This window comes from Notothenia rossii (assembly GCF_949606895.1).
Source record: "Notothenia rossii genome assembly, chromosome: 11".
Lineage (NCBI taxonomy): Eukaryota > Metazoa > Chordata > Actinopteri > Perciformes > Nototheniidae > Notothenia > Notothenia rossii.
The window spans coordinates 38,099,210-38,325,088 of NC_136910.1; the positions used below are offsets into that span (position 1 = coordinate 38,099,210).

Consider the following 225,879-nt stretch of genomic DNA (forward strand, 5'->3'; position numbering starts at 1 on the left):
TATATATATATATATATATATATATATATATATATAATATGCTCTCAACGTTTCACTTCCTGCCTGCCCGACCTTACGTTACGGCTGCGCCGCGTCAAAAATAGGATTCATAATAATTTTAGAGGAGCCCTGCGCAGAGGCACTTCTGGGACGCTTCTGAGCCGTAACGCGCCGCGTGTGGTGGAATAACACCCATTGACTAGAGCGGCGCAAGCCGCAACGCGCCCGTAAAACGCCGCAGACGGACCCGGTGGAATCTAGGGGTTAGCCTGCCTATATATAGATTCTGTCTCCCTTGTCTTGTTGCCAGTTCGTTTCGTCCCATGTTCCTGGCTGCCAGCGTGAAGTCCATGTTTTTTCTGCTAAGAGCTAAGAACCGAGTTTTGGAGTTTACTTTATCCTTTGCATTTTTGATACTATGTTAACCTTTTCCTCGTAAGAGAGTTGTTTTGTTACCTTAACCTGTTACCTCTACGGAGAGCTCACAGTGCCACTTTTTTCAGTTAAGACTTTCTTTTGTACTTTGTTTGTCGAGTCGTGCTTTTGAGTTCATACTGGTTTGCCTAGCCGTGACACTGTGGAGCCTTTGTTGTCTGCAGAACCTTTTGATTGATTGTTCATGCAGTGAAAGCAAAGTTCATCCATCCAGGAGTGCTGCATTTTTCACAAGATCCCCATGAGGGTCCACTAATGCATTTCAAAGTCCTCCTGGAGTCTAGAAATACACGCAAATACATAACAAGACTGTGACAAAGACCTCAAAACAAATTACTTTTAGACAGAGGTGAATATAATAATACAACAGATGAATACACAAAGAGGTAAAAAATAACATCACATTTTAACAGAGGCAAAGATTACAGAAACAGGCAAATATAAGAACTCCCTTTTATGTTTGCAGACCATTTACATGAAGCAAAACCTATACACACTACAGGAGAGGGAAAACCCCAAGAAGCATAAAAGGGCCACTTTAAGATCATTTTGAAAAAAATACTTCTTTCACATTATTAAAGCCAGATTCGTATTTGATTTTAGAGTTAAATTGGTGCTTTGACTTCAGTAAATGATCTAAAAACTTCTTCCACCTATGTAAGTAATTACAAATTAGATTAGACTGCCAGTTCAAATCAATCATATACTTCTTCAATTTCCGGAAAGACCACTACCCAACACTGAACTGTAAATGCTGAGCGATGTGATGTGTTTGAAGTTTGCAGGTTCAATCTTTATTACATTATACTAAAGCATGACTCAGCATTTTCTGCTGTTTCCTCTGCCTGCCTGTTCATTAGATGAGATACCTGTCACCTCTGTTCAGAGCCCATGTGCCTGTGTTTAATTTGTGCGTCTGCCTGACAGTAATAACAGACACACAGTAACGCTCACTCAGCTGTGCTGCTTCAGCTCTCTGCAAATCTGATACGTTTTCACACGCCATTTATTTGATCACATCCCAAAGAGAGATCCGATTGAACTGCAGCAGCAGGGGAATCCTAGAAAGAAAAACACGAGACAAATACAAACAAATCTGCTGGTTTCTCTGGAATTGACTCAAGCTGTAGCTTTCCAGGCTCCCTTTCACTCCTGTATGTCTTCTGATTGGGTTGACTTTAAATGAGTTTAAGTATTATTATTTTTATTAAATTAACAATTCAAGATCAATATTAGTAATTATGGTCGTCTTTTATCTACTTATGTCAAGCAAACCTTCTCCTGAGGTAATAATGTACACAATATGTAGTGTTCAGTTTCTTACAGTCAAAATCCACTAAAATGTTTTAAACACTATTTGTCACTGATTTATGACAATAAATGTATATGTTTTGAATCTTTGCTGTTATGAATGTCATACGTGCATTGTTTTGTACAACTAGCAATACATTTGGATTACATATGGTCATTTTCAGCTTGATATTTTTTTTTTGTTCCTCTACTCCAGGCCCGGAGGCCAGATCCGGCCCGCAACTTAATTTAATGTGGCCCCACAAGAGCTCTGAAATAATATATTACGTTTATTATACGGTTACATGCCAATTTACAGAAGCACGTTGCCCATAAACTACATGTCCCACAATGCATCTCAAATATGATTTTTCTTTTTCAGAATTTGATTTTTTTTTTACATTACTCCAGAATTTGACTTTAAAAAAAAATCATTTTGTGACGTTCTCACTGAAGAGACTTCCAATGATTTGCCCTAGACTTCTGCTTTCAGACGTAGTTAATTATGAAGTTATTACCCTATCCCATAATAATCCAATGCAGAGGCAATAATGTAATATAATACATTATTTTATATATATTAAATATTGATATATGTATTTTCATATAGTCTTAAAGTTACAACCGGCCCTTTCAGTGCAACCATAATGCTGATGTGGCCCGTGATGAAATTGAGTTTGACACCCCTGCTCTACTGGGACATGTCTCCATGCTTTAATGTTCAAAAAGCTCTTTATTTTTCTCATACTGCCTGTGCTGCAGCACCTCTTTTCACCCTCTGTCTGAAACCAGAGCACAGTCTGCTCTGATTGGTTAGCTGGCCAGCTCTGTTGTGATTTGTCAATCGCTTCGAGATGCCTATCACTTGGCATTGTGTGGGTTGGGGGGGGCTAGCCAATAGGAGCGCAAGTATTACATAGTGATATCACTATGTTCTGGAAAACAAAGAGGATATTTGTATTATCTTGTATAATATCTGCAATTCTTATTCTCTATCATTTCAAATGTCTTCTACTCGTCATCTCCCTCACCTTTCAAATATATTCCTCAGCTCTTCTACCAACAAAAACTTTGATTTTTGAGACCCCCTGAAGAATATAGAATGACTTTTCAAAGCCGTACCTCACCCTCCCTGCGGTCACACGTTTTTAAATGAATTTGTCCCTTATGGAGATGAATCGGATTAGCCTAGTGACAAATTGATTGCAGCGATGCTGAAGCAGCATGTGCACCTCTCTCTGAGGGACACACAGTGGGGAAACATCCCATCTCATTTACAGCATCAATCTCACACCTGTCACAAATAAAAGTGTGTGTGTACGCAAGCACACACACACACACACATCATGCCATGAACACATGAGCCAAGGAGCATTGATTTATCTGTTTCTCTAAAAGTGATTTATGTATTTTAATCTGCCTTCTATTTTTGTATACGATGGGGTGACTGTATCATTGAAGACACTTTGTCATGTTGCTAGGCAGCAGCCACACAAAGACCCTATTATTCACAATCAGCAAATCAAACTGCATATCAGAAAAATAATACTCTTTTGTTGTTTTAAAGCGTTGGTCCTGAAAGCTGCAGCTGTCATCAGGCTCATTCAAACGCATGACTGCGATTGGACTGCGGCCTTTACATGACCCGTCTTTACTCTGGTCTACTTTCTCTTTTGATTTGATTTGATACTAATTTTGACTCAGTTTGGTATTCTGCTTCCATTTCTTTGTATCTAGTCTGGTGTTCTTCCTCTCCTAATACAGTGCATGTGTTTGTCTCTCTTTTCGTCTCCTCTCCCTTTTCCCTTTTGAGCCTCACCTTCTGTCATAATTAAAATTACATTACATGTATTCATATTATTTAATGGTTTGAGTAACGGTCTACAGTGCATTCATATGTATTCTGTCTATATTTAACTTACATTCAACTTTGAAAAAAAGGTACAATCTCCCACAAACAAATACATTTTTAAAAAAAACAAGAATCCTGCAATATTAGCTTTCAATTCTCAAAAGAAATTGCTAAAGCAAGAGCTACATTTTTCTTAACGCTACTCACAGAAGTTAGAATAGATTGTTTTTGTTATTAGCCAAGGTGAAGTTGAGACAGGATTTTTTTTGTCTTTGATGGAACGTGTGTAGACTTTCTGTATTCCTAAAATCAAAGGGGAACTTTTACTTTTAAGTTTATTCTCCTGCTCGAATTATTCATTGTCTTCCCATCTTATCCTTCCATTGTCTCTTATTCATCTATATGTTAGTTTTGTTTTCCTCCATAATGGTGCCTTGAATGCATCTCACACACACCTGTCTGCATGTCCCACCTGGGGTTTCTTCGTTAAATTAGGCAGTAATTGACGGAGGCAGATGTAACCTGAAAGGCAGAACATGAAGACTTAATCTAATTACTTTAAACGACTCAATGGTGCAGCTGCTGGTTATACACACACACACACATACTGTACAGGTACACACACTATAATGTCACATCATGATATGTTATGGAGATAACTTAACGCTGATCACTCTCAAAAGTTAGTTATCTGTAGTGCAGGAAAAAATGCTTTCTCTTTCAAGGCACTTGAAGAAATCTCTATAAAGTTATAAATCATCCGACTGTAATTTAAAAGTCAAAGGCACCCATGAAGAAAAATACCCAAAATGATTGTCTGAGCCAAAAGATCTAATAGGCTAACAATATGTATCTGGTTGCTTTAATTTGAGAAAAAGATGGGAAAGAAATCGAACAAAAAAATATGTTATGGCTGAACTTCTTTTTTAGTTTTTACTTTAAGTGCACTCTTGTTCCACCTATCTATTATTGTGCAGCTAGTTTTCTGTCACTCATTTTGAAGAATTGTCAATCTTAAAACAACATCTAGCTAGACTCTAAGGCAGCTTCTGTCTGTAAATAAATGCTACTACAGGATTTCTCTGTCTTGTACCAATTGTAAAAGAAAAATTGATGATGGCTACATAATACAGGAATAACAAACATTGTCATTTTAGCTTTCAAGATGTTAAACAATAAGAGTCTACATCCACGCTAATGGCTCTCTGAGGTGCTTAGCTAAATGCTAATGTTGACATCCTTTGAGGAGCCTAAATGTTATACCAATTAATCCAATAGTAGTTCAGCATTGCACAGACCGAAATTTGCTTTTATTTCTCCAACTGTCTGTATATTAATATAATTATGTTCACCCTATTTCTGAAAAGCTCTGTTTTTAGCACCTGTCTCTTTAAAGGTGGGGTAGGTCATTTTGGAGAAACCAGCTCGAGTGCGCTAGAATTTGAAAATACGAAGCCGGAAAAAATCTGCCACTTCCTTACAGAGCCCCTCTTCCAACACACACGAACGTGCACATGACCAATGAGGGCACGAGACAAGTTTGTGCACAGATGGAAGGCTGACAGGCAGGTAGGCCATCCAGTTATTTTCGCCGGACCGGCTAAAATGATTGGTCGTGCTTTTTACAGTAGGCTACCACGGCTTCCACAGATGACAGATATTTTTTGTCAAAGCACTTAATGTATTCATTGCTATCTGGATGTTAAGAGCATTCCATGGAATATAACAAAAATCTTTCTGAAATAAATTACATACCCCACCTTTTAAGTGTCCCACCCTTAAAAAGCATTATATTTATATATTGGGACTACTTACTGTAGATGCATTCAACCTTCAAATAATTGTAGTCCACCACCCAAATCTTGGTACCTGCATGAATAACAGATGCTCACCACCACCTCCACTTAAACAAATTGTTTCTAGGAATGCTGAAAAATAGAAAACTGACAGGCCCTTAATGAAAAGGGGACACTGTTGCAGTATCTTGAAAGAAATGTGCTAAAAATAAAAAGATAAACAAATGACACATTAGACTCTTGCACACACACACAGAAGGCGACACCAGTGTAATTCATTTGACAGCAGGAGGAGCAGAGCGTGAGGAGGATAAAGATGAAGAGTCTGTTGTCCTGTCATCTTATCTCTCCAGATACCTTCACATCTTTACTCTCTTATAAGGAATGCACCAAGAGATTGTTCTCACATCCTCCTCCTCGTCTCCTACTATCTCGATTCAAAAGAAGGAACACTAGTGTTTGTGTGTGTCCATTTGTGTTGTCTAAGCTTGAATGAATGACTAACCACATACAGAAGAATAGGCAGTGAAAAGAAGCATTGTACAAGGGAACAATATCAGGAAAAAAGCCTGTTTTCACCCTCTGTGATATTTAACCAGTAGAGGACCATGCAGAGATATTTGACTTAAAGAGGCCCTATTATGCTTTTCGGGGTTCTCCCTTTCCTGTAGTGTCTAGGTTTCTGTGCATGTAAATAGTCTGCAAAGGCTAAAATCCCCCCTAGACGCCTAGACTCCTTTGTTTACTTAAATAACATACTACACATAATTACAAATCACTATGTAACACCAGCGCTTCTATTGACTAGTGCTCCAACACATTGTACCTGAGGGGCAGGACTTCTCTACAGTAAGTGGTGAACCAATCACAACAGAGCCGGCTAGCTAACCAATCAGAGCAAACGGGGCTCTGGTTTCAGACAGAGGGTGAAAAGAGGTGCTGCAGCATATTACAGTTTTTCTCGATTGCTAACACACTAAAATTATACTTAAAGCACAATTATTTTAACTGACACAAAAAGAGCAAAACATCGGCTTAAATCTCCAAAACTCTAAACACGTTTTCAGCTTTTCACACAATTTGCAAATCAACATGGCAGTTTTTGCAAACCACTGCACACGTTTCTCCACGTAAGACACAGGACTCTGACATAAAGTCACGTGTTAGCAGGTTTAAAACACTGATATTCAAAATGCCTCACACATGGACCAATAATCAAAAACACGTTCCACCTGACCAAACACCTGATAGCATAATTGTTGGCTCATCAATCAGGATGTTGGCACTATAAAAAGACCACAGGTGAGTACTTTCTTACAGCAACAATGGAAGCCAACATGGAAGCAAGAGCAAGAGGAAGAGGAAGAGCTGGGCTGAGAGTTAGAGGAGGAAGAATGAGAGGTAGAGCTGGAGGGAGAGGACGTGGACAAAGAAGGATACTCTCTAATGAAATGAAAAGTTATCAACCATGGTTTGACGATGAGAGAGGCTCATGATAAATCAGTGCTTATATCTGTTGTGTGAAACGTATTTACTTCATTACTGTAACTGAATTATTGGCATGTTGCATACTATATCTACATAAATCCTACGCAATGTACTGTGGTAAACTTTCTTTTATGCAACACACACACACACTGACCAACCACTATATCTTTGTTGTTTATCTGAAGGACTGAGAAACAAAGAGGTGCAGGTGGAAGGCCGAGGATTTTCAATGAGGCACAGGAAGCAGCAGTCACAAACTGGGTTTTGGCAAACAATGCCATCACAGTTAGAGAGATCCGAAGCTTAGTAACTATGTGCTGAGATGCATGTTGCACAATGTTATTTTTGAATAAAATGTGATTTTTTTTTCAACAACTCATCTGTATTTCTTCATTTACTGTATTTCTTTAAACTCAAGCAATCTTTCTCTGCAGAAACCTCTATGTACAGAGCATAGCCCATAAAAGATGAGAGTGCTTTCAATTATGCTCAGCAGTGTTTAGTTGGGTGGTCAAACTATCCAGTATTATGAATGAAGTGTGTTATATTTGGTGAAAAAGTTTGCATTTGGTAAGTGTTTATGTAGTTTTGAGAGCAGTTCTTCATTTAGCAGGAGAAATTAGGTGTTTTGCACTTTGGGTGTGTGGTTTTGGGAATTGTGTTTAGTGTTCTGAGAAACTGAGCAATTAAAAAAAAAATGTGTGTTAGCAATCGAGAAAAACTGTAAAGCATGGAGACATGTCACAGTAGAGACATGTCACAGTAGAGACACAAAGTATGTCCTCTTTAAGTAAAAGTAGCACTACTTCAGTCAAAACAAATGTAAAACTATTCTGTTACAAGAAAAGGTTCTGCATTCAAAATATAACTTAAGTTAAAGAACAAAAGTAGCGGCATCAAAACAGAGATCAGAGTTGCATCTGAGGAATCAGAGTTGCATCTGAGAAATAAAGTGCAGTCCGTCACAGGGATGTGAAGGACAGATCTGACTGTCGCACTGTGAGAGTACGCGCTGCAGCCTTCAGTGGATCTGACAGAACCATGCAGCCTCGCCTCGTGTGACTCTCAGATGTCCACACTTTCCTCTTGATCCTCAGTCACAGCAACAGAAAACACACAAGCCAAAACTAAAATGGTCACGGTTTAAAGTTTATAGTTCCACAATACCTATATAAAATTATTATAATGATTCAATTTCATCTTTTATTTTTCTTATTTGTCTCCTTTTGGCCAATTTATTGCTGTCATTTTTGTGTGAGGTGGTGGGGGAGAGAGAATAGAAAGAAATATATATCATTTAAGAGACATTGATTATTTACAAGATATCAGATCAATATCAAAAATACTTTATCTTGGAAGAAATTGGATTTGTAACGGTTGCTCCAATTTAAAATAAATTCAAAAATGTTATAAAAAACATGGAGAAGTTTAAGTAAAAATGTGCAGATTGTACCACAATATAGAACAACAATAAATATGCATAGTGAAAAATGTATGTAATAACGCCAAAGTGATGTGAGTATTGGACAGTTAAATGATTGGTTAGATATAGTCCATATACAGTATATTATAGTATCACGTGTGTATCGTTACAATGATCTCAATATACTGTATATATTTTTTAATATCCCGGTTCCTGCCAACACTGGTATGCAGCCACACCCCTATTAAAAATATGTATTTGTTATTACTTCTAGGTGGCAAACTCAGCGTGCAACAGCATCATAGGTCTCCTGTTCTGCAAACCAATCAAACGAAAAGACAATCAGAGGACAATGGAGGATATATCTGTCTAATTTATTCATGGCTGCTAATTATAAATGCTTAGAATGTTTCATCCCATTGTTGCACCCTCTGTTTGTCTCTGAAGAAGAGCAGCAACAGGTTTAGTGTTCCTGTTCAACACACAACCTGCACAGTGACAATATAGTGTATGCCTCCCTGTGCCTCTGTTGCATTATTGTTTCATAGTTACATCAATATGATCATATGTGTTACTGTAACTACAGAGGAGAAGCAGAGTGGAGCTTGAATATATTCCCTATTGTCAGTGTTCCTGTTGAGTCACCTAATATGTTCATTAACATACATTAAGGTTTTTGTCCATTAATGAAGTGCAGCTTTTTCAAAATCCAGACACTAGACGGGGGATGAGTGGGAGGATAACAGGCTGAGAATAGAGGTGACAAGCGACAAAAACTGTAAGAACAATCACTATTTTCTTTTTACTGACAAGTAGAGAAGGAATCACAAATAAGGAAATAATAAGATTGCTTTTTTATCCCTGTGTAACTAGCAGGAAAAGCCTCACTCAGGTGATGGACAGCTGTAAAGATTGGGAATCCCTGCCTGCAGCGACTGCACCTGCTCACCTCTCGCTCAAAGGGTAACATCAATACTGTATTTCCCCTTGTGCACGCCCCACGGACAAATAGACATGTGCAAAGTGCTGTATCTGCTCGAGAAAGAATAATGTTTCTCATTTCTGAGCATGCAAACGGTCAGAGTGACATTTAAAGAGGAAGGATGAGGTTATTACATGCATGCATCAGACAATCCCATCTCTGAGAGACACACAGACCTCATGAATAACTGACATCTGTTCCTCTCATCCTCCCACAGCCCAGGAAGCCATCAGCAGCCAGATCTGCTGCAAAGAAGGGGCTGATTTGCATTGCTGCTGCTTAAAGGACTTGTTCTACAGATGAGAGTAATTATGTTGAATTATCCTGTAAAACTGTACATTGTGTAATAGGATTATGGATGAAATCAGAAGAGATAAATAGCGAGCAGAGAGGATATTGACAAGTTAAAAGGAAAGATGGAAGACTCCTAGTTATTCATCCATTTCTCCATCTGAGGGATTACCCTGCATTTAATTACCAGCCTGGGACAAGTTGAATGGACATATAAAACACTAGTCTTTGCCATAGATACGCGTAGCCAGATGGGAATAAGAAGGTATGAAACCTAGCTTAACTTGTCATGAGAGCTTTGTTTTGGAAAAAAATCGTTTCGGACTTTAGAAAATACATACTAAGCAAATTTTCGGGGTCATATTTCTATTTTGTGTCTCTACATGTCTCCATGCTTTAAAGGTCCCATGTGATGGCCATTTCTACTGATCATAATTCCATTGTTGAGGTCTACTAGAACAGATTTATATTGTGCAATTTTCCAAACTCACATTGGTTTCTCATACAGCATCTCTGTATAGTATGTGTATTCACTCTCTGTAAACGGCTTGTTGGAACTCCTGCCCCCCCCCCCCCCCCCCCCCCCCCCTCCCTGTGAGCCCAGTATGCTCAGTGTGCTCTGATTGGTCGGGACGTTTCGAGGCTCGCTGCTCAGTGAACTGGCTTACTGGTGTGGTTTCCGGGTCGGCGATACAGCGGGACAGCGCGAAACACATCCTCAGGACACACAAACACTCACAGCCGAAGTAAAAACAATAAGTCTGGCTTGATATTGAGTAAGAAAAAGGTTTATAAACACTATAAGAATGGGTCTGCGGAGAGCATTTCTCCGCAATCCCAATTCGTCTATTACCAACCAGGGAGCTCTATGCAAGTCAATGGGACTCCCTGTTAGTTGAAAATATACGCTAAAGGTCCCCCCACTGCATCCTAGTGTGTGAGGAGCTCCGCGGATTGGTCCATTTTGGTTCCGGGAACCGCATGACGTCATGCATAAAAAACCTTCATAACACACAAAGGGACGGGTAATAATATACATACATTTATATATACAGTCTATGGTAATAACCAGAAAAGCACGACATGGGACCTTTAATGTTCAAAAAGCTCTTTATTTTTCTCATACTGCCTGTGCTGCAGCACCTCTTTTCACCCTCTGTCTGAAACCAGAGCCCAGTCTGCTCTGATTGGTTAGCTGGCCGGCACTGTTGTAATTGGTCAAACGCTTACAGATTTCCCGCCCCTTGTCACGTACAATGTGTTGGAGCATTAGCAAATAGAAGCGCGAGAAGTTAACAAAGGAGACCAACAAGGCCTTTCAGGCAGGTGTGTGGGAGAGAAAGTCCCTCTGGAGGAGACGTTGAGACTTTAGCCTTTGCAGACCATTTACATGCACAAAAACCTATAGAACACGCTACAGGGAAGGGAAACCCCGAGAAGTATAATAGGGCCTCTTCAAAACTGTAATATGAGAAATCAGATATCCACCAAAGTCGTTAGGATTCTTCTTTTGATGACCATGATTCTTAACGTCATATTTTGTTAGTCCCTTCTGTACTGCTATAATTGAGATATTTCAGTCTAGATTAGAATGGTGGAAAGACATTGACATCCAAGGAGCCGTAGTCCGAGCATGGCTAAAACAAAACTTTACATTTGTGACATTTATTTAAAGACGTCCAATATACAGAAAGACTTGATGAACTTGGGGATGAGAGCCAATGATTGTTGGACGCAGTCAGACTATCACAAGTGGTTTCTTATTGGATTCTTTAACACAATTAGAATATAAAAATGGACAACCATAGCCTAAAATGTAACTTTTGAATCTTCTGCTTCTCTGCTTCTTTATTTAATCTAAAAGGGTCTAGTTGACTTTCACCTGGGCTCATCTTCCAGCCATATTGGTATACTTTAGATACTTTATACTGGGAGATGGCAGACATAACTCCAAGTGAAGTGATCCTCTCTGCCTCTCTTATCAAAGCTGCTGGAGGGGAAGCAGTAGAGTGGCACCATCTGCCCGTTCATCACTGCCCCGACTCTGATGAGCTGAGAGTGGGAAATAGTATTACTGGCATCCTGATAGGAGTAGGTTTGAGAGTGTGTGTTCATTTGAGCGTGTGTACTTTAGAGGCTCAGTAGTGATAAGCTGTGAGTCACCCTGTAGGTATAGAAGGAGCCAGGGAACATGAGACCTACAGACAGAGTTATCTAAAGTGAGTCAGCAGTAAAACTCCTACAGACGCTTCCTCTTCTTCATCCCACAAATACACACTTTTGTAGTTCTGCCAAACATTCCTACTTCTATTTTATTATAGACTAACCCTGGTAACCACGGCATGCATAAGCCTTAAAGGGACAATTCACCCCCAAATCAAAACAAATGTTTTATTTGAAAATACATTAGAAAGCCTTCATTTTCTAATGTATTTTCAAAGACTTATTGTTTTAGTCTACAGGCTATAATGCCTCATCATAATCATCTCTTGCATTATCATCCTCAATGACAGGCAAAAGGCACCAAATGTTTTTACGATACATATCGATAGAACATTTTGCTTTTCCTGCATTTAAACTAATCTATTATTTAATTCATATAGAAATACAACACTGATTTTCTTTGAACAACAACACTATCATTGTAGTGTATACTAAAGCACACTAGAGTGTTTTATTGAGTTGTCGAAAGTTGGAGATATCGACAGTTGAGATAAAACTAGATGGCACTCAACTTGTCGTGCTCAAAATGGACAAAAAAACAATGTCTCTCTATTCCAGAAATAATGTCAATCAAGATAATTCTCAGACCTTACTGTGAGCAGTTTCATAGGAACTATTTACTTCCACCAAACTACACCCTACGCAGCTGTGGATTTGGGTGTAGAAGGTTATCTACCAATTGGAGGCTCTTTGGTTCGATCCATGGCGCTTGTAGTCAACATGTCATTGGGCATGGCCAACCATGTGATATTGGCCTCTGTAGAGGTGCTTTGTACACCTGCTTGAAAGTGTCAGCTAAAATGTAATGTAATGATACACCTGCCAACAGTGTCACAGCACAGAAGGAGCTGTGAATCTGATCATGGAGAAGAGGCTTGAGCTTACTCTTTATTGTGTAAAGTTTGGCAGAAAGAAAATAGTCCCGAAATGAAAATGCCCACAACAAGGTCAATGGATTATTTATTTATTTTAAAACAAGTCGTGATATAAAGAAATATTGCTGTTTAATTATTAAAATGTCATTTTTGGGCGCTTTGAGCACCACAAACTGGTCGCTGTCTTATTCAGGTTATTGGAAGGATGGCAGAGTTCTCTACTGCTGATATCGGTTAAACACAGCAACTAAAACAAAAATAATCAGATCAATAAATAGCAATACAGCTGTTTCTGTGAAACATGGTAGTTTCACAGAAACACACACATTCACACACACATCACACTCACAGTCATTAAGTCGACATCTGTGATCAAAAACAGCAGACTGTAATTGCTTGTCCTCTTCTCCATGCTGAGGAGGGTTCAGCTTTAACCGACACTCAGAGTGATTCAAGAGGCGCCTGAATACCAGAAACACCTGCTCCGTCTGATCCAACACAATAATCCTGATCACATGACGCTTTGATGTTGCAGTTTTGTTGTAAGTAAGTCAGAAAGGTGTTGATTCTACTCTGCACACTAACTTTGATCTGGTTTGATTCAGGGTCCTTTCTCCTTTAATTAAAGCCTTGCCATTAGTGTTATGCTAATGTTAGCATTGTTAACCAGTCAGTTGGCCTACGACATAACAAATATTAAATGGTTTGCCATCAAATGAACAATGTAAATGTGAGGTCGGATGAATCTGCTAGACTTTGGTCCTGTTATATATCACAAATGTAGAGTTTTTTTATTGAAATACCTTAACAACAATTGTATGGTTTGCCATTACATTTTGTATGGACTTTTCATCCAAGGCCAACATCTAGCAACAATTTCATTTTTTCCCAAAAGTTGGTGAAATCATGACATTCTCAAGCCTAAGCTAACATTTCAATTAGTAAACCAACATACTGAAAACAGTATCGTGAACCTAGTAAACATCACACCTGCATGTTTTGCAGCACGAGTACAGCCTCACAGAGCTGTTAGCATGGCTGTAGAAGTGTGGTCTATACACTATAGATCATTAATGCAGTACATATAAATGATAAATTACCGTATTGTTTAAAAAAATCATTCATCTAAAGATTCTAAAGTAACACACACATGTTTTTTCTAACAATAATTTCTTTAACTTGGATTTTACATTGTTTTAAAGGTGGGGTAGGCAAGTTTGAGAAACCGGCTCGAGATACACTTTTTGTTATATTCCATGGAATGCTCTTAACATCCCGATAGCAATGAATACATTTAGTGCTTTGACAAAAGATCCATAAAAAAACGTCATCTGTGGAAGCCGTAGTACTGTAAAAAGCATGACCAATCATGAGCCGGCCCAGCTAAAATAACTGGATGGCCTACCTGCCTGTCAGCCTTCCATCTGTGCACAAATTTATCTCGTGCCCTCATTGGTGATGTGCACATTCGTGTGTGTTGGAGGAGGGGCTCTGTGAGGAAGTCTGAAGGAAGTGGCCGATTTTTTCCGGCTGTGTGTTTTCAAATTCTAGCGCACTCGAGCTGGTTTCTCCAAAATTACCTTCTTCTTCTTCTTAACCTTTATTTAACCAGATAAAAGCATTTAGATAAAATCTCATTTACAATGCTAACCTGGCCAAGAAGGCAGCAACGTTACACATAACACAAACATAAAATACAGAGAACATAACTAAGAAAACAAAAGACGAAAAAGCAGTCACTACATTGTGTACATTAGGACAGTAAGAAAGGTACACTACTTATTACTGCAAGAGCAGCTAGTGGTAAGGACCTCAGACAACTTCAACTTAAAACATGCTATTGAGACAAGTGCCGTCAGTTTGAGGTGTGATTGAAGGTCATTCTAAGACCAAGGACCATAATAAAAAAGACTCCTTTTCCCAGCCTCAGTCCGCACAGCAGGAACCTGGAACCGTATCCAGGCACTGGGTCTGAGGTTGTAAGAGTCACAAACTGGGGCAAATCTGGCACATATGTAGAGTGGAAGCTTACTTAAAATGGCTTTGTACATTAATAAAAACCCACCTTTAAGTCTTTTTTTTAATTATTGTTACGTATCTACATTTGACCATTAGAGAGATAAATAAAGACTTAAGCACTTTTGAGATGGCCAGCTTCAGTTAGGAGGATGCAGGTGCAAGATAAGTGAAATACAGATGAAGAGGAGGTGATTGAGAACAGATGATTCCTCTCACAGAGATTATAATGCGGTCCCATGGGAGGACTGAGATTAAACAGATCAACGAGGACATTACATTCAAAGGCATGCACAGCACGTAATTCATCTGTAGAATATGAAATAATCCATCAACGTGACTTTCTGACATTGATTGTTTCTGCGTTACATATGTTAAAAACTCCCTGGAGGCAGCTGGAGGATTGAGAGCAATGTGTTTACTATGTGTCACAATAGGTCAAAAATACAAAGCAGAGAATATGTTCTCCCCTCAGCAGATGGTTTAAAAGGAATCTTGACATTTTTTATTTCATCTTTCAGCTGACAGTGGCTTTAAAGTGCACAAATAGGCCTGTCAGACGCTCTTCAGAAGTACGTTTATGATCATTTTCAGCTGCAGTTTGAGCAGCGAATAACCACAGGACATCAGTATTCAGATGTTTATCAGGCCCTCTGGATAATCGCTCTGACTCTGCATCTATATTGCATGTTTGATGTTTGTAGTTGTTGCCAAAAGAGCAAAACATGTACTTAAGTGAATGATTGGACTCCATTTGGCTAATTTGTGTTACAAAAGGAGAGTGGGTTTCTTTTACACGTCTCCTCCTCTGCAGATTCCATCTAAAATAATGTTCCTTCTAATCATGCTTTCAGTGATCGCTCTGATTAGCTGTGTGATTTTTCTAAGCGGGATGGGAAAGGAGAAGGAGAGTTGTGTGATGTTTAACAGAAAGATTGTGTGTGTGCATTTCTGCAGCAGAGTGAGAAGAAGGGAAACGAAGAGGTCGTCCTTAATCACGCCAATGATGCCCTTGAAGACTTTTTCCTCAGCCTGAATGAACGCTGACAACCCAGACGAAACCCCCGCACCTGTTCACACAGCTATGTGCAACACACACGCACACGCATACACACACGCACATGCACACACCAACAGTTGATCTTAAGCTTTGAGCCTCCTCTAAATGGATTTGAATAGAGATAAGGATAATCATGTTGCAGGGGATTGCAGCATGAAACAGTTTATTTACATTTTAAACATTTTTAGTGACTGTGCAAAAAGAATATCGGTAAAGGGATATTAGTTTCATTTATCTTTTGTTTTTATGTAAGGCCCTCCCCAGTATGGTGTTTTATTTTATATATTTTATTTTATTTTATTTTATTTTATTTTATTTATTTTATTTATTTTATTTATTTTATTTATTTTTTTATTTTTTATTTTTTATTTATTTTATTTATTTTATTTATTTTATTTATTTTATTTATTTATTTTATTTATTTTATTTATTTTATTTATTTTATTTATTTTATTTATTTTATTTATTTTTTATTTTATTTATTTTAGTCTGTTAAAGACTGGTGTAATAATTACCAATACATTTTATATTTGTATTTTTCTTATGTGTTATGATGTTTACTTATCTTACTCTAATTGCTATTCTCTTGTGCACTGGTTTTAGTATAACTTGTTAAGCACTTTCTTATGGAAAATCTCTGCCATAGGAATTTTCTTGGGGATTGATAGAGTTTTTCCAAGTTTTACATTAAATTTTCATGTGAAATACAAGATATTTCAACCTCTGATATCCCTCCACAGTAATCAATCTGTGAACGTTCAAATCACTCTATGGTTGAATGGCTACAAAGGCTATAATCTGCAGTGATGGGGTCACTCAGATATGCTTTATTGCTTCCATTAGAGGTATCCACAGTCACAAAGCGGTTAAGGACCTCCGTTTTAATTTTCATTCACGTCCTACGCTTCAGTTTTCAGAAAGCGTTGAATTCATATAAGTATGACTCAGAGCTTGATAACAGCTTCTCTCTGTGCTCCCGTTGAAAGGGTGATTTTAGCATTTGGCTCTTCTCATCCCTGCACACTGCTGCCCATTCAGCCTGCTGACACACACATATATACACACACACACACACACACACACACACACACACACACACACACACACACACACACACACACACAGACACACACACACGCGCCAGAAACCCAGAGAGACGTGCCAGTGTTGGCATCGTTTGGTGAAATGTCACCACAGTGTGTTTTAGGTTTGGGTTGCTGTGGTCTCCTGTCAGTGATGGACTCATCTCAGCTGGTGTTTCCGCCCCCACTCCTCTTTGCTCTTTTGTATTGCTCTGGTCAGCAAGACACCGATGATGCAGTCCATTTACAGCTAGTGGAAACAGGAGGTGAAGAGATATAGAGGAGGCTCCATGTTGTATGCTTCTTGGGGGTTCCTTTCCTGTTGTTGGTTTTTGTGCATGTAAATGGTCTGGAAAATAGTGACATCACAATGTTAGACTCGCTCTTGTATTGGCTAGTGCTGCAACACATTGTACGATATAGGCTAAGGGGCAGGACATCGCTAAGTGGTTGACCAATCACAACAGAGCCGGTCAGCTAACCAATCAGAGCAGACTGGGCTCTGGTTTCAGACAGAGGGTGAAAAGAGGTGCTGCAGCACATACATTTGTTTTAGTTTTTTAAGGCACAACACATGTCAAAATGTAAAGCGCTTTAAGATAAAATAAAGCATATTTGTTACATGTGTATATTTCATGTTTTATGTAAAAGAAAGCATTCTTTGAGCCATGATATTAAACATGCCCGTTTTCTTTTTCAGGGGTACCTTAGTCCAACTTGCAATTTCTAATACCAGCTGCAGCTTAGAGGCGATTGGTTTATGCAATGATGTCTTACTTCATGGTGTGCTGACAAAAGAAGTCCATTGTTGAGATAATTGTTCAGACATGTTGGGTACCGATCATCGTTCGGCTCCAAAAATCCTCCTGCAGAAACAGACTCTGACACAGCAGGCTGGAAAACTGAGGAGAACTATTATTTAATAACTGCATAATGAGTTTCTCTCTTTTTGCTTTATGATGCAAGCCCTCTTGAGTCTAAACCAGCAGGTAAAGTCATTTTGGGGAATAGCTTATTAGTTTATCTTGTAGAGAATTAGATGACAACAAAGAGGCCTTCTTCACATCTGTACGCAAAATGTGAAGCTACATCCAGGAGAGATGGTTAGCTTAGCATAACATTAAGACTGTAAACAGCTAACCAAGGTAAAAAAAAAACCTATATATCCAAATGTATATATAATATAATATACAAACATCAAAGTCACAAAATAACACACATACATCCATCCATCCATCCATCTTCTCCCGCTTATCCGTGGTCGGGTCGCGGAGGTAGCAGTTCCAGCAGAGAGCCCCAAACTTTCTTTTCCCTGGCCACATCAACCAGCTCTGACTGGGGGATCCCAAGGCGCTCCCAGGCCAGAGAAGAGATATAATCCCTCCATCTGGTTCTAGGTCTACCCCTTGGTCTCTTCCCAGCTGGACGTGCCTGGAACACCTCCCTAGGGAGGCGCCCAGGTGGCATCCTAACTAGGTGCCCGAACCACCTCAACTGGCTCCTTTCGACGCGAAGGAGGAGCGGTTCAACTCCGAGTCCCTCCCGGATGACCGAACTTCTCACCTTATCCCTAAGGGAGACACCAGCCACCCTGCGGAGAAAACCCATCTCGGCCGCTTGTACCCGCGATCTCGTTCTTTCGGTCATGACCCATCCTTCATGACCATAGGTGAGGGTAGGAACAAAAATGGCCCGGTAGACAGAGAGCTTTGCCTTCTGGCTCAGCTCCCTTTTCGTCACAACGGTGCGGTAAAGAGACTGCAGTACCGCTCCCGCTGCTCCGATTCTCCGACCCATCTCACGCTCCATTGTTCCCTCACTCGAGAACAAGACCCCGAGATACTTGAACTCCTTCACTTGGGGTAAGGACTCATTCCCTACTTGGAGTGGACAGTCCATCGGTTTCCTGCTGAGAACCATGGCCTCAGATTTGGAGGTGCTGATCCTCATCCCAGCCGCTTCACACTCGGTTGCGAACCGATCCAGTGAGTGCTGAAGGTCGCAGACCGATGAAGCCATCAGAACCACATCATCTGCAAAAAGCAGTGGTGCAATCCTTAGTCCACCGAACTGCAGACCCCCTCCCCCACGACTACGCCTCGAAATCCGATCCATGTATATTACAAACAGGATTGGTGACAAAGCGCAGCCCTGGCGGAGGCCAACCCTCACCTGAAATGGGTCCGACTTACTGCCGAGGACCCGGACACAGCTCTCGCTTTGGGAGTACAGAGATTGGATGGCCCTGAGTAGAGACCCCCTCACCCCATACTCCCGCAGCACCTCCCACAGTGACTCCCTGGGAACCCGGTCATATGCCTTCTCCAAGTCTACAAAACACATGTAGACTGGATAAGCATACTCCCAGGCACCCTCCAGGATTCTTGCGAGAGTAAAAAGCTGATCCGTCGTTCCACGACCAGGACGGAATCCGCATTGTTCCTCCTCAATCTGAGGTTCGACAATCGGCCTGACCCTCCTTTCGAGTACCTTAGAATAAACTTTCCCGGGGAGGCTGAGTAGTGTGATGCCTCGGTAATTGGCACACACCCTCTGATCCCCCTTTTTGAAAAGGGGAACCACCACTCCGGTCTGCCACTCCTTCGGTACTGTTTCCGACTTCCACGCAACGTTGATGAGACGTGTCAACCATGACAGTCCCTCAACACCCAGAGCCTTCAGCATTTCTGGGCGGATCTCATCCACCCCCGGGGCTTTGCCACTGTGAAGTTGTTTGACGACCTCAGTGACCTCCCCCCGGGAGATTGGTGTCGATCCCCCTTCATACTCCAGCTCTGCCTCTAACATAGAGGGCGGAGTTGTCGGGTTCAGGAGTTCCTCAAAGTGCTCCTTCCAACGCCCTAACACTCCATCAGTTGAGGTCAACAACGTCCCATCCTTACTGTACACAGCTTGGATGGTTCCCTGCTTCCCCCTCCTGAGGTGTCGGACAGTTTTCCAGAACAACTTTGGTGCCGCCCGAAAGTCTTTTTCCATGTCTTCTCCGAACTTCTCCCACACCCGCTGCTTTGCCTCGGCCACGGCTGAGGCTGCTGCCCTTCGGGCCTGTCGGTACCTTGCAACTGCCTCGGGAGTCCCCCGGGATAACAAATCCCTGAAGGCCTCCTTCTTCAGTCGGACGGCTTCCCTGACCACCGGTGTCCACCAGGAGGTTCGAGGGTTACCGCCCCTTGAGGCACCTATGACCTTGAGACCACAGCTCCCCGCCGCGGCTTCGGCAATAGAGGCTTTGAACACCGACCACTCTGGTTCAATGTCCCCAACCTCCACAGGAATGCCCGAAAAGCTCCGCCGGAGGTGTGAGTTGAAGGCCTCCTGAACTTGGGCCTCCTCCAGACGTTCCCAGTTCACCCGAACTACACGTTTGGGCTTACCAGGTCTATCCAGAGGCTTCCCCCGCCACTCGACCCAACTCACCACCAGATGGTGATCAGTTGACAACTCCGCCCCTCTCTTTACCCGAGTGTCCAAAACATACGGCCTCAGGTCCGATGATACGATAACCAAATCGATCATGGACCTTCTGCCTAGGGTGCTCTGGTACCACGTACACTTATGAGCATCCTTATGTTCGAACATGGTGTTTGTTATGGCCAATCCATGACTAGCACAGAAGTCCAGTAACAAACCACCACTCCGGTTCAGATCAGGGGGGCCGTTCCTCCCAATCACTCCCCTCCAAGTGTCTCCATCATTGCCCACATGTGCGTTGAAGTCTCCCAGCAAGATTAAAGAGTCCCCTTCAGGAGCCCCATACAGGACTCTTTCCAGGGTCTCCAAGAAGGCCGTATACTCTGAACTGCTGTTGGGTGCATAAGCACACACAACAGTCAGAGTTTTCCCCCCCATAACCCGCAGGCGTAGGGAGGCAACCCTCTCGTCCACTGGGGTAGACTCCAACAACGAAGCACCCAACCGGGGACTTGTGAGTATCCCCACACCCGCCCGGCGCCTCACACCTTGAGCAACTCCGGAGAAGAATAGAGTCCAACCCCTATCCAGAAGTAAGGTTCCAGAGCCGACGCTGTGCGTAGAGGTGAGCCCAACCAGATCCAACTGGTAACGCTCCACCTCCCGCACAAGCTCCGACTCCTTCCCCCCCAGAGAGGTGACGTTCCACGTCCCCAAAGCCAGCTTCTGTCGCCCGGGTCTGGTCCGTCGAGACCCTCTGCCTTCACTGCCACCCTTCTGGCAGCGCACCCGACCCCATCGCTGTTTCCCGTAGGTGGTGGGCCCGCGGGACGGAGAAGCGGAGGTGTTGCCCACGTCGCCTTTTCGGGCTGAGCCCGGCCGGGCTCCGTGGCAAGCCCGGCCACCAGACGCTCGCCGACGAGTCCTCCTTCTGGGCCTGGCTCCAGAAGGGGACCCCGGGCTTCCTCCGGGCCGGGTATCACACACATACAGTTGCAAGAAAAAGAATGTGAACCCTTTGGAATTACCTGGATTCCTGCATAAGTTGGTCATAAAATGGAGGAAGCCACTGCTGTCCAGAAAAAACATTGCTGCACGTTTGAAGTTTGCAAAAGAGCACCTGGATGTTCCACAGCACTACTGGCAAAATATTCTGTGGACAGATGAAACCAAAGTTGAGTTGTTTGGAAGGAACACACAACGCTATGTGTGGATAAAAAAAGGCACAGCACACCAACATCAAAACCTCATCCCAACTGTGAAGTATGGTGGAGGGAGCATCATGGTTTGGGGCTGCTTTGCTGCCTCAGGGCCTGGACAGATTGCCATCATCGACGGAAAAATGAATTCTCAAGTTTATCAAGACATTTTGCTGGAGAACTTAAGGCCATCTGTCCACCGATTGAAGCTCAACAGAAGATGGGTGATGCAACAGGACAACGACCCAAAGCACAGAAGTAAATTAACAACAGAATGGCTTCAACAGAAGAAAATACGCCTTCTGGAGTGGCCCAGTCAGAGTCCTGACCTCAACCCAATTGAGATGCTGTGGCATGACCTCAAGAGAGCGATTCACACCAGACATCCCAAGAATATTGCTGAACTGAAACAGTTTTGTAAAGAGGAATGGTCCAAAATTCCTCCTGACCGTTGTGCAGGTCTGATATGGAACTATAGGAAACGTTTGGTTGAGGTTATTGCCGCCAAAGGAGGGTCAACCAGTTATTAAATCCAAGGGTTCACATTCTTTTTCCACCCTGCACTGTGAATGTTTACATGGTGTGTTCAATAAAAACATAAAAACATATAATTGTTTGTGTGGTTTTAGCTTAAGCAGACTGTGTTTGTCTATTGTTGTGACTTAGATGAAGATCAGAACACATTTTATGACCAATTTATGCAGAAATCCAGGTAGGATTTCAGGTAGAAATCCATTTAGGAACCCCAAAGGGTTCACATACTTTTTCTTACATTGAGGGAGTGGAAGAAAAGCAACTCAAATAAAATAATAATTTGTATTCCGAGTGAACTGTAGTTAATTGTTTAATTTACTTCCTCTAGGCTAGGGTAAAGCAGTGAAAATATTCTAAAAATAGCATACTTTTTAACTTGTATTGATTTGTTTAGGTTGACAACAAACATTTAGTAGCTGCCCCTGTCTAAAGCAGTACATGAGTTAGCTTATTTGCCAGTATTCCTGTCTGTTTTTGCAGAATAAAAGCATGCCGACCACATCTACGGTAGGTAATATGCTAACTATGGATACCTCAAACAACCCCACTTTAAACAATTCAAACTACCCCTTTAAGTGTGAGAGTGTCTCCCTAAACTGCCACTTCCTGACTAGTGGAGGATGCACACAGAAGTACCCTCTGCTGCTGTGGAGATAATATGACCTTTAAGTGCTCGTGTGAAGGTCATTGGTCGGGTGATTGAGCCAAAATCACAGCAGGAGGCCGGATACGGATCATACGCCACACTCCCCATGACACTGGAGTTTTAAAACTGACAGCTGGTCATTACTGTGCAGATCGAGCTGATGAAGTCTTGCACAGATATGGAGCTCATGATGGCGATGATCATCACATGTAAAAATCACCCATTCCATAAACTCTTCTGTCATCAATCACATATGTTTAATCTTTCCAGAACTCTCTCATGCTTCATTTACAAGTATTTTAAAACCAAATTGGACTTCTAAAAAATATCTTCATTTGGTTTGTGAAACTTATAAGGCAAAGAGTCTCAAAGCTACAACCTAAAAGCAGCAATACTCAGATGTAGTTTTATTAATTTAGCCAACAGCGACACAAGGCCAGAATATGTCCAGGCTTTTTTCAGACGTGCTGAAGGTTGCAACCCCACAAGGCCTTTCAGTGTCCTCCATGTTCATTAAATACAGAAAAGAGCATTGCATAACCTCACTGCTGCACTCCACCTGAGAATACATGTTTATTAGATGGTATTGATTTGGAAAACATATGTACACAGTCAAATCTGGAGTGTTAATTGAACACTCAGTGTTAAAATTGACTCTTTAAGTGTTCATTTAACATTTAAACCTCCCTTTCACTCAAGTCAATTTTAACACTGAGCCAGTGAACATATTGTCCTTATCTCAGTGTTAAATTAACACTCCGGATTTTACTGTGTAAGCAAAATAAATATCCTTGCTATGTTGCCTCAAGGAAGTCTAGATTACAGTCAATTCTGTGTCTCTGACATTAAACCTTAACAAGAAAGTCTTATTCCAGCACAGCGGCTTGCTCCTTCTCTTGCTGTAAAGACACGATGAGATTGAAAAGTGGTGTTAGTGAGAGGAGAATCTTTTTATGGCGTCTCTCTCTGAGTTACCATAGCTGTGGGGAAGATGTGGTGAGCTGTTGTAGCGCAGAGAGTCAGAAGGTCTTAGCAACACATTTGAAGTCCCTCCAATCACATGGCTCTCTGAATGCAGCCGTGTGAGTCACGTTGAGAGAATTCCTCATATAAACAACGGGCAGACATGCTAGACAGTGAGAGTGTGTGTGTGTGTGTGTGTGTGTGTGTGTGTGTGTGTGTGTGTGTGTGTGTGTGTGTGTGTGTGTGTGTGTGTGTGTGTGTGTGTGTGTGTGTGTGTGTGTGTGTGTGTGTGTGTGTGTGTGTGTGTGTGTGTGTGTGTGTGTGTGTGTGAGATCAGCTTCTCTTCTATTGGATGGAACAGGTGAAACGAACAAATAAGAACTTCCAACATGCACGTGAGTATCTCCCGATCAAAGTAGGGACCTTAGTTTAAGAGACCCTATTATTCTCGTTTTCAGGTTCATATTTTGCGCCTCTACTGGGATATTTTTCTCATACTGCCTGTCTTTTCCCCCTCTGTCTGAAACCAGAGCCTAGTCTGCGCTGATTGGGTACTGGCCGGCTCTCTTATAGATGTCTCGTCCCTCATCACGTACACTTTGTTGGAGCGCTATACAATTGAAGTGTGAGTGTTAAATAGTGATGTCACTTTGTACCCATGGAGGCAGGGGGGCGAGTGTGTGGAAGGGCATTAACTAGTATTAACAGACTTTCTGGCCACTTGGGGGCACCATGAACAACAGTGACATATTATTGCCTTTTAAGATGTTAGGGCAGATAATGGATTATTGAAAACATATTTAGCACTTGTCATTATTGTATTTTTATCCTGTGTTTGCACCTGAGGGAAATGTCTGGCTCTTCAGCTGCTAAATGTCAATTACATTACATTTTAGCTACAGCGCCAAATCATAAAAGTTATCTCAGTAAACATTTCATTTGAAGCAGGTGCAGACTGTACCCTTTATTATATTAAACATAAATGTCATTACAACAGGTTATGTTAAAGGGAATGTTTGTATTGGGGACAAATGTTTTATACTTTTACTTAAGACTAATTTGATTTTGAAAAGAGCATTGTCAAGATAAATGATTACAAACTTTGGGAAAAGTGAAATGAATAGAAAAGACAAACTGAGACACACACACAGACACAGACTGTCTCCCTCTCGGTTTGCCCTCTGAATCCCCCTCCTCGTCTGGCCCTAATGAGGTGCAGGATGAAACCTCCACCCACACCTTTATATATTTGGAGCTAATCAGCTAATCCATAGCACCCACAGCTGGGTGCACCTGCAGCAGAGCGAGGGTTTAGCAGAGTAAACACAGCTTCAAGGTCTCCTCTCCTGCTACTCTGAGTGTGATATCCTGAGATTTCCCAGCTACAAGTTAGACAAAGACAATTAATATAGATGCATATTATTGACGTCAACAACAGTGCATTGTGCTGTAGAAACAGGCACTTATGTGTACTCTCATGTTCTGCCTTTCTCACACATATTGTAATTTACACATTTTATTCTAAACACATTCACTCTTTCTCAGATAGTCTCACCACAAACCTTTCTTTTGAAAATTGGAATAGCTGTATTGGCATGACCAAAACACGTTACAAATACAAAAGACTGCATCTACAGGAATAGGCCTGTCTGTATACATTTAGCACAAAAGCACAATTAGCTTGTGTTCCGTACCACCAAACCAGTGCACTTTTTTGATCACGAACAAACAAATTAAATTCATTTCTGAAAAAATAAAAAGTATATATTCTGATTTAATAAGGTGTGGATGAGTATGGCAGTATATTCGAAAAGAATCCCAAAAATTTAACAAAATAATGTTGTTGTTTTTTACTTAATAAGTTGGGGATGTCTAGGGTCGCCGGTTCAAGTCCCCGAACAGACCTAATATGGAGTGTGGACTGGTACTTGGAGAGGTCCCAGTTCACCCCCCCGCCCCCCCCCCCCCTCCCCCTCCCCGCTCCCCGGGCGCTGTACAATAGCTGCCCAGCACCTGGTACTAGGATGGGTTAAATGCAGAGAACATATTTCACTGTGTGTGCTCTGCATTGTGTGGCCATTAAAGGGTTTCATCCCTCCAATTCTATTTTTTTAAAACAATTAATTGTGAAATAAAATGTTAGTCAAATCAAATAGCCTGATTTAATTAGGTATTTAATGCCTATTAAAGAATATTGGAAATTCCCAAATATTCTATAAAGGAAAGATTTTCTTAAATTATTTAATAAGTTGTCGATGTCTATAGAGAATGTAGGAAACAAAATGTTCCAGGACAGATTTAAATTGTGGACATTGAGGAAGTGCTGCACTCTCTCTCTCCCTCCCTCCCTCTCTCTCTCTCCCTCTAACAACCCTCAGTGCCGGGCAGCAGTAGAAGGAGCGCTGTGGCTCTACTCCTCAGGATCAGTGGATCAGGACTCACGGTCTCTCAGGTTGACAGCAGCAGCATTACAGCCCGCATGGAGACATTCCCCTCCCCGGACACCATGCACCTCTAAGAGCTCCAACCACACCATATTTTGTCTCGCCTGAGGGGGGGAAAGTCTGCAAGATCACTTTCCTCGGACCGAGCGTCAAAGGATTTTTTTCCACCTCTCTTTTTTCCCACCAGCCCGTTTCTCTCTGTTTCTCCTCCGCCTCTTTCACTCTCGCATTTTGGGACTTTTTATTTTCTTCTCCTTTGGGAAAAAAAGGCGCTGCTGTTTCCACGAGTCTACCTGCATGCCCAGCACCCATGAATTCAGATAAAAATGTGTACCTCGGCAGAGACAAAGGCATCATGCGGAAGAGAGCCCTGCTCCTTCGGAAGGGTTGCAGCTTCGAGATTACCAGGTAGGACCTCTGTCTTTTTACGATGTTTTGGTCTGGGACAGGCTCGACTACCCCACAGAAACTGGCACTTTAAATGAAGCCACGCCATGAGTGTTTTAACCTTGTGGATTTGGGGATTTAGTGGTTTGTGTGCATACATTAGTAGCCCTTAAAACCTGCATTTGAAGAGATTGGAGTCAGATTTGAACATAAAAGCCTAATTTATTGGGTTAATTTAATCGTTTTTTTTTTATCCTGACACCGTGCGCTCTGATTCCCAGTGTTTGGGATCGTTACGCACGGATACATTTGTCTGCACCTGCAATGTTGACAAAGCTGCTCAGTGGCAGGACGCCGTCAATCGTAATTTTATTGTCAAAATCAGGTTTTCATTGGGTGGACCAGCACTGTCCAATCATGCGCCATAGAGCGGCTGTGAAGGAATATGCAGTATTTAATTCCACGTACAGGAGGTATACATTCTTGGGATCAAATCTCCTGCTGTAGTGTTTACATGCACACCTGTGAGTGCACACACACCCTGAGGCGATAAACACGTGATAACAGGGGGTCAGGGTGATAGATGGAACACAGACTGTGCAACTGATTTGACTCCTCAGCGTGGTGGGAGTGTTCTTTTGGCAAACCTCCTGAAGGTATTTTAGATATTCTGAGCGCAGCTCCAACAGGATGACAATAGTTGTCCCTAATGCACCACATTTTCTACATAGTGTCAGTTTGTGTCCTGTGGTTATAGTTAGCATTATTTAAAGGCTCTCACTTTTACTGAGTTCACACTGTTTCCTTCCTCTTTGCATAACCACTGGCTGTGCACAACACTTCCTCGCTGGCTAAGCATTGTTTGTCAAGAACTTGTGATGACATGTGTGTTTTCTTTTGGCTTGCAACACATCTTTATTCTCATTATCGGTTTACTCATTATGGTCTCTAATCTGTATCTAATCTGCATCTTGTGCAGTTTTCAATATCATATTCAGATGATTTTGGACGAATAACCCTAGATTTATGACAGTTTTAAGGTTACATTTGAACTAACACTCGGTCAAAATATCAATTTGGTACTAGTAAAGGAAACGTAGTAGGCCTATATCAAAATGGGTCAATTTGAACCCAGTGACCTACTGTAAAGTGTTAGGGAGGAAAGGATGACAGGAAGGTCATCCTTTCACTCCAAAATTTATTCAGTCGCCAAAATAAAAGCTTTTGGATTCATACTTTCTTGTGGTTACTTGATCTCACATTTGTGAGTGCCTCCATTCACCGTTTTCCAAGCGCACCTGCCACCTTTATCCATGTTTTAGTGAACAGTCCCCAGTTATCTCCTTCTTAAATGTCTGGTTTTGTCATTATTACTTTAAGAATCTCAAAAATATTAAATTGACTTAAGTGTAAGACTGCCTAAAGTTGATCACTTTAAAGTTTAAACCATCAGAATGTTTGGCATTTTTGTTGAGAAAATTACTTTTTTTCTAACAAGTGGCCAATACATTTTCTTTTGAATCCACTTAACATTTGGAGCTCTAGTTCTCATTATCCTGATCTTATTGTCTGTATTGGTCCGATCACATAATCTCCCTTTCTTCCACCTCCACTCTCATTTCCTGCTATTTCCGACAATCTGTGGAGGTGTACTGTACATGAAGTGCAAATGTACTCATGAATCTCGCTTCATTGCCCTTTTCACTGATGCCTTTGTCTCAGTATGTGTGTGTTTGATATAAGACTCTTTTATTGGAGATCTGTCTCCATCCAAGCTGCCAGGTCCCGGTCTCCAAATAAGGGTGTACGCGGGGGCGAGATTTGGCCAGCTTGGTGCCAAACACTTACTTTCAAATTACACATCTCTTGTAATGAGCTTGATTTATCCTGTGCGGTGAAGAGGCTCGCTTCTTGTCTGCGTGCCGGGGACCCGGAGTCATAGAGCAGAGCTTCCTGGCAGACTGTCTCTCAGACACCAGCAGTTTAACACACAATCAATCAGAGGCAAGCCCGGAGTGCTACTGCAGGGGAAATAGATTCTCCGTGATATGAAAGACACTTACGGAAAAGAGCTGGGGAGAACTCTGTGTATAATTCATTGTGCTGCAGAGATGCATGACCAAACGGACGTAACATCTGTAGACACACAGTATGTTAGAAATGTGCTTTATCATGCATAGTACCCTCACTCACACACACACTAACACTGGATGAAGTGTTTCCGTGTGTTTGCCTGTGGAAGTATGTCATGAGGTGGTTTTATCTGGATATCGATCTGCCCTCTGTCTCTTCCAGGCTGCAGGAGCAGTCTCAGAGACATTGAGGAAAATACTGCGTCCTTTGATTAAGCACCAAAACAACATGGGGAAATACTCTTAACACTACTAGTTACAGAAGAGAGGGGTTCTCCACAAAATGCAACTAAAGTAAAGTAAAAGTACTGTAAGTACTAATTTTGCAGATAAATGGCCCCTGTGACTGATATAATTGTTATGACATTGTTTACATTGATGCATTCATTTATTAGCAGTCGGTTACGGTAGGTGGATGAGATGGAGCTAGTTTTGGCTTGTATTCACTTGGGTAGTTTGTAAAGTGGTTCCCAACCTAGGGGTCTGGACCTTCTGAAGGCTCTACTGGTACATCTGAGTGGACGTGAGATGATTAATAAGGCAGGAAGTAAGGAATAAGAAAATGTAAATCACTACTAATCTCCAACTTGTCCTTGAAATATGTTATTGTAAGTGAAGTTTTAAAGGGGCCTTGTTCTGCTTTTGGGGGTTTCCTTTTCCTGTAGTGTGTTTATAGGTTTCTGTGCATGTAAATGGTCAGCAAAGGCTAAAATCCCCGTGTTCCCTCCAGAGGGAGTTTCTCTCCAACAGTTTAGATTTAGGTTTTGATTAAATGTACTTTGTTACTACTGACATTTTAGTGTGGGGATCCAAGATTATGTACAATGTTAGTTTTGAATTCTCATGATCTGGGCTCATCTCTATATGCTGATCTGCTTCAGTATAAAAACACATGCATCACATTATTATTTCTGAGTGTGTTTTGGACTCTGCTTCACAGTGACTAAGCTTTATCTAACAAAGTGAGTGGACAGCTAATTGGCAGGTGTTCTCTGACAGCAGGTATCTGCAGAGCTGCAGGTGAAAGCCGCCAATCGATTGGTCATTTCCCTCCGATGTGCTGGTTTCACGTGTTTGAACTAGGTCTGAACGATGAATCGATTTTAAATCGAAATCGCTATTTTAAATGATGCAATTATCAAATTGCAAAGCCTGCGATTTAAAAAACAATTTTTAATAAAAAAAAAAAAAGCTTCTTGTGTGTCAGTCATCCACACCAATCAGAAGTGCTGTGCTCCACATGTACCAGCCATTGTTGTCCAATCAGAAGTGGCCCATGATAGAAGGTGATAGACAGATTGATCCAATAACCTGCCAAGTATTTTTGAAATACTTTTCCAAATGGCTTCCAATGGAACTCTCTCCTGGATGGTTTGGTGAAACAAACCATCTGAGTCAGGTTAGTAATGCTCCATCACATGTTTTATCTTAAACTGAAGCTTGACTTTAAAGCAACCCAATGGAAGTTTTATGTAAGTTTAGTTCTTTCACTCGTGGCTCGGGCTGTGGGGGTGCTGAAGACGGGAGCACGTTGATACGACCTTCCTAGCCGGAGATATGGCCGCATTTTACAATAAACTTCCGTTGGGTCGCTTAAAAACAAATATCGCAAATCAAATCGCAATCGCAATATCTGTCAGAAAAATCGCAATTAGATTATTTCCCCAAATCGTGCAGCCCTAGTTTGAAATTGATGTCTATCTGCAGTGCATGCTGTATGTCAACAGTTTTGTGTGACAACATTTGGCAGAGCATAATGTGGAAAACAACCGATTGTACACATCAAAGTCCGTTCACAGGTCTATTGTCACGATTCTTGTGTTGTGTCTGGTAGTGGGTGTTTTGCTTTTCTCCTTGTCATGTTTTCCTCCCTGTGTATTGTCTGGTCTTTTTTCCCTGTGTTTTCCTGTCTGTCGTTAGTTTCACTACGTGAGCGCTTTCATTTTTTGTTCTCTATTTTTGTCATCTCGGCTTGAGATTTGATAGTTACCTTTTTTGTTTGTCAATGCTGTATTTGGAAAATAAAGTATCTTACAAATACTTTACCTCTGTCTCCCGGGTCGTGCAATTGGGTCCTACATCCTAAGTGTCTGAGTTCGTAACAGAACGAACTGACCATTATGGACCCAGCCGACCCAAGAACACTTCACGCCGCTCTGTCAGCACACGACGTGAAAGTGTTTCACCACGAGGAACAGCTGGGTATGGCCACCCAGAGAATACAAGAGCTGAGAGAACGACAGGCAGAGATTCAGGAAGACATCTCTACACAGCTGCAACAGCTGGCTGAAAAGATGAATCGTTTGATCCCTCACCTGCGGACTGCTCCAGTGCCGGCCCCAGCAGCCATGGTTCCGGCTTCACTACCGGCCCCAGTAATCATGGTCCCGACTCCAGTTTCGGCTCCAGTACTGGCTCTTCGGCCAATGCCATCTTCCTGTGCCCTGTCGGCTTACCGACCGTCTCAAGTCTCCTATCGAGTCCCCTGTCAAGTTCCTTTTCAAGTTCCCTCTCGAGTCCCCTGTCAAGGTCCTTTTCAAGTTCCCTCTCCAGTCCCCTCTCGAGTGCCCTCTCAAATCACCTCTCAAGTGTCCTCTCAAGTCACCTCTCAAGTTCCCTCTCGAGTCCCCTGTCAGGTTCCTTCTCAAGTCCCCTCTCGAGCCTCCTCTCGAGTCCCCTGTCAAGTTCCTTCTCCAGTCCCCTCTCGAGTTCCCTTTCAAGTCATCTCTCGAGAGCCCTCTCAAGTCACCTCTCAAGTCTCCTCTCGAGTGCCCTCTCGAGTCCCCTGTCAGGTTCCTTCTCAAGTTCCTTCTCAAGTCCCCTGTCGAGATCCTTTTCAAATTCCCTCTCCAGTCCCCTCTCGAGTTCCCTTTCAAGTCAACTCTTGAGAGCCCTCTCAAATCTCCTCTCAAGTCACCTCTCAAGTTCCCTCTCAAGTCTCCTCTCAGGTCCCCTCTCGAGTCTCCTCTCGAGTTCCCTCTCAAGCCACCTCTCAGTTTCCCCCTCGAGTCCCCGCTCAAGTTCCCTCTCGAGTTCCCTCTCAAGCCACCTCTCAGTTTCCCCCTCGAGTCCCTGCACAAGTTCCCTCTAGAGTCCCCTCTCAAGTCACCTCTCGAGTCCCCTCTCAAGTCACCTCTCGAGTGCCCTCTCAAGTCACCTCTCGAGTCTCCTCTCGAGTTCCCTCTCAAGGCACCTCTCGAGTCTCCTCTCGAGTTCCCTCTCAAGTCACCTCTCAAGTCTCCTCTCGAGTTCCCTCTCGAGTCTCCTCTCAAGTTCCCTCTCGAGTTCCCTCTCGAGTCTCCTCTCAAGTTCCCTCTCGAGTCTCCTCTCAAGTTCCCTCTCAAGTCCCTACCCAATGTCCTGGTCCGTTGGAAGTTCCGCTGGGGGTCCTGCCGGCTCCATGTCCTGTGCCGTTGGGGACCCCGTCGACCGCTCTTCTGCCGGGGGTCCTGCCAATCCTATGTTCTGTGCCGTTGGGGACCCCGCCAACCGCTCTTCTGCCGGGGATCCTGCCGGCCCTGTGCCCTGTGCCGTTGGGGACCCCACCGACTGCTCTTCTGCCGGGGGTCCTGCCGGTCCTATGTTCTGTGCCATTGGGGACCCCGCCGGCTGCTCTTCTGCCGTGGGTCCTGCCGGCCCTGTGTCCTGTGCCATTGGGGACCCCGCCGGTTGCTCTTCTGCCGTGGGTCCTGCCGGCCCTGTGTCCTGTGCCGTTGGAGGCCCCGACGACTGCTCTTCTGCCGGGGGTCCTGCCGGTCCTATGTTCTGTGCCGTTGGAGGTCCAGCCGACACCTGTTTCGTCGGGGGTCTTGCCAGGTCCATGTCCTGTTCCGTTGGGGGTCCCGCCGAGACTTGTTCCGCCGAGTTTCCTGCCAACACCGTGTCCTGTCCTGTTTCGGGTCCCATCGACACCAACCCTTGCTCCGTCGTGGGTCCCACTGACACCAGCCCAGGTTCTGTCCAGGGTCTCGTCTGCGCCTGACCCGCCGGAGATTCCGCCCCTGGGTCGTCCGCCCGAGACACCCATCATGGACTCTGCCTTGCCCCTGGGTCTTCCGCCCGAGACACCCATCATGGACTCTGCCTTGCCCCTGGGTCGTCCGCCCGAGACACCCATCATGGACTGTGCTTTGCCTCTGGGTTGTCGTCCCGGACCCGTCCTCCGGACCCCCTCCACCCACCCTTTTTGGATTTTTATTGTACGTCTGGAATCCGTCCCTTGAGGGGGGGGTTCTGTCACGATTCTTGTGTTGTGTCACGTTTTTTGTTTTGTGTGTCTGGTAGTGGGTGTTTTGCTTTTCTCCTTGTCATGTTTTCCTCCCTGTGTATTGTCTGGTCTTTTTTCCCAGTGTTTTCCTGTCTGTCGTTAGTTTCCCTGGTGTGTCTAATTTCCTGATTGTTTTCACCTGTCACCCCTTCTGTGTCTCCTATGCTAATCAGCGCCAGTCCCGTCCCTGATTATTCCCACCTGTGTCTTGTTACCCTGTGTTTAAATTCCCCTGTCTCCCAGTGTTCAGTGTCAGTTCGTATTGTCTCTTTTGATAGTTACCTTTTTTGTTTGTCAATGCTGTATTTGGAAAATAAAGTATCTTACAAATACTTTACCTCTGTCTCCCGGGTCGTGCAATTGGGTCCTACATCCTAAGTGTCTGAGTTCGTAACATCTATTTGATTATGTTTTTGTGTGATGGCAGTGTAATGCTTTCCTGCATTAAGAGTGTTGGTTTTGCATGTCTTCAGAATCTAACGTTACATGTTGCAAAAGTAAATCATACCACAGGCAATAAGGCTGCTAAACAACTGAACTGCTGAAACAACATCTGTTAAACACCTGAACTGTTGAAACAACATCCATAATATTCATCTACTTTGTAATTATTTATCTAATATATCATTCCAATAACTTGCATATAGACTCTTATTTCACTTTTTTAAACTATTTTTCTTTTTGTATTTACTATTTAGAATTACTTGCACTATATTTTTCTGTCTGTGTTATTGTGTTGCACTGTTGGAGAAGCCTGTGACCTAAGAATTTAATCGGCATAACTACACTGTAGATATGTTCGTATGACAAAATAAAGAACCTTGAACCTTGATGTTGTTGAAAAGCATAAATATCTCCAGCCGAAGGGAATTCTGCTGCTTACGTTTTGTTTTTTTTAAGTATTGTGTGGTCCCAGTGGGAGTCAACAAAATATAATAGATCGCCTCAGGTGATGTCACATGATGAGTCAGCGTTGGTTATTAAAAGTTTTGAAATGAAGTGAGTTTTCTATACCCTGCTGTTAATCTCTGCTCAGAGCTAACAGTTTATGGCTACATTACCCAGTACTTGCATAATACAACCAAATGGTAATCTGAATTTTCGGTGGTCAAGTAGCATTGTGGGTGATGTAGGCGCCAGGTTATGACATGATGAAGAATGCATTGAGTAAAAAGGAATGACTGTTTGGAATCTAGAAAGTGTTTATTCCATGCGTACAAATTATGATGTAAAGTTGGTGACAAAGTACTTTCCAACTGTATACATTTGTGGGTTTTGTCTATGTGAAAAATACCTGGATGTATAGCAAGTGAGCCTAATGGACATGCATGCATGCTGTGTGTATTTTTTGTATGCTAAAAATGACTGGCTGTACTAGATCAGCCCATATTTCTGATTATTTGGCATGAGCCTACGGGATATAATGACATTTCCCTAGATGCATTGCGTCACTACAGGCTGGGCAATGGCAGAGATTTTGAGCCAGGCTATAAACTGTCATATGTCACCTAATTAAGTTTGTATTGGTCTACAGACTTGAAAGTGACCAATAGATTCAATGTATGATGTCAGTGTAATAATGTTTGTTTGGAAGTTGTGAGAGACATGAGAGCTGCAGGCCGGGTCAGACTGTTAGTCATGTGTCCAGTCACATGAAGTAAAAGGCTGATGGCATACTGAACCTTTTGTTTAGTGGGCAGTATGCAGTGCACACTGATGGAACATATAGCATGCAGAATGTTGGCATCGGCAAACGGTAGAGATCTCTGCATCTGTTGCAAATTTCTAGGGCTGTCAGTCGATTAAAATATTTAATCGCATGATGTCCATAGTTAATCGCGATTAATCGCACATTTTTTATCTGTTCTAAATGTACCTTAGAGGAATTATTTTCAAGTTTTTAATACTCTTATCAACATATGAGTGGACAAATATGCTTTATGCAGATGTTTATTTATTATCATTGGAACAATGACAAATATTCTCCTGAATATTCTCAACACAACAACCTCTGAACAATGACAAATATTCTCCTGAATATTTTCAATACAGCAACCTGGAACCTCTCTCTCTCTCTTACACTCTCTCCCAACCCCATCTACTTCTCTGAACTGAGCCAGTTTCTCAAACAGACAAACCTGTTTACAGTTGTTGGCGAAATGCCGCTCCTCTGTCTTCATAACAGTCAAAGCATGAGACTGAAGTTCCCACCTTGGGTCAAAAATAATGCGCTGTGATGTGCAGTCGACACGTCGGATGCGATCCGAATTATCTCACACAGTCCCTCGTCCTCCACAATGTTAATTGTCCTGCAAGCCACCGCCACCCATTTAGCTATCGCTGTTGAAAGCTTGCTGCTCGTAGACACCGTGTCCAGGCGTCTCCCCGGCAAACCTTCACGCATGGTCTGCCGCAAGCGAGCGGCAGGAGCAGGGCTGTCAGCATCAGCTCTGTGCTTGGCTTGCTGTTTTTGTATCCATATTTCTCGCTAGAATCTCCCACCATCCAACTAACAACAACGTCAAGCCTTTGGGCTCGGAAACTACGGGGTGGGCCGAGGACAAATACACATGCGTTAATCGCACCTTAAAATAATTAGTGGCGTTATTAACGCATTAACTTGACAGCCCTAGAAATTTCACATTTGGAAAACAGCTAAGATTTCTGCTTCTGATGTCAAAGGAGTGCTGTATCGTAGGAGTACTCTTAAAAAAGTATGCTGGTGCATAAAACAAGCACACACAACTTTGGGCAAGTTCTTTCTCCTTCAGTCATGAAGCATCTGGATATACTCCAGGGATAACAAATCCAGATATTGAATGTCTTTTCCTATTAATTTTCATAACAATTTTAGCATATCGACTCCGCCTGTCACTGAACTCTCGGTTCTGGTCCGTCTCAGACTTCACAGAGTGAGGCCAAACTAATTGTGAGTGAATGAGATTGGGCTACACAGTGACACTTGAAGAGTCAAATAAATCTCTGGCAGAACAAACATAACTCTGAGAGACAGAACCAGAGAGACAAAGGAACATCTGAAAGAAAGTAGAACACATTAAGAAGCAACAAACATACAAACACTGACCAACAGAGGAAAATGAAGCCAGTGCTAAACATCAGAAAATGGCAACATCAGGACATTCTGATGTGGTGGAAACTAACCTCAGCATGTTGTCTCGGGGCTCTCTTGTCAATCCATAACAGAACATTTGTAGTTAATTTAAGGAAAGGCATGCGGAGAGCAGAACCACCCATTTATCACCAGGCGAACACAGGCCAATGTGTGAATAAAACATGTTACTATGGTTTAATTTGGTAACGCACTAAACGCAGACCTATCAAACACTTTGAGATAAGGCGCTTGTTCTGATGTAGAGAGGGAGATTAGATTTGACGGCCCTGGATTAGTTTGCTTTGTGTGTCGTTCATTAATCAATACAGAACCCTCCTTGCTTTCTTTTCCATCCATGCGAGCCTGAATGAACAAATAGCTTCTCATAAAGCAACTATAACTTCACCTTGCAACATTAACAGAGCAAAAATACATCCTGCTGCCGCCAAAACTCTGACTCTCACTCCCTCTGCCTGAACTGCTCATTTCAGAGTTCATTTGAGTGCGTGCGCTCTGAAATGCTATCGGTGCCTTCATTAACCTCTCCTGCTGCCAAACCCATGATGTTCTGTGACTGCAGTTGCCAGGGGTTGCCTGCTTGTCAGATTTGCACAAGACTAGAGCCAGATGTAGCTCAAGTGCTGCATTAAGGTGCTTTAAAAAAGGGTTGGGCGAGGCAGTTTTGAACAAAAATGCCTTTTTTAAGAGGGGAAAAAAGTGTTGGGACCCTCTTGTGGTTTTTACAGAAGGCTTCAAGGCAGCACGTGAATGACGAACATATGCTCTGAATGTCAGACATGTTTTCTATGTTTTTAGTATTAAAAATGCACTAGCAAAGATGGAGCATTTGCTTGCAAACAGAAGGAAAGAGGAAGGCTTTCTGCTGCAGGGTCTCCCCCTGCGTTACAGTCTGTCATAAAGCCCCCAGCGGGAGGGGGATTGATGGACTTACTGATATTTTCGCTGACTTAAGGCACTCCTGTGCTTCGCATACTGTGAACTAATTTAACACACACACACACACACACACACACACACACACACACACACACACACACACACACACACACACACACACACACACACACACAAAGCTGTATTAGGTTGGCGTTTGGCCTCAATATATTAGCAATGTTTCAAAGCTGTGAACACCATTTCATACATGATTTGTGAAACATTGTTGGTTATTTTGAAATGAATCCTTTATTATCATTAGCCACGTTCACACCGCAGTACTTTTCCCACTTTAGTTCCGATATAGTTCCGAAATGTCGCATTCACGCCAAAAAGAGCCGGAACAAAAATGTGTTAATCAGAACCTTTTTACCCCCTTTTCCGTCCCTGCTAGAGAGCAGGTACTTTCGTGGGAGAAAAAGGTTCCTATGTCTGATTGGCTGGGCTGATTGCAAACCACGCCCCGTAAAAGTCCCAAAAAGTCATATGAAGCCGCCATTTTATTATCCTCACATTAGCATTATTAGCATTAGCCCAGCGCACAAACGCAGAGAGACTAACTTATGGCAACACAAAAGAAAACATGGGAGCGGTGGAGATGAGGAGGTGTCGGCGTTCTGGCGATTTACTCGGAAGGCTTCAGTAGAGCCAGTCCCCAACTCCGGAGACTTCCGGCCGGTGACTTTGGGTGGCAGTATACACCGTGAAGTTGTTTGCGGCCTGCCAGTAAACCCAAAGCAGAAGAAGACGAAGTGACTTCAGCGGCTTCATTTGCCTAATCCTGCGATCTGTGTTGAGTTCATGAGAACTAAAGAGTCCTCATGAACCTTTGTGGGAAAAGTACTGCGGTGTGAAAGCGCCTATTGGAAAATAGAAACTCCCCCTGCAGGGAACTTTAGGATTTTAGCCTCTGCAGACCATTTACATGCACAAAAACCTATATAACGCACTACAGGAAAGTGAAAACCCCAAAAAGCAGAATAGGGCCTCTTTAAGGAAAGTGAAACATCATTTGAGTATCCGCCTTGTGATTGGATCCAAATCAAAATAATTATAGTTTTTTCCTTGGCACATGATGCACCTTTCCGACAAGTTCCCTGAAAATCAGGCCAGCATTTTTTCCGTAATCCTGCTGACAAACAGTCAAACAAACCGAACAAAGAACAAATCCTTCTTGATGAATATAACAACATAAAAAATACCAATCATGTGTTCATTTAAGCATGTTCCTGATTCAGAGAGCCATTTCTTTCTAGCACGCCTAACATTTCTCCTTGCTTCAAATGGGTTTCATCGATATTAGAGGTTTGTTCCATTCAATTGCAGTCATTACAGCTTTGATAAGTAATCATTCCAGCTGAGGTATTATGATTGTATGTCCAGCATTGGTGCAAAACTGTAACACTTGTCTGATCTCCATAGAAGGTTGCACCGGGGACATGTGAATGGTGTGTGAGGCTGGTTGTGCTCCGCTCAGCCGTACAGTGGTCCCTCAGTGAGGTCTGATAAACACATGGACTGTAATCACTTCCATATGTGGCTGCATAGCTCAGCTCAACCCGGCACGGTTCAGCCGTGCGCACAATGCAGCGCACCAGCCTCATTTAGACAGAAAAATAGATTCAAATTACTGGAAGAAAAAAAAAAGAAAGGAGAAAAAATCCCTCGCTTGATTACAGCCCTATGTAAACTTCTTCTTCTCTCAAACTGAAACATCTGCTTCCATTTAGGGCTTCATCATACCTACACATTTAAAATACACTGCTCCGGGAAATCTTGGAAACTGGAAAAACATTTCCCATTACAGCTGGCTGCAGCGTAGAGAGAGCTGTGCTTAAAGAAAAGGTATCGGTTGAGATGCCACAAGCCACTTTTATTCCAGAACTCGTATAAACTTGCTCTTTTAACCACGGTTAAGAGATGACGCAAAGTGAAAAGTGAGTGTGTGTTGAAGTACGAGGGATCAAAAGAAGTGTGCACAGTGTGAGTGCGTCTGTGTGTATTCTGCCCACTGCCCCCGTCATAACCCTGAAAAAGCCATCCAGGAAATGGAGCCTGTGAAGGGTTACTGTTGTACATTTTTACCCTGCGGTTTCTAAGGGAGGCCCGCCAAGAAAACCCTCCTCTTGGTTAGAGAGTGAGCAACAGAACGAAATGGTGGAGATATGTGTGGAAACTATCTAGGAAGGGTCTATTTTCAGTAGAGGCTGGAAAGATGTGGCTCTAGTTAAGTTGTTTAAATTAAAATCTCTCAGGGACTTTCCAAGACTGTAGTGTATGGATTACATTGCATGTTTCGATTTCCTTTTGCGCCATCTTGAAATTAGAACATCTGTATGTAATTTCCTTTTTCCCGTTTTGGCTTTAAGGTATTTTTGGTGAAAAAGCTATGTGAAGATACAGGTGCATATTTGCATGAAATGTGTACCAACAAATGCATCTTCAGTAGGGGCATTAAACTCTCCACAGCACGACTTTTGGACTCCTAGACGCTCCCATTCAAAGAAATTGAAATCTTTATATATTAAAATATCTCATGACATGTTTTTCTAATCAATAAAATAAGAAACTGAGGTGGACATAATGTAGTCTTTTAGGCTTGTAACACCCATATTGAGCAGAGCCACAAAGTAAAGTGCCAGAAAAATACATTTGACTATTTTACACCTGTTCAATCAAGGTAACTTATTGAGAAATAAGCATAAATAATACTGTAACATGTTGGCGTTTAGCATGTATAGTATTTAACATGATCACAACCACATATCTCAGCATGCTAAAATGTGCTTAACATAAAGTGAAGCTGAGGTCAAATAAGCATAATTGATGGCAAATGGACAGGGCTGCACCTAATTGGTGCGCGGGTGCGCATGCGCACCTCCGCCAAAAAAAGAGCACCGGGTCATTTGAAAAAACGCGCATTTGCGTACCAATATTGAGAGAGAGAGAGAGAAAAGAGAAGAGAGAGAGAGAGAGAGAAAAGAGAGGAGAGAGAACAGAGAGAAAGATATATGCGAGTTGCATATGAACTCAGGGCCGGCCCGTAGCACTGACGTTGATGGTCACCTAGGGCGCCAGATCTGGGGGGGCGCTACCTTGGTAATTCTGGGAGGGAAAAAAACATTTTTGACCGTTGGGGCTCATCCTAATTTTCGGCCTTGATGTAACAACATTCATAATTAAGTAAATGTAACACCATTTTCACCCCGGTTACACGTTTCGTTTGCCCTGTACGATGGGCGCTGTAAGTGATGAAAATGGGGGATTTTGGCTTATCTGGCGTCCGCAGCTCACAGCCAAAGTGCAAGTGAGCGTGGGAGAGAGGGAGGGTGCACCGGTACCGGCGCTGTTGTTATTAGAATCTGGTGCAAGCTGCGCTAACGGATATAAGAAGAAGATGTTTCTACAATAATGTGGAGGGAGAGTCCTCTCCAGTCAGACCGAGAGGCTGATAACTACAGCTCAGTGAGGTAAACGACTCTGAGTGTTTACATAGTTTTAAGTTCAAACGGTTTGGTCACAATTTATGTAAACGCATATTTCCAAGGCACTCCTTTATAATTATTGGGATAAATATGAAGGTAGATATGGTGCAAAATGCGAGAGCGTGTAAAACCTGATGTGAGCACTTGCAGAAAAAAAATCTGAATTTGTGCTCATACATTTACACATAAAATATCCACGTAACTGTGAACCAAATTTGAAGTCACAGAAGAAAAAAAAAGTTTTGTAGCTTGTAGAAAAAAAATGAACTTAGTGATGAAATGTTCACTTGCAGAAAGATACATATTTTTTAAATATATTTTCCATTACCACTACAACTTGGTTATTACAACCTCTCAAATCAGTCATTACAACTTGACGAATCTGCTCTGTGGCAGTATAAATCGACGAATCTGCGGTCTTGACTTTTGCTACACTTCTTGCGATAAATGTGTCGCAAAAGTAATTTTCACCTGTAGATCAGCTGTAGATGTGGGGGGAGGGAGGGGGGTTGGAGCGAAGGGGCGGAGCTATCAGAACGACGAGGCTTGACTGCGGGGCTAACGGTTCGTGTCGCTACCAGTCCGCTGACATGGCGCGTCAATCAACGGTAAGTTTTGCCCATTACTTGCCCAGTATTACTTTGAATATTATTATTGTGGTTGAGGATTAAATCCGCTTTGAAGACCACCGTTTTATATCGTGCAGTTTAGCGGCAAAATAACGTCAGTTAGCCAGCTAAGGCTAGCTTTCTTGAGTTTATGCTAGCTAAACAAGTGGTGGTTGTAGTCTACAGCAGTGATTAATATATTGTAGCCTAGTGCTTTGGCACTAACGGTTGATAAGCGTTTATGAAAATAAAACCAATTGAACTGTACCGAAATAATGACACGTTTTATAATTGTCTTGGGCTCCTGCTGTGTTTTTAAAGCCTTTGTAAATTATCCATGCTATTTTCTATTTAGAACGAAGACTTCAGAATCTTAAAATCCCTTGACGTTTGTATGCAATTGTGCTAAATTCAACTCTGGAATCAAGCAAATATTAAATAGGTTTGCATGACATTAGTTATTTATATTTTGCCATCACTTAATTATACGTTTAATACATTTAATTCAAGCATGTGATGGTAGCTAGTTAGTACTCTTACCTGTGAGGCCTCCTCCAAACAGCATAATAACCACTGTATCATTAAAACTAAGTATCAGTTCTAGATCCTTGACTTTAGACAAACAATTCAAGAGACAACATGTATTTAAAGACCAATCTTTATTTGAAGGTGCCTCTTAACCTGATATATTAGTTATACAGTAATAGTATTGACAATCTAAAAAAACTGAGCAACTCAACTGTCAACTTTATATTTCTTATTGTCTAAAGCATTTATTATTTGCTTATTATTTTTTCCCCTCATATTCAGTGTGGACGGATTGAGACAGCGTGGTGTCCATAGAGCTGCAGAGACTTCAGGGAGAAACCTCTGTGTGATGGACGTCCTGTCTGTTTGTTTGGAGAGGACTGAGGGTCTTTCCTCTGCTAGGAGGTCCAGGCCTGATGGAGGAGCCCATGCTGGGCAAAGCTGATACCAACTGCACAGGCCTAGTCTGTCACGTTATTTGACTAAATGTGTTTACTTATACATTTAATAGGCTTTACCCCTTCTGTCCATATGTGCTTTTTATTTAAAACATTTTTGATTAACTTTTGGTTCACATTTCAATAAATTGTATTTGTATTTGCACTGCTTTTCTCCATTATTCTTACTGAAAATGTTAGATTACACATTCACATCCGACTGAAGATTGGCCCCATTTATTTGTGACGTTGCAAACTCTGCGGTACAAGGCACAAGGGATGTGAAGCTCATAAAGTGAGGCAAATAGAAATAATCAGCTGATGGAGTGTAGATGTGGAAATAGATGCATCCCATCAGCTGACTATGTTTTTCGCCACACTTTATAAGCCTGACTATAACCACCCCTTCTCTGAGGTGCAGGCAGCGTCACAAACAAATGATGGTCCTGATAGACTACAAAAATATTCAGTGTGCAGATCTTTGTTTTCACAATAAAAGTAGTTTCTTAGTGAATGTCCTGTACTGCTCTTAAAATCTCATAAAATCAGCTTTTAATTTTCCTCTTGGATGTTCTTCTTGACCCTCAAAGAGGGGATGTCTTTCAGGCATGTCCTTTCCTAACAAAAATGACAGGAAACATAAAACATATTATTGCAGAACAAGTGTGTTATTTATGAAAGCGGTGTGTTTGTGTGTTTAGGGGCTGTAGATATAATTATTTTGTAATTGTAATCAGATTATGAATGAACAGTATGAAATTCATCAACATTGAAATATATTTTATTTTCAAAATAATATTTAACTGTTACAAAACGTAGTGCAACTGTAGAAGCTTGCTCTGTTGTTTCACTGAAAGAATAACTTTTACCACGTTTTTACAGACAATATTGAGAGATAAATAGTAGCAGTTCTCACTATGTGTTAAATATCTTTGCCTTCAATACATTAAATTAGAAAGCTGACAAAATCGTATTGCTTGTTAACATCTAAATGTAACTTTTTGCATGGAAAAAACCCTCAACTTCACTGATGTGTAGGTGATCTAGTATTTTTTAATGGAATGTATATCAGTGTATTAAAGTCAATACTTCATTTATGTAAACCAATATCTTTTCTTGATTCTTTGTACAGTATGAACAAATAGTATTTGTACCTTTGCTGAAGTTCACTGCTGTGAGGAGTCCAGTTCTGTCTCTCACTCTCTGGTGCGGCATCACCTGGACACCTTAAACAAACAGATATATGTAAAGTACCATGTGTACAAACAATATAACTGATTATCTTCTGTTGAACATGTTGGATTGTGTATTGTCCGAGTCCTTTTTATTTTACTGTAACTTTGGAAGTTGTGTTACCAATGCTTACTGTTGATTTGATACCCATTTGGTAATGCAATTAATAAAAACAACAAGGTTTGGGTTTGTTCTTCAGATATGACTGACGTAAACGAGTAAGCTCAATAATGAACTCCAGCTCAACCAACCATATTGTAATATCTAAGTATTCATCTTGAAATATGACATTAATAATTGTAATATACACACATCTTGTGAGGTTGATTTCACATACACTACTTCAACGTTAGCTAAATAGAAAATAGCATGGACGGTTATCAACCGTTAGTGCCAAAGCAGTAGGCTATAATATATTAATTACTGCTGTAGACTACAACCACTACTTGTTTAGCTAGCATAAACTCAACAAAGCTAGCTTTAGCTGGCTTACTGACGTTATTTTGCCGTTAAACTGCACAATATAAAACGGTGGTCTTTAAAGCGGATTTAATCCTCAACCACAATAATAATATTCAAAGTAATACTGGGCAAGTAATGGGCAAAATTTACCGTTGATTGACGCGCCATGTCAGCGGATTGGGAACGACACGAACCGTTAGCCCCGCAGTCAAGCCTCGTCGTTCTGATAGCTCCGCCCCTTCGCTCCAACCCCCCTCCCTCCCCCCACATCTACAGCTGATCTACAGGTGAAAATTACTTTTGCGACACATTTATCGCAAGAAGTGTAGCAAAAGTCAAGACCGCAGATTCGTCGATTTATACTGCCACAGAGCAGATTCGTCAAGTTGTAATGACTGATTTGAGAGGTTGTAATAACCAAGTTGCAGTTGTAATGGAAAATATATTTAAAAAATATGTATTTTTCTGCAAGTGAATATTTCATCACAAAGTTCATTTTTTTTCTACAAGCTACAAAACTTTTTTTTTTCTTCTGTGACTTCAGATTTGGTTCACAGTTACGTGGATATTTTATACTAGTGTAAATGTATGCACACAAGCTCAGATTTTTTTTTCTGCAAGTGCTCACATCAGGTTTTACACGCTCTCGCATTTTGCACCATATCTACCTTCATAGAACAGGTTTGAAATAATTTCAATGTATACTATAGGACAGTAACCAAAAATATCCTTTAAAACTGGAGATAAAAAAAAAATGCATAAATAAATAAATGCTAATATGTCAAATAAGATATGAATGAACAACACAAATAAAATAAGTTACATTCATTTGTTATTGGCTATGGTAGGTTATTGGTTATGTTCACATACTTATTTGATTACATCCACTTGTCTAAGATGACAACAGAGACTTTCGACCCAAAACCAGCTGTTGACTTATGGATGCAAGCAGCTAATCGCAGACTCAACCAGAGAGAAGGTAGTATTTATGTAAATTCTCTGTCAAAGCGTCTTTGAGTGTCATGAAAAGCGCTATAAAAGTCCCATGTATTATTATTATTATTATTATTATAGTAGGCCTACATCATCAGCTACCATGTCTGACAGAGAGGAAGACAGTGAGGAGAACAGTCAGGAGGAGGTTAGTGATGACAGCTTATAGGATTACTGGTCGTGCTAATGTTGTCTTGTGTTCACCTCTGCATGTGTGTTCAGTGCCGTGTGTCAAATAAAGTCAAGACCCCCTCAAAAGTTACGGTTTATTTCATTTTAAGGATGAGCACCAAACAACATCTCCAGTTGCTTCTTTGAGAACCAGGGCAAAAAAGTAATGTGCACCCCTGCAAATGGACATAGGCTACTTTCTTTTTTACATATAACTAAATTGTGATTTTCCATTTGTTACTTCATGGGGACACAGGCAGTTACTGTTTGTAGGTTTAATCAACCTGTAGCCAGCTCACAGAAACCACACCTGGTCCTCTAAGAATTACATAAATCTAAAGCCAAGAATGATTCATATTTGACATTTATGATTATATGAACAGGTTTTTGTGATATGTAGGATGGATGTAACAAACAGGAGATAATAACATAGATACTGTTTCATGAACAAAAGTCTAAAAAAACTGAAAACACAGACTGAAAAAACAATGTCAGGATTCATTACATTACATTACATTGATTCACAAATGACTTCATACAAAACTAGTTTTAATGTGTTCCCAAAATATGACTTTAAATGCATATTTCACTATTTTCTTTTTACATCAATTATGATCACAAATAGGTTTCTGTTGTTTTTTTCTCCAGTATTTATGAAAATGTTTGCCCTGAAGCAACAAAACATATTCTAGATGGATTAAAGGTGGGGTAGGTACATTTGAGAAACCGGCTCGAGATACACTTTTTGTTATATTCCATGGAATGCTCTTATCCCGATAGCAATGAATATCTTAAGTGCTTTGGCAAAAAAAATCCATAAAAAAACGTCATCTGTGGAAGCCGTAGTACTGTAATCAATCATTTTAGCCGGCCCGGCTAAAATAACTGGATGGCCTACCTGCCTGTCAGCTTTCCATCTGTGCACAAACTTATCTCGTGCCCTCATTGGTCGAGTGCGCGTTCGGCAGATTTTTTCCGGCTGTGTATTTTCAAATTCCAGCGCACTCGAGCTGGTTTCTCCAAAATTACCTACCCCACCTTTAATAGTTGTTTTTTATTGGATTGATAATCAAAAGACCCCAATCTTCAAGAAAATAGGATACAAATGTTAGTATTTCATAAAAAAATTAAAAAGAGGAAGGTGGATATTACTGTACTAATACATCATATAAATAATATATCTTGTTTGAATAAACTCACAAGTCAAATGTATGCATGTTTGTTGTTGAATTGTGCTACAAGTTATGACCACAAGAGGGCAGACTCTCCCTGTCAAAGCACTGATGTCACCCTAAAGTGGAGGACCACTTAAAAGGTGATTTAAAACAACCTTCAGGTCTTTATGCATGGAGTTTAAGCTTTTTTATTCTGCACAACTCTGAGAAAATTAAGCTGAAGAGCTGCAGAAACATTTAAAAGTGTAAGCTATTTAAAAATAGGTGAAACATTATATGAATGACATGCTCTTCCACAAGGAGGAGAACGTGCATCAAGACCAAGACGCAGTGACATTTATGGAGAGCAGCTGGACTTGAGTAGCTTCAGAAAAAACCCAGTGAATTTCTTTGTGTTCTCTAAATGGAAATGGCCATTTTTGACCTTAAGTACTAATGCCTCCCTTATGTTTATTCAGGACTGAAGTGCATTGTCAGTATCCCAAAAAAGTGTACAAATGGAAACATGTGTGTATATTTGCAGCATGTAGCCACAGGGCGAAGGGCAGAGTGTGTACAGAGCCGTCCTGATGGCTACAGGCGGAGGTTAATTCTCCTGATCACATTTAATGAGAGACTCATCATCAATCGCTGCTGCTCGACACAGTGCCCTTTCACAGAGGCCACACGGTGACCTGCTGGCATTTGGGATGCACGAGAAACAAAGAGGCTGAGCACTGAATCCAAATTGTGTGTGTGTATTGGCTTTTGTGTGCAAATGACCGCCGTTAGAGAATATTGGAAACCATCAAAGCAGCATTATACTGATAGACTGAAAATACATCCAGAGGTTTAAAGTTATAACAATCTAAAATAAAATATAAACAGAGATGTAGGAAGAACCAAGGTCTTGTACTTAACTGAAACACAGATATGCACAAAATATTCCAATATCAACAAAGCATACACTTTGTAATATCTGCAGATAACTTGGTTGATCATTGATTAGGCATTTTTGTAAAAGAAATGACAAATTGTGAAGTATTCAAGAAAAAAGAAAAAAAAAGCTTGTTCCATCTATGACAAAAAATAATCCAATCTCATATTTGAGTATCTGAAAGATATTGCGCTTTTTAAAGAAACTGTTTAAAGAATGACCAATAGTTGTTGAATTATTCTTTGTCGCTGGATTATTCAATAAATCGTTGTTACGGTACTGCAATTAAAAGTATGCATTCAGACGAAGAACAGAGTTATTAACATAAATATGTATTTAAAGTGAGTAAACATAGTTGTTTTTGAAACTTGCATGCTTGTTGTATCTTCATTTAGATCAGGGGTGGGGAACCTCCAGCCTCCGGGCCGTATATGGCCCGCGAGACCATTTGGTACGGCCCTCGAGGTAATTTATAAACACACGCAAAAAAGAAAAAAATTCAAGAAATCTAGACTGCAAAATAATTAAACAAGCTTGTTTTTCCTGGCCAAGTTCAGGGTCCTTGAGCACAACACGAGCCTAACGTGTCATCACGTGGTATATGTCTCGTCTGAGAGGAGTGTAGTTCTAACGGAGAGCACCAGAACGCGGCTCCGGGCCGGGACTTCACAAATTGCAGTACCCATAAGGAGCCGTACACATGCCGCAGTTTTTGCGTGGCTGTGTCTTTAGTTGTAAGCCCAGTGGCGATCTGTTCATCTGTCATACTGATCATACAGTCAATAACTTTGTTGTTATTAGCATCTGGTTAGCCAGCTATGCTAACGAATATAAAAAGCTTTTTCTCCAACCAGTGAGGTAAACGCACATCTTATGATCATTATAGTTATAGAAAAATAAGAGAATAAAGTAAACAGGTATACAATACTAATATGACAGTAAAAAAAAGTTGTTATTAATAAACAAGAATACAGTTTAAAAGGGGAGTGATTTGTAAAATATCCATAAAGAAAAAAATCTGCTTACAGTTCGGTTTCATATGGGTGTTGAGAGATGTATCCATAGATCTCTTCATGTTGCTCTCAAAGTGCACCAGATTGATGCTTTTAACTTCAACATTTAAAGAAAATCTTCCTGGTGATGCATGGTGATGCATGGTGAAAAATTATGTATTGAAGTCAATGGAGAGAGAAAACGTATCTTTCGATCCCGTTTGAATTGTGCCACGAATTACACATATGATGTTTGTCAATCAGGCCGATTGTCGAACCCTGCTTGACGATGTTGCCTCTCCTGTAGCTCGTAAGCAAGGTTTCTCCATCTTTCCCTCATTTTATAGGGCAACTTTAAGATCATAACCCGCATGTTAGTTGGCATATTCATCTCTGACATGTAGCTTATGTCCTCCATGGCATTGCAGCAAACACGGAGAAACAAAGAAAAAGCTTGCAAAGCTTTAACATCCTCTGCTTTCACTGGTGTCCATCCAAGCGCTTGCTCCATGTATGCAGTGGCTATTATTTGTTGATTTCCAAAGCGTTCTCTCAAAAGTGTCTTTGCTCTTTGGTATCCCCTATCAGGTGGCATGTGTTGACAGCTTTTAACCTGTTATTTGTGTTGTCCCTTGGTGTATTGTTCCAAAAGGTATAGGAAATCAACATTCGTAGCAGTCATTGCTTCCACTCCATATTCAAATGCTCGTATGAATGCACTATACTCCAAAGGGTCTCCATCAAAGGTTGGTATTTCTCTTGGGTGGCAGTGACAATGTTGACTGTTGCTGCACCAACAGAGCTTTGATATCATTATGCCTTTGCATGATGTTGATAATATTGCCTTGATTCACGTTACTTTGCACTGAACCTGTATGTTGGTTGGTTTCCTGCACCAAATATGTGTCAAGATCATGAGTGACTTGTGTGGCAGAGAATGTCTGCTGACATGAAAAGTGCTATATAAATAAACTTTACTTACTTACTTACTTACATATCTGAGATGAGGTGGGATTGAGTTCATAGGCTTTGGATCCATTTCCTTCTGGTATTGTCGTGGCTGTGAATGCCTCCATTGGCAATATAGTTTTACTGCCACCTACTGATGGATGATGCAACTGCTGGTTTGAATCTTTGGGGGCGCGCACCCATTGACAGAGCAAAGTTCTTATCCTGTTCTGTAGGACTATGGTACTGCAAGTTTGCATCCTTGTGCAGAGTCTCCACTGACACTACAGCTCTGCTGCCCCCTTTTGGTGAGGGGTTGAACTGACCTTCTGAACCTTGTTCGATGAATTCTGTAGCAGAGGCAGGGGCGGATCTAGAAAAATATTCCTGGGGTGGCAGGAGAATTTGAGGGGTGGCATCCCCTGGCAGAAGTATGCTGATTTAATCGCAGTCATATCAATCAATGTTAACTTGGAAAGCCACAATATTGATATTTTAACTCAATAACATTAGGTGACATTATTGTGGCACATCAGTAAAGCCTTAAATATAAATATATAAGGTGGCAGACATCATTTAATGAATTTTAACTGAATGAGTTGGTTTCACTCTTAGACCAGCAGGGGTACCAAATCTATGCAGACTGCTGCAATAAGTACATGAATTAACTGTCTCATCGATGTGTGTCTGTATGAATATGATAATATAACAATCATATCATTCCTATCAGCTGTCAATCCCTTTTATGATTCACATATTCAGTGTTATTATTAAATAAACTGTATTTTTTGGAGGAGTTAATGATGAATGTTCCTCAAGATGCTTGCTCACCCTCCTTCAAATTTGAAAGACAAGTAATTACTATCATAAATCAAAATAATCAAAAGAACAGTTCAGCGCCCCACAACTTCATTGCAAACAGTTACAACCTTGACTTTACATCAGAAAGAACAAACATTAAAGAAGTGAATAACTGCATCAGTTAGGGTTAAACAACGTGTATTCAGCTAAAACATATACATCACTGCAGTTATCATCCAGTGGAAAGTCCTTATCTACTGGCCTAGTTAAATCAAAGTGGTTACTTTTTTTTGGCTGGGCAGTGAAGTTTTACACACCGTCTTATTTGACTTTCTCAGGACTTGAAACCGTTTTTTGGGGGCAGACCCCCACAAAGAAGAAAAATATTATACAAACGTAAGGTCATCATCTTAACAGTTTATTATTCTCATCTACTCATCCGTGAGCAGAGCATCAAGTTGGCATGCCTATTACAGCTGAATGTGGCGATTACCATCTTGATCAGCAAAACACCTCACAACGATTTAAAGCTATGGTGCGTTTTGATTCAATGCTGAGTACAGCCAAACTTGACAGGCTCTACTCTGTCATTGTAGACCGCAAACAGTGGCGGCGCCAGAGTATTTGTGTTGGGTAATCTATGGTAGGGCTAACCCATACAATGGGTTACAATGGGCTCAAGTCAGTAATGTAATTACATACATGCTCCCCTTGACAGTGAAACGCCACGCGTGAGGTTTAAATTATTTCCCTCAGAGGGTCTAAGAGAGATGTTCCTTTTGGCTCTGTCTAGATACGAATTCATTCCATTTGAATCAGCCCTTGAGCTTTGAACCTCAGATCCTCTGTACCTGAGCACATTGGCCTTTGCTGTATGGGCAGCAATTCCACTTTGCAATTCAAGCCACTCCTTGTGTTGTCTGATCTGCTCCTCTTCACACTTTCTGGCTGCTGCGAGGCTATGCTCTTCACACTCCAGTGCATGTTTTTTCTTTGAGGATAGCCGCCATAGAGAGCAGCCGCTTCAGTGTCCGCCTTGATACATGCAGACGAGATGGATGACATTTTGGACCTGTGGCTGGAGTGGCCAGCTGATGTGCATGTTCTTCCGGTTATATTAGAAACGCTATTTGGACAGATATCATCAATTACCACATTAGTTTTGGTTGCAGCATAGACATTTACCACATCATCATCATCAATTGCATGTGTAAATTGCTCCTTTGTAGTTTGCAACCACCTTTCCATTTTATTCATAATTTCTCGATTGCCGTGCATTTATGTTTCAAACCATTCATTTTGTTTTATAACTTCATCCTCTGGTATTAATGGTTTCAGTGACTCATGCAACTCATTTAATTCGATCATTGTTTTCACAAAGAGTTCACACATGGATTACAACTCAGACACATTTTGGCTTGAAAGTATCAATTGTTCAACATCCTTTTGTTAATTTATGCAGTTTATTTACCCTTGAGTTTCTTTCATGTTGAATTGATGCTATTTTTAATTCCAATGCTTTAACAGTGAGTTTAGGCCAGCATTTCTCAAAGTGTGGGGCGCGCCCCACTGGTGGGGCGCAGAGATGTGATAGGTGGGTCGCGAATGGACGCGATGAACGGGAGTTTTTTTTTAAATTTATTTATTTTTATTTATTTATTTATTTATTTAAATTAATTTGTTGGACCTCAGGCCGGAATTGAACCTGGGTCCTCGCGGGCGTTAGTGGACTGTTACAGCCGGAGACTCGCAACGGCGGTGGACTTTCACAGCGCCGGATCCGCCGGAGCCTCGCAACGGCCGGTGTTTGCAGCGGCGGGTGCGGTACCGGCTCAGCGAAAGTCCACGGCCCACCTATGTCAGAGCCAGCGGCCCACCAAAGGCAGCGGCCCACAGGGAAAAGTCCCGAATCTCCCGATGGCCAATCCGAGCCTGCTCACACACACACACAACTGAAACGGGAAGAAAAGCAATTTGGAGCGGCACCTCACCACTTCACAAGGAGTTTAACCGTGACACTTTTCAAAATCCCGTTTGTGTCCCCACACTTTACAAATAGGCCTATGTTTATTATAATTTTTTAACGCAAGCCGTCATCGCCACGGAGGAGCACACAGCCTCTGTGAGCGAGCGAGACAGAGAGAGAGAGCGAGAGAGCTAGAGAGAGCACACATTTATCTATTTAATATAGCCTAGGTGTAAAAAATAAAGTAAGAAATTATTCCAATGTGTATAGGACAGTAAAAAAAAAAAAAAAAGTTTAAAAGGGGAGTGATTAGTAAAATATGCATAAATAAAAAGAAAGAATGCTAACTAGGTAACGTAAGATAAGAATAAACAAGTTTAAATGATTTGTTATTGGTTTTGATCATATTCTAAAGATTACATTACATTGCATTTAGCTGACGCTTTTATCCAAAGCGACTGTTTGGCGATGTTTGGATTATTGAAAAGTATACAGCTCCCTTTCAGTGTGTTGAGAGCTGTATCCATAAATTCATTTTTTGCTCAAAGTGCACCAGATTGAGGCATTTAATTTCAACATTAAAAAAGCTTTTTCTTCCCGGGGTGCATGCCACCGGACCCCCCTAGAGGAGGTGAGGTCCACCCCCAAATAAAGCAGGTTAAAATAATTAAATTGCATACATTTTCTTTTAGTAAACACTGAAAACGGGTCCCACAGACCCAAACAGCACACAAAGGTTAAAGGTAAGAATATAATAATGCTCAAATGTGCTAAATATATACAGTGCAAAAAAACTAAAAAAGAGGAGTAAAAGTAGCTCACGACTTGTTTTATTTTTTTAAAGTAGCCCTCATCCTAAAAAAGGTTGGAGACCCCTGTTATAGAACGATACATTTGACAATTTTAAGCTTGGCCTACCATTTTATTGGAGCGATGAGGAAAAGGTGGGGCTTGAAAAGGCCCACCTGTTCAAAGTGGGGAATGACAGAAAAAGTTTGAGAACCACTTGTTTAGGCTGTCTTTTACCGAGCCCACTCTCTGTATCACTTTGAGTGGCAGGCGCTTTATGCCGACCCCCCTCTTGGCTCATTTTGACAGTAACGCAGCAGCTGCGGGAGGTTTTATTTTAGAATTGTCGCAGGATTTACCTTTATCCTGATATGAGAAGGTCTTTCACAGCTTGTAACAATTCTGAACGATCCTACCGTGGCTCCTCGCGGCTTTCACAGCGTTCACATGTCAGCAATCATCTGGAGCTGTGTGATAGCGCAGCAGCTCCTTCTTCCGTGTCTGAGATCCTTTGATTCATTAATTGGAGCGAGTTTTTCAACAAATGTAGCGGCGATCGCTCATCAAAAAAGGCCACTCATGGAGGTTAGCTGTCAGAGTTCCCAACGCGTGTTGTTGTGAAGGATGAGGTCCACCATGACGTAATTTGTAATGCTTTATTTATTTGTCCAAGGTTAAAATGTTCTTTTACGACTCACATATCTAAAATCTTGTTTAAAACATAACGATCACGCACACGCTCAGACACAAACAATCACAGTCAACGGTTGAAAACCTGTGGCTTCCTCTGTAACCTCTCATCCCAGCTGATCACCTGTGCCCACATATAGGTTAATTACCTCCCGTGCTCCCAGGTGCGCAGATTGGATGATGACGCTTTCACACACATATAGACAAACCCCGTGCACAACCCAAAGCAAATTGGCTCCAAGACTCTCCATTGACTTCAATACATAATTTTTCCGAAATAAGGTCCCATGGAGGTCCACCGGAAGGGGAGGGACTTCGCCACTCTATTGCCCCCTGAGGACGGTGATATCAATAGAAACTACAGCTGCAGATTCAAAGAGACTGAATTGTACATGTCTTTGTTGACGTACTGTACCTATTCTCTTTTTATGTCATTTGACATCTTTTTGTAGATATTTTGCGTCTCTTTTGGTTGTTTGGCGTCTCTTTGTCTTCATTTTGTCTGCTATGTATGACTCTCAAACAAGAAATGTTAACTGCAAAATAAGGCTCTGTGCCCAGTAAAGCCACTTGGTAATATTGCCATGTTCAGGGGTCAAAGGATACATCTGAGGAGTCATGACATGGTTCTGGGTTGGAGGGAGAAAAAAACAAAGTTGTGCTATACTTTAATTACCTTACCCTCATTTTCTTGTAAAAAAAGAGGATCATTTTAGCACTTTGGCTCTCATCCACTAATTACTTTAAATTGTTTCGCCCTTTTTGATTGAATTACAATAATAAACATTTGAAGAGTTCGCAGAGGTTTTCATCATTAAAAATCTTATTATAATCCTAAATATTAAAAGTAACTATAATGGTCATGAAAATACAGCAGATTTTAACCTAAAATATGTCTTTCTTATAAGAAGCTCAGTACTTTAGAAGTGTATTTAAGTACATTCCTTGAGTAAATGTACTTTCCACATCTGCCAACAACTCCTCAATCTAAACTAAATGTCTTCTTATATTATAATTTTGCTGCCTCTACTTTTCCAGAGTGTGGTGCAGGTCTAACCATGCAATAATCAAATGAAGCCGTGTATCACCAGCTTCCTCATCCAGGTTACATATTACCGAGGGAGCATGATGGGTAGCATCATAGCAGGTGAAGTGTGTACTGTACATTTGCATGTTGTTTCTAGATAAGTGTGACAGATACAACCCCTGCTGTGTTGGGGCTTTTAGCAGTGCTACACACACTTTGCATGACATGCTTTATTCATTTCCATACAGCTATTTAGAGACATGACTCCAATTGGAGCCAGTGTAGCTGCACATCTAATCACATTGTACACACACACACACACACACACACACACACGCACACACACACACACACACACACACACACACACACACACACACACACACACACACACACACACACAGTACCAGGGTTTTGTTTATCCGACGCGTGGGAAAGGTGCCGTAGTTTGCTCGGTGAGACTAAAAGGCCGGAGTGGCAGCCGTCCAGCGAGCGGGCGGCGGAGCTTCCAGGGATTAACACACTATTGAGTCGAGAGCTCCTGATCCGCATCATGCAGCTTCACCGGCTTCAGCTGCTGAGTGCTTGTGCACACACACACACACACACACACACACACACACACACACACACACACACACACACACACACACACACACACACACACACACATTGTGTACCTGCATTTGCACCATTACAACCTCTACCGGCATGGACACATGGATCAGCCCACTCGCGATAATGCTTACACCTCCAGTTATAACCTGAGCTTTGAAGTTCGCCTCTGTCTGGGGAACACGAAGCCTGGGATAGTCCAACACTGCTGTGTCACACACACACACACACACACACACACACACACACACACACACACACACACACACACACACACACACACACACACAAACTAACACACACACACACACACACACACACACACACACACACACACACACACACAAAAGAGTTGAAGATTGAGAGTTATAGTTTATATTTCACTTCTTAACTAATTCTGAGACCCCATATAAATCGAAATAAATGATTATTCAGCATGGTGGAAGGTTGAGTTTAGGGTGGGTGTGTGACCCAATTAGGTTTGTTTTTAGCACAAAAGCTAAAAGAAAATCTGAATATATTTCACTGAATCCACTTACTTAAAAGTGAATCGCTAATTTTCTTCTTTAATATTAATATTGTAAGGTTTTTCACTGTTGGTTTAATAAAACAAAGCTACTGACCTTGTGTAATATGAAAACATCTCCAGATGTACAGCCTGGTGTTGTACTAGTACGCTTTTTTTATATAACCCCAACTGTTTATGCACATTAAACATTTTGTTAGAGAATCCGGTGCCCAAAAATTATCTCCATTTCTCCTACTCTCTTACACAGAAAACTGCATCGCCACATCTTATAAAGATTAGATTTTTTAATTATCACACAATCATCCATGTAGAAAGGAGGACGGCATGGACGCATGGGTCAAGAAAACACTAAACAAAATTCAATGTTGAAGAAAATGTACTGATTTGAAACCAAATCAGGATTCTTTTGCTGAATATTTCAATTTACAACGCTTACCAAATGTTTAAAACCGCTAACGTTAACTGGGATGTAGTTATTGAAAATGCAGTTTTTTTTGTATGGGAACGTTATCGCAGGGCACAGGGTTGCGATTAATCTACAATTTCAAAACTTTTGTGTTTGTTGCAGCTGTATACAATCATAATTCAACAGTTTGATGTAGATGAGGGAGAAGAAGGGAGACATCAGGACTGACGAACACCTGTTGAATTTCATGTCTTTTTCTCAGCCATTGTTAGGTATCAATTGATCAACAGGATAGACCTTATTATACTAGTTATTTCTGTCATGGCAGCGTTGTTAAGTATTCAGGATGAAACTGTAGCTCCTGGGCCTGGTTAACACTCTGATCTGTGAACAGGAAGACTTCCCCTTCCGACTTCCCTTGTTGCAGCCTGCCTTCACAGCGACCGTTAAAACCAGAAGCCTTGTGAAAAGGCTTATGTGTGGTGTCAAAGTGTGACAATGGTAGGGTGTGTGATGGAGCTGTGTTTATGCAACATGTTTGAATGTCTTTACGGTGTGTGTGTGTGTGTGTGTGTGTGTGTGTGTGTGTGTGTGTGTGTGTGGGATTGGCTTCAGGCTCTAATTAGAGGCGGGGGTGTTCAGGTGTCTTGCTTGTAACTCGATCCCGGCGTGAGAAAACAAAGGCTTTATTTTCAGAGTTGTCTTTGGAAAAGGGTTTATTTTTCTTCTCCAGGCTGATGTGGATTTCATCGGCATTTCAGCATGAGCTATTTTTAATATTAGTCGCATTCACAGAGAGAGAAATGCCATGTGTGTTGGTAGCTCTTGGTGTTTTCCTGTGGCATGGCGTGCCACAGAGGGGGGTTTCTACTGATTAAAAATTGATGAGCAGCTGAGTGCCATGTAGCCTGAGCTGAGCATTCCTGCACTCTTTCATGTCGTGTGTGTGTGGGTGTGTCGGCTGAGCTGGAGACACTGGCTGTAGCTGGGCTATTGTAAAGGTATCAGATTTACCTTAGCTCACATTTCACCTGCTATTGTGTGTGTGTGTGTGTGTGTGTGTGTGTGTGTGTGTGTGTGTGTGTGTGTGTGTGTGTGTGTGTGTGTGTGTGTGTGTGTGTGTGTGTGTGTGTGTGTGTGTGTGTGTGTGTGTGTGTGTGTGTGTGTGTGTGTGTGTGTGTGTGTGTGTGTGTGTGTGTGTGTGTGTGTGTGTGTGTGTGTGTGTGTGTGTGTGTGTGTGTGTGTGTGTGTGTGTGTGTGTTTGTGTGTGGAGAATATAATTAAGTCTGTTTTTACATCTTTTTGCCACATCCCTTGCTTTTCTGTCCATGTGGAGTCCATCCCTTTTATTCAATATTCTGACATGTAACAAGTTCTTTTCCCAGCCTGTTTTGATTACTGAAGACACTTTTGAAAACAGTGTTAACAAAACACACTTACTGTTGTAATTTATATCATACTATAATTTCTCTCTTTGTGAGTTACGATTATAACACTAATGTAGTTCAAGTTTTGTGTGTGTTTTGCTGAGGGCCTGATGGAGTGCAGTGCCAGCCGTGAAGTTAGCAGTATCAATGGTACTATAAAGAAAACAGCAGAAACCCGATCAGCCCACCCCAACTTTGGTGTTTTTAACCTTTTTAAGGGCCTGAACTTAGGCCATAGTGCGAGCACACACACACACTCACAGCCAGGCTGCGGGTGTGTGTGTGTGTGAGCACACACACAAACTCACAGCCAGGCTGTGGGTGTGTGTGTGTGCTCGGGCTGGTTTTGGGCTGGTTTTGGGCTGGGTTTCACTGTGTCTCGTTGTCTCGCAGACGGCCACTGGGCTCACAGGGAGGGGAGGGGGGGCAGGAGCTCCAACAAGCCGTTTAGGACAGAGAGTGAATACACATACTATACAGAGATGCTGTATGAGAAACCAATGAGAGTTTGGAAAATTGCACAAGATAAATCTATTTTAGTAGACCTCAACAATGGAATTATGATCAGTAGAAATGGCCATGACATGGGACCTTTTAAAAAAAAATTACGCATCTCTCCATTACGGTACGGGGGCCTAGAGCGGCCAAAAAGATGCACCATGCTTTAATTGAATATGCTGCTACTGCATGTCGGCTGGCCAGTCTGAGCATCTTCCAAAGTCTTCATTAAACCTGCAGCGTACAGACATAATGTGACTTTATTGTGGCCATAAAAGGTTCATCTCAGAATTCAGTCATGGTGCGTGGCCTGTAGCTTCACTACTGTAACTGTGAGCTTAGACTCACTTTTAAACCCAAGAAGCAGGATCACATCCCGAATGGCCCTGCACTACTTGTTATCATAACTTTAAAAGTTATATAATATAGTAATAAAACAATATACTATTATCATTTAAATCTGCAGCCTCTTTTGACAAAATGAATTTTATAGTGAGCTTTAGCCCACTGTGCAGCTGTGTGCGATCTTACATGTTTTAGTCTACTCCAACTGTTCTTATTGTGTTGATCTTTTGAAGCAAGCAGCTGTTTTCTACAAAAACTCTAAAAACCCTCTGTAGACTATACTTGCTTAGCAGGCAGCAAAAAACTGACCAACAGAGTTGGCGACTCACTGGTGAACATAGTGAAGCATTTAGCAGCTAAAGGGCCAGATATTTCCCTCAGGAGTTGTAGGAAACTTGTATAAGATGTGTATAAGCAGAGTTTTACAGTGGAAAATCTGTCGGAGGTGGACGTATTAGGTAATGGAGACACCGTTTCCAAATGACCTTAAAGCTAGAGTAAAAGGCAAATGCAAGACAGGCAAACATAACAAATCCCAGAATGTATACAGCTCTCATCCTGCGAATCTTACTTCTACTTTAATGTAATCATCCCATCATCTCCTGATCGCTATGCTGGTATATATTTCCAATTTAATACGAATGGCCGTCCTGTTTTCTTTCTTGTGTGCTTGTAAAGCTCTTAAATAATATCATACTGTGATTTGAGTCTAGAGAGCTACAGTATCGTTGAAGCATTTCAGAGGTGAACCTCACAAGTTAGATATTATAAAACCTGAAAACAGAAGTCTAGCTTTCTCTCAGACCACCTAAATAATGTGTATAATGCCAGGACTCTTGCTTAAAACCTACATCTTCTGATGATCCCCTTAAAGATATATCTGCTGTAATAGTCTAGTTTTAGTAATAACAATGTTTTATGATCATTGCAATATTTGTTCAACTTAATTTAATGTGCACTTACTGTACACATACTTTTCTACATACTGCATTTAGTTTTAACAAAGCTTAAACAAAAGACAACATTCACGTGGAGAAAGTAAAAATATTCTTTGCACATTGGGATCTAATAAATGTGGTAGCCGAGTAGCAATAGGCAATCTCGTATCAGCTGTGCCTCTGGGACTGACCACTGACCGCCTAGTGTTAAATAGGTTGATGAGAGGCAGAAAAGTGCATTTTAAAGAGGGGAAAAGAGAGACGATAAAAAATAAGAGAGGAGAAGAGGAAGGCTGCGTGAATGACCTCATTATATTGGTCCTGCAGTTGGGATTATGGGTAGACCCTGGAGAGCACATACTGTAAGAGTGATTGATTGGTGAGGATCTGAGAGGCCAAAGAAACACAAAGACCAGCATCTTCTGCAAGAGAAATGTTAGAAAGATTAGTCATTTCAGATCCTTTATATTGTTTTGAAGGTGTAAAGATGAGCAAAAAGTCACCTATACAATGTATGGGCTGCCAGTAAACTTCCTTTTACTGGTTGACCAAAATCAATTTATTAACAAATGTGTTAAGATTTACCACTCCAGACTTGGCCTTTTTATACCTTTTTTTTAGTATGGACATACTAACATGTATAACTTTAAAACGTATGAGGAAGTGGGACATCTATTTATTGAGGAATAACTAAGAGAACGATTGATCCCAAGATGGCAACCCAAATTGTATTGTTAATTGTTTATCAATGTTTGTCTCTCCCTGCCTCAAACGCCTCAATTGGACTCCTTTGTTTACTTCTTTGAACATAGTGACATCACAATGTAAGACTTGCGCTCCTAGTGGCTTGTGCTCCTACTCATTGTACGTGACGTGAAGCAGTTGACAGAGCTGGCCAGCTAACCAATCAGAGCAGACTGGGCTCTGGTTTCAGACAGAGGGTGAAAAGAGGTGCTGCAGCACAGGTAGTATGAGAAATATAAAGAGCTTTTTCAACATTAAAGCATGGAGACATGTCCCAGTAGAGACACTACATACAAATATTAATTTGCATAATATGTCCTGTTTAACATTCATGGTTTCTAGTTCATTCTTTTTTCTTTGTATATTGATTTTCAAATACAAATGGACAGATACGACAGAGCGGTTGTGATTGACAGTGTCACATTACAGCTTTGCAACACATAACTACCTCATTCTCTTCAGGTTAGAATAAATAAAAAATAAAACGTTTTAAATAAATGAGTAAAGCAAATATATGTAAAAAGGGATTTGGGTCTTTTTCTGGAATATCTGTGAAGGTCATCCTCTTTGCATATAAGAAAGGCCCCCAGAAATGTTTGAACTTCCTGGAGGAGCCTCTCAATGGATTTTTTCAAGCTGTAAATTATTAAAAATGTCTCTAGTAATGTTGCAAAGGCTATAAGGTCGCCTTGGAAGGTTGGAGATGCCAAATACTGCTGTAAAGGCATTAGGCTACGCGTCCCAGTGACCTCTGACAAAGTATTGAAAATTGAAATCCAGTAGTTTTGCAGAGACGCAATAGTTTCTAGTTCATTATAAAACATGTTATAATACTAATATTCCCGTAATATTGTGTTCTATAATAACTTAATACTGTAAAAAGGGCTATTCTGCATACTGAGTATTTTGATACATTTTATTTATTTAGCTTGTACTTCTACTTAACAATTTCATTCAGGGAGTTGAAACAGTGTATTTTAATACCACAGTATTTATATTTTAATCAAAGAAAATATATGATTCATTCTTATACCACTTATTAGTACTTAACATGTTATTGATTTCAAAATAAAAGCTGATATGCTCTAAATATTTGGACATTACATGATGCAAAGCTGACCCCAGACAACATTTCCTGTCTTTTCTGCTCTTAACTGACATGACATAGCATTTGATAGCAGTACAAAAGGTAAATGCATGTTACACATCCCTCACATTTTGTGTCAGTGCTCCCACCGGATGACATGATGAACCTGCAGCCTCAGTCCTCCTGCTTCCTGACATGTCTCTGGCTCCAGGACATAGTTACTGTAGAGGAGCTCCACATAATTGACAGTGATGTAACAGCAACTCAAAGGGGGGGAAAAATGATAAGCATAATCTGCTCTGAATGGTGCCTTTTGCTCTGCAGAGCCCCCAGCAACAAAGTGTGCTGGATTGAAATGCACCATTAGAAAGAGAGAGAGAGATAGAGAGGGAGGGAGGGGGGAGGAAAGGGTAGAGAGAAAGGGGGGAATCACACAGTAAACACATGCTTCTGTGGCACAGAGCCGTTCCGCTTCATTATCATGCTGTGACCAGTTGCGCGCGGAGACCAGAGACCACCAGCCGGGTTTGGATCAGTTTGTCGGAGTTGTTTGCGCCGCAGTGATGTTCCTGCGCTCTTAACGAGGAGAAACACACGGAAAGAGGGGGAAACAGAAGCAGAGGAGCCGGTTTGTTATCGACTTGTCCGCTGGACTGACATCGCATGGGGACATGAACAGTGTGGATCAAGCCTCTAACAAACTGTTGACTTTCAATCATCGGTAAAAAAAAATAATAATATCCCAAACAAATATCCTTTCTGCATGTTATCTGTTGAATGCATTGCTGCTCTCTGTCGTCGCTCTGTCATATCCCTGCAGCACTGTTTTATTATGCAGAAAATGAGACAAAGCTGAGGACAGGTGTGCAAAGCAAACCATTTGTTGCTGCGCAAAGTGCCTTGTTATTACGCTAATTGTGTTTTCAGAAATCGACGGTTTTGGGATTCAGCTTTGTGTCTAGTTGTGTATGAACTGCATAATTTATTGATCTTTTTCCGTTTACTCAGCTGGCAAATTGAGCGCCACTGAATCCACAAGTATCCAAGCTGGAAGTATTGACGCTCCTCGACGGACTCTTTTAATTGGACCAGTTTATGTGCAGCTTTGCACCAGTTTCATGAATTGTAAAGTCGGTTCATGTGTGCGGATATTGCTTATTAATGCATCTGTCCATTTTCTTTCCTTCTGGAGTGCAGATATGTGCAGGGGAAATCATGAATAATGCATGACATGCTCTTCAGTTGAGGTGCATGCAGCTCTGCCTGTGTACATGACAGCGACAGAATAACATATGTGGCCTCACTGTGGGCAGGTACAAAGCTAAGTTCAGTTTTATTCTAAGGTGCAGTGTAGCAGCTAATTTCCAGCCACTCACGTTGATTAGAAAATGGCATGCTGCAGCTCTTTAGCAGCAGGAGGCTGGCTGCAGTGACACTTGAACAGATAGATCATATAGTGAACCTAAAGCTCTTATGGCACAGTGCTGCTGCCAACAGCACAGACTCCTCCTCCTCTCCATGCTGCACCAATTGTGTAGAGAGGGAGGAGGGAAGAGCAAAATATGTCTTGAATTGTTCATGAAATGCCCCAGTGACTTGTTGTTACTGTATGGCATGAATTTGCTTTGTGTTGGAATTATCATCCCTATATTTCTTATTTATTTACATATCTAAAGCTAAATGACTTGTGTGCCTGTTTTAATAAGAACAATCTTGAGTCGTTCATAGATAATTGAAGGATGGGTTAGCAATGAATCTGCATTGTGCTGCTCCCTCTTTGTCAATAGGTTGGTTGATTGGACGTTTGAGAATTAGTTGATATGTCAATTTTGTATCAAGTAGGCTGAATTAGTTATTTCTACGAATCGTCTCAGCATATCTGTGGTAAACACAATATTTGAAGTGGTGCTGTCGTATAATCTTTTGCAAAGAAACTCATATTTTGACAGATCTGTTGATTAAAAAAAATCTGTCAAAAATTTACCAACGTCTCCAAATATGTGCAGTAATTCCTAAGATTTGCTGCAGGAAACGGTTGAGTGAAGTTTGAATTATTTAGATTGTTACTAGGGATGTCCCGATCACCTTTTTTTGCTCCCGATCCGATTCCGATCATTTGATTTTGACAATCTGCCGATATCGATTTTTCCCGATCCGATCTTCATGCAATGCATTAAGAGAAAAAAAAGGTAACAGATAAACGGCTGGTCATCCAACGCGATGAATTCAGCTATCTTGGCTGTTAATTTTTTTGGCCTTTTCACTGTTCTGGGGCAGTTTCTCTTTCCTTTTAAAAGTCTCTGAAAGTGTCGGTTGTTTCAGTGCCGTTAACGGAGTGGCCGCTGTGTACTCGTCGTGTTGTTGTTTGTGTTAGTTTCTCAGGTGGCGTATTAGATTGGTCGTGTTGAACGTAGCCCTGTTCTTTCCACCACGCGGAACCTCCGCCTTGCAAACATTGCATCTGGCTGTTACACTGCCTTCACTTTCAATTTTATAATACTTCCAAACTCCTGACATTTTCTCTGTTCCGACTCCCGAGTCACCAGCTGAACGTAGCCTCTCGTTAGCTTACTGCTACTGTTAGACACTGCGCCATGCCCACTCTGTTGCCAGATTTGAGAGAAATAAGCAACCAGGTCTATGAAAACAAGCCCAAAAGAAGCAACACATACATGATGTTGTGTCATTTTAAACCAAAACTAAGGCCTCAGGATGACTTTAAGACGTGAACTGGGTCATTCTCGTTTTGTAACATTAAATTAAAAAATTTAAAATCCTGATCCCCGATTTTTTTCTCCCGATTCCGATCTTTTGAAAATCACGTGATCGGCTCCGATCCCCGATCACGTGATCGGATCGGGACATCTCTAATTGTTACATGTATTTGCCAGTTGTGGATGTATGAGTCAGAAAAGCTGTTGGCTGGTGGATACATTCTGAATGTTGGCTCTTTTTAAAGGTTTGATTGTCTGTCTCAAGAGTCTTGAGTTAGCTTCTTCAGCTCTAAGCACCAAGGTCTTCTGGTGTATTTGCTTTTCTTTCTAATTTAGTCTCAAAAAGAGCAACTATATCGAATGCTTTGAGAGTTTAAAGAGTCTTATTGAACTTAACGGATAAAGAGGATTGGCTTTTCTTTACTTGAGCAGCACTGTGAGGGAGAGTATGGTCGGTGGCAGTGGGATTTATTCTTCACATTTCCCTGTACGGAGCCTTTCAGTGGCGACTTTCCATCGTCTTATGACAGGAACCACAATTTGTAACCTTTCCCGCTCTCCATTACCGAGAGCAGCGGTTCAGTAAATAATATACATTTAAATATTTCAGAGCTATTTCTATTTTGTTCAAGTTTTCAAAAGTGATTTTTTTCTTTGCTTGACAGACATTTCCCTGCTAGAAAGTGACTGAAGCGTTGTGATGCACAGTTTGGGTTATGATGTGTCCAAACAATGCAGGTTGTTTCACTTTGTAGTTGATATTCAGTTAGAGTTCAAATACATAAACGCACAAAAAAGACTTGTAGACATTAGTCCCGAACTACAAACGTGCATAAACAAATGCACTAATGGAGAGGTATCGGAGCAAAGGGGCTGCAATGTGTCTCCTCCCGAGATCAGTTCCCTTCTTCAACTAAAGCAGGCAATACTTCATTTTTTTGGGGTCTGTCCGGGAACTTGAATCAGTTACCGTCCTCTGACCATCACCCAAAACAACCCACAAACTGAGCTACTGCCTGCCCCCTGAACTTGTGCTTTCGTTAAATTAGAATAAGCTCTTCATATCTTTTATGAGACATCCTTTTGCATGGAGTCAGCCATGTTGCACTGCCATGATTTAACAGTAGCTCAGACCTCATGTATTTTTTTAACTTTTTGACCACCATACTTCTTGTTGTCCTGCTTTTAAAACTATTGTAACGCAAAGCACCGCCTGCATTTGGTTCCTTCCTAAGTATTGGTGTGTTGGATATCTAAAATGTGCTTTTTTACAAAGTTAATCTAAAGCATGTGGGAATTAGTTTTACGGGTATCTGGTAATAAACCATCCCATCAATTAGCATGACATGCTTCAAGATTAAGGGGTCACCAACATGGTACAGGTTATCATGTGGAGAACTTGAATGTCTCTACCAAATATGGCAGTGCATTCAATAATTGTCGAGATGTTTTAGCCTGGACTGGACTTTGGGACTGCTAGATCGACCAACTGACTGATAAGAAATTAGCCATATAATACCAGTGCTTTTTAAGATATAATTTGTTGGCAAACATTTTTTCCATTAAAATAAATCTTGGAATGCACATTTACTTGACATTGGAATCATTCTCAATCCTTACTTTCTTTATGTTTATGTAACAATCATTCCTGTTGAGAACAAGTTCACATTGTAGATTCTGTGTATGTTTTGTTGCTTTGTTTTCTCTCGCACATTTTACTCAGAATCTGCACATCATCTCCACTGCACTCCCTGAGCTCTGTTGACAGGTGCATGCTCGTCATCACTCTGAAGGCTCTTTATCTGCTTGGTTCGTTCCACCCTTTAACATTAGTCAGCAGCTTTGACAGAAACCACCTTGTGCTCAAATGGCTCAGAGTTCACCCCCTCCTGCATGTCCTAAAATATGTTTGTTTTTTTAAGCATAAGGCTAGGCATTGCCTTTGGGAATTATACAGCCAAGTGTTGTGGTTTTTTATTTTGTGACTGCTTTGATGCAAGCATTTACTTTCTCCAATCCAACTATTATGACATCTCTCTTGAACCACAGTCCTAAGAGGGATGCAATTCATTTTGAACATTTCTATAACAAAGGAAGTATTATTTTACTAGTTCAAGGTGTCCCATGAAATGTTTACAATAGGTTCAATTTGCTATATAAAAAGGTGACCATACATTAAATGAATACATTTCCATTTTAAGTTGTAGTTTCCTTGAAATATTTCAACGCCGTTAACAACCTTAACTATTTGTGTCGATTGGTCCAAGGTTGGGGGGGTGGGGTTTATCGGTTATGCCAGTTTATGGTAATCATTTCATGGGCCATTAATACGAGATCTCTGAGCATATACATTCTGTCTTTTCCCAGTCCCCTTGAAGGTATCCCTAAAATCAGCCTTTGTGGTTCATGCAATCGAGAGATATCAAAACAAAATCCTCAATAGTTCATTTCATCTGTCACTACTGCCTTTAAATCAGCCTTAAATTAAAATGTCTATCCATAAATACCGTTTAAAAAGCCCACAGTGATCTAGCCAAAGTATATTTGTTTTGGCGCTGCTGGTATGAAGCTGCAGCACAGTGTTTGTCTTTGTGGTTGATTACATTACAGTGCATGTTATTTAGCTGACTTCTATCCAAAGCACCTTGCATACTATAATTTAGACATGCCTACAAGAAGAATCTGGGATTCACTAGATGATTAACATCTTGCTGATGTATTGGTACTGTTGTCTAGTTTGGATGAAAGTAAAATGTTCATGTTTTGGTGGACTTTCCGATCACCATATTAGTTTAAAACTATATACAGTATGAGATGCTTCGTGCATATATTGGTCACAATTCTTTAAATAACAAAACGTAAGAGGTTTTTTTTCAATATTCCCTTCTATGTGTCACTACTGCCTTTTTTTAATCAGCCCTACATGATCAATCAATAAATACCTCTAAAAAGCTGAGCTTCCCTGGGAGATGGAGGGGTCATTAGGAAGGTGGGTGGGGTGCTATCACTTAATCTCCCCAACACCAATCCTCTTCCTGACCCCTCTCTGAGGAAAGGTGAAGGGTAGGAAAGATTGCAACATGGGTGCAGGGAGAAAAAGTGGGAGCACATGAAGGTAAAATATGTGATGGAGGGGGAAGAAAGTGGGTGAGGAAAAAGTGATGGATACTTCCTGTAGCATGGACGCACTTTAAAATACGTCCCCTTAAGAGTGTACATTATGTATTATCAGCAGCACTCTGCAGAGAGAAACCTGAGCAGAGAGGGGAGGAGTGGGGAGATCTAGGGGGAGGAGCGGAGGTCCGGAGAGACAGGGAGCAAAAAGTATGCAGGTCTGTAACAATACATAATGTAATAACTAGACAAAATGAAATACAAATGATGTAATAAACCCATAGCCTGAATCCAATATTTAATTCATTTCCCTGCATTTTGAAATTAATTACGCTAATGGCAGTGTTTAGAACAAAATGCAAGAGTTTATTATGTAATATAAACCGTATGTTTTAATAAACAGCCTGAATGAAATATGACATACTGTACATTTCCTTGCATTATTAAATCAATTATTACATATTGCATTGGAACATTTTATGGAAAATGTAATAATACATGCATAGTGTTTTATATTTACACATGAGCAATAATAATCTATAATTTAATAGTATAACAGCCACCGGGTCATTGCATTTGCATTGAGACAATTGAGCTTATCCAATACATTTTCCTGATTGCACGTTTACTTGTTAACTTAATACAAGTCTATCACTCGTATCAGAGTATTATACAGTGTGGTACGAGGACTTTGTCCACTACAGCAATACACTTGAGGCTGTGTTTCTTATATTTGGTACAAACTGTATCATGTAAAGTGGCTTTTAGTGTCTCGTAAACTTCAAAACTTCTAAGTCCTGCTGCTGTTCATGTTACAATCAGAGATATTTGCAACCTTTACTTGTATCTGATATGTGTTTAGTGTCTTTCTAAGCATTAAGAATCTACTCTGCGTGCGCTTTTGGTGATTTGACCAGCAGTCCGCTCTCTCAGACAGTCTCCATCTATCACTGAGGCCTAATTGAATCTGGACCTAGTCTCAATCAGGAGCTGGGCTGGCCTCCAGCGGCTCCACCACACCGACACACACTAAGGCAGGGGGAAGGCTAAGAGAAAGAAAAGGGGAAGAGAGACATGACATAAAAGCAGATGCAACAGTTGATGTGTGTGTGATGGAGGAGACGCAGGCCATGTGTGTGACTGTGTGTTTGTGTTGCAGCTCTGCCTCGGAGGACTTGGGCTGCAGGCGTGGAGACTTCAGCAGGAAACACTATGGGTCTGTGGAGCTGGTGAGTCCCTCCCACAATGCACTCTGTCTCTGTTTGTCTGTGTGTCTCCTGACCATCTTCATCCTTGATTCTTCCTCCTCTCCCTGACTGCTTTTGCCTTTCTGCTGGACACCAGAGGACTGATGAGTCAGACGTACTGGGTGTGGTCCGGCTTTGTCACAATGTGTGTTCCTCTCACACTGATGCAACCTCTGCGGTGTATTTGTTTTGGCGCTGCTGGTGTGAAGCTGCAGCACAGTGTGTGTCTTTGTGGTTGATTACATTACATTGCATTTTATTTAGCCGACTTTAATCCTTGCATACTATACTGTAGACATGCTTACTGGAAGAATCTGGGGTTCAATAAATGTTGAGCCTCTTGCTGATGTCTTGGTATTGTTGTATAGGTTAGAGGGAAGGAAAAATTAAATGTTTAAAGTACTTTTGAAACAAAATATTAGTTTTTAACTATAAAATGCTCCATAAATGTATTAGTCACAATTATTTTAATATCAAATGTGAAGGATATTTAAAAAAATGTTGTTGTGCGATGTTGGTTCCTGCCCAAAATTGAGTATGGGTTGGACTTTATGATACATACAATTTCTTTAAGAGTCCAAATCTACTAGAGCCCTTAAAAGTTGTTTACTATTAATGATGGATTCATAAGGTGTTTTTAAGATAATTTAACCTGATATACTTTTCTTCTTTAAGAGAATCTTACAAAATACTATCTTTCCCAGTCAAGCAATTTGGTCATTGCTTATCTTCTTTGTTAAACATTGTCTTTATTGATGTTGTAAATAAGAACAAAAGAAGAAAAAGGGGCAGGTGATTGAGACAAACAGGAAAGGAACAGATAACAGCCATTGGGTGTACATTGAGTCATGAAAGTTGGATATAAAGAAACAAAAATTACAAAAATGAAACGTAACGGCAACAAAAACAATGACTATGTGATAAAAGATATGAGACAGCCCTCTGACTCACATGTGAACTCTCCAGATTTCCAGGTTTCCCCTTCAGGTCACACGTGATCTTTTCTTTCGGTACACACAATGCTAATTCATTAGTCCATCTAGCCAATGTAGGTGTTTTTATCTTCTTTCCATATTGCAGCTAGTAACTGAGGGTCATTTAGATTACTTTATAAACTGCATGGTAATGTTTTGTTTTAACAATCTGAAGACGCAAAGTTACTATAGTACAGATATAAAATAAATGAAGTAAGGCATAAAGAAGAATAACCTTGAAATATTGAAGTACCTCAAGTAACATTACTAAGCAGTTGAGTCATTGTAGCTTTAGGGAAGTGGGTGTGTGTGTGTGTGTGTGTGTGTGTGTGTGTGTGTGTGTGTGTGTGTGTGTGTGTGTGTGTGTGTGTGTGTGTGTGTGTGTGTGTGTGTGTGTGTGTGTGTGTGTGTGTGTGTGTGTGTGTGTGTGTGTGTGTGTGTGTGTGTGTGTGTGTGTGTGTGTGGGGGGGGGGGGGGGTGTACTTACTGAGTGTGTGCATCCAGATAGCCCGGAGGGACAGGAAGTCGTAGGGTTTCTCTCTGCAATCGTACTTCCTACTGGAGACATGTTGTGGCTTTGTCTCCACGTGTGCGATAGATTAGTGCTGAGGAGAAACCGCATGCTGTCAATCAGCTGACACCACTCTCTCTCTCTCTCTGTGTGTGTGTGTGTGTGTGTGTGTGTGTGTGTGTGTGTGTGTGTGTGTGTGTGTGTGTGTGTGTGTGTGTGTGTGTGTGTGTGTGTGTGTGTGTGTGTGTGTGTGTGTGTGTGTGTGTGTGTGTGTGTGTGTGTGTGTGTGTGTGTGTGTGTGTGTGTGTGTGTGTGTGTGTGTGTGTGTGTGTGTGTGTGTGTGTGTGTGTGTGTGTGTGTGTGTGTGTGTGTGTGTGTGGTATAGTATAGTGGCTTTGTCAAATTACAAAGCCACTATATGTGTCAGTTTGGCATGGAAATATGTTTAGGTCAATCTTGAATACAATAATTTATTCGGGGAAGTTACCTTTTCATATTCTTCCTAATTAAAAGTGCTCAGGATATATTGCCTATTCAGAGCTAACATCATTTTCATTGAAATTCACAAGAATAACTCACATTTAAGTTCCATTATGCCAAAAGAAAAAAGGCTGCACTGTATGATTGATAGAAGTGGATTATGGGAAATGAATGGCAGAGCTTGATAAACCCAGGTTGATCTTCAGAAATAACCTCAGGGAGGATAAGCTCATGATGCCCAGATTATTTTCTGCAATTATCTTTGTTTCTCTGCTCTGACGTGAAATCTGTTTTCTGTTGGAAAGAGAAATATAATTGCTTTTGTAAAAATCAAAAGAAACAACAAAGTGTTTTTGTCGACTTTGTAACTCGCGCTGTTTGAGGCTGTGGGTCTCCAGAGGAGATTTGTACAAAGTTAAGGGAAGAGTTGGTTAAATTCAACAACAGATCCTTGTGTTGACAGTTTTAAATCTGTGTGGAGAGTCTGCATTTCTGTTTTTCCAATGTGAAAGAGGCAAGAACATTTTAGACAATTAGGAAAAGTATGATACGTATACCCTCTCTTGAATATCTAATCTATCTAAGATGTTCAAACTGCTAACAGTTAGAGCTCCTAAAGTATTTAATTATACAAATGGATTCAGTTGCTTTTTTTGTTTGTTCCAATCTGATTTCCCTTTTTTTTTTGAGGACATTTTACAAAATACTCAACTTTTCCAACTAAATATTTTTCCTACCCACTACAAGATTTAAATGACAGTTTGATAATATTTTCTTTAAAGCATATTTCGTTAATATTGGAAAGCCTTGTCTATGCTGCCATGAGGTAATTCTGGAGAAATACTAAATCATTTAATAATAATATGTATTTCAATAATAATTTGCTTAGAATTTGGCAAAAATATTTAGTTTAGAAAAACTAATTCTGGCTTCCAAATCAACCATTTTAAATTAATGCATCCGGAAAAAAATATAAGGGGGAACATTTTATTTTTAAATATTATATGTTGATGCTAAATCCTAATGTTTTTTTCCCGGCGTCACCTGATTCCATGTGATTTGTCCAAAATAATGAAAATTGTTGTTACATTTAATCAGAATATTATCTTCACTTTTTAGAACTCTTTTTTTTTTAAAGTGAACGAGAAAACCTGTTTTCAAATGTCTCCTCACAAGTGGGAGCCACAGATTCAGAGCAGGGTCTCCCTAATAAGAAAGAGCCGAGCCGTGACTCACCATCACTGTTTTATTTCTGGTTTCTTGTATCAGCCGGTAGCAGTGACTAATAACAGGAGGAACCTCCACAGACACCGAGGGGGTTGGAGGTATGATTCACTCTCGTCCACAAACACACACACCTTTAGACATTAAAGAAGTGTAAAGGATCCGGTATGGCGTACAAACTCTTTTCTAAGCGGATTTGATCAGGAATCAGGGACAGTTTTGAAATAGAAATGAGACATTAGAATGCTTTTTTCAGAACCTATCTTTGTGTGTATGCAATCTGAGCAGTAATTTTTCAAATTTTTGCAGTAATCTATGAAATAATTGTGATATATTTTAGTTGAGACTGACTTTCGCATTGCTTAAAAACATCCTCAGCCAGACACTGACATAAGACTGCACCTACATTCACTCTGAACACAGTGTAAAATATTCATGTTGTCACCGCCTCACTGCACAGGAACATCTTGAATCATAGGCTTTTCTAGGCTAAGTTCTCCTGAATAAAGGCGAGTGTGTTGAGAATCAGTGTTGGGTTTATCAGCTCTTAAACTTTCTTCAAACCCTGCACACAAATGATGGTATGTGCTTTTATTTAAAGGGACAAACAAAGCCATCTCCCACTCTGCCTGTCACTTTTATTCAGTGACAACTCCACGGTTCACTTTTAAAAGCTTAATTGTGTGGGTAAAAGCTGCAGGCAACAACAATTAAACCTGTGTCATCCTGACTAAACAGCTCGGAGAATGTGGTGTTGTTTTTATTTATTTCTTTACAGATAATTGAATTGTCTTCATGCGAGTCCAACAGATAAAGGCGGTGACAGATATAGGAGAGAGGTGGGCGCTGTGTCTCTGAGTGTTATGAATCTTCACGGGAAAGCTCAAATAAATGTTGGAGAATTGAATCCTTCACACACATTCATGAAACAAGGCCAGAGTATGCACCTCGTAATGCTCCTTCACTTAAAACAATAAGCGTATATCAAAATGTGTACATCAGATCAGGGGCGGACTGGCCATTGGGAATACCGGGAGTTACCCCGGTGGGCCGGTGCTGTGTGTGGGCCGGAGGGCCAAAAAATAAAAAAAAATCTTCTTTTTTTTGCCGAAATCCTACCGGCCCACATTTGTAAGTGTTCCGGCCACTCCCTTTTTTTTTTTTTGCTTAACTAAATCCTACCGGCCCACATTTGTAAGTGTTCCGGCCCACTGGGGTGTGGCCCACTGGGCTGGGCTAGGCCGTTTTGATAGGCTACCTATGTTCTATCTATCAGATAGTTTCACTTTCACACATCAGGCCCGTAGCAGCTGTCACTGCGCAGTGAACGATGAGGACTGAGTGACTGAGAGAGGGGGGGGGTTGGCAGGGAAACGGGGTTCAGGGGAAGTGGCTGTACGGCTGTACCCGTAGGATAGAAAAGGGGGAAGTGACGTCTGACTCAGAGGTCGCACGGCTGTGGAGAAGAACGTGTTGCCCACATTCTGTTACTGAGTTTAGGCTAGTTAGCTAGCAGGTTTATTGTTTTGGGTGCAGTCACTTTTGCCTCCACTTGCTGTTCAAATAAATGTTGAAAGAAAAAGTAAATCTGTTTACAGTTCTGTTTTATATGGGTGTTGAAGAAGAAGAACAAGAATTGGGAGGGATGAACCCCTCTTTAATGGTCACACATGCAGAGCACACAGCACACACAGTGAAATGTGTTCTCTGCTTTTAACCCATCCTCGTACCAGGAGTCTAGTACTAGGAGCAGTGGGCAGCTATTGTAGAGCGCCCAGGGAGCAATGGGAGGGAGGGGGTTGAGGGGTGTCCGGTGCCTTGCTCAAGGGCACCACGGCAGGGCAGGAGCTGAACTGGGACCTCTCCAAGTAGAAGTCCAACCTCCAAATGTAGGTCTGGTCGGGGACTTGAACCGGCGACCCTACGGCTCACAGTCCAAGCCCCTACTGACTGCCATAGATTTAATCCCTAATTTTGCTCTCAAATTGCACCAGATTGATGCATTTAACTTCAACATTTTAAAAAAAATCTTCCCGGGGGAGCTTGCCCCCGGACCCCCTAGAGGAGGTGAGGTCCACCACCTGCCCACACCCCCTGTTAAATTGTCTCACCCACATTGAGGATGCTTCCTACGCCCATGTTTTATTCCATGTGTCAAGTCAGGCAAATTGGGTCAAAATGTTATTGCATCAATGATCTGTTAACATTAAAATCACTAAATATATGCTAACTATTTTGCTCTAGGCAACTCTAGGCTCAGGTAATGTGATTACTATATGAATAATTGTCCAAAATAACATAAAATGCATAGGGTTTTTTGTTAAAGGTGACATGTCATGCTTTTCCGGTTATTACCCGTCCCCTTGTGTGTTATGACGGTTTTTCTGCATGTAAACGGTCTGCAGAGTCAAAACCCTCAAAGTACACCCTGTAGGAAGTAAAACTCTAACACAGAAAATACCTTCCCAAAACGCCTCGTTGGTGAAACGTCATCATCCATTTGATTCTTCCGGGTACCTGCTTACGAAAGCAGGTACCCGGAACTAAATGGGCCAATCCGTGGAGTCGTTACGTTACGTCCGCGGAGCCGTTAGGTTAAGCCCCCGCTGATTGGTCCAAATTGACCAATCCACACACACACTCAGTGCAGGCAGCCCTGCTGATCTCTCCTCCCTGGCTGCAGGCTGATAACAGACAGTTGGGATCGCCGCGAAATTCTCTCTGCAGACCCATTCTCACAGCGTTTATCAACCTTTTTCTTACTCAATATCAAGCCACACTTATTGTTTTTACTTCGGCTGTGACTTTGTGTGTGTTCAGGTTGAGTTTGGCTGTGTTTGGCTGTGTATCGCTAAACAAGGAAATCACACATCCACGGAGCTCAGCGCGATTCACAACGTACCGACCAATCAGACCACACTGGGCTCACAGGGAGGGGGGGGAGCTGCAGCAAGCCGTTTAGTGGAGAAAGTCAATACTGCTGAATACACATACTTTACAGAGATGCTGTATGCGAAACCAATGTGAGTTTGGAAAATTGCACAGTATTTTTCTATTTTAGTATACCTCAACAATGGAATTATAATCAGTGGAAATGGCCATGACACCTCTCCTTTAAGTAACATACTTTCGTCGCCGGCCGGCCGATACATGCCGCGCATTAAGTGGGCCTGTCTGTCAATTAATCCCCCGGCCACTTTTTCCCCCCAGTCCGCCCCTGCATCAGAGGCTCTCGGTGTTTTTGGGCCTTGATACCCAATGTGTGTGTTTTTGAGAAGCAGTGTGTTGGGAGGTCAGCTGTAAGTCCTCGGCTTCACCCCCACCCCACCAGTGTGACTGTCACTGCCCCAGAGGCTTTTGACTGCACTGTCACACTGAATTCATTCAATAACAAATAATGGCAGATTGAGTTTATTTTGATGAGATAGGGTGTGTTTAATTAATGTGCTACAGCAATTTAGAAACGTATATGTAGTTCCTTCAAATTAAAAGGGTGATTAAAGACACAATGAGGAGGATTTTTCGTTGTGATTTGGTTACAGAATACTCAAAATTGGCCCCCCTGTGAAGCTAATGATAACCAGGTTTCATGATGGAGGCCCCCTGTTTTGAAATCCTGCTTTTTAAAACAGGTTCTTACTTAGAGCTATCTTTTTTTCCTTTTTTTGTCGCTCAACTTTTCGACACTTCAGATAAGCTAGAGGGTTGAAACCTCGTACTAAAGGTTGTTGTAGCTTTTGCATTTAAATGTCACTTTCTGTCTATGTTAGACATAGCCGTGCTTTCATCTACCTTTGCAAACTCTACCAGAGTTTCGAAAAACAAATTCATGTTTATTTTTTCAAACATGAATTTGCATCCCTCAATTGAATTCCATTTCCATTGAAGGGGCCCTATTCAGCTCATTTCCAGGTTCATATTTGTATTTTGTGCTCCTACTGTGACATGTGTACATGCTTTGTGGTTGAATCCTCTTTTGAAGTAATTTAAAACAGCTTACATATTGTGGCCTGCTCTTGTCTCTCCCTCTGTCCCTCCTCCTCCCATATTCCCTGATACATAAGTAGTAATGTAATAAAGCAGCGTTGCATGGCGCTCACTGCAGCACCTGCCCACTCTTCAGTGTCCTTAAAGCGGCACCAGCTTACTAACATGACTCCTGGGTGGGAGGATGCCTTTAGTCCCAGTCATTTCATTAGTCATCGCCTGTGTTGCTGTGGTACAAATGGGCAGATTATGGATGTGGTGTCTCTGTTGTTAGCTGGATTTGTCCTAGCCGCATTAATGCTAATCAGGAGCAGTCAATGGGTACTTAGCAATCAGTCACGTTATGGACCTGGTTTGTCTTTGATTTAAAATTGACAAAAACACAGGTTAGTGTACAGCAACATAATGCATTATACATCATGATTAGCATTGCAGGAGTGTTGCCCTATATGAAAGGGCTTTTTGTATGTTGTGCAGTTTGTCTGAACGCAGCTTGACCGGAGGACCTCCTGGAAATAACATGAAAACATTGATCCTATCCTAATGATTAAATAGACTTAATTCAGTCTCAAGTATTTATAGGATGAGTCTGGTTTTGTTCTTTATTTTCTTTGTTGTCAAAAATAACTCAAAATATGACTACAAACAGCAGGGAAATTACTCAACTAACAAGTGTGTATCAAAAGCCACATATAGCTTGTTTGTTGAGCGCCAAAGATCTTTATTGTTGTCATATTAAACAATAAAACACAATGGGCTTCTGTTAAACAGATGAATCAGGCTTTGACTGCACAGTAAATATGTGTTATTAGGTTCGGTTCATTGTTTGGGTACTGTCATGGGATTTCTTGATTTCTTCTTCTGACACCATGCAATTTGAAAATGAGAAAAAAGACTGGTGGAAAGATTTGTATTTGTTCACCACACAATGGTTTCAGATGCCATGTTTCCCTTCCTTTTCTAAATGCAGTGGCTGTAGTATTTGTACTGTGAACTGTCTGAGTCACCGACGACCTGTAACACAGAGAAATGTATATCCAAACAGCTCTCAGTATGCAACCTTTTGAAGATGTGACTCTCATGATCTCATGCTCCACCTTCTAACTGTATAACCTGAAACAACCACACACAAACAGACACACACTCGTCTGGCTTTACTTTGATTTAACTGATTCTTACTGATGCCCTGTCCTCTATAGTAACTCCAATGGCTACCCATGATGGCTACTTACAATAAGAGCCAAAATACCCAAAAAATATTGACATCGATTTGGATGATTGCATTTGCAGTGATTTTTCATGCAAAATTAAGAAAAAATATAGATATCTCTTTTTTTTCTTAGTTTTATATCGTGTGTAGGTGGAAACCCTTGATTGAAAAACGAAGACATTTGAAGTCAATGCATTTGGTTTTTAGAAACTGGGATGGACATTATTCCCCATTAACCCGACATTTTATACACCAAACAATACTCTAATAATCTTGAAATGACAAATTGGTTATGACACACCGATTGACATTACACTATCAAATTCCTAAAGAAGACATATAGTTCCCCTGGCAGTCATATTTTTTTCCCCGCACATGGTCTTTGATAGGTTAGAAAAAACTTCCAAAGCTTCCAGAGCTGCATGGTTTCTCATAATAGACAGGAAAGCCCATAACAGTATGTATATTCCTCTGGATTCTCCCTTCTTATTCCTCTCCTCCCCAGTTTTCCTCTTTTTCCTCTCATCCCTTCTCTCTGACTATGCACCTGCCTCTCTCCCCCCCCCCCCCTGCTAATGCCTTCCTGCAGGTTTGTGAGTGTGCATGAAGAGGCCCACTGATGAGATCAATTATCTATCAGCCGTCACAAAACTATTGATTTAATACCCAGACATAAAGGCATCTCCCCCCCCCCCCCCCCTCCCTCTCTGCAGCTCCTTTGTCCCGCAGGCCTTGGGGAAATCAGAGACTCTGAGTACGCCGTGATCTCGATTGTGTTTGTGAAATGTTCAAGTCATGCCCCTAATATGGGAGCTGTTTAAGTGTGTGTATAAGAGAGGGAGCGTGTGTGTGCATCTCCTCTCCGTCTATAAAGCTCCAAAGACTTGTCCCTTTCCCATGGGGTTACGCCCGGTGGAGACGGCCATTATTCTTCTATCATTCGGCTTTTTGTTGTCATTACACATTGCTCTCTTCCTCAGCAACCTCATCCTTCATGCTGTCTCCCTCTTTTTACGTTTGATTCCCCCTTTTCGCTCCTCTCCTCTCTCTGCCCCTATCCCTCTTCAATTGCTCCCCGGTAGGAGTGATGTGTTTTATTGGTTGTTTGTTAAAGCGTAGAAGCATAATGTGCTGCCCCTTTTCCCCCGTGTCCTCCCCGGCTCACTGGGGGATCGTTGGAGTGCAGCTTTTCCTTGTTTGCCACTCTTCTGTTGCATGATTTAAAAGCTCTGTGTGTGTGTGTGTGTGTGTGTGTGTGTGTGTGTGTGTGTGTGTGTGTGTGTGTGTGTGTGTGTGTGTGTGTGTGTGTGTGTGTGTGTGTGTGTGTGTGTGTGTGTGTGTGTGTGTGTGTGTGTGTGTGTGTGTGTGTGTGTGTGTGTGTGTGTGTGTGTGTGTGTGTGTGTGTGTGTGTGTGTGTGTGTGTGTGTGTGTGTGTGTGTGTGTGTGTGTGTGTGTGTGTGTGTACACACTCAGACTCCCCAGAGCACTTAATGGCTTCGTTCTCCTGCTATTTTTCAATCTTTCACCCAAGAAAGCATATTCACACATAGCAGCACAGCCACTTACGTAAACACACGTTGAATACAGAATGTCACACATGTATTCCTCTCTTTTTTCACACAGATACCCTTTGAAGGTGGTGCATTACTGTGTCTGAACCCAGCATTATATTCCTCTCCATTATCCTACGATTTGACAGTTAATGTTGCGGGAGGCGAGAGGAAGAAAGGGACCTATAGCTTCCACATTTACTTTCTTTTTCCATGCACATATCTTAGCATAAACACTGCAACCACACCAGGAAGTATGCACAATAGGTATTTGTTTTCAGGGAGTAATATGCATTTGAAAGAAGAGCAGGCGGTATTTCCTGCAGCCTCTCCTCTCACACGGAGCCAATTATTGCACAGAAAGCTCTCTGTCGTTTATCAGAGCCTCACAGCTGCAGTAAACTTGCTGCGCTGGATGTATTACCTCAGTATATAAAGTGTACCATGGGGAAGAAGTGCAGCCACTGCGTTACTTTAATGTCATATTAATGGGAATGTTTTCAAGATATCAGTTCGTTTTTTACTTATCACTGAATTGAAAAATTATTCAAACACCCTTTCGCTCCTTTTTTTTGATTAAATTACATTTTGCTTGGAATTACACAAAAATTACTTGTAAAATAATAAGTAATAAAAACAATTTTTTTATCATAAAGAAAAAGATCATTTGATTGAAAAACATGTATGATGCGATGAAGCAGTTCATTTATGCAACATTTAAAGAGGCCATATTATGCTTTCCAGTTTGTTCCTTTACTGAAGTGTGTTCTATAGGTTTGTGTGCATGTAAGAATTGCAAAGGCTAAAATCCCTGTGTTTCTTTACCACAGACTCAATTAATAATTATTGAAAAATATGTGTAAAATATACAATTTAGAAAGATATTAAAACTACTCCTATTTAAAAGTGTCTTTTTATGTGATCCAAACTGTAACGTTAAATCAAACTGTTTATTTACGTGACACAGTTTGTACAGCATATTCAGAGCCAAGCTCAAGTTTTAAAAATGTCATTTAGGAGCTATCTAATCCCGCAGCTATAGTACTGCATATCAGATTTAATTTAGCATGAACAATAAAGTCAGCGTGACAGTTATTAATGACTTTACCCAGACTATACAGCTCTTGTCTTTCCTCCTCACTTGCCCACAGGAATGTTATGAATGGACTTTAACCCCCCCCCCCTCTCTAGGATAAGTGCTCTCTCATCACTTTCTCTCGTCTGACATCTAATGAGCCGCTGAAGTGGGGCACTACGCCCACTCTCCAAACTGATAAACACGGCTTAGTTTGGTTGTGTTTCGCCATTCACAATCTGGTTTTAGATATCTGTTAGTCGATGTGGGTAGACCCTTCGAGCAGGAACACTTTAACAACGTTTTATCTGAGAGTGCTGCTTTTGATCACAGTCGGGATATGAGGTTTACATGGAAAAAGATAAACCTGGGTTTTCATTTCCCTGTGTGCATGATCATAAGGATATCCATGTTTTTGATCCTATGCCTGCAGCATGCCTTTGAACCAGTGATGCCACTTATTTCTGTGCCGACTAAGTTACCTCAACAGTTAATGATCACCGGTGGTGATGTATGTAGCTGCTCCATCTCAGCATGGCAATAAATAAAATGAGCGACAATTCAATTCTCCCACAATATTGTTTTCTATTTTATGCCTCTACTGTGACATTTTTCAATTCCTATCACAATGTGTTGGAGCGCTAGCCAATAAAAACACAAGTGTAACATAGTGATGTAACAATGTTCTGGAACAAATGAATGAGGGAGTGTGTGGGAGAGAAACTCGCTCTGGAGGGGACTTGGGGATTTTAACCTTTGCAGACTATTTATTCACACAAAGACCTTTAGAACACATGGACAGGAAAGGTAAAAACCCAAAGAAAGCATACCTTCTAAATATATTTTCTGTCATGTGACTGTGAGACAGAGAAAATGAAAAGCTTGTGTTCTCTTAGTCCACATGTTTTGCTTAGAGCTGCACCGATAAGTCTTTTAATACTAAGGAAAAACGATATAAAGATGTTTTTTCTAAGAAGTTTTTTTGCTGTTTTTTTAACCTAAAGTAGATCTAAGGACATGAGCCATGCTTCTTAGTTTCTGATTGATATATTTTGTCATTGTTTTGCCATTTAATGCGCGAAACTATTAATATAGACACAATCTGCATACTTCAAATATTCCTTATGGTTCCGAGAGGTCAGTTAAACTAAGAGGTGCATTTTAGCTTTCCATGTCCAGTCCTTTTTCTCAGAGGAACTTCCTTCACATCCTCGTCTTGCTGGGCTCTTCCAGACCAGTTCAGGCCATCTGGACGTTTCAGTGTCCAGCCAACTTTTGACATTTTTTTATGTCACATGTCGGCAGAGCAGAGACCTCTCTTGGGCGACGGGAGCAGAAGTATAGCATGCTGGTCAAAGAGCAAAGGGGAAAGATGCAGAGAGGAGAGGAGAGGAGAGGAGAGGAGAGGAGAGGAGAGGAGAGGAGAGGAGAGGAGAGGAGAGGAGAGGAGAGGAGAGGAGAGGAAGGGAGAGGAGGGAGGGGGAACTGCAACAAGGAAGGAGAGACTCTGCGGTCCGTTGCCTAGCAACAAAAACATCCTTCAGTGTCATGGTGTTGGGGTCGATAAAATGGAAAAGAGGGGACGTGAAAAGGAATAGATTGAAGGGGTTTTGAAGAAGGTGGCCAATCATTCATTACAAGTGTTGAGACGTCAGTATCAAATGGAACGTTATTAACTGTGTTTAAATACACAGGTTACAAGAAAGTAAAAAAAAAATAGCCTTATAATAGACATATAATACCCATGTAACAGCCAAATATAAAACATTTCTACACAACAAACCAACCAGCCAATACTTATTGCATGATTCAAATGATGAAGTTTAGACTCTTCTGCAACCATTACTTAAATACTTAATCACAGGTAACATACTTATTGTTGAGGCTACAAAAAGGGGCTGGACTTCACCAAAATGGAACACCCTGCAAAAGAGGCATCACTAGCACCTAACAATTGGAACCATTTATTGGAGTTGTACGTGCTCACAGAGGGTTTGTTCTGTTCTCACCATCATTAAGTGTCCCCTCTCTCTCTCATACTCTTCCCTCTCCAACACTGTGTCTGAGAGAGGTGAGTCAGCAAAACACGGATAATTGGAGCGATAAGTAGAGGGTGGGAGATGCAAGAAAAAAAGAGTAAAATACAGCATAAAAAGCAGGTTTTCACAGTGTCATTCAATCATTGCAAAGTAATTATTGATGATAAAAGAAGAGATTATGTACAGGTGAAGGGCTGCTGAGGACAGATGTGTTGTACCTCGTGGTGTTGTGTTCACATGGCGACACGCGGCCATGGTTCCTCTTTTCCTCCGCGATGATAGCCGCCTCTAATGTATTTACGACCTGCTTATTACTGTCTGCCACAAGTCATGGTTTGTCACATGCCTAATTTTAAACATGTCTGTCTGTCTCCCAGCTAATCTCCAGTGACGCAGATGGGGCCATCCAGAGGGCAGGACGCTTCAGGGTGGAGAACGGCTCTTCAGATGAGGTCCAAACTAAATTGTCTATAAACGCTTTTGTGCACATGTGCATCCAATCCATCCACTTACCCATACCACAGTAAATAGAAAAAAGATCTCAGATTATGATCATTTCCGATGCCATAGAGTTGCCTTGCGTTGTCCTGAAACGCGTGCATACATAGACAGAATAAGAGTAATAAAGGTGTGAGAAAAGAGCAAATATAGAACTATAATAGTTATCTTTATTATGGATTTTTATTTATTGTTATTATCATTACGCATTTATTATTATGATTATTAATATTAACTTTTTGTAGGTATTATACAATATACACAAAATGAAGTATTTACAACAATTTAACGATATAAATAAGATTACAATGTGTATGTGTATGTGAGGTATATCGGAAATTAAAAGTCAAAAAGCTGGGATGGTAAAACATTTATAGATGAAGACACATTATTATATTTTATATTTATTTTATTAACGGTGACTTAAAGCAATAGTTTGAAAGGTAAAAAATATGCTTTTTTGCTGAAAATTAGATGAGAAGATATAATCCTATGTCGTCACGCTAAATGTAAACCTATGGTAAGGATTAGCTTGGTTTATCATAAAGTGGCAACTGGGAAAAATGGCCTGGCTCTTTCAGAAATGTGTATACAGCAACTCTGTACACTTGTGTTTTTATTGAGTTTTCACAACAATAATAACAGAACAACATGTGAACCTAAAGAACAAAAAATAATACAGACAAATCAGTTGTAAAATAAAGCACAATAATTACTAGTTGTCTGAAGTCCTTCAATATTCACACATACTGTACAGCAGGGGTCACCAACTACATTTGTCCAAGGGCCAAAATGTATCCAAGAGACACTTTCGGGGGCCAGAGATTTGTATATATATAAATCATAATGAATTATATATATATATATATATATATATATATATATATAATTGATTAATATGTTCACTTTATTGAAAAAATTATCCTTTTTTTATAAGCCTGTATCCGGGGTAATAAAACTGAAAGCAGTCCTTGATTTTTTTATTAATACCGTGTCCTGATTGGTGGGAAACGGTTGCAGGTTATAAGAAAATTGTTTGCCAGGCACGCATATCTGAAATAATGTATGCGCTGCCATTTCCCCACATAAACATAACAGTCTGCAATGAAACGGTTGTCTCCTGTGTGCTCCACTTCCTCCTTGGCGAACCGGTAACTTTCTTGTTAACCCGTTTTGGTTTAAAAACAGAATACGGTCGGTTTTTCCGTTTTGGTCCAAAGAACGATATTACATACACGGATTAAACATGAACTTCTCCTCATATTTTTCTAAATTATTTTTTTCTAAAAGTAATCATCATCTTTTTATATATATACATATATATATATATATGTATATATATCACCTATACAGCACCTTTGGGAATGTCGTGTCTTGACCAAGGACACATATTTTTTTTTGACGAGCGTGTGGCTCGAACCCCTGTAATTCGAGGTGACATGAGTGGGGGGCGGACGAACTAACCACTCCGCCAACGCCACAGTCACCCCAACCCTGCGGGCCGGATCAGAATTTCTGTCGGGCCACCAGGAATGAATTAGTCATTAATTTACTCATTGGTGTCAACCATGTAAATATTCCACTTTTCCATTCCCCATTGAATGCATTCTCTTGGATTCTTGGAGTCAACTTTTCCATGACAAAAAGATCTCGAACAATTTCCAGCCACTGCTCCTGATTCGGAGCGTTCACATTAAGCCAATTCCTAGTTATAGCTTTCTTACTCGCTGCAAGTAAAACCTTAGTCAAATATAGATCGCCTCCCATCACAACATCCTTAATGTTCCCAAGATACATCACCGGGCAGGTATTTGGGATTCCATATCCCATAATAATTTTGACAACTGCATTTACCTTCTCCCAATATGACCTTATCTTTGTACAGTTCCATAAAATGTGCGAGTGGTCAGCCTCCATGTTCCCACACAACCTCCAACATTGTTGGCAACTTTAAAGCTTACTCATTAAAACATTTCTTTAAATTGTACCAAAAAATGCATTGTTTGATTTATGGGAAGATATTTGATGGTGCTTTTATTCTCGAAACAAAGTAAGAATTGGAGAACAAAGAAGCTGGGATACAGATTTCTTATCATTTGAAAAGAGCCATGCTAGCTGTTTGCAACCCCTGCTGGCTCCTATTGATCACACACAGTTATATCGGTTTCACAGCAGTGTATGTCTATTTTGGTGACCTGTCCTCATGTGATTCACTCCCTAGCTTTTGTCTCACATCTCGGTATGGATTAGTTCCATCATGACAGAATAGAAACAGAAACCACACAGTCTGTGCCTCACTGTGGTCAGGCTGCGTCTGATTTCCTGACCTGAGAGTTTTAATCGTTACTGCTGCATTGTGTAACAGTTTTTCAGAGAAGACCGCTGTGACTCAAGCTGTGTGTGACCATCATGATGACAATGTGTTTTGTGTGTGTGCCGTGTGTGTGTGTGTGTGTCTGTGTGTGTGTGTGTGTGTGTGTGTGTGTGTGTGTGTGTGTGTGTGTGTGTGTGTGTGTGTGTGTGTGTGTGTGTGTGTGTGTGTGTGTGTGTGTGTGTGTGTGTGTGTGTGTGTGTGTGTGTGTGTGTGTGTGTGTGTGTGTGTGTGTGTGTGTGTGTGGTTGGTTTATGTGTGTTAAAAACAGGCTTTGGACTACACGCCAGGAACCTGGAGGAGAACCGATGTCCATCTGGAGAATCCAGAGTACCACACCAGATGGTTCTTTAAATACTTCCTGGGAAAAGGTCAGTGCTGCTCTGTGGTGATCTGTTAAAAAAAACACACACACCAACCCACACACACAGTAAGTGTTACACAGAGGGCTACATAAGGCTGATTCCTTCTGGTCGACTTGTTTGTCGTTGTGCTATAGTCTGACCAAATTTGGACAATCGCTGGTGGTACTTTGAAGTAGAAAAGTGTTCCTAGGCCAATATTTTTGGGGGTCTGGGGGGGAATTTGTGTAAACACACACAGTTATTTTCAAAGGCCTCAGAATAGTGCTACTATAATGTAAAAGTTGGCATATGAACGGTGGTTGTAACTACCATGTACCATGTACCAACTACCACGTTGGTTTAGTGGTCTCATAATCGGTTGTTTAGATGCAGGCAGCTAAACACAAGAGTTCAAAAAAGACTGGTCTTTTTAATAGCCAAATCATTTTATCATATTACTGTAAAACACATCCAATCACGTTTTCGGTGGTGCCTTGAATGGATGGGATGGTGTGGGCGGTGTATGTAGCTTTCAGTATAAAACAATCTGCTCAGAAAGATTTTGCTGCATATTTGTATTTGTATATCATAATTTAAGTTACCAGTGCACCGGTTTGGTTAATCCACTGTAACGTGCATCATTTGATTTGATGAAGATTTCTTTTGGTGAACAACAGCTCAAGAAGCCATGGGTTAATGATAAAGGAGAGCCACAGAAATAAAACATGGTCTGAATCTCTTCCCTGGTCCACAGGACACTTCTTATCTTATGAAGTCATTCATGTCCTTACTCTGCACCACTCTTCATTCAGGGCCAAAACTTGTTAGCATCCAGCAATATCCCCACAGCGAGTCTCAAACACACTCTAATCCCATACTGCGCCCGGGGAGGAAGCCTTAGAGGACACACACACGGCAGAAAGAATTGCCTCCAACAGATAACGCAATTAAGATCGGACTGTTGGCTCCTGAAATGAGCCTGGCGCTCTGCAACAGGCAGGCAGGCAGGAGCCATTCACTGTGATTGTTAAAATATATATATTTAGAAGTGCTCCTTTCACCTTTGTGACCCTCATCATCTCTCCGTCCTCATTATCACTGCGCCTCGCTCACCGTGTGGGCGGCACAGAAAGTTGTGCAACAAAAGATCATTGTCCGGGGTTTCTTTACCGTGACTCGAATCACATTCAGCTCTAAAAGGATGAGATAAAGGACGGAGGAATAGAAGTGATTGTGAAAAAAAATTAGAAAATTTCTCCTCCAGCCAGGGTGTAATCACGGTATGGCATGGACAGTTTAAAATGTGGCCATGTCTCCAGAAAGTTGGCTGCAAACCTGTTTGGACTGCAGCTGAGCCATCTGCGTCTCACAGCCGGAGCAGAGCCGACTGCATGGTACAACACATTACCAGGCCTAGGCCAATTATTCTAACACTGGCACTTCCTGTGTAATGAAGCATCCAAAACAAAGGCTCGAGTTCTCCATGTCTTGATGATTAGGTGAAAAAGAACAAACGTTGTTTCCTCATTGTCTTGCGTAAGGTACGAAGACAACTCTGATTACAATTTGCTTTTCTTCCCAAATAAATAAAAGCTCAAGCTGTCTAAACTAATACCTGTATAATTGCAAGCCAACCATGCAAAGTCATCGCTCACCTGAAGCATGAAAACATTGTGAATGGAGAATAAAGAGAGCTAAAAGCCGAATAGAGAAAGAAAATGTGGGATAAAGAAAACATTAGAGGGAGAGAAAGCACCCGAGGGAGGACAAAGGAAGGGCCGGCAATGCAGAGAGATATCCTGCGTCTAATTGGGTTTGGAGGTCTGTTCAGCATTGTTTCCCAAGATGTTGCCCTGTCAACCGAAGAAGAGGAGGCATGAATGCTGAGATCTTTGTCTGCGACCACACACAGAGAAAACTGGTGATGAATGAAAGGAAGGCCGAAATGATGAAAGAATAGGAAGGACAGAAGACAAAAAAAGCAGGGAAACACTGAGATTTTAATGAATTTTGGTGGCCTTCTGCAACTAAATCATCAGTTGTCTGATCACTTTGTACGATACGATAACACTTTGTTGTTAGAGGAAAGCTGAAATGTTTCTTTCTTCTGCGAAATGTTTCTATGCTTGAACGTTCAAAAAGCTCTTTATTTTTCTCATACTGCCTGTGGGTCAGCACCTCTTTTCACCCTCTGTCTGAAACCAGAGCCCAGTCTGCTCTGATTGGTTAGCTGTCCGGCTCTGTTGTGATTAGTCAACCGCTTTGAGATGTCCCGCCCCTTAGTCTATCACGTACAATGCGTTTGAGGGCTAGCCAATAGAAGCGCAAGTCTTACATAGTGATGTCACTATGTTACCGAGGTAAACAAGAGAAACTCCCTCTGGAGTGAACACAGGGATTTCTTTGCAGACCATTTACATGCACACAATCCTATATAACACACTACAGGATGTGGTAAACCATAACAGCATAATAGGGCCTCTTTAAAGTGGGTGTGTGTATAACTGTGTACATTTTCTCTGTCTCCCTCAGTCCACCAGAACTATGTGGGTACAGACGCAGAGAAGAATCCCTTCTACCTATCGGTCGTTCTCTCGGATCAGAACAACCAGCGGGTCCCTCAGTACCGAGCCATCCTCTGGAGGAAGACGGTGAGATTAACATCTGCACACTAATGGTGGAACAAGTTCTCAGGTCCTTTATACACGTAAACATAGCACTGAAGTCAGTCATACATGTTGGCGGCTGTGGTCTGTATGGACCTTGCTTGGTAAACAGAGGCGCGCCACTTCAAGTATCCAAAGGGAGAAGTAAGTAGATCATAAAGGTTTACATAGCACTTTACTATTGGAGTCAGGTCCCCTTGCTAAAACAAGTTTAGCTAAACAGTGATATTATTTAAGGTTTTTTCTCTTGTTTGAATGATTTCATATTTGAAAAGTGTACCTATTTGACCCTAAAATGTATGTCGTTACGACACTACCTATGGAGTTTTTTATGGTAAATCTCTAAGTTCAATTTTGTAGAATAAAAAATACAAACTTTACCTCCAAAAATAAGTTGAGTAGAGGCATAAAGCAGCATTACATGGAAATACTCAAATGAACTACAAGGACCTCATTACTTAATGTAGTTACTTTCTACCTTTGCCTCATTACTCTATTCTTGAGTCTGTGTGCATGTGTATGAGATGCATGTTTATTATAGTGTGTTTGTATGAATAAAGTTATTATTATAAAGTTATTATTGTGACTCAGCTTTATGACCAAGATAGCTGGGATTTAATTTAGCCTCCTCTGTAAACTGATTAGGCTGGTAGACCTCCGCTGCCTGATCACATTGATTTGTCTTGTTCCTGTCACAATGCTGCTGGATGTTGTTGTTGTTGTTGTTGTTGAACAGAACAATCTAGTTTGATTTGAATTGCTCCGATTTAACTTTGTGATTTTTTTATGACTGATAGAAGAAAATATACTGGGACTTTCTTTAGTTTAATACTGAGTTTTGAGGATGTTCTTTGATAAATGAGCAACAGGTTGTAATCCCTGATCTGTGTTGTTGTTGGCTCAGGGCACTCTGAAGATCAGCCTCCCCTACAGCCCCACCAAAACACTATCCGTCAAGTCCATCCTAAGGTGAGTGTGCAGCCTGCAGCTCAACACACACATTGCATTCACTGTGGTCAACACATGTACTGAATCCGAGGGGATATTGTTGGTTATCTAAAGCTGGGCTGAGACATAATGACTGAAGCAGAGCCTCTCATTTGCCCAGTAGCCGTTATCGGCCCGTCCACACAGCGGCGTGCGTTGTCGCTTGCCGGCGGGCGTGTCTGAAACTCGACCAACAACCAATCACATGAATCTCCCGCCCCTGACACACAAGCAGCGGTTTGATTGGCTAGAGCGTGTACTGCCATATGATTCGATTGGCTGACGCTTCTGCCGAGGCTTCAGAAGTTGAACATTGCTCAACTTTTGCAGGGTTATGGCTAGAAAGGATCCGTCTTGGGTAAATATGACGTCACGTTCTCGTTGTAACTCTCGTTGTAACCGGAGCGGCTCGTAAACACATCTACAGCAGTAACATGATGCAACATACACATGAATGCAGCAGCAATATTAATAGAGAAACATCAGACTTAATAGTAAAACACTGAAAGGGAACATTTTATTGCACCAGGAGCTATCTTGGGACTTTTACTGTGACAACGTTGACTTGCCTGTAGACAAAAAATAAAGCATAGTGTTGGTGATCTACAGTGTTGTCATTCTTCTTTGAACAGCAAGACCGCTAACATCCTATTTCAACAATCACACTCCCTGTCATTGACATAATGAATAGATGGTTTAGCTTCTCACCATCATTTGCTGCCTGTGGCCCACTGATGTTAACGATCGTAACTGAAAGGCTGCCTGCCAAAACGTAAACATTCAGCCAAGTGACTTGCAAACTCTCGCGTGTTTTACACAAGACGGATCCTTTCTAGCCATAACCCTTTTTGCAGCAAGCCACGCCAGCAAAGCTCCGCTTCGCTTCCCACAATGCAGTTCGGCGAAAAGTGACGTCACCCCATTCAAAGTGAATGGTGAAGCTTTCAATGCACGCCGCTGTGTGGACAGGCCGAAAGAGCACCGTTTTTTATGTCAAAGCCCCACAAATACAGTATAATAGATAGTCTATGTACTCTACAGGACACAGTGTTTACTGGTGTTTTGGTGCATTCATACTGTATTTGCCACAAATTATCACTAAATCTTTATTAAGAAAATGTTATTTTTGACATACCCATAATCATTTCAGTTATTTGATTAGTTTCATGTTTTTATTTTCCTCCTCATGAAGAATTTATCATTTCAATCAGAAGAAAACATGACACATGAATAATGTGTCATGTTTTTTTTTTAGAGTTTTGTGATGAGGGTCTTTAATGTCTACTTTTTCCCTCTATCGTGCATACACAAAGAGAATTTGTAAATAATGCAAATTTCAAAGGCAACGCCAAATGCCATTGATTTTAAATACGTGAAATGGACATAAAGTACATCCAGAAAAATAAAGAAACCATTTTAAAAAAACGATTGAAGGTGAAAAGAAAAGAAAAATAAGAGGGAGAGTTTTAAGGATTTGAATGTCTCTTGATTTGGTTGGCCATCAATGTAATGCTGCTGTTAACAATTATCTTCATGATGATGCAAATGTTTTTGAACATTTGGGAAAATGATAAGTTTTCCAGTGCCCAAGGAGATATATTCAAATATATTTAGGTTCTAGTTATTTATATAATGTATAATAAAACAGCAGGAAACCCTCACTTTTGAGAAGCTATAACCAAATAATGTTTGTTTTACAAGCACAATCGTTAAATAATAGCACGATCGCTCTAAAAACTACTCAATCTGGAGACTCATATGTTGTGTTCAGTATCAGATGTCCTGAGTGACAGGTAACAGGATATAATAAGATGCATGAAGCAGAAGATTGGAGATTATAAATTCCTCCGGCTGAGCGCCATCACTCCTCAAAGTGAGGATGAATGAGGACAAGCAGGAAGAGAAATCCCCTGTATCAGGTCTCTCATTTCTCTGTGCAACCCTTAAGGCTATTTGTCTTCCATCGATCCTAAGCACTCCCTTTCTTTCTCTTTTTATCCATTACTACTTCCTCCTCTTCCCTTTATCCCAGTGCAATGAACATGGACAGGTTTGAAAAAGGCCCGAGGGAGATCCTCAATGCCGAGATTCAGAAGGTGAGACTCAGAGCAAATGAAATGAAGCACAGGTCCATTTCATGCCAGGCCTGATCAGCAGCATGTACAGTACTCTTCACACCATCCTCAAGCTGACGGGCTGGTCACTGTTTATTATAATTATTGTGTCCTCTTTCCTCAGGATCTGCTGGTGTTGGAGGAACAGGAGGTATTTTAGATTATTTTCCATTTGATTCTGTATTGATGCTTTTTCTGGTAAAAGTCCTTGACATACTGTTGATACAAACACTTTGATATTGTCTTAGATCTTTTAGGATAAGATAATTATATTTATCTCCAAGTGTATTCCTTTTTACATGTAGTTACTAGTATGCACAGTAAATGCATGCTTTCAATCCTGTTCCATCTTCTGTAAATGCCTAAGTTGTTGTTTTTACATTCAACACTGATAATAAGCACTTCTAAAAACCTTGTGTGTATCTTTTGCATCATATTTATTTGCATAGGAGCATAGTATGATAAATAAATAATGATATCAATTGTAAATAGTTTCATAATTCTAACCCAGCTATAATTTTGTAGGGTTCTGTCAACTTTAAATTTGGAGTCCTGTTTGCCAAAGACGGCCAGCTCACAGATGACGAGATGTTCAGCAACGGTAAATCCTTTATACTTTTTTTACTTCAGTGTCCAAACACTATTTAAGGAATGTTTTCATTTTGGGAAATGTGATTTCTTGCCAAAAGTTAGATAAGAAGATCAATAACATCTTAATATCGATTGTTGGAGGCAGCAGCTTAGGTTAGTTTAGAATTAAGACGGGAAAGAGCAGGAAAAAACTGGCCTAATTCTAAAAAAATATCAAAATCCACCATATTCTCTCCTTATAACATGCTGTATCTTATTAAGATGCACAAGGCCAATACATAGTTCAGAATCAAATCTTAAACCCTGTTACTTATAGGTTTCACATGTTTTTTGTACATGTATAGAAAACAAGATAACATTTGTTAGAGAGCGTTAGAGGTGTGGCCATGTGGATTGTATTGCTTTCTGATCTGTTGGTCTGATGAGCGTGATATCAAACATCTTATCTAACCCCCCAGCAAGAAAGCAATTAAGGGTATTTCCCAAAATGTCAACACAACCCTGTATTAAATACATCAAAATGATACCTGCAAAGTTAAAAGTCCTGTGTTTCTTTCAGAGATGGGGAGTGAGAGTTTTGACAAGTTTCTCAATCTGCTCGGTGACTCCATCACGCTGCAGGGGTGGGCCGGATACAGGGGGGGGCTGGACACCAAGAGTAAGAGGCCTCTGAATAACTATATGATTAAAAAGTACAACGCTTTTTCAATATGCCCAACTCTCATTGTCTGCTTCTGTTTCGGTCCGTTTTCTCCTGCAGATGACACTACAGGAATGAACTCCATCTACACGGTGTATCAGGGCCATGAGCTCATGTTCCACGTCTCCACCATGTTACCCTACTCTAAAGAGAACAAGCAGCAGGTGGGTTTCTGCATTATTATCTGTTGTATAGTTCTTATCTTCAGCCACAGTAAAATGTCAGCCTCATGGCTCAGAATCAGATATTTCGACATCTGGATTTACATGAATTTGTTTAAAAGATTCAGGGTACCCAGAGGATAGATCCTACAAAACTTGGCAATTCTCTAGCTGCACAATGAGGGTTGCAATTTTTGTATTTTGTTGAACATTTTTCATGGTCCCCAGGGCCCAGTGGTTCAAAACTTGTAATCCCTATCTGATCGGATCAGATTTGGATTTTGGGTAGTTCAAAACCAAGAAACAGGATTAGGATCACTTTGATATCCAATCAGATCAGGAAATCCAATCCAAGCTTTAATCTGGATCAAATCTTCAAAATGGGTAGTTCAAACCGACAACACAGGATTGGGATCAGTTGGATCCCAAAAAACTGGATTATCTTGATCCCACTAGAGGGGTGGATTTCCAGTGGATTACCAGAGCAAAATGTACTGCACAATTTATTTTAAAATATGTTTCAATATAAATAAGATGGCAAAGTTTGTTAACTGAAATAATACATAATTTTTAGCCATCATGGCAAATCAATTTGCATTTTCATTTTTTGGTCACGTTTGCGGTGGCCTATTTTGTTTTCAACCACATGTTGATGACATACATGTTTATGCTCATAAAATTATCACAACAAAGATTGTCAGTCACAAATGTAATTTAGATTAAAGAAAAAACATCTTCAACAAAAAAAAAGACAAGGTGATGACTGTCATCACCTTTCAAACGTAATTGCGGACAATAGATGTCTCTGCAATAATACAAGGAAGTCTCTTGTCTTCCTTGTATTATTTTTCATATCCACTAGATGGAGATCGGTAGGATTAAAGCACTGATATTCAGGATCTAGTAATATTGAAAAGTCTGAATCTGGATCAGGGTGATCCTATCCTGAATTGCTTTGAAATACAGGGACAAAATCTGGCCGAGTGGTCTGATCCTGGATCACAAAAAGAGGGATTTCAAAATCTGATCGGATCTGATTGAGATTAAAAGTTTTGAACTACTGGGAAGATTTTACATTTTAGCTTTGGTTAAAATCGGTCTAAAGCTTTGGTTTTTCACTATTAAAGTATAGCAAGGCAAGGTAAGTTTATTTAAATATCACCTTTCAACACAAGGCAATTTAAAGTGCTTTACAAACAATGGACATACATTAGGATATAGTGCAGCTGAAACACATTTTAAAATTACATCTAAAAACATTTAAAAACAGTCAATAAAAAGCAAAGAGAGTAGAAGAAAGGAAAAATAAGCTAAAGTAGAATGAAAATAGGTAACAAAAACAAGAATAAAAGTTACAATGCAGTGTAAAATATGAATAATTATTTAATTGAGAAAAAACAATTGCATTTAAATCGGGTCTGCTACCCTTTTTCTCCCGTTCCTGTCTATTTTAAGATCGCAAAAAAGCCAAAGAATTACCCTCTCTTTTGGCTTTGCCCTACAATTAGAGAAATTGCAGAAATTCAGTCACAGGTCCTCATCTTTCTGTCATTTAGCAGAAAAAAGACCCTAACTGAGAGGAAGCCAGTAAAATAACCAACAATGTAATGTGCTCACTGTAGGAAGAAAAGAAGAAGAGAGGACGTCAATGCTTCAATGTAAAGCTCCTTTCTGTTATGTCAATATTAGTGAGTATGACTCAAAAGGGCTGCTTTGCAGATCTGACATGTAATTGGATTTCTTCTTATATAAAAAAAGAAGAAAAAAAACAGTCAATATTAAGGAACAGGGGGGGGGGCAACAACTGGAATCATGGGAAGGAATATGAATCACACCTGAGAGGTAAAGTCAGTTCAGCTTAACGCGTGAAGTGTAGTGTTGTTATCCACCCAGCAGTGTTTTGTAAAAAAAAAAGCCGTACTGATACTGAGGGTAAACAAAAGTTAACTCTGGCATGATTTCCAGAAGATATTAATATTAAAAGCAACAGGATTTATATTCTTAAAAATAGAAATGGTTCTTCTCTATGAATTTGGTTATTGAATATGGTCTCTACCTTAAGGTAATAACATTTGAGAGTGAATATAGTACTTTCTTTTTTTTTAAGGTTGTTTTTATTAGATTAGATCGTAAAACACACAAAACACAAAGACAAAACATAAAATGACAACAATGCTAAAATAATAATACAATACAAAAGAAATCAATGAACATGACATCATTTACATTTAAAATGAATACAGTTAATACAAATACATACACATAATGCTAATGGGAATAGTAACAATAAAACTAATTAAATAATTAATATAATAATGATTATAAACAAATAATAGAATACAATAAAATACAATACAATACAATGTAATATATATAATATTATATTAGATAATAAAATTTATATTTTAACCTAAATTCAGTACTCAGTACGAATGCTAATTTATCTCCTTGTCTGCTGGATGTGTCGTAACAACTTTAAACGGTGTCTATATATCACTGCTGTGTTTACGGTTTGTTGCTGTGCCCCTAAGTGACCATAAAATCAATTAATCCAGCTTTAAAGACTTCCTCCTGCCTCACATGAATCACAGAGCTCTGTGGTTAAGTTTTTTGTCTCACCTTGTGTCTCTTTCGTCTGTCAGGTGGAGAGAAAGAGACACATTGGAAACGACATTGTTACCATAGTATTCCAGGAAGGGGATGACGCATCATCGTCCTTCAAACCGTCTATGATCCGATCGCACTTCACCCGTATCCTTCACACGGACTGAGATTTTCAGAAAAAATGAAGTGGTAATCAGCGGATGAGCAGATACCACATCATAGTGTCTCCTTTATAATCAGTGTTTCCTTCACTCCCTGTCCAGATATTTTTGCATTAGTTAGGTATAATAGCCAGAATGACAGTTACAGGTGAGTGCTTTGATTAACACTCTGCTTTAAGGTGGTTCCATCCACAATGTGCGTCTACCTTTTGATTGTTCCTTTGATTAAATGATTAAAGAGAGAGTTCACCACCTTCTACTGTATGTGGATGTCCAATCAGTGGTGTTGAAGGTTATGGTTGTCTTTTGAGACAATACATTCCTCCTTTTGCACCATGAACATTTGCTGCACTTCCTTTTATCTTTCCTGCATTTGAAGTTAAAGTGAAGTATTTCATGCAAAATAAGAACTTCAAACTATTTCAACTTGGATGTCTAATCTCCAATTATTCGTACCAAGGCAGCATTCCTGAACCAGATGCCACTCTCTGGTTTGTAATACTAGCAAAGTGAACTTACTTTGCAAGTATAAGAAACCAGTTATGTTTCCAAAAGAAAAAATGGTAGCCCTCAAAGGTTATTATGCACATTGTGTTTGGACTTAAATACACAGCAGTTTCTAACAGAGCAGAAAAAATGTGAAATGTGAGAGGATAGCCAGCAGGAACATGTAGGCACTGCCAATAAACCCGTCTGTACTGGATAAATCAGCTTTCTTGGTTAATTAAGAACATGTTGAGACTAATTGTACATCAACATAAAATGTGGTACATTTTCCCTTTAAAGAGGACCTATTATGCTTTTGGGGTTTTCCATTTCCTGTAGTGTGTTACATACTGTAGGTTGTTGTGCATGTAAATGGTCTGCAAAGGCTAAAATCCTACCTTTGGACTCCTTTGTTTACTTCCTGAACATGATGACATCACTATGTAACACTTACACTTCTATCGGCTGGCTCTCCAATGCATTGTACGTGATAGGCTAAGGGGCAAGTCATCTTTAAGTGGTTGACCAATCCCAACAGAGCCGGCCAGCTAACCAATCAGAGCAGACTGGGCTCTGGTTTCAGACAGAGGGTGCTGCAGCACAGGCAGTAGGAGAAAAATAAGGAGCTTTTTGAGCATTAAAGCGGCACAAAAGGCACAATATGTCCTCTTTCAAACAAGTTGTTCATGTTGCATACTGTTGATGTGTTTGACATCCATTATAAGAGACATATGAGATATCTGCTCTTTGTCACAGGTTGAAGATATTCTCAGAGGAGAGCGTTCCACTGTTTGGACCCCCTCTCCCATCTCCACCTGTGTTTACTGATCACCAAGAATTCAGGGACTTTTTATTAGTCAAACGTAAGGACATTTGAGGAAAGATGCATACAAATACAGCCATTCAATGACCTTGATATGCTAATGTTCTCATCTGATCTTTCTTCATCCCCTGCAGTAATCAATGGAGAGAAAGCCACACTGGAGACGCCAACGTTTGCCCAGAAGCGCCAGCGGACACTGGACATGTTGATCCGCTCGCTCTACCAAGACCTCATGCCTGACCTGCACAAGGTACCGCTGCCCAGTGACTCTGAGTCCTGCTCATTCTTGAATTAACGTCCTTCTTTTTTTTTTTACTATCCAAGTTGTCTCCTCCTTGTCACTTCAGTCACTGCTAACTTTTGTTCTGCTGTATCCACTGCAGCCCTCTGCATACTGCACCACACTGGACTGCTGCAATGCTGACTTTCTCAGCAGGGCTCTCTCTCCTCACGTCACTTTTTTATCTTAATTCTCTTGTTTTTTCCCTATCCTTCTTTCCATGTTGCTGCTAACAAAATGTAATTCTCACTGCTGCTGTCTCACCCCCTGCCAGGGTCAGTCTCTAAGACCCCTTTCTGCTTTCTTTTTCCCCTTCATGTGCGCGTGTGTCTGTCTTTGTGTGTTGGTGTTCCATGTTTAGGTTCCTTTTTCTCCCCAGAACATGTTAAACCGGCGGTCCTTCAGCGACGTGCTGCCTGAGTCTCCGAAGTCTGCACGCAAGAAGGAGGAGGCACGGCAGGCAGAGTTTGTCAGAATAGGGCAGGTAAGGAAGTGAAACACACACACACACACACATACACACACACACACACACACACACACACACACACACACATACACAAAGGCGGTATTACCAACCAATTAGAGAACACACACTTGTACACACACATGGAATCCAGGATACACACCCACATAAAAGCTAGAAACTCACAAAGAGTGTACAGGGCCAAACACACCTAGTGAGGAAACGTAAACACTATGCACATGTTTACACAGATGTTTACATTAAGACTTTATCTAACTTGTGACATGTAACATTTTATACATACACTTTGTAATAAACATATTCATCTTTTGTAAATTGATTCAACAGGGGGGGGGGGAGTTATTTGCCGCCAAATGTAATATAGATTCAGAGTTGGGGGGAAAATCCTCAGTCCTTGATTTGTTAAAACGTGCATTTCAGAGTCTAGAAGGAAAGTGTAAAAAAACTCTTCTTAACTCTTAGTTTAAGAATAGCGAGTCCAAAGTAAAAATAAAGAGAAACTGCAGTTGTACCAGAAGCAACAGACATCTTTTGAAACCAGCTTCTCTCAATTGTGAGGAATATCTGTGAGTCTTTATACTACATCATGTAATGTAAGGGCTGTAATTCCAGACAGACATCACAGTGAACTGGACACCTGCTCTCAGGAGGGTCAGGGTGAAATAATATACTGTAGGAACATATCTCTGAGACTCTGTCTAGTACTCATTACGGGGCTGATGTAATCCCCATTATAATTCTTTTCTAAGCACCTACAGATAATATAACTATGATTTTGCATGAACTAAGTCTGAAAACACAGAAAAGAAAAGAGTTAAGAACTGTCCGTGGTGCTGAGCCTAGATGACCTCCGGCATTAGAGAATTAAAAGTCTCTGGTATTTTATAAAATAATTGATATTCTTGGGGCAAATGAGTGGTCTGTTGTAAGCTAAAACATAATATATTAGTAATAAGGCATTGTTGTTGATATTGGGTCTTTTTACCCAAGCAAACCAAACAAAAAACGAGATATTTTTATTTTAGGTATAAAATGCTGATAAAAGAAATAAGGTAGCAATTTGTGGCTTGTTGTGATAAGGAAAAATAATAAATTAGACCAATCTATCAGGATTTATTGTGAACTATACCCTCACCATACCATATACAAAAGCTCTAAGGAATATTGTATTAGTTGAGCTGAGTAACGGCGATAAAAGAAGGTGGGTTTGCAATTGCAGAAGGAGCTCTATTATGCTTCTTTTTTCTTTTATGGAGTGGGTTATATCGACGTTTGTGCATGTTAATGCTTAAAGGCTCCCCCCCCCCCCCCCCCACCCCCCAGAACGTGATGACATCACTATGTAACACTCGTGCTTCTATTCTATCTCTAAGCGGTTGACCACAGAGCCGGCCAGCTAACCAATCCGAGCAGACTGGGTTCTGGTTTCAGACAGAGGGTGAAAGGAGGAGCTGCAGCACAGGCAGTATGAGAAAAATAAAGATACACAAAATACAAATAGGAATCTGAAAATGAGCATAAAGGGCCACTTTAATAGCTTCTAAAAACACATGTTTATGTGTCCAAAGCACTTCTGTCCCTCTTGTTTTTGTTGTTTTTTATCTTAATTTGCTAACCCATGTTCTTGTTGGTGTTACTGTTTTTCTCTTGCTCCTGTCGCTCACCGCACATAAACACAAAGCCGAGGCATCGACACAGTGTGCTGTAAAGCATGAAAACAAAGGAAGGTAGAGTTGTATAGGCATTGATTATCTAGTTCTGTAGAGACGAGGCGTTTGTCCTCAACTAAACAACTAAACCGACTCCCTCAATGCACATTTAACACAATGCTTTCATGTTGTCATGGACTCCTGATAGGTCAGAATATGTATTTTTATGGATATTTTCCCACGGATGGCAAAGTACACAGCACAGCCTGACCATTGTTCTGTCGGGTGCTATTGATTTCATTATCTCCAGATTGCCTGTTTATGCAGATATGTAAATAGAGATGCTTGACTGTGCAGCTCGGATGGACATGCTCAATCTGATCAGATTGTTGAGCCTTTGTGCAAATATTATTCTATTTGAAATCTAAAGCAATTACACCTTTAATTTAGTGTATTATGATGTTTTACTGTGGCCAGTCTGCTTTCCACCTCTGTGTTTTTCACAGTTTCTCTGCCAAAATAATCAGGAAACAAGGACTCATCAATGGCAGGCTAGATTGATATTAGTGACGAATAAAATATGTTTAATTCAGAAAGCTCGGTCCACTGTCCGCCTTCTTGGAAAGCATGTATATGTACTATGTAACGTCTTCTTCTTCCAGCACTTTAAGCTGTTTCATATCTGATGGCATTATGTTTTTTAGGCGCTGAAGCTGAAGACCATTGTGAGAGGAGATGCACCGACCAGCCTTGTCACCACCGGCCTGTGCAGAAAAGAGGTGAGAGCACGTCTATTTTTACCTTAAATGACACAACATCTTCGTAATTTAGTGGGAATGCTGATACAGCATTCCAATTACTTGTTCTTCTACGCACGAAATTCTTTATTATTCCGCCAGGTTATTTTTGCCCTCTTCTGCTCCCACATTCCACATCGCAGAAACTCCGTTCGAACATCAAAACGTTCAGCTCGGTCGGGAATCGATGGCTATTACTTTTCTTATTCATAACTTTCATAATTCCAGAGATACATCCCATATATATATATATATATCCTCATCACATTTTTAACATGAAAGTCAATGGAGAAACTCTTCAGATTTGAAAAATCTTCATGCGACTTCAACTGCTAACTGTTCCTTCATACTTTCACTCAGAAACCTCATTCCAACTTCAAAATGTTACACATCTTTCTGACATTATTCGTGTTACATAACTTTTAAATCCGATTCATACTTATAGAGATATCAAACATTGTTCAGATCTTGGTAAAGACGCCTTCTTCAGATTTTAAAATGTGTGTGTGTGTTGCGCAGCTCATTGAGGCTTAAAGTGCGTGATGTCACAGCTAGAGTGGAGGAGAGATAATTCCCAAACCCTACACTCCTTGGACATTATTTTTCCTGAAAAATGTAGGAAAACATCTCTTCGCTCGAAAAAAAAAAAAATAATTAAGCAAAGAAATTAAACAAAATGCCTCTTGAGGGCATGAAGTGACAAAAACATTCAACATGTCCCCATTAAGGCCCATTGTAAATTCAGCCTTATCTTTCCTCACAGCAGCAGAACACCTTTAGTTGATCTGCCAAAAAGGCCACATTATTGACCCGAAAGTACACAAAAAGCACACTTTAGGCGCTCAGGGTCCTTGACATGCTTCACACGTTGAAATTTCACCAATATCTGTTACAGTTCTTCAACAAAATGTTCACATGTAAGAGGTTTATCTCTCATTCAGATCAATGGAAAGGCTCTCCTCTCACTGATTACTGCACATCACCATGGAAACCTTTGATATCTTGGCTCAAGCACAGGTGTTTCATAACGTTGTTACCTCAAACATAAACTCCTGTGTTTTGGAGATATGACATGATGATGTCATAACTCCAACTGACATGCTCAGAATGCCACCAAACATCACATGATGGTTAACACTGTGGCGCTGAACAAATCTACATCAAATCTGATGTTACGTAATGTGGTGCTACTATGGCAACGCATCCCTCGCCATAAAACACGATGTCGCTGTAACTCCAATGGACACGGTCCAATCTTCCCGCAATCTTCACTTGTATATCACCGGTCCATGCCTCAACAGCTCTACGCCAAATCTGGGATCCCACCATATGTCGTTTCCATGGAAATGCATCCCTCGCCATAAAACACGATGTTGTCGTAACTGCTATGCAAATGGTCAAAACGGCAGCGGACTTCAGATAATGGTTAATAATCCAGCCCTCAACAGCTCTACGTCAATTATGGGGTTTCATAATATGCCGTTTCCATGGAAACGCATCCCTCGCCATAAAACACGATGTTGTCGTAACTCCTATGAAAATGGTCAAAACAGCACCAAACTTCAGATGATGGTTAATGGTCCAGCCCTCAACATGTCTATGGGCCATTAAGGAGTTTTCCTCAAAACTGTTGCCATAGCAACGCATCCCTCGCCATAAAACACGATATTGCTATAACTCCTATGAAAATGGTCAAAAAGTGCTCAAACTTCACTTGTGCTAACAGTCCAGCCGTGAAGACATCTACGTGACAGTTTTGAGATTTCTTCAAATGCCGTTGCCATGGCAACACAATGCTCGCCATGACACACAGTTTTCTCATAACTTCAGTGAAAATGCTCCAAACGGCCCAAAACTTCACAGGTTTGGTAACGATGCAGGAATCAACACATCTAAGCGTATTATGGGGTGTCATCAAATACTGTTGCCATGGCGACAGATCATTCGCCATCAGGTTAGTTCAAAAGTTTGCAGTTCAAATATTCTACTGCTTTTCCAAGCCTTTTTACTTTATTTTCTTCTCATCACACATTCAAGCCCCCAGTGTTCATGTATCATTTCAATCTAAATTCTTCACTTTCTCCTTACACATTACATTTCAGCATAGCAGTTCAGCGTCAGCTTTTCTGCATAAAGCATTCCCACTAGCAATTTCTTCAGGAATTGCATTCTCTAGTTTAATCTCTGACTGAATCCAAAAAGCTTTATTTGAACAAAAGCCCTAAGCAGCCGTCATGGCTGATTACAACAACCCTGATTACAACAACAAAAAAACGAATCAAAAATTCCCTAACAAAACTTTTTTTATTATACCTTTTTACTAGTCATAAAACAGGAGTGCCAATAATTTAAATCAAACTCAGAAAATGAACAACCAGAACTGGTTTTTAACCTGCCAGTCAAGGCTGTAATATACTTTCTTTAAACATATGCCTTATTTTAAATATTTTCAAAACATGTTTTAAAGTCATATAAACTAGAGAGTAAAGAATTTAGACAAAAGACCAAGAAAACAGATCAGGTGTGTTTTTTTTAACAAACTAAAAATAACTCTCTTTAAGAATATTTCCAAAACAACGTCCTGCCAAAGCAAGTAGATCCTTATCAAACTATTTGTATCTTTGTGTATATCTACATGTGTCTGTATGTTCATATGTGCATGTTTTTTCTGCAGCCATGGGAGTCCCAGCTGTTCTGCAGCACGTTCCCCTACGAGATCGTGTGTTCAGACTCCTGGGGTCAGTCTCTGCTGGCGGCCACCGACGCGGCGGGGGTCATGCTACTAGATGGTGAGGTCATCCCATAATCAATATCTCCCTATGCCTTCTAAAATAAAGCCACTCATCCATAGCCATTCAATACTGCACTCAGCAGAATGCCAAAGCTAACAGATAACTTGATGATGATGACGATGACGATGACGATGATGATGATGATGATGATGATGATGATGATGATGATGATGATGATGATGATGATGATGATGATGATGATGATGATGATGATGATGATGATGATGTTTCAGGCCCTGATCCAGCCTCCTCCAACGCTGGTGAGTAGAACATTCTCTGAGGATTTCTCTTTTTCCACAAGATTTGAAGACGCTCAGGATTCAAATGTTGTATTGTCCTCTTCACAATAGATACAGCAAAGTTGTTGGCAATGCAAATATTCAGTCCCACCAGCTCAAAAACAAAATATTTGATGTAATACTGAACGTTACGGAAGAGGATTAGGGCCGTATGTGGCATTTTTATTTTTAGATCTGACCAAAAGAAACAAAATCTGACTTTTTCTGAGAATTCTGACTTTTTTCACAGATCTCCAAAAAACGAGATACTTTCTCGTGCGCACAAGATACTTTCTTATGGGAACTGCCCGTTTATTACGCCATATTATTAGTTTTATGAAGAAGATGTCCAGTCACCATAGCGGGTGTGTATGTGTATGTGTGTACAGTATGAGTGTAAATTACTCTTCATGGTAATTTGAAAACAAATGCCGGTGTTGGACACACACATACACCGAACACACACACAGAGCTAAGCTGAGCAGAGCACAAACACAAACACATCATGTAGCATTTCCCTCCGAATAATGGTCGAAGACTTGACTGATGATATGAATTTATTGAAATCTCCAATATCAACGTAAGAGCTTGTGCCTCTTCGGGGGGTGCTAACACTTAAACATTATCCTTTACTTTCTCTGTCTTTATATGTAGATATTACTTTTCTCCGTTAATCTCCACTCCTTTTATCCGTCACGTTGTTTCCATAGCAACAACAACTTCCTGTCAACAGCGTAAACTCGCCTTCAAAATAAAAGCATTTAAATAAAACAGGAAGTTAACCTAAATGACATGTAAGACATATATACAACTGCAACGAAAGTAACAAAAACAATGTAATATCCTTTTCAGTTTCACAGAACACAAATTGGGTTATTTACACATCATGCGCCCTAGTGACCGCACATCTCCTTCATAAAACGAGTAATAGTGGGAATAATCGGGCAGTTCGATGTGTGTGTGTGTGTGTGTGTGTGTGTGTGTGTGTGTGTGTGTGTGTGTGTGTGTGTGTGTGTGTGTGTGTGTGGGGGTGTGTGTGTGTGTGTGTGTGTGTGTGTGTGTGTGTGTGTGTGTGTGTGTGTGTGTGTGTGTGTGTGTGTGTGTGTGTGTGTGTGTGTGTGTGTGTGTGTGTGTGTGTGTGTGTGTGTGTGTGTGTGTGTGTGTGTGTGTGTGTGTGTGTGTGTGTGTGTGTGTTAAAGGAGACACTACCCATTCACTGGATGTAATAACTTGGAAGAGGTTTAAGATGAGTGTTTTTATATCAGACTGTTTGTCTGTTTACTTATTTGTTGTTAACTCTGTGGATTGGATGTATATGAACATGTAAATAACCATTTTAAGAGACTTAGTAAATCCATGTATTATTAAATATTGTATGGCTGCAGTTTAGAATTCTATTCCGTATAATTCAATTCATCGTTTGGTCTCTGAACTTTGAAAAATATGCCCTTCCAAGGCAATGACTTTAGAAGTTTTGTCACTCCAAAACTCAAATATATGTTTTTTTCCAATGACATAAAACACAGAAAAATGGCTCATTTTCAATTTGGAGGAACTGCAACCAGCGCATGCTTTTCTTCTTAAGATTCAGTTAATTAGTTAAAAATATGTACAATTTTGTAGGTTATCAAATACTGTTAATGCTCAACTAAGGAAAGTGTGTGTGTGTGTGTGTGTGTGTGTGTGTGTGTGTGTGTGTGTGTGTGTGTGTGTGTGTGTGTGTGTGTGTGTGTGTGTGTGTGTGTGTGTGTGTGTGTGTGTGTGTGTGTGTGTGTGTGTGTGTGTGTGTGTGTGTGTGTGTGTGTGTGTGTGTGTGTGTGTGTGTGTGTGTGTGTGTGTGTGTGTGTGTGTGTGTGTGTGTGTGTGTGTGCAGTTTGTGTAACCCTCTTCTTCATTCTTCAAGTTTTCCCTGTACATGTCTAAGGATGCTGAACCGAGCAGCCTCGACCTCTATTCAGCTGTTCTAATGAATATAAACACAGTGAAGGCGGCGCGTAAAAGACACAATTAGAATACAACGTAGATTAAAAATAGTATATTATTGAACTGAATGTAAACTTAAATAATGTACAGTAAAATAGATTATGTATGCTGTAAAAATATTTAACCGAAGTTGTGACATATCATCAGATATTACCTGTATTTTAATGGTGATGTATGCGTTGTGTTTCAGAGTCGCAGTCCATGCCCCCGGTGCAGGTGTTTGATAAAACCATGGTGGTGAAGCAGGTGCACGTCCTCGAGCCTCAGGACCTGCTGATCACCAGGGCCGATAAAGGTAGGACTACCACCATCACACACACACACACACACTAGGGATGTGCATCTCCATCACTGAGGCCGATGCATGCGCATCTCGATACGTTGCCAACGATACGATACATTAGCGATACATTTGAAACACCAGGCAATACGATACGATTCACCCCTGTTGCGCTACAGTTCGATACGATTTGATTCAACATTATGCGATTCGGGGCGATACGATGCGATTCAACACGATGCAAAATAATGATACTTCAATATTGTGCGACAGAGTATTTTTGTTTTATTCCTTATATGCAGCAAATCATAAATTAACAAAAAAGTGCTTTACATATTTGGTTCTCTCTACTAGTACTGCACATCCCATCATGCTGTCTCTTTTTTACATTGAAAAACTCTCCAGGGTACAGCACAATTGTATAACACCTCACAGTCAAAACATTTAAGGATGTATTGCCCATGATTAACAATGTGCAAATAACAACTACCATAGTGCAATGCCCATACAATTGCCAGCCTGATGTGCTTAACACTCATTCATAGGCTAACTCACCAGTGAGCAGAAAGCAGTGGTTTCTATATGAACAATAACAAATACAAATAACCTTTCACAAACAGGTATTTCATAACTGCTTACAGTAAGGAAGACATTTAAACTATTATTAGCAGTCACAGGCTGCTGTAAACTAAACACCACTCTCTCTGACAGAACACCTCACTGAGCGATTTAAATCATATGTCTAACTTTAAGGTTTCTCTTTTCAGCCGCAGACCCCATGTCGCCTCTTTATGTGCGTCGCTAAGTTCTTCGTACTACTTGTGTACTTTAAAGCGGCTCGGCATTGTTTACAATTTGTAATTTTTTGTATGTTATTTAATTTATTTTTCAAATTTCTGACCCAATTTCTGACCCTAACATAATTGGACCCTTCTGATCTACACAAAGTCTTTCTGTGTTAACAGGCGGCTTTAGGATTCCTCCCCTGTTTGCCTTGACTAGAAGAGCATGTAATTAATTACCCTGCAGATGATTAGCTAACCCTTATATTGACAAACAGGGTTGACTCGGGTTTGATGGTGATTATGTGATGGCAGCGCAAACATTTGTCACGACTGTGTGTGGGCTTTGATCAATCTTCTGAGAGAGCACAAGGCTACGAGTAATCCTCCTGCAGTACAACACCATTGTCTGGCCGTGGGAGGATGCTTAAAAAGGAGACAGCAAATTAGGAGTAACCTTCGTGCAAAAAAAACAGAAGTGTCTTTTGTTTTGTTTCCAGGAAAGGACGCCCGGCTCTATGTGTACAGACTGAGCTCGCTGAAGAAAGGCCTGGAGGAGAAGCAGATCGTCAGGAGCAAGTGTGACAGCCGAGAGAACAAACTGGAGAAAACTAAGGGTAAATATAGAAAAAATAAACATAGTGAGCACATCCCCAAACCCTACAACTTACATGAGAAATGTAGACTGTAAAAGACTTGTGAAAGATAATAAACATTAGATAGATAGATAGATAGATAGATAGATAGATAGATACATACATACATACATACATACATACATACATACATACATACATACATACATACATACATACATACATACATACATACATACATACAACATACATACAGTAGATAGATAGATAGATAGATAGATAGATAGATAGATAGATAGATAGATAGATAGATAGATACATACATAGATAGATAGATAGATAGATAGATAGATACAACATACATACATACATACATACATACATACATACATACATACATACATACATACATACATACATACATACATACATACATACATACATACATACATACATACATACATACATACATACATACATACATACATACATACATACACACAAACACATATACTCACACACACATACAGACAGACACATACACACGCTGTGAGGAAAACATTTCCCAAATTGGGATCAATAAAGTATATCTAATATAATACATAGATAGATACACATTTGGATATTAAATCGTTCACAACAATAGGGGAATTATGATGTAAAGCAACAGAATCACATTAAAAACCCTCATTAAAAGGCCACAGGAATATAAATTTAAAAAAGTTTAAATAGAATAAGAAGGTTATAAAATATGAACATATCTGTATAAGGTATTGTGGTGCTGCAGAGAAGAGGAAATCCTTCTTGCAATACCAGTCGATATATTGGCATTTCGCAATTTTTTCAAAATCGTGCCCCCCTAATAAGCACTGATCATGGTTAAGTCGACTGCCCGCAGAGAATAATGGGTCAGCCTTGATGAGATCCCAAAAACAAACTAAACAAAAACATTCCGTAATGTAAAATGTACTTTGATTCAGCTGCTTTAAATTATTCCTCCTGTTCACACAGAGATTGTGAATTGCCATTGAGAGATCCTTCCTAATGCACTGAGACATGTGGGCCTGGAGCAGATACAGCGACCTTTATGAATGTCCTTTTGCCAGCGCTAACAGGAAACTTTTGACCTGCTGCATGTGTCAGGCCAGATGTTAGTGGGGGGTGCATTGATCTGCGGGATGGAGCCAGGGAACACCACCTGCAGCACATGTTCTGTCTGCTTCTCTTTTTTCTTACCCTCCTCCGCCTCTCTGTCCCAGGCTGTCATCTGTACTCCATCAACACGCACCACGGCTCCGAGCTGAGGATAGTAGCAGCCATCAGGAACAAACTCCTCCTCATCACCAGGAAACACCCCCGCTTTGAAGCCCCGGGAGCAGAGTCACCGGTGGAGGAGTTTCAGTACATACGGGTACCAAAGAAAACTCAATAATTGGATAGATTTATGGATTCTTGAGTGAATAAATATAATAATAGAATGTACTGTCCCTTTTTACAGCAATTGGAGTAATTTTTGTAATATATATTGCCCCAATTTGCCCAAATCATGTTCTATTGTAGTCTAGTTTATTATTATTTTTATATTTTGAACTTTTATGTTATGTATCTTTTCTTCGCCATCAAATAATCCTGGGATGGGAAATGCTTGTATAGATTGCAAGAAAGAGCTGCTAATAGCTAATTTTGCATGCTTAATGATTGAAACTTGAGTATTGTCAACAAATAACAAATGGGGTTCAGGTTGTAGCCCTCAACTTAGAGCATGGTTATCTGTCAAGTCCAAGTAATTAAATACTTACTAGAAAATACTAAAAATACAAATAAAAAAACAGCAATATGTTAGCTTTTATTTTATGCAGTCATCACCAGAAAAAATAAGCAGCTTCTAACACCCCATATTTTTGTTTTGTTTTTTGAATTTCACTAGCAGTCCACCGATGCTACTGTTTTGGTATGAGCATGTGATGTATTTTTTATGTTGCCATGGTCCCGAGCAAGCTTGAACGTCATCTCCAAACTAAACGTTGTCAGTTCAAAGCAAGAACGCTGCGTAAACAAATTGAGAAACAGGTCACTTTTATTAAAAAAAACATTAAGAGAAAGCTCTCAAAGCGATATTTAGTATGTAGTGTGTATATTGTATCGAAATTGAGAGACTTATCATTAAATTATCATTATATATCCCTATAAGTATAGATAATATAGATATACATATATTTATATGCTGTATTAGGCTACAATGTGCTACTTTTCTGGTTGTTTGTGTGCCCCTGGATTTTTTTATGTAAAAATGTACCGTGGCTCAAAAAAGGTTGATTGACTGTTGTAATCCACACTGTGAAATGTAGAGTAAGGGTCAAATCATCACACTTTAAAAAACCCTTCTAAATCTACCAAAATGTTGTATAATGACAACTTTCTTATAAAATAATGAAGTCTACCCATGGCTGCAGTCGAATAAACCAAAAATCAGCTCCTAAGTTCTAACCCTATCTCCTATTCCTTGACCTCTGAGTAAAACGTCACAGGGTTAAGGGATAGTCGATAGGAGAATTCAAAAAGACTTAGGAGAAGAGACTGCGGTACTTTAGAGCAGTGGTTCTCAAAGTGGGGTCCGCGACCCCCCGGGGGTCCGTGGCACTCTGCCAGGGGGTCCGTGAAAAGTTTTCAGATTCATTAATTTAAATGATCATGATATCATTTTTTTTCATTTTTTTTTTTTTTTACAAAAGGCTTCATAGTTCAACAAATAATATATTTTTTTTTTTATCTAAAATAGTTCATAGATTACGTTCTAATCTAACAAATCTATACATTTAAAAATCAAGCGCGTCACTCGTTACCATGGAAACAACAATAACTGGTACGTCAGTCAGAGAGCGCCACTGCTAGCATCATAGAGATATAACACGGCTAGCATACTACGAAGATGGACCGATTTTTAAAACGACAGGTTACGGCTACAAATGAAGTAAATGAAAAACAAAAAACAAAAGTAAGGAAATACGATGAGGAGTATCTCCAATAAGGATCTATTGAAGTGGAAGGGAAACCGAAATGTCTGATATGCCTGCGGTGTCTTGCCAATGAGGCGATGAAGCCTGCCAAATTGAAGAGGCACCTCGAGACCAAGCATCCAGATTATGTAAAAAAAGACCGGGCTTTTTTTGAGAGGAAGGGCGAGGACTACAGCCAGCAACAACAACGGATGGTTAATGTTACGTCTGTTTCTGCTAAAGAGCAGATGACGAATTTAGGACATGTCTGCTGATATCAAATCACAACTGCTGGAAAGACTGAGAGGGTCTAAATTCGCGGTTCAATTGGATGAGTCCACTGATGTGTCCGGCTCTGCGCGGCTCATCGCACTGGCGCGAGAGGAGAGGGAGAGCCGCAGAAGTGAGACTGACTGAGATTACTTTGAGCAACATGCATGGGAATAAGTTACAATATAATACATTTGTGTATATTTCTCGCTATTCAGATGGTCTGCTGCCTGGTGCTGCTGTTGCGCAATGTGCAGTAGTGTCCTCTTTTCGCACCATGACATTATCAGTTATGAATTTGTTTTTCACTGCTTGAGAAAATGGACTTGTGGCTGAGAGCGTGTGAAAAATGTCAATTGTGTGAGAGTTGGCAGCCCTGTGAACTCGCTTGACATTATTATGTATGAAACTGCCAATCAGATTTATTTACTTATTAATCGAAGGTGCCGAAACGCTGTTCTGGATCGTTCCCGCCCACTTTAAACCATGTGTGTGTGTGTGTGTGTGTGTGTGTGTGTGTGTGTGTGTGTGTGTGTGTGTGTGTGTGTGTGTGTGTGTGTGTGTGTGTGTGTGTGTGTGTGTGTGTGTGTGTGTGTGTGTGTGTGTGTGTGTGTGTGTGTGTGTGTGTGTGTGTGTGTGTGTGTGTGTGTGTGGTTATGTGTGTGAGCAACAGAAATGTCAGATACTGTATGTTGCATTTATTGATTTAGTTTGATATGTGTGTCTTCACTTGCAGAGAGAAGCAATCAGCTTCATGGACTGCCTTGCATCACTCCAATAGTGTCCAGAGCTGGCTGCCATTATAAGTAGTGGTTTGGGATTGTAGCAATGCAGTTGCAGTTGTTTTGCAATTTACTTGATATATGTTGCAATGCAGGCATGTGTTCAATTGTTTATAGCCTGCATTTATTTTGTTATTAGACTTTTATAAATCATTTAATTTTAACTAAGAGTGAAACACTTGATGTGTTATCTTTGTGTGTGTGTGTGTGTGTGTGTGTGTGTGTGTGTGTGTGTGTGTGTGTGTGTGTGTGTGTGTGTGTGTGTGTGTGTGTGTGTGTGTGTGTGTGTGTGTGTGTGTGTGTGTGTGTGTGTGTGTGTGGTGTGTGTGTGTTCTGAAATGCACTTCAAATTATCACTTTTCTCTTGATTTCCCTTTGATATTTTGTTTAGGTACAGTATTACTTGCAGCTAATTGATTGATTGTTTTATGGGTATTCTGTGTTGAGATGGTGCAAATATTTTTAATACATATCTAATATATTTCTAATACATTGCTCTTGTGTTCTTCTTTCACATAACTAAGACTATAGAAGTGTAAAAAATAGGCTACATCAGATTATTCCAAGGGACATACATGTCGAGTCAAGTCAAGTCAATTTTTATTTATATAGCCCAAAATCACAAATCAGAATGAGGGGGTCCTTGGTGTATTCTCTATCTTGTAAGGGGTCCTTGGCTGAAAAACAATTGAGAACCTCTGCTTTAGAGAATCCGACTGCACTTTCACTATCCGACGTGTTTATGATGCGCCAGCGGACGTCATAAATGTGCGTCTGCTGCTGTGGGGAAACTATGGAAACTACAGTTTCTATACAGCGGACTACAACATGGATGTTTAAAAAGAACGACGGACTACTGTAAACTCATCTTGAGACTCTGCACCGTGCTCTGATGCTGTTGTTTTATGCTTTATGAACGTGGACAACAGAGAAACATATTCTTCATGACCAAAGTTGGAATTGAAATAAAAAAGGAAAGTGAAACTTATGCTCGTCACCCTCTCCCTCCGGTCCACATTAATACAAATGATCCCAATACGTATGATTGCATGAAAAGATCTTAAAATCAATACGAATGTATTTATTATAAACGTTAGTCCTTAACATCTATCACTTTGTCTATCACCATTCAAACATATTTTAAAAGTTGAACAAATCCCACACAGCTCAGTAAAGACTGTGAAATGTTGACTTTATTTGATCATTTCAGTAAAAACTAACGTTCATATTTCTATTCTTGATTATAATACTGATGAAAGTTCAAAACAAAGCACTTTGGCAAGTTACCACATATGTTTTAAAATGCTTAATAAGCACCGTAACTTTCATGATATCATTTCTCGGTCATAATTGGTTGTTTCCGTGAACGGCCGACTGTTGTGTGACGGCAAATGCTGCGGCTGCAAGGCATTGTGGGGCAGCATTTTCTCCTCTCCTTTCGGTTAGGGAGGTCCAGTGGTTCCTAAGCTAAAGGAGGTTATACAGGAAGTTTGAAACCTCCTTTCCTATCATCTAGAGAACTCTAACGGCTCTTATCATGGCTGCCACTGAGGGACTTCCGGGTCATTTCACTCTGTTAGGAAGGTTCCTAAGCTAAATGGACTATTCGACTGCAGCCCATGTGTTTGAGACTAAGATTTGTTCCTGTCTCCTCCCTCAATCAGGAGATCTGTCTGTGCGACCCCCCAGTGGTGATGGCGCTGGTGGACGGGCCGACAGGGGAGAACGACAACATGATCTGCGTGGCCTATAAACATCAGTTTGACCTCATCAACGAGAGCACGGGAGACGCCTACCGGCTACATCACGTCGACGCCAACAGGGTGAGGCACATTTGTTCTTTACTTACATGTGTTGTCTGTTAAAGTTTGTCAGATCTGAGATGGCCCAGTTAGCGTCTTTATTTAGCCGCTGATCAGCCGGGGCAAATCAACACGTTGTCATTCACAGCCACCAGCTGGAGAGTGGGGAGGACGAGCAGCTGTTCTAATAAACCAGCTTTTTCTGACCATTTCCACTTTGAGACACAATGAGAAACAAATTGTTGCCTGGAGTGTTGCGCAGTAACTTGAGCGTTTGTGACTTAGCATGATTTGTCTCCAACACTTGACCTTTGAAATTAATGCACTAAACTGTCTCTGCCTGCAGGTAAATTTTGTAGCAGCCATCGATGTGTATGAAGACGGAGAGGCGGGCCTGCTGCTGTGTTACAACTGTGAGTCCCTCTTTAACTCTACTGCTGGAAGGATGAGTTTGTATACTTCATTATTTGTTCAAAGTCATTTTAATGCAAAAAATGATAGATACTAAATGGTGCTTTTCACCTCGCAAATATAAACATTTCATCCTTTTTTCTATTGTATATCATATTAATCTAGTCTAGAGACTAGTTGCCAGCTTAGTGAACCCTGAAATGTTGAGTACACATAAGTTATAGTATGGGTCCCCAGCACATACAAAATGCCGGGTGCTAACTTGCATATGTTGGGCAATTTGCACAATTATCATAAGTTGCTCAATGAATGGCATTATAGACTATGTAAACAATAGTAAAAAGATAGCTTGTCCGATTTGGACAGTTTTGAAGTGGTGTTGGTGTTATAGAGGATGCTGAATCAATTTCTGACATTTTCAGGATAAAAAAAATTGCAGTTTAAAAAGTGGGCATATTTGTTCTCGGTGGGCTGATTTGGACTACCTATATAGTGTTGCCACCATTGTATATAGAGAGCACAACATTAACAATGATTGGCTCTGGACAATTCTATTTCAAATAAATAGGCAATTTGTCCAATCTAAATGAAATCTTTAAAAATTGTCCCAAAACTCATCAAAATCAGCCTTCAGAGGGTACAAATATTTGCTGTTTCTGGTTAAAACTGCCATTTATTATCTTGAAATGTCAGAAATTGACTCAGCATCCTCAATAATAGGACTCTAGAGCTGGCATCTAGACTATAAAGTGAATATCTTTGTGTTTCTGAAAAGAAAATATATTTAAAGGTATCTCCTTGGACTTTGAGCTTGGATGGAGATTTTTGGCTGAGACCTGATGTTTTTATTATGCCACTGCACTTTTCTAGAATAAAAATAGCTCAATTCAGTGATTGGTTTTTAAACGCCCCTACAAACACCTACTTGAGATGTAAAGCTCTATCAAACTTTGACAAAAAAGGAACAATTAGATTAAGAAAGTATATATATATTTTTTAAAAGTTGTTTCCTTTGTCTCTTGCAGATATTTGCTCCTATAAGAAAGTGTGTCCGTTTAACGGCTCCACGCCGATGATCCAGTCCAACGCCTCTGATTTCCACTTCAGCTGGAACCAGATGCCCAATGCGATCGGTAGGTTACCACGGCAACAGAGCCCAGGCCGCACCCAGTCCATTCTTCTGACCTGGGCTTGCTGTCGCCATGGAAACACTGTGTGTGTTTCTGTGTCTGTGTGTCTGTGTCTATGTTTGTGTCATGTTTTTATGAATGCAGATGGCGATAACAAGCAAATACAATTGGTTCTAAATCTTTAAAGCTGACCCAGTTCATAACAACAAGCTCCTGTCTTCATTTTTTCTCAAAGATACACACACAAACAAAATTGGAGAGCCTCAGTTTCAAACAGCAGTTTTGATAAATAAGTGTAAAATTATGATCAAAAACTATTTTGTATAATCGATTAATTGTTCAAAGTCATTTAAGAGCAGAAAAAGTAAATGTTGTTTTTTAGTCAGAAATAAAGAATTGAAGACTTCCATCCTCATGCCTCTGTCCTCGGCTAATGATGACATTTTAAAATACCATCCTGGGTGAAACCATTCAATGGTTGCGTATGCTTAAAGTTGGGCAGTTGAGCACATTTCCTCTCCCTTGTTTAGTAATATGCTCATATATTCTTTGCAGTCTGTGCGTTCCCTTACATCCTGGCCTTCACAACGGACTCCATTGAGATCCGGCTGGTGGTGAATGGAAACCTGGTTTACACCGCGGTGGTCCCTGAGCTGCAGCTGGCCTCTTCACGGGTCAGTGAACACGATATCATGTCTGTTTGATAACAATTTGCAAGGAACTGATGTAAAATTGTTATTTTATTGTTTTATGAATGAACTATCTTTATTTATATAGCACCTTGCATGCATAGAATATCAAAGTATGAGTACAGTTAAAAGAGCAGCTGTTGAGGTTTTGGTCAAAGATCATAAAACAATAAGGAGTTTAAAGGGGACAAGCAATCAAATGCCTTTTAAACATAAGAGAAAAGCTTTAAATCACTTCTAAAAGATATGGAGAACCAGTGTAGATTGTGTAAAACAAAAGCTATAAGATATCTTATTTTAGTTTTTTGTTAAAATCCTCGTAGCAGCTTTTGGAATAGTCTTTTTTCAATGGGAAATGGTTTTAGTTTGCTAGTATGTAAGATTAGTAAAAAACAAAAGCGTATTTTAACTTTACTGCATGTCACTGGATCAGTAGTGATTACCTTTGCTTTATTGTGCAAATGATAAAAGGCAGTCTTGGTCAACACATAATGAATAATTATTAATACTTGTTAATGTTGTTAATTAGAAAGTGCATTATGAGTGTACCTACTTGACACTAGGTTTCACTATAGCTAAAGCCCTTTTATCTCGTGAGGGTTCGGAGGCCTCTCTGCATTACTGCTGTTTCAGCTCCCTCATTTCAATCAATCTTTATTACCCTGGTGGGAAATACAGCTGGCAATCTGCATGGTTACAACTCCATAATACACTCATCATTCATACACATAGAACATTTGAAAAACATCACAGTACACATGGCATACCACAAACACCATGTCCTCTACTTATAGATGGATAGATACATAAATAAATAAATAAATGGATAGATGGATGGATAGATAGATAGATAGATAGATAGATAGATAGATAGATAGATAGATAGATAGATAGATAGATAGATAGATAGATAGATAGATAGATAGATAGGTAGATAGGTAGATAGGTAGACATTCAATCTACAAGATTTACAAAATTACTTTAAAATACAAATAAAATTCAGATCAACATACAAAAATAAAAATATTTCGAATAATATACTGTACTATAAACTACACTCTATAAAATATTCAGAATAAATGATAATACTCTTTTATATACCAATCTACTTATCATGGTGCGCTAACTTACTTCTCATAATTCCTTCTTTCCATGTTTCACCTTCTAACCATCCTTTAGGTCCATGTTTTCTCTTTACATGTCTTTATATTGACCTATATTTCCTCTCTTCTGTTTCCCGCCCACAGTCGGACATCTATTTTGTTTCGTCGGCTCCGGTGAGCTCAGCTTCAAACTGCAGTTCGAGAGACACCAGTTCCCAGAGTTCCCCACAAACGCCCACGGGCTACGAGATGCCCGTGTTCCCTTCCCCGCTCGGCGATGGTAAGCGCCGACGCTCAGTGAAAGCACCACGGGAGGTTGATAGTAAAAGCTTCGTTATTAAAGGTTTTCAATTGTCAGTATTTTCTGCAGAGCTGTGTGACTTTGGATGCTGCCAAGTTAGCCTAAAGCTGGAGTTTCATTTACATAAGCTGCAGCTAGAGGTTCCCACAGTGGAATCGTGTGTGGGTTTCTAGGGCAAGATAATTAATTGCATAAATCTCCCCTCTCATTATTACCTCATCCTTTCTCACTCATGACATAATATAGTTTATGACAAAATGCCCTCATAGTTGGCGCTACTGGAAAAGATCTTCAGACAGTATTTAGCTTCTATTTTCTACTGTAACTTACTGTTAGCATTTCAGTATTTTAGCCTATTATCTTCAAATCCTGTTAACTTGACATGAAGGCTGACCATTGTATTAAGATTTGTGATTAGTCCCCAGCTATGCAGCCATTTGTTTCCCTTTAATTTTTTATATTTAAATAATAAATAAAAAAAACATTCAGTGGGAAAAGCAGATAACTGTCACGTCTGCCTTTCTCGTTGCAAGCTTGGATCATTTATAATGGCTTTGGATAACAATGGAGATCTATGGCACAGAGGAATACATTATTCCAGACTTTGGTTACACAGGGAACCATTGTCACGGGATTTGTTGATAATAGGAAAAAATATGGAATATCTCTCTCACTTATTCTTTTAAAGTATGCCAACTATCAGATTTTGGCGCATCAATGAAAACAGATTTTTAAAACAATCATCCATATAAAACATGACAAACATCAATGTCTATTGACGTTCTTGCAAATTGATTTTCCTCATTAGTTAAATACTTGCGGTTGCAGCACAAGAATCCAATCTATAAATATGGAAAATGGTTGGCTAATTATAATATTGTTAAAGGTCTTAAAAGCATCGCTATGATCCTTTCCAGTCTTACAAACCACAAATAACACAAGGAGGAACAGACCAATCTCCCTCCACCATAACGTGTACACATAGTAAGTGTCCTCCCAGGAAAAAAATGCTTTCACGGATGATGGAGGATCAATATGAGCCCCTCCCTCCAGCCCACTTTCCCTCCCTCCTCCATCTTTTATTCTGTATTTGACCGTTCCCCTCCCCCTGCAGCTGACCTCCCCCTCAGTCTGACACTACTGTCTGAAAATGGGGCATATTTACGATGCACGGCTGTCATTAAGGGCCTGGAGGTTTGTCTTTCAGACTGATGGATCATGGCGACCTCACTTTGTAAATTTTAAACACAAAGTCGTCCCCAGATACATGCATGTTATTCTGTAGGGAAGGACGGGGAAGGATTGAGGAGAAAAATGAAAATGTCATGTGTGCAGCATGGAGGCAGTTTTCTCTGCTTCCCTCCGGGTATTCACAGGTCACATTAAGGCTAACAGGGAGGAAGGTATGACTGTCGCTGCTGTAATTAGCGCAGGACAGGCTTTATGCGTTTAGGCTGGTTCGGGTTATCATTTCTCTCCAAAGGATTATTTGCATGTTATCAGAATCAGAATTAAGTTTAATACAAGGTACGTTTGAACATACATGGACTTTGCTGTGGTGTATTATGGTGCCAGCATAAACAACATAGAAGAAAATAAGTTGTTGGAGAAGGTCAAAAATATAATAATGTTATATATTAAAAAAATAAAGATATTTGGCATAAAAAATAAAATAAAGACTATTACACCATATATAAATATATAGATATAAAAAAAAACGTAGTACAATGAATATACAGTAGGACAACATATGAAAAACTGTGTGTGTGTGTGTGTGTGTGTGTGTGTGTGTGTGTGTGTGTGTGTGTGTGCGTGCGTGCGTGCGTGCGTGCGTGCGTGCTTGCGTGTTTGCAGTTTGTGTAACCCTCTTCTTCATCCCTGGTTCAGATTCTATTCGGATCCCCTATGGTACCAAGCTTTCCCTGTACATGTCTAAGGATGCTGAAGGTACTGCAGGATTTTTCCCCACATGCTCATGAAAATAACGCTCATAACGCTAACCCCACTCACATGCAAAAGCTCCCAGAGTGCACCACCCTGTCTGCTCCTCGGCGGCATGTTGACTTGAACGTTGGTCGAATGTTAAGTGAACATTATGTCTTCCCCATCCCCTCCCCCCACCTCCTTTCTGTCTTAACTAATTAAAGAATTACAGCGAGGGGTAGAGTTAGAGGGAGGTGATGGAGTGCAAAGTGAAAAAGTGAGGCAGAGGAGATAACGTCGATCAAGGGAGGAGGGTTTTTTTAATTACAGGAGGGAGGAGAGGTTGGGGGGTATGCAGAGAAGAAGGTATGCATGAGAGAGAGAAAGGGAGGGGTTGTGTACAAGCTTGGGAGAAAAGAAGGAGGGAGAGAAGAGGGAAGGAGAAGACACGTCTGCCGCAGCATGATTTACAGATTGCACTGTCGCCATGGAGACTTTTGTCAGCCCACTCTTCGATCCAAAGTCCAAACAGCGGTGCCACAATCTGGGGGTGAGGGATGGGGAGATGGAGTGGGGGGAGAGGTAGAAGGGTTGCTGACAAAAATCCCATCCTCTAACTGCCTGCCGTATCTGCTCCTTGGGGAGGGTTTCATCTGATGTAATCGCATCAGTAATGTGAACAAGATGCTGGTACTGATGTGGCTGCTACCAAACGCCTGCAGCAAAACCCCTCTGCAGGGGAAGAATTCGACTCCAATTAGTGCAAAAAACACCCCCAATATTTATATTTAATTCCATGCAGAGTGACACTTCCCCCGGTCCAGAAGCGCATGTGGAATATATTGATCTGAGTGATTTGTATATTCCAAAATAACTGCATGCTTTTCCCCCCTTCACATTATTGCCATTTCCACTGTGTGACAGCGCGGGTGCAGGGGAGAGGATCTGTAACAACAGGAACACAGTTTTCCTGTCAAACATCAGCTGTGACCCTCTGTTTTCCTCCATGGCTGTTCACTCACCTCTCACCCGCTGACATTTCAGAAGAGACAGTCCTTTTTGTGCGGCGCTGTAGCCTCCACATCAATTCATCCATGTTTCTATCAGCCTGCCTCAAAAGAAGCAGAGTTTTGGCTGCTCAATTGCAATACTGCTCTCATGTGGTACGATTTGGTCACTGCACATTTGCACACTGCTGCAGATCATGAAAAACTACATTTAATGTGTCCCAAACAGACTTTTAAGCATTTAATATCCTCACTGAATAATAGATGGCTTGCTATAAATGGCTACAACTGAACAGTTAGCTCTCTGTAGTAAGGATGATTAATTTTAAGATCACATGCTGTTTCGGTAAATAGGAGTATTAATCACTTCAGAGTGTCTTCGTGTGAATATGGAGGGTTAGTTTTATTTTATCAGCTCATCAACCTATTCTCAGTCACAAAAAAGGTCCTTTTGAAAATAATCTTGATTGATTTCTAGCATCCTAGCGAGACATTATTTAAGATTGTTTTTTGCTGTGCTATGAAAATCCACTAGAAACTTGCTCGACATCAGTTATCCTTCACGTTCAACACTCTGGACCTTCTTTATTGGTGCATTCAAGGACTTTATTTGATATACATGAAATAACCAGTTCATGTTATGATTTCAACAACATTTGCAGGACGTTTGCTTTGTGTTTGTGAAGTGAGCACATGAGAGTAATGTTGAAGGGTCCTTGAATGCACCACCAAGAGGGTTTCAAAGGAATAGTTTGACATTTTGGAAATATAATTGCCAAGGATTACATGAGGATGTTGATATCATGTCGGTCTGGTAAATATCAAGATACATGAAAAGGGTAATTAGTTTATCAGCAAGGGAAACATCTAGCCCCAGTTTGTTTCTCTTATTTATTAGCGTTTTATTCAAAAGATGTAAGCCAATGTTTCTATTAAAGGTAAATACCTAATGCATTGACAAGAGTCAATGGCATCTATTTTAAAGGTGCGAGAGGGTTATCCATTTTCTTATTTAGCTCTCTGCAAGGAATAAAAAAGGAAATATTTACGAAAATGTCAAACAATTATAAGAAATAGTCTCTAATCTCAATTTTGTGTAATTTCGGCAATGAGTAAGTACAATGACAGTAAATGTAGGCATGCTATTCCTTTTTTATTTGAGTTTTTATATCAATTTGCCATCCTACTGATTTAATCCCAAAAAGTATTGTATTTTAGAATCTTTTTTGACTTTTTATTCTAAGTCCTAATATATATGCTTTATAGGATAATAGCTTTATTATAATCGGACTGGTAAACCCAGTGCATGGACAAGTCAGAATGATCCTCGTTACCGGAAAGACTTCATGTAACGCTTTGCTATACATAAATAAAAATGTTTCCCAAAATGTCAAGCTATTTCGAGAAATAGTCACTACTCCCAACTTCATTCCCATGCAACGGCAATATAATTTCTCAAAATCGAAAGAGTAAAAAGTCTGTTAAGATGTGCTTTTAATAGAAATGCAATCATGTCGCTAATAAGCTAAATCATGCAAAAACACTTATGTGCTTGAAGTGCAGAGTTCCATACATTTCTCATTAACTACTACACACGTCTCACCCTTTATATGTGTCTTTTTCCCGACACTATTCCCATCTTTGCTCTTTTTATTCCTTGTTCATATCTTGTCACCTGACTCTCCCCGCTGCTCTCTCGTCTTCCTCCCTTCTTCTCTCCCTCTGGTCTCCCGCCCTGTAGGTGAATCAGCATGTAAGCACATGTTCAAGATCCCTCTGTGTAACCTCGTGGGCCGGAGCATTGAAAGGCCCCTGAAGTCCCCTCTGGTCAACAAGGTGCTGACCACGCCGGCCCCCACCATGCTTCCCCCCACTGCCCTCATCTCCGCCACACACTCCCTCTCCCTGTCCCGCATGGAGATCAAGGAGATCGCCAGCCGCACACGGAAGGAGCTGCTCGGTAAAGATGAGATAACACACTTAGTTTGATTCTCTCTAGCCTGGCTCTATCTAAAGGTAGCAACAACTCTAATGCTCATCATTAGACCTGTTATTTTTCTGAAAAAACTGGATATAAAAAAAGAATTTTTTTACGCTTCTTTATTCCTCTTTAGTTTTAAAGGTGACCTATCATGCAAAATGCACTTTTTTATATCTTTTATACATGAATATGTGTCCCCGGTGTTCCAGGGAACACACCAAGTGTCAGAAAACACAACGCTCTCTATTTTCCTCCATACCCAAATCTCTTAAAAAGGGGCTGCAACGGATCTGATACAGACTGATCCAGATTTGAACACTTCTATGACGTCACAGAAGTGGCGCTACGGCTATTGGGCCAACTCCACCAATCAGGAGGAGACAGCCACGGACATTGCCGTTCGAAACCGCTGGAGACGCTGTAGTACATATGCCAGGCCTGTAGATGGTGCTGTTCTCACAGAATCAGCCCATGCAAAGACAATGTTAAATTGAGCGAAATGAGGAATGGCTAAAATGCATGATCTGTTTGGTATTTTGAAAAATAAAAAGTATAAATATGCCTTATATAGGTATGGTCCTACACTATATTCAAATATAGCATGATAGGTCCACTTTAAAGTTTAACAAATCACATGTTAATGGTAATGATAAATAGCATCTGTTTCTGTTTATTTACTTCTTTTTTTTAAACTTTTTTTTATTCCACAAAATGATAACATACATGGAGATTTACATACAAATCACACCCTCCTCAGTTTACAGTGCACTCCAATCTACACGTTATTGCTCACATACACATACATACATTACCCCTTTCCTTCTAAGTATTGGCAAATGATACATAAATACAGACATTCATTTAAATTCTCTGACCTTTCTCTGTGTAGTCGGTACAGACAGGTATGCTTGCAAATCCGAAACAGGTACTCGTGTTTATTCACTTCTTAACCACATTTATATACACTGGTATATTCTACTATTGATTATATTGAATAGTCTTATCTGCCTATTTTAATATTCTTCTCATATGTAGCTCTTTTGCTCAATGTTAATCAACTATAAGACTATTTTAAATAGATTTGTATCTTCTTTTGTCTTCAATGCATGATAATGATAGTTATAGAGTTTTAGCATTGTTAGTGTGGGGGGGGGGTGGGGGGGGGTATTGCTACCCTAGGAAAAAAACTGTTTTGACTGGTCAAATGAACATATTCCCCAGAAACGTTTTACTATTCTAGAGATTTAACATATTTCCTGTTACCTCATACTAACGAAGGCTTGACGGAGGAACCGAGTGGGAAGTCAGACAGTGCGACGGTCAAACAGAGGAAGATGAGCAAGAAGAACACGGAGGAAGAGCCCAAAGCACGAGCACTGACGTCAACAAACAGTGACAGGTGTGTTGGTAAACACTGTTCATGTTAATGCACTTCATTTTGTAGCCTAAAAACGTTGTTTATTAGCTCATAAGAAATCTTAATTTTAAAAGGTTTTCCTTTACTTTTCATTCCCCTCGCCACTTTATATCTTCTGTGTTGATTTGCCATTAACTGGACTACTTTTCCTTTATATAGAAGTACTATTTCCAATACTGGTGAAGAGACAGTATTGTTGAAGGAGCCTGGGACAACTGGACTTTCATTGCCAATAATAAGCTTTAGTTATTGTGACAATAAAGCATTTGCATATTGTAGGGAAAACATAATAACACCATGCCTTTAGACCATTTGCAAAGTATGTGCAAATTAGTATATTACTATAAAAACATAATGATTCAAGGAGAAAGGGTTGAGTGAAGTGGCTTAAAGGGAGGGATTTGTATGTAAAAGATTGTCTAAAGGTCATCTATTATGCAAAATCCACTTTTTCATGTCTTTTATACATAAATATGTGTCCCCTCTGTGGAAAGAGATTCTGGACATTGGTAAAAACCTGTCTGAAAATTAGCTGATCAGAGTTTGTGATGTCATGTTTTTTTGGCTTTTGTAACCATTAGCCAATCACCAACCAAGGTAACCCCCCCCCCACACCCCCCCCACCACCACCACCACCACCACCACCTTATCACCTGAATCTCCTCCTGGATGCACCATTGTGTTCTTTTTAACCAATCACATCACAGAGGGGCGTGGGGAGTGGCTCCTTATTTTCATCTAAAGCAACAGACAGTGTGCCACTATTTCAAGTATACTGCGTCATGAGTGGCGCCGAAGGACTGTTTAAATTCCCAGCATTCTGCGCCACTCTATGACGTAGTATACTTGAAATAGTGGCTCTGCAGCAGGTGTACTCGACATTGAGAAATGGCCAGAGAATCAGCACTTTTGAAACAGGGCTGAAACAGAGGGGATTATGGGTTGCTGTAATGATCTGTTTGGTATTTCGAGCCAAACACTTCAGACACATGTTTTGTATACAGTATATCTGAGACCTATAATATATTGATGAAAAAGAGTATAATAGGGTACTTTAATGTACATTTTAAATAATAATTCTATGCCCCCCAGGTTAGCCTCAGATTCTGGAGAGGCAGAGCTGGACGTGCAGCTGCACTGTACGTCCGCTCCAGAGGTGGAGCCGGAGAAGGTGGCGCTGCTGATGGAGAGCCCGCCTCTCGCCAGCGTCTTCGCCCTCACCACATCCTTCGAAGAAGACGTCCTGGACCTAAAGTGAAGACAATCCCACCGTGCACTCCTCTGCCCCCCCACTCCCGTACTGTCACCTTTATTTCATGTTTTGGTTGGTTTGCTTTTGTTGAATTATTTTTTTGGTTGTTGTTTATATCCTTGTATCTTGGGTCTCCCCATTCGTCAGACAAGATGGGTGCAGCAGGGGGGTGAGGATGTGTTCGTTTGTTTCCACGAGCAAGTCTTTCAGCCGCTATGTGTTTCGGGTGTTTGTGTGCCCCAAACCCCCCCCCCCACAGCAAATAACCCAAAGAGGCGTTGAGGCTGTGTGAGCTGCCGCAGTTTATTCAGAGCTCTGCAACAGCCTTGAGGTAATGTTAAAGGTTTGATCACAAACCACACACTGAATGTAAATCTGCGCACCGAGGCACGACGTAAATCTCACAGAGCCCTCTGAAGTTGCTAGAGCTTCATATGTGTTGTATATTATGTGATATTTCCTTTACAACTGTTGTATGATATGCATATATGTATGTGTACATCTGTTTATACATGGAGTGCATACACAGTGACGGGCATGTATGCCTGTGATGCATATTTATAGATATTATAGAAAAAATCATTTTATTCCCATATTTAGTCAAAGTAGGATGTGTTATGCTCTCTGCACATATTAGTCCTTATTCTTCTCCTTATTCACAGTATACAGGTAGACAGGGCTGGAGGCAAAGTCTCCCACAAGTGCCATTTCCCAGCATCCTCCACTGAAGTACACCTCTTAACAGCCACCAAAATCTGGTGTCTGAGAGTAGCAGCCATGATTGTAGTCCTATATGATTACTATGGTGTCCCACATCTCCATTCAGTTTGAATTCACCTGCAGGAGGCACTCTTTTAAAGCCACACAGAGTGAGACGTCCTTACTTCTGCATGACCTGCCTTTGCTACATGTATTAAGACTCCTGCACCAAAAAAAATCTTCTTTGGAAACCACGAGGTCTGTGATATCATAACAGAGCAGCATAAAGCAAACCACAAGCTGAGATGAGAGAAAAAGTGTGGATGTTTTTACTAGACTGTCCTGTGTCTGTAAAAGGAATTGTAGACAAAACTACACATTTAAAATACAAATCTAAAGTTCAAACACAGAAATATATATATATATATATATATATATATACATATATATATATATATATATATATATATATACTGTATATAAGGCTTTAAGGCAGTGCAAGGGTTTAAGTGATGACAATAATGCACACACTCAGACACACATAAACTATTCTTCATACACTTACAGCGACCCTATTGTGCTTTTTGGGGGGGGTGTTACCTTTCCTGTAGTATGGTGATTAGGTTTTTGTCCATGTAAATGGTCTGCAAAGGCTAAAATCCCAAAGACCCCTCGAGAGGGAGTATCTCCCCGTGATAGGCTAAGGTGCGGGACCTCTCTAAGTGGTTGACCATTCACCACAGAGCCGGCCAACTAACCAATCAGAGCAGACTGGGCTCTGGTTTCAGACAGAGGGTGAAAAGAGGTGCTGCAGCACAGACAGTATGAGAAAAATAAAGAGCTTTTTGAATATTAAAACATGGAGACATGTCCCATGAGAGGCACAAAATATAAATATGAACCTGAAAATAAACATAATTGGGCCCTGTTAAGTTTTAAGTACTTTCATTGCACTTTTATTCTCTAGTACAAATTTGCTTTTTCCTTTGCACTTCAGATATTTACATCAGTCTTGTAACAACGCTGAATCTAACATAAAATAGGGGAAAAGTGATGGACACTAGACAGTCAGTAAAACCAGAAGAAAAGTCTTTAAGCATCCACTGGTGGGCGAGGCATCAGACTGGGAGCAGTGGTTCTGCTGATGGGAATGACAGCGCCCCTCTGTGGTGGTTTCTCTCACAGCAGCCTTCAGATCTTGCATGAGTCTCCTCTTCTTTCTCCTCACGCCTCTCCTCCTTTCTCCTGCTAGTCTCAGTGTGAACCCTGCAACACTATAACACAACTCAGAAAAACTAAAAAGGGAAGAAGAAGAAGAACGGGGGGAGTTTTTTTTATAAAAAGGTACTTTAGTGTTTATTACTCTGAATGAGTGCGGGATGCCTGGCAGTTTGTTTGTCACACTGCTTCTCCCACTTTACGATGTTTCTCCTGTATTTCTGTCGAGTACTCTTTGTTCCTACCTCCCCTTGGCATTTTCACAGTTTTTTGTTTAGTTTTATTTGTATTTGAATCTATATTTACTGTTTAGACTGTTGCTGAACCTCTCTGTGATATCAAAACGAAAGAAAAATTTACAAAAAAAACACCAAGTGTCTTAAAATATTGTATCGCCATCGTTTTTAATGCCAAGTACTACTTGTAAATGTTTGTGTATCAAATGTGGCCTCAAATGAAACTAAACTATATTATTATTATGATTATTATTTGAGCAATTATTTTAAACAAGTGCTGTAGACCACTGCTGTGAAAGTAGTCGATTCTGTTCATTGATATGTAATAAATATTTATGAAATTTGATCTGTTTGGGTATTATTTGTTAACGTTTGTAGTTGTTCTCATATTTTACAAATGTTATATTGTACACGCAAACTGCACACACGTATGCAAACACTCAAAATAATTGTATTTTTGTTGCATGTTGTAAGCTACTTTGCTTTTTTTGTTTACTTTTGTTGAATATATAGCCATTGCTATTCCTAATGTTTTTTTATTCTCATCTGCACAACTTGTGTCTTTTTCTGTTGTGTTTCTACTGCTTTGTTTCATTGTGCAAACAAATACTATCTCACATCTCATATATTTCTCAGGAGACTTGGAGACAGTGAGACGTCCAACAGAGTTGTTAATTAATTGAGGAATAATCTTCCCTGTTTCCTGCAGAGCAGCTGACACAGGCAGATGTTTGGAACAAATGGTAAGCAGACAGACAGGGAGGTGTCTGAAGAGGTGTTTGATACAGTGTTTGAGAGGGAGCCATGTGATGGAAAACAAACAGACAACAAGCATCGATGCCATTGTTGTGTGATTGTAACTTAGTTCAGACAAACACAAAATCAGTAGTTCAGATAAGCTTATCTGCTGAAATGGAAACAGTCATTCATGCAATTGTAAGGTTATATCCTGCCATGGCTACTTTAATGCAACTTGTATTAATGAATTGTAACTCCTGTTTGCAGCTTGTTTTAAATTCTGCGGCAGGATTTTCAAGAATAATATAAAACAAGTCCTTGTTATGTCATGTGATCTAGTGCCTCCATTGGACAAACTTATTTTTATTGAGTTTTTTCCAAAAGTCCAAACCCTTTCTAATCTCATTAATGTGAGATCAATTAATTAAGTAACAAGTGTCTTTGAGCACCAGGAAAAGCACTGTACAAAAAACATAAATTATCATTTGTTATATATTCCGAATCAAGGAAGCATTATATTACTGCCCTTATGATACGCCAATTTTGTAAGTTTTATTATGAATATTGTTATGAATATTCAGCAATTCCTTTATTAAAAAGTGCTTCCAAGCTATGTGACTTAATGACTCCAAATCAGTGAAGCATCATAGTATAGACAAGTAGGACACAACTCGGCTCTTTTCTTTTTAATTTGAACATCTTTATGAAAATTCTGCTGTTTTTTATTGAAAGTCTTGTTTTTGTTTTTTAATCGTCCATGTCATGTGACCCAGTGACTATCAATGCAACACACAATGGACAGGTGAGAAACACCTATTTTGTTCAACCCGGTATCACGGCAAGACGTGAACATGTGACGATTTACCATAATGGGAGACGTGAAGATGTCACGATTTCGTCCCTTCAAACGGGACAGTTACACGGTATTGTTAACCCATGTTACCAGTGGAGAAATAATCGGAAATGCCAAGCAAATGCTACCCCGACGGTCGGTTGTTATTGTCAATATTAATATAATAATGATTTATCTTTTAATAGTAACACTCGATTACGCCGATTTTCTTGTTGCCCCAGCTGGTCGACACCTCTTTTAGTAGAAACAAAGGCTACATTAATGTATTAAATCGATGTTAATCCATGCGTGTATGTGGAATTAACGGACGTGACGTTGTGCGATTGAGTTGCCAGGCAACAGCTTCGGTTCATGTTAATTTACAAACTCTTCAACTACAACCGTAGTTATATTTAAAAACATGTTAGAAGGCCTCACGAAATACTTAAATGTGAAGGAATGTGTGTATAACAAAATACATCGGTGATAAACGAAACCGGAAACTGGCGTATCCTGAGCTCGATGATTGGATGGTTTAACCGCAATGCATGCTGGGATTTGGTGTTTATGTGGTGTGAAATCTGGAAACGTTTTTTAAAAATAAAATAGTACTTTATTCCGAGTGTGCTTGCTTTTCTCTTTGAAAGTCATCATATAACAGCATTGTAATACACGGTTCGGCTGCATTACATATGTGCCGTAATTATCTATTTATAGAACCCTGGCCTGCTGAGAAGACTTCTAGACAAACAGGAAGAACTGACGCCAAAACTGAAAACGTGACGTGGATCATAAATATATAAGCAATTAAACAACATCTTACATTTCTTTTCACATAATACGTCTCCTCGCAGTATCAACACTAATTAGGCTGACTTTTATATTTGATCCAATTGGTAGATAGGCTGTATTTACACCATAACGGTCCACGTGGTGGTTAAAGCACTTTATTGAATTGTATTATTTTATAATTAGATATTAATAGGAGGATGTGCAAAACAGACAAACTAATAAGGCTTAATTTAAAAATTAAAGAGTACTTTAGGTTAAGGCCTTCTTTTGAATAAGAAAAAAGCTTTGGGGGTATAGAAGAAGAATATGGAGGGATGAAACCCTCTTTAATGGTCACACATGCAGAGCACACAGCACACACAGTGACATGTGTATCTACAGATAATATTAAGCCTGACAAAGTACTTAACGTCTAATATATTGCTTTCCTGCAATGTTAACTATGTTAAAGCACTTATTTGTTTATTATTTGTTTATTATTAAACTGATATTATACATAATGTATTATACTCTTATAAGATGTATGTAGATAGTATAAGAAATGTGCAGAATGACAGTTTAATGGTCGAGGTATACACACATATTGATAGATTTCTTGTAATGCACTGTTGAGGAACCTGCGACCCAAGTTTTTCATTCATTGCATAACTACACCGTAGTTGTGTATACTATGATATGTCAATAAACCTTAGTTTAGAAAATCTTGAAATTTTGAAAGGGATGTGCAAACTACAGTCTTTAATTAATTATTAGTAGAGAATAACGAGTAATGAATATACTTTATAGGGATCCTATTAATATCTAATAATAAAATAATAAAATTCAATAACGTTCTTCAACCACCATGTGTCCCTTTCTATCAGCTCTGCACCATTATGGTGTAAATACAGCCTATCTACCAATAGGATCAAATATAAAAGCCAGCCTAATTAGTGTTGATACTGAAAGGAGACGTATTGTGAGAAAAGAAATGTAAGATGTTGTTTAATTGCTGATATATTTATGATCCACGTCACGTTTTCAGTTTTGGCGGCAGTTCTCCTGTTTGTCTAGAAGTCTTCTCAGCAGGGCTCTATAAATAGAGAACTACGGCAGATATGTAATATTTAATGCAGCTGAACCGTGTATTACAATGCCGTTATGTGATGACTTTCAAAGAGAAAACCAAGCACACTCGGAATAAAGTATTATTTTATTTTTAAAAAACGTTTCCAGATTTCACATCACATAAACACCAAATCCCAGCATGCATTGTGGCTAAACCATCCAATCATCGAGCTGAGGATACGCCAGTTTCCGGTTTCGTTTATCACCAATGTATTTTGTTATACACACATTCCTTCACATTTAAGTATTTCGTGAGGCCTTCTAACATGTTTTTAAATATAACTACGGTTGTAGTTGAAGAGTTTGTAAATTAACATGAACCGAAGCTGTTGCCTGGCAACTCAATCGCACAACGTCACGTCCGTTAATTCCACATCCACACGCATGGATTAAAGGTCCCATGTCATGGCCATTTCCACTGATCATAATTCCATTGTTGAGGTATACTAAAATACATTTATACTGTGCAATTTTCCAAACTCACATTGGTTTCGCATACAGCATCTCTGTAAAGCAAGGCCGGATTAACCATATGGGCAACCTGGGCAAGTGCCCAGGGGCCCTTGAGCAAAGAGGGCCCTCAGTGACAAGATAAAAAAAAATTAAAGTTTTTATTTTTTTATCGGGCTCAATCTCACTCATCATACATTCTTTTAAATGACACTCACTCGTCACCATAAATAACACAGCTTTTCTATAGGGTGAAATTAATATATTTTCTAAACCGTCTCTGTACTGTAGGTCTCACTATGTATGCGCTCAACTTTATTACTACGCAGCGGCGGTGTATAGCCGACTCAAAGCCCCACCCTCACTCATGTCACATTTTGTCACGTGAGCTGAAAAAATGGATGGTGCCGGTAGCCAAACGCCCAGCAGGGCTGCGAAAAGGAAGAAAAAGAAGAGAGAGTGGCGGCTGCATTAAAAAATGTCCCAAAAATAAATAGCTTTTTCAAAAAAGCAAAAAGTGACGAAATAGGCCAGCAACCACAAGGAACGATGGCGGTGGTCACGGAGGATGTTGTTGAGCTAGCGAGCAATATTAGCCTTGAGCCTTGGATTTTGATGAGCAAATCACAGACTTTTCAAAGAGACAGGCAAGGAAGAAACACTTCTAAAAGGTAAGATCCACTGTCTCTCACACACACTCGCGCTCTCTCTCTCTCTCACATATACACACACACACACACACACACACACACACACACACACACACACACACACTATCTTCCATCACATATACTGATCACTTAGTTGAGCAACCACACAATTTCAATACATGTTTTACTTTTGTAACTCTCAATGTTTGTGACTAATATTACCTAGGTCTTCTGGAGCCATACACTGTCTTGAGATCTTATCCATTGTATCTTTGTCTTGTGATTTCTGACTGAAAGGGCAAAAGACTAGACCTACTTTGGTTGAACTATGTGGCTGCGTCCCTGCTTTTGACAAATAGGTGTGCGATTTTACATGCTAGATTGACATCTTGGTAGGTATGGGTAGGCGTGGTGTTACCTGTTGGGTACGTGGGTATGGGGCAGGGGCAGACTGGCCATTGGGAATACCGGGAGTTTTCCCGGTGGGCCGGTGCTGTACGTGGGCCGGAGGGCCACTCGGATTTGAAAAAAAAAACAATACGATGCTGCGCATTAAGTGGGCCTGTCTGTCAATTAATCCCCGGGCAACTTTTTTCCCCTAGTCCACCACTGGTTGGGGGGGGGGGGGGGGGGGGGGGGCCATGAGCGCTCAGTGCCCAGCGGCCCCTGGAGGTACTAATTCAGCCTTGCTGTAAAGTATGTGTATTCAGCAGTATTCACTCTCTCCACTAACGCTACGTTAACAACGCTCGTTGCAGCTCTTGCCCCCCCCCTCCCTGTGAGCCCAGTGTGCTCCGATTGGTCGTGACGTTGTGAATTACGCTGAGCTCCGTGGAGGTGTGGTTTCCTTGTTTAGCGATACACAGCCAAACACAGCCAAACTAATCCTGAGCACACACAAAGTCACAGCCGAAGTAAAAACAATAAGTGTCGCTTGATATTGAGTAAGAAAAATGTTTATAGGTTGATAAACGCTGTGAGAATGGGTCTGCAGAGAGAATTTTGCCGCGATCCCAACTGTCTGTTATCAGCCTGCAGCCAGGGAGGAGAGATCAGCAGAGCTGCCTGCACTGAGTGTGTGTGTGAGGAAGCCCGTGGATTGGTCAATTTTGACCAATCAGCGAGGGCTTAACGGAACGGCTCCGCGGACGTAACGTAACGGCTCCAAGGATTGGCCCATTTGCGGCCAATCCGGCTACTGGCCATTCCTACGACACAGTACCCAGGAAGTAAACAATGGGCAATGACGTATCTCCAACGAGGCGTTTTGGGGAGGTATTTTCTGTGTTAGAGTTTTACTCGCTACAGGGGGTACTTTGAGGGTTTTGACTATGCACACCGTTTACATGCATAAAAACCTTCATAACACACAAGGGGACGGGTAATAACCAAAGCATGACATGGGCCCTTTAACATTGATTTAATACATTAATGTAGCCTTTGTTTCTGCTAAAAGAGGTGTCGACCAGCTGGGGCAACAACAAAATCGGCGTAATCGAGTGTGACTATTAATAAATAAATCATTATTATATTAATATTGACAATAACAACCGACCGTTGGGGTAGCATTTGCTTGGCATTTCCGGTTATTTCTCCACTGGTTAACATGGGTTAGCAATACCGTGTAACTGTCACGTTTGAAGGGACGAAATCGTGACATCTTCACGTCTCCCAGCATGGTAAATCGTCACATGTTCACGTCTTGCCGTGATACCGGGTGGATTTTTGAATTCAAATAAATCAAGACTTTTCAATAAATAAATAAAACAGCTTCTTATTAATAACAATGTTTGTATAAAAAAGAGAAAAAGCTGAAATCCAATGAAAAGCTGTATCTTACTTCTTGCAATACACTTGACAAGCAGTACCCACCTTTTCTATTGCGTTCTAGTGCTTTTTCTCTTCTAGTAATAATATTTTTTGTGAAAATGCAGCTGTTGCTCTATTGGAAAGTTGTTTTTTCACCTCTTTTTATTGACTTTTAGTGCTTTTATATGAATTAAACCATAGCCACAAGGCCTGGATAAACAATGATGTAAGTGTACTTTTAGCCTCGATCTTTGTTTTACTTGTTGAAGTTCTTCCACTAACTGGGATCTCTTTTTATTGAAGTAGGCGTGCCTCCACCTCCTGAACAACAGACCATCAGGAAATTCAAGCTGATCTCTAGACAGGGACCAGCCTGGGGCACAAAGAAAACATAGCTTTTGTAAAAACCTTCTCCTGATGTATCGTGAAAAAAAGAGAAAGTGACATTTGTATTTGGCTGTACATTTCCAGTAACTCAATACATTTCAGATTGTGGTTTTTGATTTTGTGAGTCAAGCATGATGATTATTCACTTGGCTGAAAAAAAGAGTGACAGAGAGGAAAGTGGGCCCTTTTACCCTGAAGGTACAGACAGGTTGAGACGACCCCTCCGCTGACTCATGCAGGAAATAGTCACACCCCTGTGTCCTTGGCATGTCATTAGCTTTAGGTTTCACACAGATCATATGTATGCTCACTCGTTAAAACCAAAGGATTAGGTTTTCCAGTCCTCCCACGTTTTCAGGGTTTGTTATTTTTCTTTTGTTAGGAATAAAAACTTCATAACCACGAACCCTTACAGCCGTATAATTTCCAAGTTTAGTCATCACAGGAAACGGGATTACTGGAATTACTGCCTGGAGCCAATTATAAGTCACATTGGGGTGAGGAATCACCAAAGCAAATATGCCATGATTAAATAACAAAAAAGCATTTCACCAATGATGCAATAGATGATCTGGGCTGGTTGGCCTGCAGACCACACATGCTGTAATCATTAACATGGCGCTCTGCTGTGTGTCAGCACAGCCCCTCTGTATAGTGAACACAGCCACAGGTCTTATATAATAGGTGGAGGAATGCAGGAGCTTTGCCATGGACTTCTGGATCATCTCACTCTCACACACTCTTACACACACACAAAGTGGGGCCCAGTCCCCCTTAACGGAAAAGTTCACCCCAAAATCATAAAATTCATATTTTTCGTCTTGGTGTGAGTTGCAGAGTCCTGGAGATGTTGGCCGTTTAAAGGGATGTATCTTTCCAGAAATCATGAAACAGTTACACTCATTCTCAGACCCTATGTCAGAAGTTTTATTTGGGAACTTTCTTTGCTGGATCATCTCACTGCCACACACACACACACACACACACACACACACACACACACACACACACACACACACACACACACACACACACACACACACACACACACACACACACAAAGTGGGGCCAAGTCCCCTTGAAGGGAAAGTTCAAACCAAAATTAAGAATTCTCCTCTTACCATTTGTGTTATTTATCAATATTGACTGTCGTTTTGTTGTCTGCTTTTTTTCTCCAACTTGATGGCATTCAAAGTGGAACAAAAAAAATGCTTTAAAACGTAAAAGCAATGTCTCTTTCCAGACATCATGGCACAGTTATTGAAGATAATCTTCAGTCCTTAATATATGTCAGAAGTTTTATGTGAAAACTTTCTTTACAATTGAAATACACTAGCCATAGTGAACATCCTTCTGCCCGGTGATTCAGTTGGAGGGTGTAGTTCAGTAGAAAGAAAATAGTTCCTATATGAAACTAAGCACATGAAGTCTGTGGATTATCTTGATTAACCAGGTCATGATTTCTGGAAATATACATTAATGTAATATTTTTTGGGTCGAAATCACACTACGGACTCTGCACAACCAGGCAGACACAACACAGATGATCTCACTGCTAAAAGACAATCAAATTACTTAAATATCACTCATGTAATCTTGGTTTCATGTGTTAATTGTTTTATTGCCACCAAAAGAATGCATATGGGGTTAAAATACATAACTATACATTAAATTGAATAATAAATTATGAATACAATACTTTAAAAATAGCCTTGAAATGTGTTTTCAAAGATACAATTATTTCATATGGTCTCTGCAGGTTGTTGTGAGATTCATTCCAAACTCAGTGATAGGATTCCTTTCTTTAAATTGATGTAACTTGAGTGACAGTTTGACTCACACAGTGAAAGTGGTCTTAAATCTCTCAACACATCTTCAGTCATCATGCGTAAGCTTTTGCTGAACATAGTACACAAACAAAATGTTAACACAACAGATGGAGTATATGGAAGCAGCTGAAGCCACGGGGGTGCTGCACTACGTGAATGGTGGTCCGTGTTGTGTGTAAACACAGAATGGATGCAGGGAGGAATATTGCAAAGTGGCTTCAGGGGGTTACAACATAATATAGTTACAAAGACAAAAACGACCTTCATTTTTCTTTTTTAAATAGTACAGTACAAGATGTCAACTTCAAATAAGAAATTCTCACATTTCAACATTAAAAATACTGATAAAATCTCACAAAAACCCAGCTGTGGTGTAATCACACACCTATTATTGCACTCATTCTTGTCTCTCATGCTCTTCCCCTCAGGAGGCCTCTCCGGTATCCTGCTCCTCTTCTTGCTTTTTAATCTGACACAGGTCTCAGATCCCAATCCCTCCTGCCAGGGAAACTCCTCAAGTTCCTCCCTCCTTTTCTGGATTTTCATGCATATGCTGCGACTGTAACAAGGATCTGCAGAGCCATGGAGACACAAGGTATCTGAGCCACAATGTAGGCCAGAGAGCGGGTGGGGGCTCGCAGGGCAAACAGGTAGGCCACGCTGTGCAGCACACGAGCCAGGAAGAAGACCAGGAAGTGGAGGCGGGCCACAGGAAGTGAAGGTCCAATCATGGAGTAGATAGCACCCAAGAAGAGGAAGGGGAGGATGTTCTCTAAGTCGTTAATATGAGCTCTAAAAGGGAGAGGAAAGGAGATTTAATCACACACACATACATCTGTTTTCAATATCATGCAATGTCCTGACTCAGTGAAGGGATGATGAGTACTCCTGCTGTATTTCAGTGACTGCATGATGTTTTTTCTGCATTGTTCCTGAGAAATCATAGCTCAATGTGACTTCATGCATTACACATCATACAACTTTTTTGCTTTAGGCCTCCAGTCAGAATGCTTATCACCACTTCCCTGCTTCCCCTCCACCCTCTGCAATCTACTTTTTAAATAATATTATTTTAGGAAACATGCACTGCTGACAGCTCTTGCAGAAACAGCACATACAAAAATTATTGCATATCTTTTTGAGAGGAGCATGTTGCAACAACTCGTTAAAATGAACTAAACAGATTCTTTTTTTTTTTTTTAGCAATATACTCAGGATTTGAATGCACAGTCAAATGAATGGTCCAGGATCAGTGTTGGGCAAGTTACTTTTAAAAAGTAACTAGTAATAGTTATTGTTACTGCTCTCCAAAAAGTAACTAGTTTATTAGTTACTAAATTATAAAAGTAACTAGTAACAAGTTACTTTACTTCACTTTAAAAATAATAACAATAAAAATACAAGTTTTTGTGTTGTTTTTTGCTGACTAGTTCTCTGAAGGCAACATACTCGACCGTTGCGATGGGCAGCATGTCCTCAACAACATACCTGGCAATCTATTTAGTTGACTCTGGGCGACATGTGGCGATTTCAAAGAATCGTTTTTTGGCTGTTTAGATGGTGTTGCTCCATCTGGGTCACTGCCGGTGGTTGAGACGATGGGGTCTTTGGCGACTAGTTTTATAGCCCCATGTTATGTACATTAGTTAGGTGCTTCAGGAGATTGGCATTGCTGTTATTCGATGTGGACAACGCTTTCTGTCCTGCACACAGTTTACATTTGACCGTAATATTTTTTGCGTCCTTTATCCCCACAAATTGAAAATAGTGGTTATATCTCCAAGTTGTAAATGCGCTGCTGCTCTCGCTGATACTTGCATCTGCCATTGTGTGTGCGTGTGTGTGTGTGTGTGTGTGTGTGTGTGTGTGTGTGCGCGCGTGCGTGCGTGTGTGTGTGTGTGTGTGTGCGTGCGTGCGTGTGTGCGTGTGTGTGTGTGTGTGTGTGTGTGTGTGTGTGTGTGTGTGTGTGTGTGTGTGTGTGTGTGTGTGTGTGTGTGTTAGCATTAGCAAGTGTTCGTGTGTATTTTCCCCATAAGGCAAGACCCGCCCAACTCTGTCTCTGATTGGCTTACACACAAAACCTTTTTTAACGCAACATGTATATTACAGATTAAACTACTGACGATGCCATCTCTGGTGAAATACTCAAGTATTGTACTTCACGTATAAACATTTGTGGTAGGCTACTTTTTTCCTTTTATACCAATTTGACACATTTAGTAGTTTTTACCACACTATATTTTCTTGAGAACTAATGTTACTTTACACATTTGGATTTTTGTTAAGACAGTTATGTCATAGTTGCCTTAAAGATGACCTTACGAAACATCATATACTGATTGTATTTAAATAGGTGAAATTCTACTTAAAAGCAAGCGAGTACTTTTATTCACATTTTACTGATGTACCTTTTTAAAGTAACCTGCGTCAAATTGAGTATTTTACCACTGTGGTAGGAAATTGCTATTTTAACTTTTTTACTTTACTTTATAAAATGTTGGAAGGACATTTTTGTGTTCTATACCCATTAATAAAATCAGTCAATAAATCAATCATCTTGTACTTCCTCCACCACTGATTGTTACAGCAAAAGTGGTCAGTCTAGTAGTCAAACGAGTGATGGATCGCTTTGGCAGAAATGTTTTGTACAGATTGAAAGCGTGTCTTGTCTTGAGAGTGTTAAACTTCCTTACCTCCGGCACCTCTCCACATACGGGTCCTCTCGGTGGAACTGCAGCCCTCCGTGCCTCAGCGCGTCCTCGGGGTTTGCAAAAGCCTTTTAGGGAAGAAAAATAAGACTTTGCATCAGAAAAAAGTCTCCCGGAGAGGAAATGATGTTGCTTTCTCTTTTTTTTTATCCTTTCCTCTGATTCATAGCCACTCACCTTTTTACGCAGCCTCACTTGTCCCGTTATTATCGCTAAAATGTACATTTTTATCACCAGAAGCACGGCGTAGAAAACAAAACAGGAGAAAACTTCATTTCTTGTCAAGAATGCCATGTTTTTTTGGTTTAATATCCAAACTGAGCTTTGGTGTAATAAAAAAGGGAGAGCTCTGAGGTCGGTGCGTAAAACTCCAGACAAGTGAGAGTGAACGTGAGACGAGGCTTTTTGTACTGCTGGAGATCCACCCACTCCCAAATTAAATTGAACGGAAGACACGTAATGCTTCATTCATAATTATGTGAATCCCACAGTGAGAAATCATGGCAATGCCAAATTGGTTTCACGAAAAAAGTCACGTAGGCTATAGTTTTCTCTGAAGGGATTTTTCAGATCTTTACAACAAGTAGGCCTACCAACAATTACCAAACTGTTGAAATCCCTTTATTAGAAGCAATAGCACTGTATTAAAAATTGTACTAAAATAAAGTGCATTACTACTCACAAAAAGGCAACAGTATAGCCTAATTATGCTATTTAAAACAAAAAAAAGATTATAATCTTTTGACAAATATTTGTATTATCATTACGGAAAAGACATTGTAAAATTGTATACCCTCTCATACAAGTACATTTATGCAACAGGAAGTAGGCTAATACAAAGATATATATATATATTATATAATAATCATTTATTATATTAGGTATATTAAATAAGTATCATTAGGCTACTTAAAATAATGTGAAGCAGGGTTAGCTTGCAGAGGTGGAGCAAGTTTTATTAATGTGTAACGTATGGATCTGGATCTGCGTATTGGTCTAGGGAGGTATTTCCCCAATTTAGCCTATAATGAAAAAGATGTAGGTATACATATAAACTATAGTGTTGGAGTAAAAAATACAGAATATTTCCAGCCCAAAAAGTCCTTTTTGGTGAAGTGTACGTTTTAAAATATTCCTGAAATCAGGTAATTTTTTGCTTATGGTTACTTCTATAATGTATGATTCATTAGGGCCCGAGCACGACAGTGCTGGGACCCCAAAGGTGTCCCTAGCACGTAGTGCGAGGAAACCTATACTGAGGGTTATTATTATTATTGTTGATATTTTAAGAATAAAGAATCCAAATAGAGTCCTTAATGGGGCTCCTGAAGGGGACTCTTTAATCTTGGTGGGAGACTTCAACGCACATGTGGGCAATGATGGAGACACTTGGAGGGGAGTGATTGGGAGGAACGGCCCCCCTGATCTGAACCGGAGTGGTGGTTTGTTACTGGACTTCTGTGCTAGTCATGGATTGGCCATAACAAACACCATGTTCGAACATAAGGATGCTCATAAGTGTACGTGGTACCAGAGCACCCTAGGCAGAAGGTCCATGATCGATTTCGTTATCGTATCATCGGACCTGAGGCTGTATGTTTTGGACACTCGGTTAAAGAGAGGGGCGGAGTCGTCAACTGATCACCATCTGGTGGTGTGTTGGATCGAGTGGCGAGGGAAGCCTCTGGTTAGACCTGGTAAGCCCAAACGTGTAGTTCGGGTGAACTGGGAACGTCTGGAGGAGGCCCAAGTTCAGGAGGCCTTCAACTCACACCTCCGGCGGAGCTTTTCGGGCATTCCTGTGGAGGTTGGGGACATTGAACCAGAGTGGTCGGTGTTCAAAGCCTCTATTGCCGAAGCCGCGGCGGGGAGCTGTGGTCTCAAGGTCCTAGGTGCCTCAAGGGGCGGTAACCCTCGAACCTCCTGGTGGACACCGGTGGTCAGGGAAGCCGTCCGACTGAAGAAGGAGGCCTTCAGGGATTTGTTATCCCGGGGGACTCCCGAGTCAGTTGCAAGGTACCGACAGGCCCGAAGGGCAGCAGCCTCAGCCGTGGCCGAGGCAAAGCAGCGGGTGTGGGAGAAGTTCGGAGAAGACATGGAAAAAGACTTTCGGGCGGCACCAAAGTTGTTCTGGAAAACTGTCCGACACCTCAGGAGGGGGAAGCAGGGAACCATCCAAGCTGTGTACAGTAAGGATGGGACGTTGTTGACCTCAACTGATGGAGTGTTAGGGCGTTGGAAGGAGCACTTTGAGGAACTCCTGAACCCGACAACTCCGCCCTCTATGTTAGAGGCAGAGCTGGAGTATGACGGGGGATCGACACCAATCTCCCGGGGGGAGGTCACTGAGGTCGTCAAACAACTTCACAGTGGCAAAGCCCCGGGGGTGGATGAGATCCGCCCAGAAATGCTGAAGGCTCTAGGTGTTGAGGGACTGTCATGGTTGACACGTCTCATCAACGTTGCGTGGAAGTCGGAAACAGTACCGAAGGAGTGGCAGACCGGGGTGGTGGTTCCCCTTTTTAAAAAGGGGGATCAGAGGGTGTGTGCCAATTACAGAGGCATCACACTACTCAGCCTCCCCGGGAAAGTTTACTCTAAGGTACTCGAAAGGAGGGTCAGGCCGATTGTTGAACCTCAGATTGAGGAGGAACAATGCGGATTCCGTCCTGGTCGTGGAACGACGGATCAGCTTTTTACTCTCGTAAGGATCCTGGAGGGGGCCTGGGAGTACGCTTATCCAGTCTACATGTGTTTTTTAGACTTGGAGAAGGCGTATGACCGGGTTCCCAGGGAGTCACTGTGGGAGGTGCTGCGGGAGTATGGGGTGAGGGGGTCTCTACTCAGGGCCATCCAATCTCTGTACTCCCAAAGCGAGAGCTGTGTCCGGGTCCTCGGCAGTAAGTCGGACCCATTTCAGGTGAGGGTTGGCCTCCGCCAGGGCTGCGCTTTGTCACCAATCCTGTTTGTAATATACATGGATCGGATTTCGAGGCGTAGTCGTGGGGGAGGGGGTCTGCAGTTCGGTGGACTAAGGATTGCACCACTGCTTTTTGCAGATGATGTGGTTCTGATGGCTTCATCGGTCTGCGACCTTCAGCACTCACTGGATCGGTTCGCAACCGAGTGTGAAGCGGCTGGGATGAGGATCAGCACCTCCAAATCTGAGGCCATGGTTCTCAGCAGGAAACCGATGGACTGTCCACTCCAAGTAGGGAATGAGTCCTTACCCCAAGTGAAGGAGTTCAAGTATCTCGGGGTCTTGTTCTCGAGTGAGGGAACAATGGAGCGTGAGATGGGTCGGAGAATCGGAGCAGCGGGAGCGGTACTGCAGTCGCTTTACCGCACCGTTGTGACGAAAAGGGAGCTGAGCCAGAAGGCAAAGCTCTCTGTCTACCGCGCCATTTTCGTTCCTACCCTCACCTATGGTCAGGAAGGATGGGTCATGACCGAAAGAACAAGATCGCGGGTACAAGCTGCCGAGATGGGTTTTCTCCGCAGGGTGGCTGGTGTCTCCCTTAGGGATAAGGTGAGAAGTTCGGTCATCCGGGAGGGACTCAGAGTTGAACCGCTCCTCCTTCGCGTCGAAAGGAGCTAGTTGGGGTGGTTCGGGCACCTAGTTAGGATGCCACCTGGGCGCCTCCCTAGGGAGATGTTCCAGGCACGTCCAGCTGGGAAGAGACCAAGGGGTAAACCTAGAACCAGATGGAGGGATTATATCTCTTCGCTGGCCTGGGAGCGCCTTGGGATCCCCCAGTCAGAGCTGGTTGATGAAAATAAAGTTTGGGGCTCTCTGCTGGAACTGCTACCTCCGCGACCCGACCATGGATAAGCGGGAGAAGATGGATGGATGGATGGAGAATGCAAATACAAAATCGAACGCACCCACGTTTTTTGCGTGACCTGACCAACAGGTGAAGGCTGTGTTTAGCTAACATGCTAAATGCTAAGATGCTGTCTGCTGTCACTGAGAAAACCTCCACCTCCAGGGACTTGTTTGAGGCCTTTCTGCTGCTCGTAAATGTTCTTTACTTTATTCTGGTTATATTATTTGAGAATGAACAGAGAAGTTACACCTGGATCAGATTGAGGGAGATTGTGTGATGTGGTTCAGACGGGTGAGTAGGCTACAACAACAAAGTATTATAAATGCATTATTACGGATCTGTTTTTGCTTTAATGTGTGTGTTTTGTGGCATCAGTTTCTGTGGAGTTTCATTTGTTGTTCTGTCTGCTATGGTGTCGTTTTATATGCTGTATTGTAAGGTTATGTGGCTCAATGCTTGTTACATCCTCCATGGTGTCCATTGACTTCATTGTCGGCCATTTTTGTGTAATGGTCTGAGTTTAGCCTCTTTTCTGGATAATTGTAATAGTTGTGTCATTGGTAATTAGTTGTAGCCTATGTACAGGCTGCTAAATGCCTTTAATAAATAGGCTGTTGTTTGTTTGGACAAAGGAGCTCTGTGATATGTTAATGCATTTTTTGCAACCTAAATATGTTATTTTATTTAATATATTATCTGAAATTGTGTTTTTCTCAACCCTCTCTCCAACAAACAAACAAACAAACAAACACCTTCCCCCTATACATTTTAACTGACCTATATCTACATTTGAAAGCAAGTTACCTCATTTGTACTTGAGTAGGAGGACAGTCCGCCTATGGAGTAAAAAAAGGGTACAATATTTCCTGCTAAATTGAAGTAGAGTTGAAGTATGAAATACTCTACAAAAACAAAAGTAAATAGAAAAAGGTTCCCTAAAATTGTAGCCACACTTACACACTTAACCACTTCAAGAGAAAGTAACACCATCATTTTGTAAATTACAGTACATCTAATTGTGATCTGACTCAGGGTCGAAATATTTGACTTTGTGAGCCAGCATGTCTTTCATTTGCGTATTCTGGCAGCATGCTGAGAAATGAATATGTGTGTGTTAGAGTGCTGGCAAAATATGGGTGAGTGGATGGTTGCAAAATCAGGAAATGTCCTTCCTCAGTTTATGCGGCAATGATGCCATGCCAATGATCCAGTACTCTGGTTGCCCAACCTTATAAACCTGTCATCAATTTAGGTAGTAAAGTATTATGACATCGTTTTTTGATGAAGACATTGATGGAAATTAATTGAATACATTTGCTTTAGCAATTATAATACTGATAATAATGCATTTTATTTATATAGGCGCCTTTCTAGGCTCTCATGGTCGCCTTTCAAGATTCAAAACACAAAACATCAGCAGGTTATTAATACAATGCAGTGTATTGTAGTGCCGGTAAGAAGGAGTCGGAGGCGGAGTATTCAAGATGGATTTCCACTCTTTATTTTCCATCAAGCAAAAGTGATATCAGACATGTACTCAATGATGAGAGTCAAGTTAGAGTGCGTTGCTAGCTCTAGCTTGGCAACCTATATCTCCGGTGTTACACTAAACAAGGTCTGTGTAGGAACTGTGACCCAAAAGTGAATTGTGGTTAACTAGAGTCACCACAGTATACTCAATAAGAACAGAGGATGTGTGTTGAGTAGTGATCAGGGTGGATATGCCCATGTGAGGAGATATGTTTTGAGACGTGATTTGAAAGTGGAGATATTACGGTACAATATTCCGGATGTAAGGTTGAAGGGAGTTCCAGAGGCGGGGTGCAGAGCGGCTGAAGGCTCTGGAAAGATTTAAATGTCATGTGTGCAGCATGGAGGCAGTTTTCTCTGCTTCCCTCCAGGTATTCACAGGTCACATTAAGGCTAACAGGGAGGAAGGTATGACTGTCGCTGCTGTAATCAGCGCAGGACGAGCTTTATGCTTTTAGGCTGGTTCGGGTTATCATTTCTCTCCAAAGGATTATTTGCATGTTATCAGAATCAGAATTAAGTTTATTACAAGGTACGTTAGAGCATACATGAAATTTGCTGTGGTGTATTATGGTGCCAACATAAACAACATAGAAGAAAATAAGCTGTTGGAGAAGGTCAAAAATGTGTGTGTGTGTGTGTGTGTGTGTGTGTGTGTGTGTGTGTGTGTGTGTGTGTGTGTGTGTGTGTGTGTGTGTGTGTGTGTGTGTGTGTGTGTGTGTGTGTGTGTGTGTGTGTGTGTGTGTGTGTGTGTGTGTGTGTGTGTGTGTGTGTGTGTGTGTGTGTGTGTGTGATTGTGTGTGAGTTCGATTGTGTTTGTGAAATGTTCAAGTCATGCCCTAATATGGGAGCTGTTTAAGTGTGTGTATATGAGAGGGAGCGTGTGTGTGCATCTCCTCTCGTCTATAAAGCTCCAAAGACTTGTCCCTTTCCCATGGGGTTACGCCCGGCCATTATTCTTCTATCATTTGGCTTTTGTCCTTACATATTGCTCTCTTCCTCAGCAACCTCATCCTTCATGCTGTCTCCCTCTTTTTACATTTGATTCCCCCTTTTCGCTCCTCTCCCTCTGCCTCTATCCCTCTTCAATTGTTCCCCGGTAGAAGTGATGTGTTTTATTGGTTGTTTGTTAAAGCGTAGAAGCATAACGTGCTGCCCCTTCTCCCCCGTTTCCTCCCCGGCTCACTGGGGGATCGTGGGAGTGCAGCTTTTCCACTCTTCTTTTGCATGAGTTAAAAGCAGTGGTTGCTTGATGTGTGTGTGTGTGTGTGTGTGTGTGTGTGTGTGTGTGTGTGTGTGTGTGTGTGTGTGTGTGTGTGTGTGTGTGTGTGTGTGTGTGTGTGTGTGTGTGTGTGTGTGTGTGTGTGTGTGTGTGTGTGTGTGTGTGTGTGTGTGTGTGTGTGTGTGTGTGTGTGTGTGTGGCAGCCAGTGAAGTTGCTGAACAACAGGAGTGATGTGGGTGGAGTGATGTGGGTAATGGAGGGGGTTGTGGTGATGATGCGGGGGGCAGAGTTCTGGACCAATTGAAGTTTGTGGATGGACTTGAGAGGGAGACCAAAACAAACAGAGTTGCAGTAGTCGAAGCGTGAAGTGACCAGGATGGGAACAAGAATGGCGGAGCTGTTAGGTGTGAGGGACGGGCGGAGGCGGTTGATGTTACGTATATGGACATAAGAAGGCCAAATTACATTACTGATGTGAGTTTTGAAGGGAAAGTGTGGTGTCGAGGATGACACCCAGACTCTTAACCTGAGGGAAGGGTGGGACTGAGGAGTTTTCGATGGAAATGGAGAAACCTTGGATTTGGAACCAATGAGGAGAACCTCGGTTTTATCACTGTTAAGTTTGAGGAAGTTGTAGGATAACCAGGATTTGATTTAGAACTAGAGAATGCAATTCCTGAAGAAATTGCTAGTGGGAATGCTTTATGCTGAAAAGCTGACGCTAAACTGCTATGCTTAAATGTAAGGTGTAAGAAGAAAGTGAAGAATTTAGATTGAAATGATACATGAACACTAGGAGCTTGAATGTGTGATGAGAAAAGAAAAGAAAGTAAAAAGGCTTGGAAAAGCAGCAGAATATTTGTACTGCAAACTTTTGAACTAACTTGATGGTGAATAATCTATCGCCATGCCAACGGCATTTGATGACATCCCATAATACGCTTAGATGCGTTGATGGCTGCATCGTCACCAAACCTGTGAAGTTTTGGGCCATTTGGAGCATTTTTACTGAAGTTATGAGAAAACCGTGTTTCATGGCGAGCATTGTGTTGCCATGGCAACGGCATTTGAAGAAATCTCAAAACTGTTCCTTAGATGTCTTCACGGCTGGACTGTTAGCACACATGTGAAGTTTGAGCACTTTTTGAACATTTTCATAGGAGTTATAGCGACATCGTCTTTAATGGTGAGGGATGCATTTCCATGGAAACGGCATATGATGAAACCCCATAATTGACGTAGAGCTGTTGAGGGCTGGACCGTTAACCATTATCTGAAGTGTGGTGCTGTTTTTACCCTTTTCATAGGCGTTACAACAACATCGTTTTTTATGGCGAGGGATGCGTTTCCATGCAAACGGCATATGGTGAGATGTCAGATTTGACGTAGAGCTGTTGAGGCATGGAGAGGTGATATACAGGTGAAGATTGTGGGACGACCGGACCATGTCCATTGGAGCTACAGCGACATCGTGTTTTATGGCGAGGGATGCGTTTCCATGGCAACAGCCTATGGTGAGATCTCAGATTTGGCGTAAAGCTGTTGAGGCATGGACCGGTGATATACAAGCGAAGTTTGGGGAACAATCGGACCATGTCCATTGGAGTTACAGCGACATCGTTTTTTATGGCGAGGGATGCGTTTCCATGGAAACTGCATATTATGATACCCCATAATTGACGTAGAGCTGTTGAGGGCTGGACCGTTAACCATTATCTGAAGTCTGCTGCTCTGAGCATGTCAGTTGGAGTTCTGACATCATCGTGTTCCATGACACAGGTGTTTATATTTGAGCTAACGAGTCCGACGTGTCCAGAGATCAAAGGTGTCCATGGCAAATTTGTTGAACAACACATTTGTTGATTGACCAAAAAATATAAACAGTTGGAAGATTGAAAATGGGATTATTATTAGGATTATTTGTAGGTCATTGAAAAGTAGAATCATTTAGAAAGATGTGAACATTGAAGTTTCTATTTTAGAAAAGCTGACACTGTAGTGCATCGCTGGTTTTAAAAGTGATTTATAAGAGTCATGTTTAAAGATGTGCAATACTTATAACGTTTATAAAGATCCTCTGAGTGTGTGTCATTAGTTAGCTGATAAAATGTTAGGGATAAATACCTGGACATATTGACTATACAAGAGCTTGAATCCAACAAGCAACCTTGTATTTGAAAGATTAATTCACATAGCAACAGTCGCACCTGGTATATAAGTGGTGTGGCTGAGTACTTTAAAGGGTTCATGAATAGAGGGGACTTGAATGTGAAATAAGAACAACAAAATAAAAGTCTAAATGCATGAAAAAGCATGTAAAGTTGGAATGAAGTTTCTGAGGGAAAGTATGAAGGAGCAGTTAGCAGTTGAAGAAGAAGCAGTTAGCAGTTGAAGTTGCATGAAGATTGTTGAAGTCTGAAGAGTTTCTCCATTGACTTCCATGTTAAAAATGTGATGAATTATGGGATGTATCTCTGGAATTATGAAAGTTATGAATGAGAAAAGTAATAGCCATCGATTTCCGACCGAGCTGAACATTTTGATGTTTGAACGGAGTTTCTGCGATGTTCAATGTGGGAGAGGAAGAGGCGCAAAATAACCCGGCGGAATAATAAAGAATTTTGTGCGTAGCATAACAGATAATGGGAATGCTGTATCAGCATTCCCACTAAATTAGGATTGGAGGATGAAACCCTCTTTAATTGTCACACATACATGCAAAATGGCTGTCTGGTGCCTTGCTCAAGGCCACCACGGCAGGGCCCAGGAGGTGAACTGGGACCTCTCCAAGTACCAGTCCACACTTCATATTTTAAGTCTGTTCGGGGACTTGGACCGGCGACCCTACGGCTCGAGTCCCAGTGCAGACTTAAAATATGGAGTTCCTGTAAGCAATCAGAGAGGGAGAAGGGAGGAAGGATGGAGGTCAGTTTGGAGGACAGGTAGAGCTGGGTGTCATCCACGTAGCAATGAAAGTAAATGTTGAATTTATGGAAGATACGGCTACAGAAGTATAAGTACAATAAACTTGAGTATTTTCATTTCATGGTACTTCATTCTACTCTTACTACTACACATTTACTTCAATGGTTACTGATTATGCAATATTAAGATTTTACATACAGTACAATCATATAGGATTTCATGTACTAATGCATATCGTTTGGAAAATAAGAAATATTGTTATTGATTACTAAGCAGTATATAGTTATATCCTGCATTATGTAAAAAGATCATCCAAACATGTCTTTCATTTTTATTTTTGGACTATAATGTTTCTACTTTTACTGAAGATAATTATCTGAGTACTTCAGCGTCTGACCAAATATCAAACGATATGCACCAAAATCCATCGGAAGAATCAAATCTATTAAAGTGGAAATTGTGAAAAACAAGCATCTCTCACATCCCATCCTATTTCTTATCAGATCGTATTGCAAAACACCACTTATATTATAGTGAAATGTATCTCTTCGTGGTAAAAGCAGAACCATACAAATTGTTTGTAATAATATAACACTGTCAAGGGAGACATGTTCTATAACTTTTGATAACTTTCTTTACTTTTACATTTCACTGATAATACTTTTCTGCTTTGATTAATTTAAAATGTTAAAGTTAGGACTTTAACCTGAAAGTATTTTTAAGAATATGGTATTTCTACTTGTATAGGATCCCAGTATGTAGCTGTATGTATAATCACATACAAAGTTTTATTTTATTTTAATGAGAATATGATAACATAAAAAACAAACAGACGTCATAATTAGTTCACCACATTTATTGCAAATTCAGCACACATCCTGCGTATTTCATCATTTAAACCTCAGTATCAGTGCAGGTGGAGTGTCAGCCGTACAAAGTTTTATTTTATTTTAATGAGAATATGATGACATAAAAAACAAACAGATGTCATAATTAGTTCACCACATTTATTGCAAATTCAGCACACATCCTGCGTATTTCATCATTTAAACCTCAGTATCAGTGCAGGTGGAGTGTCAGCCGTCAACGGTGTGTGTGTGTGAGCGGTGTGTGTGTGAGCGTCTAAAGACAGCGAGCTGCCGGAGCTGCCGGAGCCGCTGTCTTCGCAAACGTCCTCTGCGTCGGAGAAGGAGGACATGTAGTGCAGTCCGGTGACTTGGTGGTACTCGCCCTGCAGCATCTGAGGGAACGCAGTGAGCTCCATCGCCCTGCGGCCCCCCCGCCTCACCCTCACCGTCCACCTGTCACACAGCTGCGAACACATGGTGCAGCCCATAGTGTGTGTGTGTGTGTGTGTGTGTGTGTGTGTGTGTGTGTGTGTGTGTGCGTGCGTGCGTGCGTGCGTGCGTGCGTGCGTGCGTGCGTGCGTATGTATGTATGTAAAATTCAGGAGAGATTATACAGGTGTACACAGTTATACTACACCCAGGTGATGGATGTAGGGCTCCACAATTGATTAGAATCTTATCGAAATATGGACAAGTGCAATATCCACATCATAGGAGGTGCAATATTAATCATTGTTTGGTATAGATCCTAAATCTCATTAATATCATTGATATTTGTACAGTATTTTATATACAATTATTTTTAAATTGAGATTGTAAATAGTGATTAATTACCTATAATAGTCCTTATGGTCATATGCAAATGCAGTTTCAATCAATATAAGATTAGATTATACTTTATTGATCCCATATTGGGAATTTTCTATTTTTTGTTATAATTTCTTCTCAATAAATATATGTATTCAATTGTGCAGCCCTAATAACATGCATACTCATAATGCAACAGCTTCTCCAAGACATTTTGCAGGCGAGAAAAACATCATTAACTTAACCAAGGAGGGTCATATATGTCACTCTGTTTCTTACTCTCAACTATATTTTGACTGTAGACAACACAAAATACAGTGACAGTAAAAGAAGTGCATCTTTACCTCTTCATCAAAGCGTATAAATATGTATATTCAGATGTATCTGGATATTTGTCTATGTATCTGTTTCAAAGAGGTTGCATTGCACCAGTAAAGAGTCTCATCAAGTAGGAGGACTAAGGAGGGACACCTTTTTAATAGATTGGTCTATATCTTGTCAGGAGAGGACAACGTCCTCCGTAAATAACGCCAATAAGTTTGTTGTTGGTTAGTTTGTGGGTAGCATTACAGAAAAACTACTGGCCTGATTGTAATGACACTTTGAAGAGGATTGTGGACTCATTCAACTTTGAATGGCAGATCAGTCTTGGTGGAGTTCTCTGGTTATAATATATATATATACGGATCTAACATTTTAGCTTACATTAAACAACCCAGTGTAATTGTACTGTATTGTAGAATGTACTGAATAGTATACCTAACGTTTTATGTTTAACTATTGCTGTTTGATACATTGCAAAAACATGATCACACATTTTTCATATAATTCCCAGCTAAATATAAGATGTATGACTGTGAAATTGTGCAATTATTCATATGAATAGCAATGTTGGCACTACATGAAAGGTGTTTCCCAGGAATGTGGGATTCCTCCTATAACACAGTTGCACTTAGAAGACAAAAAATAGACACGCGAAAAAAGGGAGGTGCAGCACGAATTACCACACAACAAGGAGCTACTGGATGTTTCCACGTGTTTTTAGCAACCGAATAACCACAAACGGCTCACATCCAGCCCTGCCTGCAGGCCTCAGCCAGGGTTAGCATGAGTTAAACAGTTCACACAGTCAGATAATCTCAAGGTGTTCTCCGTCTCTAACAGCTGCCAGACACGGCATGTCAATATTTACAGCCGCAGAGAGAGGAGCTGAATCAGAGCGGACTGCAGTGCTTCTTCCAGGATTTCTTTGTGGTGACTCGCTCCTCTGAAGATACTGCAGCACTTTGATCTTCTGCTTTAGATGTGTGCAGGATCACCTTCAGGACTGCTCATGTCGGAGCTTCCATGAATGAATTGGCTTCTCTGTCATGTTAGTTATCCTGTCTTCAGCTTGATGAAGCATGGCTGTCAGATAGGATGCAACATATTCCTGAGGAAAGAAATGGATTGGAGGTTAGATGGCAGCAGATCAAGACATTGCACTGTCACTTTTCCAGAAGTTAAAGGACAACATGTTTCAAAAGTCTGATGAGAAGACAGTATAAATGTAGAAAGCATGCACTCAAGAAGCAAAATATATAACTTAAAAGTGGATAAATATAATAAACTAAACTCACAAACAACGAAATAGATAATGGTTAATTAAAACTAAAAACATTTTAAAACATGATTACTATTAAATAGGGCCATATAACATTTTAAATGAAAAGCCAGGCTGCAGATTTTGTATTTAAATGTAAAGATGCTAATAATTTGAGCTGCTCTCAGATCCCCTGAGAATAACTTTTTTAATTTTTTGCACTTTGAAATAATAAAAAGCTTTGTGTAAGATTATACATTGAAAATATGTCAAGTAGGCAAGTGCAAGGCTGCGAAGCGCTTCAAAAACAAGCTAAATACATATATTTTCTCTTACATATAGTACTATTTATCAATCTAGATAGTTGTGGTGTGGGATAACAAGTGTTGGTGCTATCCGCTGTAAAGATGTCTGCCTTCACTCTACGTGTTTTAAAACACAAAATAATTTTAAACTACTCTACATCAACATGTCTTTTCAGAAAACCCGGTTAATCAAGATAATCCACAAACCGTGTTTCAAGTAGGAACTATTTTCTGTCTACCAAATCCTGAATGCCATCAAGTTCAATTATATTGGTGAAAAAGCAGACTTTTTTGCGACTTGTTTATTGTTTTATGGCCGGTTGAAAAACATCCTTGTATACATTCAATTGAAACATAAATCAATCATACAAATATTTGAGAAGTAGCCATAAATGAAGTAGCACTAAAGTTAGGTGTACTATTAAGATGGTGAACTGTCCCTTTTAAAAAAACAAGTGTAATGTTCTCCATTTCTACTCTAGTCAGCACTAATTCATGACTGATGTGAGCTCAGCAGGAGAGAGAGGGGTAACAAGTGCAAATTTAGGCAAAACGGGCAAACCATTCAACTGTCCCTAATCTGGAATATTAAATATGTATAAACCCTGACACACAATCCATCTTTTTTGACTGCCGGAGGGACACAAAAATACTTATTTAGCAAATACACTGAAGAAAACCAATGCAGCTGATTCACATTAGCACAGATATTTCCATGCATGATTGGTAATTATTCCACTTCATTAGGGCCAATCTCAACCATCCTTCCTAAATCTGTGAGGTTGACCTTCATCACACAGGGCTGAGAGCCAGTAGCAGGAGTGTGAATGACATTAATGAATAGGATGGAGTGGTCTGCCCGCCACACCCATCCCTGTCTTGGATCCTCCGTATTCAACGTCCTATAAAACTACTGCTCTGGGATGATGAATTATTAAGCAGTATTTATGGTGTGTCACCAAAAGCATCCCTTAAAGCGTCCAGTTTGCCAAAACACACACAGACTAGGAAACATGCCATCGTTTTTAGGTAATGTGATGTAAACTGCAGCTGCATTTATGTCCTCTAAGCCAATTTTTTCTTTTGGTCTCTTACCTGCACAGATTGTCTGCTGTCCTGTGTTGCAGAAGGCTCTCAGTGTGCATATCCTCCCATCTGCCGGCTGTGTTTTCCTCTCCGTCTGCCTCTGTCTGGATGCAGCTCGGCATACGTACGGTGGACCTGAGATGACATCACAGCTGCACGCTGGCGAGTTGCCCCCACTCCTTTTAAATAACAAGTAAACCCTGTCACTCTGGGTCTAACACTTAACTATATTTGGACCGTAGACTAAATAAGTTACAATAACAGTAAAAGAAGTGCAGCTTTACTTTTTTTTACTCTACAGAAGTATCAAACTGAAGTCAGTATCTCAAGTGAAGTTGATACACATTTAAATAGTTATATGATTTATCTGAACACTTTATTTACGTATCTATTTTAATTGCACCAATGAAGAGTCCCGTTAAGTTGTACCATTCAGAAAAACTGATTTAATTATTTTTTGTATTGGTTCAAATCAATGCAGCACAAATGTATATGCCATTTTTAAGACAAATGTTTTTTTGCCAGCAGGATTATGGAAAAATTAGCAGCCTGATTTTTGTGAAACTTAGTGGAAGGATGTATTGGCCAATGATGAGTCTGCTACATTTTGGAATGGATCCAAAGTATAATCAGCAATTATTATCGTACACACAAATAGTTTAGACATTTTGCTTATTAATCTTAATGTATAGAGTAAGATGATGAATTTGATACCACTATTGTGTCTGCAAGTTAAATATGGAGCTGGAGTCAGTTAGCTTAGCTTAGCATAAAGACTGGGTTCAGGGACAAACAGTTAGCCTAGCTCTCTGTCAATACATTTTTGTTTTTGTATAGATTATAAAAAACATATCTGATATTTAAACCAGAAGGACTCTCAGAGAGTTTAGATATCTGCCAAGTCTGATTTCATAATTGATGTTTCCTCTCTGTGATTCAGATCTTCTTCAGAATTGTATCATTTATGGGCCCTTGCTGCTTCCTTCCAAATGTTACGAACAGTAGTTTTTCCCAAATGCTGCTGACAAACAAACAGGCAAACCCAAGAAAATAATGTCCTTATGGGGAGCTAGGTAACTGTCACCTAGCTGTAGCTTCGTATTTAACACACACTTCTTAACTGACTTTCAGCCAGTCAGTGCATGATCAAATTTTCTGAAATTACTATTACAATGTTTCCGCCTAAACTCAATGCCCCTGGGTTATAATGTATGACTTTCCATAATTAACATACTTCATAAAGTATACTTTGCAAGGTAGTGGGGTATAGGAGGCAGCCTGTTGCAGCAGCTCCAGGTGGTTGTTTTCTTATTTGTTTGTGTTTTTTGTACTATTCCTCGTTGTGCTTTTGTTACTTTCTAAATTTTTATTTAAAAGAAAATCCCAATTTGGGATGAGTAAAGTGTGTCTAATCCAATGTTATTTATATCACAGCAAAAAGAAAACGCAGATGAAATCAAAGACCAGGCAATTTTAATCATTAAACCAGTCATGATTCATTACATCAGTTATACAGACATTAAGACATATCATTTAAGACTTAAGTCCTGTGTTATCACCATGATCATGACACAGCCACACACTGTAAAAAAATGGGGAAAACATGAGTCAGCGGAAATCTGTTGGGCTGTCTCCAGGCTGTCACGATATTCCTGATGAACGTTCTCAAACCACAGCAATGCTTGAATTTTCCTGTGAAATAGAAATTTCACACGCATAGCTACGTGTTGTAACAGAAGCAAACAAACTCCTGGGCGGGGATAATTAAGTAATTACCACGCAACGCTTCTTAACACACATTGCACAAAGATTTGTGATTTTTTTTCATTGCACTTAATCCCCCAAAGATCTAAACATAGCACACACTCACAAATCTCTATAGCATCAATATCATCTCTGCTGGATACAGACTTGACACGTGTAAAACGAAAATGCTACAAAATAGTTTTTCTTAAGACAAATTACTAAAATTGGTGAATTGCTCTTTGGACACATCAACAACAACAAAAGAAAACATGGAGATTATTTTTAGACCATGGTCTGGAATAAAATGAAAATAAAGGAACATTTGAAGTAGAATTAATATAATCATGATGGCTTTTTTCCGTAAATGGTTTTGCTCACAGGATATTCAGTATGACGACTCTGAACTATGAGGATTTTCCTTTTTATTTCCTTTTTTTTTTCTTTCTTTGAAAGTAAAAAATATTCCTAAAGGTAGTGTATATTTATCTTTTTAATAACAATGAATTAATAAGAAACGGGTTGTGGTGATGAAGCTAAACAATGTGCAGCTTCACTCTGGTTTACGCAGCTTTATAGTTCTAGCTCATTGTTTAGCTTTCTGTGCTGCTATTTAACTGTTTTAATTCACTCTTATAGCGTCATTCTTCAGAGTAAAAGATGTAAAAATCATCTGTACACTACCTGTTCCTAACTAAACAGACATAGTGAGCGACTAGCTGATAAATATATAGAAGCATTTGGTACATGAAAAGGCAGGTATTTCCCTAGAGGGTTGGTAAAGACCAAAAACGGAGCCAAAACAATAAATATTGGTATTCTTTTTATCAGGAACGTGACTCTACATGATTGAAAATGTTGGTCTGGGACGGCTGAATGTGTCAATTAGCCACGGTTTGCTAACATCAACTTGAATAGTTATGCCTGTCTTGTGTTCCCAAATTGTTTTCCATGTCTTCAAGTGACCAAAAAGCAGTTATTTAAAATGTAACTTTGCAAAAAACTGAAAAAACAAGAACCAAAAACTGTCAGATCAAATAAACCAAAAAGTAAAGTTCACTCGAAGCGTCAGCTTCTGGTGTCAGCTCCTATATCTGTCATACTTTAATGTATTATATATAGATTGTAAATGGTACTCGTAACTTTTCCTGCTAAGACATGTCAAAATATTTACAGTGAGAAATGTCTGTTGGGTATTTTTGATTACCGTCTGCTCGCCTTGTTTGAGTCATTTTATAAACAGTTTAAAATAATTGTGCTATTTAAACATAATGTAATGCAAAAGAAAGATCATTTAATGGATACTCTAGATTGGTATTTTTTATAAAAATAAGAGAAACACTCGACATTCTTGTTTCCCATCGCTCACTCTACCACAACAGCAGGCTTCAAATGTGTCGGCACACTCTGCAGGTCTGTACAGTAAAAAAAGGCAAGCATGTGATTTATCTACAATGAGAAAGAGGAGGACGTGTTTTTTATGTATTTTTCCCCCAGAGTTTCGACTGGCTTCGTGCAATTTCTCCTAGATTTTACCCTGGTACTTTAATTCGCAATTTATGCTGTAAAAGAAGGAATCTGCAGAATATTTAGGGTGATATTTCAGATTTAAACAAAGTAACTGCTCTTAGCAACTCTGCATGTTCGCTGCTTTAAATGGAAGTCAGAGGCTGGTATTTGGAGGTCTTTGTAGTGTCTTGTTGTTTTTAAATTGCACAACACACGGTTTGAGTAGTATCTGTGATCCAAGGATATAAAAAAAAAAGCAAAAGATCTTAATACGTATTTCTCGATTAAAGAGTGCTGTGGTTAGAGGAATGTGTTGATTCATCGCTTCCTGTGTGGGTGGAAGTGTTCCAACATATTAAGATTTGGAGTAAACGAGCTATAGTTAAGACGTGTGGTTTTACATATCATTTTAAAATGCATCTTCAAGAAGAATGCAACTTGCAGATGCACAGATATTTATAGCAGTGTGAGTATAGCTTATTTTTCTGATGACAAAACATGCACAAGATTGTTTGTGGAAATAAGAAATAAACTTGATCAATCAAATAATCATAACTTCTGGATTTGTGCATTTTGTGCTGATGTCAGATCATTTTTTAATTTTGAAATGATTACGTCATTGCCCTCTCTATTTTTGAGTCATCTCTTTTAAAAAACTGAGATTAGGACATTTTTGCTGTTCAATTTCAGAAGAATTGCAAGGTTTTCTTGTTTCCTTTTTTGCAAATGTACCACTACTGCATCAAATGTATAGTCATTCCTGCCCTTTTGCCATGTTTTAAAAATCAGCTATTTCTGTACTCCAGCCATTTATCTTTATGCCCGTACTCTTTATGGGTAGTGCCGGACAAGAGGGACGACATATTTCAATCAATTTGACCACAGAAAATAGGTTGGGTTGAACTAAAGGAATAGCAAATTCATGCATTTTGAAGCTTTATCAAATACACCCTGAAAAGTGTTGTTGGTTTTTTTGGACACATGCATGTTTTCTGGTACCTGCTGCAGTATTTTCTTGAAGATCTGATCATTTTCCCTGGCTTAACCAAACAACAGACCTCCATTCCTGAGGGCTCAGTTATACTGTGTATTTAAGGTTGGAGGTGCAAGAGTATGATTTATGTGACATCTCTCACATGATGTCTGAACGTGTTGCTATGTAACTAGTAAACAGGCAAACAGAAAGCTCGTTAGCGTCTCTTGAGTTTTTTGCTTCCAGTGAAGTCCTCAGTTCTCCTCCTCAGCAGTATCTGACAGCTACTGACACACCATAGCTACCAAAAACACCTCCAGAGATGTGACACAACAGCTGCTTTTTTACACATCTTAACATTGAGGATCAGAGTTATCCAATAAATAATGTGACATTTAAAGTACCGTTTCACCCTCTTTGCAACACGGCCTCAGAGTAAGCGTTGCTACATTTACAAAGTGCTCGCGACGACGTTTCTCCACCATGGTGCAAATTCCTCAGCTTTCTGTGAGAACAGGAGTGGAAAGAGAATCAGAAGACCTGTGGGAAATGAGAAGCGAAGAGGAAAATTGACTCTTAAGCCAAGAAGCAGTGTCGATTGGAATCACATATGTTTGGCCACATGTGCTATCTTACTCTCTGCTGACCAAAAGGAATTTATGAGCTTATGTGGGTGGAAAAAAGGGGCCTGATCCAAGACCGGCTTCCAGTAAAGTGTTACACATCCCCCCGCAGTATATTTATTGTATGGAAGTCTGTGTATATGCATGGGGAATGTTAGGGATTATGGTGATTTAAAAGTGTTTCCCAACAAGTAAACATTCAGACCTGTTTTTATCTCAAAGTGCTCTGGTCTCTGCCTCGATCTTCCTCTCCCCGTGGAGGCTGTCGGGGTCGGCCGGGGCCACCGTCTGCCTCACTGCGATCTCCGGCCCTCCTCCATAAATTCCCAACAAGTACTGCCATGTCTCCTCTGAGATCTGACCGTAGTCTGCACCTAAATGAGGAGGGACGCACATAAAATCGTTTATTGACTGATTTGTTTATTTCATTTCCACCTTTACAACCAGGGCTGAGATTTACCTTGCTTGAGTTGTATGTGCCCTCCTTTCATAACGCCGATTTTGCTGTTGTCGATGGGACCAGGTGGCTCTGAGAAAACACAATCCAAATATATATAAAATGATGATGTAGTATTTTATTTCTCTGTACAGCATTTCATTTTACGTTCTATTTTTAGCTCATCTTATTCTAATCTACTTGTATATAGTTAACTTCTCCTGCATTACTTCACTACTAAACATTCACTTGCATTGTTTTATTCCTCCTATGTTTCTTTTATGCTCTATTTGTATTGTTTTTTTATTTTTGTAATTGTTTTATGTCTTATATTTATGCTGCATTGTTAGTGGAGCCTGGGCCTAACGTTTTTGACTACACTGTAGCTATTGTGCATATCACAATAAAGCCTTTGAAGTTGAAGATATTTTTGTAAAGCTAGAAAATAGCTTGAATTGATGATTGTGCTTGTGTTCCTGCAGGATCGTACCGTTGTCTTTGCCCTTCACGAAGCCCTCCCACTCTCTGAACCACTGCATGCTGATGCACAGGATCACCGTCGGAGCCTCTTCAGCCTGAAACTCTTTGTTCAGCTGCAGACAGGAGAAAAATTGCTCGCTCAACCCCAAACATGGAGATACGTTTATGCATAGGTACCGGTAAACTCATGCAGTTACCTTGATGAAGGTGTCTATTTCAGTTTTTCTGCGTTTAGCCAGAGCTTCAATCTCTACCTGGCAGATGGCGCACATATACAGGTGGTTCACTGCAGGGCCGCCTCCAAAACTGAGGAACACCAACATTAAAACAACACAATATAATGTGATGCAATGTCAACAAATACAAATGAGTTAATAAAATATCAGCGAAGACCTTTGTCTATGATGACTTAAGTTATTTTCCTTTATTATGACATGTTTTAGCTACATATGTTCAGTCTGAAGGGACATTTGATACATATGTCTTCAGCTGTGATATCACTAGATATATCACCATTTGATCCATGAGTGTACACATGTTGACACATTTTAAATATCAAATATTGTTGCATATTCACCTGTTGTAAAGGTACTCCCACACATTCTGAGGAACAATCACAACCAAGTCATCCACGTAGTTGTATTTATTAGGAGGGATTCCTGTGCAGAGGTGAAAAACATTTAAGTTAAAGCATCTATTCACTTCTCTCCTCTTACACAAACTCCATAACCTTCTCCCTGCAGGCTTAGTGAACAAAGAAAGCCATGCTGTTCTCATTTAGATGCATAAACTGGCCAACTATCGTTCAAATCTTAACAGGAATACTTTTTTTCTATTGCTGAAATTCCTTGAGAGGCCACAAACCTCTATCCTTTAACAGCTGAATAATATGGTTAAAAGAAACGGCAGAGAAGACAGCAGCCAGTTTTGGGAAACTGAGTGGGTTGAATATATTGATTTGTCCTCAAACTTAATGTCAAACCTTAAATTCAACACCTCAAAGAATTAGAATGATTCTTTAATGTTAATATGACTGTTAACATTACAAATGAAGCGTCCAAGTTACAAGTTCTTTTGTACAGCTTTTTAAGCTGCTCTCTGATCTCTCGGCGAATTGAAAGTACTTATTGCCTGAGATCTCATGGTGTGGTTTTATTAAATGTGCCAAGTGCTAGGACTGTCTTAGGGAAGAAAGCTTTTAGTTGTGCAGCTCCACTAACTTGGAACAGTCTGCAAACATGTTTAAAACTGAGCACTTTGGTTCCCCTGCATCATTTTAAAACTCGGCTGGGTGACATGCTGTTTGATACTCATGGTACCTGTCTCTGTAAATAGAGTTTGTAAACTGTAGCCTGTACATTATGTTGTATGTCGTCCTTATTGCTGTTCTGTTGTTTTTATGTTACATGTGTAACTAATGTCCTGCAGGTCACCCTTGAAAAAGAGATATTTTGATCTCAAGGGGCTTTCACCTGGTTAAATAAAGGCTACAAACAAACAAGAAACTTTGGTTTATTTTAATTGGTAAAAAATTAAAGAGTGCATATTATGCTCATTTTCAGGTTCAAATGTGTATTTAGTGTCTCAACTGGGACATGTCTCCATGCTTTAATGTTCAAAAAGCTCTTTATTTTTCTCATACTGCCTGTGCAGCAGCACCTCTTTTCACCCTCTGTCTGAAACCAGAGCCCAGTCTGCTCTGATTGGTTAGATGACCTGCTCTGTTGTGATTTGTCAACCGCTTAGAGAAGTCCCGCCCCTTTGACTACCGCTACAATAGAAGTGCTAGTGTGACATAGGGATGTCACTATGTTCCGGAAGTAAGCAAAGGAGTCCAATGGAGGCATTTCAGGCAGGGGAGTGTGTAGGAGAGAAAGTCCCTCTGGAGGGAACAATGGGATTTTAGCCTTTGCAGACCATTTACATGCATGAAAACCTACATAACACAATAGAGGAAAGGGAAAGCTCTCTTGCCACCCACCCCCGTGCTGACAGAGGAAGGTGTGGTTGCTGATGGGGCCCGGTTCGGTGAAGGTGTTGAACTTGTTCAGCCACTCTCTGGAGATGTAGAACTGCAGCAGGCTGGGCTCCCTCATGCTGGCCAGAGCCACCACCTTCTGCCGCTCTCTCACAGACTCCTCGCTGCTTTTCCTGCAGGAAATAAATACAGTCAGTGACAACATTTAGAATAAATAGTCTCAGTATAAATGTCTGAAATGATGGGATCTTTGAGTGCTTACCTATAGAACAACACGTAGGCCTCTGCATTCTGCACCACCGTCTCATGGACCTCTGTCACATACTGGTCATCAAACTCATACCACTGACCATTAATCACGTTCTGACAGTACGCTATATAGTGTCCACCTGCAACAACAGAAACATTTAGATAAAGAGAGTGTGAATGCGTGACCCATAGTACCGTCGGGCCTATTAATGGACATGGAACACTTTTGTATATAGTTAGATTAAACTTGTTCTGAAATATGTTCATGTGCAAATGCAACTTTAATATTTAGTAGTAGGTCAAGTGATGGTTATAATAAGTAAAGGAGTCCTAGCTAGGAGCCCTAAAGGTGAGACGCAGAAGCACCAGATGCATCATGCTTAGACCTAGCCTACAGTGTTAAGCTACATTGCAGTGATTTGCCTTTATTTCCTGTATTTCCAGGTAAGAAAAAGCAGTGACAGATTTAAAATGAACGTGTAAGTGTAACAAACTAGCGGTAATGCTAATATGATATTTACATTACATTTTTTTATAGTTTAAACAGTGAAATGACGAGTGTGTCATGTGAAACAGTGCGTCACCTAAATATTTACAGATGCATCATTTATTAGACCTAGCCCACAGTATGACACTTACATGCTTTTTTTTGTGTGTCTTTTTATATTTTCAGAACTATACGAAGTATAGCATGGAAGTCCTTTTTCTGCCAATTGTGCAACATGAAGACAAAAATAAACACCTCTGCTGATTCTGACTCTACATGGAGATAACTTTTGATGTGCTTTTATCTGTAGGAAATGAAGTAACTTCGTACTTCCTGCAGTGCCGTGGTGACAGATGACTGACAGCAGGTCGTAGGTGGTGACCTGGGATGGACTCTCTTTGGCCAGGAAAGGCCTCATGTCCAGGCCCTCCAGCGGGAAGGACACGTGGCTGCTGATCTTAAACGAATACATGACCTCGTGCCGGAAGCGTTTCAGGTGAATGCAAAGAATCTACAAAAAAAACACACGTTATGAAGCCAAACACAAGCCAAACTAAACTTGGTTTATGCAGAAAGAAGGAGATCAGATAAAATAAATGTGAACCTCTGGAAGCCTAAGTACTTTGCAAAATTTGACACCATTTCTCAACCTGTAGAAGAAAAAAAAACCTCGTCAATAATTCTAAATGGAAAACACCCTTGGTTAATGCATTAAATAGGATAATTTCTCAAAAAGATACAAAAGTATTCTCCTAGATTTACTATGCATACTCACTTTTTACATCTCTCACAGCTGTACATGTTGTCCCCTATCAAAAGAAAGGATTTACATCTGAATTGTGACACATTTTCTCGACAAGAGTATCATAGTACATTTTCCACAGTGTAGCCAGTTTACCTTTGAGCTCATCTGCAGCAAAGAAAGCAGCGAGGCAGTCCTCCAGGGTCACAATGGGCCCCCAAAACCATGTGGGGATACATGAGACTACGAACCTGTTATAACATAAAGAGACGTGATCATTATGGTGACAGAGACCCCTTAACTCCGTTCCCTCACAGCGACCATGCGGAGAAAAAATGACCTTCATGAAGGGCAGAAACCTGTAATGATTAGATGACCCTGAAAGCATCGCTGCCTGGAGCTCCTGAAAGGGTCTTTGATGGTAGGTTTAAAGGGCGGCTTTTACCTTTAAACAGTGCCTTGAAAGGGTTGCTCCTTAGACGGTCGCATATGCACACATAGTGCACCCTTTTCTTCAAATTGAATATGCCCAGCAACCAGGCTCTCTGACAAGACAGGGAGGCGGGAGGAGGATGCATGGATGGGCATGATGGTGATTGTTAAAGGAGGCAGTTCACCCACAAATCTGAAATACATGTTTCTTCTCAAAACCCTAGTGGTATTTATCTTATTTAGCTGAGAGTCCCCAAGGGTTGGAGATATCTGCCACAAAGATGTCTGCCTTTTTCTCTAAACAAATCAAACTACATGGCACTTGACTTGTGGTTCTACAAGCACAAAAAAATCAATTCGAAGAACTAAACAGATGTGTCTCTTTCCAGAAGTCCTGACACTGGGGGTGTTTTTCAATCTCGAGTAAAGCTGCTCCAGAGCCACTATTTCAAGCATACTACGTCATCGAGTGCCGCCGAAGTACTGTTCCAATGTCCAGCATACTTGGAATTCTACCGAGCCCGGCGTACTTAGTTTGGAGACATTTCGAGGCTGCACATGTGTAGACTCCGCGGTCTTAAAATCCCCACAATGCTTTGCGCACGGACCAATTTCCCCAAATCTGTGGCGGAAAATGTAAGGCGGGGCTTCTCATGTGACGCACACCTGCACACTTGCTAGCCTGTTCCACTCTTTGTTTTCCGAATGCCAGGAAGTATTCTTGCCTTGCTTCTGAAGCAAGACGCTCGGCAGGCATGTGCTACCAAGCAAGCGTACTCGAGATTGAGAAACATCCCGGAACTCAAGATAATCCACGGACATGTTGTGAGCAGTTCATGTAGTAAACATATCTATTATCACATCCACTCATTGGCGATCAATGCATAAATGCACACTTCACTCTGTGCGGTGATACGGCTAGTGGGTGTAGTTGGGTAAAAGGAAAAGTAATTTCTACATGAAGCTGCTCGCAACAAGGTTTGTAGATCATCTTGAGTATCTGGGTCATGATATCTGGAAGGAGACATTGCTTTAAAAGTGTGAAACATAACACTAATGTTTGCATTGAAGGTATTCCTGATTCTGTCAGGGCAGAAGTCTAACAGGAGCCTGCCTCATCATGTCGTTGGGACCTTATCAAACAACTGGAAACATGAAACCAACAATAGGGGCATTCAATACATATATTCAAGAGAAGGTGATTTCTCATCGAAGGAAATTAATCGTGTTATCTCTTCTTCCTGTTAATAGCAAAGTCCCAACATGCCCTCAAACGCATCATTTGCACTTGATTTTCAGAGATAATGTGGAGTGATAATCAAGTGAGCATCACTATCTATTACTCATGATTCCATTTGCCTCCTTTTACTGTCAAGAACTCCCTAAGTATATCATACAGTGATGAAATCATCTGGATTACCATCTAGATGTAAACCTTGAATCAGATACCTGCCTAGAGAAGATCTCAATGACCCCAGCATATCAGTGTGCTATCAGACAGCTTCTTTTCAAATCATTTGTTCTTAAGCGCTCCACTGACCGGCGTATGGAGTCCATGAAGAAGGTGACCCAGCCCTGCGAGCCGTAAGTGTCGGGACTTACCCCGGTCTTTACCGGGAGGTTCTGATGTATGGACGAATGGAGCTTTGCCAAGTCCTCTTTACCCGGAATGGGGAGGGACAAGTCCTGGAACGTTTCCACCGTAGTAGAGACCTGTCATACATAAAACATAAGAGCGTTAAAGGATATGTTAATACTAGGGCTGCATGATTTGGAAAAGGTTTTAGTTGACAAATATTGCAATTGCAGTATTAGAGCATGATCATTTTTTAAACATCATCATTCAAAATATAACGAAACGATCATGGTGGCCTTTTTAAATCTCACATGGAAACATTAATAGTATTAATAAAGTAAATATACTGTGGTTTCTGACTAAATATGTAGCCCCCCCTGCTGTTTAAACAGCTGAAGTGCAGCTCACCCTGTCGCAGGTCAAACACTGGACCAGACTGAGGATGGAGCCATCGAAGATGTCTGAGATCACACTGCGGAAGTGAGACTGTTTCTTCTTCCTGGCACTGAGCAGCAGCTGAGCTGAAAGATTCATGGAGGCAAGGCAGATAATAACATTATACTGTTTATTCAACAAAGGCATCTTCATCATTGCTACCTGCAATACTGTGTTTGGATAAAGGCAAAGCAAGCAAGTCTATAGTATATTGTGATGGCAGGCACACTTTATGAAATATAATTAAATTCCCTGATATACTGTGTGTGTTCTGAAATAAAATAAAGTTCTCCAGAACAGGCTACTTCACAATGCATAAATATATAATTGTAAATTCATATGTATAAAAGAGGCGTGCTGTATATGTGAAACATATGGAACTCTTACTGAAGAATCAAATTCACATCAAAATCAATAAGGACCCTAGCAGGTGGTGCCTTGACTTCCTTTTTCACTAAAACTCCAGCATAGATCCCACTGTCCGTAACAACTCAATTGACTCTGTCGTGCAATTGCAAACATCCAATGCAGAGGTTTAAATAACTGGAACTCCCCAGGAGTCTGTACAAATGATAAAGTGTGTTATATGGGCAGTGAAACATCTTTTCTCTTCTCTGGGATGTGTCCTTACCTTTTTTGAAGGCGTACGCAGGCCCTGCAGAGCGCAGGGGGCTGGAGCGAGGCGGGCTGGAGGACAGTTTGGGATGCAGCTCCTGAAGCGTCCTCACAGGACTGCAGGGAGTGGACTGGGTCTGGCTCATTGTCACCTCATTGTCTGGCTCTAGAAAACAGTATGTTAAAGGCAAAAATTGACAGTTCAGAGACAAATTATGCACATGTTAGATATAAAAAAACAAAACAACAGAAAAAAATCCATGTTAAAGGGATAGCTTGCATTGTTTAAAGTAGGGTGACATTAGGTACTTATTACTAGACAGTGGAAGTTAATGTTGGTCGGCACCGCTTTAGTTTGGATAAGCAGATAGGAGTACTAGCATGGGCTCTAAACAATACAGTATATGCTGCTATGGAAGGGGGCAACAGCAAAACTTAAAAATAAAAAGACGGTTTGAATGAAAACTGTATTCGGAATATTTTCCCTGCCTTATCTTGTGTTCAGTCGACAACTATAGCCGTTATCTTTCGTCTCGTCAAAGCCACCAGACTCCATTGATAAAAACAGTACCACACAGAACTAAAAGGTAGCTGGTCTATCACTCCATCTATCAATTAGTTCTTTGTGTTATTCGATTACTTTATTTCTGGTGTATTTAAGTTGTTCATTTTTTCAACAAACTAATCAATGCAGCGGTAGACCAGCAACTCCCCCAGTATGTAAGATAAAATCACTGATTTTGTCCACAGAGTCTAGTGGATTTGAAGAAAACATAGAAAAGGTTCAGTTCCTCATCAATAAGGACCGTCTAACTGCAAGGTAAAGCACTGAAGATATTATAAATAAAGCGTAAACCCAATCTGATATTGATTCTCTTGTGTGGCTTGAAAACGTTTTATCCGGCCCCCATCCACAGCAGAAAGTTGCTTCGCTTCCGTGCTGGTGCTCCTGTCTGTTTGTCCAATCTTGGGGTGTGCCGACCATCATCTACTGTAGGTGATACACTGACTATGAAAAAGTGCCTCACACAGCCCCACTGCAAACACTCCGAACTATCCCTTTAATAACCTGAGGTGCTGCTGCTCTGGCTGCTCTGCCCTTGCCCAGTATCAGATAACTGGTTGTTCTCTTGGTTCTCGGCCTCAGTGTTTGTGGTGGGCGTTAACTCCTCTTCGTCTTCCCGCTCGGGAGCCCCCTCCTCCTCAGCGGCTGTATCCACATCGGCGTCTTCGTCCATCTCCTGCGAGCCTCCACGGAGAGGAGAGCCCGACACCCTCCTCTCCTTCAGCCTCTCCTTCTCCGAGATCACCCCTCCGGTACTGACGCCCACCACCCCTCCTCCGGTCGGCGCCCTCACCCCGTCGCACTCATCCTGCAGGAGCAGCTCTCCGTCGCCCACGCCTCCCCCCCCCTCCCCCCGGTCACTGCTGGAGCCAGAGTCACATGATAGGAATTCATCCTCAGATGGGGAGCGCTCTCCATCTCTTATCTCCTCACCATCACTGCCCTCCCCGCTCATGCTGCACTCTGTCAGTGGCTCCTTCAGTTCCTCGTGCAGCTGGTCCATCAGGCAGCGCAGGAACTCCTGAGTGTCCTGCAGCAGGAAAACACATTGCATTCACTCAGAGGCAGGATGCATTACAGCTGATGCATAAACACACAGTCAGGAGCTTTGCAAAGAAGCTCATTTTTGGACAGAAATGTGAATAATGGTGTATTTCTTATTTACAGCACAAAGCATTTTGTATAATGGTAAGAAGTGGTACAAGGAGAACCTAATCAGACACAACAAACACTATTATTGTCAACACTTTGCCAAGGTAATTACAATACAACAAACCAGATACTTTCAATCAAACGTGCACTAAGCCTGAAACAAATTCAAAACATTTCTAAACTAGAGTGTCCTACAAAGAATTAGACCATCTCAAAGGCTTGATTTTAGTTGTTTATCAAAAATTATGTTTTTACTTCAATAGAGCTACTTCAAAGTCACAGATTTTTTTAATGTTTAAGCATGCAGTTTGAGGGTATGTTGAGGTATCAGTTTAGCCTGTTTTAGCTCAAGTAGTGGCTGTCACCTGGATCAAGTAGTCTCTCTTAAGTTAAAGGATATTGTATGTGACATGGGAAATAAACTTATTTTTGTTTTCTTGCCATGGTTAGATAAGAATATCAATATCATTCATGTTGTGCACAAAATATAAAGCTGCAGCCATGGGTTCAGTTAGCTTAGCATAAAGATTGAAAGCAGGGGTAAACAGCTCAACTGTTGAAAGGTAACAATATTGATATAACTTGCACATTTCAAGCTCACTAATTATCACCTTTTATATTTTGTTTGTGTAATGTACAAAAACTGAATTAAATAAATGACATGTTGCAGCTAGCTAGCTTCCCTCTGCTGTGCTAAGTTATGCTAACTGCTTCTCTGCAAGAAAGCAACAAAGTGTCAAAAGTAGCCTATTATATAAAAACACTAATTTTAAGAAGGTTGGCACTAATGCAATAATATCCAGATAAAAAGTATCTAACCTCTCCTAGAGTTTCTCTCCACTGTTTTCTACAGAGAGACTTAGAAATACATCTATGATTTTGTCTGGTTTTGGGACATGTAAGAAAAATACTTCACCAGGAACTGAAGTAGAAGTAAACAATCTAGTCAAGCCTTTGATTAGTATTAACAAATGTAGTAGTTAATAGCAGATAGAAGTCATGTTTAGGGAATGTGTGAGGAACATACACAGGGGTTGAGAGTTTAAAAACAAAGGACAAGACCGTGTCAGGCTGTAGAGTGATGCCAGGTGTAGTTACCTGCTGGGTGCTTGCCCCTACCTGCTGAGCGTAACCACGAAACATGGGGTTTACTAGTTTGATGCCATGAGACAGACTGGTAGGCACGACATAGCTGGGCCTGCAGGGGGGAGCCATGACAGTTAGTTAAATAAACAGTAAAGGATTCATTAGCACACAATCGTCTCGTATAGCTGCATTCTGTCTGTGTCGATTTATGTCTCTTCTCATGTGGTTATTACCGTTTTTTATGCCAGAGTTCGGAGATGAGTTTCTGGTAGCTCTTGCAGAGAGCGGGCTTCTTATCGGTCCGGACCAAGCCACTGCAGTCCAGGAAGAACTGAGTGAGAGGAGGACTGGGGAGGAAAGGGAGGAAAATATGACATCAGCACAAGTGTTTAACTCAAGAGGAGACCCTTCCCCAGTAATGGACTAAACGTAATGACAGGAAGTGACCTCACCAGTTGGACAGAGCTTGAAGAGCTGCATTCATGTAGCAGGAGTTACCTATATTTTTCATTCCTGTCAGGCCTGCAAACAGTGGAAACAAGAGCCATACAGTTATTTTATCCCCAGAAATACAAAAGTTTACAAACCAAGCATATTTGTTTTAAAATATGTATTTATTAATGCCAATCTGGATTATAGGAAACAGCTCTAGTACCTAATCTTAGGGCTCAAAGCAATTGTATCTACAGATTGTATTGAAGATGGCCCCTATGACCTGATTGAATGAGCTCTATCTACAAGGAGTTTGATAATACAAATACAAATATTTATTCCGAGCAGAAAAATGTGTACGGAGTAATTTGACAGTGTATGAGGGCAATCGTAAGTAAATAAAAACAATTATAGAAATGGGGGGGATTGAAATTAGAAAATAAAAAATTATTGTAACTGTTCGGAAATGTATGTTTATTGGAGGAAAAGTGTTCACAGCACACATTTTGTACCTCTGGGTTTAACCTCATCCTCCTCTGACTCTGAACCCTCATCTTCAGCCACAGCAATCGGTACTCCTTTCAGTGGGTGACTGAGTGGCTGAGGAGGTACTTCCTTTGGGATTAAAAGATACTATTAATATGGTGGTGAGTATGAAACAGGTTTGGCATCAAGTGCACTTTTCCTTTTAAATCAAAGGATGTTGATGTGCAAGGTGTTACCTGCTCTGAGGCTTTACAGGTGTGAGGAGCAGTGTGGACAGGCAGCAGCGCCGGCCTGTGCTCCAGAAACACCTCCCGCTCACACACATAGCACCAGATCCTGAACGTGGTCAGGTTCACCGTCAGGTTGTGCTTCTCAGCCTGAAGGAAACACACTCACAATCATTCAAGGGACATTTTTCCAGGAGGAGGTGAAATGTTATATTCAATGTGAGGGGTTTTACCTGAGCATGCAGGGTGCTGTGATCGGAGAACGACTCTCCACAACCAACATACTGGCAGTCGCTCTACAGAGAAAGACTTCTTATTTTATCTTGAAAGGCATTACATCTTCCTGTTTTATCTCTATGAATCGGCAGTTCCCTAAACAATACATATTTATTTATCCTACTTGCACATATTTGGTAGTTGCTTACCTGCCTTAGTTCAAAAGCTACCTCATTTATAATTACATTTATGCCCAACATAATCATTAATTATTAAGCATCCACCTGGCCTCCGCCCACAGTATCACTCAACTCTTTTCCCTAGTGGCATCTTAACGCTCTCTCACCCTACGCTTGGTATTGCTTACTGACATTTCCAATAACTCCTTTTGCATACTCTGTGCATAAGGTAATTGTGTAATTGTTTCACAAAACTTCAGGTCTGCTGCAGCTCTTTTCTGTTTGCCACTTACTTCAAATCATTATTTGTTTTATACATCTAAACAAATTATTTTATATTACATCCGTTGGTTTTGTTTCATTTGTTTTACTCGTACTGTGTTGGGTTTCGCAGTTTTGCACTGTCTTGATGCTTTGATGTTTTATGTAGAGCACTATCAAATGCCTTGTCACTGAAACGTGCTTTATAAATACACTTGCCCTGCCTTGCATAATAAATGGATCCCTGACAGAATGTTTGCAGAATGTCAGACCCATTCTTCTTCTCAAAGAGCCCTGAATGATTGATCACTTATTTTAGCAACATTAATTATTACTTAATGTTTTATAATGTTATGTTGTTATGACCATTAAACATGTATTTGTATTGTAATATTAATTAAATATATGCATCAATGTCATTGTCTTTGTTCCCCTGTTGTTTTGTAGTGTTTGTCCCATTTGGATTGTTTTCATATTGCTTACCACTTGCACCTTCACCATTGTACTGTGTTGACCAAATGTTAATGTTATTTTATCATTTAGTCTGAAAAAAAACTAAAAACATTCACCTAGCCTTCTTATTTAAAATGCAGCAGTACTAGCACTTATAGTGGTCATAATTGATGGGACAAGTTGCAAAAGCTTCACTGATTATTACCCTTCAAAACAAAGATTTAAACATGGTATATTGTTTTTTTTTACCTGCAGACAGGCCCACAGGTTTGGGCCCCCTGCTCCACAGGACTGGCATGATCCCTGCAGATTTATTAAAATAGAAAGGAACAGATTAAAAATATTGCAAAACATGTTGGGTCACTTTGACACATCAAGGATGTTTCCATAGATACCTTTAATCACAGCAGTAGTGGAGGAAGTATTCCGCTAATTAAAAAATATTTAACACTTTGATAGTACACTGTCACACTTAAAAGTTCTGTGTTTAAGTAAAAGTGTATACTTATAAAAGTAAAAGTACTCAGATGCAATGCCTAACAATCCAAACTATACTAATCTCAAATATTTAAACTAGATTCAAACAACTAATAGAAAAACCAACCAGATGTGTGAATCTGGAACCATAAATATAAACAAAGTACTTGCCAAATAATTTCTAGTCAATGGGTGTTTAACCACATTTTTATTTTATTATTTTTATGTTGATGTTTAGGGAACAAAATTCTCTATTTTTAAAGTATCTAAAAGCTTTCAGGTAAATGTGTGGTAAAACTACAACATAACAGAGCATATATTCCAGCTCATGCTTTTTTTATTGGAGTGGAATAAGGCTGCTACAACAACCTAATGGGATGTGTAGGCCATGGAAAACAGCCAATGACCTGAACATGGCATCTTTTATTTGCCAGTGAATTAATAAAAACCCACCTTGGATTTCTCGAGGAGGTCCTCCTTGGTCACCTCTCCTATGGAGTCCAGGTGTGGACACGTTTCTGGTTCAGCCATAGCTACTCTTCAGGGGAACGTCTTGCTAATTTGACAGGACAGTAATAATAAAACTAGTGATACAGATGAAAAGCTGTTGTAGCTAAAGCTAGCTTTATACAACAATCTAAACACAATAGCAGGATATGTGCATCAATCACATGCACCTCTTCTATGACTGATAACTGGAGGAATAGTTGGATAAATTATTGTTTTTTTAGCCCATCTTTTCACAGTAAACCCCCACATAATGTAACATCTGAAAGGCCTTATGTTTAACAAACGAGAGCTCAGAAATCATCTCCTCACTGCAGCGATGACAGCAGCACATTTTATGAATGAGTCGTATTTACCAACAGAAGCAGCTGACACGATGATCATCCATTTTTCTCGTTAACAAGCCATAGTGGTTGCGGGGCAGGGTATAGTATGCTAGCAAGATATTGGAGAAGCCAAGCCGAGAGACGGACGCGATACCCCCGGCCCACCAACCCCAAACAACTCGCCCCCTCCTCCAATCCTCCGCACGGCACGGCACGGAGCGGAACGACGCAGGTCTGGAGCAGGAGGAGCGACACGGAGCGACGTCAGTGTAACAAATCCAGCCCATCCAGTATCTTTACAATGAAGGCATATTTGTTTCATGCAATTGAATACAATTAATTACTAGATATACAAATAGATGTTTATTTATTGTGCTTTTGCTAAATTGAACGTTTGTATTGATTAATGTTAAAAAGAATACCTGTTTACGGAAGTGACGCCGAAGTTACGTCGGTTAAATGCCCCCCCCCCCCCCCTAGCCCACGGGTGAACACAGAAAACACGTATATTTAATACATAGAATACCACCCAATATACGGTATTTTTCGTCCCGTCCAAATATAGGAAGACTATCATGACAATACATGTGTCACTTATTTTAATGTATTCTTATTACTGAACGATTTATTCTGTCTCTTTGTATTTATGTTGCCTGTTGTCATTATTTTATTATGATAGTCCATCGATATCAGCAATATATCGTATGTATGCAATTTCCGATAATATGGACATTATTAAATAACAAAATGACGGTAAAAACGCATTAACACTGTTAATTGTAACACTGATCCTGAGTCAGTAATTTATATTTTAAAACATCAAAGCAGAAGCGGGTAGGCATCTGTCACATCTGACTCCAGATCGGTGCGTAAAGAGGCCACGTAATCACGGCGCAAACCTCGCGGTATTTAGGCTACCCAGAATCCCTAGGTCTTCCTTTCTGTCTGAACCAACATGGTGGGTGCATAGCTGATTCTTCTGTTGCTGTTCTATCTGTTTGCATCCTTTAATGTATGCATATTTCAACATCGTATAATGTTACAATGGCTTATATAAAGTATGTCCGTTAGTTTAATGTAAGAATTGTACGTCGATGTTTTGTTGTTTTCGGGTAAAACTTGGTTAAGTTGAAGCTAGTCTAGTCGGTACGAATATCACCGCGACAGAAGCTAACGCTGGTCAGCACGCTTGTTTTCAGGAGCAGTTCTGCTCTTATTTAGCATTTTCTAAACACGTTTTAACTAGTAATAACCTTGCTGACTTTAATTAATATTGTGACTAAAGTAAGTGCACTGGGACGTGTAACTTGTATCCTGGTGATATACCCGGTAGTGTTGAGATAGCTTAAGGGCCTGAGCAGTGCTTCTGTTTGCTTGAATGGTAACGTTACAGTTAGTAGTCATGGGTCAACTCTAGTCCACGTTTTAGTGACTTTGGTGACTTGTTAGTCATGCAATGTGAGATTGTCTTTGTGTATTTTGAGTGTCTTGGTTGTTGAAAGTATAGCTCCTCCGTGGTGGCGGCTAAGCTAATAGCATCCACTGTAACTGTATGGCATGCTGACTGTAGACCAGTCAACATGGAGATTTTGCTAACTCCATTCAGGGCACTGTTTTGGAAACTAACTCCTACATGTAGACTTAACATTGACAACTTGCTGGTCTTCAGATTTGGCTTAAACTATGTATAGTGGAGAAAATAGTTGTAAGGAGGATAATCTAATGGCTTAGCAATTGATGCTAAAGCCATGTTATGTTAATCAGAGCTGAAGTTATTGCTCTATTTAAAGCAGAAAATTGCCTAAAGAGTCCAACGACTGTATAGTAGGATAATGCACTTAAATCATAGTAGATGCAAATCTTAAGGCTTCAATTTTGTGTAGTGTGTTTGTATGTTGTACTCCAATGCATCCTAACACTTGTTTTCTTTTTGACAGCCTAAGGGAAAGAAGCCTAAGGGGAAGAAGGTGGCACCTGCCCCTTCAGTGGCCAGGAAACATGAGGCCAAAAAGGTAGTAAACCCCCTCTTCGAGAAGAGGCCAAAGAACTTTGGCATTGGTGAGTAACCATAGTTTGAGTTTTGTAAGAACTAGGCTACTACTGTGCAGATGATGTAAAGAATATTTGCTATCTTAAGAACATTGAGGACAACTTTGATCACCAAGATCGCTGATGCACTTGAGCTTTAGAACGAGAAAAGTCCTTAGTTTAATTCCAGATACTGATCAATATTGCATTTTTTTCCCCCCACAGGCCAGGACATCCAGCCCAAGCGCGATTTGACCCGCTTTGTGAAATGGCCTCGTTACATCCGCCTGCAGAGGCAGCGCTCCATCCTCTACAAGCGTCTGAAGGTTCCCCCTGCAATCAACCAGTTCACCCAGGCTCTGGACCGTCAGACCGGTGAGTTGAGAACGGTTTCAGCTAATGGATGGCGGCTTGATCCTTAACAGTACAATTTGTAGCTTTGCAGATGATGTTAATAATATTTGCTATCTGAACGTCTGTGCTGACATTCCCACCAAGATCACTGATGCAGTTACTCCAAGTTATATCCACTTGTGATGCTGAACCAGCTGTGGGTGTAGCTGCTGTTTTAAATGTTCTCTAATGTTCCTCCTCAGCCACACAGCTGTTCAAGCTGGCCCACAAGTACAGGCCAGAGACCAAGCAGGAGAAGAAGCAGAGGCTGCTGGCCCGTGCTGAGCAGAAGGCTGCTGGGAAGGGAGACACCCCGACCAAGAGGCCCCCTGTCCTCCGTGCTGGTGAGTAACAGAGTAAAGGTGTAGATGAAGACACAATCAATTTTAGTATTATTAGTTGGTTTGGACTTTCCTATGAGGTCTTCTAAAATGTGGCCTTGATGCAATGATGACACAACTTTCTTCAACTGATTACCTGATGCTTTTGAGCTTTTTAACCCTGAGCATTGGCCAAAGTAAAAAATAATGTAACTGGTGGGACATGAAGGGTGTTTTCTGGTTGGTAAGTTAAATGTTCCTATTAATCTACAGGTGTGAACACTGTCACCTCTCTGGTGGAGAGCAAGAAGGCCCAGCTCGTCATCATTGCCCACGATGTGGATCCAATCGAGGTAAGCATTTTTATTTTAACAGTTGAGTCTAGAAAGTGGTCCCTAGCAATGATGAATGAATTTCTTCACCTGAATCCTCTATGTGGATCAAACTTGAGCTTTTTAACCCTGAGCAGAGACCACAAACTGCAAGAATGCATGTTGACATTTGTCGTGAACATTAAACTACAACATAAGAGTTTTTAATTTGTTCCTAAACGTTCCTGTTGCTCCCTGCTTTTCCAGCTCGTCGTCTTCCTTCCCGCGCTGTGCCGTAAGATGGGCGTCCCGTACTGTATCGTGAAGGGCAAGGCTAGACTGGGCAGACTGGTGCACAGAAAGACCTGCACTTCAGTTGCCTTCACACAGACAAACCCGTAAGTGTGCACATGTTGTGTTTAAAATATAACATTTGCCAGTTTATAAGCACAGCTGACTAAAGCTGCTGCATTATAGTAACTACGCAATCATTTCAACATAGATGTATTCCCCATTGCAGTCCTCTTTACCAGTTTGTTTCCAAAGTAGTCTTAACTGCAAATGTTGACGCATTTTAAGTTCTTACATGTTTATAAAATAATAATGTAGATGAATGTACCGTACTTAAGTCAACATGATCATTAAATTGGTCATTATTTTTAGCTCTAGTTTCAGCTCCGTATTAACTGACTCTGTTCTCTTCCAGTGAGGATAAAGGTGCACTAGCCAAGCTTGTGGAAGCCATCAAGACCAACTACAATGACAGATATGAGGAGGTAAGAATTCATTTAGTCAACTTTTAAAAGTCTATCCATGAGTCAAATTGTACTTGAGTATAAAGAGCAATGTGCACCGTTTTAATCCTTATTCTAACTTGTTTTCCAGATCCGTCGTCACTGGGGAGGTGGCATCATGGGCCCCAGATCCACAGCCCGCATTGCCAAGCTGGAGAAGGCAAAGGCCAAGGAACTGGCCACCAAGCTTGGTTAAACTATTTGGAATAAAAAATGTATGTCCTAAAAGACTGTCCTTTGTTGTTGTTACTAAATATACAGTACTTTGGAATCAAAATGCATCTGTAGATTAATTTACTGCACAGTGATGTGCTGGCTCACCTATAAAATCCTTACAGCTTTTATTTTCCCTCAGTAAGGCATGAAAAGATTCAATTGGGACACATGATGATTTTTACAAAGCGACAAAGACAGTAATGACTTGATTCATTGGTTTTTAAAAATGTATTTACAGGGGAAGATGATACTTCAAACAATGTTAAGTATTTTTTATTTTAGGACTGGATGCATACAAATGTGCCTCTTCAAAATCCTAAACGTTTCCAACTTTCTTGACATGGTAAACAATTGTCTTTTATTGGACGAAATGGTTTTAAAATACCTTTCATCAGAAACGGGTTTATTGCCAAGTATGTTAACATACGAGGAGTTTCTAACATTGCTGGTTTTATGTTACCATATTTAAAGATGTAGAACAATCAAATGCTAAACAACTTCATTGAATTTATGCTGCCATGATTACATGGTAATGAGTAATTAAATTGTGTACAATCCATACATGCAGTACTAGACACTGTTTATGATAAGTAAGATATTTTTAAATGTGGTTTACATTTTTTATGAATATAGTTGAAAGGAGTCTAATATCATCAATCGGGTTAATTGCTAGGTGCATTCAACATACAAATGTGCTTTAGTGTTATGGTGCTTATAAAGGTATGCCTATTAAAAGCAATTACTGAAAGTCTAGGAACAAAGTTCTGAAAAAGATAACTATACAAATATGTTCACTCTGCCATAATCAAAATGGAATTTTCTACATTGTAGATTAATACTTGAGACATCAAAACTATAAAAGAACACTTGGAACTATCTAGTAAACAAAACAATCCAGAATATGATTTATATTTTTAGATTCTTTAAATTATCCCCCTTTGCACACTCTTCATGAGGTCGTCACCTGGAATGGTTTTCCAACAGTCTGGAAGGACTTCCCAGAGGAGCTGAGCACTTGTTGGCTGCTCTTCCTTCACTCTGCGTGCGGTCCAACTGATCCAAAGCCCCCCCCCCCAAATCACACTTCCTCCTCCATGCTTCCCGGTGGGAGCCACACATCCAGAAACCATCCGCTCACCTTCTCTGTGTCTCACAAAGACACTGCAGTTGGAACCAAAAATCTCAAATTTGGACTCATCAGACCAAAGTACAGATTTCCACTGTTCTAATGTCCATTCTGTGTTTCTTGGCCCAAACTATTCTCTTCTTCTTGTTGTTCATCCTCAGTAGTGGATCTTTGCAGCAATTGGACTATGAAGACCTGATTCACGCAGTCTCCTCTGCTACTGGAGCTCTGTGATCATTGATGTGGGCTCTAATCTGACGTGCTTTAATTTGTGGTTCCTGAGGCTGGTAACTCTTATGTATTTATCCTCTGCAGCAGAGGTAACTGTTGCTCTTCCTTTCCCGGGGGGTGGGGGGCAGTTTCATCATAGCGTTCAATGGTTTTTGCGACTGCACTTGAGGATACGTTCAAAGTTCTTGACATTTTCCGGATCGACTGGCCTTCATTTCTTAAAGTGATGATGGACGGTCGTTTCTCTTTACTGAGTTGAGTGGTTCTTGCCATAATATGGATTACAACAGTAGTCAAATCGGGCTTTCCGCTGTGCACTAATATAACCCTACCTCTGCACAACACTGATGGTCTCAAACACATTAAGAAGGCAAGTCATTCCACAAATGGACTCTTGACAAGGCACATGTGTTCATTGAAAACCATTCCAGGTGACAACCTCATGAAGCTGACTGAGAGAAGCCAAGAGTGTGCAAAGCTGTCATCGAGGCAAAAGGGGGCTGCTTTGAAGAATCTAAAATTAAAATTATATTCTGGATTTTTCAACACTTTTTTTATTTAACAGATACTTACATGTGTTATTTCAAAGTTTTTATGTCTTCAGTATTAATCTACAAAGTAGAACAATATTAAAATAAACAAAAACCATTGAATGAGAAGGTGTGTCCAAACTTCTGTCTACATGTACAAGCTCAGACTTTCCAGCTTGAAGCATGTTTGTATTGCAATAGTAGATGATTAATGTACCATTTTAAAACCCTTATGAAAATGCTGTTGATGCTACAAATTACTCACTGGAAAGCAAAATGTATATTAGCCCCCGTAAGTTAACGACAAATTTAAAAAAGCAAGAGCTGGGCGAATAGTAGCCTACAATAGACGGTATGTACAGTGGAGGAAATAAGTATTTGATCCCCTGCCGATTTTGTAAGTTTACCCACTTACAAAGAAATTAACAGTTTGTCGTTTTTATGTTATGTAGGTTTATATAAATAGTGAGAAAATCCAGAAATTGACATTATATAAAAGATAAAAATTGATTTGCATTTAACTGTGGGAAATAAGTATTTGATCCCCTTACAAAACATGTGTTAGTACTTGGTGGAGAAATCCTTGTTGGACACACAGAGGTCAGACACTAGTTGGTCACCAGGTTTGTGCACATCTCAGGAAGGATGTTGGTCCACTCCTCTCTGAAGATCCTCTCCAAATCCTTCAGGTTTTGAGGCTGATGCTTGGCATCTCAAAACTTCAGCTCCCTCCCCATTTTCTATGGGATTAAGGTCCGGAGACTGGCTAGGCCCCTCCCTCATCTAAGTGTGCTTCTTCTTTAGCCACTCCTGTGTTGCCTTGGCCTTATATGTTAAGGTGTATTGTCCTGCTGGAAGATCCGTCCAAGACCCATTTTCAGTGTGATTCTGAGGGAAGGAGGCTATCGGCCAAGATTTTACAGTACATGGCCCCATACATCCTCTCCTCAATGCAGTAAGTCGTCCTGTCCCCTTACCAGAGAAACACCCCCAAAGCATAATGTTTCCACTTCCATGCCTGATGGTGGGGATGGTGTTCTGGGGTTATAGTCAGCGTCTCTCTTCCTCCAAAAACGGGGTGTCGAGTTGATGCTAAAGATCGCAATTTTGGTCTCATCTGACCACCTCACCTTCTCCCAAGCCTTCTCTGAGTCATTCAGATGTTCCTTTACAAACTTCAGAGGGGCCTCTCATGTTCTTCTTGAGCAGAGGACCTTCAGGCGCTGCAGGATTTGATCCATTATGGTGTAGTGTGTAACCAGTAGTTTTCTTAGTGACTGTGGTCCCAGCTGCCTTGAGATCATTAACAAGTTCCTCCTGTGTAGTTCTTGGCTGATCCCTCACCTTTCTCATGATCATCAATACCCCACGGGGCGAGATCTTGTGTGGAGCCCCAGATCGAGGGCGATTGATGCTCATTTTCTGTTACTTCCATTTAGAAACGCACACATTATTCTTTTGAATAATCGTACAAACAGTTGTCTCCTTCTCACCAAGCTGCTTTTTGGTGGTATTGTAGCCAGTCCCAGCCTTGTGCAGGCCTACAGTCTTGTCCCTGAGGTCCTTGGACAGCTCTTTAGTCTTGCCCGTGGTGGAGGGGTTGGAATCGGATTGATTGATTCTGTGGACAGGTGTCTTTTTAACAGGTAACAAGTTGATATTAGGAGTACTTTTTTAAAAGAAGAGGACTTATGTTACCGTCTGTGGGAGCCAGAATTCTTGTTGGTTGCAAGCATGGTTGCAAGGTACGGTGGCCCTGAAGTGCAAGACACCACAGCATTTCACAAAATGCTACAGCATTTCACAAAACGCCACAGCATTTCACAAAACGCCGCAGCATTTCACAAAACGCCACAGCATTTCAGAAAACGCCACAGCATTTCACATTGGACGGAAAGGGTATTCCTTAGGGAGAACACTTCTTGTTTGTGATTGGACAGAGCCAGCCAGAGAAGAACTGCTGTGATTGGTTGTTTTTGCTGCCAGTCAAGAAATGACGCTTGGCCCAAAAACACATCAGCTGTTAGCTGTTAGCACACACTCAGAGCGCACAGCTCCTCATATCTGTTCAGAAACTGGACAAAACTTAAACATATACAAAACACAGACTGTCTATGTCATGGCGAATACAGTCGCTGCTTTATTTATGTCTGTATGACGTTGTTGTGAGTGTGGACGGAGCAGCTACAGGTTAGTTTAGCCTGATGGATCCGATCTCGATAGGATTTACATGGAGATACGACCTGCCCCCTCTCAAGCGTCTTGTTTGAATGACAGCAGTAAACACAGAATTAACGCTTTATTAATTCATGGTTTTTAAGGGGCTTATCTCCATGTAAATACTATGGTAGACTACCCAATATTCGCATCGCTCTAATCGCTCGAGTTTCACCGCGGCTGTCAGCTGTGTTTGCTCCTGTCATTCAAACAAGACGCGCTGGAGAGGGGGCGGGGCGTATCTCCATGTAAATTCTATGGGAGATACCAACTACAACCAAATGAACATATTTCACCGTGATGTAATTGTAATACACGTTTTAAAGTGATGCCGAATTAACTACATACTGATAACGGTTAGTAAAAAACATGAATTAACGCTTTGACAAGTCTGCAGACAAGACGGCAGGCGAAAAGCTTTTAATATGCGTGTTTTATGAATGGAATCGGATCCATTAGGCTAAACTAATTAGACTAAAACAGATATGAGGAGCTGTGAGCTCTGAGTTTGTGCTAACGGCTAATGTGTTGGGACCATGGTTGGGACCATGGTTGGGACATATTGCGCTGTCGGGTGTTGACCAATCACGAAGCGTCATTTCTTGACTGGCAGCAAAAAAAATACATCACAGCAGTGCTTCTCTGGCTGGCTCTGTCCAATCACAAACAAGAAGTGTTCTCCCTAAAGGAATACCCTTTCCGTCCAATGTGAAATGCTGTTGTGTTTTCTGAAATGCTGCGGCGTTTTCTGAAATGCTGTGGCATTTTCTGAAATGCTGTTGTGTTTTGTGAAATGCTATAGTGTTTTCGGAAATGCTGTGGCGTTTTGTGAAATGCTGTGGCGTTTTGTGAAATGCTGTGGAGTTTTCTGAGATGCTGTTGTGTTTTCTGAAATGCTGTGGCGTTTTGTGAAATGCTGCAGCGTTTTCTGAAATGCTGTTGTGTTTTGTGAAATGCTATAGTGTTTTCGGAAATGCTGTGGCGTTTGTGAAATGCTGTGGCGTTTTGTGGAATGCTGTGGAGTTTTCTGAGATGCTGTTGTGTTTTCTGAAATGCTGTGGCGTTTTGTGAAATGCTGCAGCGTTTTGTGAAATGCTGTTGTGTTTTGTGAAATGCTGTAGCGTTTTGTGAAATGCTGTGGTGTTTTGTGAAATGCTGTGGTGTCTTGCACTTCAGGGCCACCGTAGAAAGGGGGTCACAGACTTATTTCCCACAGTTAAAAGCAAATCTATTTTTATATGATGTCAATTTCTGGATTTTATTTTTGATATTCTTACTCTCACTGTTTAAATAAACCTACCAATAAAATTACAGACTGTTCATTTATTTGTAAGTTGGAAAACTTACAAAATCCGCAGGGAAGCAAATACTTATTTCCTCCACTGTAATTAGTAACATGTCTATCGCAATGACGTGTGTACACCGATAGGAGGCAACAATGGACTAAACTGTGCCTAGTCTGCCCTAATTAAAAAGTAGAAGAAGAAGTGCGTATAAAGCTGACTCAAGCTAGAAAAAAAGGAAAAGCTTGAGGTGAGTTTAAACTGACGGTTCATTTGTGATTTGTAATCTGTGTTCATCCTTGAATATGTGATTATTTTATCAATTTAAAATGTATCTATGACTTAAGTGAAGTTTTAACGGTTCATATTGTCGTTATTGGGTTATTTTGGGTTGAACGTGGTTAAGTTTAAGCTAGTTTTTCCTTCAGGAGTAACACCGTGACTCTATCATAAGCTGAAGCTAACATTTGTAAACTAACTTGATTTCAGAAACAGCTTTTTCACTCCATGAACTGCCAGTATTTAACCTGGTAACTCAACTTTATACGGGCTAAATTAATGTGCACCAGGACATGTCTTGTTGTGTCGTGTGGTTTATCGACTACAGATCCTTTGCACTAAATACTTAAACACGTGTTATTTTTTTTCATCAGTTTGTTTTTGGTATTAAAACGTATTTTCTTTTTCCAAAGGCCAGGATATTCAGTCCATATTTCGTTTGACATGCTGTGCGAAATGACCTCGGCACATCCGCATGCAGGCTCTGGACTGCCAGACCGGTGAGTGGAGATAACTTTTCGGGCCTTAAAACAGAGTCTCTCTTAAGGCTGGCATAGTAGTATAAATGCCAAAGCCTATGCATACTTGTACATTTGATAGGTGCAATAATCCATTTGATGTTATCAGTGCTGAATGTATTGCTCTTAAAAGTAGAATAAATGCCTCAAAGGGTCTCATAAGTTTGGTATAGTAAGATAACCCATTAAGAATACATTGTGGAGGAAAATGTTAAGGGTTGTGTTAAGAAGTTTGTATTTTGAGCTTTCATGCATCCTAACACTTGATTACTTTTTGACAGCCTAAGGGTAAGAAGCTGCCACCAAAGAAGTCAACCCCCTCTTCGAGAAGAGGCCAAAGAACTTTGGCATTGGTGAGTAACCATAGGTTGAGTTTTGTAAGAACCAGGCTACTACTGTGCAGATGATGTAAAGAATATTTGCTATCTTAAGAACATTGAGGACAACTTTGATCACCAAGATCGCTGATGCACTTGAGCTTTAGAACGAGAAAAGTCCTTAGTTTAATTCCAGATACTGATCAATATTGCATTTTTTTTCCCACAGGCCAGGACATCCAGCCCAAGTGCGATTTGACCCACTTTATGAAATGGCCTCTTGACATCCGCCCGGCCAGGATATTCAGTCCACATTTCATTTGACATGCTGTGCTAAATGGCCTCGGTAGATCCGCATGCAGGCTCTGGACTGCCAGACCGGTGAGTGGAGATAACCTACGTCTTTCCAAGGCCTTTCAGGCCTTAAAACAGAGCCTCTCTTAAGGCTGGCATAGTAGGATAAATGCCAAAGCCCATTTTTTGATAGGTGCAATAATCCATTTGATGTTATCAGTGCTGAATGTATTACTCTTAAAAGTATAATAATTGCCTCAAAGGGTCTCATAAGTTTGGTATAGTAAGATAACACATTAAGAATACAATGTGGAGGAAAAATGTTAAGAAGTTTGTATTTTGAGCTTTCATGCATCCTAACACTTGATTACTGTTTGACAGCCTAAGGGTAAGAAGCTGCCACCAAAGAAGTCAACCCCCTCTTCGAGAAGAGGCCAAAGAACTTTGGCATTGGTGAGTAACCATAGTTTGAGTTTTGTAAGAACTAGGCTACTACTGTGCAGATGATGTAAAGAATATTTGCTATCTTAAGAACATTGAGGACAACTTTGATCACCAAGATCGCTGATGCACTTGAGCTTTAGAACGAGAAAAGTCCTTAGTTTAATTCCAGATACTGATCAATATTGCATTTTTTTTCCCCACAGGCCAGGACATCCAGCCCAAGCGCGATTTGACCCGCTTTGTGAAATGGCCTCGTTACATCCGCCTGCAGAGGCAGCGCTCCATCCTCTACAAGCGTCTGAAGGTTCCCCCTGCAATCAACCAGTTCACCCAGGCTCTGGACCGTCAGACCGGTGAGTTGAGAACGGTTTCAGCTAATAGATGGCGGCTTGGTCCTTAACAGTACAATTTGTAGCTTTGCAGATGATGTTAATAATATTTGCTATCTGAACGTCTGTGCTGACATTCCCACCAAGATCACTGATGCAGTTACTCCAAGTTATATCCACTTGTGATGCTGAACCAGCTGTGGGTGTAGCTGTTTTAAATGTTCTCTAATGTTCCTCCTCAGCCACACAGCTGTTCAAGCTGGCCCACAAGTACAGGCCAGAGACCAAGCAGCAGGAGAAGAAGCAGAGGCTGCTGGCCCGCGCTGAGCAGAAGGCTGCTGGGAAGGGAGACACCCCGACCAAGAGGCCCCCTGTCCTCCGTGCTGGTGAGTAACAGAGTAAAGGTGTAGATGAAGACACAATCAATTTTAGTATTATTAGTTGGTTTGGACTTTCCTATGAGGTCTTCTAAAATGTGGCCTTGATGCAATGATGACAACTTTCTTCAACTGATTACCTGATGCTTTTGAGCTTTTTAACCCTGAGCATTGGCCAAAGTAAAAAATAATGTAACTGGTGGGACATGAAGGGTGTTTTCTGGTTGGTAAATTAAATGTTCCTATTAATCTACAGGTGTGAACACTGTCACCTCTGGTGGAGAGCAAGAAGGCCCAGCTCGTCATCATTGCCCACGATGTGGATCCAATTGAGGTAAGCATTTTTATTTTAACAGTTGAGTCTAGAAAGTGGTCCCTAGCAATGATGAATGAATTTCTTCACCTGAATCCTCTATGTGGATCAAACTTGAGCTTTTTAACCCTGAGCAGAGACCACAAACTGCAAGAATGCATGTTGACATTTGTCGTGAACATTAAACTACAACATAAGAGTTTTTAATTTGTTCCTAAACGTTCCTGTTGCTCCCTGCTTTTCCAGCTCGTCGTCTTCCTTCCCTCGCTGTCCCGTAAGATGGGTGTCCCGTACTGTATTGTGAAGGGCAAGGCTAGACTGGGCAGACTGGTGCACAGAAAGACCTGCACTTCAGTCGCCTTCACACAGACAAACCCGTAAGTGTGCACATGTTGTGTTTAAAATATAAGATGTGCCAGTTTATAAGCATAGCTGACTAAAGCTGCTGCATTAGTTAGTCCTCCGTGCTGGTGAGTAACACAGAGTAAAGGTGTAGATGAAGACACAATAAATTATAGTATTGTTAGTTTGGGCTTTCCTATGAGGTCTTCTAAAATGTGGCCTTGATGCAATGATGACACAACTTTCTTCAACTGATTACATGATGCTTTTGAGCTTTTTAACCCTGAGCATTGGCCAAAGTAAAAAATAATGTAACTGATGGGATATGAAGGGTGTTTTCTGGTTGGAAAGTTAAATGTTCCTATTAATCTACAGGTGTGAACACTGTCACCTCTCTGATGGAGAGCAAGAAGGCCCAGCTCGTCATGTGGATCCAATTGAGGTAAGCTTGTTCCTTTATTTATTTTTCTGCAGCGGTGGAACAGATGACAGTGACCACCAGCAATGATTTATGCATATATTGTATGTGGATTTAACTACAGAAAGCCCTGATAATTATTAGAAGTAAATGTATTTACAGTGTGACTCGTCTTTATTCTTGAATGGCCTTAATGCAGTGATGTATGAATTTCTTCACCTGATACCTGATGCTTTTTGAGCTTTTTAACCCTGAGCATTGGCCAAAACAGTTTAAATATGTTGAAGAAAAAGGGAAGGTTGTTTGCAAGGAAGAAAATGATTGTATTTCTACATTATTTTGCAGGTGAGAACACTGTCACCTCTGGAGAGCAAGAAGACCCAGCTAGTCATCATTTCTAACCATGTGGATCCAATCGAAGTAAGCTGATAGTGAATCATTTCTTTGGTACTAAAACAGTTGCATCTAGAAAGTGGTCCCTAGCAATGATGTATGAATTTCTTCACCTGAATCCTCTATGTGGCTCAAGCTTTCGAGCTTTTTAACCCTGAGCAGAGACCACAAACTGCAAGCAAACTTTATTTTTACATTTTAAGTTGCTACTTTGCTCTTAAAATACTAAAGTGTTCTCCTGTGCCCCCTGCTTTTTCAGCTATTCTCTGGTCCATAGACTGGTGCACAAAACCTGACCATCAGTGAGTGGCCTTGTACAGAAAAACCTGTGAGTATGCTTTATTTTTTTAACAAATAAATGTGCATGCCTAAATAGATCTGCACTTCAGTCAACAAATTGGCAATTCCATCGACTGCCTATTTATTGACCTTTTTAAAAAAAAAAAAAAAAATTATTATAGACCAAACAAATTAAATAATTTATCCGGCTTTATTTCCAGATCCGTGGTCACAGGAGATCCTCTTCTGTGAAACCGGCTCCAGTGTTTGTTTGGGAGGCGCTCTACATGGAGAAGACTTCCCTTAGGATAAAGCTTATGGTTGGGGCTTGCCACAAACATCCTCCTAGATTCTTTATTTTATACATTTCCACATTATGGTTTCTATCATTTGGATAGTTTTTTTTCTAATTCTATGTTGAACATTTTGACTTTCATGTGTTTTTTGATGTTAAACTGTTTGCATTAATAAACAATGTATCTAAAGGAAACTTGTCTGTCATTTGAATATTACAAATATGTTGGTATCTAAATGCTATTCTACATACATTTTTAGGTGAATGTTGGAGAAATACTCTTCAGATTGAGCTGCAATTACGAGTTTAAATGTATTGCATATCAAATTGTCCCTTCAATAACTTTATACTTGAAGGCCCTACCTCATGAAAAGGCCTAACACTGCATGAGCATTTTTAAGACATTTAGAATGTGTTGCCACTAAAGATGCTATTTTCAAATTAGGTTTATTGAATATGGGGCCACTAGCATTTCCTAATGTGTAGCAAGCTACCATTTCCTGTGTTTCTCTTATACAGAGGTTGTATTTTGTCAATTTAACACTGAACCCCTTTAAACACTCACAACATGCTGATTTATGGATCTCCTCAAGCAAAACGTATTTACTCTATACAGAGAGAAATGAATGTTATGTAACACATGTTCCTCTGTTCAAACTTAGTCTTTTCCAGCAGTTTTCCTGCCTTGTGATTTATATAGTCTGCTTGTGATCCAAGAAATGTTCACATCCTCAGGTGTCTATAAACATTAGTGCATGTGTGCAGAACCCATCCTTTTCGATTTCCATTCAAACCAGAAGCACTTAATTGATATTATATTACGCCAAACAACCTTTGCTATAATCACAGCCTGTCAGAGCCGTTTCCTCACTATACTTGTATGTGTAAACTACATGTCTACATCTATTGATTCTTATAGTATATCTAGATTTGTGTTGATGGAAAATGTAGAGATAATATAGCGAAGTGTGTATCTTTCTCTCATAGTTTTACTTACTTAAAGAAAAAGTGTTCTGTGTTTTACAAATAATCAAGACTCAGTTGCATTTTAGCCACTATATTTTGAGACCTGCGATCAATAAACCATTTTAAAAAAGCTTCACAGTATACCGAACATCTGACAACGGAAAGGTTGACTTTAGATTGGTCCGGGTGTTTTATTGAAGTCAACAACAGTGAGAGATCTTGGCGACAGAGTGCTCAGTGGAGCGATCTGATGATGGCTCTGGTCTGCACCCACTCAGACCCAGGACTTCCAGAGACAAGAGAGGAGTCCTGTCCTGAAACAAGAAGACAATGTGTTTTCTCTTTGCATTATGTAAGAGTTCAGCACATTTCAACTCTTTAAGTGGCAATTGCTTTTGTTGTAATGTTAAAATACTTACAGCTCTCTTGCAGAGGTAAGCCTGGATTTGCTGCAGGAACACTATGAGAAATTCATGAAAGGTGTTCAGAGTAAAATACAATGAGCAACAATCTGAATTATAAAAAAGCTAAATTGAAACTTATAGGAAATGTCTGAATGTTTTTATTGATTGTTACCTCTGTCTGTTCTCTCCTGCAGTTCTGCATTTCCTTTTGAGTCGTCAAGGTAACCCTGCATGTGCTGCACTTTATGTCAGTCTGAAGCTTACACTCACCTTTACTGCACGGGGAACAGCAGGAGCTCAGGTGGTGGAGTGCAGAGAGAAATATACATAATGGTTAGTTAAAAATAAAATGGCTGAATATCGATGCATGTATGAATGAGTGTAGCTTACAGGATGCAGATAGTTTATTTAAAACGTTACATTTGCTGTTCTTTTTTTATATCCTACTACTCTACTGGTTTTCTATCCTCAGTGTATCGCAGCAGTTCAGGTGGTGGAGGAAAGAAAGGAAAAAGATATTAAATGACGAGTAAAACATAATATTTCAATTTTGAATCAATGATATCACAGAGAACTAGTTTACACAACAACATTATCTTCATGTTGAGTCAGAAGCTCGTTCTTACCTTGATGTCCACAGAGAATGGCTGCAATCTCAAAGAGAAACTTGAATTAGTGATGGTATAATGGCAAACGAGAAGCATATAAAGTGGATTTCTTTTTAGTTTGAGTCAGCCTTTATCTGTGAATTACTGAAAAAGTGATATTATATAAACAATTAGATTTAGCATTCAGTTTTGTAGGACCGTCACATGATAATACTTTCTTCTGTTTTTATAGTATATAGACTATTCCAGGACCCTTTCTCTACAGGACAGAAGCTCATACTTATCTTTGTTGTCTTCGGTGAACAGCATCTCAGTTAGTGGAGTTAGAAAAGAGTGAAGTAAGGAAAAAGATGGTGAGTAACACGAATGATCTCTGAATTATTAAATATTAAAGATATAATATATTGTATATGGTTACTATACCTTTTTTGGCCAAATTAAAAAGGGACAGGGAAGGATTGTTTGAGGTAATTCCCCATAGTCAGTGTATTACTTTCAGTAGATTGGGGTCGGCACGTCCCGAGTTCGTAAAAGGAGGCAGAGTTAGTGCATGGAAGTAAAGTCATGTACTGCCGTGTATAGGGGCTGCTTGGTGAATCCAAACTAGCGAGTTTAAGTCACACAATTACATAAACTAACTAACAGACTGTGGCAACGGTAGACCAGCAGCTCCTGTGTTCTGTGAGGTAAAAATGACTGTTTTGTGAATGAAGTGTGGTGGCTTTTAAGAAAGAATAGATAGTTGCTTCACTTTCCCGTTGGAAAGGGAAGGTATACTGGGTTAAATATTTCTTTCAAGTGGCTAAAAAATATTTTGCTCCATATAAATAGTTTGCTTCGCTGTGGTGCTGTATAGCCTTTTTGTTTCTTCAAACAGAGTGTGTTGATCACAATCTACTGTAGGCAAGACCCTTAGTGTCCGTACATCCCCACTTCAAACTATCCCTTTAATAATTTTGAGCTGTGGAGAAAAAACATTCAGGAGGCTTCCTTATGAGATGCCTATTTTTTAGCAGGCTTAAATTAAATCTTATTTTTGGAGGATTTTTTTATTCAATAAAGTCTGCTCATGTTTGATGTTATATATTTTGAAGGTGTCCAGTGCATTGCCTGTCAATTGGTGAGTAAAGGTGCTATGAGAGTAAAGTGCCATGTGTTCTCTTTGATTTTGTGGCTTTTCCTGCTTCTTCTTATGTCAGTGCAGTGGTTTCCAGTGATGTTTTTCGTTTGACCTTGAGAACAGCAGACTGTAGAGTCTTCCAGGACACACAGTGCTGTCAGCTTCACTGTGAGGGCATGACATGAGGGTTATTCAAGCAAACCCACGATCAAGGTGAAGGCTCCAAGGTCCAACGTCGATCCACCGTGCAAAAAAATGAGGAGATGGGACTCCTAAAACCCCTAATGCAAGACGCTTCCTGGGTTGTTGGCAGCCCCGCAAGACGCAGAGGCTACCAGGGACTTTGCTTGCCCAGCCAGACGCAAAGGCCAGTCCCGCCATGTAGAAAAGTGTCAATCAAATCAGAGCAAGACGCTACCTGGACCCGTCCCTGTGGAGAAAAAACACTCAGGAGGCATCCAAATGAGATGCTGGCTTAAATGAACTCAGAATATCGCGACGTTTGATGGTGTCCAGTGCATTGCCTAACAATTGGTGAGTAAAGGTGCGATGAGAGTCAAGTGCCATGTGTTCTCTTTGGTTTTGTTGCCTTTTTCCTGCTTCTCCTTATGTCAGTGCAGTGGTTTCCAGTGATTTATTTTCGTGTTGACCTTGAGAGCAATAGACAGCAGACTGCAGTCTTCCAGGACACACAGTGCTGTCAGCTTCACTGTGAGGGCATGACATGAGGGTTATTCAAGCAAACCCGCCATCAAGGTGAAGGCTCCAAGGTCCAACGTAGATCCACTGTGAAAAGAAATTGGTAGATGGCACACCAAAAATCGCCAGTCCAGGACGTTTCCTGGATGTTTGCCAGCACCGCAAGACACAGAGGCTACCAGGGTCTTTGCTTGCCCAGCCAGACGCAAAGGCCAGCCCCGACATTAAGAAAAAGGTCAATCAAATCAGTGCAAGACGCTACCTGGACCCGCCCTGCCAGACGCAAAGGCTACCTGGAGCAGTGTCTGCCCACAGAATCAAAGAAAGAAAGATTGAGCTACAAATAATGAGATGGTACACCAAAGAAAATCCCATGGCAAGACGCGTCCTGGGTTGTTGGCAGCCCTGCAAGACGCAAAGGCCAGCCCCACTATTTAGAAAAGTGTCAATCAAGTTGGAGCAAGATGCTAACTGGATCGGCTACGCAAGACGCTAAGGCTACCAGCAGAATAATGTGGTCCTGCGGTGAAGAGGAAGAGATGGAGGGCAGGTATTGCTCTGATGTTACAAGTAGGATCAACCCAACCATGGCAGACTCAATCCTCGTCGCTGTCCTCTGACCACCGCGGCCTCTTCGCAGCAGACTCCTCCTCCTCACTGTCTTCCCTGCATCTTTTTGTGGAGCAGCCGGAGCGAGAACTTGAGGGAGATCCAGGAACGAGAGCGTCTTCTGGCTCCTCGGAGGAATCTTCAAGGAAGAGTGGCCCGATTTCCTCAACATCCAGAACAGGGATGTCGAGTCCGACAACGTCGATCTCTTCCTCTTCATCCTCATCCTCAGACGACTGCTCGTCCAAGTACCTGTGAAGATACTCATCAAGACCATCGTTATCAACATCATCTAAAGGATGTGCATCATGGGGAGGGTCAGCGTAAAGGGCAGTATGAGGGTAGGCAGGAGCAGCAGCAGCTTGAGGGTAAGCATAACGATCAGCGTATGGAGAAGGAGCATCGTGGGCGTAAGCATAACGATCAGCGTAAGGAGAAGGAGCAGCGTGGGGGTAAGCATAAGGATCAGCGTATGGAGAAGGAGCAGCGTGGGGGTATGCATAAGGATTAGAAAAAGGAGCATAGTAAGGGGAGGGAACAGCATAAGGAACAGAATAGGGAACAAGATAAGGAACAGAATAAGGAACATAATAGGGAACAGCATAGGGAGCGGCATAGGGAACAGCATAGGGAAGAGTGTAATAAACAGGAGAAGGAGCAGCAGGAGGGGGCTGCTCACTGTCTCCATTACCTCCATGAGGCTCAGCCTGAGCCTCCTGAAGCCCGTCCACAGCGGCCACCCCAACTGCGCCGAGCTCTTCCTCATCGACCTCAGGCAGGACCGGGTCATTGGGAGGAGTCGCAGCATCAGGGCGAGCGTTGGTCACAGGCCACAGGGAGCCACCTGAGGAACAAGACAGGTATTTGAAAAAAGTCACATTCTGCACTTCTATGAAACAGACCTAATCAGTTGGTCTAAACGCATCATTAATCAGTTAGTAGAAAAGCCACCATTTAACACTGCCCCCTCTAAGATTATTATCAAATAGTTTGCAATTCAGCTAATGGTATTTGTGTGGTTTGATACCGCATGACGAAATACAGGTAAGGTGCTGTTGTGTAATTATCATGTTATTTATAAAAAAATTATTATGCAAATTGGTGTTGCATATTTGCCAGCCAAATCAGACGGGTGTAACTGAAAACTGTAATGAAGGCCAACTATTTTACTATTTATCTGGTCATTTAAAATAAGAGAAAATTATGGCAATGCTATATATATATTTAACATTTGTATCTTCCCTATATGAGCACAGTAGCTGTAACAGGGACTGTAGAGCATAAGTGAATAAGGTTGAGTTGTATTCAGTTGGTTTGAGTTTTATGACATACTGCAGCCTACTGTCTTAGTGAGGCAATAATAAGTGTATTTAATAACACAATAATCCTGCTCATTGTTAAATTACATTGGCTTCTCCGAAATAACCACATCCATAATGTGTGTTTTGGCAGGGCAAATTAATTACTTATAATTGGTAGCTCTCTTTAATTTTGAGATAAAAATAATGATGTGCGGACAGCATATCGGAACACTCATCTCTATAGAAAACACAAACTATACATTAACTTTAGAATATTTAAATGTTAGATGGAAATATAGTAAACAAATGTGATATTGTTGAACTTAAGAAGACCACAACATATCTCCAGAATACATTTAACACAAAACTCAACTGTCCCTACAGAGAAACTACCTAGACGTTCTATTATCACCATGGTGCTGGTCGCCATTTTGTTGTCTCCATTTTCGACACTTAATTCGTCAATATGAGGCCGTTTAACAAAAAATAACCGGGTTTTCAAATCACTACAGCTTTGTTAACCCATTCTACAACTGTCCCGCCAAAGTTTTCCCAGTTCTACCGTATATTTTTCATTTTATGCCGAAAAAACGTTGAGTGACCCCAAATCTTGTTTTTCCAACTTTCAAGCCAACATTCCATAATGTCTGAATCTTAATATTGAAAAATGTCACGTAATTGAATGTACATTTCTTACTTAAAATAACTAAAAGTGACTAAATAAACATTTATAAATATATTTGGTATGAAATTAAATGATGTATTACCAGCAAAGCCAATGAACCACCGTGTGACACGGGTCAGAAGGTGTTCCTCCGCCGGGGTTCCTGATGAAGCCATGTTAACAGCTGGTATAGTTTTTTTGCTGTAGATTTAGGTGTTACTGATGCTGATGCTCAGTTATCAAACTGTTGGTTCTTCTAGAAGTTTTCGGGATCAAAATTCAACTCTCCAGTTTTCGCGTGAACTTGTCAAGTCAGAGTGCAAATGACTGATTGAAGCTCTGCAGCATTTTATAGCGTCGGTAGAACGTAATGCTCTGTTGCCATGACTTTCACTGCAGCTCTTGCGTGCCTGTGCATGAGCAGTACATTTGATTATGTCAATGGATTTTTTTGTTCATACTTCAGATTAGCTGTTTCCGTACAAAAAGTGATGTGTAAATGAGGCCTCATGATAATGAACACACAGGTATATTTACCTACAGAGATGGGGTCGTTACTAAAAAAAAAAGTAATATATTACATATTACTTTTTTAAAAAGTAATATATTACACTACTTCGTTACTCTCTACATAAAGTAACTCGTTAATTTACTCGTTACTTTACTCGCAGGGCCGGCCCGCCCCTCCCTACAGGCAGATCACGCAGACTGCGGCGCACCTACAGTGTAAGCTCGCCACGGTTTTGCCTCTGCGAGACTCCACTTGCACCCCCAATTACTATTGCATTAAGGAAGACATAACACAAGTCTTTCTTTTTATATGCTCTAAAATAGGCTACCAGCCTACCACAACAAACTGTCTGTGAAACGTCAAGACACTAATGAATTAAACCAGTTCAAGACGCATTATTCTTATCATTCTTTATGAGCGCAGTAACGCTAAGGTATCTAATTACTTATTTATTTAGTATTCCATAACTTAGTAACAGAGATGGTCAAACTAAAGTGGTAGAGACATGGCAGAATTCCTACAATGAAGCGGGACAATGAACTGTTCACCCGTGAGAGGGCGATCAACAAAAGAGAGCGAGCGGCCCCATTGAGGGAGTTTACAGATGAAAAGACTCAGCCATGTTTATGCAGCACTGCACGTGGAGATGTGGTCGCGCAAGTCGCGCAGATTACATAGGCCTACATGTATATAAACCTGCGGCAGAAACCCCTCTTGTCTGTCAGTGAGTGTGATTATTTTATAAAAGTAACAAAGTAACGCGTGTCGGGGCAATGTTAGTAACTGTAGTGTGATTACTGAATTATAAAAGTAACGCGTTACACTACTCCGTTACCGACAGATTGGCTGTTTCCGTACAAAAAGTGATGTGTATATGAGGCCTCATAATAATGAACACACACACTCGCGTCTCTAAACTGGACCCACCCAGAGTAGAATAATAAAAGTTAAAGCAAGAATAAACCGTCCATATTTATTTTTCCTCTTGTTTTTTGTAAAGATTGCTTTGTGTGGGGGGGGGGAGCTAGTGATTTGTCCGACCGGCCCACTTCTGTACCGGCCCACCGGGAGAACTCCCGGTGTTCCCGATGGCCAGTCCGCCCCGTGTATCTTGTGGTGCGTTTACTTTTCACTGGGATTACATATCGCAATCATGATGCCTCAAAGGAATAACGGGAAAGTTACAGTTTAAAAAGAATAATTGATGGTTAAAACTTTTAACTAGTGGATCGCCGCACCATCCTTGATGGAACATATGTGTGGGCCGGACCTGTATTTTACAGGAAAGGAGTGAGCAGAGGGTAGAGTTCTCTATTCTTGTTCTGTTTTCTGTGACTATCTATCTGCCTCACCCATGGATGTATAATAAAAACGCCTCAGCACTCAGCACCTCGGCACCCAGTTATATCCCTCTGCATTATGAACGCGCATCTAACCCACGGGACCGCGCCGCCCGGCACGTTCATGTTACGTGTTCAGCAGGTTCAGCACTACGCGTTGATCTTTACCCATGGATGCACAATAACAACGGACCGAAATACTCTCTTACAAAAGCTCTGCATTTAAACATGTTAATGTTACTTTAGTAAAAGTATGCTAGTATAATTAGGAAAGTGTTGTTAAAGTAGACACAAGTTATACTATTATATTATATCATTTGTTTTATTGTTATTACCGATGCACGAGTTGATTTAACTGTAGTTGGAGCTCATTTTGAACAATGAGCTAACTAATGATTAATTTCATAATGGTTTAATGTGCTGATTATTTTCTACATTAATAGATGCAGGTCTGGTTTGTTCAAACTCTCAAAATAGTAGGACATGCTGTCATAATTACCCAGAGTCCGAAGTGACACCTTTACAATGTTACAGCTGTTAGATAAATGTAGTGATGTAAAAACTAAAATATTCAAGATAGTGTAGTGGAAAAGAGATAATGTTTTAAACAAAATGTTACTAAAACAAAATCTCTTGTTTTGGACTGACAGTAATGATTCAAGAAATAGTAGATAAATAAATGCACACACACTGTGTGCATTTGTTGTGTATGGAACACAACAAATGGTGCTCTTACCTATGATGCCTCCTCCACAAATTATAACCAGCCTGTATCATTCAAACTATAAGTAACAGTTCTAGCTACTTGACTTTAGACAAACAATTCAAAAGACAAAATCAACACAATTTATTGAAAGACCAATCTTTATCTTACGGTGCCTCTCCTTTTGTTTGTATTATTAAACCCTGTCAATCTAAAAAACTGAGCAACTCAACAGTTAACTTTATATTTCTTATTGTCCAAAGCATCCATTACACTATTTGTTCCCCTCTCATATTCACAGGATGGATGATTAGAGACTTTGGGGGAAACCTCAGCTTTATGAACGTCCTGTCTGCTGGTTTGGCCAGAGAGGACTGAGGGTCTTTCCCTGCGAGGAGGACCAGACCTGAGGGAGGAAGACCTGCACCAGCTGCACCTACAGAACTTAGCCCATGCTGGGCATAGCTGTTACCACCTGCACAGGCCTAGCCTTTCAATTAACAGATTAACATTGAGTGTAACTTATGTATATTATTTCGTTTTTATTTAAAATGTTGCTTGATAACTTTTAGTTCACATTTCAATCAATTGTATTTGCACTCCTTTTGTCTGTTATTCTTACTGAAAATGTTAAATTACACATTCACATCTGACTCAAGATTGGCACCATTTATTTGTGACGTTGCAAACTCTGCGGTTTTTTTTTTGCCAAACTTTATAGGCCTGACAATAATCACACTGTCTCTGAGGTGCAACGTAAAACACAAAACAACACACAAATTAAGTTCCTGTTAGACTACAAAACTAGTCAGTGTGCAGGCCTTTGTGTTACAATATAAGTGTCTCTTAGTGAATGTCCTGTACTGCTCTTAAATCTCATGACATCAGCTTTTCCTTTCCCCTCTTGGATGTTCTTCTGGACCCTCAGAGAAAGAGAACATGGTGAAGCAGTCCTGTCTCTCAGGCATGTCCTTTCCTAACAGAAATATCAAAAAACATTATTGCAGAGCAAGTGTGTTATTTAAGAAAGAGGTGTGATCGTTTGTTCAGGGGCTATAAATATAATGATTTTTTTATTTGAATGTGTTTTTTAAATCCAACAGTGTACTACAAAGATAATCAGATTATGAATAAACCGTTCTAAATTCATCAACATTGAAATAAATGTATTATTAAAATAATATTGAACTGTTATCAAAACTTAGTGCAACTGTAAGCTTGCTCTGTTCGGTTGTCTCACTGAAATAATCACTTTAACATGTTTTTTTTACAGTCAATATGCAGAGACAAAGGGTCGCAGCTCTCACTATGTTCAATAATATTTGCCTTAAATACATTGAAATGTGAAAGTTGAACAAAAAAGTTATGTTGCTTGGTAAAATGTAAATGTAACCTTTTGCTAAGAAAGTACACTCAACATCACTGATGTGTAGGTGATCTAGTATTCAGTCATGTTTAATGGCATGTGTATCAGTGTATTAGAGTAATTACTTTATGCATTCTTTGTAAAGTATGAAAAAGGTGTACCTTGGAATCCGTGCTGAAGTTCTCTGCTGTTAGGAGTACAGATCTGTCTCTCCTCCTCTGGTCCAGCCTGTCTGGATCACCTTAAGGACACTTTGAACAAACAGATGTAAAGTTACATGCGCGGCTTACAGACTTCTTTACATGCAAACAACTTTTTATCTTCTTTTAAAAACAGGTCATAATCTTATGGTTATACTTAAGAAATTGCTGGATATCACAGTCCTTATACAGTTTGATTGAGTATTATTGTGTAGTTCCTTTTTATTTTACTGTTACTTTGGATGAGGTTTTCATGAGTCAGTCAAATTAATTTGTTTTCATATGCCATATTCATATGTATCACACACGCACGGGTAAGACACAAACCTATTGAACAAATGCAAAGCAATGGATAAGCTTCATTTTCACTGAATTCACAGATAACGTCATACTGTATCTAATATTTAAACAAATCATTTCCTTGTCACTAAAGCATTGACTATTCATCGTCCTTAAATGCAGGCATGTTACATGTTCCGTTCTACAGCCACGATAAGGCTGTTTCTCAAGTGGGATGATAATGCAATGAAAAGAGGCATTGGTATTATAATATTAAAAACAACAATGTTTGGGTTGTTAGTCGGATAGGCGGTTAGCTTCAATAAATAACTCCAGTTCAACAAACCATATTACAATATCTAAGGGAGCGTTATTTCTGGACCATCTTGAAATGTGACATTCATATTTTAAAGATACACACATTTCATTGTGAGGTTGATTTAATATACACTAAGCCTCTTCAACAATACGTTGACGTAGCTAGTCTATTTTATGCTATAGTAGACCATAGCGAATTTAAATTAACCTTAACAATGCATACAGTAACCTAACTAGCAAACTAACTATCTAACGTACAAGGATGACCTTATTTTAGCAACCTCGCACAGAAGCCTTTAGGTATACAGTAGCATCCCACTTAATGTTTTACACTCTTGGATGCTACGCATAGCATCGTTAGCACAGATGGAGCTACGATTGCTCAAATGCTAACCCAACTCTAAACATTAATGAACGTTAGCTTAATAAAAACACCAGTAACATAACATAAAGTACGCAGGGTTGACTTACCGAAGAAACTGCATTCATGGACGGTCTGTTTCAACCGCAGATAAATCCTATGACGAATAGTCCACCACGAACCAACACAACAAACACGGCCGAGTTCAAGTAGTGTTCTCCTCATGAGCTGAGCCGCTGTAGCATCACGGAGCCAATGGAGCTAACGGAGTTTGCAGTGAGACAGAGGAGCTAGGAGCAGCAGTCCCGTTGTCATGAAGGGGGAATCTAACTATATACAAAATACGTTTTTGTGGATCCAGGCTAAAAACATGTTCATTTTCTGATGTTAAATTGGACATTTTAACATAGGGTCTACGGGAATTGCTCGTAGCCCGGATGATGCTGCATCGCAATTTTTGACGTCGAATTTTATACACCGAATTTTTTGACATCGAATTTTAAACACCGAAATATTTGACGTCAACATTTTTTCACTTTAATTTTTGGGATCTGAATTTGAACATTCACATTTTTTTAACTTGAATTTTTACATTTTTATTTCACATAGGTAAATTCGGAGCAAAACTAATTCAGATACATGACTTTCAAAGTAATTATTTTCAATGCTACAAATTCGGTGTCTGATAAAATTCAAATACTTCTGTCTCTTCTTTGCTTCCATAGCTGAACGAACAGTGGTGAAATGTAACCAATTTACTCAAGTAGGCTACTCCAGAGCCATATATAGTCTCCCATATAATCTCTATGGCGCTGGGCTACTCTACGTAAAACATTGAGATATTTGTACTTTACGTGAGTATTTTCACTTTATGCTATTTCACCACTAGATTTCTGACATATTTATTTACTAGTTACTTTGCAGATTTAAAATATAAATCAATTAATACATTATGTTAAGCTTGGGTGCACATGAATCGCGTATGAACAATAAGTAAATCAGACTCGGTATTCTCTTCAGCATGTCTCCGGTAAATTTATTCACAGACTGACAACAGTCAACGTAGTGACGTCACATTAGGACGTACCTTCATACAAGAACAGAATAACAGTGCGACTGCTACCGTAGTACACAGACTAAGGGCGTCATCAAATAATAATACTTAACACCCCCACTCGCTCTTAGCTTACTGGGTTACATGAGAACAAAACAAAATAAGGCTTCTTTTTCTTTTACCTTAACTATGTTAACTCTTTGCCCTTCTAGGTGCCAAACATATCCTGAGCAAACCTCTTTAGCTTTATTTTGGTGGCTGGTTTTGTCATCACATCAGCGATCATTTGCTCAGTAGGACAGTATTCCAAAATTACCTTTCCACTATTTACAGTCTCCCTTATGAAATGGTACTTAATATCAATGTGCTTGCACCTTTGCCTGTTTACTGGGTTTCTGGCTAGTGCTATAGTACCTTGGTTGTCTTCGTACACCTTTGTTTGTGCATATTTGTATTTGTCTATACCTCTGAGTAATTGTTCTAAGTAGATGTATTCCTGTATGGCTGATGCTAAGGCCATGTACTCTGCCTCGCAGGTAGATAGTGCAACCGTAGGTTGTTTCCTTGCCTTCCATGAGATCAAGGAGCTTCCTTCACTGAGACTGGCACAATATCCTGATGTACTACGTCTGTCTGTTACGTCTGATGCCCAGTCAGCATCACTGTACACTCTCAGACCTAGTCTATCTGTGTCATTTCTCTTAAAGCATAACCCCTGTTCTGCTGTACCTTTAAGGTATCTGAACACATGTTTTACTGTGTTCCAGTGCTCTTCAGTTGGTTCAGCAAAGTGCTGAGATAGTTTACTGACCACAAAACATATATCTGGTCGAGTGCATGTGGACAAGTAGATTAAACTTCCTACTGCCTCCCTGTACTTTCTTGGCTCTTTAATGTTTTCAGCGTCTGCTGTGTATTCTAGTTTTGGCTCACATGGTGTGTCTCTGGACTTGCAATCCTGCATTTCAAATCTCTCCAGTATTTTGCTCACATATCTCTTTTGAGACATTTTGACTTGACCTTCTGTTTGCTCAAAATCTATACCTAAGAAATATTTCAACTTTCCCAGGTTTTTCATTTTGAACCTTTCAGTGAGCATCCCCTTTACACTTTCCAATACACCCTCGTTGCTGGCTGCTATAATGAGATCGTCAACCCATATTATTAGGATTACCTTTTCGCTGTGCTTTTCTCTTGTATACACACAGTGATCAGCGGGGTTTTGTACAAAACCATTTTCAGTCAAACATGTATGTAACATAGCATTCCAGTTTCTGCCTGACTGCTTTAAACCATAGAGAGATTTGTGCAACTTGCATACTAACTCTTCACCTGTTTTTGACTGTTTCTCATAACCTTCTGGTTGTGTCATATATATTTCACAATCAATGGGTGCATGTAAATAGGCTGTTTTAACATCCATTTGGTGTAAGATTAAGTTCTCCTGTGCTGCCTTTTGCATGAGTACTCTTACACTTGTCATATCAGCTGTGGGTGAGAATGTCTCATCATAGTCGATTCCTGGTTTCTGACTGTAGCCTTTAGCTACAAATCGCGCCTTGTACTTGTCTGACCCATCAATGTTACTCTTGAGTGCGTAGACCCATCTACCCCCCACTGCCCGTTTGCCTGGTGGCAATTGGGTGAGGTTGAAGGTCTCGTTCTCCTCCAGTGATCTCATCTCCTCGTTCATGGCATTTTTCCACTGCCTTGATTTGGGTGACGCTATGGCGTCCTGGAAGGTTTGAGGAATGTCGCATACTGCTCTGTAACAAAAATCCATGCATGTTTGCAGTTTGTCCTCCGTATCGTCAGTCTCAAACTCCTGTAGGTGAGCTGGTCTCCTCCTGGTTCTGGGTGGGTTTTTTCTGTTTGGAGTCTCGGTGACTTTACCCGGCTGTGTACGTTCAGTCTGTTCAGGTAAAGTCCCAGAAGCACCACTTTGAGTATCTTGACCTGGCACATTTCCCACATCACATTCATCAACAACATTTTCATCGCTGTCCTTGACCCTGGGATGTACATCACTATCACCATATTCATTGTATGACTCTGGTGTTTGTGTTTCCTTTTCTTTATCCCCCTTTGTTGTGAATTTTACCAATCTGTGCTTTTGGACCCTCTCTGTGTCTGGATAATACACCAGGTAAGCTGGGCTATTTTTATCATAGCCTATGAAAACACCTTGCTCACACCTAGGGTCGAGCTTTCCCTTCTCTTGTTTGTAAGCAAAACACACTGACCCAAATTTCTGAAGTTTGGATATATTTGGTTCTTTGCCTGTGAACAGCTCGTATGGCGTTTTCTTTGTGCGCCTACTGTAACACCTGTTCCTTACATAAGCTGCTGTCTGTATGGCGTAGTTCCATAGTTTATTTGGTAACTTGCTTTCTATCAGTAAGCATCTGCCCATATCATAGAGAGTTCGCCAACCTCTCTCTGCTGTACCATTTTGGTGGGGTGAATAGGGTGCAGACGTCTCGTGTCTAATCCTATTTTTGGTTAACAGTGCCTGGAAGTCTCGGCTTGTAAACTCAGTGCCGTTATCTGAACGGATACACTTAACTTCTCCGTAAGGTGCTATGTCTGCTAAGAACCTTTCTGTGGCCTGCACTGTATCACTCTTGGACCTTAGAAAATACACAAAAATAGTACCAGAGTAGTCGTCTGTAAAAGACTGTGTATATCTGTGCCCTTCTATGCTTGGTGTTGACATGGGACCGGCTAAGTCTGTGTGGACTAGTTCTAAGGGCATCTTAGCCTTTTTGTCTGGCTCCCTATTTCTCGTTTGGGTGAACTTGCCCTGTGTACACACTTCACACAACTGAGCTGGTTTGACTGCACTTCCTCTTATCTCCATGCCTTTCACTACACCTTGTAAATTTTGTACATCTTCGTAATTGCAATGACCCAAAATTTCATGCCAAGTTTGCATGTCGTGACACCCTTTACATTGGTCAACATTCCCCTCAACAGTTGGTAAGTAATACAAATTTACACTTTCATGGATGTCAAACCTGCTGCCGTCTTTGGTAACCATGTTTGTCCCCTTTCTTGAAGGTGATTGTCGCCCCTCCGTTTGTTGCTCTTGCCACCGAAAAGATGTCATGTGGGTATGAGGGCATGTACAGTGCATCCCGTAGCTGTGCTCTGTGTTGTCGTCCGGCGTCGTCTAATAGACATATCACCGCCGTTCCTCTTCTCTGTGCTGTTCCATTGCACTTGGTCCCGTCAGCTAACTCCACTGAATGAGACTCGGGCTGGAATGAATCGTCGAAGCTTTTAAACTTTCCGATGTCGTTCACGATGTGGGATGTCGCTCCTGCGTCCACCATGATGCCTTTCATCTTCACGTTGTCTGGTGGTTTCCCGCTCTTTGTGTGCTTGGCCTTGAAGAGATAGTCTTGGTCGCCATTCTGTTCCTCTGCGACTTTTCTGGCACCATCTTCTCCCCCCTTTTTTTTACAGAGTGATTCATCGTGTGTATTCCTTTTGCAGTAACCGCACCACACTTTTCGAAAACATTTTCTTGATATGTGTCCTTTTATTCCACACTTGTAGCACGTCACATTGGCATCTTCATCTCTTCTGTTGCTAGCGTGCGTCTTGGTGCCTCGGCCTTGCCTTGCACATGTTTTCATCACATTATCTGTGGATTCTGCTGTGTTCATTTTCTCCGACTCTTCATAGACCCTTAATCTTCTTCTAAAGTCTGTGAACGTAACGTTATCTTCGTTCTGTGTTACATGGACGGCGAATGGCTTGAAGGAGTCTGGTAACCCATTTAGTATCATGGCTATGGTCAGTCCATCACTCATGGTCTCGCCTGCATCTCTCAGGGCTGTAATCACGTTCTCTGCCCTTATCATGTAGTCGGTAACACTCTCGTTGTCTGCCATGTGCAGCCTCGTTAACGACGTGTATAAGTTTATTATCCTCGGCTTGCTTTTCCCTGAATAATGTTCTTTCAGTATTTTCAGAGCCTTCCTGCCGTCATCTGCGGCCTCATGTCTTATTAGCGACAGGCTCTTATCATCTATCAGCCTTATTAGCTCAGCATAGCAATCAGCATTCTTCCTTCTATCTGCATCTAGCTGTTCTTGATCAGCACCGGTGGGCTCATGTAAGATAGTCTCTTTTAGCCTCAGAGTATGTAAGCAGCCTAGGAATCTTGTTTCCCAAAGGTCATACTTATCTTCACATCCTTTGAATAAGAGCTGCGGTGCCAGGAGACCTGTTGCTCTGCTTGCCATTTTTGCGCGCCAACTTTACCGCGAGGGCTACTAGCTTGCTAATATACTTCACTTGCTAAGCTAGCTTGTTAGCTTAATTGGCTAACGCGTAATACGTCGCGTAACACTTCTTCCGATAATCTAACTCACTTATCTCCAAGTCGGTTTGTGTCCAACTCTGCCTGGGCCCATAACCTGTTAAGCTTGGGTGCACATGAATCGCGTATGAACAATAAGTAAATCAGACTCGGTATTCTCTTCAGCATGTCTCCGGTAAGTTTATTCACAGACTGACAACAGTCAACGTAGTGACGTCACATTAGGACGTACCTTCATACAAGAACAGAATAACAGTGCGACTGCTACCGTAGTACACAGACTAAGGGCGTCATCAAATAATAATACTTAACACATTATTATGTATTATTTTAGGTTAAAGGCCATGTAATGCATCTAACACAGGTGTTTTTTAACATGTAGTTTAGATATCACCAGAATAAAAATAAATAAAAATGTTTAAAGTTTGGTCATAATTAAATGACATATACGTTAAAAACCGATGTTGGTTCCGAAGTTTGCCGAGTACGCCCCCGATCACTCCCGAACGAGCGGTGACGTCACACGTGGCAAACATTGCCATCTGATCAAATCAGTCCAAATGGCAAGCAACGCGACAACTTCAGACAGCGACAGCGAGAGCGATCATTCAAGCTCAGATTCGGTGGGTTATCTGGATTCAGTTACAGAAGTAGAGAGTGAACCAGCTAGCCTTTCACTTCAAGGCATCTTGCCTTATCAGTACGAGCCTCCTGCCCGGCAATCGAACAACGAGGCAGAAACTTGTGAAAGAGAAGCGGATTCCGCAGCCGGCGAGACTCGAGTCAGCAATACTGAATGGTAAATTCAGTTTTATTTAATTTGACCTGCACTAAATGTCGATCTTAATTTGTCATCTGTTCCTCACACGTCCGGCAGATATTGTTTTTTTTTTAATGTTATGTACAATATTCAGGTGTAGGCTACATGTCAATGCTGTGAAAGCATGCCCACTGCAGATGAATGTGTATGCTGCAGAGAGATCTGGCAGGTGATGGAACAAATAGACAGTTTGCAACCTACTGACCAGATAGCAGAGTCCTGAATCGGGTCGGGTATCCGTGGGTGGGCCTACCCGACGGGTGACCCGCAAAAAAGGTGATTTGCGGGTGGTATTTTTTCAAACGCTTTTTTCCGGGTTCGCTTCTGGGTAAAACAAAGATGATGCGGGTCCGGTTGCGGGTGTTGCATAATAAATATATTTAAACAATAATAATTTAGTTTAATGTTTAAATCCTCAGACCTCTCCTCCGCGGGACCGAGCATAATCATAACCTCTGCAGCGCATCTATCTGCTGCTGAGCGCACCACATTCTGAATGGCTGAGGTGAAGCTCTCTAGCGGAGAATACACAATTTTCAATAACTCTTCTTCAAGAGCGAAATCCAACGTCTGGGAGGCTTTTGGTGTCAACCTAGATGGAGAAAATAAACAACATCCCAGGCTTTTTGAGCCAAATATGCAACTGCGTGTGTTAATAATTGCACGTTGTCACTGCTTATATATGGGTTCGGGTCGGGTTGCGGATCTTGTGCCGGCGGGTCGGGTCGGGTTGCGGAACTAATTGGCAATATGTGCGGGTAGCGGGGCGGGTTCGGTACTGCACGTCACGGGTGCGGGGCGGGAGCGGGTCTTGAAAATCCGACCCGTGCAGGACTCTGCCAGATAGAAGACACCGACGAGAAACCAAGGTGCATTATTAGCCACCCAGGCTTTAGAGAAGGCTGTCTCAGTGTTTGGACACTGAAAATAGCGTATATTCAATACAAACAACAACACAGAGCAGTTGATGGCCCACTACACCAGTAAGTAAATATTGATTGACTCAACTGCCTATTGCAGCTTTGCTTTCATATAATACTTTTAGTCGCTACAGATATAGTACACTTTTAAAGATACCATTAAACTCTTTCAAGCAGTCAAAAACAGCTTGGCTTTTATTTTTTCTGTGTATGCAAGTTCAATGTATGCTTGGGAAAAGAAACAACTACACATGTGAGGAAATATATAAGAGGTCTATGATTCTGTCAAGCAGTCATGTATAACCTCATATTTATTTTGTACAAGTAAAATACAAATATCATGTTATAAGCCAATTTGTAACCATTGCTACATAATAGTACTACATAACATTTTATTTTTCTCCAAATATATTTATAATCTGTATACTTTTTTTTCATTAGGAAGTATCGATATAGCCTACAGCTTATCGACAGTTTGTACGTTGGTGCTGGGGTGTACTCGGCCCAAAAATCAGAGTCCCGCTGCGTGCTGTAACCGAGATACGGAAGACTTACCCTGAACCGGGAGGCCGCTATCAGGGATTTCAATGGCCAAATCTGTAATTTGACATAAATCATGCAGCTGAACTGGTTAAAATGGTTTCACATGATGTAAATAATTTACAAAGTACATCATTTACAATATTATTTTTCCAAAGAAACATGTAAATATAACAACATTTTCCAAATCACAAGTTTGTAAGATTGTATTAATTTACTGTTTGATAAATAAAAAAGGGTTCTTTTGTTAATTTTTCACTTGTATCATTTGATCTTTATTGCAGTGTACATTAGTCTATTTTGGTATGTGCGAGCCCACAAATAATTAAAAGTGGTAAAAATAATAAAGATATTCAGACGTAATTCATTTTTGGCCTTACTTATTTCACTTCAACTTTTATATATTTCAGTCACTAGGCAAGTTCACTGTACTCTGGTGACATTTAGCTCAAGCTGGCATAACACCTGTAGTAACTTAATTCTGACCCGAGTTTTGTGCACAATCTTCCAGCACCCATGATCAATGTTTATAGCAATCAGGAAACATTCACAGCTCACAACTACACATCGCTTCCCCATCATGAATTGTTAGATAAAAAAAGTTTAGCGAGGTCCGGTTACACATATGTTGAGCGAAAATAGCGGAAGGATACAAAACAAACAATCTAGACGAGGCTGGTGTTTGCCACGTGTGACGTCACACAGCTGGGTTAATGGCTGGCAAGCTTTTCGCTACCGGAGCGGAATAACACGGGAAAGTGGCACACATTTCATGTTATTTGGGGGGTATTTATGGAAAGAATCATTGATGTTGATATGTCAAATGAAACAGTGGAAAGTGATGAAGCGATTTATTAACACAGAATAACATTTATTTTGGACATTACATGGACTTTAAACTACCCTAGTGTATAACGTAATTCAAACAAACCTGGGGCAAGTGTGCAACATTGAAGTGAAGAAAACATAAATGCACCACTAATTTTAATGCAATAATTAAAATATATTTTGTGCTTTAAATGGTTATTATGTACTAGGCTACTTTTACGACTACTTTTTAAGTACAATTTTTGAATGCAGGACATATACTTGTAAGTTTTTGTAACTGAGTATTTGTACACTGTTTGCTACTTTTACTTAAAATAAGTACAGTAGCCTACTTATTCTACCTCTGGTAATGAACCATAGTATATTGTTTAAGTAGGCCTGAACTCCATGATCTTGATATCATAACATTTCAATTAACTATTTTAACATTCATGATTGTACCAACTTGAGGAGCATTTCTTTATTGAATTTTCCTTCTGTGCCGTCATTCTTCTACTTCATGACAATTCAAAGGTAAATATTGTACTTTTTAATTCACTACATTTATTTTAGAAATATAGTTAGCTACTTCATCAATTCAGATTTTCACACACACCACTTAGGAATAACTTGTGTAATATGATGCCATCACCAAGTAGGCTACCTGAAACAATAAGTGTGTTGAGAAACATTGCACAGTTTCAGGTTCTCGAAATTTAAGATTTTATTTTTTATAATTTGGAGATTTTTCTCCTTGCAAATATACTTCAAGTATATTCTTCCTGTTTCATACTTTTACGTGTACTAATCTCAATGCAATACTTTTATTTGCAATGCAGTATTTTTACAGTGTAGTTAGTAGTTTTACTTTCCACACAATAGAGGGCAGTAGTGCACCACAGAGTTAATTATCAACCTGGTTTAAAAATAAGAAGAAGCCCGTGAAGCCTGTCGCTCCGCCCGCTTGGATGTACGCTGCACGGCGCCGAGTGGGGTGACAGAGAATTAAAGATTGTATATAAACACAATTTATAGGTTGTCAACGTTTTCTATCAGTTTGCACAATGAGCGGGATACCAGGGACTGCTGTCGTCCAGGTTACCAACCTGTCCTCGGCCGTGAGCAGCGAGCAGATGCGCACCCTGTTTGGCTTCCTGGGAGACATCGACGAGCTGCGGCTCTACCCGCCCGAGTAAGAGCAACCTACCCCGGCATGTCTAGCTATGCAACACCGTGGATCTGAGGCCTTTCTGCAAACCACTAAAACATGCACATAATGATATAACGGATGAAAAATGTAACTAACCCGCCTTGTTTTCTGTTTGCTTTATTTCACAGCAATGCCCCTCTGTCTTTCTCGTCCAAAGTGTGCTATATAAAGTACCGGGACCCCTCCAGTGTTTGTGTGGCGCAACATCTCACCAATACTGTTTTTATTGACAGAGCTTTGATAGTGGTGCCATGTGCGGAAGGTGAGTCAAAGTCGGTTTCTTTAAAGTAATACAAATGCAATGTACGAATTGCTATGAGGTCGTCCCTTTTGAATCCAACCGTTTGGTGTTTTGGTTGAATTATGGGTTGTTTTCTTTTTCTCACATGGAGTTGTGCCAGTTGGGTAGTCTTGATTTTAGCCACTGATGACGCTAGTTTTGTACACAGGTGTCTGGTTGTATCACCCTAAAAAACTTAGCCATGTTATTTCCTGTAGTGCCCAGCCAAGGTTTCTGTTTGCTGTCACAAGGTGGTTGTTTCTATCATTAGAGCAGTGATGACTGTTTTCGAAGCTCCACTACATCGCTTTACTCACTGTAAACACTGGATTATGTGAAACAAGTAGCTTGTGTATTTTCTTTAATAAACTGCCATTACTTGTTTCATGAAAATAAGTATAACAGTTTAATTAATCCCCTTTCTCTCTCTTTCATTTTTGGTGCTCCTTTTTCTTTAAACCTGCCTCCCTTGTGTACAGTCAAACAAATGATATCACCTCTAACTTGATGCTTTTTGTCCACCTGACTTGGTGCTGGATGGCTACTGAGTTTATTAATTTGGTTTTGTATGTTTTTTCTGTGTGATTATGTGTGCATATCAGATGACTAGACTGGCCCAGCTGTTACACTACACTAGCCTGAGTCAGGCATTGTTTTCCAAGCCACTATCCCCGATCGGGCCAACGCAGCCTTCAAGGGGGAATGTGACCCGGAGAATAGCCTGCTGAGCCTTCCAAGATGGACACCTTGTCTCTTTTTATTTATTTAATTTTTTATTTTGGTTTGTTTCCTTTCATACTTTCCCATGTTGTCCACTCTCTACTGTCTCTATCTAGAAACTATAGTACTGCTTATCTCTAGCTTTGTGTTTATATTTGTTATTTTGGTTTGTTGTTTTGATTATTGTCCAACCCCCACCCCCCTCTCTCTTCCTGCTACAGCTGCAGCTTGTGTGTGATTGAATTCTGTCCAGGTTGCTACGGCATACCGGTGGGATGTGTATCACACATGGGATGCTAGGAGGATCACTAACACTTTACTCTCTTGTCGCCTACACCTGTTCACATAGTGAGGAGCTAGACATTATGAATGTGAGAACTAGTAGAATATTTTAAATTCTATTTACACTCACATTACAGCTCTGCTATGGATGTTTAATACATTATAATAGCACAAAGTCACTCCATTCAACATCATCTTTTCTTTTCAACATGTGAGACATGATTTAAAGCTTTGCGTCGCTATTTGTTTTATATATTTCCAGCGCTAGAAGAACATTTCCTGTGGTAATCATGCTCAGGGCTTCCAGCTACAATGAACTGAATTTGTATATGTTGTTTCTTCGTGGTCTTAACGTAGCTCTCTTCTCCAGCTATAAAAGCAGCAACCCTTAGTGGAAGTGGAATCAGAACAAATAAATCCTAATTGGTTGTTTTTAGTCTTGGCTAACATTTCCTACAGTTCTTAAAATTGTTGTTCTTCTCTGTATCTGATGTCCTGTGTGCTATTAGTGATGCAGCCATTGGGGTTGTCTTGTGTTGCACACCTTTCCAACACTGCGAAACGATCGCCCCCACGGAAAAGCGCCCATGCTTGATATCGTATGGTTCATGACCAATATGTTTCCAGTACAGGTGACCCATGCATCAAAGTGTTGACTCATTCTCTGCATTGTGTTTTTTCTTATTCTTTTTTGATCTATGAAAAGAGACCAAGGACAAAAAAAAGAGTATTTTTGAAAACAAAGTAAAGATTTTCATTGACAATAATAATTCAGATTGACTGAAATGAATAATTTAACAAATGGAAGTAATGCTGCTCGGTCTCCAGTAGTAGACAGTTGTAGGCTGTATGGGGAGGTGTATGCTCTCTTTCTCTCTAGAATACAGTGGGCTAATTGAGCAGACATAGAGGAGACATAGAGACGAGTCCCTCTAATGCCTTCACTAATATCTGCTTCTGTCCTGCAGGGAAAATCCCAGAAGAGGCCAAAGCCTTGTCTCTTTTGGCGCCTACCGCTCCAACACCTAGTCTGATTCCTGGTGGGGGGCTGCTGCCAATTCCTACTCCCGCTCCCCTTCAGAATGTGAGTCAGCACCTCTCGTGTCCTCTTTTACGTGTCTCCTTTGAGCTTTCATCTTAAGTAAAACCTGTGTGTGTGTTTGATACCTGCAGCTGAACGTCCCTGCAGTGAGTCGGCTGTCAGCTGCTCTGGACCCCACAGCATCATCGCTCACCCAGGCCCCCCTCATGGGAAATGTGGACCCCTCAAAAGTGGATGAGATCAGGAGGACCGTCTATGTTGGCAACTTGAACTCACAGGTCACAAACCTCATGTCAAATGGTTTATATTTACCTACAGAGATGGGGTCGTTACTAAAAAAAAAAGTAATATATTACATATTACTTTTTAAAAAAGTAATATATTACACTACTTCGTTACTCTCTACATAAAGTAACTCGTTAATTTACTCGTTACTTTACTCGCAGGGCCGGCCCGCCCCTCCCTACAGGCAGATCACGCAGACTGCGGCGCACCTACAGTGTAAGCTCGCCACGGTTTTGCCTCTGCGAGACTCCACTTGCACCCCCAATTACTATTGCATTAAGGAAGACATAACAAAAGTCTTTCTTTTTATATGCTCTAAAATAGGCTACCAGCCTACCACAACAAACTGTCTGTGAAACGTCAAGACACTAATGAATTAAACCAGTTCAAGACGCATTATTCTTATCATTCTTTATGAGCGCAGTAACGCTAAGGTATCTAATTACTTATTTATTTAGTATTCCATAACTTAGTAACAGAGATGGTCAAACTAAAGTGGTAGAGACATGGCAGAATTCCTACAATGAAGCGGGACAATGAACTGTTCACCCGTGAGAGGGCGATCAACAAAAGAGAGCGAGCGGCCCCATTGAGGGAGTTTACAGATGAAAAGACTCAGCCATGTTTATGCAGCACTGCACGTGGAGATGTGGTCGCGCAAGTCGCGCAGATTACATAGGCCTACATGTATATAAACCTGCGGCAGAAACCCCTCTTGTCTGTCAGTGAGTGTGATTATTTTATAAAAGTAACAAAGTAACGCGTGTCGGGGCAATGTTAGTAACTGTAGTGTGATTACTGAATTATAAAAGTAACGCGTTACACTACTCCGTTACCGACAGATTGGCTGTTTCCGTACAAAAAGTGATGTGTATATGAGGCCTCATAATAATGAACACACACACTCGCGTCTCTAAACTGGACCCACCCAGAGTAGAATAATAAAAGTTAAAGCAAGAATAAACCGTCCATATTTATTTTTCCTCTTGTTTTTTGTAAAGATTGCTTTGTGTGGGGGGGGGAGCTAGTGATTTGTCCGACCGGCCCACTTCGGTACTTTGTGACGCGTTACACCCAACTCTGCTTACCTAGCAACAAAGTGGTGTATCTTTCCGTTGCACATGTAACCCAGTATGGCCCGTTTGTGTGTTTTCAAAGAACAATGGAGCTATACGGCACAGAAATAGAGTAAATATTAGGATGTGGGTACTAATTTATTCTTCAATAATTGTCATTTTAGGTCATCTTGAGATTTGTCTACATAAGAAAGATACAGAAAATCAACACACATCCTTTAAATGCACAAAATGTCAATTTTGCCCTCTACAGGTCTCTCAAAATAAAAGCTTGGCAGACATTGGATAGAGGGGCAGCTAACTAACTGCTAATGTTTGCTTTGCTTGTTTCTCTAATAACATAAGATCAAGACAGGCAATGACTAAAATACTTCCCCCAGTTAAAATATATATTTAACAATGGCTAAGATCTAACAAGTGTAATGTAAAAATGAGGCTCACTGGATGCAATTCAATTGATGAAAGATTCTGGCAGACAACCACAACCCTGACTCATCCCCCATTTTTTGTTTTTGTTTTTTGGTTTACCATTTACTGCTGATGGTGTATGATAATCAACCACTAAAATAGTTCCAGACGCTTAACCACATCAAGGATCAAAGCTTTACATTCTTTACGTCCTTCATTCCACAGACCACCAATGCAGACCAGCTGCTGGAGTTCTTCAAGCAGGTGGGCGAAGTGAAGTTTGTGCGAATGGCTGGAGATGAGACCCAGCCGACACGCTTCGCCTTCGTAGAGTTTGTTGGCCAGGAGTCCGTCAACAGAGCCCTGACCTTCAATGGAGTCATGTTCGGAGACAGACCGCTGAAGTGAGTCGTTTTGAGAAAAAGACAATTTTACTGATCCAGTAGCTCCTCATTTCTCTTAATATTGTTCTCAAATAAGAAGCTAGGTGGTCAAAATGACATGAATCATCACAAAGAACCAGATATCATTAGTAAGTTGGTGTCAGTTGATATTGTTTTATGTCTTTCAGGGTGAATCATTCCAATAACGCCATAGTCAAACCCCCAGAGATGACGCCACAGGCTGCAGCTAAGGAGCTAGAAAGTGTGATGAAGAGGGTGAGGGAAGCACAGTGCACCATTGCTGCTGCCATAGATCCAGGTACAACATCTTGATTTTCTGCATGTTTAAGGGATTTAGTAACAGATAAGTGAAATTGTCCTGACACTGAGACTGCTACTCTTCCTCCAGCTGACTTAAAGAAATGCTCCCCCAGTCGCTCTCGGAGATTATGTCGCTCCCGCTCACGGTCAAGATCCCGCTCTCGCTCAAAAATGCACAGGAAAAGGTCCCGCTCGAAACAAAGGTGATGACTAATACACTCTTGCATGATGCTGTGATCATATGATGGTAATTGTTTCAGGTCAGTGACATTGTTTTTTCCTGTAGCAGACCAGCGCCAAAGTTGTGTCCCAGGAATGACTCCCACAATTCCCGGAGCAGCCACAAGAGGAGCTCTCTCTCCCGAGACAAGAAACATAGTCGCAGTCGCTCTAGGTATGTTGGGGAAAAACCACAATGTTTAGCTTGAAATATTAATCTAAACAGTGTTACAGCTGGATGTGAGGCACATTCTGCTGCTGTAATGTCATTTTAGTAGAAATTGGCCCAATTCCAAACCAAACCCTACACACTACCACCCACAGGAGTGACACTCGCAGCTTAAAGAGTCCCCCTCCTTTCAGGTGGAGGCTGTAAATACAGCGGCAAGCTTTGGGGCGACCTCTCCAACAGAAACAGGCCATAACTTTCCGTAACAACGGTTTCAAATCAGCATCTCTCGGACAAAAAATAATAACTAAAATAAAACTCTAAAAATCTTAAATGGCATTTATTTGATGTAAACCTATTTTTGGTTTAAAATCTGATGTTTATAAGCTGCTAAGTTTTTGCAACAGTCCCTGTAAATGTATACTTTATAATCAAATGCACACATTTACTGTTTTCTTGACTAAACCCAGGTATATGATCCTTTATTAAGAAAAATATGAGCAAACCATGACGTTGTTAACATCTGAATGAAATTATTAAATGTCGATCTTGTTGTATCAGTAAATGTTTGCACGGAACTGTTTGTAAAAGTGTGTCTCATGACGGACACACATAGCGTTGAGTCGGTCAGGCAGTGCAGCAGGTGAAGTCAGGTGATGCTGACTCTCTGTTGGAGGGCTTGTAACCCACCCCCCCTCCACACTTGTTGTTTTGGAACGGCACTTTGGAATGGGACCTAAATCAGCTCTTGTGCCCTTCTGTTATCCTTTTCCTGAACAGCAGGGGTCCCCAGGCACTTGATGAGTCAGTTGCTGCCAAGATTTGGCTCCTGTTGTGCTGCATCTGGCACCAATGAGGACAACATACTCTTATTAATATTTTAATACAATACATTTGATATTTTTTATGTTTCTATCAATGTTTTGTCCTTAATGCATCTAATCTCTTGTTCCTGTTTATCCATAATTGCTCATATTATTTCAAAATGTACTAAATCCTGGTAATGTGGTGTTCTCAGGGGCCATAGGAGGAAGAGTAAGGATCGCTCAAGGAGCCCCCGGAGGAAAGCAAGGTCACCCTCCCCAAAAAGGTAAACTCATCGTTAGGGCTGCAACAAACGACTAATTTGATAATCGATTAATCTATCGATTAATGAAACGATTAATCGACTATTCGGAGTATTACTGTATGCCTTGCACAATTTCTCAAACGCTCTTATTTAGCCATCAACTTTTAGATTTAGTTTGAGGTTGTTTTAGGCATGTGGAAACTAACAATGAAGACAATAAAGATGAATACTTGATTCATAAATACATATATCATTAAATTAACTAAGCACATTTTGAACAAAATTAACATTGCTTTTTATTTAAATTAAATAAATAATCTTTCACATCAAAAGAAACAACAGTGTTTTAACAAATCATATTAAATAATGTGATAACAGAATTGTAAACAGAATAGCTGAAACTTTAACAGAATAAATAACTCAGTTACCTCTAATCATTAACCCATGTTTGTATAATTGTGTTAACTCTGTGTGTTGCTGCTAGCATACATAACACCTGACGTGGAAACGTTACTCATGGATGGGGCTACAGAGCTGCTAGAAAGACAGTCGAACCCGGTGCATTCCTCCGTCTGAATGTGGAGCACTTTTGCTAAATGTTTAGACAAATAGCTCGTGTTACCGCCCTTACATGCTAAACACTTATTGAACTTTTGGCAACGAGCATCGAGACGGGTAAAGTTTAACCACACCTCGGAGCGCGTTCTCTCCGCCATCTCCGCAGTGTGTTGCTGCATGTAGCAGCTAGCTGTAAACTGCCCCGCCCCCTCCCACACAGACGGGGGAGAGAGATCTCGTCTGATCGAAAATACATCATAGACGCATTTGTTTATCTTTTTGCATGTTAGAAACTAGTTGGCGACACTAAGACTGCGATATAATGTTTTTGTAGCAATAATACATGACATATATTTTTTAAATGTCTCCAGTACCGATAAAAAGACCAATAACGTTGGAGCTTAACGGCGCGTAAAACACACGTGATGACGTCACCAACGAATCGACAACTGAATTAGTTGGCAACTAATTTGGTAATCGATTTTAATCGATTAAGTCGATTAGTTGTTGCACCCCTACTCATCGTCTCCTATGCTAACCTTTGTCTTTTTTTTTTCAAGGTGTGTTTACTGTTTACAATATCACTGATTTTGTGTGCATGATTACGATGTTTGTCCTTATGTCTGCATTAGCTTTTTCAGAGGAAGGAAAGACAAGAGGAGGGAGCGCAGCAGGGACAGGAAGGAGCGCTCAACATCCAGGAAGAGGAGCCGCAAGGACGAGGAGAGGATGAAGATCAAGGCCAAGCCAATGAAGGTAATAAAGCTGTTAATTAAAACACCTTGCTTTAAAAGACCTCCCTCTGCAGATACCAGAATCTGCTGTTCATTTTCTCCTGCTCAAGCAGCCAAGTGAAGCTGTCAGACTGCTGATATTTGAATGAGCTGAGCTTTGCAACACTGACAGACATGAGGGGAATGAGATGTCTGTCCCACTGCATGTCTGCAAATCTCTGATTCCCTGTCCCCTAGAAATCCCCCCGAGTAATCTGTTTTTTTATCAGAGGTTACAAAACTCAAGAATCAAACCTTGTGAACACTGACCTACTTTCTACTTTTGAGATCACACAAAGGAGATAGCCATCAGATAAAGGTGACACGTTTTAATCTTATCGCGCTCCATCTTTGCTTCCGATAACAATCATAACATTTGTTCAACAAATGGCAGCGTTTCTTCTCAGAAACCACTGCTAACCTGCAAAGTGCCTGCATAGCACAGTCTGTATATTCATGACACGTTTCAAAGTTCAAAGTCATTTAGACAGATACAGCCAAAATGCGTTTTTATAATAATACACATTCACCCTGTAGACATCTCCGCAGTAATCTTTTTTATTTACCGAGTCATTATACACAGAACACAGTATAACAGCAAATATTTAAGAATAAAGTCTATATCGGAAACAAGTGATGGAAATAGAAGGCAGCGCAGGTTCGCTGTTCAGTGTGAATCCTCCTGTCTGCAGCCAGGAATGATTCTGTAACTGAATTTGGAACGGAACCCACACTTTATTTCTCGACTGTGGAAATGTGATATTTTTCACATCCCAGGTGAACAAAGGCATTTAAACGTAAGTGTTGTTAAAGGAGACATGATTTCACTAGACTGAACTATAACTGGGATTTATAAATGAGTCTTAATCCTAGTTTATATATATATATAAAAAAAAAAACTGTTTTAATTTTGAGAATGAATTGAGAAAAAGCAGAACCCACTTGCACATGAGACACATTGAAAATACATAAAATATTACTTGCCATTGCCATCGTGTATTGAGATGTATAGATAACGTTATATATATATATATATATATATATATATATATATATATAATTAGATTTATTTATATATAGAATTATTGAATGAATCAAAATACGTTTAGCAAGATGCTTATTTTAATTTAAGTTACCTGTTGATGTTCTGGTAATGTAAATCTTTGACCTTTTAGTACCTGAACTTTGAGCCGACCAGGTTTGATTGTTACTCGTTCAAATTCCAGGTGGAAAGGGACTACGACAGGGAAGAGAAGGACGAATATGAAAGTGACAGAGAGGACATGCTCAGTGAGGACATGATGTCATCACCCTGCGCCCAGCAGAACGGCAGCTACAAGACTCACAATGAATATGCATCAATGGGTGCGGACAACAACAAGGAACTATTCCATCGCCATGGAAACTAACCATATTTTTCGTCAAATTATGGCAGCACCCATCACATGAGTATAACCTCATAAACAGCAGATAACCACTAACAACAGCATGTTTGTCACATCATCATCATCATCATCATCATCATCATCATCATCATCATCATCACAACCTGATTTCTACAGCACATCGTTGCATGGACGCTGTTATTCATTATCAATATCCCACTTTAAGGGCACTCGTAAGATTTTGGGACTTGCAGCAGGTACACTTGATACAATGTACAAAATCAGTACAACACTAAATAATACAAGCTTAGGAACACCGCAACAATAACTGGACTTTAGACATTGGATTGCATAACCCAATATAAAACAACAAATGTTGCTGTCTATTCCTCCAATAAACATCTCAACCACACTTAGTTGTTCAAAAAGCCTTTATTGCCTTCAAAATGATCAGTATTTGTGTAATGTAGTAAGTATTCATAGTTCATAGTTAGGGATGCCAGCGATTATTCGATCTTTCGAATATTCGTTACAGTTTCCATAATTGAAAAATTATTTTTTTATATTAGATTTTATTTATATATTTTTTATTATTGTTTGTTTTTTCTTTTTTTTTCCTGGCTTAGTTTCAACCAAAATATAGACTAATGCTAATAATAGTAATAGTATTAATAATTGTAAATGGCCATTGGTCACACCACCAGTTTGTTTTACTGTAAACTTGGAGGAAGCTAGCAGTGCAGGCTGAGCAGAGTGCAGACTGCTGCACTCTGCTCAGCCTGCACTGCTACACACCGACCCCGCCCCCCCCTTTCCGTCACACGTGCGATTGATTTATTGGCGACATACAGAACAGTGAGAACAACACAACTAAAGATGAACAAAGCGGTACGTTCAAAGAAGAGTTCCTCGTGGAACTACCTCGAACTGACAAGTGCAAATGAAAAAGAAAATTGTGTCGCTACAAAAATATAATATCGAATAATCGATTAATATTCGCCAGGGCTGTCCGATTTTCGAATTTGATCATGGTCAGTTTCTGGCATCCCTATTCATAGTAATGGTCTGCAAAGGCTAAAATCCCCACTAACGGCAAGCTGCTGTTTTCTCAATGCATAGACAACTCACTTTAACTCTGACTGACCTAATGCTTGGTCAAAAAATGGGTGCAGCTCTGTTAAAAAGGCGCTTTTATGCTTTTTGTATATGGATCAGCAAAGACTAAAATCTGAAAGTTCTCACCAGAGGGAGTTTCTCTCCAACACCCTCATTGATAGGGCCATTTTTCCAAAAAACTCAAACATCCCTCTCTCTGACTGAGGTCTCATGGGGTGTAACTGTTTTCTCTAAGTCTGCTTCTCTGGCCTTGGTGTGGCTGTGACAACAACTTCCTGTATTCTGCTGGCTTATTTACTGAGTGAAACAAATGGTAACTTTTAAGGTGTAAGAGCATGAAGGAGTGTATTGAAAAGTTGCCCTTTGTGTGGCGTTAAAGGGAGATTTGACAACCAGGTTTGTGAAATGTCCTTTTCTCCCTGCTCTGCCTCCAGGAACCGGTCAACTGCTGTTGAGACTTGAAGTGTTGTAATGTGAGAATGCAAAATGGTGTTATACTGTTCCTTTCAACATGTTGCTAATGTGTTTTATAAAAAGAAACATTTCTGATATGGTCACCATGAATTCATCGTTTTATATTTTGTTTTATGAGTGTACTTTCACTTGCTTTTATATATTTCAGGTTAGTTGCTAAATCATAGCTGTCACAATGTTTCTTTTTCCTGTTGTTGTTGTTGTAATGCTGTGAGATAAAAAAAAGAAGGTATTTACTGTTTTTTAAATACTAAAAAAGCCTATACTGTAAAAAAGATGATGGTGGTGTGCAAAATGTGTGTTGGCTCATATTGCTCTAAAGAAAGTGAGACGCAAACAGAGCCTGGATATGTCAAAGGTCAAATAACTACTTGCACGCACAGAAGGGTCAAAAAGTGCCTAGACTAAGATTGTACAGAATATTCTAATAAAATATGGAGACTTATTGACAGATGCAACTTGGAATTATGGTTTAGGATGTAAAATACGTGAAGTTATATTTAAGTATTGTCAGCTGTCTTTAGTAATGAATAGAGTAGATTGAACCTTCAGTGAATTTGTCTTTTATTTCACAATCTGTTCTATCATGTTTAAATTTGCTGTTCAGTTTGCATAATTGTGATTGTGTCAAAGATGTGTCCGCAAACTGGCCCCGCATTAACATCAGTGCTTTTAGGAAAGCTTTCATTTGAAATGGAATTTAAATTCCACCTTTATGGCTTTTACAAACCTAATAGGTTCTTTTCTTTTTCCGCTTTTTTCATTGACACAAAGCTTCAGTTTGTAGTGGTGAAGTCGTGACAATGTTTAATACAAAATAAAAAAACATTTTCGACACAATAACACAAACCATATTTTGTATCCAACATGTATTGTCAACATGTAGAAAAGATTCCTGGTTTGTTCTGGGGGATAAGGCACTTGATATCTGTGTTTGGGACTTCGTCTGAAGGTTTGGTGAACACGCTGTTTTTGAAGAGCCTGGATGTATGTGCTCATCCTCAGTTTGAAACTGACAAAACATCTGATCTGTTTCCAAAAACACTCAATAAAGACACTTTTCATTCAGTCATTTGGTCTCAGTTGTGTCCTTCCACCAAGTAATTGCTGATTTCGACCTTAGCTTTCTTGGAATCTGGTGATTTTACTGTAAAATAGTTCCATTCCGAAAAATTTGAATCATTAGCGAAAAAGTTTATATTTAAATGCTGCATGTTTTTCTTTTTCTGTTTAAACTCAGCATCTCTGCACAGTTGCAGATATAGAAAAGGCATTGAGACGATTGTTCAATTGAACTTCATTTCAAAGTGATTATAATCATTTCACTAATGCTTATGAAGCCAGGGCATGTAAATGAGGTCTTTTTTGCCCTTTTATTGTTCAATTGAACTTCATTTCAAAGTGATTATAATCATTTCACTAATGCTTATGAAGCCAGGGCATGTAAATGAGGTCTTTTTTGCCCTTTTTATTCAAACGTCAAGGTTATCCATGTAAAGATGAAAATAGCATACTTTATGTTCAAAGATGTATCTTAAGAAATGAGCAGTGATGTTAATGTGCATTTTCAATAGCGTAGAAATACAGTATAGAGGTTCTGGATGTTGTGGAATGCCATACATACAGTATGGTCTGATTCAGATGTTCATGGACAATGGTTCTTGTGTTCCTGTTCCAAACTCTTTTCACAAAACCGTGGACATCTCCTTGCCGTCCAAGATTGGACTAGTACTAAATTGGCTCATATAGTCCAATCCTGATTTCATCGCAGTCCACTCTGTGTCCTCTGGGTCGCTTTCTGTGTCTTGAGAAAAGGATGTCCTTGCTGGCATGCTCTGAGTAATCCCCTGCTGAAACATTTCTATTGTCGTATAGTCACATGGAAATGTGAAAGGAGAGCTCTGGGGGTCTATCCTGTTGATGTCTGGGATGATTTTTCCAGTAATGTCAGATGGGATTTCATCAGTTGAGTCTCCTGTGTCTCCCTGGATCCAGTTACAAGTCATTTCTGTTGAGTCTTCCTCATCATCTGAGGCGTGGAGGAGCGGCAACATTGATGGCAACGGGCTAGCAGGGATCACTTCTTGTTTTTCTACTATCTTCAGGCTGTTTGTATCCCATTCTTCCACCTCCAGGTGGTTTATGGATCCTAGTAGTTCCTGAGTGAAGTAAAAACAGCTCCTCATTAACTTAAGTTGTACTTTGTCTGAGACTGGCTGGATGTTATATTTTTGCTTCATAATGTTAAAACTGCAAAAACAGACACTCACCAGTTCACAGGGCTCTTCTATTTTCTGCATTGCGTTGCTTTTTCCAGGGTTAGGTATGCTCGGCCACAGAATGACTTTTGCTCTAGTTAAAGTAGGTAGTGTACAGTAAGTATTTACCAATACAAGCATTTAGGGACAGCTTGTTCAGCATACATGAAAGAAAGTGACTGTACCTTTTTATTACCGGAGATCCAAATATAAGCACAATGCCTATAACTGCAAAGATTGTGATGACACCAATGAGTTTAGAAAGTTCTACGGAAAGAAAGACAGCAGGAAAAACACATTTAGTGAGGCAATGTAACAAATTACATTGTATAAATGTTTAGTGATGAAAAGATTTTTGATTAATTGAACCTTGATATTTTGTTGTAAAGAAGATTGGTGTGCTTCGTACTCCAACTCCCGCCTCAGTGAAACCTGATATCTGGACTCCATATGCTGTGCCATCTTTGAGATCCCCCAATTCATAGCTGTTTGACATTGGATCCACTGTAATATCTGCAATGAAAGAGAGACAGGTTTTGAGCATGTGATTTGGAGACATCTGCCTTCAAGTTAGGCTGGATTTCCAAATACTAAACGATCATTTACTTTTGGCAAAACAGATGATGGTGACATAAATCAGTCGGTTGGTCAACAACTTTTATCCAGACTGAAATCTCTAAACAACCTTTAGGTGAATTTGTACCAATAATCATTGTCCCCGTAGAGCCCCATGTTTTTGTTCGACTTCTGACTTTCTTAGTTGTGCCATTAGCTGGTTAAATTAGTCTTTATCTAGTTATTAACAACTGGATTTAATGAGCTAAACTCATGTGGTGATTCCTGGTTTTTGGTGAAAATGTGCAACTAAGGACTTTCCTGTCATCCTCACCTGGGGCCTCATTTATAAAGGGATATACGCTCAAAAAATGGCGCACGGCAGTTTCTGCGCAATGTTTGCGATTTATAAAATACTAACTTGACGGGAAAACGTGCGGTCCTCCACGCAAACTCTAACCCATACGTACGCACTAAGCACAACAACGGGAGAGACAAGAAATTGCGACACCGTTGGCAGAAGGAAGAATGGAGAGAAATATGTGGAAATAATACCATAAATAAAATGTTACCTCTCATTTATCAAATATGAAGAATTTATTTTTGCCCAACCAAATGCAAAAACATAATTCAGATCCAGTCGTCATGACTCCACTCCGGAGGGATTCCCCGATCATTTATTACAGTTTCTCATCAAGGGTGGGTCTCCTGTCCCCGGTACAACACACTGCCTGAGGAAGGCTGTGTATTTTTTTTGTCATTAACCTTTTTCGGACCACTTATTTATTTATTTTGGTGACGATCCGACCTCCATGCTGCTACTCTGGTTCAAACTGCATCCACCAAACAATATGATTTATCTCGACCTCCACAAAATAACCAAAATCTGACACGGTGTGAGATGTTTTTTTTAGCTGTTCTGTCGTCATTTCCTGCTATCTTCTTCATAAAGTCAGTCAAAATGAATGAATGAAAAGGCGTTTCTTTGACTATTTATAGGCAAATATGTGCGTTACGTGAAGCCCGCAAAAGCTGCACCGCATTTCGAGTCGGTTGTGATTTATAAAGGGAAACCTGCGTAGGAAGACTGCGGTCAAGCCAGCCGTCTTTCACTTTTGCGTGGTCAAACCAGCCGCCCCTGTATTTCGAGTGCGTGATTAGTTACAGGTTTACGGTAATGCAATAAAACAACCCTGGGAAGCTGGATTTCAAAGTAAAGGATGGCATGTGGTTCATTTCTATTATTTGCGATTGAGGAACAGGGTAATTTATGAGAATAATTTTAGGACTTATTGCTTCATAAACTTGTTGCACAAATACTATGAACTACTTTTACTGTGTACTTTTTGAGAATGGCAAAAAAGAAGGAGCATTTTTGTCTAACTTTGACGTGGGATAAGAAACATTTCTTCCATAAGTAGTTTATGAAACTGCCATTTTTGTACTTAATACTTCTTAGACTACTTGCAAAAATAATATGAACTACTTTTACTATGTACTTTTTCAGTCATTTAATTTCCAAAGTCCTCTCCAGAGAACAAGAATGAGCATTTTTGTCAACTTTAATGTGGTCTAAAAAACATGTCTTCCATAAGTAGTTTATGAATCTGCCATGTTTGTACTTAGTACTTCTTAGACTACTTGCAAACATAATATGAACTACTTTTACTGTGTACTTTTTCAGTAATTTGAGTTTCAAAGTCTTCTCCAGAGAACAAGAATGAGCATTTTTGTCAACTTTAATGTGGTCTAAAAAACATTTCTTCCATAAGTAGTTTATGAGTCTGCCATGTTTGTACTTAGTACTTCTTAGACTACTTGCAAGTATAATATGAACTACTTTTACTGTGTACTTTTTGAGTAATTTGAGTTTCAAAGTCCCCTCCAGAGAACAATAATGAGCATTTTTGTCAACTTTGATGTGGTCTAAAAAACATTTCTTCCATAAGTAGTTTATGAAACTGCCATGTTTGTACTTAGTACTTCTTAGACTACTTGCAAACATAATATGAACTACTTTTACTGTGTACTTTTTCAGTAATTTGAGTTTCAAAGTCCTCTCCAGAGAACAAGAATGAGCATTTTTGTCAACTTTATTGTGGTCATTCTTGTTCTCTGGAGGGGACTTTGAAACTCAAATTACTGAAAAAGTACACAGTAAAAGTAGTTCATAGTATTTGTGCAACAAGTTTATGAAGCAATAAGTCCTAAAATTATTCTCATAAATGTCCCTGTTCCTCAATCGCAAATAATAGAAATGAACCACATGCCATCCTTTACTTTGAAATCCAGCTTCCCAGGGTTGTTTTATTGCATTACCGTAAACCTGTAACTAATCGCGCACTCGAAATACAGGGGCGGCTGGTTTGACCACGCAAAAGTGAAAGACGGCTTGCTTGACCGCATTGTAGGAAGTGCCATACGCACTTTCCTCGCCGGTACGCAATGTTTGGTGAATCGGAAAGTGGCGGAAAATGTATGGACCTATTTTTCGGATTTCTTCTATGTAAGCAACCTTCCCACGTCAATCCTACGCACGGCGTTATACATGAGGCCCCTGAACAACACATAGGCCTAATGTTAATTTGCTAATGTTAGCATCCTACCAAGGTACACTAAGATGGACATGGTAAACATTAGGTCTGCTCAATATCAGTATGTTAGCATTATTGTTTGAGCATGTTAGCATGCTGACATTAGCAGCCAGCACAAGTTATTATGTGCATGAATATAATCGTATGGAGCTGCTAGCAGGCTGTATGGCTAAATTCAAAAACAGAACTTTCACAAGAGGAAAGGCTGTCATCTAGGTAGAGCTATGTTGTTGTAGATGTTTGTGATTGTTAGCAGTATGTTGTTAGTGCTTTTGTCACACCACATTGACAGCGTTCTTGTCTTGTCAAACCATCAAATTCCACTTATTACGTTTGTAAGAATTGTCAGCTTTCAATTTCAGTCTATCAATATTGTTCATCAACCTCTAGAGACTGAGACAGTGGTGAACAAACTAGCTGGTAGACAGGAAATCCACTGACAATAATTGGCTGTGTGTCACTGAGGGCAAACAACAATGTGAAGCCAATGATGTTACAGCTGATACAAAGTTATTGTACATGTTTTATCTGGACTTTACAATTGAAACTTTGTTTTATATTAATCGTTTGGCCAAAATAACGAGTATAAAAGCTTGTAAGTGAGTTAGGACTTTGTTTTGGGTGGATAATACTTACTTCTCTCTGTAGTGACCCCTCCATGGTACTCAGTCCAGTAGATTATGTAACGCAGAAGGAAACCTCTGATGTCGTCATCTGGGATGGAAAACCACTGCAGCTCCACTGAATTCAGCGATACATTGTAGAAGCTGAGGTTTGTGGGAGCACTGAGTGGTGCTTTGGGAGCACAATATCAAGAAATCAGTCTGTTTGGTTCTTGATAGGATAAGAAAAATCAATATGTATTGGCCTATTAGATGTGATCTTTATCCTTGGTGTTAGCTACTGTAGGCTATCCGTGTAGCTTCTGTTGTGATTTCAATATTGTTCAGGCAGTCCACAACTGAAACAGACTGAAGCATCCCAACAACAATTTGATGGATTGCCATGAAAATGTGTATATTCATGGTCCCCAGAGGCTGAATCCGTATGACTTTGCAGATCCCTTGACTTTTCTCTCGAGCACTGCTAGCAGATTGTTTGATTTACAAGCAGATTCTCAATTTCTCAACCAATGTTGGATGGATGGAAATTCAATTTGATGCAGACATTCGTGGTCTTTGCTTAATAGCATCAGAGTAATTCATTTATTCCGACAACATTATAAAATAGTGGAAAGGTAGAAGGCCTGTGACTTACATCCTTCTATGGAGTAGAAGTGTGTTCTCCCATAGGTGCTCTCACTGTTGTTCACCTTCTTCATGTTGCAGGTGTCCTTGTCTGGCCGTGTGTGCAGAGTGATGCTGTATCTCTTATAAGGCTCCAAAGGCTCTGGGGATTTAAAATAACCAAATATATTATCTCAGAGGAAGGAAACTGAAGATTGTAATTTCATACTACCTATTCAAATTAGCAAACAACGTTCTATGAGAATCATAAGGCCACCTAAACAATGTTACTAGCAACAAAATTAGAAAAAAAAACGTTTTTGAACCAATTATGTTTAAACAGAAGATGCAAAAATGTTCACTGAAATGAATTGTATTTGCTTATCCTTGCATGTTTTCTGTTTTTTAAGTGGGGGTTCCTGGCACAACTTCACATACGTCCAATGTGTATGGAGAAGGAAAAAGTCTAAAAAGGTTTAACTCTCCAACAACATTTGAAGTATTCCGAAATACACTTGAAGTATATTAAAACAACCTGAGGACTCAGTCAGGGTCATGATACATGTTTTCCCTTTCCCTAACCTTAACTTTTTTGGCTGAACCTTCAAACAAATCCTTTCCCCTGAAAGGTCCTCTGCTACAAAAACATGTATATCCTTTAACTTCTGAATATGACACCTATTAACTTTTTTGAAAATGTACGTGGCAGACATTGAACGGGACAAGGTTGGTCAACATCTGTACATTTTTCCTTACCTGGTAAAGACGTTAAAGTCCTGTGGTTGTGTTCGTCCTCATAAAAAGACATGGACCCTGCTTTATGTCCCCTCTCCATCCACTCCACAGAGTAGCAGACATAGTTTTTGATGAGATCTTCTTTCCAGTGGATAGTAAAAGATGTATTGTTGTGGACTGTCACGTTCAGCTTCTCCGCTCCCGTACCTGTGTTGACAAATTAATAGAGTATATTTGTAATCCTTTTATCGTACAAGGAATTATATAGATCATATCTCCAAAATAAAAATACAATGAGTTGACAACTAACTTGGTGTGTCTTCTCGCTGTGGTATTGTCTGGCTCACAGCTGGGGATGTGCTAGCGTTGTTCACAGCACTGATGTTGAGATGATATTCTGAATATGAGAGAGCCAGTCTGATTTCTGGCTCAGTGGTGATCATCCTCTGACGTGGGGCCTCTCCTGATGCTTTCCCAATGATCACATGGTAGCTATCATGCAGTTCTTTAGCAGGAAACTAACAGACAGGGTCATTTAAATATTGTAATGATATCAGCCATGATTAAACAGAAGACATATTCCCCAATATATTTTGTGTTTCTTGAAAATGTAAGGAGATACATTAAAGAAGAAAATACCTTCCAGGTTAGAGAAATCAGCCGTCTGCCTTTTGTCTTTGCAATGTCAGTATCTTTCATGTTGACCATGACAGGCTGTGTAGTCAGTTCTGAACAAGGACATTTATTTATTAAGATATTTGAAAAACAGTTCTTGCAATTGAACAGTTGCATACAGATTTTCTTTCAGCATGTATCTCATATTTATCACAATTACCACAATAGTATAACAAAACCTGCTTGTTTTTAATGTTGTATTCAGTTTTAAACCAATGAAAGTAAAAAAGCAAACGTACCTGCAGGGACATTGTAAGTTTCACTCCATGGACACTGTGGGCATCTATCATTAGTGACGCACTGTATCTGCACATTGTAGACCAGTGAGGAGTTTAAATTCTCCACTGTACATTTCTCTCCATTTTTAGATTGCATGAGAGGCTGTGAACCACAAAGAAAAAAATATTTAAGGCCTTTCTTCTTTCCTGTTATATAAATAGTTTGTAGATTAAATCATAACCTATATCTAATCATCTTAGCTCTTTGAGATCTTTTCTGCTAGGGAGACTCAAACAACAACAGGTCCTTCTGTAGTTACATTAAAGGGGAATTCCACTGATTTCACACATAAAGGTCAGTTTACTCGCCATGAAGTAAACTATTAAAAACAGCTGTATAATGTATTTCCTTTCTTCTGGAGCGCACTTTTAAAGTTGAGTTTTTTGTTTCTAGTTAGCATGCTAGCACCATTAACTTAGACGGTGAACATGGTAAACATGATACATGCTGCATTTTGGCATGTAACAATGTATTTGGGAACATATTAGTGTGCTGTGCCTAAGCCTGTAAAATGTTAGTCTTGTCCCTAAAGTTTATTGAAGTGTTGTACTAAATTGCTCTTGTGTTGTTTATAAAGTGTAGTTGTATTCTTGTTGCTAAAGAAGCCAAACCTACTCTTCAATGTAGTACATGCAGTAATACATTGGAAATGCATGGCACAATAGTAAACTGGATAAGGTTGTTTCGAAATAGCAGTACATGTGTTGTCAAATGTAGATAAGGGATTGTGTAACCTCAAGAGGGAATCCTGCTGCTTTATTCAGATAAGAAACACATTTTTAGTTTTAGTTTCCGTCCAAGTTATTCCACATTAAGTTAAAGTAAGACAGCTAACATACAACATTCTCAGTTAATATAAGATTTAACTTTAATTTCACTAATTTTGACCTCCCTTTTAAACATTTAGAATATGAAAACTGATTTATGCTGTGTTAACAGGTGTTTGGTACTGACCTTGCTCCATGACAGGCTACCCAGTGCTTTATATCTCACAGAGTAATACTGAACATCTTTTCTATCCTCATTTTGCCACTTCCACGCTCACATCTTGTTTTCCTGAGTGGCGACTGAAGGAAGCATTATGTGGAGGTCCACATCGGACTAAAAAAAACCAAAAAAACATATATTCAGTCAGAGATGAATCATCAAAAAGAGAGAAATTATAAGGTTCTTTCTCTTATAAATAAATGTTTTTGAACTTACACAAGCTCATTGGTGACCCTCTGAAAACTGATTTTGTGCAATTGGTTGATGAGCTGTTTTCAAAAACCTCAGCGGTCATGTTGTACTTTTCATATAAATGTATCCCCTCAGTGATGTTTGTTTGCAATGTGTTGTAAACTTTGCAGTGTCTTATCCTAGAAGGAGAAGAGCTTAAAAAACGGTTTAATGTTAGAAATCTTTACAAATGTTACGAACAGTTTCATGTTAGATAGAAAAACTCAAGAAAGCCTACTTACAGTTGTGTTATGATCAGTGTGTATGTATTTTCTGATGCGCTGTTTCTAGGCTTCCACACACAGCGATAGGATGTCGGATGTTTACCAAAACAATCTAAATCATGCACTCCAGCTAAAAGAGAGGCAGTGTAGAGTCACAGTTAAAAGTAAGTCTCCAATCTAATGATTCAATCTGTGATGACTCAAATGTGTTTTTACCTGGGTTTATCCCACAGTGCTGATATTTTGAAGAAAAGTTCTTTGACTTGCAGGGCACTGGAACATAATCAAGAATTGGTCATTTTACAATAATGCTCTTTTCTCTGTGCAGAACACAACTCTAAATATGATGCCACTTTTTATTTTATGGTAGGACACGTATCTTATAATAATTACGATTTGCTTTCATAGTTCTTGCAGATAAATAGAGCTATTCATCCAGGAAAGTTATTTACTAAAGATACAATGAACACACCAATGTTAAGTAAGCAGCAGTATGAGGATTTATTATCTGAATTGTTGAAACGAAATAACATTTCCAACCTTTCGAAGCTTGAACATGAGAGGAGAGTGCTGTGTAGTAAACAAGGATCACACCTTTAATGTGAAAAACAACAAGAATCTTTAGGGAGTGGTTTGATTTGAGTACTGTATAATGATAGAGCAGTTCACAAACTGCATTCATAATACATTACAAATCAAAATAAGGCTGAAAACCAACACAAAACATAGAAATAAAATAAAGATAGCAAACTTTTAAAGGAAACAATAAAAAAACACTTACCAAGGAGGAAAACATATGATTTGATTCCATAGGAAGTGCATTTTGAGTCTAAAAAATCTAAAAGAAATACGCTGCCAACCATCTCGCCTGGGACTGACTGAAGACTGAAACCAAGAAACCAACAGACTGGGTAGGAGGCATCCTCACCCCCACATTCTGCTCTTATTCACAATCATGATGCACACACTAGCTGCTCACTGGGCGACTGAAAAGAAAATATATATTTTTTTGTCATACTATACATTCAGTAGAGGGGTGGCAACACATTTTGACACAGTTCATAGGACTCATAGTGACAATAAACTGACATCTTCTTACTTCCTTTTTCCATAAATAGAGCTGCTTAGCATGCAAGGTTGTAGCCTTTCTGATAACACTGATATGCAGGAGGTGCCTTACATACAAGAAAAGTGACGGTAAAAAGTGGAAAGGACTGTCGCTTTGAGTGAATTCTTTCTTTCTAACAGCGGTTACCGAAAATACGCTTTCTCAGACCCGCTGTGACTCAAAGCATGAACACATATGACTTTCTGTTAAGTGATTTCAGGAATTCTTCATGCTTATTTTGCTTTCAAATAACTGAATGTAATTTTCAATTGAAAATCACAAATTGACGACAGTAACTGATAGATTTGTTTGACAAATGTTTTAATTTTGAATCAGAGATGGGCTGATCTGAATGTTTCAAATGTGAATGTTTCAGTGCTCAAATTGCTCCTGTGGGGACTGTCCACAGTATTGAGTAAGTCGCTTTGGATAAAAGCGTCTAACAAGTAACATGTAATGTAATCTTTGTAAGGACACATACTGCTAAGTTTTCTTATCTGTTGAAACAATTGTTTATTTTATGTAAATGGAAAAAGAAAACGTAAAAAATATCAACAGAAAATTGCCATCTTTTAAAACAATATTTAAAAGAGGATTTTGTCCCCAAGTAAATCTTAAAGTGGACCTATTAGGCTATATTGAAAAAATATATTGTAGGGCCATACCTATACAAAACATGTCTGTGAAGTTTTTTGCTTACAATAACTAACAGTTCACCCATTGTA

At 40.4% G+C, this 225,879-nt stretch overlaps 7 protein-coding genes, 4 long non-coding RNA genes and 1 pseudogene across 26 annotated transcripts; 6 read left to right on the forward strand and 6 right to left on the reverse strand.

The window, feature by feature from the left end:
- The first annotated feature begins 25,969 nt into the window (after window positions 1-25,969).
- On the forward strand, window positions 25,970-124,811 carry garnl3 (GTPase activating Rap/RanGAP domain like 3). 5 transcript variants are annotated; one of them, XM_079660123.1, is made up of 31 exons: window positions 25,971-26,439; window positions 67,681-67,750; window positions 81,196-81,270; window positions 83,959-84,058; window positions 86,564-86,682; window positions 87,602-87,666; window positions 89,717-89,780; window positions 89,923-89,949; window positions 90,324-90,399; window positions 90,949-91,047; window positions 91,150-91,253; window positions 93,893-94,001; window positions 94,118-94,163; window positions 95,258-95,364; window positions 95,459-95,574; window positions 95,984-96,088; window positions 98,445-98,519; window positions 101,212-101,326; window positions 101,563-101,589; window positions 103,781-103,885; window positions 105,153-105,269; window positions 106,508-106,659; window positions 110,961-111,119; window positions 111,445-111,511; window positions 112,535-112,642; window positions 113,195-113,313; window positions 114,576-114,711; window positions 116,620-116,679; window positions 119,404-119,622; window positions 120,922-121,042; window positions 122,153-124,811. In XM_079660123.1, exons 1-31 carry the CDS (start codon window positions 26,342-26,344, stop codon window positions 122,316-122,318), a joined length of 3,126 nt encoding a protein of 1,041 aa, XP_079516249.1. In that variant the 5' UTR covers window positions 25,971-26,341; the 3' UTR covers window positions 122,319-124,811. The 5 variants fall into 5 exon arrangements, with proteins under 5 accessions (XP_079516252.1, XP_079516249.1, XP_079516251.1 ...); XM_079660122.1 differs by having other exon boundaries at window positions 25,972-26,439; window positions 95,966-96,088; XM_079660124.1 differs by lacking the exon at window positions 25,971-26,439 and adding an exon at window positions 61,122-61,414 and having other exon boundaries at window positions 95,966-96,088.
- Window positions 40,722-42,107, forward strand: LOC307025267. Its single transcript, XR_013804135.1, has 2 exons — window positions 40,722-40,976; window positions 41,787-42,107. It is a non-coding gene; the product is annotated as an uncharacterized lncRNA (long non-coding RNA).
- Window positions 41,619-44,059, reverse strand: LOC307025266. Its single transcript, XR_013804134.1, has 3 exons — window positions 43,787-44,059; window positions 43,096-43,167; window positions 41,619-42,559 (listed from the first exon to the last, which is right to left on the reverse strand). It is a non-coding gene; the product is annotated as an uncharacterized lncRNA (long non-coding RNA).
- An 8,019-nt stretch (window positions 124,812-132,830) lies between the features above and the next one.
- ptges (prostaglandin E synthase) lies at window positions 132,831-136,133 on the reverse strand. The gene is made up of 3 exons (XM_079656668.1): window positions 135,945-136,133; window positions 135,753-135,835; window positions 132,831-133,851 (listed from the first exon to the last, which is right to left on the reverse strand). Exons 1-3 carry the CDS (start codon window positions 136,059-136,061, stop codon window positions 133,602-133,604), a joined length of 450 nt encoding a protein of 149 aa, XP_079512794.1. The 5' UTR covers window positions 136,062-136,133; the 3' UTR covers window positions 132,831-133,601.
- On the forward strand, window positions 133,858-155,789 carry LOC307023411. The gene is made up of 3 exons (XR_013803708.1): window positions 133,858-135,237; window positions 149,918-150,062; window positions 155,667-155,789. It is a non-coding gene; the product is annotated as an uncharacterized lncRNA (long non-coding RNA).
- usp20 (ubiquitin specific peptidase 20) lies at window positions 151,352-168,772 on the reverse strand. Of its 6 annotated transcripts, none has more exons than XM_079656665.1 (25): window positions 168,576-168,772; window positions 168,166-168,268; window positions 167,485-167,538; window positions 166,360-166,422; window positions 166,136-166,276; window positions 165,926-166,028; window positions 165,434-165,503; window positions 165,215-165,328; window positions 165,015-165,093; window positions 163,248-163,773; window positions 162,195-162,344; window positions 161,537-161,649; window positions 161,093-161,265; window positions 159,277-159,371; window positions 159,154-159,187; window positions 158,983-159,028; window positions 158,709-158,889; window positions 157,905-158,031; window positions 157,646-157,815; window positions 156,242-156,323; window positions 155,862-155,970; window positions 155,675-155,777; window positions 155,209-155,277; window positions 154,954-155,122; window positions 151,352-154,665 (listed from the first exon to the last, which is right to left on the reverse strand). In XM_079656665.1, exons 2-24 carry the CDS (start codon window positions 168,241-168,243, stop codon window positions 154,965-154,967), a joined length of 2,838 nt encoding a protein of 945 aa, XP_079512791.1. In that variant the 5' UTR covers window positions 168,244-168,268; window positions 168,576-168,772; the 3' UTR covers window positions 151,352-154,665; window positions 154,954-154,964. The 6 variants fall into 6 exon arrangements, with proteins under 6 accessions (XP_079512791.1, XP_079512789.1, XP_079512790.1 ...); XM_079656663.1 differs by having other exon boundaries at window positions 151,352-154,630; window positions 164,994-165,093; XM_079656664.1 differs by having other exon boundaries at window positions 159,001-159,028; window positions 164,994-165,093; window positions 168,576-168,771.
- Window positions 168,652-172,619, forward strand: LOC307025307 (large ribosomal subunit protein eL8; the record flags this gene model as incomplete). Its single annotated transcript, XM_079659943.1, has 8 exons — window positions 168,652-168,777; window positions 170,483-170,603; window positions 170,799-170,948; window positions 171,170-171,310; window positions 171,560-171,639; window positions 171,865-171,995; window positions 172,304-172,373; window positions 172,483-172,619. 8 exons carry the CDS (start codon window positions 168,652-168,654, stop codon window positions 172,585-172,587), a joined length of 924 nt encoding a protein of 307 aa, XP_079516069.1. The 3' UTR covers window positions 172,588-172,619.
- Window positions 172,620-179,464: 6,845 nt separating this feature from the next.
- On the forward strand, window positions 179,465-182,787 carry LOC307025308 (large ribosomal subunit protein eL8-like; annotated as a pseudogene). The gene is made up of 10 exons (XR_013810589.1): window positions 179,465-179,489; window positions 179,799-179,855; window positions 180,050-180,199; window positions 180,418-180,561; window positions 180,809-180,886; window positions 181,112-181,242; window positions 181,583-181,649; window positions 181,971-182,045; window positions 182,278-182,346; window positions 182,519-182,787. The product of XR_013810589.1 is annotated as a large ribosomal subunit protein eL8-like (transcript).
- A 910-nt stretch (window positions 182,788-183,697) lies between these two features.
- On the reverse strand, window positions 183,698-194,565 carry LOC307025639 (uncharacterized protein). Of its 2 annotated transcripts, XM_079660457.1 has the most exons (7): window positions 194,152-194,565; window positions 193,045-193,134; window positions 189,067-192,493; window positions 184,589-187,842; window positions 184,135-184,424; window positions 183,978-184,018; window positions 183,698-183,872 (listed from the first exon to the last, which is right to left on the reverse strand). In XM_079660457.1, the coding sequence occupies exons 3-4, from the start codon at window positions 189,137-189,139 to the stop codon at window positions 186,986-186,988; spliced, it is 930 nt and encodes a 309-aa protein (XP_079516583.1). In that variant the 5' UTR covers window positions 189,140-192,493; window positions 193,045-193,134; window positions 194,152-194,565; the 3' UTR covers window positions 183,698-183,872; window positions 183,978-184,018; window positions 184,135-184,424; window positions 184,589-186,985. The 2 variants fall into 2 exon arrangements, with proteins under 2 accessions (XP_079516583.1, XP_079516582.1); XM_079660456.1 differs by having other exon boundaries at window positions 184,135-187,842.
- An 8,878-nt stretch (window positions 194,566-203,443) lies between these two features.
- Window positions 203,444-215,354, forward strand: srek1 (splicing regulatory glutamine/lysine-rich protein 1). 5 transcript variants are annotated; one of them, XM_079658906.1, is made up of 11 exons: window positions 203,444-203,704; window positions 203,851-203,984; window positions 205,973-206,088; window positions 206,178-206,324; window positions 208,041-208,219; window positions 208,387-208,517; window positions 208,608-208,722; window positions 208,809-208,913; window positions 209,926-209,997; window positions 211,167-211,290; window positions 212,534-215,354. In XM_079658906.1, the coding sequence occupies exons 1-11, from the start codon at window positions 203,577-203,579 to the stop codon at window positions 212,714-212,716; spliced, it is 1,434 nt and encodes a 477-aa protein (XP_079515032.1). In that variant the 5' UTR covers window positions 203,444-203,576; the 3' UTR covers window positions 212,717-215,354. The 5 variants fall into 5 exon arrangements, with proteins under 5 accessions (XP_079515032.1, XP_079515031.1, XP_079515034.1 ...); XM_079658905.1 differs by having other exon boundaries at window positions 203,445-203,704; window positions 208,806-208,913; XM_079658908.1 differs by lacking the exons at window positions 203,444-203,704; window positions 203,851-203,984 and adding exons at window positions 204,018-205,093; window positions 205,514-205,636 and having other exon boundaries at window positions 208,806-208,913.
- A 381-nt stretch (window positions 215,355-215,735) lies between these two features.
- LOC307024616 (leukemia inhibitory factor receptor) lies at window positions 215,736-223,699 on the reverse strand. Its single transcript, XM_079658910.1, has 11 exons — window positions 223,559-223,699; window positions 222,565-222,706; window positions 222,290-222,378; window positions 221,961-222,168; window positions 221,672-221,857; window positions 220,947-221,078; window positions 220,326-220,484; window positions 216,910-217,053; window positions 216,726-216,807; window positions 216,553-216,634; window positions 215,736-216,441 (listed from the first exon to the last, which is right to left on the reverse strand). Exons 2-11 carry the CDS (start codon window positions 222,698-222,700, stop codon window positions 215,968-215,970), a joined length of 1,692 nt encoding a protein of 563 aa, XP_079515036.1. The 5' UTR covers window positions 222,701-222,706; window positions 223,559-223,699; the 3' UTR covers window positions 215,736-215,967.
- A 385-nt stretch (window positions 223,700-224,084) lies between these two features.
- On the reverse strand, window positions 224,085-224,914 carry LOC307024617. Its single transcript, XR_013803942.1, has 3 exons — window positions 224,828-224,914; window positions 224,263-224,640; window positions 224,085-224,176 (listed from the first exon to the last, which is right to left on the reverse strand). It is a non-coding gene; the product is annotated as an uncharacterized lncRNA (long non-coding RNA).
- Between the last annotated feature and the right edge of the window lie 965 nt (window positions 224,915-225,879).

Bases quoted from the DNA above. Each gene is read 5' to 3' on its own strand.
- usp20 (XM_079656663.1), bottom strand. From the start codon at position 168,243: ATGGCTGAACCAGAAACGTGTCCACACCTGGACTCCATAGGAGAGGTG. The intron at 163,774-164,993 runs GTAACTACACCT...TTCCTGCTGCAG, and splicing joins TAGGGGCAAGCACCCAGCAG to GACACTCAGGAGTTCCTGCG. The intron at 159,372-161,092 runs GTCAGTGGAGCG...ATGTTATAACAG, and splicing joins TTCATGGACTCCATACGCCG to GTTCGTAGTCTCATGTATCC.
- ptges (XM_079656668.1), bottom strand. From the start codon at position 136,061: ATGGCATTCTTGACAAGAAATGAAGTTTTCTCCTGTTTTGTTTTCTAC. The intron at 135,836-135,944 runs GTGAGTGGCTAT...CTTCCCTAAAAG, and splicing joins AAGTGAGGCTGCGTAAAAAG to GCTTTTGCAAACCCCGAGGA. The intron at 133,852-135,752 runs GTAAGGAAGTTT...TCTCCCTTTTAG, and splicing joins TATGTGGAGAGGTGCCGGAG to AGCTCATATTAACGACTTAG.
- srek1 (XM_079658905.1), top strand. From the start codon at position 203,577: ATGAGCGGGATACCAGGGACTGCTGTCGTCCAGGTTACCAACCTGTCC. The intron at 206,089-206,177 runs GTGAGTCAGCAC...TGATACCTGCAG, and splicing joins CTCCCGCTCCCCTTCAGAAT to CTGAACGTCCCTGCAGTGAG. The intron at 208,723-208,805 runs GTGATGACTAAT...TTTTTCCTGTAG, and splicing joins AGGTCCCGCTCGAAACAAAG to CAGACCAGCGCCAAAGTTGT.
- garnl3 (XM_079660122.1), top strand. From the start codon at position 26,342: ATGAATTCAGATAAAAATGTGTACCTCGGCAGAGACAAAGGCATCATG. The intron at 87,667-89,716 runs GTGAGTGTGCAG...CCTTTATCCCAG, and splicing joins TCCGTCAAGTCCATCCTAAG to TGCAATGAACATGGACAGGT. The intron at 112,643-113,194 runs GTAGGTTACCAC...TATTCTTTGCAG, and splicing joins CCAGATGCCCAATGCGATCG to TCTGTGCGTTCCCTTACATC.
- LOC307024616 (XM_079658910.1), bottom strand. From the start codon at position 222,700: ATGCAATCTAAAAATGGAGAGAAATGTACAGTGGAGAATTTAAACTCC. The intron at 222,169-222,289 runs GTATTTTCTTCT...CCTGTCTGTTAG, and splicing joins TGATTTCTCTAACCTGGAAG to TTTCCTGCTAAAGAACTGCA. The intron at 221,858-221,960 runs GTTAGTTGTCAA...TTGTCAACACAG, and splicing joins ACAGCGAGAAGACACACCAA to GTACGGGAGCGGAGAAGCTG.
- LOC307025639 (XM_079660457.1), bottom strand. From the start codon at position 189,139: ATGGCTTCATCAGGAACCCCGGCGGAGGAACACCTTCTGACCCGTGTC. The intron at 187,843-189,066 runs GTAATACATCAT...CTTGTTCCTCAG, and splicing joins GTGGTTCATTGGCTTTGCTG to GTGGCTCCCTGTGGCCTGTG.